Source organism: Sarcophilus harrisii, chromosome 3 (assembly GCF_902635505.1).
Source record: "Sarcophilus harrisii chromosome 3, mSarHar1.11, whole genome shotgun sequence".
Taxonomy (NCBI): domain Eukaryota; kingdom Metazoa; phylum Chordata; class Mammalia; order Dasyuromorphia; family Dasyuridae; genus Sarcophilus; species Sarcophilus harrisii.
The window spans coordinates 366,482,930-366,771,287 of NC_045428.1; the positions used below are offsets into that span (position 1 = coordinate 366,482,930).

A 288,358-nucleotide genomic window follows, 5' to 3' on the forward strand; every position below is an offset into this window, starting at 1 on the left:
ACAGTGGCCACTGGATTTGAAAAAAATCAGTTCATGCCTTGATTCTAAAGAAGACCAATGCTAAAGAATGTTCAAATTATCAAATTATTGCATTCATTTATGCCAGAAAATTTATGCTTAAGATTCTACAAGCTAGGTTTCAGCAATTTGTGAATTGAAAAATACCAGATATGTAGTCTGTTTTTTGAAAAGCAGAGGAACTAGAGGCCAAATTGTTAACATTCACTGGATTATGGAGAAAATTAGAGAATTGCTGAAAAATATTCTACTTCTGCTTCATTGACTACATTAAAATCTTTGACCATGTGGATCACAGCAAAATGTAATAAATCCTCATAGATATAGAAGGACCAAATCATTTTATTTATCTCCTGAGAAATCTGCATATGAATCAAGAAGAAATAGTTAGATCCAAACATGGAATGTTCTTGGCTCAAGAACAGGAGAAGAGTATGACAAAGCTATACTTATTTAATTTATATGTAGAATACATCATGTGAAATTCAAGGCTGGATGAATTAAAAGAGAAAATTAAGGTTACCAAGGAAAATACCAGCATTCTCCAACATGTAGATGGTACCATTCTGATAGTAAAAAATGAAGAAAAAAAAAAGAATTAAGAAGCTTCCTAATGAGTCTGAAAGAGAAGACTGTAAAAGCTGGCTTAAAGCTTAACATTAAAAAAAATCATAGCAACTAGTCCCATCACTTCCTAGCAAGTCTAGGGAAAAGAAATGAAAGCGCGTCAGATTTGATATTTTTGGCCTCAAAAATTATTGCAGATGTTGACTGCAGATATGGAAGGAAATTGTGTTAAATCTGTACAACATATTAAAAATCAGAGACATCACTTTGCCAACTAAGGTCCATATAATCAAAACTATGATTTTCCAGTAGGAATATAAACTTAGCACTGAAGAATCAATGCTTTCAAATTGTGTTGTTGGAGAAGGCATTTGAGAGTCCCTTGGACAACAATGAGATCAAATCAGTCAATACTTAATGAAGTTAATTCAGACCATTCATTGGAAGGACAAATAGTAAAGCTAAAATTTAAATACTTTGACTATATAATGACTCATTGGAAAATAACCTGATATTTGGAAAGATTGAAGGCAAAAGAAGAAAGGGATGCCAAAGGATGAAATGGTTAGATAACATCATGGAAGTAATGAACATGAGTTTGGACAGACTTGGGGACAGTGTAGATTAGAAGGGCCTGGTATGCTGTAATCCAACGGGGTCACAAAGAGTTAGATATGACTGAACAACATCAACGAGATTCAGTTTGGTTTTTTGTGCTTATTTCTCTTATCTTATATGCTCAAGCTCATCAGAAACACTATACCCCTCTTCCACACAACAGCTTTTCAGTACTTGTAGACAATTTGCACATTCACTCTAAAATTTTTCTCCTCTAAGGTAAACTTCCTCACTTCCTTCAGTCAATTCACCTGTGGTATGATCTCAATTTCCTCCATCCTGATGAGCTCCTGTGTCTTTACCTTATCAACTGTGGCCTGACCAGAACTTTAGAGAATGGCAACTAAGTCTAGTATGAAACAAGTCTAGGAAACACACATTTGCCAATTTCCAAATCAGCTCAGGAAAGCTCCATTAAGAAATAATGCGGCATCTTATTTTACTGAAAAATGTGCTTAGAGTGCCAATAAAGCAGGATGAGTGAAAAACAGAATGAAATTTTGTCTGTGGTAAAGGAAAATAACTGCTACTCATAAATCAAAATTTACCATTGAGATTTGGATTAACTACTTAGAATTAAAATCTAAAAATCTGTGGAAGAGAAAGTGTGAATTTATTTACATTATGGCTAAATACTATTACTAATAATAGCTACATGTGTATAGTACTTTATACTATATTTCATATACTTTATCTCTTCTAATCAAATCACAGTCACAATTTGTAACATGAAGGAAAAATAAGGAATTTTCTAAATCAGTGGTCTGTTGTATTTCTATTGGGTGAAAAAATAATTTATTGGGGGTCCCCTTCTTTCTTCTCTGACAGGAGACTTTAGTTCAAGTCATTTAATTTCCTTATGCTTCAGTTTCTGCTCCTGAGATCCTTTGAATTCTAGCTCTATGATCTTATGATGATTGTTTTCAGGAATGAGAGGAAATTGGGAATGGAACACCCATATGTTGTCAGACTTGATTGGTATATTGGTAAATTTTGCTGAGCTGTTGATTTTTTTTCTCTCTTTTTATTCTTTGTTGCAAGCAAACAGGATTTTTCTTGCATTAGGATAGAGGAATGAGGAGAGATTTATTCAGAAATTTAGGCGATGATAAAAAAAGAGAAATATAAATTTTAAAAAATAAAGTCATATGGTCAAGTTAAATCAAATCAACATTCATTAAGTGCTTAATATATATCAAGCATTGTACTAAAAACTAGGTCTACATAGAAAGACAAAAATGTCTTGACCACAAGAATTAGGAAAAAAAAGTGTGGTCTCAATTTAGGTGTCAAGCTATACCAGGGTTAATTGGAGTTAGGGTACATGCTGGTTTAAGAAAGCTGAACCCAACTAACAAAATTAGAATAATTAAAAGTTGAAGTCAGACTATTAGGCTGAAGACCAGAAAACTGAGATCAGGACCTTGAGCAAAAGCAAACACAAGTAACAAGAAGTAGTGTCAGAGGCATGGTAATCTCAATATGACAAAGTCAAGAGCACAAAAGACTCAAAAGGGAAAATACAAGCTCTGAATCTCAGGATGAACAAGTCTAGTTGGTTGTCTTTCTGGTTATTCTACAGTTTCCTGACAGAATCCTGACACTAGAACCCTTACTTTGGAAGCATACTATTCATGTGCAATTTTAAAAGTAGGTTTAATAGTAGGCATTTAATGGTGTCTTAATATTAGAAGTATGAACAGGAAACTAACTAATTAAGAATACACTCAATTGTTTTCCTCTAAGGATGAGATTAACCAGTGTTCAGTTTTATTCTTATTGGTCACATGAAGGTAAATTATGAATAAATATTTGAAAACTTGAAGTTCAAATTCTGCTCTGGGATTATTCTTCTGTAAACTTATTTGATTCTTCAGTGGAAAGTCACTAAAGTCATTTTTAGAGAATGAGAATAGAAGAGAATCTTAAATTAGACAAGCATATGTGCAGAATAGAGCACAAAGGTTATTCCATAAGAAAAAGCCTTGGTTGAAGACATTCTCTCCAGTGCCAATCCTTAGGAAGTAAATTTCCTCTGTTGGCCAAGGCAATGATTTGGCCACTTTTTGTCTTTAAGTTTTCATAAAATGGAATCTTGGAGGACTTAAACAGAATGCAGAATGTTGAAAGAAGCATTTATTCTCATTAACTGACCCCAGAATTAGTCAAATGTCATGTCTACCTCTAGTTCACTGTAAATTTTACCAGCAGCACACAAATTTGACCTCAAAAATGACTACATTACTACAAACTACATTAACTTAGCTGGCTTATATTACTGGAAAGAGTGCATCTATCTTCCAAGATAAATCTATTGCATTGAAAATCTGATACAGTTCTCTCAAAAAAAAAAAAAAATAGATGAATCTCCTAGTATAGCAACACAGAAACATCATTTATTGAAATAGATGCAGAAGTGTATTGTATCTTATTGAATCAGAAATATTTCCCAGTTGATTATCGGATGCATAAATTCAATCAAAGTTAGCACCTATTGAATTGAAACCATTCAACCTACTGAATCACACAGATCACCTAATAAATCACAAATATTGCTATGGCATATACATTATCATCAAGTCACTACTCTTAGGAAGTAGGTAGGAATATTAACTCCTTCAGGATAGGTGACCATTAAGAGTCACCTTTAAGAGTTATTGGACATGCTAATAAAGGGCAGAGTATGATTAGAATCAGGAAGCTGAGTTCACCTCATCTCAGTTCAAAAAGAAGATCTTTCCAATAAGAGAAAAAGAGAAAAGATCCTCATACTTTGTTTCTCTCCAGAGTTGGTGAAACAAAGAGATGTCTCTTCTTTGTTTAAAAAAAATATATATAATAGGAAAGGGATATAATGGAATCAAACAAAAGATAAAATACTTTTTACCATCCATAAGAATGTATGTTGTTCCCAGAAGTAAGATTATTTCAGCAAAAGAAAGTTGAAACTGCAGCAACCAAAAGAAGATGGCACCTTTTCAGAAGGAAATACAAAGCATTCACTCCTGGATGCAGAATGTTGAAAGAAGCATTTATTCTCATTAACTGACCCCAGAATTAGTCAAATGCCATGTCTACCTCTAGTTCACTGTAAATTTTACCAACAGCACACAAATTTGACCTCAAAAATGACTACATTACTACAAACTACATTAACTTAGCTGGCTTATAGTACTGGAAAGAGTGGATCTATTTTCCAAGATAAATCTATTGCATTGAAAATGCAATCATTCCATAGCTAACTCTTCCCACTTTTTAACCCAAATAAAGCAGTAGAGGCAGTATGCTAAAGGCATAGTAGACAGAGCTCTAAGTCTGGGGTCAAGAAAACCTTATTTCAAATCTGGCCTCAAATATTTACTAACTTTTTGATTCTGAGCAAGTCATTTACTGTCTTTCTCAGTTTTCCCAACTATAAAATGGGGATAATAATAGCATCTACCTTTCAGGGATATTGAGAGAATCAAATGAGATAACTGTAAAGCAATTAGTACATGAAAGGAACTTAATAAATGCTTTTCTGTACTCTAAAATATATAGAAAGGTACATTATATAAATATTACACAGTTTTTTACTGACTCATCATCATTCCATTGTCTATAAGTCCTAGATTAGTCTGTACAAATCAGTAATATTTAATCCTCACAACCCCACTGTGAAGTATCTCCTATCATTACCCCCATTTTCTCCATGAGGAATATGAGACACAGAGAGGGTGTGTCTTGCTCAGAAGTGCCCAGCTATTTAAGCATTTTATAGCTAGGTTCGTACTCGGGTCTCCAGGATGCCTTATTCAGTGTTTTATCCACTGTTGCTGCCTCAATGATTACAGTACTGTCTAAATCAGACTATAAGTTAATAAATGACAAGAATAATCTATGTAAACACATCTTTGCATTGTGCTTACATTAGCACTAAATGGAATTAAGTGTTTAGTACAAGTTTTGTGATATTGCTAATAGTAATAATAAATAATAATAATAAAACAACTGTCCTTTCTGGGAGTGATGTTCCTGGATGTGAGTAGAGATTGTTTCATTCATTGTTTTTGTACTCTCTGGACCCTTAGCATAGTGCCTGGCACATAGCAAATCCTTAATAAAGAGTTATTGTTGATTTATTGTCCATTACACCCTTAAAGGAAGCCACATGCATAGGGCTCCCTGATTTACCAATTCAGAGAACACTGATTGGATAGTGTTGACATATTAGAGAGAGAACTCACAATGGATTTCAATATACCAAATGAAGATGGTAAAGAAAAAGAAATTTAAAAAGAAACATCAAACACTGAATAAGTTATATTACTCTCCAAAAATGACATAATTTAGGTTTTAAAAAAAAAGGAGAGCTTTTAAAATGCTAACTAGTTAATTTATAGCTTCTATCATGGCTGCAGAAATGGAAAGGGTAAATGTCAAAAAATTAAATGGTTGATTTACCTTATACAAAAGAGTAACACCTTTTATAGGTCCAGGGAGGAGAAAGGAGTAAAATGTGCTTATTGACCCAATACTGATGAGAAAGAGCTGGAAGAGTGCATTGACTAAAATGTCTCCTGATGTAGGACAAGGGAGCTATCTATCATGATTTAATCTGATCAGCTGACTCTTTGAGAGAGGGATCCTTAAATACACAAAACCTTTGTGGCTTCAGATTATTTTTCAGAAATTGAGTCCTGAGAAAAATAAATTATCCTCTTTGACTAGCTGTGTGCCACAAACACTGCTGTCCTCCACTCTGATTATTGATCTCTTTGTCTTCCGTTAAGTCTTAACTAAAATCCCACCTTCTACAGAAAGACTTTCCCAATCCCTATTAATTTCAGTACCTCCCCTCTGTTATTCTTTTCCTATTTATTGTGTTCATAGCTTGCTTTGTAATTGTGTGTATGTTGTCTCCCCTACTAGATTATATGGTCCTTGAAGGTAGATTGTTTTTTGACTCTTTTTGTATCACCAATACTTAGCATAGTCCCACGTCTCTTGTAGATACTTAATAAATGTTTACTGATTGAAACTCATGTGCATCTTTTGTTATTATTGTTGTTGTGGGGTTTGGAGGGGGATTGCTTAAAAGAAGCAAACCATTTAGAGATCAGCTTAAAGGAGCCAAAGACCCATTCTTACCCAAGAAGATCCTGGATTTAATTAAAAATCCTCACATTGGAAATCCAGAATTATGTCCATAATACTATGTTCCTTTATCTAGACAAATGGCTCTTAATGGAGCTCTTTGACAGTTAATAATTTTGACTGGGCAATGCCCAAATCACTGGGTAGGAATAAAAGGAATAAATTAGTAAATATTTGAGGCCAGAATTGAATTAATGTCTCCTCCAGCCTTATTAGCTGAGTTACCCCTGCTTTGGTCAAGCTCAATCCATTTTGGTTAATTCACTGAATGGGTATAGCTAAGTCTATTTGACCCAAGAAAAAAAAAAAGCAAAACCATAATGAAATTAATATGTATCTTCACTCAATTATATAGTAAAACCATGTGCTTAGGTCTCAGAGGATTTACTATAGATATGAGTCTGAAGAGTGACAGAGCTCAAGGAACCAAGTTGAGTTTTTCAGGTCTCCATTTACCCTAATTAGGCAGATCAGGTAAATCAGGTAATCTAGTAAAGGAATTTCATAAAAGATTTCCTTTTAAACTCTGTAAGGAAAAATCATATTCCTGATGAAACCACTTTGGTGATTTTCATAATCTCTTCTAGTTTAAAATAATGTCTCTCTTTTGACACACTCCCATCCAATAAGAATTTATTAAGCACCTACTATGAGCAAGGTTGGTTGGTTGGTTGGTTGGTTTTTGTCTTTGTTCTCAAAGAGCTCCAAAATTATATCATCATGTTACAGTAAAGTTATAGTGTATCTGATTGTGATTGATTAGACCAATACTTGTTCAGAATGCTCTACTAATTGGGCACAAATAGTCCATATGAATACTTGGGGTTTATTTTCCAAATTTATAGATCTCACAATTCTTTTAAGCTACTTCAGCTCTTCTCGGCCATGTTGTTTGAATGCCAAATGTATGCCTACCTAAAAGACTATTTTTAAAGAGAACTTAAATAGGGCAAGTGCTTGCATGGGGGTCAGAAAAAGCAATACAAGGATACTTTCAAGGTCCCTCTGAAGAACTTTGCAATTAATTGCATGACATAGAAACATTGGCACAGGATCATACAGCATGACGTGCCCTCTTCAGAGAAGATGTTGTACTCTATGTGCAAAGTTCTGTAGATACAAAGATAAAAGATAAAAAAATAGTTCCTTTTCTTATGGATCTTACATTCTACTGGGGAAATATATACATTATATAAATAATCACTTGAGAAGGCAAAGAGGGAACAGGAAAAAGGCTTCCTATGGGAAATGACAGGTAGTCCCTCTAGACTCTGAAGGTCCTTATCCCAATTTCCCTAGACTGGCAAGACCCAGAAGGCAGCTAATTCTTTCCCATCAAAGTTCTAGCAACCCTTTGGGGAATAGGGGCCCTCTAATATTATCAGCTATAGCCCCTGTTCTGGTATGTTTTCCCCAATAGCTTCTCCCCAGTTATCTCCTTAATATCATTCAAGTAGTGCCAGTTAATATTTTCTCAGTAACAACCATGTATTTAATTAGGTCCCCATTATTAATTTGACCAGGTAACATCAATTAGCATTTACAAAGGGATCTTTACTGAGAAGATATAACAAGAACAGAAGTACCAGCATGGTACTCCTGAAGCAGAGGAACACACTCTCCCTCTATCAACTCAATTCTTGGGGTGAGCAGGGGGTACAAAGCATTTGTCCCATCAAATACCCTTTTCACCGTGGCATAGGTGTTTGATAATTCATTCCTTGGTTGTAGCAGGATGTGGTCTTGGAATCGATCCACTACTATTTGCCTGTGGTTCCTGGCAAATACTGGGATAGACTCCAGTTTCTCGACCTTTAGAGTGTGGTTCTTCTCTCCTTTCAGAAGTCACAAGGTTATAACCATCTCAGATATTCCTTCACCCAAGAGCAGAAAAGAATAAGAGGCCTGCCAGTAGCTTATAGAGGGTGACACGGATAAAGCACTAGATCTGAAGTCAGGAAGATCTCAGTTCCAATCTAGCCTTAGACATTTACTAGCAGTGTGATGACATTATCTTTATTTACTTCAGTTTTCTTAATTATAAAGTGAGGGTAATAATAGTCCCTACCTCTCAGGGTTGTTGTAAGGATTAAATGAGATGATATTTTTAGTGTCTGGTTCTTGGTAGTAGCTATATAAAAGTTAGGTACATTATTACTATATCATTCTTATAGTTTATAGGGGGTCCTCAGGACCCTCCCTCCCCAAGAAGCTTATGTTATTAGCTTATTCTTTTAGTGTATTTTATATGCAAATCCAGTCCTGTCTCAGCGGCTGATCAGAATCCTTTTCTTCATCATGGAGCATGCATACCAGAAATAGCCAGAGAATACTTGTACATGCTCCTAAGGTTTAGGTGGGCAATTGTTTCAATCAGAGCATGCTGCTCATGCTAATAAGGACTGGGCTCTCATTGACCAGTTCCCTGTGATAGACACATGAGCTAAACCCACAAGAAAAGCTATGGATTCTGAGATGTAGAAAAAAGAGAGGGAATCAATGCATTTACAAAGGCACCAAGCAAAGCAGGGATATGACAAATTTAGGAAATAGCACATAAGCCAGTTTGGTTGTAAAGTTAAGCATATGGAGGGTAATAATAAGTAATAAACCTATAAAGGTAGGCAGGAACCAGATCATGAAGGGCTTTAAATATCAAAGTGAACAGTTTATATTTTATCCCCAAAGCAATAAGAAACTATTGAAGGTTCTTAAGCAAAGGAGTCATGTGGTCACATTTGCTATTGGAAGATTATTTTGCCAGCTGTGTAGAAGACAGATTGGTGGGAGTGGGGGTTGGGATGGGGCAGAACAGAGGGGAGGAAAGAGATAGGAAACTGGGAACCCAAATAGGATGTGGCTGAAATAATCTAGGCCAAAGGCAATAAGAATTTGAATTAGGTTAAGGGCCATTCAAATACAAGAGGTGCCAGATGTGTGTACTATTAAAGTAGTAGAATTACTTAGCCATCAGTGGGTGTGAATTTATGGATTGTATAATCTCTCTAATATTTAAAACATCACAACAGTGTCTGGGAGTATTCCCTTAGACTCAGGATTTTTAGGACATTTTGATACTTCATATTATTTAGCGCTTCATAATTAATTCATTGAAAAGAAATGTTTCTCTGATACAAGTCTCATTTCAAAGATATATAAGGAACAGATTTAAATTTATAAGAATTAGAGGTCTTTCCCAATGGAAAAAAGATATGAACAGGCAGTTCTCAGAGGAAGAAATTCTGGCTATCTATAGCCATATGAAACAATGCTTTTTAACACTAAAAATTAAAGAATGCAAATTAGCTATAAGATTTTACCTCACACTCATCAGATTGGAAAAAGTAACAAAAAGAAAGAAAAGAAAAAAATCATGGCAGGTATTCAGAGGAACAGATACGTGGTTGCATTGCTGGGGGTCCCATGAATGAATAAAATCATCCTAGAAAACTAAATATTGCAAGCTATTTTACCCAATTATACCTATACCCAAAAGAGACGAAAGAAAGAGAAAAAGGTTCTTTGACACAAAAATTTTTATTGCAGCATTTTTTTTTTGCATGTGACAAGACCCTAAAAAGAAGAGATTGTCTATCAATTGGGGAATGCCTGAATAGCTATATGTTGAACATGGTGGAAGGTGGGAGATGGTTTCAAAGAGAAATGGAAAGACATATAAACTGAAACACAGTGAAAGCAACACAACTGGAAGAATGATTTATCTTTCTGACATCAATATTATAAAAATGAAAAATTTTAAAAGCTTTTATAAACTGATAAAGAATAAAATGAGCAGAACCAGGAGGAAACAATTTATATAACAACCGCACTGTAGGATAACAGCTATGAAAGCTATAAGAACTCTGTTTCACAAAGTAATTATCCATGCTTCTTTTTTTTATAATAATAGTTTTTTATTTTTTAAAATACATGCAAAGATAGTTTTCGACATGCCCCTTGCAAAATGTTATGCTCCAAATTTTTCTCCCTCCCTTCCACCCACCCCTCCCCTTCACAGCAAGTAATCCAATATAGGTTAAACATGTGCAATTCTTCAAAAGAAATTTTCCACATTTATCATGCTGCATAAGAAAAATCAGATCAAAAGTGTGTGTGTGTGTGGGGGGGGGAAATGAGAATAAAAAAGCAAGTAAGCAAACAACAAAAAAGGTGAAAATACTATATTGTGATCAACATTCAATCCCCATGGTCCTCACTCTGGATGTAGATGGCTCTCTCCATCACAGTTCTATTGGAATTGGCTGAATCACTTCTTTGTAGAAAAGAGCCAAGACCATCAGAGTTGATCATCCCATAATTTTGTTGCTACAGTGTTCTCTTGGTTCTACTCACTTCATTTAGCATCAGTTCATGTAAGTCTCTCCAGATTTTTCTGAAATCATCCTGGTGATCTTTCTTATAGAACAATAATACTCTATAACATTCACTTACCTTAACTTTATTCAACCATTCCTCAACTGATAGACATTCACTCAGTTTCTGGTTCCAATTCCAGCCACTACAAAAAAGGGCTACAACAAACATTTTTGCACATATGGGTCCTTTTCCTCTTTTATAATCTTTTTGGGACCCAATAGAAACAATCCTGGATCAAAAGGTGTCATTCATGTTTAAAGGGAACCAGTGATGAAGTATGTTTTTTTTTATCTCCTGATAAGTGATGAAATGACATATTCATACTTTTGAAAACATAAATGAAAAAATTTATTTTGATTGAGTATTCATATTTGTTATGGAAATAGTTTCTTTTTTCATTTTCAATGGGATGGGAAGAAGACAAAATGGATTTCTGTTAATTAAAAATAAAAATTTAATTTAAAAAATATACTTGAGAGAGTCAAAAATACCTGGGTTCATGTCCTGTATATACTAACTATTTGATCTTGGAAAAGTAACTTAATCTCTGAATGACCTTCAGGAAACATTTTGTATTTGAGATGGAATTACTATACCAGAACAAATGAATGCACACACACACACACACACACACACACACACATATATATATATATATATATATATATATATATACACACACATGTTTGTGTGTGCATATATATATATACACACATATATAGGTATACATATACTTCAATTGTATTTTAGGCTGCAAGCAAGAATTTTAGTAAATAGTGAAACCCTGAGTCACTGTATTAATATGATAATGAAAGAAATAAAAGTCATATGCCAACTTAGTTAAATCAGAAAATTCTTCCTACATTTTTGTAAAAAGCACAAAGCTGAATGTAGTCACTAAATTAAATTACTTGGACAGGAAAGCAGACTTATTAAAAATTTCAAGGTATCATAGACTTAAAACTGGAAGAAACCTTAGATATCATGGAACTCAACCTAGTCATTTTTTAAAATTAGGTAACTGAGGCCTGGGAAAGTGGAAAGATTTGCTCAAAGTAGTTCAGGAAGCAAATCACAGAGTTGGCATTTGGACCTAAGTCTTATAGAACATAGGCAATCTAGAAGAAGATAAAAGAGATTCTTGCTTTCCAGAACCTACCCTCTGATGAGTTGTGATGAAATTAAGAAAATGAAATTTATATTATTATTTAATTTATGTTGCTGTTTTTATTAAGGACAGTTAAAAACTGCAGTGGACAGAGTGTTGGACCTGGAGTCAGAAAGACTCATTTTTCTTAATTCAAATCTGGTCTTAGACACTAGCTGTGTGATCCTGGATAAGTCGCAGTAAAGTGAACTGAAGAAGGAAAATGTCAAACCATTCCAGTAGCTCTGACATGAAAACTTCAAATGGTGTCCCAAAAAGTAAACACAACTGAACAATAATAAATTATTCTGAAATTTATTCAAAAAAAAAATTTGTCCTGCTCTATCCCATTTCCCCACATTGAAGATTCTGATGTCACCTGGCCATCCTCAGCAATGCAATGAGATTAACCAAATTATTTCCAATGGAGCAGTAATGAACTGAGCCAGCTACGCCCAGAGAAAGAACTCTGGGTGATGACTAAAAACCATTACATTGAATTCCCAATCCCTATTTTTATGCCACCTACATTTTTGATTTCCTTCACAAGCTAATTGTACAATATTTCAGAGTCTGATTCTTTTTGTACAGCAAAATAACGGTTTGGTCATGTATACTTATTGTGTATCTAATTTATATTTTAATATATTTAACATCTACTGGTTATCCTGCCATCTGGGGGAGGGGGTGGGGGGTAAGAGGTGAAAAATTGGAACAAGAGGTTTGGCAATTGTTAATGCTGTAAAGTTACCCATGCATATAACCTGTAAATAAAAGGCTATTAAATAAATAAATTAAAAAAAAAAAAGAAAGAAAATAGCAGTGAGTTTAATGGAGCTATTCATTTCCCTTACTCTGGCTTCAGTTTTCTCCAGAAAAAAATAACTCTTTCAATAGCTACCACTTTAATGATTCACTGACAATACGCAAAATCCTTTGCCTCCTGAAACTTCTGAAATTCCTAACTAGTTAATTTTCAACCCTAGGTAAACACTACTTTTTTCTCTTGTCATATTTTGAATTTCTGGGTATCACTAGAGGAAGTTAACACGTCATGATGATCCTTGCCAACTTTCCTGCTTTTCAATTTTAACTTTACTCTCAATGATTCTATTTCATTTCCCACAATGACTATTATAATTTTTTTCTTCTCAATTGAAGTACCTAATATCATTCCCACACCCAACCCTGCTTTCACTTCCATACAGATCCATACAGGTCTTCTATTTCATTCACTGAAAGGCAATACCATGCAATAGAATTAGGAAATGGAGGTTCAAATCCCAGTCTGACCACTTATATCTGTGTACTTTGGTCAAGTTACCACTTCTCTAGACCTTCATTTCCTCCTCTCTAAAATTAAGACATTCAAATCCATCAATCACAAGTTTTTTTTAACTTTCTCCTACTATTCAAACTTCTCTATCATCACCTATGTCCTCCTTTCTGTCTCAGACAGGAAGATATCCTTATTCCTTAATTAAGTGCCTTTACCTATGCCCTTAATTGGTTTCTGACATTTGGTCTCCTCCATTAATCAGTCTACCTCTCTTGGTATTTCTTCTCATTTTTGCTTTGCATTCCTAGTGCTTAGCACAATACTTGATACATAGTAAGCACTTACTAATTGCTTGATTATTGATGGATTGATCTTGAATTTCCCTCTTCATAGGTTTTTTTCCCATGTGTCTACAAAAATTCCCATGAATCCTAAAGAATTCTTCCCTTGACCGTTCAAACCTATCCGGTTCTGATTTCTTTCCTTCTCCCCAAAGTCAAATTTATTTTTGACTTTGGGGAGAGTTGTTTATAACTACTGTCTTTACTTCCTTATCTACTTTCTTCTCTTTCACTTCTTATCATCCACCTCTCAATCTTTATATTTTGGTTTCCCTTGCTATTTCACTGAAATTGTTTTCTCATGTCACCAAAGACTTCTTAATCATCAAGTCCATTTGTCTATTTTTATTCTTCATTCTCCTTTGGATCTGTATAATATTTAACACTGTTGACTCTTCCGATCCTTTTAGATGCTCTTTCTTCTCTTGACCTTCAAAGAATTGTGATTTTGTGGTTCTTCTGTTTTGTTAGCCATTATTTTTCTATTGCAGTTATAAATAGAGGACCAAATATGTTAAAATTGAACTTTTAAATGTTTCTTCCCCCATTGGAAAGCCCTTCTCATTCATTCCTCAGTCCTCCCATCTCTTCCATTTTCCACATGAGAATTTCTTTTCTGAGGATAATTATTCTAGGCCTGCCAAAACTGTAATTTGAGTTAGGAATGCATGCATAAGATGCTTGTTCAGGAGTTCTGTGAAAGGATTTTCAGTATAAATCTGTCACTTAAAATTAGGAGAGTGTAACAGAATTACAAAGTTAGTCCTGGAAATATCCTTGAAAATCATCTAGTTTAACCTTCCCATTGAACACGTGGGAAAACTGAGGAACAGATGTTGAGCCTTAACTGAGATCATTAACATGTATTCAAAGTGACACAGCTGGAATTAGAGCTCAGAGGAGGAGCAGCTTTGTTGGGGAATTGGTCTAGGTAAGTATGATTTTTAGCAGATCTGATTTTTAGTCCTGGTTTCTCTATATTTGAAATGCAAGCATTTCAGAGGTTTCCTCCAGGATTGATATCTTTTATGGAACTTAACATTTATCTAGCTTATTGACCTCCCTGAATAAAATCTGGGGTCTTCTTTATCTCACACATTCCCAAAAGAAATAATAATTTCTTGTTATAAACACTCCCATTTTCAAGTCTTTAAATTGGAAGCCTTATTATGTAGCTTGGATAGACATTCAAGATGCTAAAAGTCAATCTATAACCTTCCTTTTCCTTCCAAAGAACCAGTCTTCAAAAGAATATTGTACTATCTCTGTGAATGACAATAAAGTGAGTTTGGGGTCCCTGAAAAAGAAGGATGTTTCTTAGTGACTCTGGACCTCATTGCTCTTTCACTGATCACTTTCTCACCAAAAGTCCATGGATTTACTGCTGTCTTCTGTTCCCAGCAGGACTGCATATTCATCCACTCCTGGTTGCCACCTTTTCTCCTCTGGAAGCATCATAGTTCTTTCTCTCCACTGTGACTGATCTCAGTTCTGCTTTCTGCTCCCTGTTGTTTGGGTGTCCTCAGGAAATGGTGCCAGCTCTTGAGCAGCTGGGCTGCAGAGGATTTATACTGGAATTCCAGCTGACAAACTTGTGTCCTTCACAGTTGCAGGACAACATTATTTAAACCTCTGGATTATTTAAACCTATTGTTTCCCATAATAGCTTCCATGGTTCTATTATCCAATAATGGATCTTTAAGTAGTAGTGGTAGGAAATATATCTTTCCTGGATCTCTGGAGACATTGTCCTTCACTCAAAATATCTTATGTCAATATAACAATCTTATTTATTCCCCCAGTGCCCAGGTATTACTGTAAATCATAAATCTTATAAAAGATCTTAGTGCTAAGTTGTCTTCTAGAAAGGTTGGGGGAAACCTATCTTGACAATTATTGGTTTAGGTGTGGGTCCTGTCTATCCACACACTCTTTTTGGTCAATTGAATTTTTTAATGAATTGTTTTGTTCAATGGATTTTTTTTTCCCATTTCACAAATTCTATTTTTCAAGTTGTTTTCTTTTTCCATTTTGTCAAATCTATTTTGTAAGGAATTATATTTTTTCCATTTCACTAAATCTATTTTGTAAGTTTTCTTCAGATAATTTCTGTATTTACTTTTCCAAACCCTTTTGCAAAGATCCCATTTATTTTCCCCATTTTTTCCTAACTCTCTTTTAATATCCTTTTTGAACTCTTCCAGGAGAGGCTTGTGAGATGGAGACCAACTTATATTATCTTTTGGGGCTTCATCTGGAGATGATCTGCTTTTAGTGTCCTCAGGGTTTGAATTCTTCTCTTTCTCCATAAAAAATATCTATGGTAAGAGTTCTTTTTGCTTTTTTGCTCTTTTTTTTTAAAGGTTGAGGTCTACTTTTAGGGCAAAGGAGAGGTTGTTCAAGCTTCCTCCACAGTTGGAAGTGTCTGCTCTAGGTCGGTGCTGACTAACTTAAGGTGCTGGGTGGGCGTGACTAGGTACCCCCCCCATATTCTGGGGTTTAGGGGCTCCTGATTTACCTTTTCTATTTGTGTGGGATGTCTGACAGCTAATCTGCTGATCTACTGGCTTGCAATCTAGACAGAGTAGCTAACACTGTTGTAGATTCCTCCCTGTAGATTCCCCAGCACACAGAGCTAACATCACCTTGGGTCTCTATACTATCTGCATTTGACTTGCCTCTTTCCATGCCCAATTGAAATATTTTCTGAAGTTCTTCAAAATTATTTTCTGCTGAAAATTTGTTATACTTCAAATATTTGTGGGTTCTGTTACTCCAAAACCAGAGGCTTGATATGCTGTTAATTTGAGGGACATCTGAAAAAACTCAGATAAAGTCTTGTCTCCTCTCCATCATCTAGGCTCCACCTTCTATCCATACACTCTAGATAAAATTATTCTAAGTTTCTATGACTTCCTGATCAGATGATACCTCCCACTGGGTCTAGGGTTGGGAGTGTGGAGAGATACATAATCTTTGGAGGTAAGTGCTACTACTATCTGTAGAGAACCACAGACAGTGAGGGAACTCTCAGTGAGGTATAAGACCCTTCAGCTCAGAGGTAACCTACTGACAATATCTGGTTTTAATAGCAGGGTGCTTATAGTTAGCACTTGCTCAGTATGATGTAGTGATGTAATTGTACTAAGGTATTTAGGGGCTGATGAGACTTGAAATAAATGGACTCAGGGCAGCTAGGTGGCTCAGTGGATAAAGCACCAACCCTGAAGTCAGGAGGACCTGAGTTCAAATCTGGCCTCAGATACTTAACACTTACTAGCTATGTGACTCTAAGCAAGTCACTTAACCTCAATTACCTCAGCAAAATAAATAAATAAATGATTGAATAAATAAATAAAAATAAAAAAAAAAATAACAAATGGATTCCATCTTTGACTATCCTTGTGGGTTCCTGCCTTATCATTTCCCCAATAAGACTAAGGACTCGGGTTGGTCCCACGATCCTCCAGAAAGCTAATCCAGATGGTATATTTTGGCACCCCAGTATGGGGGCTCTAAAAAGCATAGTACATTTTGGCATCCCAACTTGGGGGCTCTAGAAAGCACACTACAACTATCTCTGTTTTACAAATAAGAAAACCAATTCTTGCAGAGGTCAACTACCATGGCTAATAACTATCTGAATAGTATTCTTTTTCAGATCTCTAGATTCCAACGTCAGCACTCAATTCATTACTATAATACATAATAGAAGTGCTTAGTAGAGACTCTGTATTAAATCCAAACATTCTCTGTTGCTAGTCTGCTTAGATAAAGTTGATGCTCCTCTTTAACTAGGGGCAGCTGTTTAGCTAGAATCAAGGGTGCATTCAAGAGTCACTACTGAATCTAATTTTTCTCTTTTAACTCTTCCCTTATGAGTTTTGGATGGCATCCAATGAAAGGCAATACTTTAAAGGAAGAGGCTTATGATCCCTCTTCCTTTAAGACTGGTGTGATCTGTGAATATCAAGTTTGGTTCATGGCCTTGGCATTTGTTCTTTCATTTTAGGTAGAGATTAAGCTGGGGACTATGACATTATGAGTTTTGAAAGGTCAGGAGAATGAGACACTTGAAGTACAGGAGCATGAGAATCAAGTCCATGCCAGATCTTATAGCCAGTCTAGCATCTCTGCCACAAGGATCAAACTTTGGAACCCAGCCTGCAGCAATGCATGTTTGGAAGTGAATGTAGGGATCAAAGCTATGAAGAAACAATATTAAGACTGACACCAACTCCTCAGAGACTGGGCTAGCATAGGTAAGAGTGTGCCCTAAATGCTTAGGGGAAATTGTTTCATGTTTCTTTTTAATATGTCTTCATAGTGTATATCCCTGTGTAAAATCTGATTGATATTAAATGGATAAATGAAACAGAGGTGCTAGCCAGTTGTGGTAGAGGTGAGGGAACACACCCAGGATAGCCAATAGCATTAGAATATAGATAACCTAACCCCTTAGGAGTACCCTGACTGAACCCCAACATGTAATGCATACTCCCTAGCCTCCCTCTCTTTGAGTGAAATCGGTTACATCTTTCTTGGTGTTGTAGAATATCTCCAGACATGATCAACAAAGAAATCACACAAAGAAAAGACATCAAGAGAAAGAGGTAGGCTGACTAATTCCTTTTGAATGCACTGCCATTTCAGACTACATAGCTGCAATCATTTAAAGATGTTATTGTTTATCATGTGATTAGTGAAACAGAACCAGTTACAGAATGTCTCTGTGTGGTATAAAATCTCTCCAAAACACTTCTATCCAGTATTATCATGGTTCTCTAGGAAATAGGCTCTCATGTAGGGAGCAGTGGCACTTTGCTCATGTTAATAAAATATGGTGATATTATTGACCTTAGTGTCTAATCATCCATGACATGGAAAAAGCTTTCAATATGAAGAAATCCCCTAGAAAGTGATTGACATTAGAATCTGTCAATTTGTAGTGGGTATATTTGTATGAAAAAACTGGCACAAATGCAAAAGGTCTAGTCATATTGTCCCATTAGCTACATTATCCAGATACTTTTATAATTTCACCCATAGATTAGGAGCTCCTACAGGAATGATTACTGCCTCCTTTCTCGGACCAATATATCCCATCTCTTTTTATCCCAGGAGGCAAGGCAGGGTTCTGTCCATGGAGCTTAGTCCAACCATGTTATTTATAATCAAATTGATCTTAAACGTTCTTTGGAAGAGGAGTTTATGTTGTATTTTTATCTGACTGATATCTTACGCCTTTCCAATCCTAAGAAATCAAGAAAAACTATTTTCTTCAAAAACTTCAGGATGAGAACTTAATCAAAAACTACTACTATACAACTTTCATTTGATTTTCACCATAAACCCTGGAAGACTTGCCCAGCCAAACCTTGCCCCATAGTGACATCTGTTGGTTTGACATATAAACAACTAATCAGCTAATTACAAATAATTTTTTACCTTTTCATTAAACAAATCTCTCTTCTAAAGGTTTATAGAATTTAGAACTGGAAAGAAACCATGGATATTTTTGTTAGTCTACTTTGAATTAGTACCTGTACTTGGCAAATAATAAAACAACCTAACTTCATTCAGATTGTCTTCCCCTAATTATTCCAAACTAGTGGACTTTCATTGTAATATAAAATGTTAAATACATTATTAAATTGTTCCTTTCTCATTATGTTTTTAAAGGTATTAATTATATTAATAGCTAATATTTTTAAATCAAATTATTTCAATATTGGACATAGATAATAAGATGGAACATCTATTCCAACTACAGCCTATTCATTCTCCTAACATTCTTAAGGCTTCTCACCTCACCATTCACTTTAGCCTAGGAAGTCTTCCCTCCCACCCCATCTAAATTCTATTCATTAATTTGGGTTCAGCTCAAGTCTTGCCCACTCCAATAATCATTGTCAATGCTGTGGTGATCTCCTCCTTTCTCCTCTGAACTTCCAGAGCTTACTCTATAGCATTAACTTATTCATTCATTAAACATCTGTTAAGTAAGTACCTATTAAGTATAGAGCATTATGCTGGGTACTGGGGAATACACAAAATTGTCAATTATAAAATTGTGTATGTACTTCTCATAACCTCAACTGGATTATAATATGCCTAAGGACAGAGAACATATCTTTTACATATTTACATTCACAATTTCTTATATATAGTAGTTATATAATAAATATTTCTGGATTAATTGATTGATTAATCAACCAAGAACAAAAATGTTTAGCCCTCCAAAATGAACTGCTTAAAATCCATGTTACTTTTTGTATAGTAGCAGCAATGTTTCTGCTTCGCTGATAGAATTTTGCTTAATCTTCATAGACATTGGTATGGTATCAATAGAATAGAATTTTGCTTAATCTTCATAGACATTGGATGGTATCAATAGAAAGTCATTAAAACAGCATTAATGGTTTGTATGAGATGATACAGTTGCTACCATGAGATTTCATGATGTGATTTACTGAAGACATGAAAGTGTAATGCCAGAGAAACTGAGCAAGATAGAGATTAGAGAGTATGTAATAATTTATTAAATAGGAGAGATTTACTGGGACCAAATGGATCCATGTTTGGTCCCAGGGCTGAACGAGACTATAGTCTCAAAGAATCCAGCCCTGAATGTCAGATACAAGATTCTTTTATAGGGTTACAAGACCGATGACATAATGGGGGAGATACCTGGATTGGGATGACCTAATGGGGGGAGGAACCTAGGATGAGGATGACATAATGGAGGCAGGTACCTAGGATGACATAATGAAGGGAGGTACTGGAGAGGCTCCTGATGTCTGCTAGTGATGTCTAAAATGGATAAAGACTTTTATCCCATCAAATATTAAGAGGGAATGATTATAGCCTAAGGCCTTAGATATAAAACCTTTATCCTATCAAACATTAAGAGGGAATGGTTATAACCTGAGGCAGAGTAACTAAATAGGACAATTAGGAAAACTGGGTCAGGACATTAAAAGAGAATTGTGGCACAACAAAAGGTACCAGTTTATTAAAAGACACATTGGCCCCTCTAATAGCTCATTTGTACAAAACTGCTAATTCTTACAGAGGGATTTTTGATTTGGCTGTTATCTTATCTTGAATCAGAAAAAATAAAAGCTCACACCAATACTCTTAGAATTTAGCTCATCCAGCTGACATTCTGGAGATGTTTTGCTTTGGCTTAGCTTCATCTTATGAAATAATATATAATAGATCTGTTTTGTTCACTGAAAGCTCTGGGATTTTACCAAATTAAATGCTGTTAGTCAACTCATACACATTTCTGCCATTTCTCAGGACTGTTGCAAAGCAAACGTGGTTAAGTATAATTCACCAGACAGAAGTAAAGAAATCTTATAAATAAAAATCTCAGCCTTTGACCAAATATAGTTCACATACTGCTCCCAGAATATGAAGGCTATAAATTTCTTTTAGTATTTTTGTTTCTGTGTTTAAGGGGGAAATGTGGTATAGTAAAAAATGTACCAGAAGGAGGCAGAAACCTTGATTTTTGACTCCAGATGACTTATTAGTTGTGTGATCTTGGAAAAGGTCACAACTTCTCTGAGTCTCAGATTCCTTGCTATAAAGTAGATATTATGAACAGATAGGTGACACAGTGGATAAGTGTGGGGTCTGGAGACAGAAAGAATCTTCTCCTTGAATTCAAATCTCATCTCAGATAATTACTAGCTATATGACCCTGGGCAAGTCACTTAATCCTGTTTGCCTCAGTTCCTTATCTGTAAAATGATGGAGAAGGAAACAGCAAACCAATCCAACATCTCTTCTAAGAAAACCCCAAATAGGATTACCAAAAGTTGAATGCAACTGAAATGACTGAACAACAATAAGAAAGTCAGCATAATAATACTTGTGCCATCCATTTCCTGGAATTTGTTAAGAAGATAAAATGGCATATTATGGGTGAAAATTCACATCAATGACAGTAACATGCTATACAAATAGGAAAGAACCTTTATAAAATGATCTAGGTTAAAATTTTGGTTCTGTCTCTTATTATCTGTATGATTTTACTGTGGCTTTATGAAAAGAATTTTTGGCTTTGGAGCCAAGAGGACCTGGGTTCAAATTCTAGCTCAACTATTTACTACTATCCATATGATCTTCAATAAGTCATTTATATTCTCTTATAGTCTCTTCATCTATGAAATAAAGAGAATGTACTAAAAATTTAGAGATCCCTTAATCTCTTATATTTTGGTCTCAATTTCCCTCAACTAAACCATGAAAGAATTAGACTAGATGATTTCTAATTAGGCTTTGCACTTCTATTCTATATCCTCAACATTGAGTTTAACACTTTTACTTAGGAAAGGTTCTCATGGCTTAGGGTCTCATGGAACTTCACATGTAAGTGGTAGATTTTAGAACTATAACAGAAGTGTTAAAAATAATCAAGCTTAATTTACTATAGTTTATATTTAGAAAAATAAGACACAAAAAGGTCAAATAATTTATCTGCCCAAATTTGAGGGGAATAGAAAAAATCCAACATATATAAACTCAAATCCTGACTACAAATCTTTTTTGTTTAGCTCCAAGGTCTACCTCTCTTGTGCCTAGTAAAAGAAGCGTGGTGAGAGTCCAAATCTTACTATATCTTTGTCCCAATTCCTTTACCTTGTGGGTACATTTGGAGTGCAGATAGGGCCTCTGGCCTCCACTCAATTATAGATTTCATTCATATATGGCAGGAGAAATGTGGTTTCTCAAAGGGCATCTTTCACTGTGCATGAGTATGAATTGACTTCCAGAATGCCTAAGGTGTAAGTGAAGTCTCCATAGGTTTACACTTGTACCAGCTCCTTTTGTCTGAATCAGATGTGAAATACATCATAAACTATTCAACATGTAAGCATTGAGGTTTGAGCTTCACTCTATTGTATGTACTCCATTTTATCTCAAGCTCCAGTTGGAATTCAGACACGGCAGAGCAACAGAAAACCATCCTCATTTGGCTGCAAAGTCAATCACACCAGAGGGAAAAGTTAGAATTGTCTTTTCAAAACAGAACTTTGAGCACATAAGAAACTGCATCTGCTCTGGAAACAATAAAGAAAATAATAAAAAGGGATATATACTTCCATGGAAAGAGATTGAAACCACTCTCTATAGAGGAAAGATTTTGAAAGGTCATGTTTAGATTACCTATGGAACATAAAAGTTGGTTCCCGAGAGTCCAAAGCAAAATATAAGGATATAGTTTGGATTACAGTCGATTCTTTCTTGCTGTAAGTATCCTGAATGGAACAAGTAAAAGAAAAATAATAATAATCCCAGGTCATTGATTATAAAATAATTCTTATCACAGAGAGACAGGGCTGTCCCATCACTGACACTGCATAGTTAAATGGAAAGGTGTTAAAAGTCAATTGATCTGTACTTTACTTTCTGAGGGAGGCTGAATGAGATAAACAGATTCTAGGATGATGAGGTGGGGAAAAGAGTTTTGATGGAACTACAAAGAAGGAGTGCTGAAACTTATTCTAAGCTTCTTCGTTCCTTATCCCAAAGCAGAGGTGAGAAAAGAAAGCTTCATTTTTCTATTTCTAATGACTTGAAATTTTCTCCTTTTTTTCTCAGAAAGGACAAATTGCTCTGGTATCACCCTTTTTTTTTTTTTTTAATCTTCCACCTGTTCCTTTTCTTTGCTTTTATTTAATACAGGCTCTCATCCTCATCACCACTTTAATCTTCATCTCATTTTCCTGCACTTCAGCCTCCACATGACACTGACTTTTGGGTTCCTTAACTTCTGATTATTTTATAACTTAATATTTTACTTGTCTGTTTATTCATTTATTCATTCATTCATTTGTTTATTTATTTATAACTTTAATCCAGATCCCACCATGATATAGTACTTCTTGATAGTCTTCATGAGATACTCCTGCATGTGTCTATCCTCTTCTTTTTCTACCTGTAGCTTAGGAAACAGTAATCAAAACCACACTACTCTTCTTGAAAAGTGTTGGTCAGTCAATTGCCTTAGCTTCCATTTGCCATGCATAAGGCTTCTTTGATGGTAATGTCTCTCTTGGGCCACTGGTATTGTATGTCTGTTATTTTCCCCTATAAAGGTATAAGTCCCAGGACTGTCTTTGTGTGTGTGTGTGTGTACAGAGTAATTACTTAAAATTTTTTTCCCCATTTTTGTTCATTCAGTGTTTAGCACAATGTCTGGCACATCATAAAGGTTTGAAAAATACTTGTTTATTCATTCATTCTAAGAAGTGATGGTCAAATCATCCTAGTTCCTTTTCTTTCCCACTTAAAGTCCAAGTTTTTTCTTCATTAAAGGGTGAATCCTGAGAAAAGGATCCAAAGATACTCTATATTGCTGTTGGCAGGTCCAATGTGATCTAGAAGTCTCCCCACTTAAAAGCTCTGGCATACATTCTAAAAGGACATTTTCCATTTGTATCATATTCCTTCTGTCCTTACTACAATTGAGTATAATTGGATGAAATAAAATGTCCTCAGATAATGAATGAGAAGCTTAGCTTGTCTTAACATGGTACCAAATAGTCAACTGAAAACTTAAAGAAAAATGAGAGGGGGATAAAGTCCAAAATGCAATTTTTTAAAAAAGTATCTAGCTGTTTAGGCACTGTGTAGATATTGCTTTTGACATACTCTTTGTATTACATTCTAAATTATACAACTGGTAATACCAGAAAACAAAGGCAGAGGATATGTGAAGCTACAGTCAAAATCATGAAATATACTATATAATTTATCATAATCAGCTGGAGTACAATGGTCCAGAAAAGCTTGGCAAATAACAAATAAAGCTGTGCAGGTTGTTTCCCATAATAGAATGTAAACTGCCTCCTACACACAGCCGTTCTCTCCCTAAAGCTACTTTGCATTATTTGTACATAATTATTTTTTTATGCTTTAGTCACATTTTAATAAGATATAAAGGGAAGAAGGGCAAGTGACACAGAAAGTACAGAGACATGGCATAAAGTGGAGATGGTTTTGCACGTACTTATACATTGGGTTCTTTTTAATTCCCATATGTTACATGTTATTTTCCTCAATAAAATTAAGTTCCTTGAGAACAGAGATTGTTTCATATCTATTCTTGCTTCCCCAGTACCTTGTGCATAGTAAGCATTTAATAAAGGCATATTAGTTGATTGATTGAATATATGACATAGCTGGACTGGCCAAAAAAGGATACCATTCAAACAAATCACTACAAAACCAGAATAAATAATCCATTCAGTTTCGGCTTTAGGAACATAGACAAAAGACTTGTAAAAAAGATGAAGGAACTCACTAGAGACTTTCAAAGAGAAAGGATCTGAAAAAAATATAACTAGATAAAATAATTCATGCAACAGCAGCAGTATTTAATTATGGATGCTTCAATCTATGAATGTGAATCAAAATGTGCTGTGGACATGATCAATTTAATAATGATTGGTTTAGAAAATAGCATGTGCTGGACATACTATCTGGAACAATCTATATATAGATGCCCTAAAAATCAATAGTCAAATTTCAATAAACAAATTTAAAACTACTGATCTGAGTACAACAATCTTCAATAAAATTTTTATAGAATAGGATAAAGATTTTTATAAATTATCCTGTCTTAAAAGCACTAGAAAAACTAAACTAAGATTTTAGGACTAACAGGAAAACTGTGGTTCAGGATGAACTCTAAATGGTAAAGATGCGGCAGAAACACCTTTTATTTGTTGAAATAAAAGGCAGGCATGAAAGGAAGAAGTGCAAGGATAGGTCACATACATTTTCCCAGTTAGGTAAACTGTCCAGATAGTGACTTAGAAAGCAAAAACAGATTACAAAGAAAGAGCACAAAGAAAATAAGAAATAAATATACTGCATTCATAGAAACTGACAAATTGTAAAACAGAGTGCCTTTTAAACTTTAACAAGTACCAAGGTCCTCCTCCCAAAGACTCACTAACCACTTAACAGAGCCCATGAAAATGTCTTAGAAAATATCAATAGTGACAACTGAATTGGACAGAAGCTGTGGCGGCTTCTCCATTAAGACAGGATTTAGAGAAGAGCTAGAAAACTATTGACTTGAATTCCACAGCAGGGGTAGTTTATTTATTTATTTATTTTTTTAATGCTAAACCATATAGAGAATGTACAATCCTTCAGAAAGTTAAGATTGATTAAAAGGTAATCAACATGGATTCTCAGTAGAGAGACTATATCCAACCAATCAGCTAGATTAAAGCTACAATGGAAAATGTTGGGCGTTGAAGTCATCTATGTACAAGGACTTAAATAGATTTCAGGAAAGCTTTAGACACAATACCATGTAAAAAGCCTAATCTGAAAATTTAAGTTACAGCATTTACAGGGTGAGCTATTTCATCCACAGTGAGAAAAAAGAATCCTGAAAAACCAATTTTGAGCTATGGCATTACATTACAGTCAATACTTTATCATGGCATGAAGAACATTGGAGCTCATTTGAAATACTGTGCACAGCTCTGATAAGGATATAAATATGGAAAAGGTAGAGCAAAGAGCAATCCAATGATAAAGAGGCTCAAAGGAGACATACTTTACATTGCTACCTACTATCGTGCAAAATCAGCACCTACCCACCATTTTGTCAGCAAAGAGGGGATTTATAAGAGAATTGAGATGTTAAGAAAAAAAATCTAAAAGCATTACTGAAAATAATACAAGGTTGTTTGGCTCCGAATTGCAGAACAGGGGCTCCAGATTCAGGGGGAAAAAAGAATAGAATGGCTTCTGGTTTTCTCTGCATTGGGCAGCATGGAATGGGCAGAAGTGAGAATGAGTAAGGGAATCTTCAGAATTATGAAAAGGCTAAAAGGCCCCAGAGGGGAAGGAAGGCGATTTATGAAAGCTATTTGGACACAGCAGTAAATGCCTACTCTTCACACAAGTGGAGAAGGAGAAGAAAGAACTGTTCTTTTTCACTCCACACAAGGCTGAAAAGGAATTGACTTCACAGATTCAGTTTATAGTCTTAGATTTGCCAGAAATGGAACTGACTCTTTGTGAAATTAAAAGTCAAACAATCTCTCTCTCTCTCTCTCTTTCTCTCTTTCTCTCTCTGTCTCTGTCTCTCTCTGTCTCTCTCTCTCTCTGTCTGTCTCTGTCTGTCTCTGTCTCCGTCCCTGTCTCTCTTTTTCTCTCTGTCTCTGTCTCTCTGTCTCTGTCTCTTTCTGATTCTCTCTCTCTCTTTCTTCTCTCTCTCTCTCTCTCTCTCTCTCTCTCTCTCTCACACACACACACACACACACACACACACACACACACACTGTTATTCAGTCATTTTTTTTTAGTTATGCATGACTCTTCATGACCTCATTTGGGGTTTTCTCAGCAAAGATACTGGTATAGTTTGCCATTTCCTTCTCCAGATAATTTTATAGATGAAAAACTGAAACAAATAGGATTAAGTGATTTGTCCAGGGTCATACAGTTAGTAAGTGTTTGAGGCTGGATTTGAACTAAAGAAGACAAGTCTTCCTGACTCCAGGTCCAGAACTTTATTCACTGTACCACCTAGTTACTCATACACACACATTCACACACATATATATATACATACACACACAGAATCCTTTTATACATACATATATATATATATATATATGTATATACACACACACACATACAAACATTAAATTATGTATATTATCACAATATATTATATATTATATAAAATATAATAAAATTTCATATGATGTATTATTTATATAATATAAATGTATATAAACAGATTTAAACTGTATATGAATGTATATGACTATATATTTGTATATATGAATATTTTAATAGCATTAAATGAGTCAGAATTCTTCCTCAACCTAGCCAAGTACTATTCATCCTTCAAAAATCCAATCCTATCTCTCTTTGAAGCTTTCTTTGCTCCCCACCCCATCTCTGAAGCTTCATCTTGACTCTAAATTCTCAAGAATAGGCTAACAGAAAGCATATTTGGTTAGGTCCTACCAAGCTGAAAAGCTTTAAATGAGGGCTGAACAATGGACTTTATGCCTGTCATTTGAAGACTAACCAATCTAAGAGGCTCATCATCAGATCACCAAGTGACGATTTTAGGGGGCACAGTAACTCATGAAGACCCATATTCAATGATGTGGAGAAGTTATGACCTGTATCTATATTTCAGGTTATGGCATGAACCCCAAGTATAGCATTATAATGATAATAACAATAGGAGCTAGCATTTATATGGCATTCTAAGGCTTGCAAAGCGCTTTACAAATATTATCTTATCATCACAACAATCCTTGGAGGTAGGTGCTATTATTATTCCAATTTTATAAATGAAGAAACTGAGGCAAACAGGGATTAAGTGACTTGCCAAGGATCACATCCTCTTCTATTCATTGTACTATTTAAATGTCTAGTGAGACTCCTTGTAGTTACTTATGCAAAAACAAGCATGGCAATTTAGTATTGATTTATAGGCTACCATAAGGATGTGTGCTATATCAAATAATACTTAAATATGATAATTAACTTAAATTTCAAGCAATATATTAGATAGTCAGATATACAGATGCTATTGGTCACCAAGAGGGATACTAATCTATTTGGGACTGATGAACTTGTGGACAATGAAAAGATGTTATAGAATTAATAAACTTTTAAATTGGCTGATACTTCATAAATAATTGCATCCCAAAGCCAATCACTTGATTAGTACTTAAATTTATGTGAAAATATATTAAGTAAACATGTTGGTGTATTTAAGCCTTGCTAAGTTTTACTAATGTTAATGGGAAGTAAATTTGTTTATAAAAACAACAGAACAAAGCAAAACAAAAAAACAGATGACTAGGAATCTTGAAGTAATCTTAATATATCCATAACATCAAGGGCTAGAAGAGTAAAAGAAAATAAACAAAAACAAAACAAACAAACAAACAAAAAAAAAAACATTGGGAAAGAGTTTGGAATTTTGAGTGATTAAAAAAAGAGACAATAAGTTGAGAGACTATATGTAAAATATAGGGCTGGGGTTACAGGAAATTTAGAATTAAGCTTCTAAGGTGAGGGGAAGGAAATTGGCATTTTTGGGATGGAGATGAAAGCCTTTCAGCAGTTAAGGGGCACTGAGAACACTAAGTCTATGCAGTTACTCAGAAGATGAATCCAGTGACCTAAGAGTGGATCTAATCTTGTCATTCATTTTCCCAAGTCACAGTATTTAGCATGGATAGCTCCTTATACATGTGACAAAAATTGTCTGAAGATCTGTTTGATAGGCACTGCTGCTAATCATACAATCAATAGGGTAGATAGGGAAAAGCCACAATTTATTATACTCAGAACATAGACATCATTGAACAACAAGAAGTAATAATAATATTATTATTATTTATTATTTATTTATTTATATATTAATTATTATTATTAATTATTATTATAAACATCAATTTTAAGCTATGTAATATAGGTTTTGGTCACACAAGCAGGATGGATATAATGAAAGTACAAAGAGCAAATATGGGAAGATTATGATTTACAGGCAATGCACAAATGGGAGAAGAGCAAGACCTATGTCAGGTAAGCCAGTTAACAGCAGAGCTGTAGATGATATCTCAAAATTGAGTTTGTGAACAGATGAAACAGGAACAAATTGGTCAACAGTGAGGGTTTAGTTGATATCTTTGATTTTTCCAGACTTTAGATCGTCTTATCTTAAGTAAAAGACAGTAGGAAAGCCAGAAATTCTCTTAATAACATAGTAAGCAAAAGTTGGCTAGGTTTATTATATTTCACTTTTCCCTTTTATGACTGAAAGAACCCTCATTCAAGGTGTTAGAGAAAGGGTCCTTTGTTTTCTTTATCTAGTATCTTTGGAGAAGTAACAATGTATGGCAAAAAGTACAAGATTGTGTAACCTTGAGAGTCATTTCACTATTCTGGGTCTCAGGCTTTGCATCTACAAAACTATTTCATCTCTTTACTTCCATTTTAGTTACAAAAAGGAAATCACAAAATCCCAGACTTTAGAATCTTAAAGTTGGATGAAATATCAGCATTATTCTTAACTTTTTTGTGTCTTGGGCACCTTTAGCAGTCTGGTGAAGCTTATGTACCCTTTCAAAATGCTGTTTTTAAATACATAAAGTAAAATACATAGGATTACAGAGAAAACAAAGGCTGGTGAAAATAAAAATGTGATTTTCCCCTCCCCTGCCATTGAAGTTCACAGATTCCCTGAAATATATCTATAGAGCCTTTGGGTCTTCATGGGCATTTTAATGAATCTCAAGTTAAGAACTCCTGATCTCTTCCAATGCCCATTCTAGGCTGGGCTCAAGTAAGATCATTCTCCTGGTAATATCAGTATAATATTGAAACAAAATGTCACTCAACAGTTAACAAAAGGAGATTCAATTACCAGAGAAGTTGAAGATATTCAAAAAAGATTAAATATTGTGGATATCATGAATTGATTCAGATGAACAAAATTCCCTGCCCTAGACTTGCATATGAAGGTCCCCCAGCCAAGCAGCAAATGATTGTTTTGTACTTAAGAGATGAGAAAATAATGCCAATAACCTGAACCTTTAATCCTATAAAAATTTTGAAACAGTTTTGATACCTTTGAAGCAAATCAATGGCATAATCTGCATGTAAATGAGGGTTTAGAAAAGTTATCCAACACATATCTAAACAAGAATCCTTTTCCCTCTCCCCTTGCTTCATTCCCCTGGATGATATTCATAAGTGATAATACAGCTTTTATTTGAAGACCTACTCTAAAGGAGAACCTACTAGCTCCTAAGGTAATTCTGTTTTAGGGTGTGTCCAATTACTAGGAAGTTTTTTTTCTTGTCAACACTGAATACACCTATTTGCAACTTTCCTTAATTCTATCCTTTGGGACCAAGTAGGATATGTCCAATCCCCTTGCATTCAACAACTCTTCAAATATAACTTTATTCTTCAGACTCAAATCCCTTAAATCCTTCAAGTAATTCTCAAATAGCATGATCTTAATTCCTAAGCCCAAATGATTGTCATTCTTTTCATGCTTTCCACTTATTAATGATCTTTCTAAAGTCTAGCATACAGAACTGAGCAAAATACTCCAAATGTGGTCTAACCAAATTAAGAACTGATGGAACCATCACATTTCTAGTTTCTTTTAAATCAGCCTCTGATTGCATTAGTTTTTTTTTTTTTTTTTTGGTCGTCATGTCAAATTATTGACCTATATCTACACTATAATCTGCTAATACCCTCAGATTTTTTTTAGAATTGAACAAATAAATAAATAAATAAAAATGTGTATTAAGCACAGTGTTAAATGTAAAATCAAATATAGTTCTTGCCCTCAAAGAACTTGCATTCTAATAGAAAGAAACAAAATAGGGTTGTAAATGGCTAGGGAGGTTTGTTTTGGTTGGGAAGTTACAGAGATAGTAAGAAGAGCTACAGAGTAGAGTGACATAACTTTTCCAGAAGCAAAAGTAGAATTGATTTGATTGTTATTATTTTACTGGAAATTAGTAGAAAGGGTGACAAGAAGATGACTAGGGAAGGGCCCACCTGAAATAGTGAACGAGGTGAAGCTCATTAATTGTGGCAGCAGTGGAGAGGATGTTCTAAAGTTGAATACATAAATACCTATCTATATCTATCTATCTATCTATCTATCTATCTAAACTTAGTTCAGGTGTCAAGCCTTTTATTCCCCACTTCTTACGTATATAAAGCTAATTGTTAGCTATATCTCCCAGCTTTGTGTCACTTGCAGATTTGATAACCATTCCATTTACAGTATTGCCCAAATCATTGATAAATCATTTAAACAGAAAAGGGCTAAGCATATATCTTTGAGGTACTCTATTAATTTTTTAACTAAGGATTAACTAAGGATGAGGAGTTCTAGTAGAGAACTCCTTCTTGTCCTTAATTGAACTATAAATGACCACTCTTCAGTTCTAGTCATTCACCCACTTTCAAATCTGTAGAAGTTCAAAATCATCTCTTAACATTGCTCCATGAAGATTCCTTAAGAATAACATGAGAATAAAATGTTTTACTAAAATTTAGGAAAACTATCATTCCTCTAATCTACTTATTGAGTAATATTAATTTTTTTTTAAAAAGAGAATAAGGTTATAATAGCATGATCTGTTTAAACACATTAGATAGAGTCTGACACAAAAAGATTCTGCACAGTTCAGCATTTTAGTCCAAATCTAGTAATTAAATCTAATAGAGATGAATGGAAAATGTTAATTATGATTCTTTTAAAAATCATAGCTTGATTGCTCAGCTATTGAGTATCACTGAAAGAGAATCAAGTTACAAAAGATATGCCCTAACAGTGATTAGCCAATTCGTATCACTCTCAAAGTGCTGTAGAATTTCCCCACTTTACCTTCATTATCCTTGCTTCTTTCAGTCCTATTTTGAACCTAATTCATGATCTTTCTTGGGTACTAGCTAACATTACTTTATCATTTTGAAATTTGTGGTGCTTTTGCAAATGTGGTGCATTTGATCTTCATAATAACTCTCTGAGATGGGTGCTATTATTATAATTTCACAGATGAGGAAAATGAGGTTGAGCGCTATTAGGCTAGTTGCCCAAATCACACTACTACTAACTGAAGTAGGATTTGAATCCCACTCTAACTCCTAAATACAGGTTCTCCATCATGAATATAACCAAGATGTATGAATAAGCTAATTTCAGTTCAATTCCATGGCACAATCTGTGCAACATGCATTTTTTTTGCATGTGTTTTTGTGCTTTTCATTAATTGGTGACTGGGTTTACTTCTTTGGGGCATTGTCTTTTAAATCTTTTGACTCTTCTGTTACCGTATTGAGAATGCTCTACAATGTTCCAAGGCTCCTTACAATTAGTACAATGTCATCTCCAAATAGAAGTATCTGAACAACTTTGTAGGTAGAGAATTCTTCCAGTTATACTTCTCTTAGTTTATACTTTGAGACAATGATAAATACTTTTGCTGAATATGATTGAAACAGACTCCTTTAGTTATTTCTAATAAATGAATTTAGACCACTTTAGACCACTAAATCATGGAACCCTAAAATCTTTGAAAAATCAATATACAAGTGATTCAAAAAGTAGTGGATATAGGTAGGTTGCAGCATAATTTGTGCTTAAAAACATCATATTTGAATCTGGACTCTGCTACCTAATACTTTCATTATTATAAACAAGTCTATCAGCTTTAGGATCCTTGTCTATAAAAAGGAAGAGGTGTTGAACTAAATGATATCTAAAATGTCATCTTCCAATTACAAATTTCATATCCTCTGTAAGTGTGACTTGAAAATGAATTATGTTGGTCACATGATAAGAGGAAAGTATAATAGATTGATAGCCTTAGTATTGTATCAGTATACTAGAAGCATCAAATTGCTCAAAGGAAGACCTATAGTACATTGGACACTTCCTCATAGGGAATTTATGGAAGGCAATGTACAAGATATGTTTGAAAATTATATCAATAGAAGGAATATGTATATCATTAAATCACAAATCCATTGAAGTAATACTAATATTAATAACTAACATTTATGTAGGACTTTAAAGCTTTAAAGTAATTCATATATATTATCACATTTCATCCTTACCTGTCCAATCCATTCCAAATAACTTTAAAATAATGCCTCAGATTGAATTCTATAATGGCAGAGTCAACAAAGAATCAGAGATCAACAAAGAATCAGAGACAAACATTTTTGCAGTCAAGGCATTATAGGAGGTCAGAAAGAGAGATCTGTGACATGGGTGTGGAGCCTGGCTCAGAGCCTATGTGGATAATATGCCAGTAGTAGAACTAGGTGGTGGTGACAGAAGCAGCAGTTTTGGGAATTCTAAAACCAGAGACAGTAAGAGGACCTGGAAACTGGTCAGAAAGAGATTACAGGGTATTCTTGTGCTAGCACTAGACTCAGGACCAGATATTATTTAGCAATTCCATTTCTTTCTTTCTTTCTTTTTTTATTAAATCTTTTTATTTTTCAAAACACATGCACGGACAATTCTTCAACACCAACCCTTGTAAAACTCTGAGTTCCAATTCTTCCCCTTCCCCCATTCCCTCTCCTAGATGGCAAGTGGCCCAATATATGTTAAATCCAATATGTACATACATATCTATACAATTATTGTGCCACACAAGAAAAAAAGAGAAGCAAAATAAAATGCAAGTAAGCAACAACAAAAAGAGTGAAAATGCTATGTTATGAATCACACTCAGTTCCCACAATCCTCTCTCTGGGGATAGATGGCTCTCTTTATCACTGAACAATTGAAATTGGTTTGAATCATCTCACTGTTGAAGAGAGCCACATCTATCAGAATTGATCATTGTATAATCTTGTTGCAATTCCATTTCTTATGCCCACTTCTGGTTCACACTTCAAGGGCAGAGAGGAATACTTTCTGTTGGGAGGAATTGGAAGCCCTGTGGGTCTCTATCACTTCTAGTTTCGAGGAAGAAGGACCCTTGAGAAGCAATATTAATTGTAATTCCAAGGAACTGGCAATCCTTTGTGGGCAGAGACCATAGTAAAGGCTAAGAAAGCAGCAACCACATCTCTTCTCAAATCACACAATCTTGTAAGCCCTGAAAACTTTCAAACCCCTAGAATTAACTCTAAAAACAGAAGTATGAAAAATCCTGAAGCTTGAGATAATACTTCTCCTCTCTTCTTCCCCTATGTGGAGAATAGGACTCAGTATTAACATAAAGTACCAAATGAAGAAATAGGATGAGAAAATGAGCAAACAACAACAAAAAAAAGAAGCTAATCATATAAGACTACTGTGGTGACAGGAAAGATCGAGATCTAAACTCAGAGGATAATAAAATATAAACCGCTACAAACAAAGTCTCAAAGAAAAACAGGAATTAGACCCAATCTCAAAAAAGATTCCTGGAAGAATTAGGAAATTATATTGAAAAATCAAATAAGAATGTTAGAGGAAAAATCAAATGAAGAAATGAAAGTAATGGAAGAAAATCATGAAAAGAATTAACAGCTTGGTGAAAGGGGTACAAAAAGTACAGAAGAAAACATCTTTGAAAAATTGGCAAAATGGGAGAACAGGTAGAAAAATTCAATAATGAAAAGAACTCTTTAAAAATCAAAATTGGCCAAATAGAAAAAGAGGTACAATAGTTCAATGAAGGAAATAATTCCTTAAAAATTAGAATTGGACAAATGGAAGCTATGGGTCTTTGAAACATCAAGAAATGATAAAAATTTAAATTTTAAAAAGAAAAAAAATATAAAATAACTCATTAGAAAAACAATTGACTGGGAAAATATAGGAGAGGAAATTTAAGAATTATTGGATTATCTGTAAGGCATGATGAAAGAAAGAGCCTAGATATCATATTTCAAGAAGTTATCCAGGAAAACAGCTTTATTATCTTCAAACAAGAGGGTAAAATAGATATTGAAAGAATTCATAGATTATCTCTTGAAACAGATCCCAAAATAAACACTTTCAGGACTAATATAGTCAAATATCAGAGCTCTCAGATCAAATTAAATAATTCCAGCAGCCAAAAGAAACCATTCAAAAAATAAAATAGAGAGAAAAAAAATCATTCAAATGTCATGGAACCACAGTGTGATCACACAAAATTTACCAGTTACCACATTTAAAAAGTAAAGGGTTTATAATATGATATTCCAGAAGGCAAAAGAGTTAGAATTACAATCAAGAATAAAAATCGGCAAACTTGAGTATAATCCTTCAAGGGAAAAAACTGATATTTAATGAAATAAAGGACATTCAAGCACTCCTGATCAAAACACCAGAACTGAAGAGAAAGCTTGACTCTCAGATACAAGACTCAAGAGAAACATAAAAAGATAAGCATGAAAGAGAAATCATAAGGACTCAAAAAGGTTAAACTGTTTAGCTTTCTGGATGGGAAGATAATTCATGTATCTTCTAAAAACTTAATCATTATTGTAGTAGTTAGAAGGATTCCATAAAGAAAAAGAGGATGGGAGTAAACAATTATATTGGGGTAATGTAAAAACAAATTTGAGAGCTTAGAAAAAGGGATGCCGTAAGAAAAGAGAAAATGGAGAGGAAAAATAAAGGAAATTATTTCACAAAAAAGAATTATGCAAAAAAAGAGCCTTTTAAACTAGAGTAGAAAATGATGACAGAGAGGAGGGTAACACTTGAATCTCATTCACATCTAAATTGGTTTATGGAGGGAAATATACATGTAATATAAATATATGAATATTATATGTATATATAAATATCACATGTATATATATTAAGATGTGTAGATATAAATATTATGTGTTTGTACTGTGTATGTATATAAATATATGTGTGTGTATTCAATTGGTAATAGAAATTTATCTTACCCATCAGTGAGATAGGAGAAGAAGTACATAAGAGATCGGTGGGGAGTGATAAAAGGAAGAAAAGATAAAAGAAGCCAATGATCAAAAGCAAAACAAACTTTAGAGCAGAGACAGCATAAAAAGAACAAAAAAGGATAAACAGAAGAAAACAGAATGGAGGGAATGAATAGTTAGTAATCATAACTGTGAATGGGAATGGGATGAATTTACCTATAAAATAGAGGCAAAAAGCAGAATGGTTTCAAAGTCAAAACCCAATTATATGTTATTTTTAAGAAACAAACTTGAAAAAGAAACACACATACAAAATCAAAATAAGTGACTAAAGGAGAATCTGTTATGTTTTAGATGAAATTTTTAAAAAGGCAATCATGATCTCAAAGAAAAATCAAGAATAGACTTAATTAAAAAGGATAAGCAGGGAAACTATATCTTGATAAAAGAAGCACTAAACAACGAAGTAATATCAGTACTAAACATCTATGAAACAAATGGTTTAGCATCCAATTCTTTTTTTAATAGCTTTTTATTTTTCCAAAAACATGCAAAGATAGTTTTCAACATTCAGCTTTGCAAACCTTGTGTTTCAAACTTTTCTCCCTTTCTCTCCCACACCCCAAATTTTGACAAAAATTTCCAGGAAAAGTGAAAAGTACTTAGGTAAAAACTAATAAAATATAAACCAATACCATGATAAGGTCAAAATGAATAAATGATTTAGGCATATAAGGTAATAGAAGTAAATTAGGGAAGCAGGGGAAAATATAGCTGTCAGAAATATGGATAAGAGAAGAGTTTATGACCAAAGAAGTAAAAGAGAGGATATTGGCAAGTAAAATAATTTTTATTACACAAAATTAAAATACTTTTCCACAAATAAAAGTAATGCAATCAAAATTAGAAGGAAAACAGAGGAGGACTTTACAGCAAGTTTTTCTAATATAAAGATTGTTGTGCCACAGTTCCTTTTTAATGTCCTGACCCAGTTTCTCTAATTGTCCTATTTAGTTACTCTGCCTCAGGTTATAACCTTTCCCTCTTAATGTTTGATGAGATAAAGGTTTTATATGTTTAGGCTATAATCATTCCTTCTTAATGTTTGACAGGATAAAGGTTTATCCATTTTAGACATCCTTAGAATATCAGTAACCTCTCCAGTACCTCCCTCCATTATGTCATCCTAAGTGCCTCCCCCCAGTAGATTATCCCCATCCAGGTACCTCCCCATTATGTCATTGTTCTTGTTATCCTATAAAAGAGTCTTGCTGTCTAATGCTCAATGCTGGATTCTTTGAGAGGATAGTCTCGTCCAGCCTTGGGACCAAACATGGATCATTTTGGTCCCAGTAAATCTCTCCATTTAATAAACTACTAAATTGTTCTCTATCTCTGTCATGCTCAGTTTCTCCGGCATTACAAGATCTATTTCATAAATACACAGGAAACTAATAAAAAAACAGTTGATAAGTAGTCAAACAGGAAGTTTTCAGAAGTAGAAATCAGAGCTATCAATAGTCACATAAAAAAAAATGCTCTAAATCATTACTGATTAGAGAAATGCAAATTAAAGCAACTCTGAGATAACAGCACACATCTATCAGATTAGCTAACATGATAAAAAAAAAAGTAAAAGGCAAATGCTGGAGGATATATGGAAAAATCAGAACACTAATACCTTGTTGGTGTAATTGTGTCTTAATCCAATTATTCTGGAGAATAATTTGAAACTACACTATGAAACAATACACACTCTTTGATCCAGCAATAGCAATACTTGGGGGGAGGGGACCAATAAACCCAAAAAGATCAAAGAAAAGGGAAAAGAATCTACTTGTATAAAAATAGTTATAGCAGTTCTTTTTTGTGAGATGCTTATCAATTGAGAAATGGTTGCACAAGTTGTGGTAGATGATTATGATGGGATACAGTTATGCTTTAACAAATGAAGAGCAGCATAGGTTCAAAATAACCTGGTAAGACTTATATGAACTCATTCAAAGTGAAGTGTATAGAATTAGAACATTGTGTACATTAACAACCATATTGTTAAGGATGATTGATTGTGAAAGACCTATTCTTTGATCAAGGCAATTATCCAAGACAATTCCAAAGAACTCATGATGAAAAATGATCCAACAGCTTAAAGTCTCCCCAGTGACTGTGATTATAGGAGTGCTACTATGCCCTATTAGCTTCCTTACTTTTAATTAATTAATCAGTAAGCACTTGTCAGATGCATTTTAAGGGCCAGACATTGTGTTAGGATTTAGGAATACAAATACAAAATCAAGACAGTTCCTACTTTTGATGAGCTTTACTTTGGGATAGATGATGTTTAAAAATAAATAAATACAAGATACATACAAAATAAATACAAATTGATGGGGAAGAGTCAACAACTAGGGAAATCAGAAAATTCTTGGGGGAAATAGTCCTTGGAGGAATTTAATAAGAAGTTGGGGCTATAGTATATCAGGAAGGAAAAAAAAAAGCTGCTTAGTTAAAAGTTACTATTTTATTTTATACTTATTTGACATTTTAATTATTTTTCCTTTTTCTTATTTTTTCTCCTTTTTTTTAGTTATAGATTTAGTTTTTTTTTCTCTAGTCATTTCCAATAGGATAATGTTGTCACAGCAGAGGAAATAATAGTCACAGAGAAGTTTGGTGACTTGCTTGATGTCATCCACCAAATTAGAGGTGAACTGGGATTGAAGTTTGGGATATTTTACTCAAAGTGACCCTTTCAAGACTAACTGTTGTGCCATAGCTCCCTTTTGATGTCCTGACCTAGTTTCCCTAATTGTCCTATTTAGTTACTCTGCCTCGGGTTGTAACCTTTCCCTCTTAATGTTTGATGAGATAAAGGTCTACCTCAGTTGCTCTGCCCCCAAACCCCAGGCTATAATCATTCCCCCTTAAAGGGGTGATGAGATAAAGGTTTTATATCTTTAGGTTATAATCATTCCTTCTTAATGTTTGACAGGATAAAGGTTTATCCATTTTAGATGTCATTAGAATATCAGTAACCTTTCCAGTACTTCCCTCCATTGTGTCATCCTAGGTGCCTCCGCCCCATTAGGTACCCCATCCAAGGTACCTCCCTCATTATGTCATTGTTCTTGTTATCCTATAAAAGAGTCTTGCTATCTAAGGCTTAATGCTGTGGATTCTTTGAGATGATAGTCTCGTCCAGCCCTGGGACCAAACATGGATCCATTGGTCCCAATATATCTCTCCATTTAATAAATTATTAAGTTGTTCCATGACAATGCTAAAAACTGACCTTATTTTAAAAAAAACCACACACTTTTCTTATTTAAATAGCAGTAACAACTTCTTGTCAGTTTATACTCTCTTAATTCTGACACATCAGGGATAGATATTGACACTGCTTCAAGCCAATAGCCAAATAATCCCCTACCATCAAATCCAAAATTAAAATGAGAATCTTAAGATCTTAAGATCATCGGGTCATCTGACCGTTTCACAATATCTTGACACAATAGGCCTAAAGATATTCCTTGTTCCCAGGATCTCTGCTCCACTAGAAGCATAGAGCTGTGACCAAATCTTGTGCCACAGGCTGTACCTAACCAGCATAAAGTGAAAGGAGTATTTGGAAGTAATCCACAATGTGGATTACTATGTCATCTCTGATGTGATTTGGTGCTAAGTTACAGACTTGGCAGAAGTCCCTGGATTCTCTGTATGTAGTACCATGGTCTTGTATAATCATGGAAATTTTTAGAAAGTACTGAAACAGAATTTCCATTGAACATTATTACAGACTTTGAATATTCCTAGTATAAATTGTACCGGTTTAAGCAAGTGAACACTCAGATTTGGTGTTCTGGGAGTACACAACCCCACATTTGAAAGTGAGGAAAATTCTGACATGAAGACAAGTGTTTAGACCAAGGATCCTTAACCTAGGTCCTTGGCTGAAGTCCAGGAATAGATTTCAGAAGCCCTATGAACATGGATAGGAAAAAAAAAAAATTATTTTCCTCAAACACTGAGATTTAGCATTTCCTTCAATTATTTATAAATATTATTCTAAGATATCTATTAGCTTCACTAGACTTCCAAAGCAGTCCGTGACACAAAAAAATTAAAAACCCCAGCCTCAAATCCTTACCAGATTGTGGCCCTGAGAAACTCATTTAACTTCTATCTGTTCTCCACAACTATAAAATAAGGATCATAACAGCATGTACCTTGAAGGATTATTGTGAAGATTAAATGAGATAATGTTTGCAAAAAGTGTGGGTCATAGGTAGATGTTATATAAATTTTAAACATATGTATAATATGTAAATATATAATATAAATTATTTCCTTCCCCTTTTCCTTCATCCTATCCATGCTGACTACATATTTTATTCATGCATAGCCCTCAGTACTTTTATGTTTTTTGGTGGGTATGTGTCTTCTTAGCAAAATAGTTAAGAAAGGATCAAAGATAAACATTTGCCTAATTTGCAATTTTGTTAAGGTCCCTGGGAGAAGCTCATGGGCCACTGGGATATTCAGCTGGGATATTTTTGATGCATATGCCATTGGTAGACAGTGTCTAAAGAAAGATATCAGAACAAATTTGGAAGGCTGCAATTGTCAAACTTAACTCATCCCTGTCTTTCTAATACCTACTTCCTTCTGTTAATAGAAGGCAAAGGGAAAGAAAATAAGGAAGACTAAATAAACTAGCTATTGTGTATTGATTGATTATACATATATATCAATGACCTGTAATTTTGATGATGTGGGATTAAGTTCCCCAAAGCAGAGATAAATAACAAGGTTTATGAGAATTGCCTGGAACTTGGAGAAGCTTCATGATTACCAGTGGTTAAACAGCTACTGATGGCTTGACACTAGAGCTGTACTCCCGTTAAGATCAGCACTCTATTCACTAGGCCACATCAATTCATTCTACATTCAGCCTTTATTAACATCAGAGTATCAGAGGGGTTCTCAATTGGGAGATTTCTAGTATTTAATTCCCTCAAATATTTGGAGAGGTTGTACTCCACTGTACATAAATTTTAATGCCCAACGGTGAAAAGGGTCTGAAAATCTAAAAAGATTCCTGAAAACAGAAAAAAATAAGCCAATAGTAAACCAAATGGAAGACAAAAGGGAATCTGAAAAGATGGGACTCTTTAAAAACACAATTCCAAGAATGATAACTATAAAAGTGAAGTAAACAGCAGGACGGCTAACATAATTCAAACACATGAAACCAAGTTATTTGATATTGATAGTGTGATTCTTGGGCGCTGACAGGCATTAGGGTTAATAGTTGCAATCTCAAATGCAGCATGTTTATGTCACTTGAAAAGATTGAAAGGCAAGAGGAGGAGGAGGAGGAGGAGGAGGAGGAGGACACCTACTGGCCAATAGGTTTTTCACACTCAAATATTTGGCCAAGTTAGAACAATGGATCCTAGAAATTATTGGATCCAAATAGTTGCTTTCTAAGCAGCACTCTGCCATGCATTGGATCTAATCTTGGGTCAATTGTCTCTCTGTTTAGGAAATCATTACTTCATCTCCCTTCTCAGTCTGCATACTTTTGTTCTTGTTTATATAACAGAAAAAAATAATGTCTTTTTTTTCCCTCACTATCTGAAATTCCATGATTTTCTTATCCTTTTATCTACCTTTCCTGTTCTTGAGGTCATAAGGATAAGGAGATAAATTCTGGGCCTCTGAGATTTCTTTTCAGGTTTTTTTGTTTGCAGAGATTTTTTTTTTCATTAACAAAACAATGTTTAAGTACCACTTTAGTATGCATATTAATTCAAAAGAAGCACATTTATTATATTAATTCAAAAGAAGCAAATCAGAACATCCATCAAGTGGATTGGATTTTTAAAAGGGTATTATTTTTCTAGAATAAAAAAGAATTCTCTATTATGGAAAAGATCCTCTGCTTAAATTTTATTTCACAATGTAGCCCCTTTCTACCTTTTCAGTCTTCTCATACTTCACTTCCTTACATTTATTCTATGACCAATGACACTAGTTTCCTTATTATATACTTCATAGACACTCCATCTTCAAATTCTGTGCATTTTTCACTAGCTGTCCCTCATTCCTGGTATCCCTCCATCCTCAAATTGCTTCCTGGCTTCCCTTAAGTCCCAGCTAAAATTCACCTTCTTCTGTCAAGAAGTTTTCATCAGGCTCTATTAATATTAGTCCATTATCTTTAAAATTATCTTCAATTTACTACATCTATATTTATATCTATCCATATCTCTATATATGTGTGGTGTGTGTGTGTGTATATATGGACACACAGAGAAAAAGAGACAGAGAGGAACAGAGAGAGAGAGAGAAAGAGAGATGTATATAGTTGTTTATTTTCCCCATCAGAATTTAAGTTTCTTGAGGACAAGAACTGCTTTTGTTTTAACTTGTATGCTCAGCACTTAGCACAGTGACTGGTACATAAATCTTGATAAATGGTTGACTAATTATTTTGATCTAAAGTAAAAGTGCCAATTTTCATACAAACAAATGTAGTTCGGACTGTGAAGAGCTTTGGCAGATCACCTAGTTACTGCTCTCTTCCTCCTTGGGAAAATGCAAAAGTTTCAGCTCTTTATAGGTTGTAGTCTAATCATAGTTATTAGATAGACTGTGAGAGTGATGATATCCAGGAGATTGATGGAGAGATTCTATCCTGATTAAAGAGATTTCAAAAAATAAACTTGCTACCCACACACTGATTAGAATAGCTGTAAAAGACCAAAGAAGCATTTTGCCTTGTACATTAGGAACAAAAGTATAATAATAGAGAATATAATATAAAGTATAATAATAGAGAAGCTAGCCCCATGACAATCACTGAATGCAAAAAGTAATATTTTATGAGAGGCATTACTAAGGAGAGAGAAGTTAGGGCTCCTTCAGGGTCATTGGCTCACCTTTGGGGTATTTATTTACTCATAACCTCTGCTGCACATTTTTCCGGAAAAGAAAAGTCGGATCAAAATGGCTAAAACTATACTGAGGGGCTGCTAGGTGGCTCAGTGGATAGAGCATTGGACTTAGAATGAGGAAAACAGGTTCAAATGTAACCCCAGACATTTACTATTTGACTATGAGCAAGTTACTTAACCCTGTTTGCCTTCATTTCCTCACTTGTAAAATGAATTGGAGAAGGAAATGGAAAAAAAATGCCTTTGCCAAATGAAAAATCTCAAACGGGATGACAGAATCAGACAAAGCTGAAAACCTGAAAAACTCCAACTGCAAGCCAACTGTTGAGCTTGTCCTGGTACCACCTTTGAAGTTGGCATTACTATAATGTCTCACTATATCTAATTCATTTGAAAATTTGTCTATTCTGGGTGGTAGATGTTAGCTGTGACAAGTGCAAATGGATAAATTAAAATGAAGAAACTAAGAAAGTATACCTAGATCCAACATCACATCATTTTACTAGAACATCAGTTCCTTAAGATCACAGGCCATTTCATTTTTGTCACTGTATCCCCATTGTCTACTATTCCCAGTGGTTGGCATATAGTAGGCACTCAATAAATGTCTGATTAGTTTATTAAATTCCAAAAATGTTTTTTAGAATCTCTCTCCTTTAAGGGTCAAAGGCAAAATTCCAACCTAGGGGAAATTAGTGAATGGAATCAAAAGGGATATTTTTAAAAATTTCATCTTTTAATCTTCAGGTTGTATGCAATTAAAAGTAGTTATTTTCAGTTTTTATGAATAAAAGAGAAGGAAGAAATATTGGACAAGCAAGGTGAGAGAAGTATCCAAGTTAGAGAAAGGAAAAATTAACAAAGGAATTCCCAAAATAAAATAGTATTCAAATTTCTACCTCACCAGAATGAAAAAATAAAAACTTATCCCATTAATAAAACATTCTTATATTCCTTTACTGTTTTTTCAGGGTTAGAAGGAGGCATGGTTAGAATATAATAATTCATAGAACTATTGTTGAAGCTGGGAGGGACCGTTGATCTTCAACTAGTTCAATCTGCTAAAGATTTTTGAAAGAAAAGGAAATTGAGGCCTTGTAATGCTGTCTGGGGTTTACCATTGCATGTGAGTTGATATTATTTTCATCTTCCAACAGGAAGCTTTAGTACTTGGCTTTATAGTGTTCCTGGGAAGGGGCTTTCAATATTATTTAGTACATCCTGATCTCTCCCTCAAGCAGATGAGTATTTAAAAACTACACTCAAAAAACTAAACATTGAAAAACAGTGAAAAAATAAAACTGTGTTCTCTAGGAACTTATGATCTACTTAGAGAAACAAAGTATAAAACTATAGCATATCTAATAATAAAAACTACATATGATACAAAGTAAAAAGAAAATACAGATTCTTAGTGCTGACATCAGAAGAGGAAATCAGTATAAGTTATGGTAGAGAAGACTTTTAAATATTTTAGGTAAGTCCATACGCTCTGTCTTTTAGAGTCTAAAATAGCAAAAATTTCTTCTTTATCTTTAATCTTTCTCCTATGCTACAACTTAAAAATTTTCTTGTTCTCAGTATATAAAGAAAAATATTATGATCATTTCATATAGTTAAGGAATGCCATGGAATCAATCAAATATTGAATGTGTACTTGACATTAAGGGGAATTCAAAAGTCTAAGGCTTTCAGTTTTTATGTCTGTAAAAATCTTGTGGGTATTTAGAATATATTTTTGGTTGGTGTAGACTAGGTCTATATATTAAATGTTGTTATTGATTCATTCCACCTAAGAATTATATTCAATCTAGGATAGCATTTGGAAAATAATTGAGTCATGTATTTCTTTACTTAATAAATACCAGATCACTGGATCAAAATCCAGATAAATGTATGGCAGTTACATGAATTTGATCATATAATTAATTATTTAGTTTCAATTACAATTACTGATGTAATTTGACTAGCATGACACCTGGTGGCAATTAGTTTCAGATAGAAGCTACAAACACATGATAGCTAATATTGGTACATTAATTCACATGTGTTAGTTAAGTGAATTAGGGGAGGGGATTCTCAAAAATTTCAATCCATATGCAGGAGTCAAATGGGTTCTATTTGAATGTCCAGGATTTAGTCTGCTCCCTTTAATTTAGATAGGAAGGAACTGATGTTGAGAGAGGTTAGTAGCTTACTCACGTGTTGGAATCCTTATAAAGTGTTAAGTCATTAGAATTGATAGAGACAATAGTTATCTAATTTAGCATGGTTCAGTATGACTGATCTGATCCTACAAGGAGATGTTATGGGCCAGAACTTAAAAAAAGGTACTAAATGGAATTGAGGAGACAATGTTTAAATCTAGTTTAGAACTGATTTAATCCTATAACAAATAAGGGTTTCCCAGTGATACAATGATTGGTGTGTACTCAGTGTACAGCATATAAGCAAGACGCTCTCAGGGCCAAAGAGCACTCTGGGAGATTGAGAGCCAGGAGTGAGTGAAGTCAACAGTTGTGAAGATTCAGAACCAAGATTCAGAGGGAGCTGGAGGTGACAAAGGACAAGCTGCAAGAGCTCTTGGAACCAACGAGGGAGATAGGCCTCTAAGAAAGCTAATAGGGCCTAAGGAAAGAGACAAGACTTGGAATGAAAAAATAAACAAACGTTTGGATTTTATCAGTTGGCTGCATTTGGGGTGATTATTACTCGGAATTGAAACTAAGGCTGCCTCCAGAAAACCTCCCCAAGAGACCTGCTCCTAGAGAACCATTATATTTTAAAGAAAAGAACACCACACTCACAGACAGAGGTGTTTTTTTTTTTGTTTGTTTGTTTTTGTTTTTTAGCAATCGGAGTTAAGTGGCTTGCTCAGAATCACTATTAAGTGTCTGAGGCTGGATTTAAACTCAAAGTCTCCTGATTCCACGATCAGTGCTCTAACCATTGCACCACCTACCTGTCCCTGAGGCACAGCTTTTAAAGACATTCTGGTAAATCAACAGTTCAAACATTATCATTTCATTAAATTATGAAAATAGGACCACATTTCAGAACAAACTTCCTGGAATCAGGATGATTACACCTGGTATTTAAAATAGGAAAATTCAAATTCAAATCCTGACCCAACTATTTAGTAGTTATGGGACATTTAAGCAAGAGGTTAGACCTGTTTCTTCATTTATAAAATGAAGCAGGATAGACTAGAGTTCTTAAACATTGTGTTATGGGCCCATTCGATAGGTTGGTGAATCCCATGGACCTTTTCTCAGGCTAATGTTTTTAAATGCACAAAATAAAACACATAGGATTGTAAGGGAATGACTTATACTAAAAAACATCAAAATTTTAAAAATAAAAATTGCTGGATCCCAGATTAAGAACTAGTCTGTAAAATGGGTAGAGTTCTTATTGTAAAACCTCTGATCTAAAGACAAAAGGTGCTAATTTTTTTATTGGAGATTTTTACTTTCAAAACATATGCAAAAATGATTTTTCAACATTGACCCTTGAAAAACCTTGAATTCCAATTTTCCCCCCTTCCTCCCATCCTCTCCCCTAGATAGTAAGTAATCCAATATATGTTAAACATGGCAAAAATATGTTAAATCCAATATAGACATACATATTTACACAATTATCTTGCTAAACAAGAAAAATCAGATCAAAAAGGACAAAAAAAATAAGAAAAATAAAATTTAAGCAAACCACAACAAAAAGAGTGAAAATGCTATGTTGTGATCCACCCTCAGTTTCCACAGTCCTCTCTGAGTGTAGATGACTCTTCATCAGAAAATCACTGGAACTGGCCTAAATCATTTCATTGTTAAAAGAGTCATGTCCAACAGAGTTGATCATCATATTTTACTGTTGCTGTGTACAATTCCTGTTAAGTCTCTCCAAGCCTCTCTGAAATCATCCTGCTGATCATTTCTTATAGAATAATATTCCATTACATTCATATACCATAACTTATTCATCCATTCTCCAATTGATGGGCATCCACTCAGTTCCCAGTTTCTTGCCACTACAAAAAGGGGCTGCCACAAACATTTTTGTACATGTGGGTCACTTTCCCTTCTTTAAGAGCTCTTTGGGATATAATCCCTGTAGTAACACTGCTGGGGCAAAGGGTATGCACAGTTTGATAGCCCTTTGGGCATAGTTCCAAATTGCTCTCCAGAATGGTTGAATTGAGTTCACAATTCCACCAACAATGTATCAGTGTCCCCGTTTTCCCACATTCCCTTCAACATTCGTCAACATCTTTTCCTGTCATCTTGGTCAATCTGAGAGGTATATTGTGATATTTCAGAGTTGTCTTAATCCTAATTTACATTTCTCTAATCAGTAGTGATTTAGAGCACCAAGAGATGCTATTTCTTTTGCAAACTGATTATAATCCCAATAATCACTCTAGAGAAGTAAAAAGTCTCTAGGGTTCTTTAGTCACACAGTTTACATTTATGAAATGTAACACACTGTAAACATCTGTAAACAGATGGTGCAAGATTTGAGATAGAGTATCATATGTAAGGAATAACAAGGTCAGTTAAGCTGGATCAGAATACAGAAAGAGGAGTAATTTATAATAAAGGGGGAAAGAGGAATTGATTCCAAGTTGTAAAGGGTTATAAATGTCTAACAGAAGAGTATGCATTTGATCTTAGCTGAAATAATGGGAAGTACTGGAGTAAATTGAGGAGAGTGACATTGCCAGATTTAATTTTAAGAAATCATTTTGGTAGCTGTATGAAGAATGAATTCGAGAGAAGAGACCCAAGAAAGGAAGACCAATTAAGAAGTTATATATATAAAAAAAATATGTATATATATATATATATATACACCTGCCAAATGGCAAGGTAAAGAGGGTCTAAACAAAGGTGGCAGCCATATGGAGTATGGAAAAGGAATGAGATGTAGAAATGATAAAATTCAGTACCTGAATATTTGGTGTGCTTGAAAGTCAACAGGAATGGAGAAATCAAAATTATGGAGTATCATTTAATAATTAATTATACCCTGTTATCATTTTGTCAAATCCCCATTTCTGTTTCTCTCAAAAAATGCAATTTCTCCCTCCCAGTCTGCATCTGCTTAAAGGTATGTTTAAGAGGGAATGATGTGATCACTCCTAGCCCACTGGATATTGATTTACTAACTACTTTAACCTGAAAACCTGTTTTATTGCCTGGAAACAAAATCTAGTTTAGGTTGAGGCCCCCTCCAAGGGGCCATTCTTCTAGGCTTTCCTGGTAAAATTAGAGGTAGTTTGATCTCCCCTAAAGGAATGACTACCTCCACGGTCTTGATTACGGTGGTTCTGATTTCCTAGTCAAGAGTTAAAATCCATAAAGCAATTAACATTCCTTAATTGTCAGAAAGGTATGGTTATGCACAACAGGACAACTCATCTTTCTGAACTGTGGACAATTGTGACATTCCCCAACTACCCAAAACTCCTGTGTCTTCAATAAAGAAGCCTTTTCCTCTTTATCTTGGTCATTCACCTACTAAGGGGACCAGTATGATTATTAAAAGCTATACACATCATGGATAAAAAACTGTTATCTTGTTCAGTTTGTCTTTGTTATATTTTATCTGCCACAGTTTACATTTCATTGCTTTAGATGATCATTGAAAAGAAGTGAAAATAAAGGCAAGCTTTTATGGGTGTCTTTTAAATACCCCCAAATCACATAGTAATTGTTGCTGTAGTTTAGCTTTATTAGTCATGTCTGACTCTTCATGAGACCATTTCAGGTATTCTTCAAATACAGGCAAAGGTACAGTAGTAGTTTGCTATTTTCTTATCCAGATCATTTTTATGAATGAGGAAAATGAGGCAATCAAGGTTAAGTGACTTTACCAGGGTCACATAGCTGCTAGTGTCTGACTCCATGCGCAATATTCTATACACTCACCACCTTGTTGCCACTACATACCTTCCCCCAATAATGTGAAATTTCTCAGCACTTTCTCATCAACAAAGTCAGCCAGGTTCAACTCAGCTGAGTTAATTTCAAATTTAGGCTAACAGAATTGAGTCTGGAAAAGAGAAAACATAACATGATGGTATTACAGCAAGCCTTGTCAAATCATTCTTCTCAAACATAATCCAATAGTCCGAATAGAGACTGTTCTCTTTAAATCTGCCTTGTATAAAACTTGCCTGCAGCCTATAATCGTTTTTCAAGGTATGCCAATATATTTCCTTTTCTTTCAAAAGAATCTCATTTTGGAGATATACTCTACATTACAGGATAACCTATTATTTGGACTAATAAGGTACAAAGCTCGATATTCATCTCTTTGATCCTTGATTTTGAAATAATGACAGATTTCAAGTAAAATTAATTTATTTTTTAAAATTGTACTTTAAAAAAGGGAAAGACAAGAAGGTAAATATACATACCCTCACATTTATATATGTATGCAAGACTAATTTTATCCTTACTTCTTGGTTTATTTTTCTTGCAGTCTTCAGTGATTTTTCTTTATGAACTCTACTTGAATGCACTTATTTACACTGATGCCTAAGATAACCCTATTATCTCCTCCTCTTAAGGTCCAAAATAACTTTGAAGCAAGTCTAAATATTCTTTTGCCACTCACCACTCTTCTCCTCGCTAAAAAAAAAAAAAAAAGTTACTGGAACTAGAGACACAATTTAAGCCTGTGTCTCCCTTACCACAGTAAAAATCACACAACCCTCCTCTCCCTCCCCAAAAAGGTCATGACATTATTTTCCTTATGAGAATAAATAGGTAAAACTACCATAGTTAGCCACTAAACAGTTGATGCTTGATTTAGTCCATCTTAGGTCACAGTATACAACATGATTACTGTTTGCAAAAAAGGAACAAATAGCATGTGGGCAGTATACCTGATTTAAAAATTTTTAATAATAGAATATTCTTGTCATGAAGACCTAAAAGTCTATAAGAATTGATATGAAAGCTTTCTTTATTAATAAGGACTGACATTTGTATAAAGCTTGGGTTTACAAAGCATTTTCCTCACAACAACCCTGTGAGGTAGGTAATGCAAGTACTGTGGCTTAGAAGACCTCTCATATCCCAATGACTTTCCTCCAGTGGTGTCTCCACCCATAAAAACCCATCAGGTCCTATGTACTTCTTAACCATGTTGAGGATCCTAGACAAAACAGTGGAGGATGTCCTCTAAGGTTTTTTTTTTTTTTTTTTTTTTTAAATGTGTTAGTATTATCCCCATTTTTACAGATAAGAAAACTGATATTTGGAGAGATTAAGTGACTTGTTTGCTCCCAATCATAACCGTGTAAATCCAAGCTTCCTGATTCCTATACTTTTGCTCTTTTCATTGCTATGAAGCTTCTCAAAAGGGTTAAGATTAGCAGGGAGATTTTCATAAAGAAGGCCCATCTTAAAAGATGGGTAGGATTTAGATAGTGGAGAGGAAAGTAAAGCATCCTGAAAAGCAAACTCAAGTACAATAACTCTTATTGACTTTCTGCTTTCTAATTCCTATACTACTCAAGACTGTGTGGCACTTAAATATTGTCTTAAATGACTTGTTGAGTTCTATGCCATAGTCTTATTCTCTAAACAAGACCATATTATCTAAAGGTACATTTCATTTAATGCTTCAATTAATTCCACAAAAAAATTACATTAGGTGGTGAAGCAATGTTTCAGTTACATAGGAACAATGTTATTAATTACACATTAACAATGTTATTAGAAAACGATTTTAGCTAGGAAAACTTTCCTATGCCTTTTTTTCCATCTCCTGCAGAACCTAGCATAGTACTCAGAAGAGTAAATGCACAATGAACATTTACTGACTGACCACAGGGAGAGAAATTCTGGCTAATCTGAATATTTTTTCTTTTTGTCTCAAAATGCACTGATGACAACGGAAGTAGTTTATAAATATGAAACATCTTTTAAGGCATCAAGGTTACTAGGTTTAAAACTAGCTAACCTTGCAACAAAGTTTTAGTAAGAGATTTTTGGTTTTTATGTTATACAAATAAATATGTAGTTTGTAAACTAAGCCTGGCCTAAAACTGAAAATAATGCAAACACACACCGGCCTCAAATCATATCAGTGATTTTTTTTGTCTTTTTCCAATTCTTTTTTTAAGACACACTGACTCATTACTATGTTTTATATCTCTGGGCAATGCAACCAAGAAGAAGCTTCAGATCAAAACAAAATTTTCACCTGCTTTCTTTATTTAAAAAGTGTTATGATAATTTCAAAATTATAAGCATGTCATTTTGAGAGTTTTAAGGATTTTCCTGGAGATAGAATACAACAATAAAGTCCATGTAAAGAGAAAATTTTTTCCAGGTTTTTTACTTGATTTTAAAAAGGCTATAAAAACAAGCCATATATATATATAAATTAGGTGTTGTTACATTACTCTAAGTATTGGAATTCAACAATCCCAAGTTTAAGAAGGATAAGCAGGGAAAACAGAGTAGACACAATTGAGTGCTACTCACCACCAAGTTGAAAATTTGATTTTAATTATTATAGGGGCTGAATTGCTTTGAATGGTGCCTATCACATTACATGAACTTTTGTTCCTTGAAATGAGATAAAACTTGAAGTTCTTGATTTTTCTATTGACAGCTTTATTTCATCCATGTAGCACAAAACAACCTGGGAAAAATATGAAAGGCAAATCAATCAAATATTTATGAAAATGACAAAGAAATTTTGAGTAAGAAAACTAAGAAAGCAATCAGTAGAGGGAGTGGTGACACACACCTGTAGTCCCTGCCATTGGGGAAGCTGGAACTCCATAGAGTTGCAGTGGGCTACAGCCAACTGGTTGTCCACACTAAGTCTAGCACCAATATCTTGAGTTCCAAAGGTGCTGCCGTTAAGTGAACTGACCCAGGTTGGAAAGACAAGTGAAAGCAATGGAATCAGGCTCATGAGGCTTTGTACCTCCAGCTTGAGTGACAAAAGGTCACAGAGTCTTAAACAAAAAAAGTGGGGAAAGAATAAATAAGAGAGAGGGGAGAAAAGAGAGTAAAGGGGGAAAGGTTGAGGGAGAAGGAAGAGAGAGAGGAAGAGTAAGACAGACAGACAAAGAGACAGAGTGAGATATAGAGAGACAGAGAGAGAGTGACAGACAGAGAGAGAGAGAGAGAGAGAGAGAGAGAGAGAGAGAGAGAGATATTAGAGAGAGATAGACAGTCAAAGAGACAGAGAGAGAGGGAGAAAGAAAAAAAGGCAGGCAATATTAGGAAAAAGCCCTGAACTGGTAAGACCTGCCTTTTACTTGGAGATAAGTCTGCTATTGCTAAACAGTTGAAAATCATTTTGGGCCCAAGCCTATGTCATTGTGGGAAAAATACTGAACTGAGGATCATAAATATTGGGCCTGCCATTAATTAGCTGTTAACTTTGGACAAGTCACTTAAGTTCATTGTATCTTAATTTTCTTATCTGTAGAATGATGGTTTCCAATTAATATACTCAAGTAAATACTCTGTTCCAACCTAACATTTTAATTATTTGAGGTTTAGAAGTTGGTGAATTTGCTTCAAGCTTTTAAACTTCCTGTACATATATTTGCCTGTGAAAGGTGAGTGGTATTCAACTATATGTATCTTCTTTTGGCAACCACTATCTTATCAAAATACTCAGTTGGTTCAAAGTCACAATTTCTCAGCAAAACTAGTCTTCTCAAGACATGAATTTCATTTATCATTACAAAGAAAACAACACAAAAATCCGTTATAGTGGACCTGATTAAATTCTGTAAGTGAATTAAGCACCAAATATTTAAGTCTTTAGGGTTTTGTAATTTCTCTATAAAATCCCTCTTGTAAGGGCAGTAAAATCCATGCCTGATGGCATATGTGTAATGATCATTTACAACATCAAAAAGTCTAGTTTTTAAAAAAGTATTTTATATAAAGTGGTGAGATCTGCAAATTATTTTATTGTGTCACATCAAGATACTGTAAATATTTCAAATACAAAATTAATCCACAGAATAGATTATGTGGAGATCAAATGATCCAAAAGTTCTATTTTTAGTTTGTCACAGCAGTTCTTAAAAGTCCAAAAGCTGATTTTCCAAGAGAAAGATGATTATTCTAATAATTTCGAATGTTCAACCCTTGCAATTGTCCAGTCAGGTTTCACTCCTTGTGTGAACTCTCTCTGAAATCTAAAACAAAAGATAGCATAAAAAACTCATAATAAAATCAATTGTAAAACACTTGGATAATTATATAATTTATAATTATCCTATATTTTTTAAACAATCAAGTAATTAGCAAATATCTGTCTAATGATAAATGTAAACCAAAACAAAGAACCTCTACCTAAGCAAAACATTTAATTTACCGAATGACCAACCAAATAAATTATCATATAACTCAAGGGTATGTTCAAAGTTTAAATGCATATTTTCTGGTGGCTAGCCAAATTAAAATTAAGACTTTATGATTTGATATGCCTCAGTATCACATGATAAAATAATAATTTCTAAATTATATATCTTTGTGAGTAATATTCATACATAAAAATATATAATGAATGTCTTTCTTCATCCTGCTGTTTTGGGTATTATTTTGTAAAAAATAACTTTCATTCATTCAAATACAAGTAGATTTTCTTTGTTTTTTAATATCTAAGGAAATATTCCTTATCTAAGCATTAGGACTCTGTACTGACGCAGTGCTTAAATTTTGTTAAATTAAATTGATCTCAGCACCACAATATGCTTCAGTGCTCTAGCATCACCTTTCACCTAAATTTTGCCAAATATATAGGTATTACACTTGTTCTTATTATCACTACTTTATTATAAAATAAACTATCAAAACTGACGGTTACTGTTTCAAAACCAACAAAGAATAGAGCCTACAAAACTAATTTGAACTTTTTACTGGTCTCTCTATGATCAAAGGAAAAATCTAAAGAAAATAAACTTTAAGATATAGAAATGAAGAATATAAAAATTTTTTTAAGAACTGTCAATTAGCTAGTTGCTGACAAGGGAATGAGAAAATGAATCTCTCTCCCTTCATTGCAGGTGGGAAGCTATAGATGTAGGATACAAATATAATGTTAGATGTGGTTGATATATTTCTTTGTTGCTCAATTGTCTCCCCCCCCCCCCCCCCCCCCCCCCCTTTCCTTTATTTTTGGTTTTACGGGATGATATTGAAAATTGAAAGCAAAAACAAATAAGGTCAATAATGTAGTAACTACTTTCTTACCTGTAGAAACATCTAATGTTTTTTCCTTAACTGGCTATTTTTAAAACAAATTTTTCATATCTTTACAAATACATTTTATTATTAAAAATGATTGATTTTGACAACTAAGAATTGTGGCACTGACATTCAAAGACCAAATAGTATGATCCATCTATCATCTGACTAAATTTTAGCACTATTGTTACCTTTTAAATTTCTGAAATCAAACCTCTGTAAGTCAGATAGTATTTCTTTTTCCTCAATCCTTTTAAAAATTACATATTTTTTTTATCATGAGATTTTACTCCTTGGTATCAATTTCTCTACTCTCAAGAGGAGGAAATAAAGAAATTTCAAGAGACTTACTCATAATTTGCACTAAGAAGCTGTTTAGTTTCTACATTCTGATCCCCTAGTTGAACTTGAAATATTTTAGTTCCACTTAATGTCTCATCAGGGAGTTTGGCACTAGTTAGATACCAAAAACACATCAGGATGTGAACAAATTTCCTTCCTTGAAAAGAAAAAAAAAAATACATCAAAATAGACAATATTTGATAAGTTCAACATTCAAGATTTTACAAATTATTGTCACTATATCTGTTATTGGTGAATGTAATACAGCTATGGTGTAAAAGGAAAAAAAATCAGTGAAGAGCAGAAAATATATATATATATATATTTCTAATAAATGTTCCCTAACAACCATCATACCATTTTTCTTTTCTTCTTTAATTATTGCTTTTTATTTACAAAACATATACATGGGTAATTTTTAACATTAACCCTTGCAAAATCTTCTGTTCCAACTTTTCCCTTCCTTCCCCTGACCCCCTCCCCTAGATGGCAGGTAGTCTTAATACATATTAAATAGGTTAAAGTACACATCATACCATTTTTCTAAAAATAAATTAAAGCTACCTCTCCAGATTACCATAATTATTCTAGAAAAGAGACTAGAACACAAAGTTTTGTCAACAAGATTACTAAAGAAGAAATTGAAATATGAAAATATGGGAACCCCAAATTGACAAATGAGACTAATCTAAACTAGTTTACTTTGCTGTACCTAATAAACAATGCATATAAATTAAAAATAGGAGGGCCACAACTACAAACATTTGTGGTAAAAATATTATTTGCTTAATGCACTTTAGCAAATACATCAACATTGCAAATCTACAACTACAAACTGTGTGTGTGTGTGTGTGTGTGTGTGTGTGTGTGTGTATGGAGTCACTGATAATTAATAAACTCAGAAAACTCTCTTTTAAATTTGTGACGTGCATAGAAACAGTACCATAGTCATATGTAGGAAAAGGAAGTAAGATTTTCATATAATGGCAAGTCAAAAGGTGCACAAAAAAAGGGATGAATTAACCTGGTTGGAGAAAAAAAACATTAAAGAATCTCAAAAATCAATCTTATTCCCAAATCAACAGAAACTGTCTTCCATTGAAAAATAGGAAGAAAAAAATATAAAATTATCATGATCACACCAGACAGAATATTGTTTAGTTTCTACATTCTGATCCACTAGCTGAATCTGGAATATTTTGGTTCCAATTAGAGTTTTATCAGGAATATTGGAATAGTCTTTCTACGAAATGCACTTCTATGGACTAGTCTTTCTATTCAAATCAGGTGTGAACAAAGTAATCCTTCAGACTATCTGAAAAATTGTAATCCATTTAAAAAAGTTATTTTTTTTTACCAATCTAATGACCTTATGTATCAGATTTATACATATACTTTCTAAAGATCCTAAACTGACAAATCACCATGATGTTTTACATATACTTTCTGCAGATTCCTAAATTGGCAAATCACTGTGAAGTTTTTGCAAATATATTCTCAACTTATTCAACATATATGGATTCCCAAAATAATGTAATTTAATATTTAATTTAATGTAATTCAACATTCAAATTGACCACAAGAGGGAAAAAGAATAAAAAGAACAATCTGTTTTAGGTTACAAAGCAGAGCACAGTTTATTTAAATTCAAACTGACTTCTTATAGGCCCTCTTTTCATTTTGAATATATAGTATAGTAATTCATTTTCATAATTAAACTAGAAAAAATATTGGACTTGGGATTATAAAGCCTGGGTTCAAGTTCTGCTTCTGATTACTAGATATATAATCTTGGGCAAATATTTAACTCCTCTGGGCCTCTGTTTCTTCATATAAAAAATGAGAATGATAGAAGCAGCATGGTATATCTGATAAGGGTGTTAAACTTGGAGTCAGAAAGAACTTGATTTAAATCTTGCCTCTGACGCTAGCTGTGATCACTGGAAAATCCCTTGTACCTTACAATCTCTTTCTGCCTCAATTTACTAATCTGCAAAATGAAGATGATAGTTCTCAAAGAGCTATTGTGCTATTCAAATGGTGCAATGTTTGTAAAGTGCTATCATTAGTTTATATGTATTACAGAATTGTTTTAAAGAAAACACTGCATAACTAAGTAAATGAGTTGTTTTATATGTGTGTGTGTGTGTGTATGTGTGAGAGAGAGAGAGAGAGAGAGAGAGTCCCGTGTGTAACACAGGAATGAGGCATTGTCCATAAGTATTTTTGAACAATAAAATAATGCAAATTTAAAAATAACTATAAAAAGAAAATCTTTCTGAAATTCAGTCTATATTTTTCTTCCTTCTTAAAACAGCTATCACAAATTAGGGGAATACATAAGGAAGGCTGATCAGATATACAGATAGGGGAATAATTTATGACCAGAAAGATTCAAAAGTGGTAAATAATTTTGATTATATTAGCATTTTATTTTATATAAACAAAATACATTTAAAGTGAGAAAAACAAGTAATTGGGGTAAATAGCTTTGTACTAAGTATCTCTGATAAAGGTCTTATTTTTTAAAAAGATACTTAAGGAACTTAACGAAATTGATAAGAATAAGAACCCTTCTCTAATTTATAAATGGTCAAAGGACACTAAGAGGCAGTTTTCATAGGAAGAAATCTCAATTGTCAATGCTACTCATTAGTGTTTGACTCTTTGTTGTGTATGGCATTTAACTCTTGACAAAAATGCTGGACGGTTTGCTATTTCCTTCTCCAATCAATTTTACAGATGAGAAGCTGAGGCAAGCAGGGTTAAGTGACTTGTCTAGAATCACACAGTTATTAAGTGTTCGAAATCAGATTTGAACTCTGGCACTCTATTCATGACACCACCTAACAGCTCAATATCAAGTCAAATATAAAGATGCTCTAAATAACCAATATTAACATGCAAATTAAGACAACTTCTGACATACTTTACTACTTCATACTTGGCAAATTGGATGACAGAAAAGGAAAAATACCAAATTTTAGAGAGGTTGTAGGAAAGCAGTCATATTAATATACTGGTGATGGAGTTGCGAATTGGTCCAGTCACTTGGGGAAAAAAAAAATCTGGAACTATGTCTAGAAACCTGCTGAACTGTGCATATCTTTTGACCCAGCAATACTGCTAAGTCTATACCTCCAAAAAAAAAAAAAGAACCCATGTATACAAAAATATTTATATTTATAGTGGCTCTTTTTGTGGTGTCAAAGAATTAGAAATTGAGGAAATACTCATCAACTAGTAAAAGGCCAAATAAGTTATGGTACACGAATAGGATGGGAAACTATTGTGTTTTAAGAAATAATGAAGGGATACATAAATGAAAAATGAAGTCATCAGAAATGGGAAAAAAACATATAAGATAACAATATTGTAAAGGCAAACAATTCTGAAGGACTAAGGAACTCTGATCAATACAATGATCAATCACAACTCTAGAGACCTCATAACACATGCTACCAGCTTCCAGATGAAGAGGTGACAGATTCAGAATGAAGATTGAGAAATGTTGCTTTAGGAATTTTCTGAAGACGATTAATGCAGAAATGTGTTTTGACTGACTATACATGTTTGCAATAGATTTTGTTTACCTTGCTTTCTCCATGTAGGGGAAGGGGAGATAAGAAGGAGAGAATTCAGAGTTGAAAACAAAATAAAACTGAATTTTTAGTAAAAGAAAATTAGCGACATCTATTAGTAATTTCTGTTAATAAAACTTTTTCACTATCCACAAAAAACCTCCAACAGATAATATATGAGATAATCATCTTTTCTAGATCATCATCATCATTATTCTGTGTTGTAATAAAGCAATGTCCTCAGGGTATTGTTGAATCGTTTGTCACCATAAAAACATCTTATATTGTAAACTTTTCAGCTGGGCTGCAAAAGGTTTTATATTTGAATCTTCCTCAGTTGTAAAAATATCAGCATTTCTTCCTTTAATAATACTGCTATTCTTTCTAATTTCCTGTAAGCTAGAAAACCAGATAAATATGTTTATTAGAATCAGTTACAAGATAATAGTTAATGGACTTTCAATTCATTTAAGAAATTTAAGCTGCTACAAAATGCAAAGCACTCTAAGAGGTACTGGCGATTTAAAGACAACAAAAAACAGCTAGTTATCCAATTTGGTTAGAAATTAAAATTCCCAAGGAGAAATGCCTAAAACGTCTGGAACAATGGTAGATGGAATCAGACCCAGGAAGGCTTTAAAAGCCAGATCAAAGAGTTTTTGTTTTATCCTAGGAAAAAAAAAGGGAAGTCATAAAAATTTTTTGAATGGGGGGAAATGACAAGATTAGACAAGTCTTAGAATGAGTTGGACAGATATAGATATGGTTCTGATGGGTTTTATTTGACAATACTAATGTTATAAGGGAGGCTTCCACGTGGGACTAATAGAGAAGAAAAAATAAGTGAACATTAACAAGACCTTAAAAAATGTAAAAAAAAACCCCAGAAACTCTAAAGCTGCCACAAATGAGACAATTTGTTACTACTATAGTTAAATTTAATATCCATTAAAAAATAATTTCACAGGGGTGCTAGGTGGAGCAATGGATGGAGCACCAACCCTGAAGTCAGGAGGACCTGAGTTCAAATCTGATCTCAGACATGTAACACTTCCTAGCTGTATAACCCTCAGCAAGTCACTTAACCCCAATGTCTCAACAACAACAACAACAACAAAAGCAAAAAGAACCCTTCACGTTAACTTCACATTTATAGTTTCATATGCAATATTTTTTATGTTATATATTAGAATGCTTGTGTTGTTTGTTAAATCCATGGTAAAAATAAAAGTTTACCATTCTACTCAGATGTACTATAATCAAGTTACACACAATTTAGTTTTGAAACTTAACTTGTTTTCAAATCCTTATTAAATAACCAGAATAGGTAATACTATTTATCAGTTCTTAGCGGATTCAATATAGTTTAGTTTTTTTTCTTCCTTTACCCTACATCCAAACCTATCTCCATTCACTGCAAAACTTTTAAAACTAAACTCATCTTTACTTCCTAGAAAACTCAAGCCAAATTATGACTCATGAATAGGGCAAATTCAAAAAGAAGGTAATACATTTCAAGCTGATGATTTTCTTCGACCTGAGATATAACATCTTTAACTAGCATAAAGAGAGTGACAGAGAAAAGCTTTGCGCAGTTTTATAGTTCATTCTGAGTTAGGTTTTCATAAAATAAGCTTAATATTTCAGTATTCTTAGATCCTATAAAATCAAAGAGACACAAGAAAACTATCCAAAAGCAATGGAGATCATAATTTTGGAATTATCTGTCTGAATTCAACTTTGTCACTATGGATAATTCAGATGTATATGTCAATTCATACCTTTATCATCATAGTAAATGGAGATGTCACCTGTTGCAGTATATACAATTTCATCTAACTCAGCAGCAAGTGCAGTCTTATAGTTGTCAGGCAGTGAAGCGACTTTTTCCTTCAACACTTGGAGTACCTGAATTTGGAAAAATCAAGCCAATAGTTTTATTGAATTCACCAATTAAAATATGATTTCAAAGACTAAATAACGCTTAGGAAAAAAAAAAAAGGAAATACATTTTCTTTCTCATTTCTAAATTTTACTACTATATTTAGCAATCCTCATGTAAGTAGCCTGGAAAAGCTCTAAATATTCAAGCAAATTATTCTTGATCCAAAGTTGTAAAAAGCTATTTAAACATGCCACTTTATCTTTAATTATGTTACAATTTAGTTATCTTTATCTTTGTTTTAGGTGTAATACAGAAGTAACATCAAAGACATCATTAAACAATATAGAGATGAGCCAATCATGTAATCAGAGTGAGGAACAGTAAACAAGAAAGTAAACACAGTAAAGTACCCAGCCAATATTCAGAGATCTCAAAGAACCACCCCAATGTGCTAGGTGGAACTCCGGTAGAAGATTTATGGGAAGATATTAATAAGAGTTACACAGCATGAGAAGGTATAGATGGCTTGTGAACTTTAATAATGGAGGAAGGATGCATATTGATAAGATCATATTCACCAAATTACTTGAAACTTATATGTGCTAAAATGTCAGCGTTCACTGCTTTGACAACTTCTAAAAATAATCACTACCACATATATTGCTGTAAAATTTGCAAAGCACTTTACTTATGTTCTTCTCTCATTCGATCCTATAAGGAAGATATTATGAGTAACCACATTTTACAAGTGAGGAAACTGATGGTAGGAGAAGTTAAGTCTTTTCACTGGGGTCATGCAGTTAGTGCAGTAGGATATGAACTGTCTTTCCAATTCCAAATCTATCACTCTATCCCACCACCACCTCCTACCTGGCAGCACACATATATAATATTGGCATTCTTTGGGAGTGCTTACAAAGAATATTTTGTTATATTTCAAATACATAAAATTAGCAGCTTAATATAAAATCAAGGTATTAGGTTTTGTTTTGTTTTTTTAAAGAGAGAAACTTATTATTTTACCTCCTTGGTTACAAGCTCTTCTAGAAGATCAAATTTACACTGAGAAAGCAGCTTAGATACATGAGCAAAAGCCTTCATCAAAAAAGAAAAAAAAAAGAGATTAGATATTTCACAACACCAAGAGAGAGGCTTTTCCTCTTATATACAAGTATAAACAATACACACTATAGAAGTGTAACATGAGATTTTTCAGTAGTAATTGACTCAAAAGTATGCTAAGTTGGACACGACTCTCAACATTTTACTCATAGAAGAAAAAATAGAGGCAGAGAAAAGTTGGTAGTGGTATTCTCACTTGAAAAGGATGCAAGCAGTGGGACTTTTGCAATGAACCAGATCTAGAAGAGATCTAGTCTTCCTTCTGCATCTGCCAAACATTTTTCACATGGTCTAGTGGGGAGGGGAGAGAATAAGCAGTTATTTTAGACCTACTATATGCCAGAGACTGCTAAATGCTTTCCAAATATCTCATTTGACTCTGCCAACAATCTTCAAGGTAGATATTGTTATTGTCTTTTTGCAGTTGAGAAAACTGAGGCAAACAAATTAAATGATTTGCTCAGGATCACATAATTAATGTCTCAAACCATATATGAGATCTTCCTGATTCTAGGCCCAGCACTCAAACTACTGTACCACACATAAGCCTGTCTGAATAAATGTATATAAATGTAAATTACATATACATACACATATACATATATGTGGTTATATTTATAGTACATAATATAATACAATATATTTCAGTACTCATTCCACTATACAAAATATACACTATATGTATGTGTGTATGTACGTATATGTTTGTATGTATATATGGTTCAGAGGAATGAGTAATTTGGAATTAGAGGTCCTTAATTTGAGTGACTCTGGTCAGGTTGTTTAACCTTTGAATGTCCTAGACCCTAAGCTGAAAAGTAATTGTTGATCAGCATTGATAGTAGTATATTTTTTTTAATTGGGAGTTGCTTGCACCAATGAAATCACAAGTCTGGGACATTTTTTCTTTTTTTTTTTTGGGGGGGTGATTTTTAATGTGTCTCATTTTCTTTTATATTAACTGTAAGCTTCTTGAAGGAAGGATATGTCTGTGTCCCAGCATGGTACTACATATACTCTAGATATACATCTTCATCCTTAAATATGGAAATATTAGCTATATGATCCTCACATACATTTTTCTTCAAGAAGATGGCAGAATCACTCTGCTATAATACAGTATTGTCAAATATGTATAATAGCTTGGTACAGAAGAAAGGACACTTGCTGGGAAGACAGAAAAAGTGGATTTTTCTTCAAGCACTGCTACTAGTTAGTTTTGAGATATCAATACTTTCTTCATGAAAAAAAAAAAAAAGACCAGATCACATTTATAGTCTTCTAAATTTCTATTATTCAGTGCAAAAAACCTCACCTACCCCATCTTATTTATTTATCACAAGTATCTTCTGATTCAAGGAAGTCAATTATTATTATCTCCATTTTACAGATTGACAAATAGGAAGGTTTACAAGACTAGCCCAAGACCTAAACAGCAAATGATTAGAACTTGATTCTGTTTTCTCCACCAACTTTTGCTAATAAGAGGCTCTTTTTTTCCCCCTTAGTTCTTTCTTTCTTTTTTTTTTTTTTTTTTTTTAATTATAGCTTTTTATTTACAAGTTACATGCATGGGTAATTTTACAGCATTGACAATTGCCAAATCTTTTCTTCCAATTTTTCCCCTCCTCCTCCCCACCCCCACCTCCACCCCCACCCCCAGATGGCAGGTTGACCAATACATGTTAAATATATTAAAGTATAAATTAAATACAATATTAGTATACATGTTAACAGGAGGCTCTTAATGACAACACTAAGTAATAAGACAAGTCTCATTCATTTCTCTTCCTTTCTTTACCAGTTATCTCTAAATATCTTTTGTCTTCCTCAAGTTTCCATGCCTCCTGAATATGTGAGAGTCTAATCAGTGGCCTTCAGTCATTCTTTGGCCTAGCCAGGATTAAAGAAACATGGCACTTCTGATATTCAAAAAATTTCTAATTCTTGTATCAGAAAGTATATCTGAACCATATCAAAACTGAAGCTTAGATGAGTGAAGTGACTTTCCTATGGCCAGAAAAATAGTAAATTTCAGAACTGGGATTTAAAACCAGGTCCTTTTTTTGGGGAAATTAAGCTACTGTATTCTTTGATCACTCAGGTATCTTTCAGCTATAACCATAATTTGCTTACATATTAAATACATTACATGTATATGACACACTCACATACACATATACACATGTGTATGTGGTCTCCTCTTTTGGCTTGTGAGCACTTCCAAAACAAGAATTATTTTGCTTTTGTATTTGTTATTTCTAGAACTTGGTACAGAATGGGAACACGATAGGCACTTAATAAATAGATATTTATTGACTGGGGATAAGACAAAAACAACCTTCTGAACACAGATACAATATTACAACCAATCACTTTATTTACTGTTTCAAGAATGTGAAGGATTTAAATTCTATTTAGCATCTTAATTATATTATAGTTCCTGTAAAGAAGACTGTCAAATTCCCATGATTAAATGTTCTGATGTTAGTTCGTTGGGTTGAGCTGTTCGTGTCAAGGAAAAGGCAATGAATGATGAACAAAACACACCCGTCTTAAAGCCACAGGGAACATTAATGACATGACAGGAATAATCATAATAATGTTTCTCTCCGAGAGCAAACATCAGAAACAGAACCTGAAGTAATAGCCTTTATAAAAGTTTCATCTGATCCCCGCTCCAGATAGTTTCAAATAAAGAGTGCTGAGTGGAGTTGGGCAGGCTCTCACAGACCTGTCCAATTCCCTCCTAATACAAACGAGGAAGCCGCGGTCAACTGTGTGAAGTTAAGGATTCGCCCCAAATCCCAAGGATCCAGATCTTCCGAGGATAAATTTAAAGGAAACCCTGGCACCGACAACCGGGCTCATCCTTCTTCCCCCTCCCCTCCAGACACACTTTAAGCCCCGAGGCATCGGGTTGCATGGGAGGGGGCGGACAAACCTGCTTCGCTCCCTCAGTGAACTCGGCGATGCTGAACTCCTGGTCGAAATAGGCCCAGATGAGGAAGGCGTAGACTCGGGTGCGCAGCCAGACGAGGGGGTTGAAGAGGCCCAAATACATTACCCTGGTCTGGTGCCGTGGCGGCTGCTGCCGAGGCGGTTCCTCCGTGCTGCTGTAACTCCTCTCGGGAGGCGGGGGGCAGGGGCCAGGGCCCGGGACCACGAAGGCGGCGGCAGCGGCGGCAGCGGGGCGTGGGCAAGAGCCGAGAAGGGGGCGGCAGCGGCGGCTGAAGCAGGGGGCCGCAGCCGCTCGGGCCCAGCCGGCCCCGGGGGCGCTGAGGCTGAGGCTGAGGCTGAGGCAGCAGCAGTATCCAGGGAAGGGTGCCAACGCCTCTGCGGGTCCGAACCGGGCCGAGCGGGCAGCTCTGCCAGTCAGCAGCCGGGCGATAAGGAAGCGGGGCAGCTGAATGGCCAGCGCCATCTTGCCGGCCTTTCACCCCCACCTGGCCAGTGCAACCGCAAAAGAGAGTCGGGCAGGAAACTCAACAGCAGCAAGCCGGATCTCTTGCATTTGCTTCCGGAGAGGTCCGGCCATTTACAGCTTTGCCTCCCGGCGGCAGGCAGTGACAACTTTTTTTTCAATTCATCCTTCCCTGACTGCTAATACCACCACTACCATCCCCAGCTTGGCTGACACGCGGACCTTTTCTTTCGTTGGTCATGTTTCCGGACGGACACACGGACCGGAAATGACGGAATCCGGAAATGAAGGGGGAACCTGAGGACCCGGCACTCACTAGTAGGTACCATGGCGAAACGCATCCCGGTACCTCAGCTCGAGGGGGTCACGCGTGAAGAGTTCCTGCAACGCATTTATCCGCAGGTGAGGCGGTCAGCTTCGTTCGTCGAGCGTATAAAGGAGCCACTTACTTTATTGCTCCGTGCCCGGCCTGGGTCCTGGCACCGCAGCCCCTTCCGTGGGGCAAACCTGTCAGGGGCTTGAGTCTCCAGCGCCTATGTGCGACTCCTTCTACGAATTAATTACGTAATTATCTTTCGGTCGCAGAAGCGGCCTCTCATTCTAGGTGTGATACGGAGGACTTAGCTAGAAAAGGAAAGTTACTTCTTCGTGCCTCGTTTCTATTATCTATAAGAAGGGAACTAAAACACCACCTACTTTACAGGGTTGTTGTGAGGTTAAAATGAGCTAATGTGTGTGAAGTGCTTTGCAGACCGCCAAGCGCTATTGTAGAAATAAGTATCGGTTCTTGACCCCCGTCTCGCCCGGCCTGAAGTTTGCGACTCCGGCGTAGCTATGGCTTCCCCTGGCGGCGCGGAGGGCGCTCTGCAGCCTTCCCGCGTTGCTGCCCCTTCCTGCGCGGGTTGCGTTCCAACTTCTGGAGCTCATTGGGTGCTTTGGACCTTGCTTGCGAGCTTCGTACTTTTTACATCTCACGTGCTTAACATAAAGCAGTGGATTTAGAGTCTGAAAAATCTCGAGTGAAAATCCTGCCTCCTACACTTCATAGTTGTGTGATTCTGGGCAAGGCGTTTTTGAATTGCTGTCTGCCTCAGTTTTATCATCTGTAAAATGGGAATAATGATAATAGACCCTAACTCCCAGAGTTGTGATGAGGATGAAATTAGACATTTCTAAAGCACTTTGCCAACCTTAAAATGATATATACAGGTTAGTATGTTACTAGTTACTTATGTTACTAGTATGTTACTAGTATAGTTACTTTTATCTGGCTCATTTCCATCCAGAATAAGGGAGCTCGGCTTCCGTTGCTTAGGTAGGAATGGTTTAGTTCAGCTAGATGGTGCAAGGGGTAAAGCGCTGGGGTTGGAATATTGAGGGCTCATTTTCATATGTTCAGATCTGGCCTCAGATACTTGCTAACTGTGTGGCCCTGGCAGAGTCAGGCAAAACCCATTTACCTTAGTTTTCTAATCTGTAAAATGAGCAGGAGAATGACAAGCTGCTCTAGTTTCTGAGATCACAAAGAGCCTGGAACTACTGAAGGAATAATTATCCTCTTCTCTGCAAAATTACTTTTCATTTACTCTGTGTCCTGTAAATTGTCTTCCCAGTTAGAATAGGAGTTCCTTATAAGCAGGGATCAGTCTGTGTATTCCCAAGCCTTAATATAGGGTCTGGCATAAAAGAAAATGCTTGATTGATATCTTCAGGACTTATATGCATATTTAAGTTAATGAAGCAAAGTATTCATCAGCCAAAAAACATTTATTAAGGACTTACTGTGTTACCAGGCCCAGTGCTGAGCCTTGGGGATACAAAGAAAGAAAGAAAGAATCCTTGCCTATATATTATAAATAAGGGAACAACATATATTCATTTGAATATATATAAAATGAATGCAAGATAGTTTGGGGAAAGGGAATCCTAATAGGTGTACCAGGAAAAACTTCATGAAGACATTAGTACTTAAGTCTTGGGGGAAACTAGGGATTTTGACAGAATAAAGAAGAAATACATTCTAGGATTGGAAGCAACTGATGTAAAAACAAGGAGGTTAGACCGAAGTGTTTTGTGAGTGGCTAGTATAACTAGATAGCAAAGTGCCAAGCAAAGAATATGTGTAAGGAAACTGGAAAGATCAATTTCTGAGGACTATATTGTGAAGACCGCGTATTTTAAAATCAGCTGGAGTCAGGAATTCAGGTTAGGGGAAAATCGTCAATCTTTATTCTCAGTGAAGAAAGATCGGAGGTGGAAGAGAATGGGCAATAGCAATTTGTGCAGCTGAGTCAAGAAGCTAGCTAGACCAGCAGCCACGACCAGCAGCTACAAACGTAGAACCCAGGCTAATCTCTCCCAGCCTCTCTTCCTGTCTCTCTGCCTCCACCCACCAAAATCATCATTTCCTATACAACACATCAGGGCTTGCACAGAGAGTGGGCGGGGGCCATTCTTTATCCAAGCATGTATATTAATAAAGTATAGTCCAATTACTATTTAGCCTCATGTGCTTGGGACCTCAGTGCATCAACTCAAGCCTCAGCCCATTACACTATATCAAAAAGTTTATATTTTATTTTTAGGGCAATAGGGAACCCCAGAGGTATAGAGTCGGAGAGAGAAAACTATTGAGAATGGCATGATCTGACCAGACAAACACTTTAGAAAATCACTTGGGTAGTTCTGTAGAGGACAAATTGAAGGAAATCCAAATAGAAGATTTACCATAGGAATGTCAGTTTCAGTGGAAAGAAGAGCTCTGCTGGAAATTACGGAGATAGAAGGGGCAACCAAATGGCATAGTGGATAGATTGTCAAGCCTGGAATTACAAATACTTGTCTTCCTGAGTTCAATCCTGCTCTCAAACAGTAACTGTGTGATCCCAATAGACAAGTCACTTTCCTTTGTTTGCCTCAGTTCCTCACCTGTTAAAAAGAAAAAAAAGTTGGAAAAGCAAATGACAAATTTTTTTTTGCCAAGAAAACCCTAAATGGGGTCATAAAGCATCAGATATAACTGAACAACAATAATGTAGCTAGAAACAAGATTTGGCAACTGATTGGATTTGTGGGGGTGAGACTGAGGATTTGAGAGTGATGCTGGTTTCAAATGTGAGTGATTAAAGAAGTTCCATTAGGGGGTGTTAGAAAAACAAGGTTCTGGATTTAAAACTCTAGTTAGTCAATACACATTTATTAAGTGTCCTCAAGGAGTTTACAATTGAAACTTTAAAGAAAACTGGAGGAAATTAGTCAAAGTGGTGGAGGGAAAACCTAGGCATGGAGTCAAGCAACAAGCATATATTAAATAACTATTTTGTGCTAGGCACTCTGTTGCCTTGTTCTGTTTTGTTTTATACAAAGAACAAAATAATGTCTTTGTGAAAATAGTTTACATTCTAGTGGGGAAGACAACTATATATATATATATATATATATATATATATATAATAAATGCAAATAAAATAATGCAGTTTTAAAAAAGTTTTTTAATTTGAAAAAGAGGGCACGAATAATTGAGATGCAGAAGGTGATGCTTAAGCTGTGTTTTGAAAGAATGGAAATCCCAATCACAAGATTTGAATATAGAGCCAGAAAGAACCTCAGAAGCCATCCTATCTAAACCTCCTAATAGAGAGCTAGTAACATAGTCGATATTTGAACCCAAATCTTTCAAGACCAGCACTTTCAGAATATTCTGTCTTTGAGGTAGAGTAAAGAGGAGAATTCATGCCAGGAATGGAGGACAGCAAATAGAAGGGTGGGAGAAGGGTAGGGCTAAGGAGCTGAAACAAGAGATATGAAGGTAGAAATGACAAAATTTGACAACTGATGGGATAAGTAGGGTGAAGCAAGAATATTCCCAGATTATGATTTTAGAAAATCAGAAAGATTGACTGAAATAAGGAAGCTGATAAGAAGGGGATGGTTTGAGAGGAAAGAAGAATTCAGCTTTGGAGTTTGTCTCAGTTTTAAATGTCCAAAAAACAATTGGTAGCGCAGGATGGAAGCTCTGGAAATCCAGATCTGTAAGTCATCTGCATAATAATTATAGTTAAGCCCATGGAAACCTCTGAGGTTATCAAGTGAGTGTAGAGAGAGAGAAGAGGGCCAAAGATAGAATCTTGGGAAATATTTACAGTTAAGGATACACCACACCAAGGACACTGAAACCAGTTAAACAAGTAGGGTGAGAACAATAAAAATCAAGAAAGAAAAGTGTTGAAGAGGAGAAAGTGATCAAGAAGAAAGGGAATAAACATTTTTCATTTTGCTTAATGTGTGCAGGCAATAATGCTAAGCATTTTACAGATATCTCATTTGATCATCATAACAACCCGTGCAAGTTAGTTAAGTGCTGTTATTATCATCCCCCCCTGTTACATTTGGGGAAATTGAGGCACCCAGGGTAAATGACTTGCCAAGGATCCCACTGTTGATAGGTGTGTGAGACCCAGATTTGAATTCAAATCCTCCTGGGGATAGGTCTAGAGCTCTGTCTGCTGCACTACTAGCTGCCTGGGTGCTTGGTCAGTAATATCAAATGTAAAGTCAAGAAAGATGAGGACTTGTCAAATAAAAGCTTGTTGGGTTAAAACTGGAAAAAGGAGGAAAGTAAAGACAACAGGGATAAAAACCTTAGAAAATACAGAGGGGGGAATATTGGAGATCTCAGCCAGAGCAAAGAAAGTATTTAGGAGAAATGAGGCTAGGGAATCATGGAAAGTTATGGTTACACAAAAGAATGCTAATTAAATAGTAATGGTGAGTAATGGTGAAATCTGTTATGTGACCATTCCTATACAGTTGAGCTAAAGTGATGGAGTTGGTCTTGAGATTTAAGGAAGTTGAGGCCGGAATATAAGGGATTGCCAATGTGATGCTGATTACAAAGGCATCAGTTGAGGAGTGGATGAAGGTGATTTAGATAGTACTTGTGAATTGAAAGAGAATGACTTGGGGGGGCGGCTTAGTAAACTACTTAATTAAAATAATAAAGGAGGAAAAGTTATTGAGTGTTAGAGGTAAAGGTAAGTAAAGTGGTAGTGGGATTCTCAAAGATCCGTGTGTGTAATAAAAGAGAAGGTACAGTCAATATTGCAAAGACTGACTTGGGGTATAGTGATCCTGGGGGAAGCCAAGTCTCAATGAAGCTAGTACCTGCAAGAAGTATGAGAGAAAAGGAATTTTGATCATTTTAGAACAAAATTTCTAGAGAGCACAGTGAACGGTTTGGGTGAATTTAGGATGGGCATGGCTAGGACTGAGAGGATGACGATGAGATAGTAGAGTTGGGTATAATTTGATACAGGAAACAGGAGAAGTCATAGGGAAGTAGCAGGTGACATGAACAGTAAAGCTCCAAGACTAGTCTCATAGTCAGATGTCAAGGATTGATCACCACCCTACTGCTGGGAGAGGGCTGTAGTGGTAGAGGGTGGAGCTTTCCTTCCTCCACTATCTCTACTGGAAGAGACTTTAAGTCATGCAGTATGCTTTACATAATGATACTTGTCCTCTCCTGAGAGAAGTATAAGAGATTAATATTTCTTAATTTCCTTTTATTTTGTTTTTATTTAATATTCTTTCTAAATAAAAAAAATAGTTCTTATGTTTGAGGTGAAAAGATTATCCTTAGAAAATCCAAACTCCAATAATAGTATTATAGTATTTTCCTATCTTAATTAGAATCCTAATGCTTTGCTCTTCAGCCTTTGCCTGTAATTTCTCTTGCATTACTTATTATTTTTAGTATTCTCCTTGTAGCCTTTGTAATCTGTCCTCATCTTTCTTTTACTCTTCTCTTCCATTCATCCCTCTCTTTGAATGTTTATTGATCAAATACTCAACTATACTCAGTCAACAAAAGAGATCAGATTTCTCTTCTAATCATAGAGAGACAGTGCATTGTGATCGATAAAGACTGAATTTGGTGACCTGGGTTTAAATCCCCATATCTTATAAGTATTAGCTCATTTCTGAACCTCAGCTGCCTCATTTCTAAAGGAGAAATAATAATAATACCTGAAAATATCTTTCTCATAGGGTTGTAATGAGGCAAACATTATGGGATTGTGTCTAAATACTTTGCAAACTTTAAAATCCTATACAAACAACAGCTATTAAATTTGAGACACATTATTTTTTTGAATGAAAACCATGCTCAAACCTGGAATTATAGAGTTAATAGGATTTAAATATGAACAGGATCTGGAAATCACCTAATAGAACACTTTCCTTTTACAGATGAAGAAACTGAAACCCAGAGAGAGGCAGCTACTTCTGAGCAGGAAATAGAACGTAGGTCTTCTAACTTGAAATATAGTACTCTTGCCATAGCACCATTGCGTGTACTCAGAATAGTTTCTGATTTTATGAAAATGATATCTTTGTATTTCAAAAGAAGAATATTGCACAATTGCACTTTTCTCTTGAGTTAAATAATGGCAGCAATATCAGGGCTCTGCTCTACCAATTTTTGCTATATAACTTTCAAAGTACTTAACTTCTCTGAGGCTCAGTTTTCTATAAAGTAGTTACATAATATACCACTTTCCTGTAGTGTTGTTCTGAAAGTACTTTGGAAAGTTATATCCATTCTTACATAATCGATTAGTACCACAAAAGCATAAGATATTATGGGAAATGGAAAAAAAGATAGTTTCATAAGAATGTTACAAGTGGGCGATTGGACAAATTACGTTATAATGAAATTGTAGTGGAGTTTGCCAATGGGATGCTAGAGATTGTGACATTAAGGCAATATTACATGGTGTAGGCCTATAAACTAAAGCATTAAAAATAAGATAGGTATTGTTATTAAATTTTTTTTATATCCTATATGTCATTGATAAATCACTAAATCCTTTTTGCATATAATTTGTAGATATTGTTTTATTTTAGCGACATTAACTTGTAATACAATTATTCTTCATTATTATTTTGATAATCAACAGAGAAAGCCAGTAGTGCTGAAAGGAATTGACCTTGGAACATGTACAACCAAATGGACAGTAGATTACATCAGTCAAGTAGGAGGAGCTAAAGAAGTGAAGATTCATGTTTCAGCAGTTCCACAGATGGACTTCATCAGTAAGAACTTTGTGTATAGGTATTCACTTCTAAGGTTTACTGTAGTGATGCAAATAACTTTGGGAAATATTCTAAGTATTTTTGTCCTTTTTGGGTTCTATTATTCATATAAATAAAAATATTACTGATATTTTGAGGTTTAGGCTTTTAAAAATCTAGGTTTATGTCATATAAAGATTTTTTTTTTTTTTGAAGTAACTTTTCCATAGGATACCCTTTGATTAGATTTCTTTTAGGGAATTACCAGAATCAGAGAGTTGAAAGGCAGCTTGTAAATAGTTCTTTTTTCTACTTAGACTAATTACATTTAAATCTGAGCATGTGGTAGGTACTCAGGACTTAGTGACTAGAAAGATGAGAATCTCTCTTTTAAAGCAATTTTTAACATTATTCACAGCTGAAAAATAACTTATACTTAAGTCCTTCACACTGCTATTTAGTAGTAAAATTATATATTTAGAACTGGAAAGAACCTCAGAATTTATCTTTTCATTACTTGCATTTTATATTAATTAAAGTAAGTACTTTTTAAAATTGTACTTTTTTTGAAGATGCTCTGTATGATATGATTTTCACAATAATCCTATGAAATGGATTGTGCAAATATCGTGATCATTATTTTAAATATGAGGGAACTGAGGCTTACAGAAGCTAAGGGACATGTCTAAGGTCATTATCTCATGTTAGCTGGGACTCAAACCCACGTGCCCCAACAGAATTTCCAGGTCCCCTGAATCTGAGGGCACTTATTCTTGGTCTTATAGAGAGTCCTTATAAAGAGTATAAAACAGTTATTTTTTTTTTTTTAATAGAGTAAAAGAATAGTTATGTAGAATAGTTGTAGTTCAGTCTCTAACTCACTGCTTTCCTCTCTAATATGACTGTTGCCTTTTAGTATAGGATTTTTATCAGTCAGGTAGATGTTCCTTCAAACAGTTTAGCTTTCTAGTTCTTCAGTCTTCACAAATTCCATGATCTTTTCCATTTCAGCCACAAAGAGGTGGTCACAGTCTTGATATTATTCATCACCTATAAAACTTTCATAATCAAGAATTCTGAAATTTCCATTTCATAATTTCATATCATAGCATGTCTCTTCGTCAGCCTATTTTTGTTCCTTATTATGAGTGTTGTGGTTGGGATCGAAATATTTAGTTCAAAATATACATGTAACAAATTCACAATAGCCATTCTCTTTGGCAAAAGCTAAATTTATTTAAGGGAAGAAGTTACAGACAAAATGAAGGGTTACAATAGACACCAGGAATGGCAAATAAGAAATAGATTTGGGAGAGCATATAATTAGCAAGGGAAAAAAAGGTAATTTCCCAGGGGAATTCATAATTTACCAGAGAAAGAAATACTGGATAAGATGGGAGTAAGTCTTTGATTGGCAGGTTGACTAATCAGAGTTGACTAGAATAAGGAGAAAGATACCATTAGAAGGAATTATCTGATAATAGAGTTTTCTGATAATAGCCTCTTCCTAACTGAAAGAGTAAGTGACATTAAAAATACTATTAAAAATTAAAAAAAAAAAAAAGATTTATATAGCTGCATAACCCATATGCACACATACACACAGATGGAGTTTTTTTGTTTTATAGACTTATTAAATATTATTTATAGACTTAGAGCTACCTTAAAGTGAAGATCATAGGTCCATACCAGAAATACTCATCATATATTAAGGGCATTTTTCATGAGGAATATTACAAGGGAATAGATAGGCTTTACAGTTGGTATCCTACTGACTACCTCCTGCCATTTTGTAGACTGAAAGATGTAGAAAATACAAGAGTCCAATGTTTTTATGATTTGTTGACTTTAAGAAAAACCCAAAATGATTGATAGAATAAAATGTTGCCTTAAAGAATCTTCTCTGAGCTTGTCAAAACTATGCTAAGTTCCTTAAAATGCATAACAATAAAGATAATCTTGTTTGATCTGCTGATGATTTCGAACAAAGCATGAAACATGATCATCAAAGACAATCCTTACTGTTGCAGAGGAGATCTTGCCTGGAATTCAAGTGGAGATTGCCTATAGATGGCAAGTTCTTTCAGATTTGTTTATCCATGAAATTGTACTGTTTATATCAAATCCTATTATACATTTAAAATCTAAAGTAGGAAACATGTAGTATTTCCTAAATGACTACTCCAAAGAGCTTGGCCTAATTACTGAAAAAAACCAAATAGATGAAATTGCCTTTTGTCTAGATTATGATATAAAATTAGATGCACAACCTGTGTGTGTATTTGTATGTGTCTGTATGGAAACTGATAATGAGTTTTGCCCAGAATTGAACAGCAAGATGAGTGGGCTGGGTTGTCTTTGGGAAACTGCAGTTCTTTTAATGATCCCAAGTGTCTCCATAAAACAAAAGCCTATCTTTTTTTCCTCACTTAAAAAGTATTTATTTTTCCCAATTACATGTAAAGATAGTTTTCAACATTCATTTTTGTAAGATTTTGAGTTCCAAATTTTTTTCCTTTCCCTTCTCACTCCCTAAGACAAGTAGTTTGAGCTAGGTTACATAAGTACAATCATGTTAAACATATTTCCATATCAGTCATGTTGTGAAAGAAAAATCAAAATAAAAAGACAAAATCATAAGGAAAAAAAGTAAAAATAATATGCTTCAGCCTGTATTCAGAATTGAATCCATAGTTCTTTCTCAGGATGTGGATGGCATTTTTGAAATTGTCTTGGGCCATTGTATATAGCTTAGAAGAATTAATTGTATCATAGTTGATCATCACACAATATTGCTGTTATTGTGTACAATGATCTGGTTCTACTCACTTCACTCAGCATCAATTCATGTAAGTCTTTCCAGGTTTTTTGAAATCAGCCTGCGCATCAGTTCTTATGGGACAGTAATGTTACATTACATTCATATACCATAACTTATTTATTCTCCAACTTATGTATGGCATCCACTCAGTTTCCAGTTCCTTGCCACTACAAAAAGAGCTGCTACAAACATCTTTTTACATATGAGTCCCTTTCCCTCCTTCATGATCTCTTTGGGATACAAGCCCAGTAGAGACAATGCTGGATCAAAGAGAATTCAGTTTTATAGCCCTTTGGTCATTGTTCTCAATTGTTCTGAAGAATGGTTGAATAAGGTCACAACTCCACCAGCAATGCATTATGTTTCAGCATTCCCACGTCCCCTCCAACATTTATCATTTTCCCAAAATTTATCTTTTTAAAACCTATAGTTTTCTGGTGATACTCTTTGACTGTAAGCACCTGAAAAACTGAATTTGATTATCATCCAAAGGCCAGTGGAGTAAACAAGATAGGTATGAGTGGGCTATAATATATTGTTCATTTGTTTTTAGTTTGGTTTGACTCTTCATAACCACATTTGGGATTTTCTTGGCAAAAATAATAGAGCGATTTTCTGTTCTTTCTCCAGCTCACTTTGCAGATGAGGAGACTGAGGCATAAAGGATTGAGTGACTTTCAGGGTCACACAGCTAGTGTCCGAGGCCAGATTTGAACTCAGAAATATGCGTGTTCTTGACTAGGCTCAGCCCTCTGTCTACTTCACCACCTAGCTGCCCTGTAATATTAAAAGAAAAAAAAAAACAAGAAAAATTATGTAGTTGTATAAAGGATACCATAAAAAGAATGTATGGTTTAATGGTGAAAATTAGAGATAACTAATAGATAACCAGGAGATAACCATGGTATCTGGAAAAAGCAAGAAAATTAGCATGATGGGTGGATCCCCTATGCTTAATTTGGGATAATATGGACAAAAGTATCACCGGAGAGACAGGAAGAAATAGCTATTACCTGCCTCATTAGAAGGAATACCTGCATATCTATTATGTTTGTGAGAAGATTTCAAGCACTAACAATTTTTTTAACTAACAGTAATGAATAAATTGGGGCAAAGACTTCTCAATGACTAAGGTGCTGGGAATGAGGGCTCACAAGATTTTTTAAGCTTAGGCATGTCTTTCTGATTGGCCTTAAAGTATCCCATTTGGACTCTCCTGATAAAAGTAAAGCAGTCTGATTTTAATGAAGATGTGGGTTAAGAGTCATCTTAGCTCCTCCCCATTCAGAAAATAGTCCTCAGATAAAGGATTAGGCTACTGATATTAGGAATAATCTGCTGCCGCAAACCTATCGGATTTTAGAGTAGAAGTAATTACAAGACATAAACTTGACCTTTAAGCAAGTTTTTCTAGGATGCAGGTAAAGGATAAAATTACAAGGGTAAGGAGTTTAGGTGGGAGAGTATTAAATCTCTGCCAGCTTAACTATGTCTTAAAAATAGGTAAAATTGAAAATTGATTTTAATTCTATCTTGATGTATAGTAGAATTGGACTTTTATATCTGTTCCCTTTTCCTGACCTAGCAACATATTGGAAAAACCCCAATATGGATATTTTTTCAACATACTATGGGAAGAATATTTCAAAGTACTACCCTTCACTTATTAGAAGAAAGTTGTATTAGCAACAAAAGTTTTGTAAATTTTTTAGTCATTAAAACTAAAGAAAATTAATTTCAAGTCATATTGTTGATTTTTTTCATGTTTTGTATAGGCAAATTCTGTCAAATCTCCAAATTTGAAAGTTTTTAGTGGTGTTATGAGATAGATTCAGCATGGTATTGTATGCATGGGTTTCATTAACAATATGAGGTTAATATATATATATATATATATATATATATATATATATATACTTAGAATTCTGAGCACAGTTTTCTGAGTGCAGTTCCTTGGCTCCTGAAATCTGTGCAGGTTCACCAAGATTTTGGTTTGGAGACAGTTAAACAGAGTTTCTAATATCCTGAACCATTCCTTTCTCATTAGATGCTTAAGCTGCCAAAGCATTCTTCTATCCTTGGTGCCTTTGAATTTCTCACCATTATGGTTTTCATCTATAATAGGGCACACATTGGATTTAATTGCTGTAAGCTTCTCTAAGAAACAGTAAGCACTGTTCACTTTTCATTAGTTTAAAGGAGTAAAAAAATCCTTCTGGAATGATGAGTGTTTGTAGCCTGTGGTTAATGATTGTTTTCAAGAGGGGTAAATGCCAAAAATATAATCACATGGTGTTTGAATGTCATTTTGAATTAGCTTCACCTCTTTTCAGATCTTTTAAGCTGATTAGAATTTGTTCTAAAAACTTGTAAAATCATGAGTTGGCTTATTTATTTATTTTTGCCTTATATGACTCTTTATGTAGTCATTCATAGGAAGTATAATTAAGGCTAGATTATCCATTATAATAAGGTAATAATGAAAATCTATAGTAATTAAGAATCATAATTTTGACAACACCCACTATCTACCTACTGTCAAATTACTTAATGAGAACTGTTAAAAATAGTTACCTTGGCACAATCTGTAAACATAGATAAATATGTTTGCTTATGGGTTGTCTGAAAATGAAACTCTTTCAATATCTATATTATGAAGTTATAAAAATAATAAAATGCTATTTCAAATATATAATTGCATAACCTTGAACAGCCATTCTAGTAGTTATTAACAAAATTTATCTTTTGACTTAGCCGTGATTCATGTGCTGTAATTTGGATCACTTTTTCAAAACTAGAATTATGTTTTGATTTTATACTCTGATTTTTGTGTATTTTTAAATTCATATTTAATTCATTTGTTTTGTATGAGGAACATTATTCATGATTTAATACTATAGGAAATATGTACATATTTTAAAGGAAGAAGGAGATTCAAAGAGAATATATAACATTAACAATTAAAAACCTATTAAGAAAGTGACAAAGGTAGAGACCCAATATAAGATCACTTCCCCAAGTTCCCTAGGAGTTTACATAAAGCATAGTCTTATGGCAATACTAGTAAGTAATTAAATGATCATATTATTAGTGGTATACAGTTAAAGAAAGTAGAAAAATAAAAGGCTTTTTATGATTGAGCTGACTGTATTCATAATGGAACATCAAAAAAAAGTGTTTTGCTAATTACTTGCAAATTTTCTAATATGCTGGACCTTAAATATTTATAGCAATTTAAAACTAGAAAAGGACTACAGTAATGAAAATTCTTTGCTCTGTTTAATGTTTTTAGTTCCTTGAGTACTTTTTTGAAATGCATGGATAGAAAGAACTACCATTAATAAAATTAATTGTTAAGATAATTAATATCATGACAGGGCTTAGTTCAGACTATTGCACAGATGAGGGAGGTGGGAAGTAGATGTATACATATTAGAGGATCCATACCTACTGGAAGCATCCACATTTTAAATAGGTAAGTTGGAGCGAGAAGAGAAGTAAAGATAAAAGAAGATTCATGGCTTCACAAAATAGAATAACATGACCCTTATTTATTCCATGACTTAAGTTAAACTTTCTCTGTACTGTTACTTACCTACAGCTAATTTATGTTTTACTTTTTTGTATTTTAGACTATGATATACTTTAAAATAGAAGACATTAATTATTATTTCTCTCATATAGAGCTCCTCGATCATTATTAATTCTTTGATTAATTTTAGGTATTCTTTTGTATTTCAGAACTTTGCCTTTTGACAAATTTATACACAGAGCAGCAGAAAACAAGCACACAGAGTTCTTTATTTCAGAGGTAATTGCTTCCAAATAGTTTCCTTATGATATAGTGGTATTTACATGCCAAGAAGACTGATTTTAAAATATTAGTGTAAATAATAGTGTATTTATTCAACTTATATTTTGCTCACTGAGTCTTTATTGGTTATACCATGAATAATCTTTTTCACTTTGAATTTGTTTTGAGCTGGCAGCTCAAGATAATGTTTACTAAAGGCTGCATATTTTGTTTAAAACTAATGTGATTCTTAAGGTATCCCTGGAAAGTGCCAACAGAACTCCATTTGCCTACTTAATTTTCCCCTGCGCTGTTCTTAGATAATAGAATTAGACTATCAGATAGTTATAATGCTTCATTCAAGAGAGTTAAAGGGGTGTGTATGTGTGTGTGTGTGTGTGTGTGTGTGTAACAAAAACATTTTTATACATACATGGAGATGAGACCAGTAAGAAATAAAATGAAACAGAACTGAGCAAATATCAAGTATCAAAGCGAGATAAAGGCATAAAATCTATAACACTGGTCTACCAAATCCTAGAACACTAGAACTAGATAGGTGTACTTCTTGAAACATTGATGGTAGACAGTACATAGGTTGTACAAACAGAAAATATTAAGTACAAGATATAAATAAACTTCTGCATGATCTCTAATATAGAGTTGAAAGAAGCTATGAATATTTAGGAGTTAGATCCTTAATTTTTTAAATTCAATGTTATGGTGTTTAAACCATAATCTCCCACAATATATTTGTTGATACTTTTGTCAGAGGCTGAACACTGAAACTAGATTAACTTGTCCCTCACATTAGCTTTTTATTAAATATGAAATAAATGAAAGTATTGATAAATACTTCCTAATTAATATTGTCCCTTGCTTTAGCCTAGTAAGCTAAATATGTATTATAATAAAAATTCTAGATTCAAAATGTTTTTGACATTTAATATCAGGAAATGTTCTTGATTCCCTATTTGAATTGGTGATTAACACCAAGAGATGTGGTTGAGGGAATTCTGAAATTCCTAATAAAGGAATAGCTAGATGGTGCAGTGGATAAATAGTGCATAGGTCTTGAAGTCAGCAGGATCTTAGTTCAAATTCAGCCTCAGACACAACTCTTAACTAGCTGTGTGACCCTAGTCAAGTTATTTAACCCCGATTGCCTCGGGGAGAATAAATAAAATTCTTAATAAAATGTTAAGTATCACTTGTTAAAAAAATTATTTTAACTATAATCAGTATTTATTAAGCACTTACTATGTTTGAGGCACTGTGCTTAGTGCAGGAGAATATAAAAAAGAAAAAATACTAATTTTATTTCTGATATATCATTAACATTTTAAATGTATTAATAGTACTTTGGTTCAATACTGTGTAATAGAAATGGAATTTTTTGTGATGTTACTAAAGTGAATTCTGATTCATATCTCTAGATGAAATAATGAATTTTATTCTATTTTGATTTCTTTGATGAGTTATTTGCACTTATTCATTAGCATGATTTGATTTTTATATTTCTTCAACTAGCCACCAGAGAGCATTAAAAGAAAGGATAAGATAGTAAAATTACTGAGCTTGTAAAAAGCCTTTTGACTAGATTGTTTTAAAGAAAGTCTACAACTTCTTTATTTTCCAATTCATGTATATTTAAAAATTAATATTAATGTCATTTCTTTTCTGGGGGTCTCCGTTAAGGATGAGAAGTACTACTTGAGATCACTTGGTGAAGATCCTAGAAAGGTGAGAATTTCAGTACCAAAATAGCAATATATTCAAGAATTTAGCCGTATTCATTGTGTTGTACTATGCTAAGGATAGTGGGAGGTAGAAAGGTTAGATTGATTCATTCCTTTCCCCTAATGAATCTTTTAGTCAAGAAGGGAATAACACAAATACAGAAACTATATTACACAATATTATATGCCAAGTGCATCAAGGAATTGAAAAAAAATTGCTCTTAAACAGTCTCGTTGTGACTAACCTGGGGAATTTTGGTAGGAGAGTTGGCATTTGAATGGGATACAAAGGAATTCCATCAGGTGAAGAACAGAGCTGGCTAAACAAAGTAAACAAAGGCACCCAAATGAAAGAATGAATTCAGCACTTATAAAGTACATCAGTTTAGCTAGAACATAATGTTTAGAGAGTAGAAAAATGAGATACAGATAGCAGACAACTGGGACCAGATTATAGGACTGGGGATGGGGAGAACATGATTTAGTGCCTTGCTTTCTAGGCAACACTAAACCATTGAAAATTTGGTCCTAGCATTACAAAGAGGCTTTATAAATGTTGACAAGCTTTGTTTTTAATGTTAAAATTTTATCCTTAAAAAACATGTAGTCTGATAAACATTTTTTCTTCCTTGTCTCATATTACTTTTAGAAAAAAATTCTAAACACAGACTGTTCCCTTTAGAGTATTATATTGGATTGTTTATCAAAAATATTTACAAAATAAAAAGTAGTAAAGCAGGGAGGAATAGCTAGGTGGCACAGTGAATAGAGTACCAGGCCTGGAGTTAGCAAAACTCTTCTTCCAGGCTTCAAAATTGACCCCAGACACTAGCTTTTAAATTTTAAAAATGGGGGGAAAAAAATCACCTTTTCTATCTCTGCTAGGTGAGCATGTGCCCAAAAGTCATGCCAAACCTCTTGCAAATGCTTTTCTCCATGCCTTTATTGCTTGTTGGCTCCTTCCTATAAATGAAATGATTGACCTTGTTCTAAACTTTTTTGAGTTGCCAGAAATTCTTCCTATAACTAATTCTTAAAGTTATCGATTTAGCATATTTCTTGAAGAAGCAAAATTTAAACCTAGTATATGCTACAATTAAATTTTGCTTCTTCAGTTGAATAATTGTGTTAATATATTTGAACAAACCCTGAATAGTTTATTGTGGTAGAATTTGACTTATATTTATGAACAAATTATGCCTTGTGATCACTAGCAAATGACTTCTAAGGGATTTACTGGCAACACTACACTACCTCCATTTTGTATCTTACTTAAAGAGCCCCATTTATTTTTAGCATAGGAAAATATTACTCTGATACTTCAGATATCTGATAGATTTCAAGAGTAACCATCCAGAAATGCTCCAAAAGGGCAATTTTAAATTTACAATTTAACATTCCTATTAGTATTGCTATCTGAAGTATCCAAGATGTGTGATGGAAAGAAAATGTATATTTCTCGTTTTGGCCCAGGCTTATGATTTCTTAGGTAGAGAAAATTCTGAGAAAAAAATTTCCCTCTACTAATACAGACTTGCTCTGCAATCTACATTTACATATTACTATTTATGCATATATGACATATACACATATATAACATGCCTATATATATTCATACATTTAGTCTGTAGCAGTGCCAAGACCTTTGGAACTCTCAGTTCATTTTGGCATTCTTTACTATCCATGTTGCCACATTCAGAAGTACCATTCTGATCCTGTCATAGTCTCATATATGGGCCAAATTCCCCACAATGAGATAAAAATACTTGGGCATATACTGAATAATATTAGTTTTTATAAGCACATTTAGGTTTTAGATAAACCGGACCTGAGGGGAAAATGTGCCTTATTTAAATCTGTATGACAATAGAATTAGGAAATCCAAGATGCTATGGATATGCTTTAATTTAAAACTATACTAATTATGAAGAGTTAATTTTTACATTCTTTAAAAAATAAAAATTTAAATTATGATAATAAAAAATTTAGCAAATATTTAATGAGGGAAGACAAGCTGAACATCAATTTCTTCTCCTGGGAGAGCTATTATGCAGAGGCATTTAATACTTATTTAATATTTGCCAAGTACCCACAAAGTGGGTTCCCTTCAGATACACACCTAAAAAAAATGATTGCACGGCCTTACTCCTTGTGAATGTAGTCTTAAACAGTAATACATACATGTATTAAAGTTTTGGTTGTGAATGTATATTTCTGTATTTGCAAGCCTGTTTTTAGGAATATATTTAGCATGTTCCGAGAATCCATTTACTTATTCTGAGAGACATACTTATTAAGAAAAGAAAATTGAAGTAGTTTTTTATTTGGCAGACAAGGGACTGGGAAGTTATTTCATTTATGGGCAGGAAAGTAGGGGGGAAATATAAAATTGAAGGAAAGGGATAGATATAAAGATTATTAAAACATGGTCCCTTATCATTATTTAGCTTATAATCTTTACGGTTAATAAAATATTTGGTTAAATTACTGACCAAAGTGAGTTTTGGTTTATTGAGGATATTTGGCTATGATATATCTCCAGTTGTCTGAAAAAGAAATAGCTTTATTGGCTAAACTGTTTTATCTGTATTGACTAAAATTCCCTTTCTTAAAACTCATTAAAAGATATTCATCTTTATAACTCCCAAATTGAAAGAATACAACTTGATCTACCATTTGAGAATGCTAGTTATCCATTCTTCATTGCTGCTAAAAACAGAATAAGAGTTCTATTAAGCGGGAGAGTTTGGGATTCATTTCTTTACAAGTTGTTAAAATTAGAAGAGGATTTTAGAAAAGGTATGCAATATACTTATCAGGAGATGCAAAGTTTATCAGATATGATTTTGTATGAATCTTATAAGCATTCTCTTCTTGTTAACAACTCTTTACATAATTTGTAGTTCTACTCTTCTGACTTTAGTTTTAAGTACCTGTGTCTTTCATCCTCCATGATTTATGAATGACTTTCAGCCAGTGAAGTTTCAACCAGCCTCTCTCCCCTTGTGTAAAAGCTTTCCTGTTCCTTTTAACTCAGCATTGCCACCTACTGCTTGGATTCCCAAAAAACTGAGGCTGGGTATGTTTCTGAAGTCACAGGTCAGAGGTGTTTTAGATGATTCAATTCAACAACTAATTAAGTACCCCATGTGTGGTGAGGCCTGAGCAATACAAAGATAGGAGCCATGCCAGCCTTGTTCGCAAGTAGCTCATAATTTAGTAATTTAAGGAAATGACAAGCAAGCCAAAGTGGAGGTGACGTTTTAGGGTGAGCTTTGAAGAAAAGGAGATACTTAACAGACTGAGAGGTAGAGGTGCTGACTGATTGGTGCAAGTAAAAGCAGCCTGGAAAAGTCAGGATGAGAACAGAGACAAACAAAACTGTGGCTGGAATGTATAGTACTTGAAAGGAGAGTATGTGAAGATGGGCTTGTTTCATTGCCAGTGTTAGAAATTGATACTTTTTTTCCTTGGGATCCACTAAAAGGTTTTTGAGTTGAGGAATGACATGATCATAGTGGCTTATTAGGTAGATTATTATAATAGCTCTAGGGAGAATGAATTGAAGAGATAGATTAAATACATGAAAGACTAGTTCAGCAGGTAAGGTGAGATATTAGAATCTAATTTAGATGGTTGCAGTAGGATTAAAAAGGAAAGGTTAAATATGGAAGGATGTGGAGGTAGTACCAAAGGATTTGTAAATTGATTGGATATATGTGGGAGAGGGGAAGGCCAGAGATAATTGCAAGGATATAAACTTGAGAGCCTGCTGGTGCTATTATTTTAAGTAGAAAAATCAAGGGAAAGAATAAATTTAGGAAAGAGGCGATAAATACTATTTTAAACATGCTGAGATCATGATGGAATTATCCAGCCAGCAATTGTAGATATAATGTACTGGGGAGATGTTAGGAGTAGAGATCAATGAAGCCATGGGAATGGAGGAGATAAGGGAAACATTGTAAAGAGAGGTGAGCACAGAACACTTGGGAATACACTCACACATTTAGCAATGTTTGTTCATTAGGAAGATTTCTGAAATCTTTTCATAAAATTTATCTAGTTAATAAGAGGAATACTAGAGAAACTAAAGTACTAAAGTACTAAAGTTTTCAATAGTAATAGAAATGAATATGCAGTTTTACAGGTAGCTTAAGAAATTTTAATCATATTGTATGACAATTTATATTAGTCTACCATGCATTAGTAATTTTTTTTTAATATCTTTCTCAATTCAGGATATTGCAGACATCAGAAAACAGTTTCCTTTATTAGAAGAAGATATCAAGATTCCTGAATTCTTTGAAAAGGAACAATTCTTTTCTAGTGTCTTTCGTATTAGTTCACCAGGATTACAGCTGTGGACTCACTATGATGTATGTATACAATGTAAATGTGAAAATTAAAACTAAGTAAAACTAAGTAAATGTGAAAAATAAAACTAAGTAAATTAAAACTAGTAATACTAATTTGGGTAGTTAATTCATTCACTTTTATTAGATATTCCTCATCTGAAAATACCTACTTAAAAATAAACAGAAAATAGAAGAGTCTAATGGTAAGATTCTTTTTATTATTTGGTGGAGCTGAATGGAGACAGAGGGTGATTTATTATGCAACAATTTTGCAGTAGGTATTAAAGTCACACTTAAAGTTTCTACAATATAAAGGAATATAATTTTCTGCCTCACATTGCTTTGTTTTAAAATCAGCTTATAGATTTCTCAGGTGGATTTTAGCAGTCTTCATTGACATAGGACAGACTAAATAAAGATTGTTATATTTTAAAATTTTTATGAGAATAAGAGTTAGATTTTTCTTTGTTTCAAAGGAACATTTTTGTTTGCCCAAATGATTTTGCCCTTTGTGGCAGTAGTGGGAAAATGACAGTTTGTAATTATTAAAAGTGTTTGAAATAATTACATTATACTTGAAAATTTGTTTTAAATTTTTATATCCAGACTAAATCCTTTACCTGAATGTAAAAGGCTACATGTAACTAATTTGAAGTCAAAATTTGGGAAATTTAAGTTATATTACCCCAGTGCTACAGAATTCATGGGTGAAAAGATTAATGTTCCTCTGACTGACTACAAGAGAAATGACATTATTTATATTGTGGGTTTCTCTTTTTGGTAAAAAACAAAACAAAACAAACCTTTAGTAGGAAAATTTATTACTCTGAATGTTAGCACTTAATAATTCATACCAAAAAAATGATAATTTGGAACAAGTAACTGTAAGTTAGTTTCATTAATTGTATTGATGAATTTTCCAGATCACTTTTCTGTATAAGGAATTTAGAGACCTTAGCCTACTTACGTTTGCCCATATAATAAAATTCATCAGTCATCTAAAAATTCATTTGCTTTTTACTATACATTTTTTGAATTTGTTACCATTTTGCTTTATAGGCAGGTAGAGTCGATATTAATCACCTCAACATTTTATAAATCGAAAAACTGAGTCCATAGAGAAGTTGACTAAGTTTAGTCACCCATAGGTGAGATAAAAAGACTGCAATCCACATAATCTGTTATTCCAATTGAATTTTATGCTATTTAGTTATTTCATTGAATTCTTCTGAGTTCTAGGCCATTTTTTTTTTTTAACCAATACACTATGCAAAAATACTACTGTTATTTTTGTTATACCACTACTGTGGTTATAGGAATCATTGGGTCCTAAATATAAATTTACCTGTCCTGTTAGATTGGGACATCAAAATAAGAATTTTAGGTATTATCATAGGCATGCATGAAAAAGAACTTTGGGCTAAAAACTAGCATTTGGAATGAATTTTTCATTTGATTAATGAAATCTTATTGGTCCCAGATTTTTATTTGATTTTTTGCATTTTAAGAAATTACTGATAATGTTTATTGACTTATAGGTTATGGATAATTTCTTAATCCAAGTGACAGGGAAAAAACGTGTTGTATTGTTCAGTCCTCGAGATGCCCAGTATTTGTATTTATCAGGTATGTATTCTATTATATTTTAAGCCAACATTTTTGCTGCCTAGTTTATTCAGTTATATTTCTTTAGAATTCTGAATCTGCATTTCAATAGAAAAAATCTTGGAGCTTGTTTCTAATTATGATTCATTGTATTCTCCTTTGTGTAAGAGTATATGTATAATAATAGACTATATGAAGAACTAGATTATTGGATTCACACTTTAATTATATTACATCAGCTTCAATGGATAATGGGAGGGTAGGTCAATGAAAATTGTCTTAGGTTTCAGCAGAATAATAATTGTTCTCCCAATGTGAACTAATAATTGCACCTTATAGTAGAGAGCATATTTTCAAAACTTGTATTGGTGATTGCTTTAAAAAAAAAAAAAAAAAAAAAAGGAAAAAAAAACGTGACTTTGTTAAATCTGTATTGTCTTTCTTTTTTTAACTTTTCAGGAACTAAATCAGAGGTGCTGAATCTGGATAACCCAGATCTGAATAAATATCCACTATTTTTTAAAGCTAGGAGGTTTGAATGTGTCCTTGAAGCAGGGGATGTATTGTTCATTCCTGGTAAGATTGCTAAAATTCACCAATATGCTTTTTAAACACTATTATCTTGTCCATCCTTCTTGATATGCATTTATAGTGCAAAGTTATATCTTATGTTATTTCCTAAATGATTGGCAATAAAACAGAACTCTCCAAAATTATCTATAATATAAAAATATAGTTATCTCTAGCCATTTGGAGAAACTGGAAGAAAATGCTCTGATCCTTTAAAATCATGTAGTCTCCATAAGTTTGTGAATATAACTTATTTATCAACAATTTTTGTACATCTTCTAGAGGAAATTAAAGAACATGAATACTTCTTATATCCACAATTTTGGTTGTCTTTAATCCTAACATTTCTGCTACCTTTAGCATGCATTGTTTTTGTGGACTTGAGATCTCATTTCTTTGTGTAGTAAACAGTATTTAATTTTAAAATCTATACCATCCCCATTTATTGAGCAATATAATAACATCTTATTAATCCTAAATTTTTTTAGCTCAGAAAAATTATATTTATAATTGAGATCAAAATTTAATTTTGTCTTTTATATAGCTGAATATAAGAAAAATATTCTTGGTGACTATATATGAATATGTGTATGTATTTGTGGTATTACCAAAAATTTAAACTTTTGTGATGGCTTAGTTGAAGCTTTCTTCTTCTCTAGAACAAGCTAGTATATTGCAAAATATCCTCATTATTCACAACACAATTTAAAAAGAAAAAAAAAATTCTTGCCTCACTTTGAACATTGAACTTTGACCCACTTTAATTTTTTCATGCAATGTATTTTTTGCTATTTACATCTTTTAGTGTAACAACGTTTAAAAATGTGTTTAACGTGCGTGTACATGTATAACCTATATCAGATTGCTTGCTGTCTTGGGAATGGGTAAAAGGGAGAGAGAAAATTTGGAGCTCTAAATATTACAAAGCTGAATGTTAAAAACTTTTTATATATCATTGGAAAAATACTATTAAAAATCAAAACAAAAAAGTAACATCAAAATCATGCTTTTTAAAAGAGCTCAAGAGAGTGAATTCCCAAGTGTTTTTTTTCTGTACTGTTTCATTTTATTAAAATCTATTTTATCATAATTATTTTTATACTTTTATTTGGTAAGATATTGCTGTAGCATTTTTGTAGCACTTTAAAGTTCTGAGTTTTTAAGGCTCAATTGAAATTCTATCAGCTAAACTCATATCTATTTGGTGGAGAAGCAGACTGCTAACAATGCCTTAGTCATAAGAATATAATAAAATTTCATTCATCCTTTCCACACACATCCTTTCTATAAGAGCAAAAATTTTGCTTTACCATGATTTTTTATTTTTAATAATCTAAAAGCAGTACGACAATCATAATTGCAACAGAAATGTAAAACTGAGGATACATTAAATGGGAATTTAAAAATGCAAATTTAACCAAGTTACAAAAAACAAATTACAGCTGAAACAGGAAATTTTTGAGAACAAAGTAAATTGTTATACGGAATCCAAGGTCAGAGATACTCCTCAAATAGTGGGAATGTCCTGTCTATATAAAACATAGGAGCTTTGATGTGATTGCAAGACTAGAGAAATGTAAACAAGTAACACAAACTACAGGCCCAAATTGCAGAACTACAAAACAAATATAACTTTATTATGCCTTTCAAGTTAAAAGGAAAATTTGCTTTTGCCAAAGGTTTGGAAAGTAAGAACTATGCTGTTGACACTTTAAATTGGTTGGCATTCTACAAAAGTTAACGTGATTCTATGAGTGTGCTAACGAAGGAAGCTTGATATGGGATTTATTTCTTACATTGGCTACATTCAATTTGTGATATTTCACTGACATTTTGGGGTTTTTTTAACTGCAAATTTATTTTTAACTTATCTTTTTTTAAACTTTTTTCAGCTTTATGGTTCCATAATGTAATCTCAGAAGAGTTTGGAGTAGGAGTGAATGTTTTTTGGAAGCACCTTTCTTCTGAATGCTATGATAAGACAGACACCTATGGAAACAAAGATCCTACAGCAGCCTCAAGAGCTATACAGATTTTGGACAGAGCCTTAAAAACACTTGAAGTGTTACCAGAGGAGTACAGGGATTTTTATGCACGGCGAATGGTCTTACGAATTCAAGATAAAGCTTTTAGCTCTAACTATGAATAGATAGTACACTAAAATAAGCTGCTTAGAAAATTCATACATTGTACAGAAATACTTAAATAAAAAATTATTTTAAAATCTTTTAAAAAATTGAAGTGCCATAGCCTGATCATTAAAACACCTATCAAGGATTGTTAAATTGTATTAACAGACTGTAAAAAGGAGTTAGGTGACAGCTTTACCATTTAGTTACATGTCTTTAGGCAAGTTTCCTAACTTCTGGGCTTCATTATTTGCAAAACAAGGCTGTTGAATATAACCTCTAAGGTCTTGTAATATTTTGAAATTAACACTCAATATGGTTTATCTGAATTGATCAGAGTTTGGGTTTCACTCAAGCCAATGTAAGGTTGATGTCCAATGTATGGTTAACGTCTTTTCCACCTGCCATTGCTTTTCTGCCATCTGTTTTGCCATGCTGAAAGTTACCTAATCCAAAGTTGGAAAAGTACATATGTTTGGTCAAAGAAAAAATTAGGTAATATGTCCCAGATTCCTGTCTTGTTATACTGTTAACACAGATAACTTAAGTCTGCCTTATATTACAGATTTATATTTGACATTTGTCAATAAGGGCAATTTAGATTCTGAATGGTTTTACATTACTTTGAATTTAGACAAATTTTCTTTTGGTGTATTCCATTTTTAATTATTATAAAGACAAGACATTTAATATCCCATGTACTTTTGTATTTGTGTAATATTAATGGAGGTAAGATTATAAAGAGGAACAGTTACAAATTTGGGGGGTTGTTTTTGCAGTTAGTGCTACCCTACCTTTTGTTGATCACAACACCCAAATAAGTTCCTCAGCCTCCACATACTAAACTCCTATTCCTTCAAAAACATCTATCAGGCTGGTTATTTTTTGGACAATTTCCTTACTGTCTTAGTTATCAGATATAAAAATTAAAGAATTTAATAAGACATTATAAACTTTTTTCCCCCAGGCAGGACCCAGTGATGTTTTCTAGAAATGGGGTGTGCTACACTACATGTGAAATTTTCTAACTTTTAACAATAGATTTCCCGCTGCTAACCATTACTGTTTTCTGAATATTACCTAAAATCCACTTCAGATATTTCCTGGAGTTTGAAGTTCTTAAGAAAATGCTACAATAGTGTCATAGCCTATATGGACATGGCTTGATAAAGGACCTGGTAGAGATACTAAGAGATTACATATTGTCTTTAGAAGTCAAGTTGTATTCTACTTATGTAATATTTATGCCATTCTCCCCCAGTTGCTACCTTCTGACCCCCGCTTTGCAATCTGTGACTAAGCTGGCTTCTGGCTCTCTTCATATCTTACTAGTGATTCTGTTAATACAACTCCAGGATTCGCTAGTTTTTGTTTTTCTACCTTAGTCATCTTCAACTTTTAATTCAGCATTTACTTAGAAACTGAAAATAATTTAAATCTATTAAGACCTAGTAAATGTTACTGCCATTGAGAAAAGAACCACTCATGTGTGTTTGGGCTGTATAATATATCTTCCCGAGTTCAAATCTGGCCTAACACTAGCTTTGTGACCCTGGGCAAGTCAATCTTGTTTGCTTCAGTTTCCTCATCTGTAAAATGAGCTGGAAAAGAAAATAGCAAATAACTCTATCTTAAGAAAATTCCAAATGGGATCAAGAAGAGCAGGATGTAATTGAAACAAACAGCAACCAAAAAAGCATACATCATTCTAGGCACATTCATGATTATGAAAACAACACTCATATTTAGGAATAGTCTAATCATGATCTAGTTAGGAAAGAATTGGACTTAAATTGAAATTTTGAATTTGAATTAAATTGAAAATTGAAATTGAAAAAGCAATTTCCATTAAGAAAAAAAAAAATAGGGTACATAGTTCCTTTTCTGATTTTCCCATACATCTTCTGAAAAACAGCTTTGCAAGTCAGAGCATTTAGGATTACTGACACTGAAGCTTGAATGTTCATGTATTATTAGCCAAGGCTAAATAAATAAGATTTTTCTCTTTTCAAAGAAAATTTTAATATTTTTTTTCCTATCAAACATGATTCAAATTGACCCAAGCACTTCATTTACTTGCTGGGTTCTGTTAAGTCATATATTCAACAAGCCTTAGGTTTTTCCTTTTACAGATGAAATTGAGCAAAAGTTTCTAAACAGCTGACAAAATGAATACCAGAAAGGTTCAGAGCCTCATTTAAATTCTTAAAAAATCATTTCTTTACTGCTCACTTTTATGGAGGTGTAAAAACAAAAAATTTTTTTTAACAGTTCTAAGTACAGGTTGAAGGAGCTTTACCTCTTGGCTTTTTTCTCATCCAAATTTTACATACACACACAAACGTGTGTGTGTGTGCGTGCATGTGTGCTCCAGCATGACAATTTACTGTATATATATATATATATATATATATATATATATATATATATATATATATAATCCAAACAGTCTAGTCAAAGATTGGGGAACTATGAAATTAGAACAAAAAGTATTTCTGGACACTTGGAAAGACTGTTATAAAATATGAACATTTTGCACTCACTGTAATTAAATAATGCAAAGAAACTTAAAAAAATATTTTTAAAATAACGAAGCTAGTTCAAATAGTCTTGTCCAATTCATAATATCTATACTTTATAAAATGTTTAAGATGAAATTACTCTTCAAATTATTGGAGACAAGAGAAAGATGAAAGTAAATTAAATATGGCTTTGTTCACTAAAATAAAAAAGAAAAGATATAAACTCATTTCAAAGATTTTCAACCCAAAATATTAAGCTGAAGTATGCTTTGATGAAAGGCAAATGCTTACTTACCTAACAGGTTAATTATATTATAACCAAATTATAGCCAGAACTTATACTCGGGCATAACTTCAACAGTCTATTTTTCTTCATGAGAAGCAAAAAACTTTAAGATTTTCTAATATAATACCATACAGATAAGAAATGAGGCTAAGAATGGCAACTTTTAAGATGCTAAACCAAAGGTTATGTTTCTTTAGTCTTTTTTGCCATAGTAAAATATTTTAAGTTTTTACAAAAAGTCAAATATAATTTTTTCCTAGACAGCTCATTAAAAATTATAATATGCATCATTCTTAACTTAAGAATGGTTTCAAAGTCTTTTATTTCAGGGTGCAAGGCACTTTTGGAAGTGAATGAAGCATTTCAAGCAAGAGAATGCATGTACTCTAGGCTTAATAATTATTAAATCCCCAAGATTTTTATTGGCAAGACCATCTGGGCAAGAGCAAAAGACCCTCATATATTCCCACTTGATATAATTACAAAAACTTTGCCCAACTAGGAATGACGTACCCTATACATATCAAAATTTAAATTATGTCAGAAAAACAATACTTAAAAGAGATGAAAGGTGCCCTTATCATTGTAGGACCCTAAAAGTTTTGATAAACAATGTTCCAGAAGGACTGAAACAATTCACAGAACTTCAAAAATTACTAAATTTGAGAATTAACAGTAAATTAATTTATGAATACTCTAGAAAAACATGCATCATAATGAAAAAGTGCTAAATTTTATAAAGCAATTCAAAACTGGGAGAGAAAAAATTGTTCTTATAGTAGACTACATAACATTGTTATACTTAATGTTCAAAGTGAATTTAAACAATATACATTAGCCAAGAAAAACAAAAAATGTAATAGTATCTCATATATCCAAACCTAACCTGGCACATTAGTAGCTTCTACTCAAACATTTCAACATTTGTTAACTCTTTATTTATATATAAAGTACACTCAAAACCAGTCTCTATCAATTACTAATTTTAATACAATTGTACATTAATGCTGTAGTGATCAACCTTTCACAATGTTTTCATGTCTATTTTTCAACTTTTGGCACAAGGCAAAATTGAAAAGTATACATATTATTACAATTATGAAAGTAGAAAACAAAACTGACACAGAAAATCTTGCCTTAAAGTACTGCTAATAATAATTAAAACACAGGTCACAGCACAGGAAAAAGTAATGTTGTGATATAATGGTACTTGTTTCAGAATCCTGATAATTTTCTTGATTTCTACAGGGTTATCTTTCCAGAAAATCTCAAAAAGGGCATTTTTAAGTTTATAGTTACCATTCACATTACCAGTAATACATAAAGAACTTGAGATGTTTATTTATAATCACAATATTAAAAGATATATAGAAAACCACTCTCCCCTGAACTTTTCCATCCCAAACCTCTTTTCAATCTCATTGGAAAAAAAATCCTCCTCTTTCACTTATTAGTCAAAGAACAATAAGATAACAGTAAAATCACATATAAATGTGGGAATTAAAACAGCTATTTCATTTGGTACAACCTTTTATCAACTACTTTGCTTGAAGGTTTATTTTAAAGGTTAGAAGTGGATTGGAGCTGGGGGTTGGGAGGATGGGTGTTGAAAGGAACTTTTGGTCACAAAAGAAACTAAAGAAAGTCTAGGCAACAAAACTTGTTTCTTCTAAAATTCCAAGAGCAAGTTATAAACATAGTATTTCTATACAGAATAGAATACTATTCAGATACAGAATAGGATTCTATGCAAAATAGGATGTTTCTGCTTAGTTTCTTTTCAGGGAACATTTTAAAGAGTGATCCCATTTTCCATTAAACACTGAACTTTTGGAATGTTTCAATAGCAATTTTTTTTAAAGGTACCATGAAAAGACTAAATAAGTTATTCCTATGAAATTATATTAGTTGACCCAAAGCCAAGATTGTAATTATGTTCATCAGTTTTCAGTGAGTAAATACTAATATTGTCTGTGGGGTAATTATTATTTTACTTTTCCACTTTCCCCCTCAAATCACAAGAGTTAATTATCACATTTACTGCACAACTATTTAAAGATTAGTTATTGTGACAAGTATCCACTCTGATAGATAAAAAAATCATTTTGTCATCAATCAACTTCTTTTCATTGATAACTAACATTCTGGTTTCTCAAAGTGTATTTAGGTCAAAGAAAAATTGGCAGAAAGGGCCTTTATCTAACTTATGCAGCAATGTTAACTAAATTAAATTTTTTTGAGCAAAAATTAAATTTTGTGTGTTTAAACTTTCCTTTATAACTTCTTTCTGCAGTAATTTTGCATTTTGGCCAAAGAGAGCTATTTCCTTTTGGCAGGCAGATTACTCTTCTGGAAAGAAACCAGTGATTCAGAACTGCAGAATTTGTCTTCTTTTGAGGAGAGTAATAAATGGAGCAATGATTTTATTTTTTGGCTTATTTTTTACCACCCATGTTGATCTTTTTCATAAAATTCATGAAATGAAATTTTAAATGTGACCACAGTATATATCAGTTAGAAGAAGATATTCTGTTTCTGACCAATTTCCCAAAAAAACGTTTCTGACCAAAATGAATTAAGTATTGTCTTGTCAAAAAGCTTTCAGTTAAAAATCAAACTCTGAAGTTGAGATGGAATGTTAAAACTTAATGGCCAATTGTACACTACTGGGTTATTGGTCATGTTTTAGACAAACAATATTTTTATAAGACCTAGAAGAAAAGACTAATAAGTGACAGCTGTTGCAAGATGAAGCAATAAGATTATGTAAATATCCTTTTTATAGCAATAAGAATGAGGCACAAACTGGTATTTACTCCAAACAATAGAAAATGTCATCAAATTTTTGCCTCTATTAAAGAAAAAAAAAGAGCAATGTTCCCACCCAAGTGTATAATGAAATCAAATATTAAAATTTTCAGGGTGCTAAAAAGATAAGTTACTGTTTCTTTATTGTTACCAAGAAGTAAATATTCAAAATCTCCAATTATGTAAATATCAATAATAATTTTATAGTTTAAATCAATCATATATATGCCTTTGAAAAGACAGTAGTTATAATTTTTTCATTAATTTCAAGGGAAACACCATAGGATTAGCAAGAACCACACTGAATTCATAAATGAATTGTTAACTAATCCAACTTATGACTAAAAATTGCTGGAATTCACTTTCAATGAATACCATCAGCACATCATGCCAATTTTTAGTAACCGTGCTTCTATTTTCTCCAAACTAACAATACAAGGTATCTATTGAATGTTGTTTTTCTTGTCACTTGATTTCGCAAGAGTGTTTTTTCCTTTAACTTAATACAATAAATTGGTAAACTTCAAGTTTCAGAATACTTCATGAATCCTGAAGTGATTTTCTATGGAAGGAGGTTCCTCCTCAAAGTGAATCTGGCTAGTCACCTCCATGCCAAAGTCCTCGAGGATCTGTACAAATTTCTTGTGCTCCTTTCCAATCCAAGACCTCATGGGGTCATTTACTTGGTAAGGAGTAACATGAGTATGAACTGTAATCCCTGTCTTTGCAAATTCTTGCAACACTTCGGGGTATGTAACCCAAGTATTGCTTCCTCCAGAATGACCACCATCCAGCCAGTACATTGTTCTTATGTTTTTGATGAAGGTGTTTATGTTCTTATCTTTCTGGGCTTCTTTCAGCTCAAAAAGCAGTTGGTTCAAAACAACACATCCTTTACTGAATCCAATCAAAGTAAAGGATGCATCTTTAAAAGATGGTGGATTAAAGTTGGTATCAGAGTCATCATATTGTTCATATTTTCTTTCTCTCTCAACCTGGCAGCCATTTGAAGCATGAGATGAATTTGCTCTGCAGTAGCTAGAGGTCTTTGCCTCCTTTCTTAAACCATACCTTTTCTTCTTTGACAAGACAATGTTCTGTGTAAGAGTGAATGCATTAACTAATAACGAATAAAGATGCTTAAAAGCTCCAAACTCAGTGTTGTGATCTGGGGCACCAAACATGTTGCTCTTCACAAAATTGTCATAACAGCTGAACTTGTGCAAATGCATGCGGGAACTCTTTACTACCCAAATATAACTATTGGTGAAGTGGTGTGCTAGAAGGAAAGCAACATTTTCTAAACTCCAGTTTTCCCATTGAAAATTCTCAGGATGACGTGCCATAACTTCACGATAGTTCTGTAAGAAAAGAACCAAAATAAAATCATTGTTGCAAACAGAGAGATATACACATGCATAAATATTGTCCTAAAATATGCTTTTTTTAAGAGGCAGTAAAGGGACGACTTTAGGATTCTGGATTGCTAAGTGGAAAATGGGGTTGACTGGTTGCTCCAAACAGTAATATTTAGGTACTAATAAACTACACTTACTCACATATGCATTCAATTTCCCTTCTGTTAGTGGTCTTAAAGCACTATACGAATATAAGTTCTGCTAGCTTTTTTTTTTTTTTTTTTTTGCTGAGGCAATTGGGGTTAACTGACTTCCCCAGGGTCACACAGCTAGGAAGTGTTAAGGTCTGAAATCAGATCTGACCTCAGGTCCTCCTGACTTCAGGGCCGATGCTCTCTCCTCTGTGCCATCTAGCTGCCCCTTATAGTTACAGCTTTAATTGGTTGCATTTTTTGCAATAAACTAATTCCCTTGCAAATTAAGATTAAAAAACACCTACTATAATAGTTACCATGTTGTTCACTTTAATAATATCTGAATATAACTACTTGGGTTCCCCTGCATCTAAGAGTATAAAATTTGATATGTACGGTACTACTTTTGGAATCAATGTAGTAATTTTTATTTTTCATAGGAGTAGGTACTCAATAAATGTCTGATTGATTTTTATTTATTATTCCACTCTGACTGGAAATATAAAATAGCATAATTAAACTGAGAACTTTAGCTTTAAGATTTTAAAAGGATTATACATTGACAGAACAAATGATAAACCAAGAAGACAGGTAACTATCTGTTCCAGTAATAGTAAACTATAAGACTCAATATCAAATCAAGATGGAATAACTAGAAGAAAGTCCTTTCCCAAACAATACAACACACTAGTTTGATGGAAATTTGCATCTAGAAGCATTTGATAATGCTACACTATTTTTCAAAATTTATTACAATGCAGATATAAATCATGAAAGCACCACCTTAGGGACAAACTAGAATTCAGCTTCCACAGTGCATAAAAAAAGAAACTAAATCCCAGAGAGATCAGTTGCCCAAGGTCAGTGACCAAGTGTCACATAGCAGAGATTGGAACTAATCTTTTTCCAGTGTATATCAAACAATACAATTCTAAAATGTATTTTTCTTAAAGAGTTCTCTGTCATCATATTAATTCTTAATCCCAAAGGGGGAAAAAAAAAAGTGGAGAAAGATTTAAACCAAGGCACAAAATTTTAGGTCATATATAAAGATGAATCTGTGCTTTATGAGTCTTAAGAATAGGTAAACTTCATTTATACAGGATAGGAGATAGCTTTCAGTCATTTGAAGATAGGAAAAAACTAGGACTCTTGTAGTCTCACATCATTAAGAGCCTTTCATTAATATCTGACTCAAGTATATTAGTGCTTGAAGTTTGCTTCAACATGTGGCTGACATGTGGCTAACATGCTAATGCTTATTAATAACTAAGAATTGGAAAAATCATCCAAATTGATTTAAAGGTATATACATCCTAAGGAAACAGACAAGGAGCCCAGTGGCAAACAAGTAAAAAAAAAAAAAAAAAAAAAAAACTTTACAGAGAAAGCCAAGATCTTTATTTAGTTAGTACTACTAAGAGATACGAACAAAGGGAACTGGAAGGCTATATGCTATAGGAGGAAAAAAATCACAGTCCTGATTTCAAGTCCCAGGTCTACCATTCAGAAGTGAAGAGTCATTTCACCTCTTTGAGTCTCAGTCTCCTTATCTGTAAAATAAGGATATTACACTAAAGTGTTTTCAAAGTCCTTTTGTATTCTTATTACCTACAATTCTTTGTCAATAATTATAGATTATGGGCTACATTTGGCTTTTTGCCTAAGGAACTCACCAAGTTTCACTGAGGAGGTTTAAAAAAAAAAAAAAACAACTTAAGAAATGCATCTCTGAACTCACGTTTATTGGGAAAGTTGAAGAATTTCAAGACAATTTTTTTAGATCCATGAAAGGCAACAGAAAAATGCTTTTCAAGATGAAAGGTCTAACTCTATTGCCAAGGTGTCAGGAGTGAGAGAATCTGAAAAAGGAAAAATTATGATCTGCACTTGATTGAGTTTTAAGGTAGGGAACCTGAATTCTAATCCTGCCCCCACCATTTTCTACCTCTGCTTACCTAGAGACTAAAATGTGGGAAATAACATGGATCATGACTCAGGACCAAGGACCAAAAGCACAACATGGTACTACAAAAGAATTAAAATTTTCAGGTGATAGTACTTTATAGTACTCCCCTCCCTCCCCTTTTATCTTATTATTTGATACTGACTTCTTAAGCTCTACTTCTAATACCTGGCTCTCCCTCTCTTTCAGCTCCTCTCAGCTACTTTGACTTGGTTGTCCTGCAAACCATCTAATACTAACTTAGCTCAGCTTTTTTGACTATCCTTGCTTCTCTCTTTCAATTCCAACTTTACCTGTCCCCATATCCCTGCACTGCCATTAAGCGCTTCTCAAGCCTTGATGTCTACCTAATCTCTAGTAGTTTTGTGCCTTGCTTGGGATAAGTCATGATATTGTCTCAGTCCCAAATTAGGCTGCTTGAAAATAATGGCAGAGGTTATTTTCTACAAAACACTCAGGAATGTCCAGGGATCTTAAGCTGTGATGACTGTTTTTCAAAATTCTGAGGATCTATCAAGTAGCAACCATCATGTTCTACTGAAGGAAATTAAAGACCATAGATAGCATAAAGGATTGATCAAGTTTATTTGCCAATCTTGCAGATCCCCAAAAGCTTAGGCGGGTATTGATTGTTCATGGACCTCTAAGCATTTCCCATGAACTACAGCAAAGTGTTATTTGTGGTATCATATCTAGTGTGGCAGATGTATCACTAAGCTATAGTCACATATACTTCAATGCTTTTGAAAGATAACATGATTTCATTCATAAGGATTTTCCTTCTACCAATGTAGATCTCAACTTATACTTGCCTTAGGCCATTAGAGAAATTCTCATCCATACACTCCTATATATCTTGCAAAGATGATCTACCTTTATGAAGATCTTTGTCTAGGTATTTTAATATTTTTATTATTTCTGAAATATTATGTCACGATCAACTTATCTTTTAACATGCATATTATCTCTCCAGTGATAAACTCTTATTAGTGATAAACTAATGTCTCTTCTTATGCAAAAGCAGTCATGATTTATTGTAGCTAACTTGCGTTTATTATTATATACATTATCCTTTGAATAACCTGAAATTCTGATGGTAATCCATGAGTCATAGCCAAAAAGAATGACTGAACAATTATTGTTATTAAGAAGTTAAATTTTTATGCTGGGGGACAATCAAAGTACTACATAATTTTTCAAGTGAAATTTACTCATTCTTGGGCCTCTTCAATTCTGGACCCAGCTCACTCTCCATGTATATTACCTACCATAGATTGATAACCTGAAGGACAAAATGGGCTACTCACCCAACTGTATGTCCTAATCTGACCAACTATTCTTCATCCACTTGTTTTTTTCCTATGTGGATTGTTGGGTCAATATCTGTTGAGTGGGCACTGAGATCCTGTAGTATTCTGGGCTTTTATGCAAGCACCACAATGTCACCTGCAAACAGGAGCATTTGGAGGACCTTATCACATTTAGGGAATCTCTTCTATTTGGATAGTACAGGACAGCCTAAATAATAGTGATAAACACCCTGGTTGAACTTTCACCTTTGTTTTATATTTCAATTGTTATTAATAATCCAAGGATCACTAAACAAAATTCTCTGTGATTGCACTTACTAAATTATCTGAAAGGACTTTAGTACAAGACACCTTGTTGGAGAGGGAAGTTTATTTTCCTCTAAGACTCTAATTTTCTGTAATCAAACAAACATATTAAGATCTTATGTTCTACAGGATAGTTTACCTCTCAGACCTGTGGAAGGGGAAGGACTTTATGACCAAAGAAGAACTAGAGATCATTACTGATCACAAAATAAAGTTTTTGTACAAACAAAACTAATGCAGACAAGATTAGAAGGGAAGCAATAAACTGGGAAAATATTTTTACAGTCAAAGGTTCTGATAAAGGCCTCATTTCCAAAATATATAGAGAATTAACTCTAATTTATAAAAAATCAAGCCATTCTCCAATTGAAAAATGGTCAAAGGATATGGACAATTCTCAGATGAAGAAATTGAAACTATTTCTAGTCATATGAAAAGATGCTCCAAGTCATTATTAATCAGAGAAATGCAAATTAAGACAACTCTAAGATACCACTACACACCTGTCAGATTGGCTAAGATGACAGGAAAAAATAATGATGATTGTTGGAGGGGATGCGGGAAAACTGGGACATTGATGCATTGTTGGTGGTGTTGTGAACGAATCCAACCATTTTGGAGAGTAGTTTGGAACTATGCTCAAAAAGTTATCAAACTGTGCATACCCTTTGATCCAGCAGTGTTACTACTGGGATTATATCCCAAAGAGATTATAAAGAAGGGAAAGGGACCTGTATGTGCACGAATGTTTGTGGCAGCCCTTTTTGTAGTGGCTAGAAACTGGAAACTGAATGGATGTCCATCAGTTGGAGAATGGCTGAATAAATTGTGGTATATGAATATTATGGAATATTACTGTTCTGTAAGAAATGACCAACAGGATGATTTCAGAAAGGCCTGGAGAGACTTACACGAACTGATGCTGAGTGAAATGAGCAGGACCAGGAGATCATTATATACTTCAACAACAATACTATATGATGACCAGTTCTGATGGACCTGGCCATCCTCAGCAATGAGATCAACCAAATCATTTCCAATGGAGCAGTAATGAACTGAATCAGCTACGCCCAGAGAAAGAACTCTGGGAGATGACTAAAAACCATTACATTGAATTCCCAATCCCTATATTTTTGCCCACCTGCATTTTTGATTTCCTTCACAAGCTAATTATACAATATTTCAGAGTCTGATTCTTTTTGTACAGCAAAATAACGGTTTGGTCATGTATACTTATTGTGTATCTAATTTATATTTTAATATATTTAACATCTACTGGTCATCCTGCCATCTGGGGGAGGGGGTGGGGGGTAAGAGGTGAAAAATTGGAACAATAAGTTTGGCAATTGTTAATGCTGTAAAGTTACCCATGCATATAACCTGTAAATAAAAGGCTATTAAAAAAAATAAAAAGATCTTATGTTCTCAACTTTAAAAGATTAAGAATTCTGGTCAACACATTAACTAATCTTGATTACAAAGGATCCATGCTGAAAGTATGGTACCTATTTCAAAACAAATGATGGTCCAAGGGGAAAACTGACATATTTTTGAATATAGCTAATGTAGGAATTTTTTTTGCTTGGTTATGCATATTTGTTTCAAAGGGTTTTACTGTTTTTTTTTCCCCCCAATGGGAGGAAAAGGTAAAAGAAGTGAAAAATATTTTATTGGAAAAAATATGATTAAAAAACAAAATACTGATAACCTAACAAAAAGAGATTTTGTTCTCTACATCTTTTATTCAAGTATATAAATATTTAGACAACTGTAGAAAAGTAAATAATAAACAGTTATTGAATACCTACTATGTGCCAAGCACTATAATAAGAACAAAAGCTTACTTAAGTTTCTTTTTCAACTGCATCAATGATATATTATCAACATGTGCACAAACCATTCTCAAATGTGTAGGAATAAGAAAGTAAATATATGGGACTGATAAATTGTTTCAATCAATTTTGAGGATAAATGAATTTGAGCTATGCTTTTTTCTTTCTTATTGACATTCCTTTGATAAAGTTCTCTGTGAGAAATTTGAAAAACTTATCTATAAAGGAGAATTCCATCTAACATGAATTTTTTTCTTTATGTGACTGGTCTGGTCCAGCCACACTTCCCAGCTTGATTTTATTGAGTGTTATTTACAATTCTTCATATACAATATCAGGTGATGAGTTATTGAGTCCCAGTGTACTGTTTCCTCATTCAACAGTTATAACAGATGTAAAAACATGGGCAAACTTAATACATTTATTATGTCTATTTGTGTTCTCCTGGCAGTTTCATCTTAAAATACTTTCGGGATCATTTGAATATCACACCAACTTTTCTGCAGACTCACTTTCCCCTTTATTAATTTCATTGCTGTGAGTCAGATTTTTTTTACTATCTTTCTACATAATGTTTAACAATTGAGCTTGGCTCATACTCTATAAAATTGTTGCTCCTTGTCCAGGCAAGGAGTGCTTGCAGTTAATTATCTTCCAGAGCTAAAGGGGACTTTTGAAACTGCCCTTAAGGCAAAAGTTCCCAATTAGCATTCACCAGCTTTACCAGGAATAAGTTCTTTTAGAACTCATGATTAGTACTGAGTAAGGACTACCCTTGTTCTGACTAGTTCATTTTTGGAAAGTATGACCATACTCATACATACATGAGAAATCAGCCCATATTCAGAGAGACTTGTCTGCACTTATCTGGCAGTATAGATACACAATGGCTAGACCTTGCTATTGGGGAATGCCCAAATATATGGCAGATGTTCTAACAGTCCATTAAGGGAAACTGTTTTACTTTAAAAGAAAAAAAAAACATACAATTTATGACTAGTTCTATATAGGAAAAGAAAAAAACATTTATTAGGAGTCTACCACATGCCAGGTATTACACTAAGCACCTTACAAATATTATATCAACTGATTGACTCTGGGAGATAAGTGCTATTGGCAAATGCTATTATTTTCCACATTTTACAGGTGAGGAAATTGAGACTGAGACCAAGTGTCACATGGTTAGTAAGTGTCTCAAGAGCAAATTTGAACTCAGGTCTTTCTATCTACTGTGCCACTTAGCAGCTACTGAGTACACTTAGCTAGGCAACATTATAGCTTTATGCCTTTATGGTTACAATTTGGTGCTTCAAGGTTTACAGAACTGAGCGCACTTTCCTAAAAACAATCTTGTGAGATAAATTGTGCAGGTATTATATCTGTTTTAGAGTTGAGAAAATTAAGACTCAGAAACATCAAGTGACTTTTTCATGGTTATACAAGACTAGGAAATACTGCCCCTTCTTCCAATACCTTGTGTTTAGTTTTCATGAACATACATATGTGTATGTATATATACATGTACCCAGAGACACACATATATATATACATGTGTACATAATACATTTAAATAAAATATATGTATAGAGACATATATGTGTGTATATATATCTTTCCCAACATGAGACTGTTTTATTTTTACCACAGTGTCCTGCACTTAACATTATTCCTCACATGGAGTAGGTGCTTAATTCATGCTTATAAACTGACTGATTCCAAGGCTTCTAATGCCAAGGCCAGACTTCTTCCCATTACACCATGCTGCTACCCAACCCATTCCTGCTCCCTGGGTACAATTTATGCAGGCAGAGAGCTATGTATGGATCAATCTGTAAAACAGACTTCCTTCTCTCTTTCCTCATGCTCATACAACTCACACTTTATATCCACCCTCAATGCTTATCCTTTTCTGATATTCAAGTTCAAATGTCCACACTACCGGATATTTTGGGACTCAAGACTTACGGATTCACTTCTGGCTACAGAGAGTGAGAAATTCTGTACCATCTTAGTGGTCATTAAAAAAATCAATAGGTACCCATTCTGATGTACAAATGTGACTATGCCCCAACCTAGAATCTAGAAGATAGAACATTTTTAGAGCATAAAAATGATCGGCTCTCTGGTCTTTCTAGTAATGCTACAGGCCAATTGCTTGGCACTGAATAATCCAAAAGTCCTAATGCACAGTTCTCAGAAAGGGTCACCTTTTGCTTTGAGAATTGCCAGGAACATTCCCCAAAATGTCTGAATTCTACAACCTGTCTTAAACCCAAATCCCAGGCCAGAATTCTCTCCCTAGAATGAAGACAATAAGGATGTGTTGAAAAGTAACAAGGAAAAAAAACCTGACAAACAATCTGAAGTAGAATTAACCTGGGTCAAGAAACTACAATTCCAGCTGGACTTATCCATTTACCAGACCAGAGATCATACGCTACAGACATTCTTAGGAAAGAAAAAGAATGAGAAACCATTCAACCAGTTGTCAGGGATCCCTCTTACTCATTAAAAAAAGGAAAAAAAAATTGGAAGCTAAGATTCTGCCATGATTACAGACAGCATTTTGAACTCGATCAACATTCAGGAGTGGAAATAGTTATGTGACCTCATTGAACAGGAGACAAGTATAGTGAGGTAATATGTCATAATACAAAGAACACTAGACTTGGAATAAGAAAGTCCTGCATTCAAATTCTCACTAAGCATGAGCATTAACTCTCTTACTCTCAAACTCAATTTCCTCATTTGGAAAAAAATAATATAGTTTTCTATATCACAAGGGCTACTGTGGAATCCAAATGAATTAATAATTGTAAAGTATCTTGATGATGTAATTGTTCTTCACCAAATTAAACTTTTCATATGCATATAATGTGGTCTTGATAAAATATAAAATGGCATTCTAAAAAAGGGGAAAAAAACTTTATGTATAAAAACTATAGCAGTTTTTTTTTTTTTGCAAAGAACAGGAAACTATAGAGGTACTCATCAATTGAAGAGTGGCTAAAGAAATTACGGGACGTGAACAAAATGAAATATTTTCAAAGCAGGTCAATACATTTTAAGTGCCTACCCAAGCTAATTATTGCACTACGCCCTACAGATTCAAACAAGGCAAAAAGAAAGACAAAAAACAGCTCATGCTTTCAGGAAGCTGAGTTTGACAGGGGAGACAGCACACAAACATCTACGTACAAATGTGATCTCAAAGGAAAGACACTAGAATTAAAGAAGGTCAAGAACAGATTTCTTGCAAGAGACTTTAGTTGGGACCTGAAGGAAGTCTGGGAAGCCAGGAGATAATATATATTGAGTTAATCAAAGAACTGGATAAAAATAGAAATTTTTGTAGCACTATACCTCAACTATCACTACTAGAATTAATGATAGCAATAGGTATTGAATACATATGTGTGTACATGCACTGTAAGTTCTCCACACAAGTAAAATGTACATATATACCAGAGACAGGATCTGTTTCAAATGGCTCCTCATACTTTGACTTGTACTTGTTTTGGCAACAGCCCAGTGTTAAACTACAGAGCCCTGTTCCAGACCTTCTGGCAGCAACTAGAGCTCCAACAAAAAACTTAGAGGCAGTTGACAGGTTTGCTTCAACTCTTGTTGATTCCTTTCCAACTCTGTGTGGCAGCAATATTAGATTTCATTACGGATTTGCCCCAACACTTAAGGTACCATGCCAACTTTAATATAATAGAACAAGACTTTCTATACTTGTCTTATTACAAGCTTATTCTTGACCCAAAATATACCTTTTTCAGGTCACCCACCATAACTAATTATGAATAGCTAGGCTATATAACAATTACTGCAGGCCATGAGGACCACTTATAATACCTAGTGGCTCTTTCAGTTTAAAAATCAGGAGAAACTACTGAACAAATTAGAAAATACACAGGCAAAACTTCCTCAGAATGGTTCCTTGAAGAACTATCATAACAAATCTTTAATTTTATTACTAGTTCCTCTCAGTAAACATTATAGGGAAGTTGATTCCAACTCAATATAAGTCAACAATCAAACAACAAGCATTTACTGAACACCTACTATGTGCCAAGTGCTGGAGATACAAAGACAAAAGTTAAACACTTTCAGCCCTTGAATTTACAACTGAATTGGGCAAGACAACACTATATGTCTGTATATATGTACAAATGTATGTAATATGTATATATGCAAACCAATTAGATAACAAGCATGTGTGTATTAAACACAACCACACACATACACCAAAACACCAAATAGGTAACAGATGAGAGGGGAGAGTTGCTAACCACTGGAGTATCAGGAAAAGGCCTTATATACAAAGTAGTACTTGAAGAAAACTATAAATTCAGAAAGAACAAAAGCACTGAAATAGGTAATGGAGTACTCCATGAAGAATACTAAGGTCACTTTGGCAGGATCAAAGTGTGTATGTGAAAGAGAGTTAGAATCAGTTTGTCAAGCAGAGTTAAGGTTGAAGTCTCAAATAGAAGAGTTTATATTTGATTTTAGAATTAAGTAATGAAATAACAATTAGAAGAGCTTTAGAGAAAGCACATTGGCAACTGTGTGTAAAATAAACTGGCAGAGAGAGAGAGAGAGAGAGAGACAGATTTGAGGCAGGAATACAAATTAGGAGCTATAGTAATATTGCAAGTAAGAGGGGATAAAATAAGAAGGGATATTATATGCAAGCTAGAATGGTAGCTATGTGAAGAGATGGGAAGGATTCAAGAGATGTTATGGAGGTAGAAGGGACTAAGAATTAACAATTAATTGGATTCATAGAATGAGTGTGAGATGATAATGGCAACATCACAGCTGTAAACCTGGATAATAGGAAAGATGCGGGTACCCTTCACAGAACTAGGGAAAAATTTTTTAAGAATTTTAAAAGTGAAATTAACTACTTTGTTAGTGACCAAATATACAAACATTTGATAAATCTTTGTTGAATTACTGGAAGAGTTCAAGTACAAATGTGGATGAGGACTTGCACTAGGTGTTCAACTGGATCATTTTTAAGGTCTTTCTAATCTGTTATTACTTGATATGAAGCAAGTGACTACTAATTTGTGAGCAAATGATTTAAAACTCTGTACTGATTTGTGAGCTTTTAATAATTTCTAGTAAAAAAGTCTACAAGACACAATAATGAAAATTGAGTTAATCCATTATTTTTAATGTTTAAAATAATCTATAATTTTTTTTTACTATAAATAATTACCCATTTTCTTTGTTTATTCTAACAGCTCTCAGCAAGAGGTAGAGCAACTTATCTTCAATGCACTCTTAAACAAACTTTAACATGAAATATTAAAGGGTTTTTATGTACTAAATATAGTACTATGAAATTTAATGTGAATAAAATTAACTTCTCAAGTATAAAATAGAGAAACCATGTCTGGATTCAAGTCACTCACCATAACTAATTATGAATAGATAGGCTGGATAATAATTATTGTAGGCAATGGGGGCCATTTATTATACTTAATGGCCTTTTAGTATAAAAGTCTAGGGAGAAAGTACTGAACAAAGTGATAAATATACAGGCAGAACTCGCCACACCTCAGTTTGATTCTTTGATCAACTATCATAGTAAATTTCTGATTCAATAGAAAAAATATGAAGATTTAGTGGACTTAAGTTTCAATTTGAATCAACAATATAAACAAAAAAGTAGCATGATTTAAATTAAAATGAGACATAATGTCCAAGATGAGGGATGATAGGCCAGTTATTATGCTCTGCTCCGGTCAGACTACATCTGGATCACTGTTCTCAAGTTTTGCGTGACACAATATAAGAAGGATGTTAAACTGGAGATCCAGAGAAAGAAATAACCATATAATAAAACCATTAAATCATAACATAATAAGAATTAGTTGAAAGTGAAGATTTTCAGCCAGAAGAAAACTGGGAGATTTGAGGAAAGAAGTAGAGGAGTGGCCTTAGATACTAAACAGGGACACAACAGCTGTTTTCAGTTATCTGAAGGGTTATTATGTGAAAATCAGATTGGACTTGTTCTTCTTGGTCCCTGAGGGCAGAACTGGGATCAACAGGTTGAAAATTGCTGAGCCTTTGGTTTAGGCTTTATATAAGGAAAAATTCTCCAACAGAACTATCCAAAAGTAAAACAGGAAGCTAGGTGGTGCAGTGGGTATAGTGCCAAAATGGCAAACCACTCCAGTATGTTTGCCAAGAAAATCTCAAATGGGGTCACAAAGAATTGGACACATCTGAAAAATCACTGAACAACAATAAAAAAATGAAAATAAGGAAGGAGTGAGTTCCCCTTCACAAGGAATTTTCAAAGGATAACTACTTACTTTTTATATATACTATAAAAGGGATTTCTTGTTCAGATATAGGTTTCCTTTCCTTCCAACTTTGAGATTCTATTATATTATTCTGGGCTTAATGCATAAATTATTTATTGAATTACACTATATTATTGTATAATTTCCAGAAACTAATCTTATTTACATTTGAATATATGTGTGTATCTGTGTATATACACATATCCTTTCCTCAAAAGTATAATGTTTACATTAAACTAGTACTTAGAATGTACTAGTTAATTAAGTACTAGAAAATTTACTTTATTAGATGACTACAATAGGTCAAGTCTCTTTGCTAAGCACTGGGGATGTAAAAGGGGCAAAAGATAGTCCCTGCCCTTAGTGAGCTCATAATCTAATGAGGGAAGACAACAAAGCAAACAAATATATACCAACAATCTATATCTGGGATAGAGGGGAAATAATTAAAAGAGGAAAGACAATTGAATTAAGATATGGGAAAGGCTTCCTACAGAAAGAATTTCTTAAAACTTATTCTACTCTAGACCCCTTTTCACGCAAGAAATTGTTCCATGACATCCAGCATACACACACACACTCAAAACAGATATTAAAAATCAAACATCATAATTTTGTGATCCCACATTCATTTACAACCATGTGGGGTCGAAAACCACAGGCTATTGCAATATTTCCATGCATGAGGTGACGTGCTTTTAATCAGTCAGGAACTCAAAAAGACCTGAATTCAAATCTAGAATCAGACACTTGTCAGCTGTATGACTCAGAGCATCATCATTCTGAATGTTTTTATGGACTATTTGTGCCCATTTCTAATAGCCCTTCTAAGTTTGTATTGATCTGATTAGACAGTTACACTGGACCTTGACTCCAATACAATCCAATACAATATCATTTTGGCCCTCTTCAAGTATGAAGGACAACAACCAACCAACAGACCCCAGGGTTGAGAAGTCACTCAACCTGTCTGCCTCAGTCTCCTCAATTGTAAAATGGAAATAATAACAACTTATTTGCTAAGATTGTTATGAGAATGAAATAAGGTTTGTAAAGTGCTGAGATACACTAGATGCTATATGAATGCTTATTTCTCTTCTCACCTCCTACTCCCAACTAAAATAATGGCAGTACTAGAGAAAGAAGGAGGCTATTGGATTATTAAAATGAGACATAATGTCCAAGGTGAAAGTTACAAAGGTGAAATCTGAAATCGACAGACATAGAGACAATGAAGAGCTGAGAATGACGTAGGCTGCCAGCCTGGGAAACCAGGTAACTAGTAAAGACCGATAAAGTATAACAGGGAAATTTGGAGGGGGAGTGTTTAGGATATAAAGATGAGTTCCGTTTAGGATATGTTTAAGTTTTAGGACTGAGTAACAACTGGACATCCAGTTGGAGATGTCGAAAGGCAGACGTAAAAGGAGATCGGACATTTGCTTAAGAGTCTGGGAAAGTTATGTAGATTTAAAATTCATCAGTATGGAGAGAATAATTAAATGTATGGGGGCTAATAAGGTCACCAAGAGAACTAATGAAGGAGAAGGGGAGAAGCCCTCGGGCAGAGCCCCGCGGAACACCTCAGGTTAGAAGATGATAAAAGGAGGAATCAGCAAAGATGACAGAGAGAAGAGCTTTTGACTAGACATCCAAACTTTCACGAATCTTGCCGCCTCCTTCAAATCTATCAAGCAAAATGTTATTAACAAAATTAAGCGTTAAGAACTTAGGTGAGCCTCTGACGACTACTACATGCCCAACTTTCTCCTCCCCCAGCCGCGTCTTTTGGATCACGTAACTCCTGGCAGGCTGGCTTGGATTCCCGGTACGAGGCGGCCTTTCCTCGAACACCACCCCAGGTTAACTCGAGAACACTGCCTCCTCCCACAGCCCTAACGGGCCACTCAGGAGTGGGAGCGCGGGGAGGCAGGGGCAGCTCCGGGGGGGGGGGGAGGGGGGGGGGCGGGTCCGCAAAGAGCAAACGCTCCAGGCCCCGGCCTGCCCCCCCCGGGGGCACGTACAAGGGCAGTCGGGTGGAGGAGGAGCAGGCCGAGGGGTCCTTCCTCAGCTCCTAGACACAAACCAGGTAAAGAATTCCCAGAGAAAGCCGGAGGGAATGAGGGGCGGGGCCGCCCCTTACCTGGACGTCCCCGGGGAAGTAGAGGACGTGATGTTGGGGAGCTGCCGCCAAAGCCTCCCGCTTCGCCTTCTCTGCGGGGCTCTCCAGGGGGTCGTTCTGCTCGCGGAGCCCCGCCGCCGCCAACAGGAGCAGCTCGTTGCAGCGCTGCGTCTCGGCGCCCTGCACGGAAGGCAGCCGCAGACACTGCATGCCCTGCCCCACGCCGCGGGAGCCCACCGCGGGGGTGGCGCGACCCCCGCCGCCGCTGCTGCCGCTGCATACGTTCATGACCCCGGCCTGGTAGAAGAAGGCGCAGGTGCCTCTGGTCACGACCAGAAGCAGCAGTGGCAGCGACGGCGGCGGCGACAACAGGAGGCTCATGAAGCCACCGTCGGCGGCGGCCGCTCAGCCCGGTCCCTGGCCGTAGCCGCTACACCTGCCACCAACCCCAACCGCCGGTAGGGGAGAGCGGGAGGCGGCGGCAGCGTCGTCCTTGTCGTCAGCGAGCGACGTCCGCGCGCCCCGCGTGCGGAAGAGGAAGGGGATCGAGGGAGCTACTCGCTCCCGGAGGAGTGGGGAAAGGGGTCTGGTTACCAAGAACGGAAGGCGGGGACTGGGCGTTTCTTGGGGAATGGCGTTTGTTATTGGCAAGTTTGGGTCTCGCCGGGCAGTTCAAAACGGAAGTGTCGGAAAGTCTCTCAGCCGAGCCGGGAGGGGGAAGGGAAGGAAGCGGGGAGCATAAGAGAAGAGGGGCGGCGAGGTGGAGGTTTAAAAAAAAAAAACAAACAAACTGATGCGGCGCATGCGCGTTAGTCGGGGTGAGCCGTAACAGTAGCTGTCCAACAACCCCGAGGAAGGGATTGTGAGGCACAATTCTAGGCTGGGGCTGTGTGCCCCGGTTTACGGTTTGGGGGGATGCTTTCTGAAGTTTTCGGGTCCCCGAAAGGAGGCAGTTCCCGAGACGTAGGCTTCGTATGTGGAGAGCTCCCGTGGAGGCGCGGGCCCTCAATTTCCCCTCCCTTTTATTCCCCAGCAAATTCAGCTGGTGAGTGACTGGAGAAAACGGCCTCTATAAAGGGAGAGACAGAAAAGAGGGATTAGCCTGCACGTCCCTCCCTCGTCCGAAATTAAGAGCATCCATTTTCGCAGGCCTCACAGTAAAGGGTGGCGCCCCCAGATTGAGTCTGTCAGTCTAAGCGTGAAGGTCTTCATTTTTAACGTGTGGAAGCTTGGGTAATTAATTAGATGTAAGTGAATCCACTTAAAATGGGGAACAATATTTCTAATAGTTTGTGAAAGGTTTGATTTGGACTTTCTTGAAAAAATGAAACTAAAATTTATGAAGATATTTTGGTTTTGTTTTAACAGATTTTAGATTATAATTGCAATTGTGCTAATTCTTGAGTCTAAACAAAAAATCGGATATTGGGTTTGTTTTTTCTAGACATTTGTGTAATAACAATACCACATCCTTCACTTCACAATTACTTTATGAAGCACAATCATATAGAAGGTTGTTATTGTAGCAAAAATATTCCAAGATTTCGGCAGTTTTTCTAGAGCTACTCAGTCCTTTGATATTCAGATCTTTTAACGTTTAATAGATGCTTCTGTTAGATATTGATGTTTGAATGGGAGATTTTTTGTAATTTCATTAATGAATATTTTTATGTTCTTAAGACTACTTTCTTCCTGTTCAATTTCATAGGGAAGTTGCAAAGTACTAATAAATAGAATGAATAGGCCTAGCAGGCAGAAAAATATAAGTTCAAATTCTTTTAGGATTTATTTAAAACTTATATGCAAAATAAGAAAAAAAAACATTATCATGTGCTCAGTAGTAGAGCAGTGCAGAGGATTCAAAATATGTAACAATAAATTCCATTTCAAAGAAGCATATTTAACATTAGAACGCATTTGTATTCATAACTATCCATCTTTGCTTCCTTGTAGGTTTTCTTTTGTTCTTTGCTATACACTTTTTTACTTTATTCTTTTTTTTTACCTTTCCCCTCTTCCCCAAGCAGATTACAGTTAAACAGAGATATGTGTGTGTGTGATACACATATATGCAAAGACTGTTTTCCAAGACTTTTTTAATCTTTGTTCTAAACCGAAGTTAAACTTTACAATTACTTTGTGACTGTGGCAAATGTAAAGGAATATTACAATGCTGTCATATGACATGTAACAGTTTAATTATAGGAATGAGGGACTAGCCTCCAGATTCTGGAGATAATCTGAAATGTTGGAAGATTTCATCCTCTTCGAAGTAATTTAGGAGCTGACTATCAACATAGATATATTGGTAATATTTTCTGTGAGTAACAGTAAACATCTTTGATCTTGAGTGTTCAAATATGTACTTACAATCTATAGTGAAATAATGGTAATTAGCTTTAACAACATTATTATTATAATAGTAACACATTGCATACCAACAGTATGTCAAGGTTTATAAAGGAAACTGACTTGTATATCCACTGTTCTTAATGTATCTGTAGTATGTGATATTTCCTAAAGGGTAATTACTTATAGATTTATAACATTTTCTTTGATCCATGTGGAAAAATATAAACAGAAGATAACTGCTGCTTCTAGTGCAAGCTGTCAGGTTATCATTGCATGTTAAATATGAAAATAAGCTTGTGGGAATTATAACCCAATAAAGTACATATGAGTGACATCACAGCAAAAAAATAAAATTTATTATTCTGAGCTAAACCATTTTAATGATACTCAATGTCATAATAAAATATGCAAGAATAAAGTTATCTATTTACCAGTGGCAGGTCAGTTACCTGTAGATATTTAGATGACTTTAAAAATGCTATGGTTGTATAAAACAAGTAGATTTTATTATGCCTAATAAATATATACTAATAGTAAGGAAGTTATGTTTTTTAAATTAATTAAAAACATAATTAAATTCAAAGTTAAATTAACCTGATCATAAAAAAAATTGTCATTTTTAACTCACTGTTAACTTGTGTTTTAGTTTAATTGACATGATTTTCAGTTTTTTAAATTTACGTACATAAATATATTTGAAATGAACTTTAACTGTTTTAAAAACTCCAAGTCAAAAAAAAATTTTTTTCCAACCTCTGGTTAAGATCCATTTGCCAGTTTACTTAAAGGCAAGATTTTGCATATGGTTCTTTTATTTTCTCCTTTGAAATGTTTCTCAGATTTTCCCTTGTCATTTTTTTTTTCATGAGGCAATTGGGGTTAAGTGACTTGCCTAGGGTCACACAGAAAATGCTAAGTGTCTGAGATCAGATATGAACTCAGTTCCTTCTGACTTCAGGGCTGGTGCTCTAACCACTGCACCACCTAGCTGCGCTCCCCAACCCCCACCCCCCTTTATTTTTCTTTACACTACCATTACGCTAGTCCAGGTTCTCATCACCTCAAAGGCAAAAGGAAATAGGTTGTAATTTCAAAGAGCTTAATATTTTTAGGAGAGATGTGAATAACTAAGCAAATCTGATATATGTACATCTTCAGTATGATGACAGATTTAATGGCCTCTGTGATTCCTTCATGCTTTAAGTATATGATCCTAATTCCTATGGTAATACAGAGGTCTAATGAAAAGGACATTTTGTTGCCAATTGAATGAGTCCAGAGGGTTAAGTGAAATATATGTGGGATAGGACACCCTGAAAGGATAGGGCTGACATTGATGGTATAAAAGAGCAAGGTATTGTGGTCAAAGCTTCAGCCTAGTTAATCCCCAAATCAGAATCATAATATTCTTAAATTGAGCTGGACTAAATACTAAGTTAGCAAATGATTAGCAAATAAAGTACTTTCCCCCTAAAAATCATGAGATGGCTTTTTCATTTTGGGATTTTGATTTTTGAATTGGACAATTATCAAACAGTATCAAAATACAAAAAGAAGAGGAGCTAGAGGAACCAACAAATCAAAACTACTAGATTTTCATCACTATTCCCCAATTTCATATGCATGTTAAGGTTATGAATTATGTATCCTAAATTTGTTATGTTTTAGAATTTCAAGTTCATGGCTTATTTTTCCTAAACAGGTTGTTAAAAAGCAGCAGAGAGTAACAAAATTGGGGGTGGGCGTAGAGAAGGGGAGGAAAAAAATGGAAAGAAAGGAATCAAGTATTTCATAAAAAATCTGGATTTAAATTTTATATGCAAGCTCTAAGTGCTTGTATTTTGTTTTATATGCATTGTAGCCAGTTGATAAATATCAATACAAATATGATAAATAATTTTAATTTCAGTAAAATTGAAAATAAGATGTTCTTTTCAGAACTGTACTCTCATTTTTTTTAGGAAATGCTTGGTAAAATTTCCTTGTTGTAACTTAAAAGTTGTAACTTATTCCTTCTAAGACTATTTAAGTCTTTAAGAGTTGCCTGTAATTTCACTTGAGAAATTGTCTTGGTATGATCACTCAGCTTAGCAATTCTTGAGCCTATTCTTTCCTCTAGTGGACTTCTATCTATTGCACAATGCTGTCTACAGACACAAATACACATAAACACACACACACACACACACACACACTCATGCTAAAAATTAAAAGAGACTTGTTGACATTTTAGAAATACATTTTGAGTCACATTGAAAGAAATACAATAATATAAAGACCTTTTTTCCCTTCCTAAATTAACAGTACCTTGAGAAAATTTTTCTAGATCTTAACTATCTTTTCTTTCCCTCTTTTCCCCCCTATCCTTCCACATCCAGATGCCAAAATCACTTAAACATTTCACTGAGAATGTAAAAACAAAAGACTAATTAAAGTTCCAATTTACTATCTAGGAAAGCTTAACCTTTCACAGACTCCTTATTCCCAATTGAAATATTGAGAAGATAGCTTCATGTTCTTGCTGGTATTTATAATTCATTAGCAGATTCAAGCTTTGTTGGTAACCTTTATAACCTGATTTAGCCCATATGCTGAGATGGTTTACTCATATGTAGCCATTGCCATCTAACAGCTTTCTGGAGCCATAGGTAATACTTGGGTGAAATGTGGACACCCAAGGTAGATGAGCAGCCCTGAAAAGGGCTCAGAAAGCCTTCAGGTGCTAATCTTCTTGAACACATCATACATCCTAGTAATCATTTTACATTAAAATTTAAATTTTTTTTCACTTAATATTTTATTTTCTCCAATTGGAAGAGAACTTTTTAGGAAGCATTTTCCTATAAAGTACAATTTTTTTTATTATTATCTCTGATTCTTACTTTCCTTATCTGTAAAGTGAGACTATTGGACTATATGACATAAGCTCTAAACCTATTTTTTTTTTTTTTTTTTTATTTCTAAGCTTATATGAGGAATTGGATTTTTTTTTGAACCTGGTCTACTGATATGCTTTTATTTTCACATGATATATCCTTATTTGCCAAATGAAAATAAAGTACTTTCATTTTATATATTTCATAAAGTTCATAAAATCACAATCTATTGTGAATACCTCAAACTATATCCTTGAAAAGCATAGATTGGGAAGGGGGAGGGAGAAAGGAAGGAGTGAAAGAAGAAAGGAAGTTATTTGACTTAGATCATTCCATTTGTTTACATTTCTTTGGAAATCATTGTTATTGTTTCCAGTCTTGTCATGTAGCAGGTCTTTCAGATTGGAAGTGAACTCACACCTCAGATTTCGTGCTTCAGCTAAGTTTTTGAAATACACTTGAAGGTAAAGCGCTCTCTCTCTCTCTCTCTCTCTCTCTCTCTCATATATAAATAATAAAAAAAATTGTACTATATATATATATATAAAAACACTATACTACATTCATTGATATGTGGGGAGGATCTATATAGTTTTCCATGACATCCATTCCACTTTCAGATATTTCTGATTGTTAATAAATTTTTATATCACTTAAATTTGCCTTTTTATACCTTCCAACCATTTTTTCTAGTTCAATTGAACAAGTATTAAGCACCATAGACAGCTAGGTGGCATAGTGAATGGAGTGCTAAGTTTGGAGTCAGATGGATCTCAATTCAAATTTGTTTTCATACATTATGCATGTAACTCTGGTCAAGCCATTTTACCTCTGTCTGCTTCAGTTTCTTTTACTGTAAAAGTAGGATATTAAAATAGTACTTATCTTCCAGGTTTGTGAAGATAAAAGAAATTATATTTTTAAAGGACTTAGTATAGCATGTACCACATAAATGCTAGATATTATACTTTTTATAATTAGTTTTACTCCTTATTGTTCAAAGTACTAGGAACTGGGACACAAAACAAAACAAAAAAAACAGTCCTTCCCCTCAAGGAACTTATATTCTACTGTGCTGACACAACATTATATGCCTAAGTAAATTCAAAATAGGTACAAGATAATTTTGGGAATGGTGGTGGGGCACAAAGGTAGAACATTAATAGTTGGTGGAATCATGAAAGAATGTGTATAGAATTTGCAACCAGAACTGAAGTAAGTCAGGAAATATAAGAAGTAGAAGTCAGAACAAAATCCTGTGAAGATATAACACACTTGAAAGACAAGTAGGTTGCTCTTGTTGTAATGCATAAGTTTTAATCCCCTCTTCAGAAATGAAGAGAGGATAGTCTTTCATATAAGAGTTAGACTAAACGACTTCTAAAATCCCTTTCCAATCTTAAAATCTGTGACTTTAAACTATATACAGAAAGGGACTATGTTTATATATTTACTCATTCCCTTATGTCTAGCATGGGGCAGTCAAGTGATACAGTGGATAGTAGACAGAGTTGCTAAGTCTGAACTTAGTATGACTCCTCTTCAAATCTGGACTCAGACACTTGGTAGCACTGTGTCTCTGGGCAACTCACTCAATCCTCTTTGCTTCAGTTTTCTCATCTGCAAAATGAGCTAGAGAAGGAAATGGCAAATCATTCCAGTATCGTTGCCAAGAAAACCTCAAATAGAGGCATGAAGAGTTGGACATGACTGAAAAAATGACTGAAACAACAACAGTGCCTAACATGGTGCTCTGCATAGAATAAGAGTTTGATAAATATTTATACAGTTAAATTATCCAGTGTCTAGCACAGCATCTTGTACAAATTAAACAGCTAAAATTCTTATTGATTGACTAAAAATTGCGATAATGAGAATAAAAAGGTCTAGAAAATGCTTTAGCCAACAAACTATTCTTGTAAAATACAGAGATGTGTCATACAAATGTTACAACACAAATTATGAAGTTTTACTTTATAAAGGAGTGGAAAGAAAAAATGACTTTGTAGAAATCTTATTAAATTGTATAAAGTGGTCATCCTGAGGAAATTTAAGACTGAACGTGGTGAAAGCAGGTAAAAAATGAAAAAGACCTACAAATAATTTTTATAACATACTCTTCGTCATCAGTGACAGTGGAGCCATAACATTTGTACTCTAGTTTCACAGTCCCAGATGTGCTATATGAAGAAGTAGAAATGACATTGAAAAAATCAGTAGGCAGCTGGAATAGATCAAGTATGTATAGAGGAAGTAGGTCCTGGAAGGCTCAATTCACAAGATATCTGAAAGAAGAGAGAATATTATAGAAAACTTTTTTGGGGGGAATCTCATTAACTGAAAATAGAGGCCAAGAAAACATCAATACTTTTCCATTTACACAGAAGCTGCATGAGAATATTCTACATGTCTATCAAGCTGCCCTCATTGAAATAAAAAAAACAAAACTTTCACAATTATGAGAGGAATTTAGCTTTTAAGCTTATATCATATATAGTCCAATACCCCCATTTTACAGATAAGGAAATTAAGAATCAGAGATGGAAAAAAAAAATTGTACCATATAGGAAAATGCTTCCTGAAAAGCACTCTTCTTGTATATGTTAAAATTGACTCTTTTGGTTCAAAGGTGTAACAATAGAAATGATTTTGAAGCAGTCTTTTGATTATTAATATCAAATGAGGCATAAGACAAGGAGAAATATGCCTATCAATGGTATCTGTCACTATTATCTTCTGTGACCAATACAGAGTCTAACTGGAGGAGGAATTACATGTTAAGTAGGGGAAAAAAATCTCCTTAGGTCAAGTCAGCAAACATTTATTAAACACTATGTGCCCAGGACTATGTTAAGCACTTGTGATGCAAAACAAAGCAGAAAAAAAGTCCCTACTTTCAAAAGTCCCACTCTCCCTCATAATTGATGGGGAACACAGTATTCAAAAACTATGTGCAAATAAGATGTATATAGGATAAATTGGAACTAATTTCAGAGAAAAGACCAGTTCCATTAAAGGAAAAGGGGAAAGGCTTCATGCAGAAGAATATCCCTCAGTACCTGTTTATGGATGTGCATGTTTATGGATGTGCATCCCCATCATATTAAAATGAGATTTAATGAGATTCTTAATCACTCAGTGGAATTCAGTCCAGCTTTTCACATAGGGATAGATAGATAGATAGATAGATGAGATAGAGACAGAGACAGATGATGAGAGAGAAAATATAATCATATAAAAGGGATAAAGTATTTGAATCTGAAGGTGGAAATGATAAGCAACTAGGTATTGAGGAAAATTTTATAAAGAAATAGTATTTGAACTAGGTTTTAAAGAATGTACGAGAATGCTACAGACAGTGATTGCAGTGGGAAGATTTATCACAGAGAGATTATGGTTCTGGAGAAAAGTATTCAAACTCTACTACAGAGAGTGCAACTACGATGGTCTGGCCATGTTATTCAAATGCTAAATGTATATTTGCTTAAAAGATTATTTTATGGAGAATTCACCCAAGGCAAGCATTCACACAAAGATCAGAAGAAGCTATATAAAGACATTCTCAAGTTTTCTGTGAAGAACTTTGGACTTTATTAGGAGACACTGGCACAAGACCACCCAGCATAATATTCCTCATCAAAGAAGGTTCAGTGCTCTCTAAGTGAAGCAGAATTGTGATAGCTCAAAAGAAATGTGAAATGTGTAAATTTAAGAGACACTCCAAATGTTCATATGGACCATTTGTGTCTGCCCTGTGATAGAAAACATTCCAAGCTCTTACTGATTTGAGCAGCCACAGTCTTCACATTTCACCTTAACCCCAATATAATGAAGTTATTTTGGCCCTCTTCAAGGACAAATGACAATCATTTAATCAGATAACTGTGTGAGCAAAGACATAGAGATTTGAATGTGTAGTGTGATGTATAGGACTGGACAAGTATTCCAGTTTAGCTAGACCACAATATGTGGCTTACATTAGTATGAGGTAAGCCTAGAACCTGAAACCAAAAACTCTACCCTTCAGCCAGCAGTGTTCCTGCCTTACTGCTTCTGCACCAGGGTCCCTTAACAGCACAACTGGGCCTGAAGTTCCTTATCAGCAGAGGTTCCCTCAGTCTTCCCTGACTTAGACACCTGACTCCCCATTCTGTCTGGGAAGTGAAAGTTCCTGTGGCTGTGACCTAGGCTGGCTACCTTCCAACCCAGCTAACCCCAGGGCGCTCTGATGTTTCAGAGGAACTGGTCTGGAGGTGTTTACACATCTCACAGAGGTCTAACCTCTGTCCTGATAATCCTCCTTCAGCTCTTCCCTGATTGTTCCAGGAAGATTGTTCCATTCTGCTTAGCTGCTATTTGTTTTTAATATCTCTATATTCTCCCTGAGGTGTGGCTTTGTCTTATTTGTGGGGGAAATATGGAGAGCCTGGAATTTTCTGACCTACTCCACCATCTTCCTAGAATCCAGAGCTGGATTTCTTATACTAATATGAAGTCAGCGTCACTCCATTTCTCTTATTTTGAAAGTAGAGTTTCATTCAGTGGCCCATGTGTCTGCTTTCATTACTTTTGAGAGTTCTGTATACTTCTGACAAATAGTCCCAACCAAGGAAAAGTCAAGGGATCTAAAATAATTGCAATAGATTACATCATAGCCTTCACTGAACAGTAGTTTCATAAGCTTCAACTCAATATCTGTAGGTGTACTGGTCATCTTTTCTGAAATAAGGGAATCCATTGAACAAAGTGTTTTCAGTATTTACTGTAAAGCATAATTTCAAGACAAATTTTCCTGGCTTATTTGACATTTATTGAATAAATGTGTGGCATGCCTTGTAAGGAAGTAATTGTTCATTGACCATTATATGTACACCAAGAAATTGCCTTCTGAAAATTTTCAATAAAAAGATTCCAGAATGAGAATGCTAGACAAAACTTTTCCTGAGATAGATTCAGTTTCCTTTCAGTTTTCAAGGTAGAGCCATTATCGCATCACATCTAGGAATCCATTTCATGTATGGCTTTACTGAACAAAGAGCCCCATGGGTAGGTTTCTTCTACAAACATAAGTGACTTTGGCTCATTAATTAAAATTCAAAAAGAAGAAACAGGACTTTTCTCAATGATAATTTGTAGAATATGTAGTAGGCCATACTAAAGTAAAATAACATTTAGCTATTGCTAACATCCTTGTATTGCCTGAGAAGCAGCACACCATTGCCAAGAACAGCCCTCATTACCTTTTTAGATTGCCATCCACAGAAGGAACTTCACTGATGGGCTTATTTGTTGCTAGAATCAGATAAGTAATACTTTTTTTTCTGCCTCATTTCAATTATATTATTTACATCATCAAATTCACTATCTGAAAATTCACCATTGGGATGAATCGAATGGGATACATTTTATTATTTCTAAAATCTATTCATCTGAGTCCCTCAGATATTTTATTAGGATGCAAGCAGAGTTCTATTATTTTACAAAGCAAATTATAAAATCCAAATGTGTGAAAAACCAGGAAAATAAACAAGTAACTTAGTAAGATGGTAGAAACTACATACAGTGATAAATTTTATTTTACTCTATAAATACATTATAAGGTTTTATAAACATTTGGTAAATTCTAGTGATATTCTAAGAGAAAAAGATGAATATGGCCAAATAAATGAAAACATAGAAATGTGTAGGAGCATTTCTTATTGACAAGAGAAAAATAAAGCATTTGAATTAGATATAGATAAACATATGTATGTATATATGGTAAATATGATACATCTGATCCATATAGGTAGAGATTTTATTTGAAAAATCTTTAGTATGCTAGAAACATTGATAGCAAAGATATAGAAAAGTAATCAAGTATTAAATTGAAATAACCAAAGACTTCAATCAAAAAAATAACCAAAGGCACTTTCACGTATCTAATTTGACTTTTGTTATTTAAAATGCTTGGTCCTCCTAGTTTTAAAGATTCAATCCGAATTCACTTCCCCATTGCTCTAGTCCATTTGTGAATGTGTCTTTTTCTGGGTAGCTATAACAGTTTTTGTGTTTATCATTTATTTTTGTATTCTATCATAAATTCTCTCAAATTGTACATTTATATGTGGCCTCTCTAATAAGGTTGTAAACTTATTTCTATAGCTCCTGTAGTATCTAGTAGCACTATGTATATGTTGTAGGTACACATTAATTGAATTAAAATTGTTATAATAGCTATTTTTACCTTTCTTTTAAAATTATATTGTAAATGCATTAAACATTTTTCCTGCACATCATGAAATTACCTTAGTTTCGGAAAAGTTGCATTGATTATAAACATTACTGGAATTAATAATGAAAAATCATGATATGGAAGATATACCAACATAAATATAATGAAGTAAAGTGCCGTATGAATGCTGTTATTTAGTATTTAGTAGTAGTATCAGTAGTTATTAGTAGTTATTTAGTATTTGGTATTGATAACAATAAGCTACTTGGGGGACAACCATTATGGAATAATGAATGCCACTTTGACTTTTTATCTTGCCACTTATATTATGGAATTTAGGTGAGCCACTAAAATTACTATATTTGAATTTTCCATCTCTAAAAATTAGAATGACAGCAATGTCTATTCCCAACCTCACAATATATTACAGTTTTTAGATTTTAAAAATATGTAAGATATTTATATTTTCTTGAAACAGTTTCCAATTTTAAAATATCTGACACTAATTTCCAACAACTGGAATAGGTGTTAAAAGTGGCTATTTCTTCTATCCTAATTAATTCCAGAGAGTTAGGTACTGATTCCCTTTAAGAGTTACCTTTTTCACTCTAATTACATTTAATCATTTCTAACCACTTAAATTTTTTTCATTAATGTAGTTTGAGTATTTTTTTTTTTTTGGTTTTATTTTGTTAATTCTATAATTGGTTTTATGTAATAAAAATTACTAAAAATGCTTAGGGGAAATTAAATTTTAAAAGAATTATTTTTAATTGTGCAAATAATCAATTTACTGATAGCCAGTATTTTCAAACCCCATCCCCTTTCTTGTTTCTTGTGAAGAGATTCTCTGCAACTGATAAAAACTGTCCTAGCATTTGACTGCAGACTTCTCTCTTCCATGCTTCTGGATAACAGTGCTAATTCCCTGTAGGTAGATAGTCCAGTGGATAGGGTATTGTTTGGCCTGAAGACAGGAAGACTTCTTTTTCTTAGTTCTAATCTGATCTCAGACCCTAATTAGCTCTTTGACCCTAGGCACATCACTTAGCTCTGGTAATCTAGGTTACTCATTTGTAAAATGAACTAGAGCAGAAAATGACAAGCCACTCCAGTGCCTTTGCCAGGAAAGCCCCAAATGAATTATGCCCAAAGAGCTATAAAACTGGTTGATCCACATTATATACTTCAACAACAATACTAGATGATGACCAGTCCTGATGGATCAGGCCATCCTCAGCAACGAGATCAACCAAATCATTTCTAATGGAGCAGTAATGAACTGAACTAGCTATACCCAGAAAAAGAACTCTGGGAGATGAGTAAAAACCATTACATTGAATTCCCAGTCCCTATATTTATGCACACCTGCATCTTTGATTTCCTTCACAAGCTAATTGTACAATAATTCAGAGTCTGATTCTTTTTGTACAGCAAAATAATGTTTTGGTCATGTATACTTATTGTGTATCTAAGTTATATTTTAATATATTTAACATCTACTGGTCATCCTGCCATTTAGGGGAGGGGGTGGGGGGGGGTAAGAGGTGAAAAATTGGAACAAGAGGTTTGGCAATTGTTAATGCTGTAAAGTTACCCATGTATATATCCTGTAAATTAAAGGCTATTAAATAAAAAAAAAAAAAACAAAAAAAAAAAACTGGTTGATCCAGCAGAATCACTCATAGGTTTTTATCCTGAAGAGCTCATAAAAAAGAAGAAAGAACCCACATGTGCAAAAATATAACAGCTATTTTTGTGGTGGTAAAGAATTGGAAATTTAAGGGGATACCTATCAGACACTGGTCAAACAAACTGTGATTAAAGAATGTAATGGAACATCACTGTTCTTTAAAAAATGAGGCAGATTTTAGAAAAACCTGGAAAATTTTATATGAACTGATGCTGAGTGAAGTAAGCAGAACCAGGAAAACATTGCTTACAGTAACAGCAACATTGTATAATGGCCAACTATAATAGACTTAACTCTTTTCAGCAATACAGAGATCCAAGACAATTCCAAAAGTTTTGTGATGAAAAATAACATCCACATTGAGTCAATGCAATTTCTTATTATTTTCCCCCTTTTTATTTTTCTTTTACAACATGACTAATATGGATATATGTTTAACATGATTGTATATATATCGCCTCTATCAGATTGTTTGCTCTCCTGGGGAGGAGTGAAAGAAAAAAACGATCAGAACTCAAAAGCTCACAAAAATGAATGTTGAAAACTATTTTTATATGTAATGGTGGGGAAAATACTAGTAAGTGAAAAAAAAGACCCAAATGGAGCCCCCTCACCCCAAATCAGATATAACTGAAATGACTGAAAGGACTCTTATCTACTATGCCATGTTATTTTTCTTTAAACTACATTATCCACTTTGTTTCACATGGTAATTAGATTGAAATTGAAGTAGTCTTATTTCATTGGTTAATAGAAATTAGAGCTTGAAGATACTTTACATGTCATCTACTTTTGATGGAACCATGATGGCTCTTTGTCATCACCTATTTCCTTTCTATATCTTCAATTTATTTGTAGCTAATATAAAACTCTAGACATTCTGAATCCAATTTGTACTACATTGATTAGTCAGCTTCCTCGGGCAAGGTTTATTTCCACCTCAGACTTTTAGGAGTCCTAGAGGTATGCCTGAAGCATCTGAGTGGTACCACTGACTCAAGCCTTCATCCTACTTTGTTCTTCCCAATACAATCACCAATGATCAGACTTCTAATATTATTCAACTAATTAACATCAATTATAGAAAGAACAGAAGTAAAGCACATTTCCTACTCCCTTCTGAACTCTCTCTTTCCTCTGTCAATCCCCATAGAGAGTGGGCTCAAACTGAAAATAGTTTCTAAAATATTTGCTCCATTAAGTTCACTTCCAAATGCAGCCTGGCACTAGGCAAGTCTGGGTCTCCACTCCTGCTTAGTCTGGATCACATAGGTTGTTTTTCAAGATGTCTGCTACCAGCTCACACGTTTGCTTCATGGTATACATGTATATCCAGTGTCTGACACACAGTATAAATTTATGAATTGTTAGCTGATTGATTTATATAAATGTCAAAATAATTTTGATAGCAATAATAATGGTTGTCATGACTTGTGTCAATTTTAGGCAAAGCCCAAGAGCATATCAATAATCACATATTTCTAACTGGAATTTAATTTAAAACCTTTGCTTTGCTTCAATTGATTTATGATCTCAATAGCAGATAATGAGACTTCCATGCTATGCCATACTACAAGCGTTCCTCTATTTCTTTTCATATTTTCAGGTCACCAAGTGTAACTCAAGTAATCCATATAATCATCTTAATAGGAACCTATAGTAAAACTTTTAAAAATCCTAGAGTTTGCAATACAATGGTGACCCAAAACATACCACTTTCATAGGTGGTGATATTATAGTGGTATTGAAATATCTTAGCATAATTTACCTTTCTCCATTACCACTGGCAATAATGGAAACTTCTCTTCCAAAATAAATTATTTCAGAACCAGCTCATAAAATTTTTGAAGTCCCTTGATATTGATTTTGCAGAGCAATCCCAGGTGAGTTTCATCAATTCAAGCTCAATGCCAGGATGAAAATAAGCCAGACATTATATGGCACATTAAATTTCTGGAGCTCAACTCTTTTCCCTTAATCTCAGTGCAGCAGCAACAAAGTGGCATCCTTTACTCACTGCAATGGGGAAATAACAAAGCAAGAATAAAATTGATGCTGCAAAATGAAGCACATCACCACATTTTCATCCATGTGCACCTCCCAAGAGCCAGAAAAGCATAGCCAAGTCTTTCAAAGTGAATCCAGATGTCAGCCAACACTAAAGCAGAGCTTTAATTATTCAAAAACAAAAAAGAAGCAACTCCTTAGGTACTTTCTAAGCAGGTGCCTCTTCACAGAAAACAGAAGAGTTGAGAAAACAGATGTGGTATTGTGTCTGCTGCAAGACTAGGGAAGAAAAATATAATATAGCAGCAAGTACTAAGAGGTAGCATAGTAAATGATACTATTATTAATGTGTACAGAACATTTGGTAATCAACCCACATAAAATAAAAGCTTTATAAATTTTAATACTTTCATTTTGTAGATGAGAAAACTAAGGACAAGAGCAAGGGATTTGTCATTTAGTAAGTCAGTGCTAGAGATGATTCTCACATTCAGTTTTATTATATGGCTTGTCGTTCATCAATATTTTGTAGAATCCTTTGGTAATTTCTTATTATGCTTATGATGGAATTTAAATATAAATTCATATTCAATCAAATAAAAGTACTAAGGATTTCTAAAAAATATGAAAGTGGACCTTGGATATTAGGTTGATACTGAAGATACAGATTTGGGAGTCACCATTATAAAAGTGATAGATTGAATTCCGGAAAAAGTATGCTGCCTCTGGGGCAGTGTAAATAGAGAAGAGAAAACCAAATTTTGAACATTGAGATACTCATAAAGGAGGAGGAAGAAGAAAAAGACATCAGTGAAAAAGACACAAGAAAAGTACAATGTAGGTATAATTCTCTTTTTCATCCTACTTGCCCTTGAAATTTGGACTGTTACTGCCTTCTTTATCAGGCAGATACAGATCAAGATGCCTGGAGATGGCCCTGAATGAAATGGAAGACTTTAGCCTTTGCTACTGAACCCAGATGCCTCTGGAAGGAAAAGTGAGACAGGTGATCTTGCATAGCACTTCCTCACTTAAATCCAGTTCACTTGCATATCATAGCATCCCCTCTCTGATGTCATAATGCTCTTTGAGAATGAAAGACAACAGCAACAACAACAACAACCACAAGGCAGAAGAGAGCTAATATATAATAATCCTAGAAAAATCAGCTGGATCCAGATTGTGAAAGGCTTCAAATGTGTTGTCCCTTCCCCTTCCCCCAAGGTTTCCTTTTGATCTTAGAAGTAATAGATAATTTATCACTGGAATTTATAGGGGAAGTAAGGGATATATTCAGATTTGTGCTTTAGGAAAAACATTTTGGTAACTTAGTACAGGAAGATGAGTTGGAGAAAAGACCAATTTAGGAGACTAATAATATTTGAAATACAATGTGGGTTTAATCTAGGATAGTAATTGTAATTTATAGAGAAGAGAATAGATATAAGAAATGTTATGGAAGTAGAATTAACTTGAACACTGATTTGATATGTCAGGGAGGAAGAGTAAGGGACTGAGACTAATACCAAGATTGCAAAACTGGGTGACTAGAATAGTGGTAGCCTTGACAGATATAAGTTTGGAAGAAGGAAAATTTGGGAATAAATATGTTAATCAGCAAATACTTTTTATTTATTGAATTTGAGAGATTTCTCATTAAAAACTTACTTCCTTTCCCCAATACATTCAACCAATTGTCCAAGTTGCAAATTAAATTATCCCAACAACCTGAGCTTGTGTAAACCCCTTATTTCACCTAAATTTGTGTTTTGGGAGAAATAATAAAATTTTGTGTTTGTGTGTGTGTGTTTGCTCATTCACATGTAGGGGTGTGTGTGTGTGTGTATAATTATAGAGCTGGAGAAAGTGATTATGAGTGTACTAGAAATAAGGTCCTAACACTATGCTCCATTTCTTCTCTTCTTATTACCCCTTGGCAAGTTGGGCTGGGTTTTTTTTAAGTATTGAGATAATTTCTTGAGACTTGGTTGGCTTAGATGGTTAATATATATTCCTTATCAAATAGTAAAAAGAAACCATAAAGAGCTTCAGGAGCTCTGTGATATGTAACGTCATATCACATGGTGAAATGATGGGTAACTCAAGCAAGAGAGCTTCATTCAGATGAATCAATTTGAGGTGTCCTCTGTGTAGGTTCCTTGAATATTTTTATGCTATGGCCCATCTGTTTGTTAGCAATTAAATGACCAATGATTGTCTCATCTTGATCTAATATCAAGCCTTAGCTACCAGGGGATTGGACTTAGTCAAGAACAAGGAAGCCAGTAGTTTGACTTATATGCAAATTACCATATTACAAAATAGCACACAAAATTGAATTGGAGAAATGCAAGAATAATGCTACATGAAGTCCAAAGGGGAAAGACATCATTGCAATTTGTGAGAACCAAAATATTTTCCAAAGAAGGTAAAATTTGAGTTGGATTTTAAAGGATGTATAGGAATTCAATAGCTAAAGAAGAGGGGGGGGGGGGGTGTCATTACAGTTTCAAACGATAGAATGGCGCTAGATCTTAGAGGCCTTTGAATACCAGGCCAAAGGATTTAAACTTTACTTGGTAGGCAATATGGAGCCATTAAAATGTTTTGAACAGATTAATAAATAGTCTGGGTACTTTACAATTATTATCTCATTTGAATCTCACAACAACCCTAGGAGGCAGGTACTATTATTACCCCCATTATAAATAAGAAATCTGAAGCATACAGGAGTTAAATGACTTTCGCAATGTCACACAGCTAGTAAATATCAGAGACTGGATTTGAATTCAGGTCTTCTTGACTCCAGGCCTGGCACTCTGTACTCTGAACCATCTAGCTGTAATATAGCCAACTCCATGTATAAAGGTGAAATGGCTGGCAGCAGTCTAAATTATTGATTGGAGGTAGGGAGAATAATGCCTGTGCAATGGTTTTCAAACTTTTGTCCTCAGTATCTCTTTATACAATTAAAAATTATTGTGGATCTGTCACAAGATTTTTTTATTTATGTGGGTTATATTTATAGATAACATATTAGAAATAAAAACAAATTTTGAATTTATTGACCCTCTGAAAGGGTTTCAGAGATTCCCTAGGGTTCTCTGAACCACACTTAAGAACCACTGGTATAGTAGAAGTCTGGTAGTAATGAGAACCTATACTAGGCTAAAAGAAATTGGAATAGAAAAAAGGGAATAGATGCAAGAGATACTGTGGATATAGAACCTATAGAGTTTGGTAAATGATTAGAAAACTAAAAAAAGGAAGATAAAAGAGTCAACAGTAATATCTTAGTTTAAAATATGAATGAAGTTTGTGTGCAATGGTGAGGGAGATCTAAAAAGTAGAGTGGTACCTTGTGAGGAAATGGAAGGCAACTGGTAGAACCCAGTAGAAGTCTCCAGAAGAAGATTTTCTATTCTTTTGATCCCCTTACTTCAAATGTTTACTTGAAGTATTTGACTGACTCTGGCTTAAAATCCTGTCCGCAGCCAACTATCTAATTTTAAGTTAGAAAATCACTTTTAATGCTTACTCTTCTCATGTATATTTATTTCCCAACCCCCTTTCAAGAACTCTGTCCAGTATTAACTCAGTGGGACTTCATAGAGGTTCTTATGACAAAGCTCTCTTCAGTTTCCACACTGAATTCTTGATTGTTCCTGATTGTCATGCAAGTAAATCTAAGAGCAAGGAGAGAAAGGGTTAGATAAAACCAGTAGGATCATCAGACTAGTTTCATGGTCCTCCTAGCATTGTCCAGTACAGAAGGGCCAGTGTATCTTCCTATGCAAACTAAACATAGATGTGGAGATAACCATTCTTTTGTTACAATCATTATCATTAATATAGACTGAATTCCATTATAGTTGCTAGTGCTGTAACCTGCCTGTTCTGGGCAATAAAAGTGAAAACATCCATTTTCTCAACATATAAGTTATGCCAAACAGTAAGCGTCTCATGTGTATCATTATTTCTCAGATCCACATTAGAGCAACTTCATCTCCTTAGATTACCTTTGCTCCCAGATGATTTCCTCCAGTATCTTTTGGACAAGATTAATTCCTTCATTCAAAAAAAAAAAAAATGTTTTTGACCATCTACTATGTAAAAAGCACGGCTCTAGGTGTTAATGGAGATTACAAAAACCATGAAACATGATCTCTACCTTCTAGGATCTTATAGCCTAACAGGCTATTATAAGACACACTAATATCTATTTTACATTTAACTCCAGTGATTGTTTCTCAGTCAGTAGTCAACTAATAAATATCTGTTAGGCTTCCATCATATGCAAGCTACCATTTCTAGAATCAAATGTAAAATCCTGTTTGGTGTTTAAAGCCCTTCGTAACCTTGGCCTCCTCCTACCTTTCCAGATTTATGTCCTGTACACCTTCATGGAATCTGTAGTCTGACTTTCTTGTTGTTCCTTAAGTAAACTCTTCATATCATGACTCTGGGCATTTTTGGTGGTTTTCTACATTCATAAAACAGTATTTTCCATCCTCATTGTCACTTCCTAGTTTCTCTTATTTCCTTCAAAAAAAAAGCTTTCCTTTGCCTTTCAATTCTAGTGCCTTTCCTTTGTTGACTATTTTCAATTTCTTTTACATAATTTTGTTCACTTTTTTTCATGTTGCCTCCTCCATTAGATTATGACATGCTCCTTAAGAACAAGACCTCTCTTTTAACTTTTTTTTCCTGTATCTAATTAGTTGTCCTTTATTACTGAAAGGTTCCAAAATGACATTATTATGTTAGTCAAGTTATAGGGTGTTCAACAGTGACTGATGATAAGATCACATGAGCTCAGAAAGCTCCACCACAAGTCAAGCACAAATAATCCATGTGAACATTTGGTGCAGATTCTCTAAATTTGTATACCTCACATTTGTGGCTTTTAAGAATTGTTGTTGCTTTTTATTTTATTTTTTAAAAATTATATTTATTTTCAGCATTCTTTTTTGAAATTTTGAGTTCCAAATTCTCTTCCTTTCTCAAGAACCTCCCCCATCCATAGAAAAGAAAGTAATATGATATTCATTATATATATGAAATCATGAAAAATATATTTCTATATTAATCATATTTTTAAAAGCAAGAAAAATAGAAAGTGAAAAGATATGCTTCAATCCATACTGAGAATTCATCAGTTCTCTTTCTGGAGGTAGCTATATCTCACATTTCTTTTGAGCTACTTCAATTCTCTTTTGCTTAGAGTATACAGAAGCTATAGTGCTTATAGTGATGTGGGCACATCATGTTGGGCAGTCTTGTGCCAATGTCTCCCATGTCATTCAATCAATTCTCTTAAGAGAGAACTTAAGAGTATTCTTGCACTTTTTCTGATCACCATGTGAACATTGCTTTAAGTGTTTTAGGCAAGCATATGTTTGGCATTTAAACAACGTGGCCAGCTCAACAGAATTGTACTCTGTGCAGTAGAATTTGAATGCTTGACAGTTTAGCTTGAGAAAGAACCTCAATGTCTGGTATCCTGCCCGGTAATCTTCAGAATCATCCTAAAACAATTCAAATGGAAGTAATCCAGTTTCCTGGCATGGTGCTGGCGTGCTGTCCAGGTTTCACAGACACAACAATGAGATCTGCAAAATAGCTCTGTAGACCTTCAGTACGGTTATCTAATAGCTCATCTCTCCTGGTTTCCTTTAGAACCTTCCAACCATTAAGCTAACTCTGACAATGTATACGTCAACTTTATTATCAATATAGACAATGGAAGTGTCCTTGAACTCCTGGAGGATAACCATCTCTAGCCACATAATCTGGAAAATTTCAATCAGTTTTTGCATGAGCAATGAATCACCACTACCCCCACATACACCTTGTAAAATTCAGCTGGATTAGAATGAGCACCAGGTATTTTGCCACAGAAAAAGAGTTTAATTCCATTCAAAATCTCTTCTTCAATTGGAAATAAAAACGGATTGACTTCAACTTGAGGTAAACCATCAGTGGCTTCAACATTGATTGATGACAGTCTATTGAAAACACTATGTATTCAGCCCAACTCTTCAGGATCACTTCCTTATTCCAATCAATATCTCCTTCAGCCTGAGCAGTTGAGATGTATCATATGTCTTTGGTCCACAAATAGCCTTCAGGACATCACAGAAGCACTTTAGATTTTTGCTATCAATGTAAAATTGAATTTCATCTTGGCGTTGAAAATGCCAACAATCCTGTATCTCTCTAAACTTTGCTCATTTACTTTTGATGGAGTTAAATGCTGTCTTCTTCTTGTTTGTCCTTCATTCTTGGAGAGGACCATGACATCAGAGAGGGGATGCCAAGACATGCAAGTGAATTGGATTTAAATGAAGATGGGCTGAGCACCCTCACTTTCTACTCCAGAGACATCTGCATCCAGTGATAAGATATAGATCAAAACAACAGGAGATCTGGGCCTGGATACAGTGGCCTTTTTAAATTAAAGTCTTTCAGAGGTCTTCCTTTGACTGAGGCAATACCCATTCAACGATTAAGATTAGATAAAAATTGAGGCAAAGAATGGTCTCTTTTACCTAGTTAAAAAAAAAATTAATGTAGGAGGGGATGACCTTCAAGGTTTCTGGCTAAAACAGAAACAAATGCTATTTATATTCATTCTGAGTTATTCTGGGCCAAAACAATGACCAACTGGGGCTTGGCTAGTGATCTATTGTTGACCAATCTATGTGAAGCCAGATAAACTATATTGTTGGTAAACCTTGAGGATTTCTTATTTTTCATTAAGTAGCTTCTGAATTTCCCCATCACTTTCATCAAAACAGTCTTGATGTTTGTGAGTGTTCTGACCCAGAATAAATGTAATGTTGAATACTAAATCTCTGAAAGCAGCCCTCTCCTTTCCTGCTTCACTATTGCCAACCATGTGTTGGCTCAATTTTCCCTCCAATTTTGTAATGAACTCTTTCTGCTCAGAGAAGCATTCTAATCTGTTGACTTTTAAGTTTTTTTGTACTCTTTTTGCTTGGGGGTCTTTGCTTTTGTTCAATGCAATTATTTAGCTTGGAGAGCAAAGTCTTTTTTGATCCAGTACTCTGAACCACATGTTGCCTTTGTTATTCTCATATTCTGTCTGTCTTTTCTCCTTACAAGGGCATTGTCTATTAAATGTCGATGTTTACTGTGAGGGTGCCTCCAAGAAGTTTTATTGCATTTAGATAAAACAGTGTTGGTGATGAGAAGGTCATGAGATATACAAGTCTTCAGTAGTAAGTGGCTATTGCTGCTGCTGTTTCTAACTCTACTCCCAAGGACTCCCTGCCATGTCTGGTAATCTGAATTTACTCTAGCATTAAAGTCATCCAGAATTGTAAGCTTATCCTCTTTTGGCACATTGATGATAAGGGACTCTAGGTCTTTATAAAATGTTTCTTTTATTTCATCAGGATTGGTCATGGTGGGAATATAGACACTGATGACGATGGCGTGGCATTATTCTACAAGTGGCAATCACATTATCATGAGCCTGTCATTCATTCCTTTAGGTAGACATGTTGACTAGATTAGTTCTCATCCACCCATTCTACTGGGGAGAGTTTTTACATACTTGGGGCAGAATTGATGGGTTCTTTCAATCCATCTGGTTTAGCCTATCTGCTGAAATAGTTTTCCAGAGTATGACTATTGTGCATTCTACAGATGAGTTAGGTGGATCAGGTGGACACCAGAAGTGGAAAGTAGTCCTGAAAAGGGCTTGGCAATCCTCATACCAGGGATATATCTTCCCTGAATACACTTTACACTTCATGGTATATTATATTTCCCTCTTTATACCTCATATTAGCCTAAGATATCACTGTGTACATTATCCTCACATGTTGATGTTCTTTTTCTCTTCAAAATGCCTTCTTGTATTTACTTATTTGTGCCTGAAAATTTTCATTTTTATCTTTATATCCCCAAGAATTTAGCATAGTATCTTTGCAAGTTTTGTCAGCAATTCATTTTCTTCTCCAAATATCTTTAAAAATATCATTCTCTCTCTCTCTCTCTCTCTCTCTCTCTCTCTCTCTCTCTCGCATTTTATTTTAGCATTTTGAGTCACTCCAAACATGTCTCTACTCATTCCAGTGACTTTATAATCACAATTCCTACAGCAGAATCTCTTTGTGGATGGTTATCTCTTAAAAATCTGTCTCAATAACAAAATATCCCTTTAATGGTTCTCTATTCTTCCTGTCAGAAGTTCTCAATAGTCTTTTTTTCTGTCTGAGATTTTAAGAGAATAAATAGACAATATATAACTTTTAGAGATACCTTTGATGCTTTTTTCTTATTCTCTCCTAGTTGCTATTTCCCTTTTTTTGTGTATTAATTACTCTATTTCCTGATCCAGGTGATTTTTTTTTGGTCAACTTTTTCCTTTTCTAAATGAAGAGCATCAGTGAATTCATCAGATCTGTAATTATTGAAAAGGGGGAAATTTTCTTAGTTTTACCTGTTTACTGGCTCCTCTTCTGGACAATACTGCTAATGCTTTGGGGCTTTTCTCGGTCATTTTATTTTATTTGGCAGTAATTTCATATTTTATATAAAAATTCTCAAAATATTCCTATGACATAGGAAAGAATTACATATTATTCCTGTACTATTCTGTTTTACAGCTGTTAAAAAAAAAAAAACGTTCATTTCAATTAAACTCATTTCAACAAACATTGATTGGATGTCTTCTGAATATAAGATATTATGCAAGGTATTGTGTCACAAGGACAAAACACCCCCCCAAAATTAGAATATTTCCTCTAGGAGTTTATATCTTACTTGGTAAACATGGAGAGAAAAGTGGCACAAAATCATAAAGCAAGTAAAGGAATGGATAAAGAAATCTGTCATCCTGATTCTCAATCTAATATTCTAGTTCTGATAGTGTTGTTTGTTATGTATATGTTTGGTGAGTGTTCAGGGTGATACTTAGAATTCTGTGTTGATGTAAGTAGCCTATAGTGAGTTTATATACTAAAAAAAGGTATTTTCCATTAACTGGCAAGGAAAAGTAATGCGTGATTTTGCCCACCAGGTGGCACTCTATTCCAGCCACCAGTCCAGTGGTCCTATCAGCCTGGATGGCTGCGCAGGGTATATTAAAACTGGAATCAAGGGAAACATGAGGGAAAATGTCAAGGGTTTCAACTTCTTTCAGAGAACTTTTCTGGATCCCCACCTGGCTGGATCTGGCTAAGCAATAGTTTCTAATTGGCTGCTTTAGCTCTTAGTCCAGTCTAGGCTTCTTAGCGTAGCTCCTAGTCTTCAAAGATCCCAGGAGCAGGTTGGAGGTAGGAGCTCCAGGTCAGCACGTTCCATCTTTCCGTGCCTTTAAACTAGGATGTCAAGCAAGAAGTCCTTCTCTTGAACTATGGGAGTGCTGTGGCCACACGGAACCGGTTCCCTATGTTAGTTGCCCCCAGCCTACACGGTAGCTGTCAGAATCCTCATGCCAGGATCATCCCTTTCTTTTTACTCCTCTCTTTTCACTATTAGGAGACACCTTGTTTTCTAGAGCTAATGCTCAGCAAGCAGGCGGTGCCCTGTACTTGACATAACAACAATCCTTTGTTCTCATTCTCTGGATGAACTCAGCCACAGCAAAATGCCAGAACTGTTTTACACCAGCCCCAGGTAGTCCCCGACCTCAGACAAGGACCTGCAGGACTCACGTACATGAAAACCTGCTATGAATCAAACTCCTCTCATTGTTGCTATTACTCCTTGCGGTCAGAACTATAGCTTACCATATAGTCACTAAGATGGCCATTGACATTTGCCCACACTAAAGTGGGGCCCTGACACATGGATCTAGTTTTCCTTCTCCAGGGGAATAAAGAAAGTTTTTTGCTTATGACCACTATTATCTTTTTGGTTTTATTTTATTTTATTTTTCAGATTGTGGTTGTGATAATTTGTGTGAGCTCTTTGACATTTTTATAGTTAACAGTAGTTGCAAAACTCCTGTGACTCTTTGGTCAATTGTGCTTAGGATTAAAATAACAAATAGCTAACAATTATATAGCACTTACTATATGCCAAGCACTATGCTAAATTCTTTACAATTATAATTTCATTTGATCCTCATGGCAATCTGGGAAGTAAGTTCAATTATTCTCCTCATTTTACAGATAAGGAAACTGAGGTAATAAGGGTTTAAATGAATTGCCTATGGTTACACAGCCAGTATAGGCTGGATTTGAACTCAGATCTTCTTGCCTCCATTCCTAGTACTCTATCCACTGTGCCACCTGTTAGTCACCTGCCTATCAGCATCCAAATGCACCCTTACCTCTGTGTGACAAGGAAGGCAGTCCAATCCAAATTTGACCGGCAAAGGGGAAGAAAGGAAGCACCTTACGCCCACATGCTGCTTTATCATTGCTCTGCCCAAGAGCAAACATGCTCCCCCAGAGCACACCAAGGAACTGAAAAGTCTAAAACTGGACTTGAAGGAACATGCCCTCAGGATATTGTCAGCTGCCTTTCCATTTTTCCAAAAGTGAGCTAGTTTAGTGTGATGCTGTAATGTTTATAAATCACTTTCCTAAGATTTTCTCATTTTATCTTCACAAGTTTTGAGATAGGTACATCACATTAAACTTTAGGATAAATAATATTTATATAGCAAATTAGGAATCCATGGCAAAGGAGCACCTTGCCATGGGTATCTTCATGTAGATACTGGTACTATACCTGATCTACTATCTTCAGCTAAAGAGGACCTTTAAAGCCATATATTCCAACTGTATTTTACAGATAGGGGACTGAGACTCAGAGAGTTTACAAAAACTCAACCAAAGTCATACAGGAACTGTCAAAAATGGGATTTGAACCTGAGACCTCCCAAAGACGGTGTTTTTGTTTGTTTTTTCCATTCATCATCATGGATTTAGAAATGAAAGGTACCTTAGAAGGCCATTTATTCTATCCCTTTCATTTTACAGGAAATGGAAACCCAGAGAGCTTGTAACATGTTCAATGTTTACATTAAGTGAACATGATTTAAACAAAAGTTTTTTTAACTAAATCACCTTTTTCTACTGCAATATCAGTACATTTTTCAAGAATTATGATATGGTATACAATAAATGCCTCATTTAAATCTCATCTTACATAAAAGTCAAAACGTTACCTTATGATTTCCTTTGAGAAGAAAGGACAAATCATAGGGACTTACTACAAGAACTGAAAACTACTTTTTGTATTAGCACAAATTGCTTAGCTGATTAATTTCTCTGAATTACTTATCTTTTCTTTGTAATTTTTTGATAAATTTTATAAACCACTTATTCTCAAAGATTGCATATTCACAAATGGTTATTTACTTTATTTTTCATTTGTATGTTTTTGCAGTAGTGGCTTTCTATATTGTATTTTTCCACTCATGCTACCATTCTGAATCACTTATATGACTTTATAATCCCCCTAGGTCAAAATAACCATTAACAATGCAACTTTATTGCTTTGCTAATAGTCGTATTGATTTAATCTGCCATCTGCCAATATCAAAGCAATGCTACCTGCCATTTTCACCTTTTTATGAAGAATTTGGCTAAGTGGTCATTGTCATGTCTATTTTGATTGCTTATCAGATTTGTCTAATACTTCTTGTGTATGATGTTTATGATGTGTTTTTAAGCTATTTACTATTGAATTATAGCTATATTTACTAGATGTGAGAAAGATTCTTTTTCAGCTGAGGTTGGTTTATGACCTCATTCTTAACCCAATTTTTCCTCTCTCCTCCAATTCCTACTTATACATATAGATTTAGTCAAAGAATAAAAATGGAGAGAGGTAGGATATTTGAAGTTGGATAATATTCTGATTTCAAGCAACTATCTCCAAAAGCTATTTGCAAATACTGTTCTCGATTTCTCCCAGAAAAAATGATTTTTGAATCTGAAATTTCTGTACTTTTAAGTGAAATCTTGTAGAATCATGTGTGACTGAAGTGAAAGGAAATTGGAGCAAAAATGAATTTATTTCAATGTTTTAATGCATATGGGTAAAATTAGATTTTTTTCATGGAAGACAAAAAGTATTACAAGGAATATTTAATGAAACATAATTATAATATAATTCTTGTGTCAGCTTCTTTCACAATCTTAAGGGGACAAGGTTCATTTGAGGGGATTTTTCTCATTCTCTTGATTTACAGCTTCTACCCAAGAAATCTAAGGTAAGGGATATGTAAACATCCCACCCTATCCCCCATCTGGGACCCCAGGATTGAAAGCTACATTCCCTGACTCCAAATCTAGCATTCTTTGTACTGTACCCAGCTGATTTCCTATTTGACCGATGGATATTTTAATCTCCTATTTTGCAGATAAGATTTGGAGTCATCCAAAATGAGCTATGAGTCCTTTACTTTCATTGTTTAACAGCTTCTTTTATGCTCTTTTCTTTCCCTTCAGTTTCAGAGTTGTTATAGCTCCTTGTTTACTACTATTCCCACCCCCTTTCCCCATGGCCTTTCTTTACTAGGGGATGTTTACCTCAAGCACATAAAGACTTCCCTCCAATACTTTGAATGGATAGATGAAAATGATTTGTTTCAAGAGCCATGAAGCTTAGAGAACACTGTGAATTTGAGTATTTGGCAACAGTATTCTGGCAAGAGACCCAGTAAGGATCAGAGTAGACTTCATCTGTTGAACTGAATACAATTAAATTTAATTTTTTTGTGTGTGGATAATACTGAGCTTAGGAAGACTGTTGTGAGATCCTAAAAACAACTATTGCATATTATACTCTCAACTCCCTAACATGCTTTCTCTATAGACTTATGAATATTCAACTTTGCTTTCTTCTTCAGTCAATACCACATAGTAGTTTTTACATGTAAAAAGTGGAATATTTTATGTCTGGAATTGAAAATTTCTTATTATATCTAGCAAGATGAATATCATTACCAACATTTATGATGTTAGGGTTTTTTTGTATCATGTGATAACTAATTGTTCACTTCGAACAGCTAATATTTTATTGGCAATACTGGCAATTAATTCTGTTACCTTTTAAAAATATGGATACTGCATTCCAATTATATAAAAAAATCTCTGTGCAATTAGCAACTTAGCAAAAAAATTGTTTATTATAAAAATCAAATTTAAAATAAACTCAAAGAAGATAACTATGGTATAGAACAGTCACTACAATGATTATTTTTAAAATTCCTTAGTAACCTTTTAATTTTTATCAAGAAAGAATCTTACTTTTATAGAATAATTAATATATTGACATGCCATAGGGACTCACTGCTCTCCCAAAATTTCAAAGACTTTGGTCTATTCATTATATAAAGTCAATTCCTCTCCTTTCCATAAATTACTATAGCATATTTAAGGTTACTGTGGGGCAACTACAATGAACTACTATTTGGATTGATGGGGAAAAAACTCCTGGGGTTAGAGCAAAAGGTTTAGCAGCAATGACTAAGAGAACCATGTATAAACTACAGGTGTTTTTGCCATTATAAAAGACAAACAGTGGTAATATATACTTAAGAAAGGAAGCGAGATGGCCAATTTTGCAATTCTAAAAATTAATCTTTTTGAGATGAAAGAGCTAGTTTGTATATTACTAATTCATTATCACAGTTTACAACTCTTTTTTTTTTTTACAACAAACTTATGAGATTGAGAGTACAACTAATATTTTCATTTTACAGATTTAAAAACAGACTCAGAGAAACAATGTGACTTTCTCATTTTTTTACAATGACATATTTGAGACAAGATTCAAACATAGATATCTTGAACACAAGTATAAAACTGTTTTAATATCTGATACTTACTTTCTTCTTCTTTTAAATCAAAGTCTGCATTTTTATTTCCATTCTCCACATGGGGGCAGAATTATATAGCATGTCTATAGAGTGTTGTACAACTTTTAAAGTGATTTCATATATGTGCATATATTGTATGTAATTGGTAATAGTAATAGAATGATAATATAAATATTATAAGTAATATATCTAATTCCTACAACAATTTTATAAGGAAGGCAGGGAAGATATTTTTATCTCCATCTTATCATTGAGGAATGAGATTTAGACCAGGTTGGTGATTTGTCCAAGGTCATGGGGATAATAATGACAGAGCTAAGACTAGAACCTACCCCCAACTTCTGATTTTAGTCTAGCTATGCTATCCACTAAGCTATTCTTTATTTCTAAATAGAAGTCACTGTTTTAAATTTTAAAATATTTTCACAATGCATACATTGTGGGGGAATCAAATAGGGAATCAGAAAAAACACCAGCTATCAGTAACTATATTTTTAAAAATGTTCCACTAATGATTAGAGAAATGAAAATTAACACAACCCTGAGATTCTACCTCATACCTATCAATTGACAAAGTTGGCAAAAAAGGAAAATGACAAATGCTAGAGTAACTATCAGAAAATAGGTGTATGAATAACCCGTTGGCTTAGCTATGTTCAGAAATTCAAGTAAGTAATTTGGAGCTAAACAAGTATTGAATAAAGGAAGTACCAGGTTACTAGATGCAAGAGTGGTTTAAGGCATGATGTTTATCATAGTCACAAAAGGATGCCATTTATTATGTGAAGTGACTCATGGGCTAAATCCTATTTGATTAAGCAAGGCATACCATGTGTGATTAAGCAGTGTGTTCAGAGTGGAGACAATCTTTAAAATCAGAGGAAAGAGGGGTAAGATTTAGGGAGGATTTGGGGAAGAGGTAGAGTGGAACCAAGTGACCAGGCACATAATGAGAATGGAGGAAGGAGGATATGCTTTTTAAGTATGCAAACAAGACAGTCCTAGCAGTAAGCCTAACTTTGTGTGTGTGAATGGATGAATGAATTAAAGTTACTGATTAAAATTCCTGTTCCACATCAGAACTGTGTCAAAAAAGCAATTAAACTTTTACCCAAAAATATCAGTACTAGGTCTATACCCTAAAGACATCAAAAAAAAAAAAAAAATAAAAGGTTAATGTGATATCTATCTATCTATCTATATGGAGAGACAGACAGACAGAGACGAGAGAGACAGACAGACACAGAGAGATAGAGAGAAGAGAGAGAGAGAGAGAGAGACAGAGAGACACAGAGACAGAAACAGAGAAAGAGAGAGAGGGGGGTGGGGGAGGAGGAGGAAAGAGAGATAGCAGCTCATTTTGTGACGTCAAAGATCTGAAAACTAAGAGTATGCCCATCAGGTACAGAATGACTGACTGAACATATTATGATATGTGGATTGAAAAGATGAAGATGATAGTTTTAGAGTAACCTGAGAAGACATATGTGGATGTGAGGTGAAGCAAGCAAAACTAGGTGAACAATTTATACAAGAACATCCTAAATATTTGAATCTTTAAATAATGTAATGACCAATTATAATACCAAGGAATTTATGGTGTAGCATCTAGTTTCCTCCCAACAGAGAAATAATGCAATTAAAGGATACAGATTGAAACATATATTTTTGACACAGCCAACTAAGGATATTATTGTTCAAAACAATAATAATTTAAATAATTCAATAAAATTTTAATAAAAGAAAATTTTAAAATATTTCTCTAATGTAATATCAAATGGGATATGTCTAAGGACTGTTACTATAGATAATAACTTCATATTTTAAAGTTTTATCTATGAAATTGAACTAGTGAAAACACAAATCTGGATTTACTAACCACCGATAACAAAAGATTTAATATAGTCCTTAAGTATTTCTATCTTTGACTTAAAGATTCTTTACCTGAGACATGTGCCTCAGTTTATCCTGCATTTTAATCAAGTAAATTCAATAAAATTTTCCTTAGACTGTTTTAGTTTTTTTCCATAAGTCTCCATCTCCCTTCATGATACAATATTTTGACTAATTACATTTTAAAGAGCATTTTATGCTAGAAAAAAATAAATTACATCACAGAATGAGCTTTCTTGGTAAAGGTTGAATATTTTACCACTTAAGAACTCCATTACATGCTGCATTAGTATTCCAATATTATTCTTGATCTTGCCATTTGTTTGGTGTGCAAAATATCTTAGTAAATTATACTTAATGGAGTCCCCCAAGGGTAAGGAATACTCCCTAGTTGAAAAGATCAAAATCCACAAGAGAAATATGTTAGCTTCAAAAAAGTCCATAGAGTTTTGAAAGTCTTGTTTTTGTTTGTTTGTTTGTTTGTTTTTTAAGGAAAGAATTACTATCCTAATGTCTCCCATAATCAATGAGCTAAGTTGTTAATTATTCTCCTGATAGCTATTTTGGTAGTTGATTTATAGAGTTATAGTAGAATTTGAATAACTTATTTATATGTTCCTCAGATACTTCTAAAATAGTTTAGAGAAAATATATAATTATTTGTCTGTACTTAATACTTGGAGAATCATTAAAAACCACCATACCTCAACAAAACACAAAATTGTGACAATGCAGAAGAAACCAAATATTTTAGAATAACAATAATAATAATGACTAGCAAAAGATCAGTTTTGGTGCAATTGTGACCTCCCATCTCCTCCAAAGCAAAGGAGGAATTTGGAGGGAATTGCAGGAATTAGTTGTGTTATTAATGTACTAGATGTGAAATAATGTCTTGAAAGTGTATTTTTTACATAGTACCTGGATGTACTACTGTCACCAGACAGTCATCAAGGAATTTTGACATTATTGAAATTTATCTTGATAGCTTTCAAAGTGTTCATTCAAAAAAAGCTTAAGAAAGACTTGTATTTCTTGTTACGTTTAGGTCCTGACAGTCAAGAATGAATTTTACCTTTTTGTCTAAGCACAATAATGACTCCTATCTAAGTTCATTCACTTATGGGACTTAGAACTTTAAGGTAATTTGGAGATCATTTGGGACAAGGCTTCTTAAATTTTTTCTACTTGTGACCTTTTTTTTTTGCCCAAAATATTTTTACAGAACCCTGAGTATACAGATATATAAAATAGGTATATGTATCAAATATTTACTGATAATAAATCAAATGTATTTTGAAATAATTCTTTGGTATACATATAATTTTGCCATTTATTATAGATGAAAGCAAATTTTCATACTAATGAGTTGGATATGCTTGTTTATTTTTACATAAAGAATTGAATCTTGTTGGAACATTTGAAACTTTACTGTTGCAAAATTTTTCATGACCGCCCACATTCAGTTACATGATCCCTTATGGAGTTGTGTCTCACAGTTTAAGAACTTTGATTTAGGACAAGTCCTTCATTTTACAGAGAACAGAGATGTAGTATAGTTAAGTGACTTGCCAAATAAGAAGCAGAATAAAGATTTGAATTCATGTTGTTCTGAATTCTTCAGTGATCTTGGAGCACTTTGAAAATCTAAATTTTAAATCTCAATTTCTTGTTCAGTTCTTCTTTCTCTAACAATGGATAGTGTTAGCTACAATTGGCACATGAGGAAAATTGAGAAACAAAGAGGTTAAATGTTTTTACTGAAGGTCATGGAGGTACTATTTAAAATAGAAACCAAGACTACTGACTTGCAGTCCTGGGCCCTAACCACTCGACCGCACTCCCACCCAAGGATCTTTAAAAAATTTAGTGAGTTATTCTTCTTTGTAATTAGATGTAGTGATTAGAGTGTCTTTTACATTACACTGCATTTTCTTTTAAGGCAGGGTTGCAAGCCACATAGGACACTGTCCCTTGCAAAGCTAAACAAGGGATTTTCAATTTTGCAATACAATCTCTTGATATTTGTTTGTAGGTTTCACACATCAAAAAACAACAACAATGAAATCTATAATTTGTCAAATTATAATCTTTTCATTCTCCAAGTTCTGTGTCTATGAGAATTTGTAAATCTTTTGAAGAACATGCAATATTTAGCTTAGAAAATCTGGGCTTTCATATTTGGTTACAATTATACATCAGGGCCTTTCCTCCCATAATGATAAGTTTCTCAAAATTGTGGGTTTTCCCTATTTAAGGACAAATTAATGGGAATGTTAAAATATAATTCATCTAGCTATTAAGTCTTTTGAATCTTCAAAATTAGAAACCATTCCTATTCTCCTCCCTCCACAAAAGAGATAAAGAAAGATATTGTGGCATATTAAAAAGGAATCTTTTTTTGATTTAAGGGATTAAAAAATAAACAGTCTACACTGACAAGCCAGTAAATCATGTTAAAAAAAAAAAAAAACAACTCAGCCTTTCTAAGTCATGCATCTTTTATAAAAGTTTTGACACAACAGGTACCCTATTGTGTGAATTACACATTTTTTAAAATACATACTAAGAATCTTTTCAAGATAGAATGTTAATTCTAACTTAAAGTAAAAACTGAGTGTTGAAAATGGCCTTCTCAAAGGAATTTTAATCTTAAATAGTATTCTAACAGTTACAAACAACACAATACATTTTGAAGCTGTAAGATTCCATTTTATAAGGTGATTGATATGAGAGAGCTAATTTTCCCTTACGACTATTCATTTTGAGAAAATAACATCTTGATATTCACCAAATTATACAGCAGTCTTTTGTAGGGATTTATACATATATTCTGAATGCTCTCATCTAATTATTTGGAAATTTCATTCTAAAACCATGAATTTAGTTAAGTGGTGACTTTGCTTTCTTTTTTTTCAGCGTATTTATTTTGAGTGGATGTCTTAGAATTTTTCAGGAAAGAGTCTTCTGGGCAAAGTTCCTTTTTAGGACTACTGCTCTATCATCTATAAGAACCATTTAAAAATTGATCCCATTGTTGATATATGATTTTGTAAAAAAAACAAAACAAAAAAAAACCCTGAAAAAGAGACCTGCTCTTCCTCCAAACTTTCTTGTTTCTGTTGACTGTATGCATGTATGTATATATCTATCTATATATGTGTGTGTATATATAAAAATTAAAAACTGGTAAAATCAGTTTAGTAAATATATAACATAAATATATGTAAATATATTTTAAATATAAATATATGTAAATAAATAAAAATATATAATATATTTACTAAACTGATGTTTTTTGCCTTTTTACAAAATTTTTGTTGCAATGGATGACTTGCTGGGGAAAGAAAGAAGGAAAAATATATTCAAAAAATGAATATATTTAGAAATAAAAACTAAAGGTGCCAATAAAAATAAGATAATTTTTATAGCAAATAAATAAAAATAAATATTTCAAAGAAATGGTAATGGATAAATTCTGTGGTATCTTCTTTCTTTAAAGACTGCAAGACCTTAATGAACTGTGCCTGGATCTAGCATCATTGCTTTTTTGCTATGGCCTGCTCTCCCTCTTCATGCTAACCTCTATAATTCCCAGATGTGGGCAACTGTCTTGATAGGAACACATTCTATCTCTTTTCTTTTAGGCTAGATCAGATAGGGCATCTATTTCCCCTACCAGGCTGCCAGTCCTTCATAGTCCTAAAGAATGTTGCACAATAGACTTTTCAGAGATTTTCTCAAGAACCTCCAATCTAAGACTGAATGAATATAAGTATTTTTCAGGGAGAAACTGTCAAGGTCCAGCAGCTCAGTCTCCAATTGCTATGCCCTCTGCTAGGTACACTTTCTTCCTTAGAATTTTGAGGATATGATCTAGCATGTTGTGCTTCCCTCCTAGTCATCCAGGTTTATAACTTGTGAGTCATTCTATTCTCCTCTGATTACCTCATTGACTCATTTAATTGATTACCCAGTGCTATTTATTCTAAATCTGTAACATCTCATATTTCCCTTTCATTCCCATGATTACTGCCTTTATTCAGGATTTTATCACCACTGGCACGGGCTATTATAATAAACTCTTTTTTTTTTTTTTTTTATTTGTTTCAGTCAACCAATCAATAAACATTTACTATGTACTTACTATATATACTGTATTGGTGATTCAAAAAGAGACAAAAGATAGTCCCTATCCTCAGGGGGCTTACAATTTAATGGGACAGACAACACGGAAACAGATTTACACAAAACAAGTTATATACAAGATAAACAGGAAATATGAGGAAAGGTACTAGAATTAAGAGGGGTTGAGAAAGGCTTCCCATAACAATTGTGATCTACTTGGGACTTAAAAGAGAGTTAAGAAGTTGGTAGGTAGAATTGATGAGGGAGAACATGACTAGAAAATGACGAGCCAAATAAAACAGTGTCTTGTTTGTAGAACAGCCAGAAAGCCAATGTCAGTCACTGGATCAAAGAGAATATAGGGGAAAGTAAGGTGCAAAAAACCTAGAAATATAGGAAGGGGCTAAATTGTGAAGGGTTTTAAATGCTAATTAAAACATTTTCAATCCTAAAGTCAATAGGGAGTTTAATTAACATGTGTTAATAAATAAACTGGGGTTTATTGAATGGGTGGTGAGGTGATATAATGGACTTGTGTTTTAGGAAAATCATTTTGGTGGCTGAATGGAAGATGGGTTGGAATAGGGAGGTGCTTGAAACAGACTCACCAGTAGTCTGCTGCAATAGTTTACTTATGAGGTAATAAGGGTCTGTACCAAAGTGGTAGCAGAGTCAGGAGAAAAGAGCATATATAAGTTTGAAGGAGAAAGTACTAGAATCCTTAATTGGAAAGTACAAGCCTTTTTGTATTCAGAAAGTGCAAGCTTATTAGAAAGACTTCATGGAGAAGGTGGCACTTGAGCTGATTTTTGAAGGACACGAGATTCTAAGAAATTCGGAGGAAGTATATTCTAGGCATGGGAGGCCCACTGCAAAGATTCAGAGATGGGAAATGGAGTGTCATATGTAAGAAATATAAAGAAAGCCCATTTGCTGCCCTCTTTGTAGTGGCCAGAAACTGGAAACTGAGTTTCATCAGTTGGAGAATGGCTGAATAAATTGTGGTATATGAATATTATAGAATATTATTGTTCTGTAAGAAATGACTAGCAGGATGATTTCAGAAAGGCCCGGAGAGACTTATATGAACTGATGCTGAGTGAAATGAGCAGGACCAGGAGATCATTATATACTTCAACAATACTCTATGATGATCAATTCTGATGGGCATGGCCATCTTCAGCAATGAGATGAACCAAATCAGTTCCAATAGAGCAGTAATGAATTAAACCAGCTACACCCAGCAAAAGAACTCTGGGAGATGACTATGAACCACTACATAGAATTCCCAATACCTCTATTTTTGTCTGCCTGCATTTTTGATTTCCTTCACAGGCAAATTGTACACTATTTCAAAGTCCGATTCTTTTTGTACAGCAAAATAACTGTTTGGACATGTATACTTATTTTGTATTTAATTTATACTTTAACATATTTAACATGTATTGGTCAACCTGCCATCTGGGGGAAGGGGTGGCGGGGGGGGAAGGAGGAGAAAAGTTGGAACAAAAGGTTTTGCAATTGTCAATGCTGAAAAATTACCCATGCCTATATCTTGTAAATAAAAAGCTATAATAAAAAAAGGACTATAATAATAATAATAATAATAATAATAATAATAATAAAAAGAAAGCCCATTTGATTGGATCATAGAGAGTATTAAAGGAAGCAGAGGTCAGTAAGACTCTAAACATAGATTAGAACTAAATTGAGGAGCTTTAAATAACAAAGGGATTTATATTTGCTCTTAAAGGAAATAGGGAACCATTGGAATTTAGTGAGAAAGGGATTGATGTGGTCAGATTACACTTTAGGAAAACCCCTTTGGCAGCAATATGGAAGACAGATTGGAGTTGAGAGAAAGTTAAAACAAAGAGATCAATTAGAGGGCTATTGCTGTAAAATAAGTAAGAGCTAATGAGCATGCATAGTAGTATGGAGACTTTGTGAGTAGAGAAGAGACAAAAGAAACTATTACTGAGGTAGAATTAAGACTTGGTAACTGATTGTATATGTGAGGTAAGTAAAACTAAGAAGTTGAGGAAATCACCAAGTGTTGATCCTAGATAATCTGAAGAATGGTAATTTCCTTTTCAGTAATGGGAAATTTAGAAGAAATGGGAGTTTTTGGGGAAAGATAATTAAGTCAATTTTGTGCTTAGTAAGTTTGAAATGCTTACAGGACATTGAGTTTGAATATCCATAGCTCTCAGGAGAGAGATTGGTATACAATAAGTCTGGGAGTTATCCATATTAAAATGATAACTGAACCTATGAGATCTGATAAGATTATCAACTGAGAAAGTATGAAGAAAGAAAAAAAAGTGGCAAAGATACAGACCTACAGTATAATCCCAGTGACAGGATAAGATACAGATGATAACCTAATTAAAAAAAAAATAGAAGACTGAAAAGTCAGACAGGTAGGAGGAGAAGCATGAAAGAGATGCGTCAAATGACTAATTTAGAAATATATTTAAAATGACTATACAAAGTAATCTATATTCTATTGTTGCTCTTTTGGGGAGGGAAGAGGAAATGGAGGGAGAGAAAAAATTTGGAACTCAAAATCTTATAAAAATGAATGTTAAAGTATTTTTATATAGTAATTGGAAAAAATAAAATACTATTAAATGGGGGAGAAAAGACAGAGATGGAGACACACACACATACACATAGAGACAGAGAAAGAGAGACACACAGAAAGAGACAGGGAGAGAGCAGTGTCCCAAAACTGAAGAGAATGATTTTGGGAGGAGTGTGTGGTCTCTAGTGGCAAATACTTCAGAGAAGCCAAGATGAATGAGGATTATTGGAAAATCATCACATCTACCCATATCAGGGGATACAAGGACAAAAGTGAGATGCTTCTAATGATTAAAACTCTCTCTTTCTTTAAATTGCTTCAAATTTACTCATCATTATAGAGATTATAACTAATACTCTCTCCATCCCCGAATAAAGGAGATGTCTTGAGGGTGAGCACAATTTCATTTTTGTCATATCTTTAGTACCTAGCACAGTGCCTTTTATGTTAGGTTAGGATCTATTATTCCATTCATATTAGGAGCCTCCAGTAAAGGAATTTTTTTTTAAACCAATGTTGGCTAGCACTGTCTTTGCAATGTTAGAAAATCACATAGCTCCAGAGCACTGAGAAGTTGACTTGCCCAGGATCACACTGCCAGTGTACCAAAGATAGGACTATAACCCAGATCTTCCTGGTCCTGAGGCAGGCTTTCTGTCCATGGTACCTCTATAACTTTTTATATAGTATATGCTTACTAAGCATTTGCTCAATTAAGTTGAAAAAAAAGTACCAAGTACAGTAAAATCACTTTAATTGAAGTAATGCAAGAAAAAAATTGTGATTTAAGGAGGAAATAATTAGATACTTCTTTGGTCTAATTATCTAATATACAATAGTTGTAACAATATTATAGATCCCACTATTATGTCATTAATGGAATATTATAGCAAGAATATACAATGGAATTGGATTACTTGATGTCTAGGGGAAGGGGGCGAGGAGGAGAGAGGGAGAAAAATTTGGAACATAAGGTTTCACAAGGGTGAATATTGAAAACTATCTTTGCATGTATTTTGAAATATAAAAAAGTATTTAAAAAGGAATATGCATCTAAAATGCTTAAGAATAAGATCATGAGCAGGCTCTGGGTATCTGTCCAGTGGCCCAGTGAGTAACCTGACTTTTTCTAAGATGGAAAGAAAATCAATCATCTGTTAACTTCCCAAACTCTGTGTTACATTTTAGTATTATGAGATTGTGCCAGCAGCATTTGAGGACATAGTCCATTCTTCAAAGGTAACTACTTCCAACTTTTGAGATTGAAAAACAAAATAAATTTGTTCTAACCAATACCTGAAGCAGATGGAGCTCATCAGTGGTTCTTCACACTTTTTTAATATCACTGCTGCTTGGTCCAAGTCTTGTATAGTAAAGAGAAAGAGCCATTCTTGGGCAGCAGCTACCAAGATATGATAGTACCAGATCATAGGCTTGCATTCTTGGCAAAATACTCTAATGTCCTACCCTCTGGCATATATCTGAGAATTTGTCAAGTCCTGACATATGGAGATTAAATTTACATTGCTTCAGATCACAGTACAGGAAATGAGAAAGTTTATCATATTTTCATGATATTTTCTTTGGTCGATCATGAATTAGCCATTTGGGTTATGTGTACATATACTTAGATCTTCCATCTTGGAGAGAAAAAAAGGACAGGCTGTTCAAATGCATAGAACAATGGCTAACTTTAGCTGGTTTTATTACTAACAATTTTTATTGTGGTTCTCAATCGTTTACCTCTCAGTATTATTTGTTTTAAAGTTGCCAGAAAGCCTGCTAAATATTTGGACCTCCATTACTGGTTTGGAGCCTAGAAAAATGTCATTTTAAAATGTAGCTTTTTCTTTAACACAAACCTGAAATTAAGGTATAACTATCTTAATCCCCATTTTACAACATATACTATGGCCAGATCTCCACACACCTAGAAGTAATCTTCTCACTTTCCTCAGCAGTGAAGTCATTTAGACCTCAATTTTAAGAACATTGTCTATTGTCTGAAACAAAATGTAAAAATACTGGAAACAGTCTCAAAAAGAGCAACTGAAAAGAAGGCTAATGAGGGACAGGTTTATAGAGAATTTTTATGAGCATGACCAGGAACAGTTTCTGTGTAAATGGTTAGAGAACTAAACAAAAAGGAAAATAGGTTTAAATTATTCCAAGTTTGGCAGAACCATCTGATTTAGGCTGTACCTCTTATTGAGCTTCTATAACCTTAGGTAAACACTTTAACTCCTGTGAGCTTATTTCCATATCTGTAAAATGATGATGGATCAAATAACCGTTAATATTCTTTTTGTAAACTTTATTTTATGTCACTGGAATAGGCTATTGAAGGAATTTGTGTGGCCTCCATTATGGAAGCCTCTAAAATAAGAGTTCTACTCCGTATATACATTGGCCTATCTAGAGACAAAAGAAGAAACCAAATGACTTTTAGAAGTCTCTTCATATCCTATGCTTCTATAATGGTAACGTCTAGCAGATATTATATGACTAATCTAAAATGAGCTCATTTTTGTTATCATCATAAGTGATATAATGATAGCTACTTTCAAGTGAGAACTTGCAAACTGACTCAGAGTAGTGAATCACTGGCAAAGAACTTAATAGGAGTTAGATATATTTAATTATAGGGTCCTCAATGACAAAAAAAAGTATCTTAGCTTATCTTTTTTTTTTTTTTTTTTTTTTTTTTTTTTTTTTTTACTTATTGATATCTCTGCATTGTAGCCTACAATAAAGTTATTTACCATTACTATTTTTATGTGCAATCTCTCTTTTGGGTTAAAAAAAATTAGTTCTAGCCTTCTATATGGCAATCTTATACCTTTTAAAAATATTAAAAGTAAGAGACAATAAAATTGCACAATTATTCCTAGGACTGGATCATTTGATATAATGGAAAAACTTTGAAATTAAATAAATTTTGTTACATTAAAAACTAAGTTTAATATAATCATGTATGCAATATACCATAGAGATCTCAAAATAAATTCATCGAGGTCAGGATCCCATTTACTTACAGAAAGAGGTTTATCATTCATATTTTTTTAGGACTTTTAGGAAATGGAATTTTGACCTTAAGTCAAAATTAAATCAAAAATATGGTTTTTGTTTTGTTTTGTTTTTCACTTTAAAAGCTGCCGTTGCCAATGTAGTATCTATACTTAAAATCTGTTCTGCCCTGAAATTTAAAAATAAAAATAGTTTTCAGAAGTCTTAGGGAACAAAATTTTCAAAATAACTTTCCTTGTTTGAAGATGGATGGGGGATGAAAAAGTATACATTGTTTATTTAAAAGGGATAATGTTTTCAGCATACCTGTCTTTTAAAAAAATACATATTCAGCCATATATTATCTGTTTTCTGAGGAAAAGCATTTCTTATTTTAAATAAGTTTTACAAAATGATTATGGAGATTTTGTTTATTTTTAGTTACTGGCAAAAGAGATTTTGGGAACTATAAAAATGCTAATATACAAATCTTTTATTATAAACTTATAGCCAAGGCAGAAAACATTGATTAGTATCAAAATGATTTATTTAAACATTATAAAAAGAAAATTGACAGGATAATAGGGCATAAAATACTGATTTGGTGCATCATCATTGAATCGATTAATATATATAGCTACTGAAAATATTTTGTTTGGTCAGTTTTGTAGAAAATTTGATATTAAATTTGATTAATGTTTAATCAATTACTAGATTATAATTTATTTTCTTTCTATAGCTGTTTAAATGTAATATTTATGTAATTATATTACATGTAATATGTGTAGTATTAAGTGTAATAGATATGTCAGTATTTGTGTGTATGTATATATATATATATATGTACATTATATTTAATACCAATATCCTTTAAGTTAACCGTATATAAATTTTAGATATTTGGCATAATATGACAACTATGAAAATAAAAGATTATGTATATTAATAAAATGCATCAATTTTATTCATATGTATATATACCTAAAGTATTAGGTATATATACATTTCTATATTTATTATTATTATTTATATATATTTATTTATTATTTTATATATAATATTTATTATTATTTATATATAAAATATATCTATTACATTTAATTTCCATATGCCTAATACATAATACCATAAGGGGAAAAATCAACTATATCTTATTCATTGAATTTTTACTATATAAAACATATGCATAAAGCATACAATATACCCATACCTATAATATCTATCTATCATGTATGCTATGGTTAAAGTCTGAATTGCATTTTAATATTGAGATTAAATGCTTATACCTGATGCTATTATTGACTTTTATCTGATTAGATTTAGCAAAAATTTGCTAAATCTAATTTCATCCTAGTTCCAGAAATTGGTTCTGTGGATCAGAGGTTAGAATTAAGATTAGACTTTAAAAGCAGCAACTTTCCTTAATCTAACACTAGTGAGTTCCCAGTCCTTATTCTGGTCCTTTTATTTTGTGTTAACTGTCTGCTGTACGTTATTCTAACTTCATATTAAATGGCTCCTTATTTTATGGAAATAGATCTTTTCTAGTATTTCAGTACTTATATGTCCAGTGCCACATATTATTAGCTTAGAGTCCATCAAGTTGAACCTCTACCTTTTACAGATAGGGAAAACTGAAGTTCAGAAGTTAAATGACATTACCGGTATAGAGTCAGGAATAAACTTCTTAACTTCTAGAACAATGTATCCATACTTCCAATCAAAACATTTTTGTTTTTACACAAGATGTCAACTCAAACAATGAACATTTATTGATCATCTGCTATGTGCCAGATATATAGTTGGAGCAGTAGATAGGGTGCCAGGCCTGTGGTTAAGAAGGCTTAGCTTTCTGAATGCAAATCTGGCCTGAGACACTAACTGTGTGACCTTAGGCAAGTCATTTAACCCTTTTTGCCTCAGTTTCCTCATCTGTAAAATGAGCTGAAAAAGGAATGGCAAACCATTCCAGTGTCTCTACCAAAAAAACCCCAAATGGGGGATGTACATTTCTAAAATGACTGAACAATAACAACATGCACTGTGCTAAAGATTGGAGATGCAAAGACAAGATTCTTATAAGAGTCATATGACTTATTATCAATAGGTCGTCAGTGCCTCTAAACTGCTTACCTGTTCTCATGTTGTAGCCCAGGAGCTAGATTTGATGCAACTGATCCATTGTCAGTAGCTCTATTTTAACCTTTTTGGGGTGGGGAAGGGGAAGGAAAGCAGAACTGTAATTCCATTAGGACAGGGAGCTCCCACTGAGGAATTTCCTCTCCCAATGCAGATTAACACCTTCTCTACAATTTATAGTTTGAGGGAGTTGCCTAGGTTACTGAGAGGGAAAGTGATTTAACTATAAGTCACCCATCCAATATATAGCAGGGAAGGTACTTGAACTCAGGTCTTCCTAACTCTGAGACCTTCTAGACATCTCTCTACTATGCTGGGTTACTTCTTTAAACTATGTTAACCAATGAAACAGATGGGTAATCTATATTATGCAATGGTTATTGCTGGGTCATAAGTTATTGACTACTACCTATAGTAAAATGTAATGGTGTAGAACAAAGACTTTCCTCTTAATCATCCACTTTACCATTCTTTCTTTTTTTAACCAGTATTTTATTTTTTTCCAAATACATATAAAGAAAAATTTAAAAATTTTTTTTAAATTTTAAGTTCTAAATTTTCCCCTTCTCGCTCCTCCTCCATAAAAGGTAAGAATTTTAAATAAGTTATGTATGTGCAATCATGTAAGACATATTTCCATATTAGTCATGTTGTGAAAGAAGAAACAGACTAAAAAAGAAAAAAAAAACACCAAAAAGATAAAGAAAGTGAAAATAAGTATGCCTGAATCTGTATTCCAATTCCATCAGATCCTTCTCTGGATATAGATAGCATTTTTCATGAGTCCTTTGGAATTGTCTTGGATCATTGTAGTATTGAGAAGAGCTAAGTTATACATAGATGATTATCATACAGCTTTGCTGTTTCTGTGTACAATGTTTTGTTCACTTCACTTTCTAGGTTTTTCTGAAATCATTTGCTTATCTTCCTTGTAACACAATAGTAAGTCTATATTCAATTGCATTCATATATCACAACTGGTTTAGCCATTGCCCAATTGATGGGTAACCCCTCAATGTCCAGTTCTTTGCCACAATAAAAAGGGCTGCTGTAAATATTTTTGTACATGAAAGTCTTTTTTTCCTTTTTTGATGCTTTTCCTCATTATTTCTTACTGCTTCCCCACTCTTAGGTGTCCTTTTGGCACTTCCTGGCATTCCCAATAGAACAAAGAGGTAGGGGTATGAGAGAGAATTAAGCACCATAGAGAAGAGAAAATAGAAAAGGGAATGTGGTTTAGAATGGGATGAGCACTTACAAGTAAACCAAAATTTATCAGAATAAGTGTATGAACAGATAATGTGTCAAAAGATACAAAGAGGACTGAATTTTTTTCAGTTTCAGCTATATATTGCTTATGAAAAGCGATATGCTCCTAAAAGTAGGGTTGGATCTGGGCAACTTTACTGTGTTTTCTTTGATGATTTTTGCTTCAGGACTTGTGTCCAGAACAAGATACCAAAAAAAAAGGTCTATAATCACTTGGTAAAATGTAATAAAGAATGTTCCCATGTTATTGTACAGCAAATGCAAAACTCCACCAAAGATCAGAACTAGCAGATGTACCAGAAGTATTTGGGTGAGGGGAAAGGAATTAATAATGGTGAAGATAATGGATAGAGTTTCCAACTTATTCATATAATTCAGGGGACCACATATAGCCAATCAGAAAATCGACAACTCATATGAGATAATGTAGGTAAAACACCTTTTATAACTTAAAAGTTTTTCATAAATGCCATAAATAAAATACAAATAGTCAATAATAATTGTTAAGTACCTACAATGTGGCAAGTCCTGTGTGTTAGTCTACAAAGTTAGAAAGACATTAATAAAATAATCCATGCCTTAGGGAGCTTATATATTATAGGGTTATACAATATGTACATATAAAAGCATATCTGAAGTTATATATAAAATAAATATAAGGTAATTTGGGTAAGAAAAGCTCTAGCAGCCAGGGTACACTAACAGGGAAGGTGTTATTCAGGAAGTGATATTTGAACTGAGCTTTAAGGGAAACTAAGTTATTCTTAGAAGTAGAGGTGAGGAGGGAGTATATTCCAGATAAGGAGAATAAGCTGTGCAAAGGCTACAAGATGGGAGATAAATGTTAAATATGAGGAGCAACAAGAAGACCATTTTAACTAGACCAAAGAATGCATGACTCATGTATAATAAGACTAGATAAGCAGAATGGAATCAGGCCTTGGAGAGCCATAATTACCAAACTGAGAAGTCTATATTTGATCCTGGAGATAACAGAGAATAATGAATTTCTTGAGGAGGGCCTCAAATCCCACAGTTAGACTGCTTTAGAAATATCACTTTGGCAACTATGTGGAGAATGGGTTGGAGAAGGCAGAGATGCAAATCAAGAAGACAAATTAGGTGGCTAGTGCAATAGCCTTAAGTGAAAAGTAATGAGGGTCCAAATAAAACTGTAACTGTGAGGGAAAATAAATGGTAAAAGTGTGAAATGTTGAGTCAAAAAAAATTAACAAAACTTGGAAATCTATTGGGTATATCAGGTGACAAAGGGTAAAGAATTGAGAATGACTCCAACTTTAGAAATCTGGTTGATCAGAAGGTTGATGGTATCTTCCACACAAATATTTTTTAGGAGACCTCATTTCATGCTACTTAAGGGGAGAAGTTCATAAAGCATAAATAGAGAAAGTTTCCAATTTTATAGCTATTCCCAAAGTGTCATTTTTTATCATTAGCTTAACTTACATTACTTAGGTCTTAGAGCTGTTGTGAAGAAAGTGATTTTCATACTTTGAATTTGTACATAAATATGAATTCTTATTTAGTTATGATACATTAACTGAAATAAGTAAAGAATTCTTCAAAGATCCACAAGATGGTGCTGTCAAATGGAGTTTAGATCCTATTTAATCATACCAATATGCTGGTTTCCAGGAACCTATTTATTAAACAGAATCTAGAAAAGCTATTCTGTGCTAGAACTGGCAGTACATGGTCACATAAAACCAAAGACTTTCCATTATAGTTCAGGGTTAATTTTAAAAGTCCATGGAATTTGGTCAAAATTTTTCTTTCACATTAGAGATCATGATATTATATGTGACATGTTTATCCTTCTAAATCCTGGTCAGCTCATCTTTTGTTTCCAAAAACATTTTGTGAAGGGAGTGAGCTGGGACTTCAATTCAAGTCTCTTGAGCTAATGCTTTTCTCACTTAGTTGGCAAGGATAAGGTCTATAAAGTCAAAAATCCTTTTTTTAGAAGTGGTTTTTTTTAGTACAAATATTAATGAAAACCACAATATATACATATAAGGAAATAGATAATCCTGATATATAGATATGTGTTAGGAAAATATTAATAATCCCCATTGAATTTAAATGCATATTTATATTCAACTTGTTGATTATAAGTATTTATTTTTTATTCTTAAGAACAAACTACTAAATTATATTACTCCTATGTTTTAGGTTTATTATAAGGCTAGAACATGAAGTATTTACATTGAGCAACTATTTTGAGTTGCTCATTACTTGAAAAAAGGAACTCGTCATTCTCCAGGGAATTTGGTATCAAAATTGCCTGAAAGATACTTTTATTCTGGAGGACTTTTCCAGCCTTTTCTGCTGTTCATAGTTTCATTAATTAGGTAAGAAGAACTAATTGGGTTTTTTTGCTATTCATGGCAACCTTTTAAAGTAATTGCCTCAAAAAGCATATGGTTTTATGGCAACGTAAATATTTTGTTTTGAGATTCTTTTTTCCAATTTGTGAGAAAACCATAAGATTGAGCAATTTTACAGAATTCGGGAGAGGGAAGTTATTAGAAGCAACCAAAAGAATATACAGTGGAACATGAAGTTAGATTAAAGAAGTAAAACAGGTATTTCACACTGACCATATTTATATTCAGCAGTAAAAACACAGTGGAATCAAAAGTACTTTTACAGGCAGATCTATAACTGCAAATGTCACCAAAAGAAAGAGAATTCCATCTGGAAGAATTGAAGTGTAATACAGAATAAAAACTTCCAGCTCTCATGGGGTGAAGAGAAATAAAAATAAAAAAAAGATCTGATTGGCAAGGGGGGTAGTAGGCAAGCAAGAAAAATTAGTATTCTTTCCCAAAACCTAATAGATAAACCAAGAAATCCCTCAAGAGGAACAGTACCATATAAGTGGTGGAAGTGATAAGATAGGTGAATAGGTGGATAGGATAGGATACTCCAAATAAAATATTAAGAATGTCAATATTGTAAATGGAAGAACAATTGAGAAGGATATGAATGCAATATAGTCATACTGCCTAATTAAGGACATGATTACTTAATCTCCCTCATTCTTAACTATAATTATCTTTTCCATATAATTATCTAATTTTGAATTCTGCTTTTCTATGGAATTGACATATCTCTCTCAGGCAATATTTTTAGGCTTAACACTCACTGAGATAAACAGAGGTTAAGTGTCTTATCTAGTGTCATATAGCTAGTAAGTATCAAGGCTGGATTTGAACTCAGATCTTCCAAATTCCAGATGCAGCATTCTGTCCACCACCTAGCTTCTCATAATATTCTATGAACTTTAGGAAATGTCTGAAAGAAAGATGACAGTTAGGAAGACTGGTACTAGGACCATAAGACTTAGAACTAGAAGGAAATAAATGATCCTCCAGTCCAACCCCCTCATTTTAAAAGTGAAGAAATTGAGAAAAGACCACATGGATAGTAGTTGTTGTATTTGAAGTAAGGAATTTTGAATTTGAATCTTAGATCTCTTCCTTATTACCCATATGATGTTATAATCTCTTAAACTCTATGGACGTCAGCATTGACTAGAGCATCTAAAGTATATTTACTCTCTCTAAATTAGATGCTCCTATAACTATCAAAATAAACCAGCATCCATTAGCATAACAAATAGAGCTCACAAAATTAGGGGCAAATAATTAGAACTTCTTCAACCTAGCTTTGTGTGTTTGTGAAAGATTTCACACTGACTTTAGTTCACCTTCCCATAGGCTGTTTTGTTGTGACTTTAGCTCAATTTACCATATGGTTAAATGTCCAAAGATGCTCTTAGTTGTAGCACCTGATTTTACAGTTACTCCTAAATCAGTGGGGTGGAGAGGGGGATATGTTAATAATCTTACATAGTTCTTTTTTTAAACAATTATTGATGTTTTTTAATTTTTTAAACAAAATTTATACATCTTCTCAATTCAATATTTATCTGCTTATAACAATGCAAAACAATTGTCATTGAAAATATTTTAAAATATGTTCCCTAAATTTATGTCTTTTCAATGGGACTACAATACTGGATCATTCTTCCATTTGGGAAGGACCAGGTCTTATATGAAAACCCTAATTAACTTATGAGATTGGGACAGAAAGCATCAATCTGAAGACACATTAGTATATTCTTGAGCCAACATGTCTGTATTATCTATGGATGCTTTATGTTCATAAATCATCTGACATTTTCTTTGTGTCATAGATGGAAGAAGAGTAACAGAGTATAGTATTATTCTATGTTTAAGTATTTTTTTTATTGGATAACTGAACTGTTAATGTAAAACAGTCCAAACAGAAATGTTAAAAACAAGCAATTGAAATTGTTAGTGGTTAGCTTGAAAGTAAGTGACAGTTTGGACAAGCAGTAGTATTGGTGAAAATAGGAAGACATCTTCTTCACAGTATATTACAGTAATTGAATTTTTATAGACTAGTCTATCAATATTTTTATAAATGTTTCCTTTATACTTTGGGGGGTGTTGCATTATGATTTCTCAGTGGTGCTCCTAATAGTACATTCTTCTCCTTTCCCAGAAAAAAGAAATATAATTAAGCAAAACAAACCGATACATTGACTACATCTGGCAATATATATGTCTTATTCTAAACTTGTACTTTTCCAAGTCTGTGCTCTGAGAATGAAAGTATATTTCAGTGTCATTCTTTTGAAACCAAAAGTGGTCACTGCATTAATAGGGTTCTAACGACTTTTTATATTGTTTTCATTTATATTATTGGAGTCATTGTATAAATATTCTCCTTATACTGCTCACTTTGCATCAGTTCATACAAATCTTTCCAAGATTCTCCAATTTCTTCATAATTGTTGTTTTCTTTGGGGCAGTAATATTCCATTACATATATATACCACATTTTGCTCAGTCATTCGCCATTTGATGGGAGTCTATTCTTTCCCCCATCCCTGCCTTTTCTTGAATACCATAAACAGTGCTATTAAAAATATTTCTGTGCCAACCCCATCATCTGACAGTTGAATAAACTAATGACTGAGATGAAGTAACTGCCAAGGGTCACACAGATATGCCACAAATACAGAATTCAAATCTAGGTTTTTGACTCTCTTATAACTTTCTCTCATAACTCATTACTTGCTAGAGCATCATTATTACAGAATTACTGCATAGAGACCCTTTTTTTTTGAAAATTCAAAATTCACTTTAAGAATTGGTTTTTAATTTTGTACTTAGAACAGATAATCTTGAAACAATAACAGCTCAGCAGAAAAACTCGAGGAGGCATTAATGGCTTTTCTAAATTTAAAAAAGATTAAAGAAAATTTGAATAAATTAGAGTTTAACTCCAACTCCTTATGTCATGTGACAACATCGTAGAATAATGTTTGAAGTATCTCAGAAGCAATAAATTACACCTAAGGAAAAATTCTTCATGCAACTTACCTGACAAGTGGTCATCCAGGCTTTACTTGAAGACCTCCATTGAGGAGGACAGCTTACCTGAGGCAATGTGCTACAGTGGAAAGAGTTCTGAATTTGGCTTTGAATTCTGACTTTGTCACTCTAATGTGACTTGGGGCAGATTAAAACCCCCACTTTTTTAATCTACAAAATGAAGGGGTTGAACTACTTAACCTCTAAGGCTCTTTCCAGCTTTAGATCTGTGGTCTGAATGTGGCCCATCCCACTTTGGGATAGTTTTAGCAGTAGGAAGTTGTTTCCCCCCCCTTACATCACGTCTAAATGTGCCTCTTTGCAACAATTCATACGTTGTTCTTAGTTCATCTCTCTGGGACCTAACAGAACACATCTACTCCTTTTTCCATGTGATAGCCTTTCAAATACTTAAATACTGCTATTATGCCCCTCTAAGTCTCCCTTCAACAGGATAAACATCCCTTTCTAAAATGCATTTCCTAGAACTTAACAAAATACTCCAGATGTAGTCTGCCTGTTGTACAGTACAGAAGGTCTCTCATCTCTCTGGGCCTTGACATATTCCTTTCTTAATGCAGCCTATGATTGAATTCTTTTTCTTTTTTTTTTTTTAACCACTCATATGCCATTGTTGACTTGTATTGAGATTTCAATCCATTAAAACCCCCACAATTTTTTTCCACACAAATTACTACTCTCTCCATTTTGCACTTATAAAATTGATTTTTTTTCAATACACATTTAAGATGTCCTGATTGGGATTGAAGGGAATCTCACACAAAGTATAGAAGATGACCCCCTCCTGGATATTCAGCTTTTGCTACTCCATTTACACATGTTCATTTCCGACCTAGATCATGCTCTTTCTAGTAATTCTAGCAAATCTTCTATTGTTAATATATATTCTATTTTCAGTTTTAGCATTTTGGTGATATGAGTAAGAAAGAACAGAGGTGATGACAAACAATGCACAGCAATATATGAAATGACCATTTAAGTCAGGAATCACTCTTACAATATCTTTGTATTGGTGCAACATGATAAAGGAGAAGGCAAACTACAGGAGGAAAATTCTTTACCAGTAGAGGAAAAGAACATTCAATTCACTAATTTCAATCATGTCTCCCTCTATATTATGCACACTTCCAAAACCGTGGTAGGAGCCCTCATTAACATGCACCTGGGGTATTGTAGTATTCTCTTTATTAGTCTTTCTACCATGACAATCTCTCTAGTCTATGTTTCATGCCAATCTTCTTCATGTATAGATTTGGAAATCTCTTTTTCTCAAAAATCTTCAGTAAGTCCTTATTAGATACTGTTTTAAGTTCATGTCTCTTTACTAGATATTTAAACCTCTCTATATTCTGGTGCCATCCAACCTTTCTAGTCTTAATTAATATTACTTTTCATCACACTTCACAACATTGTGTTGTTGTTCACTTCTTTTCAGTTATGTCCAAATCTTCATGACTCCATTTGGGTTTGCTCAGCAAAGATTTTGAACTAGTTTGTCATTTCTTTCTCCAGCTCATTTTACACATGAGGAAATAGAGGCAAATGATAGTACAAAATGTACTCATAATCACAAGCTCATTGCCCTTGTTTCCCCTCCCCCCCCCCACCAGGAATTTTTTCCTCTTTTTCATCATCTGTTTAAGTTTTCTGTCTTTTAAAACCCAAACTCAAGTAATGGTCTTTCTGTTTAAATAATAGACTTTCAAGTCTTCTCTACTATTTTTAATAAATACTGACTTTCCCTTAAGACCTGCATTTGTTTTGTCATTCTCTAATGTCCTTAGGTAATAGTTTGTTTTATGTTGTAGCTATCTGTGATGCTATACCGGATATAAACTTCTTGAAGGCAAAGATCTTGTCTTACCGAAACTTTGTATCTTCTTTCATATTTTACAGGGTGTTTTTCCTATATTGTATGTTTTGTAAAATTTTGTTCTATTGTAATGCATTTATTTAGTTTTGCCTCTATTCACCAAGGCCCGAACTATGAAGAGCTTATTTTCAAATCAGGATAACAGCATATAGGTGCAAGCTACTTTGTCCCATTCTCGCGACTTGCTATGTACCCTCTTGATGTAAATCAAATCTTTATTTTTTCTTATTAATGTGAAAAGGCTAGCATATTATATTGAAAACCATAATCTTAGAAGGCAGTTTTAACTGTATTACAAAGTCCAAACAGAGTTTAGACTTCCTATCACTACATAAAGCAAAGAAGCAAACATTTAACTTTTACTTTAGCCCACATTTTTCAAACATCCTATGCCACACTGACCTAGAATGCCAACCAATACCACTTAAAACAAATTTCAATCATACTTCAGATTGACTCTCTATATAAATGAATATATGATTTGCTTTTCTTGAAAGAGAAAAAACTTCTGGGCAGAGTAAATTTTGAAATAATTCAAGAAAATGGATTTGATATCTGTGAGAACTGCATTACAAACCTGATTTGTTCTTATCCAACTGAAAGTGTATGCACTTTTCCTTGAGGACAAAGGCTATAAAGTTAAAAGTAAGTATAGCCTTAATAGAGGTTGTTCTGAAATATAGATAGCAAAATTATTTGTGGCAGAATATATGAAAAAACAATTGATTCAAGACATTTGTTAAAATTCTCATTTCAGTTATGTAATCCTATACATTGTTTTTCGTTCACAACCAAAAACCCCTATTTTTTTGAAGAAACAATTTACAAATTGGATATTGTTTATGTAGTTCTAATTCAGATTGACCTTTCCATGAAATAAGTTGAATACATGTTATACATTGAAAGTTGTGTGATTTTTGTGTAATTTTTCTTAGAGCAGAATGCTCCATTCTCTGTAGTAATTGTGAAAAGAAAATGTTTTTTCTGTCTTTATTAGACTTTAGGATTATCACCTAGTTGGTAATCTGGGTAGGGTAACACTTGTAGGACAGAGTGAGATCTTGTCTTCACTGTGTGTGTGTGTGTGTGTGTGTGAGAGAGAGAGAGAGAGAGAGAGAGAGAGAGAGAGAGAGTGTTAGTTAGTTATACTTTTAGTTAATGGTACAGTAGTTTTATGGAACTCCAGGAGATAATCACCTTCTTTGTATCTACTTCCACTCATTTGGATTAGTGAAGCTCTTTATTAACTTAATATTCCCTGGTTGCAAAATCTGAAATTTAGATCCTAGAAAAGTGTCTATCAATTTATTTTCATGAGGAATCCATGGTTCCTTAGAAAATAGCAATCAGATTTAATTTATTGATACTTCTAAGTTTTATTTCTTTTTTCTATTCTTACCTATTCTTTATTGGATAAATTTGATAATTAAAGAAATACAAACAAAAGAATAGACAATACAAGGATCAGAAATAATTTGTAAACTAAATAAAATCAACCCCAGAAAATAAATCTTTCTGAAGAAAGTGCTTAAAATTAGGAAAACATCAATCTTAATTAATACATATCTATGTTTTATATTTAACATAGCATATAATACTTTCTGAAATTATATCATTATTAATACCATATACATTATGGCTAAATTTATGGGAATGTTGACAGTAGCATTTCACAGGATACACATATTTTCAACATTATTGCTCAAATTGTACTTGTTATCACTTCTTGGTTTTGTTTTGTTTTGTTTTTCCAGTAAGATTAGACTGCTGTGTCCAGGTAGTAAGACAATGTTTTCCACCAAGGACAGTTTAGGCCTTGCTTTCCCTCAAATTGTTTTTTTATTTTTAACTTAAAAAGAAAATTAATTAGCAAACACTTATTTTCTCTCCCTTTTAACTCCACTTGGGGGGGGGGAGAAGAGAAGAAAAACAAAACAGCTTTAATAAATGTTATTTATTGCTTAGTCTTTCGGTTAGTCTGACTCTTCAAGACCGCATTTGAAATTTTCTTGGCAAGGATACTGGAGTGGTTTGCCATTACCTTCTTCAGCTCATTTAATAGATGAGGAAACTGAGGCAAACAAGGTGAAGTGATTTGTCTAGGATCACACAGCTAGTTTCAAACTCAGGAAGATGAGTCTACCTAACTTCAGACCAGCCACTCTATTTACTGTATCACCTGGCTGCCCCCAACAAATATGCATGTTGACCTTGCCCAAAAATGTATGTTTCATTCTATTTCTTGAATCAATCATTTCTCAGTCAATAGATGGGCATCATGTTTCATTATCCACATCTGGAGTTGTGTGTAGAGTAAAAGGATGAAATGAAGAAACATGTTTGGTTGACACAATGGCCAAAGTAAGATTAAAGATATCCCCAGTCCTTATTTTTATTTCTTCCAGGATATATGATTATGACATGAAGGAAAGAAAGAGAAAGATGATGAGAAAGGGAAAATGAACTGTTCTCTTCATTTTCTGTCCTTTGATCAAAGATATTATACAAAGCAATGAAATTCCAGTGTTGTGCCATGAAAACTCTTGAAACAAAGAAGTGATCTTTGGGAGTCAGAAATTAATGCTGAATTCAACATAGTACATAGGCAAAGAACATCAGTGACCTGTGGTAGCTTACAGAGTTGATGTTACAGTTATCTGGAGTTCAGTTTTTTGCTGTTAACATCTACATGCACACCCATTAGAAATATGTCTTTTTAGTATATTGCATTTTGTATGCAGATACCATTATAAAGCATACATATACAAATAGTTTCTTTCATTCCAAGGGATCCCAAAGCATTTTGCAGATTTAAACTGATATGTAAGCCACAAAGGAATTGCTTCCTTCACCACTGAAACATAGACACCTCTGGGGTGAAATGTGGCAACAGTTTGACAGGCAGAGCAGTAGCTTAGGCCAGGAAGGATTTATCCAATTAAAATTATGGGATGAATTTTGGCTGGCAGAATGTAATTACCAGACTTGGAATCAATCCAGGATCCTGAGGTTAACACCCCTCCTCTTGCCAACAGCCCTCCTACCTGCCAACACTCAGAGATGGAGAAGGCTGAATCTGACATAATCACACATAATACTGTTGTGACATCTAAGCACAATGATGATGATGTGAGAAGCATCATGAACCTGATTTTTTTTAACACTCATTATGTTACTTATTTTTATGCCACATTAGGCTAGAAACCAAATGTCCACATAAATGTTACTTTCTCCAAATCTGTGTTTTTTAAAAAATTATAATTAGAAATTAAAAATAGATTTAAAAATTAATTTCTTCCTTTCAAAGTTGCTACTTGGTGGTTATTTCATTTCAGAAAGGGAACTTTATCAAGATGGTGTCATTCACTCTTTGCTGCAAAATGCAAAAGAAATTCCATGGCTTCTGAGAACAAATGAGTGCTAGGCATCAGTGGCCTGGAAAAAAAGGAGTACTTAGTTCCTGTCCTTTGTAACTTCCTGGGACTAAAGGGGACTTTAAAAATCGCGGTCTCTGCCCGTTACTGGAACCTACTGATTCTAGGTAGTACTCAGCAATTTTATAAACACAGGTCATCACCAACTGTGGTATTGAAGTTAGGGAGACATTAAATGGAATACTTCTCCTGCTCTACCTTGTAATGCATAGGAATCTGGGCTGGAACATAAACCCTTTGTTGTTATACAATAAATGGGTGAGATCTGAAGCCTTTTTAGGAAAAAAAAAAAGCCAATTTTTAACTAGAAAGAAATTTGGGGACTGGCTTTAGTTTAAAGTCAGGGCAGAGGAAAACTGAGACCAAGAACAAGAGAGAGAAAATAAATTATTGCTCAGGAGTTTCCAAGGAGCCGAGTGAGTCAAGGTAAAAATACAAAAGAATGAGAAAAAAAAATTAGGTCAATCAATCCCCATGGAGGTTAAGTCTAGCAATATTGTGGGTTTGTATTTTGGCCTGTATCTGCATCCAGTGGTTTGCCACTTAGTCCCCTCTTTCTTTAGCTCTGCTCCAACCTACTTCCAAGAACAAATTCTAAGGGTTGAGAACAGTTGCAGAGTTACTCTTCGGGACAGTTGGGGTGGAGCAAAAGGCCTTTGAGCTGCCTGCACTCTCCTGGATTCTGGCAAGCAGAACCAAACCTTGCTGCTGCTGCTATTGTTGCTGCTGCTGTTGCTAATGCTACTGCCCCACAGTGGCGTGAGCACAAGAGGAGATCCTTATTTTCTAACTTTGTTGCAACTGGCTCCATACTCTTCCTTAGGGACTTTAGGAATCCAGCCCTGGGGGAAAGGATACCCAAGGGGCCAAGTGGATGCTTTGAAAAGGGGATAAAGACTATACTCCCAGAAATCATTTGCAGCTAAGAACCTCAAATGTTAATTGTGATTATCAACTTCCTGAATCATGATTGGCTTTCTTAGTTCTAAGAGGAAGGATAATTTTCCTTCTCTTTATTTAGATAAAGGTTTTTGTTGTCTTGAATACAAATTGGTCCAAAAGAACCTCCTGGTAATTATAATTGTTTCCAATCCCAAGCATCACAAACCACTGTAATTGGTGGGAAGGATCCTGGATAGTGTAGTGGAAAGGGTGCTGGATTTAAAACAGGTTGCTTAACCTTTCTGGACGTGTTTACTCTTTAGTAAAACGAGGGTAGAATAATTGGTCTCTAAGGCTCTCTTCCAACTTAAATTCTAGGATCATATGACTGACAAAAGAATTGCTCTATGATATTTTTGGTGAGAAACACCTTCTAAAACCAATATAGAGTAGCATCTCTCTTCATTTTATAGGCTTAGAATTAATTGCCTGGAGCTCTGGAGGTAGGATGGTGGAGATGGGATGGGGGTCATTGACTTGTCTAAGATCACGCAGCCAGTATTTGTCAGAGATGAAATTTGATTCCAGGTCTTCTTGGTTCAAAGCCAGCTCCCTATTCATTATATCAAGGAACTTCCAAAAGGAATTTAAATATATATATTTTAGCTTAACTGCTCATTTTCCAGATTGGCAAACTGAGAACCAAAGTGGTAGTTCAGTGACTTGAGTTAGGAAACTCATCTTGACTCTCAAGATGTCTCTGATATTCAGCATTTAGTAGCATTGCAATTTTAGCTCCAAGGATGGAGAAAGATGGAAAAATGATTGCCAAAAACAATTTGAAATATGGCTCATTGTGGCCCACGGCATGTGTGGACCAGACAGGTGAACCTAAAAACCGCAAAGTACACAATCCTAGTATTAGTTGGTGACACAAAAGTATTTAGTGTCATCAGTATAGAAGGGTAGGGAAAACATGGCTAAATTACTTGTTCAAATACAATTCTCCCTGGGTCTCTCTTTTGCCTGGTATAAGCACCAAGTCCAAGCCTTTGCTGGGAGGTGGATTTTCTCACACCATCTTTCTGTTAGTTAGTTGTCCACAGGGAATCCAAATGTGGAATGAGAGGATGAAACTAATCCTTTCTTGTGCACTGCTAGGGGTTGCCATAAACACCATTTGTTAAAAAGCATAATTATGTTGGGAAAGTGCCTGATGAGACAATTAAGCTACATAAACACACTGAAAACAAATGAAAACCAGAAGACGCCTACACCCCTTGTGTAAAGCAATTTTTTGTTTACATAGTAACTAGAGAGGTCTGAGAGACTTTATTACAACAATGTTATTAATGTCTATAAAATCTAATAACTGTTTCTATGAATTTTCAATTAGGAGATGGCTGTCAGAATGTGAAAATCTGCCTATAGAACTAAAGCAGACACAAAGCCCCAGAACTGCTCCAGATTAAGTTGATTAGGTCAACATATAGTTTTAGTATACAAAATATGGCAGATATGTTTCGTGAAATCTCTGCTCCGCCTCATACAACATGTTTGATTTAGTTAGCTTACATTTTGTTCAAGAATAGGTTAATTATTCCTTTATAGCATATGATTTTCTCACTACAGAACTGAAGAGGTGCCAAGACCAGATAATGGCCTGATATTGAAAAGGAAATTAATTTTTGAGTGAGATATCCTAGTTCTTAATGCCTCTAAAATATAACTTGTAATATGGGGGAAATGGCTGTTACACTGGTGCCCTGAAAGACTCAAGGTGCCTTCAAAGACTGAATCTTTTTAACCAGCAAATTTAATCTTCAATGTGGCCAGAGGAAACAATTATATAGATCCAAGTACCTTAATCCCCCACACCCCAAGGGTCAACTGGAAACTTGTGGATGAATTCAGAAATTGTAAAGATAAAAAATTAAAAACTCATTAAGACAGTATCAAGTTTGCTAACTTAAATATCCAACCTAATACAAAGGTAAAAATAGTATTTGTCTATATAATGTCTATATTATAACTTATAGGAATACCTTTTTGCTTACCATAGCTGAACTTAGGGTAGAAAAGGAATGTTGTGACTAAAGAAAACACTTTATCATTGTCACACACACACTTCTTTTATTCAACTAGATCCATAATAGATATTTAACATACAAGATATTTATCAGTACTATTACTAATTTCATAATTGCATAATATTATTATTCAAGATTTAAGTAACCTTTAAATAATAAATTCTCCAATAATTACAATTTATATTGTCTTGTTTTTAAGAAATATGTATATCTATTTATCTATCTATTTTTCTATTTATCTATACCATCTTATGCAAAGAAAAAAAATGAAATAATAAATCTGTGAAAGAAGACAGACAAAAAAAATAATATGAATAAATCCATAGGGACTGAAACTGAATTATCATTTATATTCTCTCTTTTAAGAAATTACAATGTCTTCTAGCAGACTGGGGCTCCGTTTGGCTGCCTGTTTACTAAACATTTCTGAAGCCAGAAGAAAAAATGTAGTTGAGAAAATAGCAAAAGCTGCTCTTTTTGAAGAAAATGGTAAGAAAAAATTCAATGTAGGTTGGGATTGTAATTTATTACTAATTTTTTTCTGCTCTGAAAATAATAAATGCAAATGCATTTATTTATTTTACTTAATTTTTTCCTTTCTTTCACTCTCTTTGCTTTTTCTGGTGTTTTCCTAGATGATTTATTATGCAAGACTCCAGGAGACTGAGACAAATCAGCTACACATATGTTTAAGTGTACTATCCTCTCAGAATGCCTACTTACCCTTGACAATGTAATTCCCCCATATTCCTGAAAAAACATACTATATAGCATGTTGATGGAGTGCAGAATAACGGAATCTTTGCTCTTGAGACTTAACATTATTCTAATGTGGCTTTTGATGACTTTTTTTTTTACCCTCTTGATTGCTTATTAATAGAAGGTATGTGTGCATAGAACTTTGTTCCATACAGAATCGAAGAATCTTTATAAACTAATTTATTCTTGAAGAATTTCTGGAGGGAAAGATGTAACATTTTTAATTCCTTAAAAAAAAACAAGAACTTAGGCTCTTGCAATTAAATGGCTCAATTAAGATTATTCAGCAGTTCATTGGCAGAATTTGCAAACAAGACTTTTAGTCTTTTCCCTTCAAAGTAAAGAATCAAGAATGATATTTGAAGGATGATACTCTTAAAAAAATAAATAACACAATCCCCCCCCCCCCAAAAAAAAAACCTTCCAAAAACATTATTGACATTTTACGAGGACTTAACATTGCAGGGATATTTAATCACAGTTTTCCAATTGTAGAACGTTATATATTTTAAGTCTCATGTAAATAATTTGCGTAGTAAAATAGCATTATTCTTAATCATCCTCTACATGGCAATAATTGGAGGAACATTAATGCCATCATCACCAGACAATACTTAAAACAATGTCTTTGAATGGAGTCATTTGTTTTCTGTATTGATTTAAACAGAAAGGGAATATGTTTTTAAAAGCTGTTTTTAGGTATCAATGCATTTCAATTACTGTCTTGGATCCTGGCAGAAGATGGGGCTATCTATGAAAACACCTGTTAAATGCTGATAAGAAAACTCCTTTGGAGTTGGTATGCAGCTGTGCTTTTTCATTCTCTTTGCTTTAAGAGCCAGTTCTGGCTCATCATTGTCAGAAGCAGCAACACTTAATGGGATTGAGTTACCTGTCTCTGTGATTAAGTGAATATGCAAAGAAATTTGTGGAAGCCACACACTGATGGATGCCCAGGTCTTGACTCATAGTTTTTATCAGCTTATTAGTGGCAACAGCTCAAATGGAATTATAGCTATTATGCTCCATTACAAATACCAAACAATTTACTTCTGCTGAGATTCATACTGACAGCTCATCCTGCCAGCAGTCTTTTTTTTTTTTTGTATGTATGCTTAAGAAATTGCAGGAAAGAGTATTTTATTCTTTCAGCATTTTATTCAATTGAAACATGAAACTGAGAATGAAAGCTTTTCAGAAAAAATTGAGGATGAAAAATAAAATAATTTTCTCCCACAAAAAGATAGAATCTATTTTTAAAAAGAAACCTATTACAAAGGGAGGGATTGCTTCCATGTATATTAACACATGTACATCTGTAACACATGTACATAATATATTAACATAACATGTATATAACATATATAATTTACATTTACATGCTTTTGATAAAATAAATTCCATTTTGATAAATGGAATCAAATAAGATAATTAACCTATTATTTTAAAAATGTTTCTATAGCATGCATTTTTAAGTTAGTTAAAAGAAATGGATCTTTTTAAAAAATGACTTTTCTAATTAAGCAAAAATAAGAAAATTTAAATTACTTTAGAAGATCTTAGGTAAAGTTGCTCAAGTTGTAAATGTCTGACCTTAACTCATCACACAGCAGTGCTCTATGCATGTTTCTCTGGCTATGAGTGAATGACATATGTTTATCTTCTCACATTATTAAAATTAAGTGTTCAATGCTGCCTTAGGCAATTTGTTCCTGGGTGTAGTCTCTTTTTCCCTTGCTCTGAAAAGATTAATTGTTAGACTGCCAGGAGGATACTAGGACAAGGTATATAATAGCAAGAACTAAAGATTTAATTACTACCTAAAACTTTTGTCCTTCACTTTGAATTTGTTTTTGTAGGCCTAAGAGAGACTTTTAAAGAGCCAGGCTTAGGCTTGTAAACTTCCAAAAAAAGTTTGAGGCTGACTGTGTGGCTGAAAGTTTTAGTAAAGGGATGTGGCAACTTTCTCCTCTAGGTCACAAATTCAAGTGAGTCACTAGCCACTGGAAACTGGAAGTCATTAACATCTGAAGGCTGTTTGGTGGTCTCTGAAAAAGCTGATGTTGTCAGGCCTGTCTCTAATGGACAGGTGCATACATCACACAAACCACTAATTGGCAAGCTTCAGGTTTGCCAGATGTCAGAATCTGACCCAGACTAGTAGAATTGAGGGTGTCAGAAGAAAGGGAAATATGGAGAAGATTGTGAGAGGCTGAGAGATATGGATTAGGGTAGAGTTTGATAAGGAGCAATTGGAGGGGTGGGAATCAAAACCCAGAGATTATGTCTCAGTTTGAGCTAACAGAACTTGAGCCAACTCTACAGGAAGTCCAGGGGCAGATCTTAGACCTACTAAATGAAGTACAATACCCAATCTGGCTCCTCAAGTCAAAAAGCTCATATTACTCATTTTCTACTTATTTCATTCTTAGAAAATTGTCACCTTCAAGTTTTTATCCCAGAATTCACCATTTGTTAGTCTCTTAAATATATTCCTTGGAAATTAAGGAGTCAAAGAAGTATGCCATGTAGAGTGTGTGTTTTTTTTTCCTTAAAGTTTTAAAATAATTTCTGAGATTGTGCTTTATATGTATGTGTGTTTTTCCCCCTAAAGGAAAGGAACATTCTGAAGTTACAGTGCTCAATATATTTTCTGATTATGATTATAACAGATCAGTTATAACAATAGCAGGACCTGTTGAGAATTTGGGTAAGAGTTAATTTTTTAAAAAATGTATATATGATTTTTTTTGTTTGTTTTTACTGAGGCAATTGGGGTTAAGTGACTTGCCTAGGGTCACACAGCTAGGAAGTGTTGTGTCTGATTTGATTTGAACTCTGATTTGAACTCAGGTCCTAACTTCAGGGATGGTGCTCTATTCATTGAGCCACCTACCTGCCCCTATATGATGTATTTCTATGAAAGACACAAGGCTGACTTTTCCTCATTAATTACATATTTAGCTCTGTAGTGCTCTATGTAGAGGGTTTTTTTTTTTTTTTTAATAACACAATTTCTTTCCATTAAATTGGGAGTCTACTATAAACAAACAAACAAATAAACCAGTATTTCCTAAATTCCCCAAACCATAATATTAGGAATAGGGATTGGAACTATGACTTAATTTATATAGGAAAGTATTGTGTGAATAAGTTCACTGTACCAAAACAGATCTGTACATTTGTAATTTATAGTTTTATAGAATTGGCCACAGTACTGGGAGGTTAAATGATTTTTGCCTAGGGCCACACAGCCACACCTCTAGAACCGTTTACATTTTATTTGTGATTATTCTGGGACTACAAGATTAATGGTTTTCTTATGTGGAAGACTGTCTCAGACTCTTGGTGGCTAATAGTCACCTTCAAATAAAAGCTCAAGATAAGCATTTTGAAATGGTTATTCCTATTTTTACTGTTTCATCTATTTCATTAGACATGGAAGAAGTAGACCCAGTAGTTTATGCCCAGAGGGGAAGTCAAGAACCAGGAGTTTCATCTTCTTTAATGCTAGTGATTTGAGATTTACTGTCACTGTTTGAAAATGGAGAAAGTAGTTGCTTTTATGTTGTCAGCCAACTAGCATTTATTAAGTGCCTACTCTGTGCCAGGCACTGTGCCAAGCACTGTTGATGGAGATTATATGTGAGGGCTGCTGAAATATCATTTGCAAGTCAATTAAAAATTTTGGGATGAAAAAATTTATAAAAATCCTGATATTTTATTATTTGGTAAAGGGGATAGATAGATAATGGATGGATAGATACATGGATAGAAAGGTATAGATATAGAAATATATAGATTATAGATATACACATGTGCATATACATACATATATTTATTTATTTCACCCCCAACAAAGTTTAGGACTGCACTTGGTTTTATTAAAAATGAAGTGCTATTTTACTAAGATAACTCATAACTGCCAATTGCATTGGTTATTATGATAAAGAAACAAATTTCCTGTCTATTACTCTTAAGATGGTACAAACTATAGGTGAATACAAAGGTAATAGCAGAATGGCAATCTCAAATACTTATAAGTATGATTCTATGAAATAATTAATAAAAATTGTAGTTAATATTTATATGGTACTTACTATGTGGCTCAAATTATTTTCACTGCTTTGCAAATATTATCTCATTTGATTTTTACAACAAGCTAGGGAGTTGGGTGCTATTATTATTCCTAACTTAAAGTTGAAGAAATAGGTGAGGCATTTGCAGATATCCTGCTGTGGGTCATATAGGAAATAATTGTATGAAAGTCCATTGAACAAAGATCTTCCTGACTCTAAGGCTAGCATTGTAATTGTTGTATCGTCAAATTGCTAAAGTTGTTATGTGACCAGTGATTGCAATTATATTTATTAAAATGTTTCATAAATATTCTGGAAATAATGTGAACTTTAATCAGATTAAGCCAACTTGGAGAAAATATAAAGAAATCTATTATTATAAGTGGGGTAAGTGGTTTAAACAGATAAAATGAATGGTTTTTTCCCCCTTTGTGGAGTAAAAAAGTTAGTTAAAAAATAAACTTAAATGGCAACAAAGGGGGTTTGTTGGGTCTTTTATTTTTAATTAATGGAAGTGGGAGGCAACTTATAAACAGACCACTGGAGAAAAACAAGTTGTGATTAAGCCTTTAGAAACAATTTAATTATCATTCTCAATTTTATATTTCTTAGTCAACTCCGTTATTGCTGCATGTGTGGAGGCTTTCCAGGTGATTGATATGGAGGTTCAAGAAGGAATTCACCCTTGTCTTGGAGCAGTGGACCTCATTCCTATCTACCCTCTTTTTGGGGTAGGAGTCAAAGAGTGTGGAATGGTGGCCAGAAGTAAGTAAAAGTTTGGGCTTGTGTGTTATTCCCGAATGTAAACAGGTTTCCCAAACCAAAACAGCTTGTGTGGCAGTCACTTGGGGGACTCCCTCTGAAAGGGAGGGCTTTAAGGAATTGTATGACCACAGTCTGTGACGATATAGTTCTGTTTGATTGCATGCGGCACTAACTCCATTTGGGGGGAAATTGTTCTTTTCTTCCCTACGATGTTGAGATGCTTAAGTAGTGTATGGCAGAAAGACCATTGAAAATTGGGTTTTTTACCTCCTCATGTAAGTTCACCATAGATAATGAGGCAAACAACGGTAGTTTCTAATGAGTTCCTTAAACTATTATGGCAGTATGGTGGTGCATTTTGCCCATCTGTGTCTTATTTTCTTTGAGAGGGGGTAATGATGAGGTTGAAAAACCCACTTAGATTTTAACTCCTCCCTTGCCTCTGATTTTCTCGCTTTCACTTACCCACCGCCTTCAGTAAGATTTCCTTTGGAACTAAAATGTCACATGCTTGCCTTTTGCCTCAGGGGTGAGTTTAATTTGGAAATTTTGAGCCATGTCACTTGAAGTGTTTTTGAATTAGGTAAATTGGAGGGGAAAGGATCCTTTGCCTGGACTGTCTAGCTGAACTACTGTTAATTACAATATATACAGGCTCATAACAGTTGGGGGAAATTCTGTCTTTGGATAATTGCATTCTTCTTGGTATACTTCAGTAGGAATGGCATATCTCCTTTTTTATTATGTTTTCTTTCTCTTTTTAAAATAATGAATTGCCTAACATTTTGGCTATAAATTTGGAATTTAGATGAGACAAATGGTAACAGATACATCGAATGCTACAAATAGGAAGCATGATTATGTTTCCAAAAGAACATTTCACAGCTTATCCTGCATTTTAATGTGACCTGATGATTGGAGAAGCCATTTCCCAGGGAAACTTGGGCCAGCATTGACTTCATTTTTAATCTAACAATGAGTTAAGGTTCAATATGGGAAAAGAAAATGTTTTTTGGTGGGGAGGGGGGAAGGAAGTGTTCAAAACTGTCCAGACTAGATAATGATTTTAATTGTCTTTAAATCAATGATAGATAATTACATTAAACCTCAAATTAGCTAACACATGAAGGACTTCATTACAACAGGCCCAGGCCTCCCCAGATGTTCTTCCTGTATAGAAGACAGTTGTGTATCATAGGACTAGGCTACAGTACTTTTCCCCTCCCTCGCCCTTTTGGTTTGTTGGCAGCTACTGTACCTCATGATTTAAACATGGACATTTCTAATTAAATGAGAGCTCAGCTGCATTCTTGAACTAATTTATAACATTTGATTTGAAATGTAATAGCTTCAATCTTCCTCTGATTAAAAACAGTCGTATACTGTACATGGTTACTATTTTGATGCTCCAACATGCAGTTTTTATTTTTACATTCCCCTTTCTACACAGCTGTTCAACTAATATCTTCCAATATTTTTTTAATTTTTGTTTTTTGGTAACAGCATGTTCATAAGGCAGAACTATTCAAATTCCACAATACTTAAGTTCTCAAAAAAGTGGTGGGATATTTTCAGCTCTTAGAGGGAAAACCTTCATAAAGAAGTCAACTATGGTATTTTAAACCGATGATTAGGTATAGATGCTGTTTTGTTTTATATTGAAATGGAGAGGTAGAAAAGTATGGGGATTTTCACAAGTCACTAAATTATAGTAGGATTGCTGAATGTTTGGTAATTTGTAAATGTCATTCCAACTGTCCTTTCCTTTCAATGCCAATCTGTCTTCTTTTGTTTCTCTTTTTTCCCTTTAAAATCTTGAACCTTGAGCTGGACACTGTCTTCCACCTTAAATCTTTTGATTCCTTGTCCTGCCATCACTTACTTTTTGTGTTCCAGATCCATTGCTCCTGATCAAGTGTTAGAAACCCCACAAATGTGCCGAGGCCCTTACAAATTTGTTATCCAATCTCAACAGTTGTTGAACTTATTACTGAACACTAATTCTTTTTCTCTTCCCTAATTTGATCTCTACTCTACTTCTCAGCATATGTTCCAAACCTTCTCTTTTCAAAACATGTACATCATCTTCTCTCTTAGCAGAGGACCTTATGTCATACTTCATTGAAGAAATTGGGGCCATATGTCTCAAGGTCTCTCTTTTTCCCAGTACTATACTTCAAATAATATCTACATCACTCCACACTGTCTCCTTTGCTCCAGTCTCAGAGGAAGAAGTAAATCCCTAGGCTTCTACTTATGCTTTTTATTTTACTATCTTCTATTTCAGTGATCTTGGCTCTTTGATCCTCTCTTTAATTTTTAATTTCTCCTAATCTTCTATCTTTACTCCCAACAAACAAGCTTTGATCTCTCACTTTAAAAGATTTCATTTCCCCCTATTATATTCTCAAACTATATTGTCTTACATCTTTTTTTTTTTACACAGCCAAATTTCTAGGAAAAAGAAAAACAAACAAAAAGAAATAATGCCTCCAATTCCTTCACTCTCATTTGCAGTCTGACCTGTAGCATCATCATTCACCTAAGATTTCTTTCTTTATGGAAATATAATCACACTTCTTATTTGTAGCATTTGTCTGTAACATTACTAATGATCTCCTCATTGCCAATTCTAATGGCTTTTTCTCAGTACTCTTACTTCTTGACCTCTGCAGCATTTGACACTATTAATTGCCCTCTCCTATTTACTTTCCCTTCTCTGCAACTATTCTTGCCTAACTTGTTCCTAATGGGTTGTTCCTTTAATAGTCTCTTGATGTCAATGTCTGTCCTCCCATCTATATCTATGTGCATCCTAGGTCCCTCTTCTCTCTCATTACTAGACTCTTCCCTATCTCATCAGCTTTGGTAAATTCAGTTATCAACTCTCAGTAGTTAGCTCCTATATCTATATTTCAAGCCTCCATCTTTCTCCTAGACATAATCCCACATCACCAAATGTCTAATGAACATCTCCAACTAGACATCCCATTGGTGTCTGAAACTCAATATGCTCAAAACCCACCCTTCTTTTTTTTTTTTTTCCTTTGCTGAAGACACAACCATTCTTCTGGTAACTGAATTTTTCTACTTTATAGTAATTTCCTATTCTCTCATTTCTTTCACTCTTCATTTCCAGTTTGTTGACAATCCTTGTTGATTGTTCTTTATAATATATCACCCATCTGAACCCTTCTCTCCACTTGTGCAGCTAGCTACAGGTCCTCATCACCTCTCATCTGGGCTATTGCAGTAATCTTCATCCAAAATCTCTTTTCTAGTATATCCTCCACATTGTTGCCAAGTAAATATTCATAAAGCACAAGTCTGACCTTGTCACTTCTTGCCTCAAGAAGCTTCATTGGCTTCATTTCCTTCATGATAAAATGTAAACTTTTGTTTGATTTTTAAAAGGTTTTTTGCCATCAGATCCAGGCTTATTTCACAATACTCTCTTTTCTGTACTTTATGTTCCACAGAAATAATCCTACTTGCTGTGTTCTATACATGACATTCTATTCTAGTACCTATAGGCATTCATGTCTCATTCCTAGAATGTCCTTTTGTCTCCCCTTTGTTTCAGAGAATTCCTGAGTTTCTTTCATGGCTTAGATTAAGTATTACCCCTTACAGGAAACCTATCCTACCACCCCTCAAAAAATTGTATTTACATTGTACATATTTTGCATTTAATATTCTATAAATGTGAACTCCTTAAAGTCAAGGACTGTGTTGTTGTTGTTTGTGAAGACCATGTATTTTTAAATCATCAGGAGTCAGGAATTCAGGTTAGGGGAAATCGTCTATCTTTATTCTCAGTGAAGAAGGATCGGAGGTGGAAGAGAATCAGCGATAGCAATGTGTGCAGCTGAGTCAAGAAGTTAGCTAGACCAGCAGCCACACGACCAGCAGCTAGGAGTCTCGAACCCAGGCCCAATCTCTCCCAGCTTCTCTTCCTGTCTCTCTGCCTCCACCCACCAAAATCGTCATTTCCTATACAACACATCAGGACTTGCATGGAGAGTGGCCAGGGACCATTCTTTATCCAATCATGTATATTAATAGAGTATAGCCCAATTACTATTTAGCCTCATGTACTTGGGACCTCAGTGCATCAACTCAAACCTCAGCCCATTACAGTTGTTGTTGTTGTTGTTGTTTGTTTATTTGTTTTTACATCCCTAGCACCCTAGAACAATGCCTGATACTTATTAGACACCTAATAATAGATGCTAATAATAATAATAATAAATATTAAATAGAAACATTATTGGATAAGATGAGAAGGAACCCTTTGGTTTATATCATGTTTGCTGCATGGTAAGGACAGACAGCCTGTTTTCATTCTGTCAAATTAGGGTTCTTCTGCTATTTAAAGTCCAGTTTACATCTTACACATTGTATAAAATTTTCTTATTGTGTATAGAAGTTTAATGTTATTTGTGCTTTAGTATTAGTGTATTTACATATACATATAAATATACACACATACACAAATATATATATATATATATATGTAGTATGTATGTATGTATGTATGTATTTATATAGCTCCAAGGAGCAGCTATGTGACAAAGGAGATAGATCGCTATACCTGGAGTCAAAAAGACTCATCTTTCTGAGTTCAGATCTGGTTTCAAACACTTACTTAGCTGTGTGTGACCCAGGGCAAGGCCCTTAACCCTGTTTGCCTCAGTTTCCTCATCTGTAAAATGAGCTGGAGAAGGAAATGGAAAACCACTCTAATATGTTTGCCAAGAAAACCCTAAATGGAGTCATAAAGAGTTGGACATAATTAAAAACAACTGAACAAAATAGTTCTCTGTGTTTATATGTTTTTTGATATTTTGACTATTTCTTTCTCTTATCTCCCTCTTTATACTTTAATATATACTTTATACTTTTATCTCTTCCACCTCTGATAGATCATGTAATTATAAGATATAGAACTATAAAATAATAAAACATGCTTCTTTTAAAAAGCACTCTAACTTATATAACCAAATGATTTCCATCATTCCAAGTAATCACTATTGAATGATATACACTTGTTTAGATGCTGTTTATCTTTCTCCCAACTCTTCTTTGGCATTTGTCTGTAGATCCATCTTCAAAATCTCCCGAAATATTAATCTCATTATTATAGTTACCCTTCATATTTAGCAAAAACAAAAAATAGCATGACTTGGTGAACAACTAACTATTTTTTTTATACTTGACTCTGATTGTCTTTGAGTTGTTTCTAAAAATTAAATCTGCCTTCCAAGAAGGAAGATGAGGATACCATTGAGGATATTAAAAACAATATATATGATTTTTGAAGGCGATTCTAGCAGAATTCCAAAGAAATGTTTTAAACAATGGCAGAATTGTTTAACTAATTATATAGCCTCACTAGGGGACTAGTTGGAAAGAATAGTGGTCATTCAGACACACAACTTATATTTACAGAAGACTAGTTATATTGCTTATATAATTAAAACTCTTTATACTATCTTTTCTAGTAAATTCCTATAGCTTAGTTGGGTACTATGAGCAAAAGAAAAACTAAAAATAATTGTGGATAATAAAGATGAACAGAACACAACGTATATAAAGAAATATCCCTCCTGCTTCATTGTAAATGAATACTATATCTACTGAAAGTTGGTTGATCATAAATGCCTGAATATATATATATATATATATATATATATATATATATTTCTGTTAAACTAAATTGTTCAGGTTTTGACCTACTATTATCAAAGTAGATAAACCAGAGTACTTATGTGCAGGAGTCCAGCTCCAGTGAAAATCAAGAATGTGATTTTGAAATGAATATCTGAGGCCAGAACCAGAGTTTATATACCTTTTAAGCTAGTGTTACATCATCATTAGCTATCTTCAGGTGATAGCATATATTTCCAAGGTTAATGCACAAACCATATTTTGACATTTCAATATGCATTTTAACTATCAATACCAAGATACTTATTGAAACGGAGTTGTAAATAGCAGAAATACCATTGTAGTTACCTCAAGTATGTCTTTAATTCATTGTTAAAAGATATACACATGCATTCTCCATCAAGATAATCCTAAATTTATCTCAAGTATGTCTTTTCATTGTTTGGGAGTTGGTGAGTCAATGCTTTAAATTGTTCAGCCCTTACAGAGAGCAGGTCTCAAGTAATACCTGGACTAGACTCTTCCTGTTCAATACTGGCTTTCTACACTTGTTTTCTAAAAATTATTAATTGCTGAATGACTTAGAAAATCTTGATACCTTAGTAAGAAGTCAGGCATTATAATGCTAAAAGAAACATTGGGAATCCATGCAGCCCTTATGTCCAGGAGGGGATCTAAATTAACGATCCAAGAAAGATAATTATTTATCAAGTTTTGGAATGAATCTGTAAAAAGATTTTACAACTGATCCTGGTGATATATTCTGGTGTTTTAAAATGCTTATTGTTAAGTAAGCCTTTCTAGTGTTTAAAATAAGTGTTATTTTAAACTTAACTTGAAGCAATTTAAACACATATTGTCTCTTTTTGTTGGAATATCCTATCAGATATTAATACTAGGAAATACTAGAAAAACCATATTCTATAAATATCTATACTTATTTTCACAGCTGTTTATACATTCCTTTTGCCCAGTTATATCCCAGACTTTTGGTCTGGACAGAACAAAAATGACTATCAAGATGTCAATATCCAATATAAATAGGATGATAATTAAGAAAACTCTTAGTTGCCCTTGATGAATTTAACTCATCAGGATTACATATTCATTTTGATAGTGATTTTTTAAAAAATAATTATAGCTTTTTTATTGATAGAATCTATGCCTGGGTAATTTTTACAACATTGTCCTTTGCACTCACTTCTGTTCTGACTTTTCCCCTCCCTCCCTCCATCCCCTCCCTCATATAGCAAGCAGTCCTATACATGTTAAATATGTCGCGGTATATCCTAGGTACAATATATTTGTGCAGAGCCAAACAGTTCTCTTGTTGCACAGGAAGAATTGGATTCAGAAGGTAAAAATAACCTGGGAAGAAAAACAAAAATGCAAACAGTTTACATTCATTTCTCAGTGTTCTTTCTTTGGGTGTAGCTGCTTCTGTCCATCACTGATCAATTGAAACTGACTTAGATCTTCTCTTTGTTGAAGAAATCCACTTCCATCAGAATACATCCTCATACAGTATCGTTGTTGAAGTATATGATGATCTCCTGGTTCTGCTCATTTCACTTAGTATCAGTTCATGTAAGTCTCTCTAGGCCTCTCTGAAATAATCCTGCTGGTCATTTCTTATTGAACAATACTATTTCATAACATTCATATGCCACAGTTTACCCAACCATTCTTCAATTGATGGGCATTCATTCATTTTCCAGCTTCTAGCCACTACAAACAGGGCTGCCACAAACATTTTGGCACATACAGGTCCCTTTCCCTTCTTTAGTATCTCTTTGGGGTATAAGCCCAGTAGTAGCACTGCTGGCTCAAAGGGTATGCACAGTTTGATAACTTTTGGGGCATAATTCCAGATTGCTCTCCAGAATGGCTGGATTTGTTCACAATTCCACCAACAATGCATCAGTGTCCCAGTTTTCCCACATCCCCTCCAACATTCATCATTATTTTTTCCTGTCATCTTAGTCAGTCTGACAGGTGGGTAGTGGTATTTCAGAGTTGTCTTAATTTGCATTTCTCTGATCAATAGTGATTTGGAACACTCTTTCATATGAGTGGAAATAGTTTCAATTTCATCATTTGAAAATTGTCTGATCATATCCTTTAACCATTTATCAATTGGAGAATGGCTTGATTTCTTATAAATTCGAGTCAATTTTCAATATATTTTGGAAATGAGGCCTTTAAGTATAAAAATGTTTTCCCAGTTTGTTGCTTCCCTTCTAATCTTATTTGCATTAGTTTTGTTTGTACAAAGGCTTTTTAATTTGATATAATCAAAATTTTCTATTTTGTGATCAATAATGATCTCTAATTCATCTTTAGTCACAAATTGCTTCCTCCTCCACAAGTCTGAGAAGTAACTATCCTATGTTCCTCTAATTTATTTATAATCTCGTTCTTTATGCCTAAATCATGGACCCATTTTGATTTTATCTTGGTATATGGTGTTAAGTGTGGGTCCATGCCTAATTTCTGCCATACTAATTTCCAGTCATCCCAGCAGTTTTTGTCAAATAATGAATTCTTATCCCAAAACTTAGGATCTTTGGGTTTGTCAAACACTAGATTGCTATAGTTGACTATTTTGTATTATGAACCTAACCTATTCCACTGATCAACTAATCTATTTCTTATCCAATACCAAATGGTTTTGGTGACTGCTGCTTTATAATATAGTTTTATATCAGGTACAGCTAGACTACCTTCATTTGATTTTTTTTTTTTACATTAATTCCCTTGAGATTCTTGATCTTTTGTTCTTCCATATGAATTGGTCTTGATAGTGATTTTTGAAAATGTCATGGAAAACAGAAAAGATTCTGTATGATTTTGTTGTTGTTGAGTTAATCAGTTTTCTCTGATTTTTCACGACTCTGAACCATACTGTCCAACAGGGTTTCCTTGGCAAAGATTCTGTAGTAGTTTGTCATTTCTTTCTGCAGTGGATTAAGGCAAACAGGATTAAGTGACTTGCCCAGGGTCACATAGCTGAGACTATATATGAACTTGTCTTCCTGACTCTAGGTCAAGTGATTTATTGACTGAGCCACCTTTCTGTGTGATTCAAGAAAGGAAGGTGTTCTGATTTTTTTAAAAGGCAGAAAATAGAATCTATATATTATAGTCTATTTAATTTAATCTTCAGGGAAATTCTATAATACAATACCTAAGAAATGGCTAATGAGAGTTAGATCAGTAAGAACAGATCAAGCCAGAATCACCTTATTTTACTTTTTGACTATTACTTAAATGCTGGAGCAGAGTAATGTTGTAAAGATAGCTCAGTTTTCATTAAGTGGTTTATAAAAGTATCTCATGTTCTTCATGTGGGAAAGATGTAGAGATGTGGTCTAAACACAATTATAGTAAAACTAAATAGATTAGAAATCAGTTGAATGGTTGGACTTAAAGAGTAATTATACATTTAACTGGGAGAGAAATCTCTAATAGAGAGCCTTAGGGATCTATACTTAGTCTTCTTTTTATCATTTTTATTAATAACTTGGATAAAGGCAAAAATAGAATTCTTGTCAAATTTGCTGATGAAACTAAGGTAACATGGATAACTAATATACTGGATGACATAGTAAGGGTGTAAAAATATGTCCTGATAGTCTAGAATGTTTGGACACAATCTAATGATATAAACTTTAATAAAATTAAATATAATTGATTTAGAGTCATAGATGATAAGATCATATAGTTGGGAGATACTTCATATGCTATTTAGTTCAACCCTCTCATTTTGCAGATGAGGAAAAGGAGATCTTGGAGACTAAATAACTTGCTCAAAAAAAACCACACAGTAGTAAACACCAGGGGAAAGAGATGGCCTCAGGTCTTTTGATTTCAGAAAAATCAAACACCAGAAAACACCAGAAATCTGGTGTTTTTTCTATTGCATTGTTTTCTCCTTGGGTTCAGGAAATTGAATTTACAAGTAAAATATGGAAGAGGTATAGAGCAATTTGTCTGAAAAAAAAAAAAACTATCCTGGGGATTTTAGTGAGCCACAAGTTTGATATAAGTCAACAATAGGAATTTATAGCCAAGAAGATGAATTTAATCTTAGGCTACATGATGTGATATATCTTTCAAGATGATAGTTTTGCTAAGCAGGGAACAGGTAGGTGGCACAATGGTTAGAGTATCAGGCTTGGAGTCAGGAAGGCTCATCTTCATGAATTAAATCCAACCTTGGACACTTAGTAGCTGGGTGACCCTGGACAGGCCACTTACCCCTATTTATCTCTGTTCCCTCATCTATAAAATGAACTGGAAAAGGAAATGACAAATCACTGTAACATCTTTGCCAAGAAAGTCTTGTGTTGAATGTGACTGAAAAACAATTGAACAACAAAATACCTGACTAGATGACATCTAGATATTGAGTTGTTTCTAGCTTATTGATAAGCTAGAAAATGGACAAAGGAAGGCCATCAGAATAGGAAGAGGTTTAAGACCATGATATATGAAAATCAACTGAAAAAAATTGATTATGTTTAAAATAGATAGGAAAAGATTCAGAGAGGACATTATAGCCATCTTTAAAATGTATAAAGGTTATTATGTGGAAGTGAGATTAGACTTTTTCTGTTCAATCAGAAAAGGCAGAACCAGGTACTGTGGACGAAAGTTTCCCATAAAAGGAAATTTTGCTTGATGTCAGTAACAATTTCCTTACAACTGCTGCTATTGCAAAGCAGAATGAGCTTTGTCTGTATGGAGATAGTGGGTTTCCTCAAAGAAAGACTGGATGACTATTTGTTGGGTGTGTTGCAAAAGGTCATTACGTCAGGGACATAAGTTAGTCTAGATTATCATTGATTCTCTTCCAACTCTAAAATTCTGTTTCTTTGGTTCTTTCTTGTCTGTTCTCCGTCAGGATGAATAATGATAATTTCTTTCACTTTTTTCTCATTTGTACTATTCTCAAGCTTTAAGCTATTTTGTTTTCTTTTTATACTCTGTGAATTCTGTACATCTCAAGTTAAAGAATCCTAAACTGGATATAATATATAAAAAAAGAAGATAACTTTGACCAGTGCAGAAGCTAGTGTATGATTATGTTATGGTTTCCATATGTCATGTTCTTAATTTTCTTTTGAAGTGTTGCTCTGTTGTTTCTTAATGACAAAAACATTATAGTATATTTACAGGATCTAAAGCTGGAAAGAACCTTGGAGAGCATTTAAAGTCATCCCCTCTATGTTACCAGTAGAGTGACTTGCCTAAACTTTCACACAAAGCAAGAGGTAGAGTTAGGATTCCAAACCTGACCCTCCAACTCCAAACCTAATGCTCTTTCTATTCTACAACACTGTCTATATTATTGACATACTCCAAAGCTGCCTGTCCTTATCCCTTAATTCAGGTAATTTGCATTTATTTCTCACTACAATTTTATTATGTTTCCATCTACCCTCTTTTCTGATTTTTCAGAGTAATTTTTAATTGACATTTTTTTTCTTCCAGGAGCTTCTCTTAATATTATTGGAATAGTTCTGGGACATTTTATTTGGCTCATCATCCCAAATCATTAATTAAAATTACTTTTATTGAATCTTTGGTTTATAAGTAGGCTTTTGCAAATTTTTAAAGAATGTTTTTTGAAGATTTTTTTGGACACTGCAATGTACCACACTATTTCATGTTTTTTTCCTATTCAGGGCTATTGCTTCACAGACTCACCTAATTTTGGAATTGGAAAGGTTGTCAGTTGCCATATAGTCCAATGCTTTCTGGAACAAGAATGCATTCTCCACCATACTTAACAAATGATCATCCAGTCTTTGTTTGAAGACCTCCAGTGAGGGGGAGCTCAATACCTCCCAAGACAACTCATTTTTCCTTTGAGGTAGCTCTCATTACTAAGGACATTTTCCCTCATATCAAATCCAAATTTTTCTCTTTGTAATTTACATATATCACTTGTAGTTGCACACTTTGAGTCCAATGAGAATGCATCTAATCCTTTTCCCATCTGACAACACTTGTCAACAAATAATATGCTCCTGCATGTGTGAACCCATTCCAATTGCAAAACTGTAGGGACACAGTTCTCAGTGGTAGCATTATATCAGAGTCATGTGATTTTACATGAAGATTTGCCTTTTGGTTTATGGTATTATATTGTAGTGCTGGAGAGGCCTGGTGCTCCCTAGGCCATTTTTTAAAGAGAAGGTTCTATATTCACTTTTGAATTCTCTATCCAGTTAAAATATGCAACTTGTGCACATCATATCTATTACTTTGATTAACAGTCATCAGCATCCATAGAAGTAGATTCAGCATGGTGCTTCTAGTATTTTTGTGGCTGAGAGGAAAGATGCCATCATGGATTCACAAGGCATCAACACTATTGCATGGTAGTCTCGGTACCCTTTGATTACCTATTACAGACTGTCAAAACATAGGCTGATCTGGCAAATCAAGAACAACTTTTCACTTCAAGGCTTGAATCTACTCTGCTTCTCCAGTTGCTATGGAGATGGTCATATGAAAGCATCCTTGTATTTGGTTAGGGATAGGAGGTTTTGGTATTTTCAGAATCTGAATTTTGTTCTATTTTTCTTTTTTTCCCATAGTCCTACCATTGTTATCACTTCTGAAAGTAATAATTTACTTTACACATAGATTAATTTTAGATTGTAATAGAGTACTTCAAGAATGACCTCCACCTATATAGTACTTTTAAAAGGAGGAAAATAAATGGAACTATAGAATTAAGTGAAATAATGTAATAACTCTTATTTGTATAGTACCTTATAGTTTATAAAACACCTTCCTCATAGCTTTGGTTTTATCATTCACATTTTGCAGCAGATACAGTTGAGGCCCTCAGAGGTTAAATGATTTGACTGTATCCACATGACTATAATAAGCTTTTTAGTAACTAGTAGGTATTCCTACTAGTCATTTTCCTGACCCCCAAATCAAAGCCCTTTTTGTTATAATGTTTTAAAATTATTTTGTGATGAAGACAGGTTTTTAATCATTTTAGTAAATTTAACACTCACAAGATAGTTAGCTGTTTGATGGCTAATAAATGCAAACTGCTACAGGTTTGGTGACTTTTATAAGACTCTCTCCATTACCTTGAGATAGTGAGATGCTAATAACAGGAAGAAACAGGTAGCATGAGAAACTAAAGTACCAGCTAATTTCATAGGATTGATTTTAGATTCAAATGAGAGAGTGTTCATAAACCCATTATAAAAATTATATAACATTAATCCAATCTTATCCAATTAGAAATTATACATTAGCTGGGCCAATCATGAATTTGGGTTTCTCTTACCTTATGGAAAGTGTCCCATTGATTTGGGATATCTCACTAATTATTTGGAGCATATTGATTAAACTAAAGGTAGTTTGGCCCTGTATACTTCCTTGTACAAATTTCCCTAATAATGTAGAAGTTAATTTCCATATAAAAATCGAGTAGCCAATACCTGTCCCCATACTTCCACATCTACACCCAATGGGGTTACTTAGGATAGTCTGTATTAAGCCAACGGGTCTTTAGAAAGGGATAACCTTCACCAATTCTGACCCATGATAGAAGTTCTGCAATATTCAAAGCTTACATTTGCTCCTTTGCTTTCTGGTCATTTTGGTTGAATTTGAACTTTGGTGGACTCTCAGACATTCTTAGAGAATAGTGTCAGCTACACGGAATAAAGTATAGAAAATAAAGTATAAAACCAGAACAAAAGCTAAGGTTTCCTTTGTTCCTTTAAGAAATGAATCAAAGCACCAAGGTGCTGAGCCAAGGGGTTGTTTTCAATGGTCTATAAATTTAGTGATGAGCCTAATATTCCTTGACTTCGTCATTTTCCCTTTGAGATTTGGATGCTTTTTTGTGTTCAGTTTTAGAGGCAAGTGTATTGGAAAAGATTTAGTGCTTATGACAGCTAACAATAGGCTATATAAATATGATGAAGCAGCCTCTTCTATCCAAATAATATATACCCTGTGCTCCTTCCTAGAGTTTACGATATGCTCTAGTATCAAGGAGATCAAACCTGAAAAAACTGTAAAGAAACCATTTGGTAGTGATCTGGCCCACGTGAATTTTTTTCTTGGGGATAATTTAGGACTCAAAAGTCCATAGAGTAATGGAAGAAGATGCTATAATTTTAAAGAGTTTGAAAACATCCAGTCTAGATCAATAAGGCACATAAAGGAAAATTGCCCAAATGAGGAGAATGTTACTAAGTAACTATCTGCACTCCATGGTTTTTCCTCCTTCTCACACTCTAGAAGAGAGATTGCAATGGGTTCACCATATAGGTCCTCTTGAAACTTGTCTGTTATCTTGAAACTCTCCTGCTCCTACTTTTCTTTAGCTTCTCCCTGTTTTGGTCAAGATCTCAAGTAGCACAAGAAGTTAGGATCAATAGGTAAAAGTTCTTAAATGGCAGTATTTTCAGGGTGGACTAGGCTAAGAACAGGGTCAGAGATTCTGTTTACTACAGGTATCTCTAGCACTGAGCCTTTATTATCTCAAGTGACTCCTCTCTGACTCAGCTTTATGTCTCTGTCTTACTCAGTGATGGCATGAGGGTAAATGAAGCTAATCTGTGGGCTTTTATTGATTATTTAATATGTTCTTAGCTCTGCATTGTACCTTTTAAAGAATACTATAGACTATCTGACAGTTTTTACCCTTAGGGAACTTAAGATCAAATTTAGGAAAAAAGATTTACATATAAAAATCATAAACACCTTTGGGTCAGAAGATACCTTAATGTATTCTCTGCAACATGCCTGATGGCCATATGACTTCTTCCTTTTAATAATCATGATGATGATGATGGTCACATTTGCAAAGCATTTTACATATGTTATCTCATTTAATCCCTTCAATAATAATTATCCCCATCTTAAAGATGAGGAAACTGAGGCTGACAGAGATCAAGTGACTTTCGTGGGTCACAACTAATTAAGTTTCTAAGCCAGAATTTGAAAATGGGCCTTCCTGATTCCAAGTTTCCATTCTATCTATTCTAACATTTATCTTTCTTTGTAAACAGACATAGGGAACATACTTGAATGATCTCACATACAGGGAGTACATGTGAAGATTCATATATACAGGAAACACATGTGGCCTGAGTATATGTAACGAAGCCACAAATATAGGAGCATAGATGTGGACAGGGCAAGTGTGTGGTGGGGTAACTAACATACTTCATATACTATAAAGCAGCCAATTTTGGTGTTATTGTGCAGCTCTCTGCTCCCCTCTGGTGGTCACTGCATCTCAGCCTTTTATGGGGCATCATGTCATCTGTTGGGAGCCTCCATTGGTTTCTGGCTACAGTTTTTGCTGAAGTACATTTGGCTACAGCCTATTCGTATTTGAGATACAGAAGGTAGTAAAACCCTCCCAGGAAAGAGAAGGTTAAACTCTTATAGTCTATATAGCCCAAGGAGGCAATGACAACCAAACCCAACTAGATAATTAAAGAAAGCCAGGAGAAACTCTCAGTCTAAGATTAAATCCAATCTGGCTACATCTTCCTTTGTTGCTGGCTCAGAGTCCCCGCTCCCAGCCAACCATCTGACTTGGACTTAGAAAATTTCTTTTAACTTCCATCAAATCCCTAATTGTAAGAATGTATTCCTTCAGACCATTGCAAAAATGCCACCTAAAAATGCCTTAAAGGAGGTATGTGGAGCTGAGGCAGTGATGGTCCTGTTGGCCATGAAAATCTGGGACAAGAAAACAAAGAGCTAAGTCAAATATCTGCCCTACATTATTTATTCTGCATTCCTGCATTTATCATGCATACCTGCCAACAAAAGGTTGCTGATGTTTATTGAACATTTCAGTCAGTGATAAAACTGAAGGATTTTCTTATTAGATAAAATATATTATTTATAAAAGAAATAAAGTACAGGTACACATCTAAGTGCCTATTATGTAAGAATTAAAACCATGGAAATGAACGTACACAAAATGTAGAGAAAGATGAGAAGAGATAGAATGACAAAATCTTGGAGTACATTCAGTATTAAGTGATGAAAGGAGAGTGAAGAGCCCATGAAGTATAAGTTATTGAAAAGGTACAGAGACAATACTATATAGTAGCCAAGGGAAAAGAGAGTATCAAGAAATAAAGGATGAATCCCTATATTTATGCCCACCTGCATTTTTGATTTCCTTCACAAGCTAATTGTACAGTATTTCAGAGTCTGATTCTTTTTGTACAGCAAAATAACGGTTTGGTCATGTATACTTATTGTGTATCTAATTTATATTTTAATATATTTAACATCTACTGGTCATCCTGCCATCTGGGGGAGGGGGTGGGGGGTAAGAGGTGAAAAATTGGAACAAGAGATTTGACAGTTGTTAATGCTGTAAAGTTACCCATGCATATAATCTGTAAATAAAAGGCTATTAAATAAAAAAAAAAAAGAAAGAAATAAAGGATGACCAGCAATGTCAAGTGAGAGTTGAAAAAGTTAGGAATGGAAAAATAAAATCATAGAATCCTAGATTGAGGACTGAAAAAAATTAGGGAGAATCTAATCCAATTCCTTAATGTTATAAATGAAAAAACCAAGAACTTAAGTGACTTGCCTAATATTCTTTTTTGACAAAAGTTGTAAATGGAAGATTGAAATCTGAATCTACAATGTCTGACTCTAAATCTAGAACTCTTTCCATGACACTATACTGGCTCCTCCTTGTCACTGGACTAGATGAGTTTCAAAATCCTTTTTAGATTTAAATTCCATGTTCGTCTGGTTTGGTGAATAAGGAAGTCAATGATAACTTTACAAAGGTTAGTTTAAATTTTTGGTGAAGATGAAAATCATATTGTAAGGGTTTGAGAAATAAATGGTTGTTGAGAAAGTATAGGAAAAGACAGCTTAAGCTATTCTACCCAAATGTTTTTCATAGAAAGAGAGAAAAATGATAGGAATAGCTTGGGAGAAATGTTGTCAATGAAAAAAGATTTTTATGTTTTTAAGATAGAAGATACCTGAGCTTGTTTGTAGGTAATGTCAGGGAGGCAGGAAAGTTAAGTGATAGGAACATAATGGCATAATCTACCAATATTTCCTCACAATGTTCTGTTTCTTTCATGCCTTTTGGTAGCCAATAAGAAATATTTAAAAGCAGGGAGATTTAGAATTTCCTGTGTCTTCTAACTGTTCTTTATACTGTAATTGAGGGTTGACTGTATTGAGAGGAAGAAGACCAAAAGAACCAGATGAGAATGGAGTAGGTTTGCCTGTGTAGCTGTGTTTGTGTTCCTTATTGTTTGGGACACTTGAAGAGTCTTTTGGATTAGCCTTTATGTAAAACTACTTGAGGTCTTTGGCACAGAATAGATCAAAAGTCTAGATGATAATGACTCTATAGAAAGATATGTATGCTATTTTAAAGCCAATAATCATTTTTTTATTTTTACTATGATATTTTATTTCCTTCACAATTACTTATTAAAACAAAATTTAAACATTTTTTAAAGAAAGGTTTTAAGTTCAAAATTCTATCCTTTTCTTCCTTCTTCTCTCCCTAAGAGGAAAGTAATCTGATATAATTTATGCATGTGCAATCATATAAAATATTTTCATATTAGTCATTTTGTACAAGAAGATTTGAATAGGAAGAGAGAGAGAAAGAAAGAAAGAAAAGGAAGGAAGAAACAAAAGAGGAAAGGAAGAAAGGAAAAAAATGATATGCTTCAGTCTATGTTCACATAGTGCCAGTTCTTTTTCTAAAGGTAGATACTGTGCTTCATCATTAGTCCTTTGGGATTGTCTTAGATCATTGTGTTGCTGAAAAATAGCTAAGTCAATTTACAATTCTTCATTATATAGTATTGCTGTTAACTGTTTAGAGCCTTCTCCTGGTTCTGCTCACTGTACTTTATATCAGTTCATATAAGTCTTTCCAAGTTTTTTTCTGAAATCATTCTGCTTTTCATTTCTTTTACTGCAATAATATTTCATCACAATCACACCACAGGTTGTTTATCCATTCACCAATTGACGGGCATTCCTTTTATTTCCAATTCTTAGCAACTATAAATATTTTTGTACAAATAGATCCCCTCACTTTTTATTTCTTTGAGATATAAACCCAGCAGTGGTATTGCTGGATCAGTGTTCCAGTTTTCCCACATTTCCTCCAACATTGATCATTTCCCTTTTTTGTCACTTAGCCAATTTTGTAAGTATGAAATGTACCTCAGAGTTGTTTTATTTGCATTTCTGTAATCAATATTGACTTAAAGCATTTTTTCATATGATTAAAGATAGCTTTGATTTCTTTGCTTGAAAACTGCCTATTCATATCCTTTAACTATTTATCAATTGGGGAATAATATGTACTTGCATCAGTTTGACTCAGTTCTCTATCTGAGAAATGAGGCCTTTACCAGGTATACCTATAAAGATTTCTCCCCCAGTTTTCTGCTTTCCTTTCCTTTCCTTAAGTTCCTTTTAATTTAATGGTTTTGTTTGTGGAAAAAATATTTTATTTTATATATTTCATATGAAGTATTTATTTTATACAATCAAATATATATTTATATCAAATATAATCAAAATGATCTATTTTACATTTTGTAATGCTCCATATAGTTTCTTTGGTATTAAATTCTTTCACTATTTCACATTTTCTTAATTTGTTTATGGTATCACCATTTATGTGTAAATCTTGCACCCATTTTGATCTTATCTTGGTACATGGTATGAGATGTTGGCCAAACCTACTTTCTGCCATACTATTTTCTATACTCTTGGACACCTTCTAATCTTTTCTATATTCTTATAAGCATGCTTGTATCAGAGGTCAATGAACACTGAAAGTTATTATTCATGTAACCGTGATGCTGTTGAAAGGAAAGAGGCCATAGAAGAAAGATTAAGAATTCATTCAAGGAGAGAGCAAGGTTGATAGAGAACAGAATTATGGAAGAATGAAAAGCAGTGATACATGTGGAGCAGTTAGCCTTCACCATTTGAAAGAAGCCATATTCTCTGTTACTGTAAAAAAGGGAAATAGAATGGGTTTGGACATTGTTTAGGGGGGAAATTTTATAATTGATGGCTTTAATCTTCTCATTAAAGTAAGAGGAATGGATGTCTTGAAAGTAAGAAGGGAAGCATTGAAATTGCAGACTTCAAGAGAATAGAGAAGAGAAAAGCCATGTTCCAAAATGTAGAGATCTAGTAGAGATAAATAAAAGACTTATTACAAATCTGTGAGGACCCAGTTGAAATGAACTAATTTGAATTTATAGATAATTTAATCCACATCCTTTTGTGATTTCTTTTTAGCAATGTCGGACCATTTAGAAACATAGCATAGTGAAATACAATAAAAAAAATTAAATAGCTTCTGTATTTGTAGCACTATGCTGGACAATGAGGATACAAAAACAACCCCCCCCCAAAAAAATGACAGTCTTTGAACCCCAGGAATTTGCATTTTACCAAAGATGATGTATTCTGCAAGAACGGTATAGGCAAATACCTGTGCTACAAAGTAGAATGTGATTGGGACAAAGGAGAGAGAAATGCAGACCATATGCTCTAGGAAAATAGGATGATAAAGAAACTTTAATCTGGCAATATGGAGGTGTAGAAATAAGAGAAGGCTTCATGGAAGAAATGATGCCTGTTTTCAACTTTGAGGGTTTCAATAGGCAGAAATCAGGAAAGAGTATACTCTAGTATGTTCTGTAAGGGATGCCACTGAGGAGAATAAGTAGAAAACTGCTAAACACAACTGGGGAATTTGTGATAGGCTCATTTGAATGTATCATAGACTTCATGAAGGAAAAGGAATAATATCTTGGAACTTAGCAAGCAGCCCCTTTTGCCCTAAATCTCAAAAGGACAAGTGGTTCAAAGACTGAGGAAAGTACAATGTAGAAAGAGCTGGAAATTATATCAAGAGTAGGTAGGAACAGGAAGGAGGCCAGAATGGGAGAAGAGAGAGCTGAGTTCAGTGTCTTCCACATAAGGAGGCTGAAGAAATGGTTTGTGAGAAGTTATGGAGGAAGTAGGAGAGGTAAGACAGTACATTGTATTCTCATTTATCCTTGTAAGATTTCCTCAAGGCCATGTCCACATCAAACTTGTAAATTTATATCCTCCCTAGAATTCATAGCTGTAACATGTGGATTCATTTCCCCACTATCCTTCCATTAATTAAGTGATCAATTGGAATTACCTTCTCTTTAGTTTTCATAATGTCTCTAGGTATGTATATGTATGTGTATATTTATATTTACCTATTGTTAGCAGGGTAGATGGAAACATGACTTACCAGTGAAAATTACTTGCCTGAGAAAGAAGCCTGTTCATTTTGAATCATAGACATTATCAGTTTATCTTTATTTGTATCTTTATTTGTATTTTAGAAGTAAAATGTGATAGAGTAAACAGTAGCACCCAGCATGGAGTGACAGTGTTTTGTTTTCTACTCTTAAATTGTATTCCACTCCCACAAAAAAAAAAAAACAAAAAAAAAAAAAAACAAAAAAAAAAAAACTAAACAGGAGAATGTGTCAGAAGAAAGGCAATTTAGGAATTGCACTTAATCTCATTTTTCAGTTTAATGTTTCTGTTCTTTAATCATAAAGATCAGCTGCATTTTATTTTTTTTTCCATTTCCTTAGAATAACATCCTCTTTTAGTCAACATACTTAACGTACTTCTCAATGATGTTCTAGCACAATAAATTTTCATATCTCATGTGTATGTACATATGGTAGAAATTTCTTTGAGTTCAAGTCATGTGGGGGAGGAATATTGCGGTTGCTTTGTTAATGCGGTGTTTGTGTTGGAGTGGTTAGGGCCCTGTGCTTTAACTCACAGTACGAGGCGTAATGAGATGGCTTTGATGGTAGTCATAGACTGGTGGGATGGTCACAGTTTCACACTTCAAAGCTGAGCATATGGGGTGAATACTGGTTAGCTTTGTACTCTATGAGGATGGTTGGGGGGGCCATACTTAACAGCTCTGTTTAATGAAGACATTGGAAAAAGTAAGGCTTTATCTTTTGAAAAATGTTGACAATCAAAGAGAGAAATTTTCCTCTTGCCCCCCACATTGCAAGCTAAAAAATGTCATATAATTTTCCAGATTAAAAAGTATGGCTATATTCTTAATATTTTTAATGTTTGGTCTCCAAACTTTCAAAGTTTGAAACTGATTAAAGTTTCAACTGTCATATTGCTTAAACTATCTTCTAGTATTGCTCTTTTTTGAAGTCTTGTAACAAAGTAAAATGAAAGTTTAATTTAGGCTTAAGAATAACAGATGCTTAAATTGTGCTTTAAGGTTTGCAAAGGCTCCAACATGTGTTATTACTTTTGATCCTCAAAATTGGGTATTATGGATATCTTTAGACCCATTTTATAGATCATGAAATTGAGTCTGAGAGTTATATAAGGTCACATAGCTAGTAAGTGTCTGAGATGTGATTCACATTCAGATCTTTCGTATTGTAAATCCAATCCTTTATTTATGAATCATGCTCCTCCTTGGATATATGGGTTATTGTCTGCAGTCTATTTTATTTAAAAAAATAAAAACAGGAAAAACATATGCAGATTGTTTCATTGTTTTTGTGTTGTTTTACATTCCTATGGTCAAATATTAATTCTATACTATAGTTAACTAATAGATGTTAGAATATGTTCACATGCCCAAAGAACTGATCAACAGACTTCCCAGAAATGTAACAAACTTTTCCTTTCTGTTATATTCGTTTTGTTTATTTCTTAAGGGGAAATTTACATTTGTAGAATTTTGTAGTATATGTACTCTAGGCTTGTGTTCAATTGTCCTTATAAGAGAAGAAGAAGCAGCAGCATTAAGAACCTAATTTGATAAGAAAGAGGGAAGAAAATAACAATGCTAAAAAAAAAAAACAACATATGGGTATGTGTGGGTATATATTTGCATATGTGTTCGTGTGCACTTTGCATATTTAAAAGGTTTTATTGATGGTTTTTGTACTTTACATTCATATCACTTTCTAATCTATCAGTCTCCCATATGATCTTACTTTGTATCAGAAGTCAAGAAAAACAAATCATTCCAACAAAAGAATCTAATATCATATGCAACCTTCCCAGCTTATAGTCCACCATGCCAAAAGCAAGAGAGATAATGGATGTTTCATCATTAGTCCTCTAAACCATGATTAACTTCCTCTGAATTCTGATGTCTTTTTGTGTTTTTTCATTTACATCATTGTGCAAATTGTTCTCTTTGTTCTACTTTTTTCATTCTGTATTAGTTCATACAAGTAATACTTGGTCCTCTGAATTCCTCATATTTGTAGTTTCTTATAGCACATTAATACCATATAACATTTATATACTATATTTTATGTAATTATTCCATATTTAAAGCACGCTAACTTTATTTCTATTTTTGTTTTTGTTTTTAGATAGTTTTCTGCTACCACAAAAAATGCTGCTACAAATATGTTGCTATATTGTATATGTGTATTTCCTCCCTAGGCTATTCTTAGAATTTATGTTTACAGATTATCACCTAGTGGGTAACTATCTTGGGTTCAAGGATCTACTTGGGGTCTGCCCCAAAAACTACAGATTTGATAATCCTCTTCCCCCAAACGATGGGTTTACCCTTTGATATTCAGCCACAGGACAAAATTAACTCAAGCAAAGGCATTTACTGAAATGATACAATCAGGGGTTTTTAACCTAGGGTTCATGGGCCCTCATGGAAGTCCCTGGAAAGCTCTCAAGCGGTCTTTGAATTTTTAAAAATATTTTGATGATTGTATTTCACCCTAAATTATTTCCTTTATATTCCTATGTATCTTATATTTTTTGCATTTAAAAATTATTCTGAAAAGGGATCCATGGGCTTCACCAGAGTGCAAGAAGGATTCACAATACAATGAATGAATAAATTTTTAAAAAGCAAATATTAAGTGCTTCACATGAGCAAAGTACTATGCTAAAAGCTAGGGATACAAATAGAAAAGTAAGATAGCTCTTGTTCTCAAGAAGCACATAATATAGTTGAGAACACAAAACATATGGAAGGTTTCAGCTACAAGTCAGATGGAATGGTCTCATGATCCTTGATAAAATGTCAATTTCTGATGTTAAACAATTTGACAGCGCCAGGGACTTGAAATAAGAGATTTCTTTTCTGAGTCTTCATCCACTGTAGCCATAGCATTTCATCTCTTGAGCAGTATCTTCACTCTAGGTATAATGCTGTCCAATCTTGCAGCCAACTCAAATATGCCTAATAATTGACACTAAAATAAACTAAAAGGCTGGATTCAAGGATGATACTGTCCAGAGAATTCCAAATCTTTCCTGCTCTATGCCCAAAAGGTCCATACAAGTGACTCTGCATTCTCCAAAAGCACCACAAGGGAAGAAGTGAAAGATCAATCCCTCACAGCTGACTCTTACTATGTGATTTGTCCTTGAACACGATCTATCTCCCATCAGTAGTATTCATCAGGTGATGAGTTCCCTTTAATTCTATCAAGTAAATCAAGGAACCTTTTTCAATTTGATTAACAAATAGGAATAGTCCACATTCTGTTATGTTGAACTGGTCATTTAGGAAACTCCTAATCTGTTGTTTAAGAAAAGTCCCAAATACCTTCTTTACAAAAGGTTATCACATTTTTTTTTAAACTAGTGGGAAAATTTCTATCAGATTACAGAGACTAAGAAAAAATTAGATCTTAATAAACAAAGTCAACATTTTATACATAAAAAAATCATAAAGGCACTTTGTAACCTGAATATGTTTTAGAGCTTTTGGTAGAAATCCTGTAGTTTTTGCCTTTAAAAATACCACATTATCATGAATGTGTAAGGGATGTGGGGAACTGGGACACAAATACATTGTTAGTGAAATTGGGGACTAATCCAAGCATTCTGGAGAGCAATTTGGAACTCTGCCTAAAGAGTTATCAAACTACACATATCCTTTGATCTTACAGTGTCTCTACTTGGCCTGTATTTCAAAGAGATCATAAAAAGGAACCTATGTGTGCAAAAATATAGTAGCCTTTTTTGTAGTAGCGAGAAACTGGAAACTGAGTGGATGCATCAGCTGGAGAGTCGTTTAATAAGTTATAGTATATGAATGTTATGGAATATCATTGTTCTATCAGAAATGATCAGCAAGATGATTTCAGAGAGGCCTGAAGTGAGTAGAAACAGATTACTGTACATAGCAATGGCAAGATTATATGATGATCAATTCTGATGGATGTAGTAGCTCTTTTCAACAGCCAGTTTCAATGGTCTTGAGATGAAGAGAGCTATCTGTGCCCAGAGAGAGGACTGTAGTAACTGAGTGTGGATCACAACACAATATTTTCACTCTTTTTGTTGTTATTTGCTTGCATTTTGTTTTCTTTATTATTATTATTTTTTATTTTTGATCTGATTTTTCTTGTGCAGCATGATAAATGTGGAAATATGTATAGAAGAATTGCACATGTTTAACATGATTTGGATTACTTGCTATCTACAGGAGGCAGTAGAGGAAAGGGAGGGAAAAAAATTTGGAACACAAGGTTTTGCAAAGGTGAATGTTGAAAATTATCTATGCATATATTTTGAAAATAAAAAGCTTTAATAAAAAAAGAAAAACAACAGACTATGTTATCCTTTGGAATAGAGGCTTTTAACCATTTCTATATCATGGACCCCTTTGCAGTCTGTTGAAACTTATAGACCCCTTTCAGAAGAATATTTTGAAATCGATAAAATAAAACACAGAAGAAATAAAGGAAACCAATTATTATGAAATTTAGTTAACAAAAGATGTATTTTTTTTAAAGTTACTGGATCCTACATTAAAGCCCCCTACTTTATAACAAGATTCAGATTGAGTCTTGGCTTTCCCTAAAATTTCAGATCTAGCATCCTTTTTGTTTTGAAAGATGTGATGCATTTCCTTTTATGAGTATGAGGCAAAAGGAGTAAAAAAAAATCTTGATCTGTACCTAAGAGCAAGAGAATGCTATAATTTTCTTTGAGCATCATCAAAGATCTGGGGAATAAGGCTAGAGACAGCTCTTGGGAACCACAGATACTCTCAGGATGCCAGAGGAAACAGGATTTGTTTTGCCTCTTCCCAGAGGAAAATAGATGAGCAGTAGATGATTGTACTTGCCTTTTGGCTATCCGTATTGGCCGGCGTAGGGCTGTTAAACAGAACTGAACTTAACATTTTATGTTCCTTGTGCTGTCACAGTACCATTCCAATGGTTTAAGAATAAAAAAAGTAAAAGTTTCATCCTGTTCCTGCCAACGGCTCTAAATATTTCTGAGAGAAAACAAAAACAGCAAGGAAAAGAATGGTATTAAGTGATGCTCCAGACACAAAATGCACATTAGTGTGAGACAGGCACATATAATCAATTAAGCTGATTTTTAAACACAATCCATTTGTACTACTTTTATTACTGTAAATTCTCTACAAAACACTACATTGCAACCACAGTCATGTCTGGTATACATTTGTAGAAAAACACTTGTGATAACAATATCAAGCTAAAACTGTTACACAAACAAGCCTTTCATTTCAAACTAGTCTCTTCTTTTTGAAAAGGAGAAATTGCCAAACTCATTACATAAATATCTAAAGTTGGAACAGAATAACATTATAAAATAAATGAGTATGAGTGGATAAAGAAAAATCATTTTGAGGGGAGCTGAGGCTAGCCAATTGGCTATATGGGATGTTATCTTCAAAGTCTCAGGCAATGCAAGCAAAGTCTCAGCCTGGTAAAAATATAGCTGGAGAGAGAAGGAGGCTGCTCAGTCCTGACAATAATGGTGAAGCATATGGAAATAGAATTATAGGATTATAGATCAAGAACTAAAATGAATCTTAGAAGCTCTTTATTTTAGAGATAAGGAACTGTAGACCCAGGGAAGGAAGGTTAAATAATTTTCCCAAGGTCATGTTTATTTACTGTATATCAAAGGTAGAATTTGAAACTAGTTCTCTGAATTTAGAGTAAGTGTTTTTTCTATTGTAACAAATCTGCTGTATATGGAGAAAAAAAGAAAAAATCATAACAATCTGGATGACTGTAGAAGTTTGCCCTTTTATTGTTTCCTATTTATGTGAGGACATGTTCCTTCTTTTGAGCAAGATGAATTGATTCATTAGACATTTGAAGCCTCTTCATAATATAGACTGATTTTGGTACCTTGTATTATACATATGTTTCCTCATCTGTAAAAATGAGTTGGAGAAGGAAATGGCAAACCATCCCAGTATCATTGCCATAAAGATTTCAAATGGGGTCAAAAAGAGTCAGAAAGGATTGAAATAACTGAATGAAACAATACTATACAATGACTTTGGGGTATTAAGATGTGAGCCATTATTCCTGGGAAAGCCAGCCAAGTAAAACAATAATCAAAAAAATCTATTAAATGGCTATTTTTTTTGGAGATATATAAAGTACTGAGGATAGCTTTGGACCCAAATTTTATTTTGTTAATACTGTTTATTTTATCAGCAAAGTTTTATCCTATTCCCCATTACATCTTTTTCAAATCTTTTCATTCCTCCTAAAATCTTTCATAGATTCCTTTCTCCCACACTTTCAGCTGAGAATCTTGCCTTATATTTCACTGAAAAAAATGAAGCCATTTGTTAAAAACTTCCTCTTCGGAAGAAATTTGTGACCAAAGATGAACTAGAGAACATTATTGATCACAAAATAGAAAATTTTGATTACATCAAATTAAAAAGCTTTTGTACAAACAAAACTAATGCAAACAAAATTAGAAGGGAAGCAACAGAATGGGAAAACATCTTCACAGTTAAAAGTTCTGATAAAGGCCTCATTTCCAAAATATATAGAGAATTGACTCTAATTTATAAGAAACCAAGCCATTCTCCAATTGATAAATGGTCAAAGGATATGAACAGACAATTTTCAGATGATGAAATTGAAACTATTACCACTCATATGAAAGAGTGTTCCAAATCACTATTAATCAGAGAAATGCAAATTAAGACAACTCTGAGATACCACTACACACCTGCCAGATTGGCTAAAATGGCAGGAAAAAATAATGATGAATGTTGGAAGGGATGTGGGAAAACTGGGACACTGATGCATGGTTGGTGGAGTTGTGAACGAATCCAACCATTCTGGAGAGCAATCTGGAATTATGCCCAAAAAGTTACCAAACTGTGCATAGCCTTTGAGCCAGCAGTGCTACTACTGGGCTTATACCCCAAGGAGATACTAAACAAGGGAAAGGGACCTGTATGTGCCAAAATGTTTGTGGCAGCCCTGTTTATAGTGGCTAGAAGCTGGAAAAATGAATGGATGCCCATCAATTGGAGAATGGTTGAATAAATTGTGGAATATGAATGTTATGGAATATTATTGTTCTGTAAGAAATGACCAGCAGGATGAATACAGAGAGGCTTGGAAAGACTTACATGAACTGATGCTAAGTGAAATGAGCAGAACCAGATCATTATATACTTCAACAACAATACTGTATGAAGATGTATTCTGATGGAAGTGGATTTCTTTGACAAAGAGACCTAATTCAGTTTCAATTGATCAATGATGGACAGAAGCAGCTACACCCAAAGAAAGAACACTGGGAAATGAATGTAAACTGTTTGCATTTTTGTTTTTCTTCCTGGGTTATTTTTACCTTCTAAATCCAATTCTCCCTGTGCAACAAGAGAACTGTTTGGTTCTGCACACATATATTGTATCTAGGATATACTGCGACATATTCAACACATATAGGACTGCTTGCCATCTGGGGGAGGGGGTGGAGGGAGAGAGGGGAAAATTCCCAACAGAAGTGAGTGTAAGGGATAATGTAAAAAATTACCCTGGCATGGGTTCTGTCGATAAAAAGTTATTATAATAAATAAATAAATAAAGCTAAAAAAAAAAAAAAAAAGAACTTCCTCTTCTTCCATTTTCTTCCTCTCACATCTTTCAGATGCTTTCACTCATTGGATAATATATAGAAAAATCATATAATCCTGTATGGAATATTTCATACCCTGCTCTTCCAAAAGGTACTAAACTTTGTTTAGACATCTAGAAGGTACAGTGGATAGAGCACTGCACCTGGAGTCAATAAAACCTGTATTTAAATCTGACCTTAATATTTGTTTGCCTTAGTTTCTTTATCTGTAAAGTAGGGATAATTCCCTACCTCACAGGTTGCTGTGAGGAACTTGTGCCTGGAATATAGAAAGCATTATGTAAATGCTATTTATTGTTGCATTATTTTCTAAATCATCTTCCCTAATTACACTGTGAACTCCCTGAACATAGGGAGTATTTTTGCCTTTATATTTCCAATCCTTAGAAGAGTATTTGGCACATTGGAAGTGCTTAATAAATGTTTATTGTCTTAGTACATGTGCACAGTTTGAATGAAGGCAAAAACTGGAAAAGTACTTAGAGAATCAGTGTTTATCCCTAAATTCCCATTCTCTGAAAATTTTCAAAGCAATATGTCTTAAAGAAGTTTAGTCTCACTCAATCTTTTACTTTTCTATGACCAACTATAATAAAATGTATATATATATATATATATACATCAGAGAGGACTACAGTCATTGGTTAATTTTAGACAGCTTGGATGAACTTTTGCTGTATAGAATGTTAGAATTTAGACTGAAAAGAGCCTAAGAGACCAATCAGTCCAGTCTCTCATTTCATATGTAATGTATGTCCAGGTTCATCACTGCAAATTCTTTGACCTGGATTTCCCTGTTGATACCACATTAAAGATGATTGATTAATCCATAACCATATTGTTCACACATGCATGATTAATCAGTCAATACACAATCATTTTATGTATGATTAATCAGTCATCTTTAATGTGGTATCAACAGGAATAGAGTGCTTCCATTGTCTCCCTTATCCAATCCATCCTTCATGAAGTCAAACTGATATTCCCTAAGCATATTACTGACCATATTACTTCCCTGCTGACAAAAGCTCACAAGATTGCCTCTTGTCTCTAGGATAAAATAAAAAGTCTTCTATCTAGTATTTAAAGCCTTTTTGTTACTTGGTTCCAGCTGACCTTTGCAAGCTTAATTTATATTACTTTGCTTCATGAACTGCCTGTTCTCCAAACTGTGCCATTTGTTGTTCCATCCACAGGGCACACTACTGTATCTCCGGCCTCTGGTCCTTTGCACAGGTTGACCTCCTTACCTGTAGTACAGTCCCTCCTCAGAGTCACTTAATAAAAATCCTAACTTCTTTCAGCTTCAGCTCAGGTGCCACCTCCTATACAAGGCTTACCCTGATCTCAGCAATTGCTTGTGTCCTTGCTCCTTGAATGACTTTATATTTACTGCATATATGCTTTACATTTATTTAACTATGTGCATGTTGTTTCCCTTTCTCCCTCTCCCCAATACAATTCAGGTCCTTGGGGTCAGGGACTCTCATTTTTATCTTTTTATTCTCAATGCCTGATATTATTTCTGGCAAATAGTGACTACTTAACAGATTCTATACCCCAATAAATGGTAGTAGACAGCAGCTTATAGAGCACAACAGCCAAAGACAGACAGATATCCCTTCAGAGACATGATGCCCAACAGGAAGCAAAACCATTACAGCAAGCAGAAAGCAGCAAAAGCAGTGTAGTGACATTTCCATAGTCTCTCCCTATCCTACTTCATTCTCCACTTAGTTGCCAAATGATATTCCTGAAGTATGACTGATTATGTTTCTTATAATCTCAAAATAAACTATAAAATATAATCTATATAACTTTCCTTTTACAAACATTTCTCATCCCTTAATTTGCCATGGTTTAGTAACTGTCTTTTACTTTGAAGTCTTTCCTGAGGCTGTCATAGAAAGGAAATGTTCATGACAATTCTGAAATTCTGTGATTTGTTATTATTTTTTAAAGGAGGGCTCTGTCGGGGCTCAAGGTCATAGTTTTGAGTAGGCTTTGTCTAACAGAAAAACTCAAACTTGAGATAGCTTTTTAGAGGTCTATATATGAAAGTGGCACATAAATAAATATTTTAAAAATCATAGTCCATTTTAAATCACATATTAAGTAGTTCATGTCATATAAATTAGATAATGCTAATTATTTTTCAGATTCAATTTGATTTTTATTCAACAACTATAATATCCAACACACTGTGTTAGATGCAAGGGATACAAAGAAAAAAAAATGGAAACACTATCTTTCCTCAAAGCCTTCTCTTTTATGAGGGATTGGGCTCCTGGGTAGGGAAAAAAGGAGGAAAAATACATAGATAAGTAAATGTAGAATGTATACAAAGCAAATGTTTGAAGAGGAAGCACTAATAAGTGTGTGTGTGTGTGTGTGTGTGTTTGTGTGAGAGAGACAGACAGACACAGAGGCAGAAACAAAGACAAGAGACCCAAGAGAGGGACAGAGGGAGAAGGGAAGGGAGAGGGAGAGGGAGAGAGAGAGATCAAGAAAAAAACTTGTGTAGTTTATAGTATTTGAGTTGATATAAATGGAGCCAGCGACTTCAGGAGGTAGAAATGAGGAGGTCTTACATTCTAGTGAAAAATAGTGCAAAGCTAAAGAATCAGGGGTTTTGTCATATGAAAGGGATAGCAAATAGGCCAATTTATCTAGGATATAAAATGTATGAAGAATGAAAAGAGTCTGGAATGATAGTTTTGACGCTAAACTTTAGATTTGATTGTAATAGAACTTTAAATGTCTTGTTGAGAAGTTTAAATCTTTCCCCAGAGGCAATTAGAAAGCCATTGGAATTTCATGTGGGGCCTAATCTGGACTTTGGGAATATCAAAATGTGGGAGTGGATTATAAGGGAGAGAAGGTGGAGACAGGTGGAACAATTAAGAACTTACTGAGAAATATAGTTCAAGTAAGAAGTAACAAGAAGGTCTTTGTATCTCTAGCACTTTACCTGCAGAGTACTTTGCATAGTAAATGCTCAAAAAACATTTGTTGAATTAAAATATATTTGGAGACATGATTGTATGAATTGAAAAAAGGGGTAAATGCAAGAAATATCATAAAAATAGAATCAACAAAAGTTGAAATATCTAAGAGAGACTAAAAAGATCAAGAATGAGGTTGAATTCATGAATCGGTGTGACTGGAAAGAATGGTATGCCCTCAACAAAAATAGGGTTTTTTCAGGGTCAGGGAGTTTGAAAAGAGAATTAATTCTGTTTTATTTATATTACTAAATTGAGGCTGTCTAAGAGATATTCAAGAGCAGAAATGTTTGGGCCCAAAAATTGGTGATGTGGGATTATATTTCAAAAAAGAGAAGAAGGATGAATGTTTAGATTTTCAAATTATTTGCATAGTGGTAATACTTGAATCCATGAAGATAATCATTAAAATAGAGTATACTTAAAGAAGAAAAGGTCTCAAATAATCCTAGTCTACACTAATTCCTATAAGGTACAATGTTGATTATCATCCATCAAAGAAGACTGAAGAAGCAGTCAGATAGGAATACCAAAAGAGAGCAGTGTCATGAAAATTCAGGAAAGAAAATGCACAAATCAAAATGTATATAATTGTACATCTGTATAATAGGTAGTGAATTCTGGATCTTTTGTGCAAAATGAAGTTGTAAAATGAACTTCAAAGGAAAATGACATGGAAGTATGTTTTCCAAATATGATAAAAATATGGGACATTTTAAAAGATTTTGATTTTTGTTATTTTTTCTTCTTGACTCCTTCCCTTTCTTCTTAGGCTTAGCTGAAAAGCTAACAACTCATGTGCCTGGTTGTAGTGTGTTTCTTTTTGGGGAAGCTGACCACCCAAAGAAACGAAGTCTTGTCCAGAGACGGAAGCAGCTTGGCTGGTTCTCAAGGAGGGATTTCGGCTCTCTTAAACCTGATATAGGAATTATGCCTGAGAAAAGATGTGGCTTAACAGGTAGAAGTATCATTTTTTTTTCTGTCTGATAGCATAAAAAGGACCAATTTTATTTATTTAGCAGGGGGAGAAGAGTGTTACATTTGTTCTCTGAAAGCCAGACAAGTTTAGAAATAGCTTATAAGTTATCCCTCCAAGAAGTTTTCCTAGTGATGAAATTTAGATAAGCTCTATGTTGAAGGCATGATCAGTGATAGCTTGGCAAAATTCCTCTCTAAGTCTTGATCTTCTTATCCTTAAAAAAAAAATTAAATCAGCAACTGGTTTGTGTATCTTATTGTGTTTTTCTTTTAAACAGCTCTAACAATATTTTAGAAAGTATTTCTGGAGTTACTTTTATTTTTCAAAATTTCTATTTTTGAACATATTTGGTAATTACTTTTGTTTTTATTGTAATTTTTCAAGATATATGTTCAATTAAATAATTTCTTCCTTCTCTCTTCTGGATAAAATGTGTTTAAAGATATAAATTTTCCCTTATGAACTCCTTTGACTGTCTCTCAAGTTGTTGAATATTTTTTTCTCATTGTTATCATTTGCTTTGATATAATTATTTGTTTCTCTAATTTGTTCTTTGAACCACTCATATTTGGATTAAATCATTTAAACTTTAATTCAAAATTCTTTGTCATCTTCCCTTTTTTAGTTAAAATTTTTATTTCATTGCAATTTTTAAAGGAAATTTTGGTATTTTTGTCTTTCTATACATCTTTATGAGTTCTTTATTCCCTAGTTTCTGATTTTGTTGTAAAGATGCCTGAACACTGAATCTTTGTAGTTCCCATTCAGTAACTGCTAAACTGTCTGTTTTATCATGTTTTTCATTCAGATTCTTAAATTCTTAACTTTTTTTTTAGTTTTCTATTAGCCTTTTCCTCTAGGCCCAGAAAATAATTTTTAGTAATTACAATTTTGAGTGGTCTAATTAGGTGGGCTTCTCTTCAGTATATCAATTCTACCATCTACAACTCCATTACTATAGATTTATTTCTTTGAGTCTTGTAGCATTTTTCAAACCCTAGTTTAAAAATATGGGCTTCACTCTCAAAGTAAGATCAAAATGCAGGTCCATATTGCTAGTAGAACTTCTTAAATGTGAACTTTGTTATCAATTATAAAACATAGAGTCAGATCAGATCAGATCAGTGAACTGGACTCTGGACCAGGGAATGGATGCCTCACTTAGGGAAGTCATATGCTGTCTAAGAGAGCAAGAGGGATAAAGACCTTATCATTTTCTCCTTGGTACATGACTGAGCATACCAAATACTTTCTGGTTACATGTGCTATAAATTGTCAATTTCAGATATTAAATCATGGTTACACAGATATAGTCCCATCTAAACTATAGAAACTCACATAGATAGTGGATATTTTCTTTTTCAATAAAAGAACAAGCTCAGTACATTAATGACTGGCAGAGAGAAACTATCTCCCTCAAAAATATTTATTCCTTACTTATTGCCTTACAACTCAGTTCACAGATGAGCAAGTGTAAATTTAATGACTAAAACTTCAGAAACTTCATCTCTGGTTTTTTAACTCAAGCTGCACTGCAGATTGAGCCTGTATCTACATGTTGCCAAAACATCCAGTCAGTTCAATAAACAACATAGTCCAATCAGCTGTTTAGTATCGTGTAGACCAAACATCTGGATGAGTAATTGAATTGTTCATTTTTGTAGCTCTGTGAGAATGAGTGAGTCATTGTCTATGGACCTCTCACAGAGCATTTCCCTGTCTCCTAGGTACTTAACCATGCATGATTGTGTATGGTAATATCAGTGTAAGTCATTTATTAGATTCTAAATCTCATGAAGGGCTTTATTTTTCCCTCCTATACCTGGCATAGCACTCTGCATATAATATTATTAATATCTTATTAATATTGATTGAGGAAATTCAAGTTTTCTGGTAAATATCATCACCTGAAAATCAAACATGAATACTATTCCTCTTCTTTGGTCAATCTTCCCAAAAGGAAGGAAATTTTATTTTTGTTTTAAACCAATATGCATGTTAGTTCCCATTCTAATTCCAAATGTATGTGTGATTTAGAATATTTTATCTCTACTTTTTAAATATTAATCTTTGGCTCATTTGTCTTTAACTTTCTTAAATAATGTTTTCTACTATATTAAGGTCAGCTATCTCTAGAAATATATGAAGAACTTTGAGGTGGTCTTCAACTTTTTTTTAATTTTTTTTTTAGTTTCTACACAAATATTTCTCTTACTTATACTCCCCCTTTTTTGGTAGGCTTTTTGTTAAGATTAATCAGTTTAGAGTTTCTAGAAGTCAGTCTTTGAATTCAGCCAAGTTTGGCTTGATAAAAAATCTAGAATGTTTTCATATTAGTAAAGAATAAAAAATGGGCCCAGACTGTTTCCCATGATGTTTCTTGCACTCCTTCTTGATAAATCTTACTTGAAAGCATTATAAACTTCACCTTGACCAGGCAGTTTGAAAATTGCAAGGACTTCCAAGCTTACTTTGCTGTACTGTTAGATAAGACCAGCCAAAAACAGCAACCTACCTAACAGGTCCAGACTAGGTGCTGGTAGCAATGAAATAAACTTTTTCAAAGGTGAATGGAAAATAATTTTTAAAGCTGTATAAAATGTCTGCTTCTAATATGTCCCAGGCTAGAAAGTAAGTGAAGTCTGTGATTCATAGTAAAGTCCAAGTACAGGTTAGTTTTTAACCATATTTTATTTCATCTTATAATGAAGTTAGGAGGGAAAAAAATCATCTATTTTTGCCTAAAATAATATTTATTAAAATGTCATTTTCAGAGCACAATTTTGAGTGAAGGCATACCAGATCTGGTTATCATTTGATTAAATGAGTTTGGTCCCATATAATAATAATAATAATAATAATAATGCTTTTATATGTTTCCTAAATTTAACCTCTAACATTTTTTTCCAACTTATCTCAGGTTACTCTACATAGTCAGCATTCTTCACCTACTCTATTCCACCAAAACAAACCATGGCTCAACACCAACCACTCATTGTTACCATCTTTATTTCTTTTTTTTTTTAAAAAAAGAATAAAATATTAGCATTACTATCAAGTCAGCACTTAATGTCAACATTCCAGGATGACAAATATGATCACATGATCACCAGAGTAGAAACAGAAACAATAAGGATGCAGATTTCTAACTTGAAGTTCCCTAAGAATATTATAAACAAAAGAGAACAAAATGAGTCCAGGAGTGATTAACATTCTCAGCTTCTGCCAAACACATAAAAATCTTTTAAGCCAAATTCCTTTTAAAAGTTCATGGTTGGTCAGCTTGTTGTGAAAATGTGAGGATAGAGCAATAATGGTTGATAGTTTAAGAACTATAAATAAACACCATATCAAAAAAAAAAAAACCTAAACATTTATGGGGTAATTTAAACACTGTAGTCTGCTCTGCTATATGAAAAAGCATGCATGTGTATATAATTGTTTAAAAAATAGAAGTAAAGTGTTCTTTGAATTCTAATCTTATATAATGTTTTAAGAGTCATAGATAAGAGTAATGGCACGTCTTGGAATCATGGACTTTCTATTTAGCTCTCTAAATGGGTTATTGAGATCTGCTCCTGCTCAATTCCCTCCACTCTAAACAGGAAGTCCAATATCAGACAATCCTGCTCTTGGCATCAGAAACCCAACTGATGTGTATTGTACTTCGTGACCCCACACTGAGAATTTCCTCTGAGGATTCTTTTGAGATTCCTATAAGTGTTCTCCAAGCTCAAGGCTTCATCTTAGAAAATGAGTTACAATTTGTAGAAAGAAGTTTATTTCAAGGAGCACATTTCATCATTTCTTGTACTTATTGTTCAGTCAAGTTGATCTTCTGAAAAGTATTTCTCAAAGTGTTGAAACATAATGTGTCTTAGATACTTAAACCACATGCTCAAGAAGGAGATGAAGAGAGAACTGTCTCTACAAGAGCTAAGTAAAGAAGGGCACAGTTGTACTTTCTAGAAAAAAATTTGAGTTTGGACATATTTGTTCAGTCATTTTTCAGTCCTCTTTGATTCTTCCTGACTCCATTTGGGATGTCCTTGGCAAAGATACTGGAGTAGTTTTCTATTTCCTTCTCTAGTTCATTTTACAGATGAGGAAACTGAGGCAAACAGGGTTAAGTGACCTGCTGAGGATCACACAGCTAGTAGGTGTTGAAGAGCAGATTTGTACTCAGAAAGATGAACTTTCCTGATTCCAGGCTTGGCACTCCTTTCACTGTATCATCTAGCTGCCCATTTTATGTGTAGTTATGTCCTCAAATATTTTTGGAACTCATTCCATGATATCTGGGTCTTAATGATCATTTATAAACGCATACACACATTTAGTGGTTTTAAATTGTTAAATTCATTTGCATATATACAGATGTATTTATATATGTAAAATTTTTCAAAATCTTGAAATGCTATATAAATTTAGGTTGTTAATGTAAATAATAACCATTTAATTAATTATAAATTCAGAAACATTCATTTAAAAATTTCTATCTTTGATTGTAATCAGATGATATTATTTCCCTTTTCTTGAGGAAGATGGAATAACTACAAGAACAAATTTGAAATCAAACACAATTGAAGCAATATCTTGTCTGTGACTACAAGACCAGACTACTTTGATCCTGTTATCATCTTTTTGTCTATTCTCTTTCTGAAATTTTACCTCTTGCTAATTTTTTTTTTACCTCTTATGTCCTGCATTCCCTCTATGGTAATATTTGACTTAATAAGCATGTTAGAGTTATATTGATCCTTTAATCAAACCCCTTATGGCTGCTATGCTTTTTCTTTAGATCACACTTAAAGTTTTTTGAAGTATTCTATTCATGACAAGTATGATAAGTAATTGATGTGGAAGAAACTCTTTGCCTATAACCTTAAACAGAGGTTCAAGGCCCTCTTAGCCTGGGAACCACTCTAAAGTAAGGATTAGTATTTATCCTGATTTGATAAAAATTGTTATTAAGTTGTGTCTGACTTTTTGTGACCTTTTGATAAAGAGACTAGAGTGCTTTGCCATTTTCTTCAGCAGTTCATTTGATGAGGAAACTGAGGCAAAGAGGATTAAATGATTTGCCCAGGATCACACAGGTAGTAATATCTGAGGCTGGATTTGAACTTAAAAGATGAGTCTTCCTCACTCCAGGTCTGGCACTTTATCCACTCCACCACCTAGCTGCCCTTGTTAACAGATAATAATCTGGCAGCAATTAAAATGTAGCTTATAAACAAGAAAGACTGCCTTTCTTCAAATAAATTAATCAGGAGTTCTTCACTTTTGTGTCATGGATCCATGTAGCAGCCTGGTAAAGCCTATGGACTCCTCAGAATAATGTTTTGAAATGCATAAAATAAAATTCATAGGATCACAAAGGAAACAATTATATTAAAATACAGTTATCACAGAAGTACTGGAATCTGTCCACCTTCAAGAAGAGTCTATGGAGCTCAGATTAAGAACCCTTACGAAAGAAAATGTTGAATATTTTATATAATTGATTTTCTTAACACAGTGCAATAGGAAGAGCATAGAGTAATAGGAACTTGGTTCAAATCCCAGATGATCACTTAACCTTTATGTGACTCAGTTTCCTTATCTATAAAATGAGATAGCTGGACTCCATGGCCTCCATGGCCCATTCTAGCATCTATGATCTATGATTCTCTGAACTCATCAATTTATTCAAGAAGAAGATACCTGGGTTAATTAATAAAAATAACAGAAATTCTCAAATTATCTGTGACCTCATTAAATTGAAGCTTATTTGGGGGGAAGGGCAGAAGGGAGAAGACTATATGGAGTCATTTCTACCTTTGATTTATTGAAAATAATGGTATCTGAATCCATTCTTGAGAGTAGTTTTGATATGTGAGTACGTTCTAAAGGAGAAAAAAAATTACATGTTTCTCTTCTGATGGCTGCTTCTTTATTTTTCTAATGGGCTCTTTCTTCACCATTGTTTTGTCTGAACACAAGTTTTTATTTGTGTTGCTTCAGACGTGATCTTGCCACAAGCATCTTTCAACCAGACATTAATAGCAGAGTTCACAGTCATTACTGCCAGTGCTCAAACACAAATATTGCATTTGTGTTTGAAAAAGCTACACATCAGATGTTAATTAAGTGCATTTGGGGTTTTTTTCTGCTTAAACAATCTGGCATAAAAAGTTTATATCACTATCAGTTAACCATAAGGTCTCTATAATATCTGACTCACCAGCCGTACAGTATATGATAAATACAGTGTTTCCACACAAGAAAATAGCAGAATTGTCAGGAAAACATCAGGCTTGTTATATTTTCAAGCTACATAATAGCAACTCAATCTCAGTTTCCTTTTCTTTTTAGAAAAAAAGGATTTAAATAGGAGTAAACACCAATATTTAGAATGATAAATTTTCTCATTAAAGAACACATGGAAAATTAAATCATACCAGAGTTTTTTTCCCCCTTCTTGTTTTTAGCTTGCTTGAGGGCGTTGTGACAGTTGTGTTGGAATAAAATTGTGATTTCAACCGTGCAGCAAAGAGTTGCATTCTGCCATCAGAACATCTGAATACCATTCTGTTGTAGACTTTGGGAGGGGAGTGAAGCTAACAACTTGAAAAGAAAATGTTCACATCAGATTTTTAGTTTCCAAACAAGAATGGAATTATTTGAATTAGACAGCTTAACTAACTAAAGGACATAGTATGATTAGCTTTCCTTTTTTAATTAAAAATTCTTTCAAAGTTGCATTGAACATAGAGTACCAAATTCTGCTTATGTATAACATCAGTGGGATCTCTGTATTCCAAAGCAGAATCTGGTTTATTGTGATTGGATTATTTTTGTCATTCACTCTTGTTTTGTGAAGGATGGAATGTGAAAGTCTGGAAAAGTATGAACTACAAGAAGGGACATTTTGTTGTTGCTGTTGCTATTGTTGCCATTATTATTGTAAGAAAGAGCTATAGCTTACCATGTAGTAAATGCTATTTTTGATTAGAAATTTGGAATTCTTGGAGATTATTTGTTCACTTACTAGAATGAATGATAATATCTCATAAAAAAAATTCTCCTAAGGTTTAGTGTACTAGTTAATTATCCATGGGAAGGCATAGTAAGATCTTATTTCAGTTATGGATTCATATGAAATCATGGAATAAAATATTGAATGAGAAATTCAATATTTCTCTCTGCTTTTAGGAGACCAGAAAGATGGTGTGTGTTTGTGTGTGTATATATGTGTATGTGACAGAGACAGATAGACAGATGTGATAAAAATAGCTGACATTCATTAAGTGTTCTAAGGCTTGTAAAGTGCTTGATAGGTTAACTAACCAATTAAAAAACCCTCATACTACAGATATTTTACAGATGAGGAAACTGAGCCTAAGAAAATTAACTTGCCCAGGTCACATTGCTAGCAAGTATTCAAAATAAGATGTGAGTCAAAGTCTCTCCTGTCTCAAGATCCAGTGTTCATTGTACTAAGCTGGGCTGCCTCCCCGTCATACTTAGATACTCATATAGAATTCACACATGGCAACACTGTACATCAGGATTTATGTGAGTAAAAGGAATGTCTAAATGCACTCTGTGAAATGTTACAATGATTTACTTCCTGTAGATATTTGGAATAAGTGATTGGTGTGTGTGTGTGATTTAAAAAGAGAGATCTATTGACTGCTAGCAAATGTATTTTTTGTGAAATCAGCAGTATAGAGAAATACTGTAATATGATTCATGCCTGCAGAAGTCCCTATACTAAGGGGCCTGCCTGTTCATGAGAACTGAAATGTTTCATTGTGACTATGTGTGAGAAAAGAAGGAAATGTGCCTTATTTAATAGTTTAACTGGTTCCAGTAAAGCCTGTCTTTTTGAACATGTATAGAGACCACTACTATGAGAGTAGCCAGGCCAGTAAGTAAAAATAAAAAAATTGCAAATCTCAGAAGTATAAAGAAAAAACTAGTAGGCACCTCTCTTGTGGATACTGATATCACAAGTAATATGTTTGAAAGCAGCAAGAAAAAAGAAATGACAGCAAAATGAGCTGACAATAATAACTAAGGAATTGTTAAGTGCAAGAAAAAAATGTTACCCTTTTTACACTCTCACCAATCCCCTAGACAGTTTTGCTGTTAGAAAAGTAAATATTCCCAAATGAAGACATGGAAAACTGAGGCTTATTATGTTGCCATTAACTTAACCAACTAATAAGCTATATATTTAGAAGCCCTGTGGTTAGAGCTCAGAGGAATCAAAAGTCACATAATACTCAAAGTTCATGACTACAGCAGAATACCAAAAATGACTTACACAGAAAAAAAAATTATATAGAAAACCTTATCAGGTATTTGTCTAGTTGGAAGAGGAGGTAAGCCAATTATTTATCAAGAATAAAAGACCACATATGGACAGACCAAGATATTAAGATATCTATCAATATTTATCAGTAATTTTAATACTAGCTACTTATATTAAAAGAAACAGAGAAAGCCCTCAGAACATCAGGTAGAACTTGAAAGGAGATTTTTACAAAAGGACATAATGAAAAATTCAGAGACCAAGAAGGTAAGGAAAGGTTATAATATGTATTTTGGTGAGAGGAATAATTATACTGGTCAGATAATAGATTCAACAATGAACATTTAGTATGTGCAATGTGAGCAGAACTATCCCTAGAGTATAATGAATAGGGGTGCCCATTCTGGGCTCCATGACTTAAGTGATCCTCAGTACTGTTCTGTAATTTTCTCATATCTCCTCAAGATTTCCCTGACATCATTCCCTGAATGCTCTCAACTGAGAGACTTGACACTTACCTCCCAGGAGCCATTAACTAAAAGGTTTCCTATCTTCCCTCCTCATCTCACGTCACTCAAAGATCTTCACCCACTGTCTTCTCCTTCTCTCCCATCTCAGATGAAGAAGCGACATTCCTTCTTGTTAAAGCAAACTCCTTACATGTACCTTTGATTACATGCCCCTCCTATTTTGTTCAGTATTGCCACTATCATCCTCACTTTTTTTAATCTTTATTCTCTCCCCATCTACAGACTCTGCCCCTACTGTCTAAAAACACTTATCTCTGTATCTTTATAAAACCCTTACTTGAACCCATCTAGCTAGTTTTTATCCTTCATCTATTTTTCTCTTTTAAGTTTCTTGAAAAAAAGTTCTAAGGTACGTTTTGTCATTTGATATTATCTCTTTTCTAAACCCTCTACAATCTGTTTTCTAATTTCATCATTCAAATGAAATTGCTCTTCAAAACTACTGATGATTTTTAAAGTTTTATTTATTTTATTATTCATTAATGGAATAAAACAAACATTTCTATAACATAGAATTATGAAAAAGAAGATTGCACTGCAAATCTATTGTGTAGAACTTTTAAATATATAATATATAAAACTTCGATATAACGATATATATGAAAATATATACAAATATAATAAAAGCATGTGAAATTTCTTTTTGTTCCTTTTTTTCCCCTCCTCCAACCCTGGAGATGGCTGCCATTAGATACAAATATGTATATACATAAAATTATTCCATCCATACTTCTATTTATATGTTCATTCTCTGGATGCAGATAGAATCTTTCTTCACATGTCAGTTGTAGTTAATTTGGGTATTTATAGTAGTCAAAATGACTTAGTCACTCAAAGTTGTTTTTAAACAATATTGCTATTACTGTATACAATGTCCATTTGGTTCTGTTCATTTTACTCTTCATTATGTTGTGCAAGTCTATCCTTGTTTTTCTAAGATCACTGAGCCCATAATTTCTTAATTACACTTTTTTAAATCTTCAATCTTCATCCTTCTTGATTTTTCTGCATTTGACATATTTGATCATTTTCTCTTCCACCATTCTCTTGTCTTCTCTCAGCTTTTTAAAAATTAATTCATATTGTTTTTTTTTTTTAATTTCTCCTCCTCTCTTTTGGAGAGCTATCTTATATAAAAAAAGAGTAAAACTAATCAATACATCAAAAAGTATCTGACTACATATACAATGGTCTTCACCATCTTCTCAAGGATTTTCAGGGAGATGTGGTGGTGGTGGGGAGGATATCTTCAAAATCTCTTCTTTGGGGCTATGCTTATTCGTTGTAATTTCACAATATTCATATTTATTTTATGGTTCCATTTACATTGTTGTAGTCATTGCATATGTTGTTTTTTTGATTCTACTTACTTCATTCTATATCAGTTCACGCAACTCTTTCCATGCTTCTTTTTATTCATCATATTCATAATTTCAAAATTCATACAGCAAAGTAAAATTCCTTATATTACTGTATCACAAGATGTGTAACCATTCCCAAATTGATAGATATCTACTTGTTTCCATTCTTTGCTACCAGAAAAAGTGTTGCTATAAATATTTTGTAGTATATGGAGACATTGTGCTTAGTAATTATATCTAATATACTTAGTAGTAGAATCTTTGTATCAAAATGTATATATAGTTTGAATTATACAATAAACTATAATAAAGTAAGCATCTTTTTGCAGATAATTTCCAGATTTATATTACAATCCTGAGCTAGAATCTTGTGTCACTAATTGACTAATTGTGTCACTAATGTCTTTTAGGCTTCCCATTCCAAGCTTCTTTTCTTCCAAATTTCTCTATTACTTTTAGGGCATTACCATCTTCCTAATCACCAAGGCTCAAAACTTTAATATAATCACCTCACTCTTATTCATCCCACATTACACAATCTTTTGCCAAATCTTATCACCTTTATCTTCACAACATCTATCATATCTGTCCTTTTCTCTTATAAAAACCACCAGGGTCACTATGTGGCTCAATGGACAGAGTATCAAGCCTTAAGTCAGAAAAACTCATCTTTCTAAATTCAAATCTGAGCTCAGACATTTACTAGCTGTATAAGCTTAGACAAGTCACTTAAGCCTTTCTGACTTCTTTTACCATTTGAACCAGCATATAGATATGGCAAGATGGAAGTTAAAGACTGTTTTGCAATAATTTACTATTGATAATATCCTAGTGGGCCTCTGGAATCTTTTAAGTAGAAAAATTATATGGTTAAGTATTTGATATAGGAAACTTCCCTTATCAATTCTTTAGAAAAATGGATTGGAAGGGGGAGAGGTTTGAAGTAGGAATGCCATATCTTTGCTCATAGTATAGGGGATCTTAAACTTATTTTGTGTCATGGACCCATTTATCAGTTTGATGAAATTAGAATTATTTAGAATTATTTTAGAATGTTTAAATACATGAAATAAAATTGACAGGATTAAAAATAAGTTTACATTTTCTTCCTATCTAAATTAGTAGATGCCTAAACTCTATCCATTGTCCCTGTGAGAGGTCAATTAGTCTCAAGTTAAGAATTCCTGTTTTAGCCTTTTGGATAATTTTCATTTTTTGTTATTATCAGGCAGAAAAAGTCCTCCAAATACTTTTTAAATTGATATAATTAATTTCCTCATACCTGCTGTTAACTCAAAAAGCTAAGTGAACTTTGATCAAGTTTTACCAAAAGCAAACCTTACCAATATTTACCAAAAATAATCTTTTAAAAAGTTGTGAGTCACTTAATAATAATGCTCAACACTATTTCATGGTGAAAGCAGGTCTAAGAAAGTATTTTATTATTGATCACAACAGATTAAAGAGAAGATTCTTGAAATACTCCAAATCGAAACATTCTTATTCATTAATACAATTTTTTGATGATTGCAGGTATTGGTGCCAGTCCCTATGTGATGAATTGCAATGTGACAATTGATTCTCAAGATTTGGCTACTGGAAAAAAGATTGCAAGTGTGATCAGAGGCTCCAATGTGGACGGACTAAGGGGCGTTCAAGCTATGGCTTTTCCTCATGATGGAAAAATTGAAATTGCTTGTAATGTGGAGAGTTTTGAAGATCAAAAGCCTATAGAAAACTCAAAATATATAACATACTGTATTCTTGAGCATCATTATTTTTACATTTCTCCTCAATTTCTAGAGGCTAAAATTAAAAAGCTAGCTCATGATCAGGGAATTGGTATCATTGGAACAGCATTGGTTGGGTTTACACCTCAGGAGTGTAAAGATTGTGCTGAATATGCTCTAAGGGAAAAGATTGGAGAATTCTGGAAGAAACGGGAAGGCATTTTCATGTGATTCCAGCAAATGCTGCTTTTGTATTAAATGAAAAGTGGAAGCCTCTATCAAACCCTTTCTTTATTCAATAAAACTTGCAGAGGTTGGATTGTAATTGCAATAAAAAAATGGTATCTTTAAATATCAAACAAAAAATGACCTTGTGATTTTGCTGTGATTATCAGGAATACTTAACTACTACATGGCAGTTATGAAAGATCTTGAGAGAGAAAAAAATCAGTTCTTGGGGGAAAATTACATATACGCATTTTATATGTGTGTATATGTATATATAATATACATACATGTAGATGGATGTATATGATATCTATGTATATAGATATCTATACATACAAATATATACAATTAAGCCCTAATTAACATGAATAAAGGCAAAAATAGACATTATTTGTTTACTTAATTGTTCATTTTGAAACACCTATCAGATTAATAAAACTTTCTGCTTCCAGCAGGTTCTCAGTACCTTCCAACATTACATGTTGTGTTGAATAAAGAGATGCTCTTGGAAATAAGAGAGACATGGATTCAAATTTTGTGTCTGACTTTTATTTCCTGTATGACTATAGACAAATCACCTTTAAACTCTTTGAGTTTCAGTTTCTTCACTTATTAAAGAAATAGTAAAGCATGGAATACTTGTTTTACAGGGTTGTTGTAGTATTTAAAGATAAATATATGTAAGAACATTTTGTGAGACTTAAAATATTGTAACTATGTATAGGACATAAAAAGGAAATGTGCCTTAAGATTACCTAAATCAGAGCCATAATTAGGAATTCTAACACATGGCCAGATATACGTGAAAGATGGAGGTACTTCAGGTTTGATCACTTCTGTGTGGGCGAGAAGTACTGACTACAGAAATTACAGAAGTTGAGGAGATAGTGTTTGAAAGTCCAGGGATTGGAGTGGAATATGAGACAGCCAGTTTCGGACATAACTGTCAAAGAGACTGAGTAGTCTGAAAAGATATGTAAGTGATGGGGCAGCTAGGTGGCTCAGTGGATAGAGCACCAGCCCTGAAATCAGGAGGACCTGAGATCAAATCCATTATCAGACACTTAACACTTCCTAGCTGTGTGACCTTGGGCAAGTCACTTAACCCCAATTGTCTCAGGAAAAAAAAAAAGATATGCAAGTGATAGCAAACAGATAGATTAAAGTGGTTGCTGAGTGAAGATGGCAAAAAGGTCTGAAATGAGGAGCAAGGAATATGTCAATTTCTCTTCCCAATATTGAATCAAGGAGTTGTGGTAGTAAGAACAGTACCAAAGGAGGTGATATGTATCCTCTTCAGGAAGCATATCAGAAGGTGAAGGATTATGAAAGCCAGTACAAATATTTATTAAATATTTACTAGGAGGGATATAAAGAAAGGCTTAAAACGTGGTCCCTACTCTCAAGGAACTCACATTCTAATAAAGGAGACAATATGCAAACAATTGTGTATAGTATGTGTGTGTGAGTGTGTGTGTGTGTGTGTGTGTGTGTGATGTCTAGCATATTCCAGAAGGACTAGCATCTCTAGTGTGAGGTCTTGCCAAGCCCATTCAAGGCTGCTCATCTATCTTTGATGGCTCCAAGAAGCTGTAGCATGTGTAGCAGCCACCACTCAGTAAACATTCTAGGCAGATGGGCTAAACCAGGTTAAGGGGTAATCAAAAGGCTGCAAGACTGTTGGGAAGTTAAGAGCATATCTCTCCAAGCTTGTGAAGACTTTCTCTGGCAGAATGGGTGGATGAGAACAATTTATTCCATTGGCCGTGAAGACAGCTGAAGCAGGAAGAACAGAATGCTTAAAGCCTGGCCAGACATCAAAAACACCCAAGTTATCTGCTTTATCTGTGGGCTTCCATGACTCTGAAAGAGAGAATGAAGCTGATGACTTTGTGCTACTCTGCCTCACTTAAATCCAGTTCACAGAGGAGTCAAGACATCACACCATGATCTCACTGGTCCTTGTCAAAGAAGGACAAACAATATATGTGTGTATATATGTAAATATATATATATACATATAGTATAATATATTTTATTATACTATATGTATATATGCATATATATAATAATACATATTATACATAATGCCAGTATAATCATATATGTTATATATAATGACATAGGTATATATAATAGTGAATATATATATATATATATATATATATATATATATATACATACGGAGAGACAGAAGTGACCTCAGAAGATAGGATTTAACTTGAGTTTTCAAAGAAGACAAGAGGCAGGGGAGAGAAAGGAGAACATTCTAAGCATGGAAGACAGTCAATGAAAAGTCAAAGAGTTGTGAAAGAGCCATGTTGGAATGAAATTTAACAATCAAAATACTTTTGTTAAGTATTTGTTGTCTATGGAAATTATACATTATCCTGGAAGAAGGGAGGGCTGAGGAGTATAGAGCATGGGGACATAAATCCCTAATTGTCCCATACTAATTAAAGCTTTGGATATTATTGCTATCTTTGGCCACTAATGAACTATAATTCCTATAATAATAGTAATAATATCTAGCATTCATAACTCTAGAGTTTGCAAAGCATTTTAAAATATTTTATTTTATCCACATTAAGACATGTCCTATAATTAATATCATTTTACAGATGAGGAAACTAAAGTTGAGAGAGGTTACATGGTTTTCCATGTAGCAGAGTTAATAAATAGGATAGCAGAGTTAATAAATATCTGAGGCTAGATTTAAATTCAGGTCTTCCTGACCCCAACTCTAGGAATTTATCTAGAATACTATGCTACCTAGTTGCTAATCAGATTACTGGGATTGAGTCAGGTCATCTTTAGGATAGATGATTATCTTATTTTAATACACACTTAGATAGATATAGTATTCAGAAACCATTAAAATATAGAGGGTTTTTCAAATATACTTTAATCGATCTAGTTTTCAGAAATCATTGAAATGTAGAGGGTTTTCATAGGCTAAGTAGTATGATTCTCTTAATAATATAACTTAGCACAACTCAGAACAGCATAACCATTGCTAGGGAATGTAGTAGGCAGGACTCTCAAACCTCGGGTTGCATTATATGACTTCTGAGGTCCCTCCATTCCAACTCTGTAATTTTATGATTGAGGGGTGGGGAGAGCTGTAAAAAATACTCCATTTTCTATTTTCATATTTTCATATCCTTCATTATAGTATTTTATGTACTCTGGTGGTAATCTTGAGAGCAGGGTTTGTCTTATGTTTAGGGTTCATATTGGGATCTATTACATTAAAAAAAACATAACAGCACCTTTAAAAATGATTTAAGGTTTACAGCCCAATAAATAATTATGGACTGGTTGAGTTTTAAAAAACTACTTTGTTCATCACTACCATGCGAAGTAGGTAGTATAAGTCTAATTTATCCCCATTTTACAGTTAAGTGACTTGCTCATAGTCCCTCAGCTTATAGTCCCTAAGCTTCCCTCAGGAAGCATCAGAATTGGGACTAAACCAAGGTTTTCTATCTCTCAGAATTTATGTCATTGGCTGTGCTGCTTCTCATAATGATCATGCTTGTGAACATGATTTTTAAGTTGGATATCTACAGATAGATAGAGATAGATTAGTTTCCCTAGCCACCTAGAACAGTATCTAGCATGTAGTACATACTGAACAAAGGCTTGTTAAATTGATTGATTAATTTTATATGATGTGGAATATATAAATGGGAAAGCTGAGTGATGAAGTAATGCATTACTATTGGGTAAGGAGAATGGCATTTGTTGGAAGAAACTTCAGGAAAAAGAAGCCAACATGTGAAGCACATGTTGTTGTGACAATTAGTGTCTTTAAAGTGCTTTGAAATCTTTGGAGATATTCTGTAAATGCATAGAATTTGTATTGAAATCCTTAGAGATAGTCTGTAAATACACAAAATTTGTATTGAATTGTACTCATGATTTTCCATGGTGCTCCTGTCTAGCCATAAATGAATGGAATTTCATGATGGACTTTTTGATCACCTTTGTTTAGCAAGAAAGATTACAAAATTGTCTGGTAACAGCACATGATGTGAATTTGTTTGAAGGGACTACAAAAGAAGATGAGCTCATTTATTCCTTAGTATTTTATTATTTACCCTAATGTTCTGTATGTTTTGTATTTAAGCTTTGGACCCAACCACTTGGTTTTCTTGCCAGAATTGTGATTTTTGTTTTCTTTTGATTATTTATCATTATAAGGAAAAAGTGAAAGGAAAAACAATGAAACACTTCATGATATCTGAGTACTTGTCATGTGTGCTCTTAGTTGTGAGGTGTGAAGTGCCTTTCCCATTTGACTGGATAGGTCAGTGTGCTTCTGTGTATAACATATAGGGAGGTGTGACACCTGATTTTCTTCTCCTCTATCAATTCTTTGCAGACGTTGCAGGGCTACAAACTTTTTCTCAATATTTGAAGTCATTTATTTGAGCTTAGTATAAAAATCATATCCAATCATATATATATATGTGTATATATATATATATATATATATATATATATAAGTTAATCTACTTTTTTGATGACTTTCAATGATGATCAGATTCTGTGAATGCCCACATCAATGCATACCAATGCTTTTTGAAGAAGCAGATCCTGTTAGAATATAAATCAATGATTCCTTTAGAAAATGTAATCTGTAGCTCAAAGCATTTATAAAGTAGATAAAGTTTCCTTTTTCTATTCATTTCTTGATTTGACCTCACTTATTGCATGTGACCTTTAGATGTACTTATTTATTTAAACAAACAAATCCTTTCATCAAACTGAAAATTTGAAGCAATTGTGTTTAAATTTTAAACTTCTAAGATTGATGGAAACTAATTACAATTCAAGGTTTTCTTTAGAATTTGCATTTTAAAATTACATTTAAAATTGCATTTAAATTTAAAAATTACATTAGCTTATTATTTTTGGGTCATAAATAATAGAATTTTGAAAAAAAACAGTAGATCACTAAATTATACCTCACCCCTTTTTCCTTCTCTTTTCCTCTTTTCCCTTTCATTTTATCTTCACTATATTTCTCTAGAAAATCTCCTTATTCCAACTCTCCATTCTTTAAGACTTCTATGGTTGTATGGAGATGTTAACAGCTCTATCCACACAGATCTGGAAGGGTGAAATGAATTTAGATTTAATATCATAATGATTATCCTACTTGGTCTGGCATTTAGCAAGGATTGTGAATGTGGGAGAAAATCCATTGAAATGAACTGATCATTGATATATACCCTACCCCATATTAAGTGCTGATATAAAAAGGCTAAAATAACTCTAAGCCTAATTCTTTCTTCTTTTTTTTTCTTCATTTGGGCATGAAATGGGTATTATATGGAAGATGGAATCATCCCACTTAGTTCTCTATGCCTTTCACTTCATTTTGCTCCCCATTTGTGGCCATGCCAGAACAAAATCAAATTGACATGGACAAAATAGAGAATTTATTCTTTACCAATTACTTGGTATTTCTTATCCTGACCAATTTAAAACTTGAAACGCTAATTTTTTTTAAGAGGGCCAAGGAGAGAAGAAAGCAAGTTTGGGAGTGATAAATATTTGGTGGGTTGCTATTTTTTTTCTAACAACTTTGGAATTGGATCATAAGAAATAAAAACACTCCAGTAAAAGGTGGATAAAGTAAAATGTAGCTGTAAAAAAAAAGGAAAAGGAAGAAAAAAATGGGAGGGAATGATACTGTCTTTGCTTGACATGAAAAGAAAGCCTTGAACTGTAATTAGTTTCCACCATCTCGGAAGTGGAGTCCGTGGTCAACAAAGGACCACTATAATAGAGATCTGTAAGGAATTTATCATTCCCTCTGGCTGAGCAAAAACAGGCTTGATATATAGTTTTGTTTAGTATAAATATTCTCGTGTTACTGTTTACTTTGTGGGAATATGAGTATCTTACTGACAGGCTACGTGCTCCAATGCTTCGCTTTTCTAAAGCATTTCTTTGACTTGCTTGTTTGTACTTCCACAGAAACTTCAGGGCATAGCCCAGAATTTGTCTGATAAGAATCCAGACTGTACAACCAGAGCATGTTGTGCTCTGGGGGCTAGAAAGGCTTATTGTTTTAAGCAAGCCTGCACATGGCTCTTAAGAAAATCTATTTTTCATAGGTATAGACAATTACTAAGAACGATCTCTAATAAAACATCTGTAACTATTCAGCTATGGTTAAATGTTCCTTTGCATGTGGGATGTGCCCAAAGCACCTAGTCTGAATTTTGATCAATTGGCTGCTTCTCTTTAATTTATGTGTATTTTCAGGTTTGGTCCCCATAAAGCACCAATGTAGGTTAGTTTAGCATGATTTGGGAGATGGAGCAGAGGCCTAAATATCAGATCCTGTTTATCCTCCAAGCTTTTTGGCATGGGAACAAGCCCTCTGGCAGTCTAAGCAGAGAGAATAGAGACACATAGACGTAGGCAGAGAATCTGCAGGATCATCAAAGTTTTTCAAAATGACAGACAACTGGTTTGTTCTCTTTGTCAATTTGCTATTGTCTTGTCTCTTTGTTTTCTTCTTTATCAATCTCTCTTCATTTTATCTGTGTCTTTATGAACCTTTTAGCCAAACAAGATCTGACATATCTCTGGAGTAAGGGGAGAAATATTAATAGTGTTTTGCCTATAGATAGGATATTCAAATGGATAGATTCAGGGTGTTCATTGATATAGGTTTATTCTACCCTATAAAATGCAGCCATATAATGTCAAAAATGCCCCATGAATCAAGCCATCAGTCCCTGAAAACTTTACTAACTTTCCTTTTTAGTTACAGTCTCACTTTATCAACTAGACCTCCATTAGCTTCACCCAAACATTTTTCCAAGTCTCCACCCATCCTTTCCTATCTATATACTCTATCAGCAGGTGGCCACTATGTTAAAGTGAGCCTTGTTCAATCATTTTTCATTTAACTCTTTGTGACTGCATTTGGGGTTTTCTCAGTAAAGATGCTGAAGTGGTTTACCATTTCTTTCTCCAGTTTATTTTACACACGAGGAAACTGAAGCAACAGGATTAAGTGATTTACCTAGGGTCACACAGTTTCTAGTATATGAGGCTAGATTTGAACTCAGGAAGCTGAATCTTCATGACGTCAAACTCAGCACTTTGTCCCAGAGAACGTCTTGTATCTTCCTCTAATTCCATAGCTCAGGCTTCATTAAATGAGAAGTTACTCTTGTGGCACTTGATGTCAATATTAGCCTTGCATAGGCTGTTGTGAGGGATGTCTCATCATTGTTGTTCTGCCCCTACAGGTTAGAGGCACTGTCTGTAATAAAGAGGCTTTCCCCAAATCTCTCTACCTCCTTCACAGTAACCTTGTCAAAACTTTCAAATGAAAAGGGGAAAGGGAAATAGAACAAAGTAAAAGAAAATCAAAATGAATCCTCACAGTCTTTGTTCCCCTCTGTCTAGGACAATGGTTTTCAAGTTGTAAACACTTAGCAAATGCTTATTGGTTGACCAATAATGAAGAAATATTTATTAAGTTCCTAATATGCATCAAGCACTATTCTATCTGCTATAGAAGGTATGACATGATCCCAGATCATAGGAAATTCAGAACGAAACAAGACATAAAACCATAAGGTGACAAGACAGGAAATTTGTGATTCAGTAAATGTAATAGGAATTAATAAAATAAATCATCATTTTATAGCTTCATAGGATTTATAGCTAGAATGTAATTCAAATCAACTAGTTCATCCATGTTATTTTCTAGAAAAGGAAAATGAGATTCAGAAGGTGTTACCTGATTTGCCCAAGTCCTCACATCTAGTAAAGTGGTCATCCCTTCCATCTTTAAAGTGTTAGAGATATGGTACCAGTATCATCTGGAAGATTAATGCAAAATTTTTTGTCACTCCCTTTGTCCCAAAGAAGTCTTTTTTTTTAAATTCTTCTATGGGGTATTTACAGTACCTTACTGCAAAATTTGGGCTAAATATTTGGTCATAGACTTGGTGTTGTCTGCTGACCTTTCCATGTCATTGCATGAGATTCCACAGAACTCCAAAATTCCCTTTTACTTTCTTATGTCAACCCACAATATGTTGAGACTGCAATGGGAAGAGTTGTAATGTAGAAAAGATAATAACTGTAATTTAGTCAAGATTTTAGGATTATGCAATTAGGACTCAAAGAAACTTCAGAGGTCATTTAATCAAATCCTCTTATTTTAAAGATGAGACTGAGATTTAGAGAGCTTAAATTTAACAAAGTAACAGGCAACCATAGAGGAGTGGTCCTAACCCAGGTTCTATGACTCCAAATCCAGAGATCTCTTCTTTTCACCAATTAAATCAAGGTTTTCTGATTCCATATAAAGTAATTGTTTTACTTTTTTATTATATTATTATTTTAGTTTATGAAAAAATGACAAAAATGCTGCTTACTACAAGGTTATATTTATGTTTTATCACTAGCAGTTTGTAAACTGACCTTCACTCTGTCAAAGATTTTTGCTGATGACTCTATATCCAAGATATTTGCTATAACTTAGTAAGTTCAGGTTTGCAAATTCAGCTTACACACACACACACATTTAAGTACTTTCCCTGAAATTAGGGTATACTGCCAATAGGTGGGAGCCATTCCTCATTCATGTGGTTCCATTATCCAACCACAAGTCACGTACTTTGTCTTACAGCTAGATTTAAATCTAACTTGCTAGTCATTATTTTAAAAATAAACACTCCTTTATTAATACAGCTGAACTTAAAAATATTACTAAGCATCACTGTATAAAGATGATTTATACAAGGTTTTTTTTAATAAAGAAAACGAGATCTCAGGTATTATTTTCTTTGATCCTTAAGTATTGTCATTCACAACTTACTCTAACCTTTTTTCAACTAAATTTTGATTATAATGTTTCTTTATAATACTCTGGAGTGAATTCCACCTGGGACTGATGTATAGCTTTAGACTTCAGACTAGATTGAAATAAAAAAATCCTTGCAACTTCTTTCCATTGTTGCCTGTGAGAATGTTAACTTTGAAATCATCCATGTGACTTCCCCCCAACTCTCTTAGGTATTTCCTTCCCCCCTCCCTTACTCCTATATGGTACCATGACATCAAACACCTCAGGGAAGAAGAATAGTTATAAGCAAGGTATTGGATATAGATTTTGCTGCCTATATGACATATATTCATCAATACCAGCATTTGTCTTCATTCTCTCTCTCTCTCTCTCTCTCTCTCTCTCTCTCTCTCTCTCTCTCTCTTTCCCTCTTTCTCTTTCTTTCATACACACACACACACACACACACACACACACACACACACACAAGCTAAAAAAGGGCTGAGGTTGGGGTTAAAAGGAAATTTCTCTGGTAGAAAAGAGACAAGTCCAAAATTGGTGTAGTGATGGAAAATGAGCTATCTCAGGAAATGTCAGTATTGTTCCCTTCTCAAATGGAGGAGTTTATGACTCTCCACTCCAATCAAAAGTCCAGAAGTTACTGATGAGGTATGAGTGACAAGGCTGATTGGATCTTGCAAGACGATGAGATTCTGCAATTATGAGTTTACATAAAGCATGGTGGAGACATCAAAGAAGTCCAAAATAAGGGCTGGGTGGGAAATAAGATATCTGCTACTCATTAATTTCATTTGTTGCTTATAAGTGGATCTATTATCCCAGAAAGTCTAGCTCACTTCTCTGCCTGGTGATTTTCTGGCTTCATACTCACATTCTGTTTTGGCTTTTTGTTTTTGTTTTTGTTTTTGTTTTGTTGTGCTAACACATGGGAGAAAAAGACAAGGAGAATGAAAGTTACATTGGATATGCAACTTAGAGCACTAAAATCCCTATGAAATTTTTATTCTTCTCCCCTTTCTCCCCCTCCCAACCTCCACTGTGAAGGCTTAAATTTTACTTCTTAAATAGAGAAACAGCTTACTTCTAGCAATTATTCCTAATAGTAATTGCTGGCTAACTGTTATTCATTTTTTAAATATGACTCAGTGAGGAGTAGCTCTCTAGCAACTTGTAACTTTCAAACTGCCTTTAATACTTTCTGATTTGGTCAAATCTTATTACAAATCCAAGTTTATTCTACAGTAGAAATATATATGAATATATACACACATATAGATACATATAAACTATATATTAATTATATATACAAAAAAAGGAAAGAGGAAAATCAAATTGTTAGTCTTAAAAATGAAAAGGGAGAACTGGCCACTAACGAAGAGGAAATTAGAGCAATAATTAGGAATTACTTTGCCCAACTTTATGCCAATAAATTCGACAACTTAAATGAAATGGAAGAATACCTTCAAAATATAGCTTGCCCAGATTAACGAGGAAGAAGTAAATATCCAAACAGTCCCATCTTAGAAAAAGAAATAAAAAGCTTATTAACCAACTCCAAAAAATCCCCAGGACCAGATGGATTTACATGTGAATTCTACCAAACATTTAAAGAACAATTAACTCCAATGCTATATAAACTATTTGAAAATATAGGGATTGAAGGAGTCCTACCAAACTCCTTTTACGACACAAACATGGTACTGATACCTAAACCAGGTAGGCTGAAAACAGAGAAAGAAAATTATAGACCAATCTCCCTAATGAATATTGATGCTAAAATCTTAAATAAAATATTATCAAAAAGATTACAGAAAATCATCCTCAGGATAATACACTATGACCAAGTAGGATTTATATCAGGAATGCAGGGCTGGTTCAATATTAGGAAAACTATTAGCATAATTGACTATATCAACAACCAAACTAACAGAAACCATATGATCATCTCAATAGATGCAGAAAAAGCATTTGATAAAATCCAACATCCATTCCTATTAAAAACACTTGACAGTATAGGAATAAATGGACTTTTTCTTAAAATAGTCAGGAGCATGTATTTAAAACCGTCAGTAAGTATCATATGCAATGGGGAAAAATTGGAACCTTTCCCAGTAAGATCTGGAGTGAAGCAAGATTGCCCACTATCACCATTATTATTCAATATTGTATTAGAAACACTAGCCTCGGCAATAAGAGTCGAGAAAGAGATTAAAGGAATTAGAGTAGGCAATGAGGAAATCAAACTTCACTCTTTGCAGATGATATGATGGTATACTTAGAGAACCCCAGAGATTCTATTAAAAAGCTATTAGAAATAATTCATAACTTTAGCAAAGTTGCAGGGTATAAAATAAATCCCCATAAATCCTCAGCATTTTTATACATCACCAACAAAATCCAACAGCAGGAGATACAAAGAGAAATTCCATTCAAAATAACTGTCAACAGCATAAAATATTTGGGAATCTATCTACCAAAGGAAAGTCAGGAATTATATGAGCAAAATTACAAAAACTTTCCACACAAATAAAGTCAGACTTAAATAATTGGAAAAATATTAAGTGCTCTTGGATAGGCCAAGTGAATATAATAAAGATGACAATACTCCCTAACCTAATCCATTTATTTAGTGCTATACCAATCAGCCTTCCAAGAAAATATTTTAATGATCTAGAAAAAATAACAACAAAATTCATATGGAATAATAAAAAATCTAGAATCTCAAAGGAATTAATGAAAAAAAATGAAATGAAAGTGGCTTAGCTGTACCTGATCTAAAACTATATTATAAAGCAGCAGTCACCAAAACCATTTGGTATTGGCTAAGAAATAGATTAATTGATCAGTGGAAAAGGTTAGGTTCACAAGACAGAATAGTCAACTATAGCAATCCAGTGTCTAGATCCTAAACCCAAACCCAAACCCAAAGATCCTAACTTTTGGGATAAGAATTCATTATTTGACAAAAACTGCTGGGATAATTGGAAATTAGTATGGCAGAAATGGATCCACACTTAACACTATATATCAAGATAAGATCAAAATGGGTCCATGATTTAGGCATAAAGAACGAGAGTATAAATAAATTAGAGAAACATAGGATAGTTTATCTCTGAAACTTGTGGAGGAGGAAGAAACTTGTGACCAAAGATGAACTAGAGATCATTATTGATCACAAAATAGAAAATTTTGATTACATCAAATTAAAAAGCTTTTGTACAAATAAAACTAATGCAAACAAGATTAGAAAGGAAGCAACAAATTGGGAAAACATCTTCACAGTTAAAGGTTCTGATAAAGGCCTCATTTCCAAAATATAGAGAATTGACTCGAATTTATAAGAAACCAAGCCATTCTCCAATTGATAAATGGTCAAAGGATATGAGCAGACAATTTTCAGATGATGAAATTGAAACTATTACCACTCATATGAAAGAGTGTTCCAAATCATTATTGATCAGAGAAATGCAAATTAAGACAACTCTGAGGTACCACTACACACCTGTCAGATTGGCTAAGATGACAGGAAAAAATAATGATGATTGTTGGAGGGGATGCGCAAAAACTGGGACACTGATGCATTGTTGGTGGAGTTGTGAACGAATCCAACCATTCTGGAGAGCAATCTGGAATTATGCCCCAAAAATTACCAAACAGTGCATACCCTTTGAGCCAGCAGTATTTCTACTGGGCTTATACCCCAAAGAGATACTAAACAAGGGAAAGGGACTGTATGTGCCAAAATGTTTTGGCAGCCTTGTTTGTAGTGGCTAGAAACTGGAAAATGAATGGATGCCCATCAGTTGGAGAATGGTTGGGTAAATTGTGGCATATGAATGTTATGGAATATTATTGTTCTGTAAGAAATGACCAGCAGGACGAATACAGAGAGGCCTGGAGAGACTTACATGAACTGATGCTAAGTGAAATGAGCAGAACCAGAAGATCATAATATACTTCAATAATGATACTGTATGAAGATGTATTCTGATGGAAGTGGATTTCTTTGACAAAGAGACCTAATTCAGTTTCAATTGATCAATGATGGACAGAAGGAGCTACACCCAAATAAAGAACACTGGGAAATGAATGTAAACTGTTTGCATTTTTGTTTTTCTTCCCAGATTATTTTTACCTTCTGAATCCAATTATCCCTGTGCAACAAGAGAACTGTTTGGTTCTGCACACATATATTGTATCTAGGACATATTTAACATGTATAGGACTGCTTGCCATGTAGGGGAGGGGGTGGAGGGAGAGAGGGTAAAAATTGAAACAGAAGTGAGTACAAGGGATAATGTTGTAGAAAACTACCCTGGCATGGGTTCTGTCAATAAAAAGTTATTATAATAAAAAAATTACATATATACAATATGTGTATTGATTTCATAAGGATAATACTTCTCTTCTGAATCCTTACCTCAAGTATAAATATTCTAAGAAACTAAAACAGATTTTCTCTATGCTTTTGCAGCTTTCCAGGTATTAAGTTTAGGAGAAGGGACAATTCATCTCCAAGTCAGCTAGACCACAATTATGATATTCTTCTGGACTATAAAAGGCTTTGATTGAACAGTGTGAATTTTGCTGATTGAACCCTTTCTGGTTTGACTTGTGGGAATGGGGTTGGAAATAGTTGCTGGTGAGGTCTTCAAAAAAACCTAAAATCAAGAGCCAGTCAGATATATAAGGAATCAAAAGGGCCACAAGTCTAAGGCTGTGTTAGCAACAGAAACAAAGGCAAAATAAGGAATCATAAAAAAAAGTCCAAAAGGTACTATACCTAGTGATAGTTGAGACCTAGGGATTAGTGCTAGAGAAGTAGCAATGGAATCAGACTAGTTACCTTAATTTGCCAAACTCCATTATTCTAGTTTTATATTTGTTTTGTTTATATGTATAAAACTATATCTAATTAATCTAATTAATTCTTTGGGTATATAGGCAAGGCTAGATGGAAATCTGGATCATCATTTACCCACAGCCTTCCTGTATCAGGGCAAAGTGGCAAAAGCACATTGTTCTTTCCTTTGTCATTTGTAGCTATCCCTGCATTTGGAGATGTTCAGTTATCAAAATAGCCAATCCTCTTAGATGCTTCTTTCCTCTCTCTTCCATGGAGGCAGTTGGGGTAGAGAGTATTTAGGAGGGCTGACACTGTAGTGTGAGGGCTTGATGAACTCTTTTCAGGGCTGCTCATCCATCCCTTTGGTGTCTACCTGATTTACCTGTGGCTCTGAGAAGTTATAACATATGCAGCAGCCAATAATATATATTATAACATATGTAGCACCAGTAAATCATTTCAGCAGAAAGGCTAAACTATATTGAAGGTAATCAAACCTGTCAGTGAGTTAGGGGGGTGTCTACCATAAGCATATGAAGATTTTCGCTGGCAGAATGGATGGAAGAGAGTAATTTATTCCAATGGCCCATGATGGTGACTGAAGCAGGTGCTGTGGAGTACTTAGAACTTGGTGAGGCATTTAAAACAGCAAAATCATCCACTATATCCCAAATCATCGCCAGTCATCTTGATTCCTGTCCTGCCACTGGATTTCAATGACTCGGGAAGACAAAGTAAAGTTGACAATCCATTGCAACTCTGACTCACTTTAAATCCAATTCACAAACAAGACATCACCTATGATTTCATTGGTTCTCTTTGCAAAAATGAAGGACAAACAAAAATAGAATTATGCTTTTTAAACTCATTTCATTAGTTATCTCCACTGATGTGAAGTTCTCTTAGTGTACTTTCCTTTTGTCCCTCGTTCAGGACCAAATAGGGTAAAATGTCATTGTCCATAGAGGACAACGGGAGCATTCTCCTGCTTAACCAAGCCTCTTTTCTCTCTTATGGCTCAGGCAATATCAAAGGTCATCATTCAAGATTTGGTACCATGGAAAAAGTCATGTAATATACCAATCAATTTATACGTTTCTCATATAGCTCAGGAGCCCCCAGTCAGAGAAAAAACATGAGCAATGCAGACAATGTATCTGTTACATTCTCTGTCCCTTTTTACAACTCCCTATTCAGAAATGGTCAGCTAGATGGCTCAGTGAGTAGAGTCTGGAGTCAGCTTTGGCTTTAGCCTGCTCCTGAAACTCAGCAGTGTAAGGACAGGGGGAAGAAAAGACTAGTATATTCATTTTTTATCAACTATTTCTGGATGAAAAATCCAAGAGTACAAGATAATCAGACTATTTCAAACATAGCCTCAAGCTGTTCCGTGAATTGTTGGGGCAAAAGACAGAGAGGAGCCATTTCTGTGACTATAATATCAACTATGCCAGTCCGCCTTTCCTTTTTCCTTCTCAAATCCCCAGTTGAACTTGTGCTTGAACACCTTTCCAAATTCATGTCCCCAGCCTCTTCACCAGTTCCTGTATTCATAATGTTTCTCCTCTGGAAGTGAGAAGCTGGACTATAATACCCCTTTAAAACTCAATCTTTCTTCAGTATTTGGATTCTGACAAGTCAACAGATTCTAGTCCAACTGTATTCCTTAGTATGCATTACCCTGTGGTGCATTTTATCAATCTGGTCTTGAAAATCCATCCCAGCAATATCTTAAATATATTTAGGGCTTATCCTTTCAATCCTTCTCCCTTAACATTTGAGAATGAGTAGGTCTAATGTACAAACCATATTCTGTTTCTGATATGGTAACCAGATCAACTTTGTTTCAGCGTGATCACTGGATTTCTTGAAAAGTTCTGGCTATATACAGATTCTAACACCTGACATCTTAGTTTAGCATAAATATAAAATGGCAATTGAATTTTTACTGAGATTTTCTTCATTTCTTTGTTAGTGTAGTAAATGGAAGTAAAATTGTTGGAAATAAAATCACCTTGAGAGAAATAAAAATTTAATAGACTGTTTTATAGAAGCTAGTGTATACAGTTATATTTACCTTGGTCTCTTTGGAAAGTTTGAGTGCAACCAAGAGATCCTTTTTCTATCATCCTCATGTTTAAGTAATTTTGGCCTTTTAGTAGCCATGAATTGACTAGACACAAGAAATTTTTTATTCAAGAATGTATTGACCATGAGCTCTTCTGGGAGATAAGAAAATCTGTCTCCAATTTCTTTTTTTACAGTTGTTATACTATTGTAGAGCAGTAGAACAAAAACTTTTAATTTTAGTTTTAAAATTGTTTCAGGTACATAATCCCCAGATATGTCTTAATCTATCTCTACCCTAAGAAATGTTCTTTTTTGGGTGGAATTATATAGTTGTCTCTATAAAATACTTACACATAAAATCAATTTTTACATGGAAAAGGTGAAGCTATTCTCAGCATTCAGAGAGACATATGAAATGGATAGAATTTGGTGCTCAGGATGATGCTTGCCAGTAAAATAAATATTGCTTTATAATATGTTATTTGTAGGCATGTCTTACTTCCCCTATTATATGTAAGCTTTGAAAGACTAAGAACAATTGCATCATAGGTCTCCCCCTCATAGTTCTTTGCAGATAATATTTTGTGTGTGTGTATGTGAGGCAAATGAGGTTGTGATTTGCCTGTGATTTACACCTGTTAAGTGTTAAATGTCTGAGGCTGGATTAGAATTCAGATACTCCTGACTTCAGTACCCTATCCAATCCATCATCTAGCTGCCCCTGTATATAGTATTTACATAGTAAATACCTGCTGAATGAATTTAAAAGTGGAGTTTGGGAATGGGAAGAATAGTGGCAGGCTTTTGAAGAGTATTCCCTCTGACTTTTTTAAGTTGATAGAAAATAGTCACGTGATGTGAGGAACAAACTATAAAGACCAAAAGAACTCAGGAATGACATCAAATAAAATTTCAAACAAAATCAACTTTATATATTAATGTACTTTATAAAAGCTAGTAATTATTATTATTTTTCAATAGTTTCAACTGTATCCAAGTCCTCATGATGCCATTTGGAGTTTTCTTGGCAAAGATACTAGAGTGGTTTGCCATTTCCTTTTCCAGCTCATTTTATAAGTGAGGAAACTGAAGTATACAGGGTTAGCTAACTTGCCCAGGATCACATAGCTAGTAAGTATGTGAGGCTAGATTTTAATCAGGACTTCCTGACTCCAATCATGACCTCTATCCACTGCACCACTTAACTGCACCAGTGATATATTGTGCATGGCCATTATTGTGGTGCATTGTAATTAAACATAAATGGGAATGAAACTTCTTTAATGACAAGTAATCAGAGTTGAACTAAGCCAAATCTAGCATTTCTAAGGCCAACAAGTAGGAGGAAAAGAGAGCACATTGTTCTTTTTCCCTCTCAAAGTGAGGAATTGGTAAGAGGAGACCACAGATCTTTCTCCATGCTTGATAAGCTTTCTATGAGGTATGGAGTATTCCTGTCTGATGATAGTGAAAGGCACTTCCAGATTTTGAATGAAATTGGCCCTAGGACCCTTCCCTTGTGTGCCCACTAACTAGAAACAGCTATAGTTATCACCTACAAGGTCACAGAATGTTTAGACTCCTTTCCTAGAGATTCCAGAGAGACCCAGGGACTTGAATCTCTTTTATTATGGATACTAGAATTTTCAGGAAATGTCTCAGAATGACTCCCTTTCCCGTGCTTTCCTTAACTTTTTTTAGATGAAAGGGGCTACAAATGTATCTTCACCCCCTTCTCATTCCAAGTGACACAAGCAGCTAGATGAAATTCAAAGGAAGACAGTTTCCTCTAATGATCCTCTGCCACATTTCATTCAAATTCCATCAATTAGCACTTATTTACTTTGATAAGCAGACATTGTCTGGGTTTACCATGGTGTGGTTGCTGTGCAAGCTACTTGGAACCACAGGTGAGAGTTAGATGTGAGATGCACAAAGTTAGAGAGTCCACCCCCAGTATTCCAGGGACAATTTTGTTCGACCTGTGGCAGAGCACTCTGAGCTCATAGTGGTCTGATCAGTCATAGTCAGATACACTGTAACCTGATTCCAACATAAGTGATATCATTTTGGTCCTCTTTGAGAACGAAAAACAATGGCCAACCAAGTAAGCAGACACCCGTTGAGAGACCTAAAAAGGGATATATTTTAACTTGAGCCACAGGAGATGTTCACAATACACACCTCTACACATCTGAGTGTATAATATAGCAATAATGAGGACTTAAGAAAAAGCAAACCCTTTTTAATGATTCTTAGATAAACTAGAGGTAAATTCATACAGAATAACTTCTAACATAAGGAGCTTCCAAAGTAAGAGACTTAAAAAAAAAGTTTTGGGTTTTTTTTTCTCTATGATAATTAAAAGAAGGGGCTCTATCTTTGGTTCTATTCTTTCTGTTTTCTTGCAGGGACCTATATGTAGTTTACATATAATTATATGTAGTTTGACATCAAGGATCTAATAATAGGGATTAGGCTATTAGAAAGACAAAAAGATAAATATCTATTCATGAAGAATTAAAGAGAATCACTGAGAAGCACAGCTAACTTTTCAGATAAGACAAATAGTAAAATTCTATCTGTGGGAAATTTTTAAATATCAAGAAACCACCAAAATATTCTCAATTGGGCCGTGGAGAAATTGGAGGGAGAAGGATTTACCAAAAAGAAAAATCAACAAAAAAACCAAGTATGCACTGTGTAAAAATGAGTCAAAGCTATATGTAATACTGTCCAAAAATATTAATTTTTTTAATGACAGCAAAGTAGCAAAATGGTTACTTGGGGAGAAAATACTTACAATTACTCTCACAGAAATGAAACTCAATTTCCTTATCTATAAATTAAATATAATAATACTCACTCTACATAGCTTACAGGGCACCTTCAGTTGAGGCTTAAATGAGATAATATAGGTGAACTGTTTTGTGATCTTTAAAACACTAAGTAAATATTAGGTTATTTATTATTATATTTATGTCACAAATTTTCAGACCCTGAGGGTTTCCTATATTTTGATTAGATTCCTTTCCTAACACCTGACACTTAAGAAATGGGATGTTCCATAGAAAAGATATATATATAAATGATCTTAGTATCACTAATATCCACAATGGTGTGGATACTGATCTAGAACCAGACAACTGAAGAATGAAGAATGAAGTTAAGTAGGCCTTAGAAAGTATTGCTAACAATAATGGAGGTGATGGAATTCTAGCTGATCTATCTAAAACTTAAAAGATGATGTAATAAAAGTGCTGCACTCAAGCAAATTTAGAAAACTCAACAAAGGTCACTGTATTGGAAAAGATCAATTTATGTCCCAATCCTAAAGCCGGGCAATGCCAAGGATTATTCAAATTACTAAACAATTGTGCTCATTTCAAGGCTATGTTTAATATTCTTCAAGCTAGGCTTTAGCAATATATGAACTGAGAAATACCAGAAGAGTAGGCTCCTTTTTGAAGAGGCAGAGGAATTAGAGACCAAATTGCCAACATTTGCTGGATTAAGAAGAAAATAAGAGAGTTCCAGAAAAACATCTACTTCTGCTTCATTGGCTACGCTAAAGCCTTTGGCTGTGTAGATCACAACAAAATTTGACAAGTCCTCAAAGAGATGAAAATATCATTTCATCTTACTTGTGTTCTAAGGAACCTGTATGTAGGCCAAAAAGCAACAGTTAGAATCAAATGTAGAATAAGCAATTGATTTAAGATTGGAAAAGGAGTATGACAAGACAGTATATCATCACTTTATTTAACTTATATGCAGAGTACATTATGTGATATGATGGACTGGAAAAGTCACAAACCAGAATTAAGGTCGTTGGGAGAACTTCAGATCTGCAGATGATACCACTCTGATGGTAGAAAGTGAAGGGAATTAATAAGCCTTTTGATGAGGGTTAAAGAGGAGAGTGTAAAAGCTGGCTTGAAGCTTAACATCAGAAAAACTAAGATCTTGGCAACTGGTCCCATAATTTTCTGTCAAATAGAAGGAGAAGAAATAGAAGCAATGTCAGATTTTATATTCTTGGGCTCAAAGATCACTGCAGATGGCAACTGCATCCATGAAATTAAAAGATGCTACTTGGAAGGAAAGCTATGACAAATCTGGACAGAATACTAAAAAGCAGAGACATTACCTTGCCAACAACGATCTATATCGTCAAGCTGGGAGCAACTAGGTGGAGCAGTGAATAGAACACCTGGCCTAGAGTCAGAAAGACTCATCTTCTTGATTCTAATCTGACCTCAGATACTTAATTTATCTGTGTGACTCTGGGCAAGTCACTTAATCCTGTTTGCTTCAATTTAGTCCTCTGTAAAATGATCTGGAGAAGGAAATAGCAAACCATTCCAGAATCATTACCAAGAAAACTCCAAATGGGATCATAAGAATCAGACACAACTGAACCACAACAAAAATAGTCAAAGCTACTGGTTTTTCCAGTAGCAAGCAATGGCTGTGAGAGTTGGACTATAAGAAAAGGTGAGCATCTTGGAACGGAAGCTTTTAAATTGTAGTGCTAAAACAGACTTTTGAAGCAAGAAGATCAATTCATTCAATGATTAAAGAAATCAATTCAGGCTATTCCCTGGAAGATCAAATTCTGAAGCTAAAGCTTAAGTACTTTGACCATGTAATGAAAAAGCAGGACTCATTAGAAAAAAGCCTGATGTTGGGAAAGGTTGTAAGCAAAAGGAAGAGAGGTTGGCAGAAGGTAAAATGGATGGATAGTGTCATGGAAACAACAGGCCTGGGTAGGGTTGCTCTTTGGAAGATATCATGGGACTAATCAATAGGGAATAAAGGAAGGGAGGCTCTGTGAGGAGGGAGAAAAACATAAATGTGATTTCAAAAATAAATTGAAATAATGGCTATAGTCTCCTTTCTCTAAGGAGCAGAATTTCACTTGTCAATGTCTTTGTTCCATCCATAACCCCCTGGCCCTTCTTTAATAATTCTATTGGCTTTTCCATGCTCATTAGCATATCCCCTTCCTCTGCACACACTGTGATACATAGAGTGAGTACTTGAAAATTTAGATCTTTCCAGAAGAAAAGGCCTTTACTTAGCACTGGGTGATTTGGTGACTCAGTACAGGTTCTGGACCTGGAAGCTGGCTATCTCATAATCATGAATTAAATCCAGATGAATAAAGAAATTAATGCATTTTGGTGCCACTCATAAATTCATCAGAACCTAGCTAGAGTTTTCCAGGCTGTTCATATTCAGTGATTTGGGATTGGGGGAACACTCTCTCTGTCATACTTCTCTTTAACTCAAGAATCACCAAGGCAAGAATATCCTATAAATACCTCCTTTCCTTAGGACAGAGGTTTTTAACCTGGAGATCTCAAAGAATCTATAGATAGGTTTCAAGGATATCTGTCAACTTAGATAAGGAAAAAAATTACATCTTTATTTTCACTAACTTTTAGTGGCATTTGTAACACAATGCATTTTGTTTTATACATTTAAAAATATTTTTTTTGAGCAAGGGTCAATAAATAGACTTCATCACTTGCCAAAAAAAGTTTATGACATAGAACAGAATAAGAAACCTTTTAGTAAGGAGATAAAGGGGGAGGTTTTAAAATTAACCATTGCAAACAAACAGATTTATGTATTTCTGACAATTGTCTATCAGTTGTCTTTTCAATATAAGTAAAAATCAAATGAGATATGTGTAAAGCAATTCACAGTCTTAATTTATAAATGCAAATTAACATTCTAGTTCTCACATTTGATGGCATTCAGGTAGATGCAATTCTGGGATTAGTTGATGTGCTATATATTTGGCAAACTAACATGTTGATGGATAAAATGATTACCCATTGTCCTTGAAATAAAAATGTTGGATTGTTAACTCCTAAGGGCTCACAGAAGTATTTTTGGAATATAATTCTAGTAGTAGACAAGATAATGGAGATGATATACCCCCTTCTTTCTATTCCCATGTAGTTTTGATTTTCTTTTGCTATGTATGTATTTTTAGAACTTTTCATGTAATTTGTAGATTATAAGTCTTTAGTCCCTGTATGGTGACATCTATTAAAAACATTCTTCTTAAATTTGTATGAATGAATGTTATGTTGGGGTCATTGTAGATAATAGTGTTAACTTATGAGAATAGTCAGGTTCTAATTTTTTGTTGCTAGTTGGGACTCAGTATCTGTAATACGAGGATTTGTCTTTTACTAGTTTCTGAATGGTAGTGAACTTCTAGTGTATAATTCTAGTCACTTGATTATGTCTTTTTGTAAATTCAGTAGATGCTAAATTTTCACAACCTGAAATAACAAAACAATCCTCACCATTTCTTTGCATAATCATTACTTTTAGACCTTTTAACATTAACCTTTCTGTAATCTATGATGCCAGTAACCTGATACAAAATCACTATCATATATACGCTTCCATTTCTTTAGGAAAAAACAGCCTAATCATTTTTCCAAGGTTTCTTTGTTTATATATTATTAATGATTATTATCATCTTGTCTTTGTCATAATTAATTATTGCTATTGTTGTTATTAATATGCTCATAAAGTGAATGTAGGTATCTGTTGCATAAATTAATATTTTCGGATACCAGGTTTTCTTAAGGAAACAGCCCACCTATATTCAATTTGCATTTGCATGTATTGCCTAAGAACCTGATTCTCTTTCTCTTCTTAGTTCAAAAGAAGTTTTCTAGATGACACCATCTGGTAAATGTCACTTTGGATGATACCAATCTGCAGAGCTGTTAACATCGGGAGCCAAAATGAGTTTCTCTAAGTAGCCACATCTTCCAGAAGCAGAAAGTAGTAGGTCTCTCTGGGTTGCCAGACATTCACAGAGATGCATTCCGCTACTTGGTGTCAGATGAATGAAAGGATTTGCCCCTGTTGGGCCTGAAGGATTTTGTGTATTTTCATTCCTTCACTATTGGGCTATTTTCTTTCCTCTTTAAGTTTTCTTTGACATCTGAGGGGGGAAAATATATAAAAAAAAATTTTAGTGGTGCGATTGCCAAGTTTTTCTTTCAATGTAGAAAAAGAAAGCAGTTGTTGAAAAATATGATGAATGGTGTCCTTTGTTTCATTTTCATATGAAGCACATTAGGGCACTGCCTTTGGAGAAGAGCCAGAAAAATCCATGTTGAGTATGGAGCATTTGGACTGAAAGCAATGTTAAGAGGGCTGATGACTTTTCCATTTAATTGGTGAGATAGGATTTACTGACACATTTTGTGCGTCCTTTTATTTCTTGCTCTTTATGGACGGGCCCATTCTTGCAGCTACACTTTGTGCTTTTGGCCCCCAGGGTTGAGAAGGATCCCACTTAATTTTGGGAACCCATCACTGATGCTTTTTGGATCTCTCAGCATTTAACATGTGGTTGCCTTAGCTTCCATACGTATTGACTTCTTTGGCTGTGGGTTCTATGTACATTTGAGGGCAGCAGCTAGCTGTTAATGTGTGAGCTATCCTCAATTTCGTTAACATTATTATTCCTTTTTTGTTGTTGTGTTGAGACATGGTAGTTAGAGACAGTTAAAGAGCACAGAACAGAGATGAAGCTTTCCCAAAGTTATGCAGCCCAGTTGGCCTTCTGTTCTCACCCACACATTATGAGGGGGAAAGAAGTCATCTAAGACCTTCAAAAGAACAAAGATAGTGTCTCAAAGAAAGTGTTTGTCTAAAATTTTCCTAAGAAATGAATTTGGGAAGAGTCCAGAAGATAGCAAGACAGCATAGAGTGACGGTATTAAATTTCATTCAAAGTGCCATTTCCCAGATGGTGTCATCTAGAGTTGGAGCTCCGAAAACCTTGATTCCCAGACTGTTGCAAGCACTTACTAACTCTGTGACCCTGGACAGGTCACATACTCTCTGAATCTCAATTGCTCTATAAAATTGAATAATAACATCTGTAATAATGACTTCACAGTGTTGTTGTGAGAAACAACTGAGATAGCATGTAAAAGTGCTATGCAAATTCCAAAGCACTAGATAAATGTTTATTGTTAATATTCCCTGGAACTAGACTAGTCCTTGTTGTATTGCCCTAGTTTGGATTCACATACATGTTTTGGAACAGAACAAGATGTTCCTTTACATATGGAAAGCCATCATTTGCCCAGACATTTACAAATGGCATGGTACCCAGATGTATGTCATACTTATCAAAACATAGACAGGCATATATGAGAGAAAGAATAAGACTATGTAGAACTTCTGAAGATCAGTAAAAGCTTGGTTTAACCTAAGGTTGGGGTGAAGGTTTAGATTTATTGTTTTTTTTTCATTGAAACCAGCTCATCTTTAAAAGAGCATTTATGGAAAGAAAATGCTTTTAAAAAATTCCATACAAAGACAGCCTGTAAAATGGCTCCAAAATGAAAACATATGATTCTGACGTCCTACAGAGCCAGCAGTCAAAAGTGAATGTCAGTTTAGGTTCCTCACACTTCATCCTATTATGTTCCCTCTAGAACCCCCCAATTTTAATGCAGCACAATAATGCCCTGAAAAATGTTTAAGCAAATAAAATGCCAGGTTCTAGTCTGAGGCTACCAGATTGGAGTTCTTTCCCGCCTGTGTCTTTGAGTTAGATGAGCTGTGCTTAAAAGTATGGCAATATTTCGTGGGCAGAATTTTCTGCACAAGTGATTGCAGGCTGAGTGAAATATATTCAGATGAACCTCCCTGAAATATGTTAAATGGCCCTTTAAATGCAGGATTCATGTTTTGGAAATCACCAGTGAGTCACTGTCCTCAAATGTAATCAATAAAAGACAATCTTCATCATCAGCTTTTCATTAACCAAACCTGGAGGTGCCTTCTTTTATTGCCTTTTCAAATTTCACATTAGGTTCATGTTTACAGTATTTCATTCTTTCCTTGATTCTGGATTTTCACACCATATGGTCACATCTTTAAGTCATTTTTCAGCTGCGCTATTAAATAGTGAAATGAGATTCAGAACAGATTTCTTTGATTCTAAAATAGCATTTTGGGTATATGCCTTTTTGGTTTAAAAAAATCAAGCACTTACAAAGCATTTAATTTCAGGTATACCAAACCAGGGCATTCAGAGAAGTAGCTGATTATTGGCTTCCTGGAAATGCATGTTTATCTTATGGAGTTTTCCAAACATTAATGATTTATCTTTCAAAATGAAATTTATTCTCATTTAAATAAGATTTCCTCTCGGCTATTGATAATGCTTGTGCAGAAAATGAATTGAAAAGGACCATCTTGAAGGTCATTCAATATTTCATCTCTCATTAGAAATGATTAATCCAGCTCATCAGTGGTTAGGCTATGTTCCATTAATGTTAGTTCATTGCATCTGCTGTTAGTTTTCATTGAAATAAAAATGCACAGGACTTTATTATTCCTTTTAAAATGAGCCCTTGCTTTTCCTTGGGAATAAATATTTTGTTCCTTATGGAAATGCAAAGGACAGAATAAATGTTTTGTTTCTTTTTCACATTTTGCAGTTTATCATTGAGTGTTTAAGGAACATGGCCAAATAGCAACTTAATCAGGTAGCCTTTTAAACTGGTTAGAGTTCAAAACATAGAAGTCTATTTAAAAAGGCACATTTGTACCATAAGATAAACAAGAGAAGTTTTTTGATGTTTGATTTTTTTGTTTGTGTTTTGCTGGGGGGGAGGGGAGGTAGGAAAGATATTTTATAAAAAACCTTTTTTGATGATTGCAGAAGCGCACATTTATCATTGATCCAAACTTGAGCAGGAGAGACTATGTCAATCATAATTCATCAGCTGGAGTATGCAATTCAAAATCCTCAATTATCCATTAAAATGTGGACATTGACAAGAAGAAATGACTGCCAGAATGTTAATTGTGTAGAGTTAAAACCAAGTGCACTCACCATTAAGAAGGTCAATTATCCTTTAAACTATTCAATAGAATAATAGCATCATAGTATCATAGATTTAGAGCCATAAAAGATCTTTTAGGTCATTTATAAAGTGGTAGACTATTTACAAATATATTTAACCATGTTTCACTTGTTCTATTTCAGACTGATGCTTTATACTCAATTCTTCAGGTAAGAATGAGAATATATTTTGATTATTATTAACATCTTTATATTCAGTATTTTTCTTTGATTTGTCAAGTGATTTTTATAGTTCTTATAGCTATATGTTGTCATTCAATTTAAGAATTGGCAAGTAAAAAAATAAAGATTAGGTGCTTTTCTTTTTTTAAGAAGCCCAAACTTTTTAGTTTTTTGTGTTTTCCTTCTATTTTATGTATTTTGTCCTTTTTGGTCTCTGGAAGTTATAAATAATCTGTTTTCTTCAAAACATATGATATATATCCTTCTAGCATGTGAAGACTCTATTCTTTGAAGTGTAAAGGGTTGATGCAATAGATTGCACTTTAATTGATATCAGTGTTTTCAAGAGGCAGTGATTTTATTAATGTGGATATACCATTCACTAAAGAGAAAACATAACATTGGCTTGATACATGGTCTTAGCTGTGACCAACCTTTGGGCACTGAGACTTTCCATACTCAACTAGGCTGCTTCTCCAAAGACAGATGCACATAGTCTATCACCAGCCAGTATCTGAAACCTTTCCAGCTTGGCAGGACCTATCAGGGCTTATAATTTGCTGATATCATCTTCAAAACCACAAGGACTACTTCAGACTTTGATGAGCATAATGAGGCATTGGAGTAGAACATTACATCACTCAAAAAAAGTATTTGTCAACCATTTATTTGTAGGGAGTTATTTATTAGATACAGTGTTACCAACAAGTGAAAAATTGTCAAATAGCGATCAATGTTGATATTTTTCTCTAGATCTTTAATGATTTTCTTGAGATACTTTATTGGAGAGGAGAGCTTTATTTCTGAATCAAAGGTGTATACATACATATATATATTGATATATGTCTATGTATGCATGATAATGTCCTCTCTCTCTCTCTCTCTCTCTCTCTCTCTCTCTCTCTCTCTATATATATATATATATATATATATATATATAGTTTATTCTTATAAAGATTTTCTAGCTATGAGAAATAGCCTTATTAGCCTTTTACCAGCAACATAAGGTCAATTGATTACATAGAACAAAACACCATCTTAAATGATCTTGCTCAATAAATTATCTCTCATTCATGCATTAAAATTATTCAAGATTGCCTGAAATATATAACAGAAATAACCACCTTCAGATCAAAAGAATCAAGTGATACACCAAACATAGATATGTGCTTGCCAAAGGTGTTTGTACTATGATAGGGGAGATTTAGCACAAATCCCAATTTGAAGAGGGATTCCCTATGAATTGTAAGATCTACATAATGCCCTAATTCAAAGATATTTTCCTGGTAGTATCAAGCTTTATACATCACAGAGCTTGCTAGAAGAAGAGGAACTTTTTAACTACTCAAAGGAGTTTATTTTGATTATTTACACAAGGGCTAAGTGGATGAAAAAATATGTTGCCCCTATTATAACATATAGTAATTTTTATACTTACTAATGGAAAGTCTTAATTATCCTTGAAGATATATTAATGGATTCAATTAAGATAGTCTTGAAAGGATGCTAAAAACTGATAGTTCTCAAAATTTTTTCACTACCTGTCCTCCAGATTTAAGAAATATTTATCAAATCCCTACTGTCTTTAAGGTACTATAATCTCACAGATGAAAAAAATTAATATTTCCTATTTATTTATAATAAATAATTACTTTTTATATGCAAGTGAGTAATTTAAAAGACAGGATTTTGGAGTGTTTTAAGTACAAACTAAAACATGTCCTGTTACATAAGGGTGTAATTCATTAGAACTTCATCTCATGGAAAAAAATTCTTCAACTGAAATAATTGGTTTAATCTGTTTAAGTTACAACCTCCAGATTTCTTTTAAAGAGGATTTGATTTGGTACTTTAAACTCTCCAAGTATGTAGGGGGGAGAAATGGATTATGAAATAGAGTTCCAAGAAAATGAGTGTCTGCAGAAATAATTGACCTGTTAAGAAAATAAAAGTTTGGTGCAATCTTACTTCTTTTATAGACCTTCACTGAGTCCATGTTCAAGGTATTATCCTAAGAAACCAGACTTTTCTTGATGCTAATGCCAGGTGTTTTGTAGGGAATGACCCATTTTAAAAAGTTAGTTCTGTATTCATTTATTTAAGACTTCATTTTCTTATGCTACCCATTCCTTTGTATGTGACAGTTTTGTGTAGGATAAGACTCACTGGATTTACAATCAGAATCCTTGAATTCGAATTTCAGCATTGCCATAAACTCACTCTGTGATCTTAGACAAGGCACTGAATCTCTTTCAGTTCAAGTTTCTTCACCTGTAAAGAGATAATACTTATACTACTTTTCAGGATGTTTCTGAAGTCATATTGAAATTTCATATAAACCTTATAGTACTATATAAATACGATCACTTTGATGTTTAGAGTAATAATAATAATGAATGAATAATAACTAACATTTATATAGCCCTCAATATTGCCAGGAACTACACTAAAAGCTTTACAATTATTATTTTATTTCATTCTCACAACAACACTAAGAAGAAAGTGCTATTATTATTTCCATTTCACAGATGAAAAAACTGAGGCAAAGGGATAAAGTGCTTTGCCTAAGTTTACACTAGTAAATATATGAGACTGGATTTGAATTCAGGTCTTCTTAACTTCAGACCTGGCACTTTATCAACTGCACTATCAACCTGCTAATCTATGATTTCTTGTTATAGATACTCCTTCCCTTAACCCACTAATCCAGATAACTACCCTTTTTGGCCTCATTGTCCATTTCTTTCTATGCGTTTTCTATAGAGGCTTTTCTATGTGGTTTTAAATATATATATGTATACATATATATTTTTTTTATTGCCTGGGTAGCCTTGGGCTACATCCCCTGCTATCTCTCAATTTTACCACATGGTGAGCCCACCTCCTTTTTTTAGCCCAATGGAGAACTCTAATTAGGTTGGGGGTAATGAAGGCTTTATCCCAGAACACCTACATTCAGAAGATGCTGACAGCATTTACCATCCTTCAGTGGATATAGAAACAACTGACTTTTGTCCTGAATGAGTTTAAAAAGAATTTATGAAATGGAATTTTTCCAGTCATCATTCATAACTCAGATGATATCACTGACCTCAGCATTGGGAGCATTGAACTACATAGCCTCTGAGGTCCCTATTAACTAGAAACTTATGATCTGCTCCCCTTGTTCTCCAGTGATGGGCCCCTCTGAGGTACCTTTTCCTCCCTTCTCTCAAATATATTTGTCATAAAATGTTATTTGAAGGTATATTGCAGGCTGCTTGTTCAGGATGTAAAAATTACTAGCTATAGCTCTGTTCCTACATACATGTATAGCCTTAGTACCTTTTATGCCATTTCTTGTGCTCAAGTCTTTGTGGATAATATTCCACTGCTTGTGCATCCTTCCATTATCCTTTTGTTCAGGGGAAAGTTCATGGTATAAGCATTTATTTCCAGCATCATTCTATCTGACTTTATGACCTAGGATTTGTGCCATTAGTAGGTGCCATTTACTATCTGCATGACCTTGAGACAACCCATTTAACACCTTTTAGCCTCAGTTTCCTCATGTGTGAAATGAATGCACCATGTACTCCATAGCATTGCTGTCAGTCTTAAATGAGACATGTGTATAAAGTGTGCTATATACCATGAAGTGATAGTTACATATAAATAAGTTATAATTTTTATGTCTCTGTGCATTTTATTAGTTTATGAACTTTTCAAACTCAGTATAAGAATATTGATTTTCAACATGTCCTGAATAAACTAAAGCAAGTGAGAAAACAGAATTCCTCATCTGTGTTTACAAAGGTCAAACGCTGTGGCTATGAATATACCAGAAACTTCAGAATACAATCTCTGTTCTACTGGAAGCTGATCCTATAGAAGGTCTGCTTTTGTCAGAACATTCAGGTGGGCCATTAATATTCTTTCTTCTACCCTTAACCGATAGCTGTCATGTAACCTGCCATCCAAGAATCATAGGGTGATCTTCTGACTTCTCTGCTCACTTGCTGAGGAGCAATCTGTTAATTAGGTTCCAGGTAGGGAATCAAGAAACACCACTGTCTTTTGCTGTTTTTATCATTTGTTCACATCTCACCTTCCTTTTTGGCCTCTTGTTATTTGTATAAGGTTTTTCTATTTACAGAGTTTTCATTTACAAAGTTCCAAGGGAATGTCAAGCATAGGAGAAATACACAAGGACAGTTGATGGAAATCCCATGTGTAGAAATGATACGCTTGCCCTAAGGTTAAGAACTCTAAGTGAGAAATACATAAGTCTTAGCTCTATAAAGCTGGATAGGCTCCCACTTTACTCGTAGCACAAAGACTTAGTCCCATAAGCATGTGGGAAATCCAGGAGCACAGTGGCAATTCCGTTGTCCCCATGTGTATTCTCTGATGTGGTCATTATGGAAGCAAATAAAATCTGAAAGGTAGAAGAGACTTTAGAGATCATCTAAATGAATCCCTTATTGTACAGATGAGAAAAATGATGTTAGAGGTTAAGTGACATGCTCAGGTTCACAGGAGAAATACACATCCTGAAATCTAATAAGATTTTCTATGGCACGCAACTAGTTGCACATTTAAAATTTATTCATTTGACCAAAATTAATTGAGTACTATAGTGAACACCAGATGCTTTGGAGTTACAAAAGCTAATAGAGGGTTTGGTCTCTTCTCAGAAATTTGTTACTGTCATATCTCCAAACAATATATGACCCATAATTTCTTTTACTTTGTCCTTATTTTTTAAATAAAATTTTTATAGATCATTTTTTGTTTTTGTATTGCCTAAATTACCTCTCCTTTATTTCTTTCCCTTCATCATCCCAGAAGGCCATTCCTTGGAACAAAGAATATTTTTTAAATTAAAGAAGAAAATGAGAAAAAAAATCAACAAAACCATTCAATACAGTAACAAAATCTGAGAATATATAAAATGTGTCTCACCTATGAATCTCCCTCCTCTGCAAAGGAATTGGAGGAGGTCTTTTCATATCTCTTCTTTGAGGTCATGCTTATTCTAGAATTTAGCAACATTCAATTATTTTATGTTTATTGTTGTTTCCAGTTAAATTGTGTTAGTTCATTGTATATATTGTTTTCATGGCTTTCCTTACTTCACTCTATATCCTTTTATTTAAATCTTTCCATGCTTCTCTGTAGTCATTGTTTCTGTCAACACAGTAATTTCCCATTATATTCATGTCTCACAGTATGTTTAGCCAATTCTCAATCAATGGGCATTTACTTTGTTTTAAATTCTTTATTACCACCAAAAAAAATGCTGCTGTAAATATTTTGGTTCATCTGGAGACTTAGCAATGAATTTCTAGTCTACTAGTAGAATCTCTGCATTAAAAGACAAAGATTTTTAATCTCTTTATTGACTTCCCCAAATTTCAAATTGCTTCCCCAAAATGGTTACATTACAGCTTTATCAGTGATACACTAGTGTGTCTTTCTTATTATAATGTGAAGCATTTTTTCATTTGGTTGTTAATAGTTTTTAGTTCTTTTAAAAAAAAACTGTTAGTTCATATCCTTTGATCTTACATGTAACTATGTACTTATTAAGGAGCTGTAATATAGAGGAATAATTTACAGGATAGGCTTAGTTTTTTATTGAAGCTTTTTATTTTCAAAACATGTGCATGGATAATTTTTCAACATTGACCTTTGCAAAATCTTGTGTTCCAAATTCCCCCCTCCCCACTTCCTCCCCTAGATGGGAAGTAATCCAATATATGGTAAACACGTTAAAATATATATGTTAAATACTATATATATATATATATATATATACATATATACATATTTATACAATTATGCTGCACAAGAAAAATCAGATCAAAAAGGAAAAAAATGAGAAAGAAAATAAAATGCAAGCAAAAACCAACAAAAAGAGTAAGAATGTTATGTTGTTATCCACACTCAGTTCCCATAGTCCTCTCTGGGTATAGATGACTCTTTATCACAAGATCATTGGAACTGGCCTAAATCATCTAATTGTTGAAAAGAGCCACGTCTGTCAGAATTGATCTTCATATAATCTTGTTGCTGCTGTGTACAGTGATCTACAGGATAGGTTTAGATCAGAAAGGTTTCAAGTATATTTGTTTTGCTAAGAGAATATGTAATGGTGAAATGGTGGTTGGAGGGAACATTATGTGGAAGAAATACGACAAGGAGACACTGAAGTGAAGATGAGTATGGGATGATGGTGAGCAGATTATTTTGGTAAAATGGATTAGGACAATGCTAAGGAATGTTCATTAGATTCTAGATTAAGAAATAGAAGAATATTTAGAAGCCATCAAGTCCAATCCCCTCATTTTGTAGAAAATTCAGGTTCAATAAAATTAGGTGACTTTACCCAAGGTTACATCAGTACTAAGTATCTGAAGCAGTATTAGAATCCACATCTTCCCGATTTCAACATTCTATTCACCACTATTTCCTGCCTTCCCCAGATGTATTAACTTCCAAGACTTGTTACTTAAAAACTTCTTAGAAGTAATTGCTTAAGAAACTGGAAACTGAATGGATGAATAAGTTGAAGACTGACTGAATAAGTTGTGCTTTATGGATGTAATAGAATATTATTGTTCTGTAAGAAATGATTAATAGGATGAATTCAGAGAAGCCTGGAGAGACTTATATGAACTGATGCTAAGTGAAATGAGCAGAACCAGAAGATTATTATACTTAGCAACAACAAGACTATACGATGATCAATTCTGATGGATGTGGCCCTCTTCAACAATGAGATGATTCAGGCCAGTTCCACTTGTTCAGTGATAAAGAGAGTCATCTACATCCAGAGAGAGGATTGTGGGAACTGAGTGTGGAACACAACATAGTATTTTCACTCTTTTTGTTGTTTTCTTGCATTTTATTTTGCTTCTCTTTTTTTTCTTATGCAGCATGATAATTGTATAAATATGTATACATATATTAGATTGAACTTATATTTCTACTATATTTAACATATATTGGACTAATTGCCATCTAGGGGAGAGTGTGGAGGAAAGGTAGGAAATTGGAACATAGGGTTTTGCAAGGGCTAATCTTGAAGAATTGTCCATGCATATGTTTTGAAAAATAAAAAAGCTTTAATAAGAAAGTCATTGCTTATTGAAATTTAACTATAAGTGAATTTTAGAATAATTTAAACTCTTTTAAAGCAAAAAAAAAGAAAGGAAAAATGTTAATGCTTCAACTTTTTTAGTTTTCTGGAAACAATGTATGGAAAATTTCACCCAAGAAAGAATTTGGAGAGAAAAACATCTTAAAATATTCCAAAATGGGATTATTATGAGAACAATTATTATTGTAACTTTGGAGTCATATCTTCCAAAGAGGTATACTACTCAATGCTTTTGAATAGTTATGGGAATTGGCCTTCATATGTGTGATCATGATTTTTGAAAGGCAGCTATATAAAATTTTCACTTCACAAAAAACATGTTATTTGCTTTATATTTCCCTGTGTTCCTTCATATCACCTTTATTGCAGCATTGAAAACATTTCTTTAGAGTCATGTTATATTAGGATACATGCTCATTAAACTAAACAAAAGTAGCCTTGACTACTATAACATTATATGGATTTAACATAAATTTCACATTATGTACAATGACACTATTAAATGTGTTAATACAACACATAAAATGACCAATTCTCTTTAAATTTTAGTGTTCAGCATATTTGTTTTGATTGTACGTGGGGGAGCTGTGAGAACAGCTCTGCAAAAATACTTTGTGAGTTACCATAGTGATTAAATTGTGGTGCTTTACGATGTCTTTCTCTCCGTCTCCATTTGGTTGTATGGTTTTGCAATCACAATCACTTTTTAACTTTTCAGTATCATAATTCCATCCCTTCCTTTCTTCAAACCCAAGTTATCATATTTGTAGCCTGGCTCTGTACATCATTATTGGCATATTAATCGTAGTTACAAAACAACTAGGCCAGAACTATCTCAAAGAAGTGAACTTTCAAGCCACTATCTAGTGAATTTAAATAATTTTGGCTACCTAAATTTGGATTAATTTTGACTGATGAATGTTTTTTTCTGAGTCCATTTTCTCCCCTTAACGCTCATAAAAAGGCCTTTGCCTAAATGATTTAAGCAGTTGGCAAAAGCCCATTCTGAACAAAGATACTCTTTATGACTTCAGGTGGGCATTCATTTGTGAGTCTGAGATGCTTTCCAGTACTAGACCAAGATTTCAGTAAACCTCAGTATCTGTTAGGGTTCACTTCATCTTCCAAAGGAGTGCTCTTAATGTTAATATTTTCTTTTATATTCATGTCTTTATATAGTGGCTTCTCAAAGTTCTTGCTTACAAATGAACTTTATAGATCATTGCAGTCAGTAAAAATAGTTGTGTCTGTCATAGGAATTTGCAATTGCACTCAAATGTCATTATTACAGGAAACTATAAAGCAATGGACATGTTTATTTTAGACCACAAAGGGAAAAAAATTTCCTGAGAACCAGATTTTCTGTGCAGTTAGAGGTATTTATTAGAATATGTACTAGTTTTCTTTAAGAAAAAATCCTACACTGAATGGACATCTTCTCTGCTAATGATATGACGGGCCCAGAAATTGACATGGTTCATTCTCAACTTGTGTTTCTAGGGAAATAGTTTGGGACTGGATTTATGGACATGTGGAGACCCATTTTCCTAATCCTTAAAAGTATAAGAGTCATCATCTTAACAAGGCATTAGACAGTTTGGTATGCCCTCATATGAAACTTGTGGAGGTGGGCTAAAATACAAATCTAGTCTCTTGACCCATATAAGGTACAGTTTTGACATTACATATATATATATATATATATATATAATAAGCAATTGGACATAAAAGACTAGAGGTCAAAAAAGAGATTAGGGCTAGATCTGAGGATCATCTGTGTACAAATGATAATTTAATCCATGGAAGCTGATGATATCACTGATCAAAATAGTATAGAGAGAAAAGGGAAGAGGCTCAGGTGAGAGTCTTAAGGGTCACTCTTGATTAGGAGGTACAATCTAGATTAAGATCAATAAAAACTGAGAAGTTCCCAATCAAACAGGAGGAGAATCTACCATAGAAATCTTAACAGAAGAGATTATCTAGAGGAAAAGGTTTGACATTGTCAATGTCAAAGACTTCAGTGAGGTTAAGAAAAAAAAAAGTTTGAGAAAGGATGATTGGAATTAGCAACTATGAATGAGAATTTCTGAGGATGATGAAGATGTGAACATATTTGCAGCCAGTAGATACACATCTGGTAAACAAAGAGAGACTGAAGATCAATCTGCTGGAGAAGACAGGCTGAAATGGATGACTTTTACATGTAGAAAGGGTTGCGCGGGCAAGAACAATTCCTATATCTTCATATAAGACAAAAATGAAGGAGATGATGGAAGAAGACATCTGATTAATCTGATTAATGTGAGATGGGGAGGGTGAGAGAAAAGGGATCTCTTCATGAATGGCTTCAATTGTTTTCAGTGAAATATGAAAGAATTCTCAACTGAGAGTATGGGGGGAGTAAGAGCCTGGATGGTTTGAGGGGTTTGAAAAAGTTTGTAATGAATGGGATTAGGGAACTATAAAAGAATTGCCTTGATGCAGTGAGGACCTAGTTGAGTTTTTATAATAATTTGTGGTAGACCCAGTCAGCATGGTTTCCTGATTTTTCCCTGGCTTTATTCAACCCCTCATGAATAAGAATGAAGGCAGTGTATTACCGAAGTATTCAAACACAAAGGATTGTCAGGGTAAAAATCAGAGTTAGGGTAAAGGGGGGCAACAGTCTAAAGGGAGGCGAAGGAACAAATTGATTCATTAAGACTTTAAGGTAGGAAAGTGAACAGAATGTAGCCAGTGAAGGAGTGGTGGCATGTGAAAAAAGTGCAGAGATTAGAAATCAGAGTGAATATAGAGAAACAGAGTTGGAAGTCACAAGACAGAGAAAAAGATAGAAAGACAAAAGATTATGATCCAGTAAAATGATTTCATAATTCATGAACACGGAAGTAAAACACATATGGAGCATGGAAGATCAAGGATATGATATTTCTGTGTGTTGTGTTTATATGTATCATTAATCTTTGTCTTCCAAATCACCTTTTTTTAGTTGAAGAGATAAGATTAATTTAAATCTGCTGCTAATTTACAGCTCTACATTGTACTAGAATGAACTTGGTGATAATGTTGCATTTAACAGTTTTGCCCAAAAGGAGTGAGAGCATAGAAATAAATAGTGACTCAAGAAATGGAAAATTTTTTAATATAATGAAGGTATTATTCAGTCTTACTAAAGATTTTTCACAAATCTAGGGATATATTACATGATATAATTTTTTTTGTGGGAGCATAATGTTCAATGTTTAAAATGTAATACCTGGTGTTACTCAAGGTTGAAGTTACTTTGTGAGATCTGAGTGGATGTAACCCATAAGTGCCACTAATGTGTTTAGTAGACACATTAGTTTAAATCAAAATACATTTAAACAAAAAAACAGGGCAGCTAATTGGTGCAGTGAATAAAGTACCAGCCCTGAAATCAGGAGGACCTGAGTTTAAATCTAACCTCAGACACTTAACACTTCCTAGTTGTGGGACCTTGGGCAAGTCACTTAATCCCAATTGTCTCAGCAAAAACAAACAAACAAAAAAACATAGCAGATTACATAACAAGAAAGTATTTTCATCTTATCATAAACACATAAACACTTTCCATATTTTATGTATTACCACTTGGACAGAGCACATATACATTGAACATGAGTAATCAGGAAACATGCATTCAGGGCACATATGTAAGAACCTGTGTGACCAGAGAGCATATATATGAAGACACATAACAGCAGTATATATAACCATGACACATCTATGCAACGGAGTTACCTGTATCTTCTAATAAGGTCATTGAACATCTCTCTGATGCTCCCTGCTGGGTATTTCATCCTCCTTATTCATTATGTCATTTCTTCTGGGCTTCTGTACTATTCTTTTTGTCTTTGGACAGTTTTCTATCATGACTTTCTGGTTTTTAACTATTCAAATATCTTGAGAGTGATCTCTTGCTTTGTCTTTTGATCTCTTGGGAGTATAGCAATAAGTAAAGCCTGGCAAGGGCAGGAATGAGTATAAATTTATTTTAGTGAGTAACATAGGTTTATTTGACATCATATTTAGCCAGGAAGACAGTTAAAAACCTTGGGCTAAGATTAATCTTATCCTTTCGATAATGTTCCTGGTTAACAATCTCACCAAAATTTTGTAAAAATTTCTTTTAACTTGGAGAGAGCAGGGTACAGTAAAAAGGCCACTGGATTTGCGTACATAAAACCTGGATTCAAATCCTGGCTCTACCACTGGTCTCTTACAATATGGCATTGGGCAGCTCATTTAATTTCTCTGGTCTTTATTATTATCATCATCTGTATGAAAAGGGAGGTTGGAAGAGATGACCATCAAAGTCTCTTCCAAGTTCTAAGTCAATGATCCAGTGATTCTAGTAAGAACCTGATGGCAATATTTGGATCAGTACACACACACACAGACACACACACACACACACACACACACATCATGCACTCTACAAATCATGGAATTGAAGCTGAGGCTGGGGGTGAAAAAAAGTGAGATTTTTCCTCACTCCCTCTCCTCCAGACCTCCAGAAAAATCACTGCCTTTTGTTCTACATTACGTACAACACCAAAGTGCTAGTTTTCCAGACTTGGTGCTAATGAAAGTAGAAGAAAATGTCATAGAAATATGAGGAAGATTGATTGAGGAAGAGAGGGGAAGAAACTCCCTAACTTTACTTAGCTCCTTTGCAAGTTACTAAACGGAACACTACCAAGTACCATAGATTAACTTACTCCCACTCAGTTGTCGGTAAATTGATTTTAGTGATACCATAACTAAAGCCATTAGAATCATGTGCAACCTACCTGGAATCCAGAGACTGGCCATTTAGATCCACATCATCAGATTGGGATGTTCTCATTATTGATTCAAATACTGACATAATGGCATGGGGAGGGCATCTTCCATGAAGTTCGTACCTCTTCCTGTCCCAGTGAGAAGCCTGGTACTATTTCTACCTTTGTCCTAGCATTCTCTTCTATCTCTTGCATCCAGTTTTACTTCTGCCTTTCCCCTCCCACAGTGGTTAAGTGGATAGAGTGGATAGATAGATTTGGAGTCAGGAGATCCTGAGAACAAATCTGGTCTCAGATGTTTATTAGTTTATTAGTAAATAAATTAGTTATTTATTACTCAGAAGCAACTTCATCCTTGAGTAGCCCCAGGTATTATATTTTAAACATTGAACATTATGCTCCCACAAAAAAAATTTTTTTTACACCATGTCATATATCCCTAGATTTGTGAAAAATCTTTAGTGAGATACTTTCATTATATTAATGTTTATTAACTGTGCAAATCATATAATCTGTATTTACCTGAGTTTTCTCAGTTGTAAGATGGGGATAGAATAGCTCTTACCTTCCAGGGTTGTTGTGAAATAATATTTGCAAATTACCTGTTATAAAGTACATATTTAATAAATGTTTATTCCCTTTCCTTCCCCCTTTCTTTATATGGACTTATTCTCCTAATGTATGCAGTTTATAAGATATATTCTTCTCTCCTAACTCAAATCTTTCCTGATTTCTTTCTACTAAGTCCAGACTCTCTCACTGCTTAAAGGACTTTGGGCAGCATGACATCTTCAGCCATTCATCTACTAGCAGCTTCAAGGAGATAACTCTTCATAATCATCTTTGGGAGTAATTAGCACTGTGTTTAAAAGACCTTATTTCTCATCTTTCACCACTGTTCTCATATCTTGTCAGGATCTGTTATCTCTGTCTTTGTTTCTTTGTGTGGGTCACATATATCCTTTGGGACATTTTGTCTGCTAGAAATGTTCAGCTAGTTAACTGAAGATATGAACACAACAAATGCTAAAAGATTTTACTGAGGTTTGGGTAACATGATTATCCATTGTTCCATCCCTTGACAACACCACTTCAGTCCTCCCCTCACATTTTTGCCTGCATGAGTTATCAGAAAGAGGAAGTTTGCTGAGTATTCTCCGGGTAACCCTTTCTGGGCCTTATTTCTCCTTTCCAAAATAAGGGGGATTTGACTGGGTCTTTTTGAGATTTAACTCCACCATACAGTTCTCTACAGTCATATTCAAACCAAAAGTGATCACCTGGAAAACTTAAACATGGGCACAAGATTGAAAGCTTAGAGTGACCTTAGATAGCATATAATTTAGGCTCCTAGAGGCAGCGGCAGAGTGATGAGCAGTAACTTCCTTGTTCCAGTACAGATACGGATCAGTTCTGAGGAAGAACTCATCCAATAACCAAGCCAACATCTGGAAATGAATTTGATGTAGATTTTTTTTTTTTTTTTAGCAATTGCTCTAAGTTTGTGCCAATTTTCATCAATAATTGAGTTGGTAGAAAGGAGCATTTCTCCCCAGGCTTTTGGGGGGGCGAGCGTGGTGTAATATGAATTTTGTACTTTAATTGATTTTAATTGATTAAATGAATAGTGGACTGCTGCTATTCAGTTGTTGTCCCTTATTCTTAAAGAAAGCCAAAATGACATCAGTGGCTTGATGTTGTTTGATTCTTGCCTAAATTGTTTTAAATGAGGCAGAGTTATGTGAAATCACAGACTTCACACTCTCTTCCAGAGTCATCAAAGTCCAGTGACAAGGCAAAAGCCAAGATGACTGATATTGATGACTCGATATGGAGTAGACAGCCCCTAGCTCAGTGTCTAACCAAGTGCCTTCTTCTATCACCTTGCTGGCCTGTGGAACACATTGTTCATATGCACCCATTCCACTGGAGGAAGGTTTTCACACATGTGGAGTAGACACCCCCCTAACTCACTGTTGGGTAATTATCCTGTTAATTATCCTCAATCTGATTTAGCCCATCTGCCAAAATTGGTTACTGAAGTATGACTTTCTGTGAGCCAAAGGTGAGAATAGGGTGGCAGATGGATATCAATGGTGAAAATCAGTGCTGCAAAGGGCTCAGCAGTCCTTACATCAGAGGTGTCTTCCCTGACACCCATTTGCTCCCTATGGGGAGGTGAGAACGATTGGTGCTATAATCATTGGATCAATCAATAATATAGAGGGCATATCAATTTTAGTTAACAATTCATATTGTGGAGAAAATAGTGAAATATAGAGTTCATTAGTGTCAATTCTGAAAATAAATACCAAAAATCACAATTGTTAACTCTGAAAAATAAAATAAAATAAAACCAAAGAGTGAACAGTGGTTACAAGCAGAAAGAAGCAGAAACCTTTCTTCTGTCATAAGAGGGAAACTACACACATGTACTGGGGTCTATTCTAGGAGGAGACCCAGAGCAGTGGGGCTAAATCTTGATATATATATATATATATATATATATATATATATATATATAGTTGTGGCAGGGCAAAGAATTAAATAGTGTGGCAACAGTGGTGAGGCATAAAAGCCACAGTGAGGCAAAGTTGCCTAGTGACAAAAAGTCCTTGTGTAGCAGGGCTTCGTATCTGGGAGTACTGGTGCTTGCCCAAGCTCAGGGACCATCAGTTCTCTGATTTCGTCGCAGCACAGTTTATCCACAGTGCAAAGGATTATTGTCAAACTAAACTTATTTCATTGCTTGCTTGTTGGGCCTTGGCTGCAGGAACAGGGTGTCTCCTAATCCATCCTGATGCTAGCATTAGAACTCTACTGTCCCTCTTTAGTACCCCTAGATCCCCAAGGGTGGAGAGGTAGCCAGCTGTCTGCTGAAGACTTGACTCATCAATGTGTTTGGGAGATGGGATAAGAATCCTTCAATATCTTATGTTCTACATACAGATGGAAAAATAGATCCAGGCAAACTAAATGTTTTATCCAAACTCACATAGGTAGAAAGCATTAGAAAGGGGAATGGAATGCATTTGTGGGCTCCAATTCCAGAATCAACACTTCCTCATTTGTTCCACAAGATCACCAGGCAGCCAAAAAAAAAAAAAAAAAAGAAAGAAAGACTCAGAAGTTTTGTTTGTTTATTTGTTTATGCTCTGAAATTCAATTTTTAAAAAACAAAGTTAAAATTAAATGATGTAGGTAGTTGGACTTGGAGTGAGAAAGACCAGGGCTCAAGTCCCATTTAATTACTTAAGTGATCATGAGAAAGTCACTTAAACTTATTGAGCATCTTTCCTTATACATAAAATGAGAAGGGAAGCAAATAGATATTTAACTTGCCCCATTATGTACTAGGCAGGGTAGTTAAGTAACACAATGGATAGAGCACTGGGCTTGGAATCAGAAAGACTCATCTTCCTGACAGTTCTAATCTGGCATCAGACACTTCCTAGCTGGGTGATCCTAAGCAAGTAAGTCACTTAACTCTGTTTGCCTCAATTTTCTCATGTGTAAAATGAGCTGGAAATGGCAAATTCCAGTATTTTTGCTGGAAAAAGTTTAGTTGGGGTCACAGAAAGTTGTACATGACTGAAATGACTACATGACAGCATTTACTTAAGCACTTTATGAATATAATTTCATTTTATCCTCATGACAACCCTCTGTTATTATTATCCCTGTTTTACAGTTGAAAAAACTGAGACAAAGAGAGAGTTGCACAGCTAGAAAGTTTTTAAGGTCATATTTGCATTCAGATTTTTCTGACTCCAAGCCCAGTATTCTATTCATTGTGTTGGTTGTTGCAAAGCTCCAATGAGATCATGAAGGCTATATTAATATTAGTCATTGTTAGCCACATGCTTGATACACAATAGGTGTTTAATAAATGCTTGACAACTTTTAAAAATCAGTCCTTACTTAACCAAAATATTGTTAATAAATTGAAGTCTTAGTTGTTTTGTACAGAAAGTTATATTGGTTTTTAAAGGCATCAGAAATTATTTTAAGCCATAGATTAAGCAAAATTATATATACTTTTAGAGAATTCAAGTGTTACTAGTGGAAGAGATTTGTTGCAGTAGGGTGTGGACACATTTTAGGGTGGCCCATCATAGTCAAAATAAAGATTATAATGAGATCATAAAAGTTAATTTGCAATATAAAGTTACAAATGTTTACCCCCCCCACTCTTTTTTGAATTATGTTTGTAGATTTATTCATGAATATTCATGAAAGCATGATAGTCACTGTTGATAAGAATCCAAATAAGTTGCTTATTTGAAGATTTTTTTCTTCCTTAAGTAGTTCTGTGACAATTCCACATTAAGACTTTTATAGAAAATTGGTTTGATTTGAAAACTCCTCTCTCCTAACCCTGCTTTCCCATCTTGACCAACTCCAACTATTTTCAGCTGGGCCTTTTGATATTCATGTCCTATTTAAAGCATAATAGTTCCATCTGGAAATTTAGTACCGAGCCACAATATTGCTTTCTTTTTCTTTCCTTGCCTGCTCCGTCTCCAACCCCCCTCCCCCCTCCCCCACAATAACCACAAATATTAAACATTTTAAGGCCTTTTCTTATGTTGTTCCCCACACATTTCAGTAAATCATTATCAGTCTAGACTCCAAAGGAAAGACAGAAATTGTTGCTGGAAGCTAAAATTCTTTGGGGATTTTTATTCAATATTAGAGCAATTAAATGGAATGTATTATTGAACGGTAGAAATACTTTGCAATCTGCCTACATAGCATAAATATCATTAAGGATCAGGCTTAATCCTAATCCGTTTTTGAATTTGTTAGGAAAGTACTGCTTCCTAAGTGTGTTTTAAATTGTTCCATTTGTTTGTTTGTTGGAAGTATACAATTTCTAGCAGAAACCCAAACACGTATACTTTATCTACTCTTGGAATTGCAGTTCCAAGTGCTAAAGAGTACTAAAATGCCTACATGTGAAATCAAAGTATAAATTAGACTCTGCCCATGGAGACTAACCATGCAGGTACAGCTCAGGTAAAGAGGACTATATACTTACTGGCTGAATTTGGAATTGGCTGAAACTCATTTGAGTTTCTTGGAGGGTGATACGTTTTTTCAAACAGAGTTGCTTTCCTGGCTAGGAAGACCTGAAGTCAAATCCAGCCTCCCCTCTCCTATCTATTAAGAAAGCAAACAACATACTTCCATATTAGCCATGTTACAAAACAACAAGAAAAAGCAATATACACAAAGAAAAATTTAAAAAGTATTCTTCATTCTGCACTTTGAGTTCATCAGTTTTTTCTCTGGAGGTAGATAGCATTTTTGGTCATGAGTACTCTGGAATTATCTTAGGTCATTATCTTGATCTGAATAGCTAAATCTTTCACAGTTGATGATCATTACCATATTGCTATTATTGTGTACCATGTTCTGTTTCTGCTCATTTCACTTTTTATCAGTTCACATACATCTTCTCAGGTCATTTCTCATAGTACAATCTATTTCATCACAATCATAGAACACAACTTATTCAGCCATTCCCCAAATAAGGACACCCCTAAATTTCCAATTCTTTGCAACCACAAAAAAGATGTGCTGTAAATATTTTTGAACGAATATGTCCTTTTCCCTTTTCTTTGACATATTTGGGGAACAGATCTAGTAGTAGTATTGCTGGGTCAAAAGATATATACTGTTTTATAGCCCTTTGGATGTCCAAATTGTTCTCTAGAATGGTTGGCCTAGTTCACAACTATTCCAACATACATTGGTGTATTAATTTTTCCACATCCTTTCCAGAATTCATCTTTTTACCCTTGAGGTACAGACCTAGTAATAATGTTGCTGGGTCAGAGAATATATACTGTTTTATAGCCCTTTGGGTATAGTTCCAAATTGTTCTCTAGAACAATTGGACTAATTCACAACTCCACAATTGGTACATGTTCCAATTTTTCCACATCCTTTCCAGAATTCATCTTTTCCCTTTTCTGCCATGTTAGCCAATCTGTGTAAGGCATTTCTCTAATCAATAGTGATCTAGAACATTTTTTTCATGTGATTATTGAAAGCTTTGATTTTTTCTGAAAACTGCCTATTTATACCCTTTGAGCATTTAGATCAAATGAGATGTTTGTAAAGCACTTTGCACAATGCCTGGCACATGATGGGTGCTTTATAAATTCATGATCCTTCTTTTCCTCCTTCCCTTCAAAGGGGGTTCACTAACTATAGAGGAATGTAGTTTGTATTAGTGTAGTTGATAACCATACTGATGAAATCACATACACTTGAGGTAAAATTATGTTTTAGAGACCTCTGAAATGATTACATGTTATGTATGACTCAGTAATACTACTAATGGGGCAGCACAGTGGACAGAGTATGAGACTTAATGTCAAGAAGTTCCTGGTCAAGTTACTTAACTTTTCAGCCTCAATTTCTCTATTTTTAAAATAAGAGTAATAATAATAATAATAATAATAAAACACCTACCTTGCAGGGTTGTGAGGACCAAATAATAACACAAGTAAAGCACTCTCTAAACCATAATATGATATTTAAGTGCTAGCTATTATTACTACTGTTAGATCAAATAGTCAACAAGTATTTATTAAGTATTTGCTATATGCCAGGCATTGTGCTAAACACTGTAAATACAAAGAAAGAGAAAAACCGTAGTCCTTGCCTTCAAGGAGGTCATTTTATAAGGGGGAGAAAATATGAAAAAATGCAAATAGAAATACATACTGTACAAATGGAAGATCATTTCAGAGAAAACATATTGGTAGGATGATAAGACTGGGAAAGTCTTCCTGTAGAAGGTGGTATTTCAGGTAAATTATATAGGTAAAATATATAAGGATTTCAGGTAAATTACATATATATATATATATATATATATATATATATATATATATTCAGGAAGTTACAAAATCCAAAGAGCAGAAAGGAGGAGGGAGAACATTCTAGGCATGGGGAAGGTAAGGGGGAAGTGGTAGCCAGTACAAAGGTACTTTATTTCCCCAGTTTTCTAAACCTGGACTTACATGGCTGGAATCATCATCTATTTAAAAAAGTTGTAATAATCAAAAATGGCATAAAATATCTAGCTTATATGAATTCACTTAAACGGAGTTAGGCTAGCCAAGTGAGAGTAAGGGATAATAAAATGTAGCCTGATTGCTACATTGATATCCTTAAAAACAAGACATCTAGGTGACACAGTGGCTAGAATGCTGGACCCAGAGTAAGGAAAGCTCATCTCCCTGTGCTCAAATCTGGCCTACTCCAGATGAAAGGGTAATAAGGGCTTCAACTGAGGTAGTAGCTTTGTGAGAAGTGCTATGGAGTGCTTAGAACTTGGTCAGACATCAAAGAACATCAGGTCATGCATTGTACTGACCATTCACTTTTATTTTGCCACTGGAAGAGAGAGTAAGACAGATGACTTTTTGAAGCTCTGCCTTACTTAAATCCAATTTACAGAAAGTCAAGGCATCATCAGTGATGTAACTGAAGGCCAAACAATAATCACAATCTATCAGACTTCTTCCTCATTCCTGAGCAGATTTGACTGTCATAGAGAATGAAACTGGAAAGAGATTAGTTGGTGGATATGACACATAATTTACCAAGGTTTTCTGAACTTTCTCTTCCAAAACAAAATAGTGGGGCTGAATGCAAAGACATTTCATTCCCATGACCATTGTTGGTTTTAAAAGCCAGCTCAGGTGTGTAAAGTCCACTGTATTTTTCTGTCAAATTCTCTTTCTTCCTTCAAGGATTAATTTGGAGGTAATCTTTATAAAATCTTTCCTGCTTCTGCCCTTTTCAAAATATAAATGATCTCTGGCTCCTCAAATTTCTTCTATTACCATGGCTGGACTTACATTTGCTCCTGTATAGTTCATTCTTTCATCACAATTATTGTGTACTTGTCTCACCATCACATACCCTTAAATTGTAAGGACCTTGAAATTAGAACCTGTCTTATCCAGTTTTGTATCTCCCAGTGTCTGGCATAGTACATTGCACATAATACACACTAGGTGTGTTTGTTGAATTAACACTAATTCACATTACCCATTCAGGTAAAACAGATGATTAAAACACTTATTAAGCCTAACAACTTATTAAACCTAATAACAAGGGCAATACAGTAAATGAGGAGAAGGAGATAGAGTTCAGAGAGGATCTATATCAGAATGAAAGGAAGCATGGTTGAGATCTTTCTCAAAATGGTGACTCTTTAGTGGGAGTCACCAGTGGGGAAAAGAGGGATCCAGAGTAATGGTTTCACATGGTGAAAATATGACAGGCAAAAAGGAAATGAAATCTCCTGTCACCAAAAAGAGGTGCTTTTAATGCTTCTATGTGTTCTTATGATAGTCTGTTTGTTTCTCTGCTAGCTGCTGCTCCTCCTATACGATGGCTTGTATAATGAGAAATAGAGAGGGCCTGACCCAATTGTCTATTAATCTCATACTCTCTCCCTAAGAAATACCAGTCATTTATCATTATACAAGTCCTGATGAAGAAACTACTGCACAAAGATTTATAATATTGGTCTTTTCAGACATTGGTTACTTCTAATTTTAGTAGGTATTTTTCATATTTGAGAATGTAACCTTCCATTTACAGATTGCATTTTTCAGATTTGCTCTGAGCACTCCACTGGCCACTACTTTGACAATTGGGCAGTACTAGAATATGAACACTCTGCTTGCACAAGTACCAATCCCTCTCACTTCCTGGTGTTCGCTCTTCCTTTCTGTTTCTCTTTGGGGTTATCTAATCAAATCTTTACTCCTTTGAAGGATTTAAGGATTACTAGTCTATGGCTCCATTTAGTATCCCTGTGCTTTAGAATTAAAGGCTCACTATAGCCTCCCCTGACTTACAACTACTCCCTACCCGTTCATACCCATCTATATCAATAACATTTCTCCAAGTACCTTATCACATTCTTTCTGAACTTTTCATTATACTCCTAGAAGTCTTGTTTTATTTGTTCTTATCTCTTAGAAATCATTTTCAATATATTTTACATATTTGTATATATATACACATATATGCATTTATATGTGTTTTTTTTTTTTTTTTTTTTTTTTTTTTTTTTTTTTTTTTTTTTTTTGCTTTTTCCTTCAAAAGGATGTAAGCTTCTAGAGGAGAGGTATTGTTTCATTTTATCTATAGATGCCCAGTGCTTGTTTTATAGTAGCCACTTAATAAATGGTTGTTAAATTGAATGAAATGAAATCCTATTCAGTTTTACAAAGGAACCTCAGGGATCTTCCCTTCTTTCCTTCCTCTCCTCCCTCTTCTCCCCTCCCCTCCCAACTCCTGGATTCATTCAGAATTCTGGGTTATCTGCTGTTTAGTAGGAACAGGAAATAATAGAAGACCTTGAAATGAAACTAATTCAAAAGAAAAAAAAAAAAGAGTTGCTCTTAACATAGTATCAGAAAGTTAAAGGAATGTAAATATGAACTAAATATATGAACTGTGATTAAATAGTCTAGACCTATTAAGATGGGCAATAAAGAATCTGTAGCCATGTGGGGAGGGCTACTATAGAATTAAGACAAGGGTTAGGGGGATAGGGGAACTCTATAAAAGATTGTTGTAGGAGCCTCACTTAAATCTTTGTCAGACCAGGTGGAAAACAAAAACTAATCAAATCTCTATATAGCTAGATCACAACTGATCTCAAGTTTTCCTAGGAAGGAGCATTTTAATTTTAATTACTTGTGTTCACATAATACATGCCATTATAAAATTTAAATCAAAGTATCACAAAACTAACACCTTGTGGCAATATGAAGAGTGATTTGTATCTGTCATTTTTTAAACTTATACTCTTCTAAAAATCAAATAGTTCTTGTAACTGGAACAGTATTTTAGTAAGGAAAAGTTTCAGGGAAGTCATTTCTCTGGTGAATATTCTTTTGATAACACATATTCACCAAATTCTTATGTGAAAAAGAGACTATTCCTTCTGTTCCTTCCTAAATAAAGTTAATCTGGTTTTGCTTATTTGTTTTTCCCCACCCAAGGAATTCTGGCAAAGAAAGAAGAGTTAACTTTGAGTCATTCTTCTTCACCTTGTCAAGGATCTAGGAACCAGGGAGGCAGATGTCTTTCTGGTAAATTCTGTTCATGTGACACAATTCTCATGGCCTTGACTGACATTGATCTTGTTAAAAAAACTAAAACTAAAACTAAAAACTAATAAAAACAATGCCTCTGTTCCCTGTAACCTTGAATTGGTCATTCTCCTAAATTCAAATTGAGACTCTTCCCTACCTAAAACAGTGGCTAATGATCAGTGAAACCTTAAGACTCCAAGCTGTAAATTGAAATCAAAGTCCTTTTCTCTGTTCCTGTCCCCCCTTCACAGAGCTCAGTGATATCACTGATAATCATGGAGGTGTACCCAGAGTTCAAGCTGAAGAAATAAGACTTGCATATATATTTGAAATGAAACAAACTCAGACTTGTCAAAAAGGGAATATCTCTGTAAGCTCCTGAGTAAATGTTCTTCTAAGCCACTTTGACATAGGATTATTCTCTTTTGACATATTATAAACATTAAAGAAAATTTAGTGCCCATCTGGACAGTCGGCTTTTGCCAACTGCTACCACTACCAGCTGCAAAACTACCCTGACTACAAGCCATCCAGCTGCCATGTGGAGTCAGTGCCAAGAGCGAGCAGGCTGCCATGGCTGCGCCAAGTGGCTGGTCTGGTCTCCAGCCAGCATTCAGAGGAGGGTGTGCTGTGAAACAGTAGTAAGGACTCTCACTTCCAAGGAGTGGTATTTGTTTGCTTTTTTCCCCCTTCTTTTCTGGTCATCTACTGTGGGAGGCTGATGGGGACATGATCGCTTTCTTGGAAATGACAGCAAAACATGTTGATCCTTCCTCCTCTGCCTTTTATTTACTTGTTGGCATCCTCCACATGTTTGTTCTGCCTACACCAAATCATTATACTGTAACTGACTATAGCCACAGAAGAAAATGGTAACTTTTTAAAAATTAGCTATCCCCCACCCCACCATTCCCATCTCCCCTTTTTAGCTATTCTCCCCTCCCTAAAAATTTTTCATTGCTTCTGATTGTTGTTTACTTTCTCATAAGCCAACAAAGGCAAACAGCTGCCTCAGTGGGAGTTTTCCTAGAAGTATTCTAACATCTGTATACTAGGATTCCAGGTGCTGCTCTTTCAGAAGGCTCTAACTTTCTAAAAGTCAAGCTCTTATAATTTTGATTTGTGAACAGAGTATGTTCCCTGACCTGGAATGGGGCGATATACATACATTTAGCTTTTTTGCTGCATCATTCTAAAAAAATAGGGAGTGCAGCCTGCTTATTTGACTATATTTTACCATGTGCTCATTGAACCAGAATAATGTTAGAACTGGCAAGGCCTTTAGTGATTATCCAATCAATGCCCTCATTTACAGATGGGAAGACTGAGGAATGGAAGGGATGTAATTTATTCAAGGCTGCTACCCAACTAATTAGAATTGGATGGAATTTACACATCATTTTGTCCAGTCCCTATCTGAAACAAGAATCTTTTCTATGCAATCCTTTACAATAGCCATTTAGCCTCTACTTTCAGACATCCAGTTATAAGGAATTTACTACCTCCCAAAGTAACACATTATGTTTTGATATGGTTGTAATTGTTAGGAAACTCTTCTTTGTGTAGAGATACAATTTGCTTTCCTGTAGCTTTAACCCATTGGTCCTATTTATAACCTCCTGGAACCCCAAAAAATAAGTCCAAAGTTTATTACATGATACCTTTCAGTTGTTCTACTTGAAAACTTGTCTACTCTTCTTCAGAATATAACATTCTTCCTTCTTTTAACCAGTGTGTGTAGGATATAGTTTTGCATCTTTTCACTGTCCTGAATAAATTCCTCTGGATCAGTGTCCTTCCTAAAATGTAATACCCACAATTGGACACATTTCAGATGTCATTTGACCAAAACAAAGTACAATGGTTGATCGGTATACTTTATTTTTATGTATCATTGTCACCTTTTGAGGTTATTGATTCCTACTGAGCTAGCATCCCAATTAAAATCTCAGGTAATTTTCGTGTAAACTGATTTCTAGTTATGTATTCCCTGTCCCATACTCATATAGTTGTTTTTTTTTAAGGTTAACATAGGATGTTTCATTTATTCTTATACAGTTTTATTTTATTAGGTATAACATCTCATCTTAAATTACTGAAATATTTTTGGATCCTTATTCTGTCATCCATCATAAACTATATATGTATATCTTATTCATTTGTGATCAATATATATACATGCAAACATAAATGCATATTATATATAAATATATATTATATATAATCAGATAATAAGCTTGGCATTTATATCTTCATATTATAGAATCACAGAATTGGAAAGGACTTCAGGAGTCTAATTCATGTCTGTGTAGAAATCCCTTCTATAACCTCTCCAACAAATGTTTCTGCGACTTTTACCTATAGACCATGAGAGGGAAAATCCATTACAATGTTGTCATCTCATATGTTAGTTTTCTTTCTTAACTTTTTGCCATCTACAAACTAATAAGCATGGCTTCTACCAAGTCATTGATAAAAATGTTCACCAGCACAGAGCCAAGCACAGATCCCAGGAGCACTCATTTTTGGAGACTGCTTCCAAGTTTACACTCACTCATTCATAATTCATTCTTTGGGTAAAGTCATTGAACTTGTTCCAAATCTACCTATTCACTCCATCATCTAGCCCAAACACCTTTATTTTTTCAAAGAGTAGCAGAGATTTTGCCAAATGTTTTGGTGGAATCTAGGTATATTAGATCTGTAACATTTTCTTAATTGAATAAACATACCAAAAAAGGGAATAAGATTAATCTTGCATGACATGTTCTTGATGAAACAACTATGGCTCTTAGTGATCATTTATATGTTCTATTAGAATATACAAACTCATTATTTTGTTATTTAGTAATGATATGTAATGGGGTATTGACCACTGAATCTAGTGTTTATGAACATGAGGAGTATCATTGATGCAAATCCCCATGTGGAAGAGGCTAAAAAGCTTATTTATAGAAGAGTCATGATGATATCTAGGGCCTTAGAGAGATTTGGAGCATATAACCATATTCTGTAATTAATTCTGGTCTGCTAACCACAAAGTTAATAGGAATCCCTTCTATTGACTGCAACTATATAGCCAGAACTGGGAGACATTTAAAAAGCACTAGGTGGCTTCCCCTTCCTTTTGATATGACTTTTTTCAGTCTGACAATATCTGATGAGAGAAAAAAGATAATGACATGAGGAGACAGACCTTATATCCTCCCTATTTGAGCCATGTGTCTGTGAATAGAAGTCTTGGTTCTTTGCCCTAGAATTCGTTCTTATGTTTTAGATGAAGAAGATTAGAGATAACTATGACCTTGTGGTCTCTAAAATATTCTGGTGAATCACTTGAAGCCCAGTTATCCACTCAAATCCTTGCCACATTTTGCAACCAGATTAACATCCATTCCCTAAAGAAAAAGGAGTAACTTTCTAAAACCCAGTCTGTTGTTAACTGAGATGAAGACTGACCCAGCAGTACTTCTGAATTTGGATATGAATCTAGGGAAATCAAAACTGTAGAAACTATATTAAGCCTGATCTCCACAATAACATGTTACTAAAATATTTGGGGGCAGTGTTGATACTTTGGTTACTGTTATATCTTTGAAGGAAATATACTTGTAAAAATGTAATGATGTCAATTGGTTAAGTGGAAATTGGATATTAATCAGGTCATGTTAATGTGAGGGGAACCATAATAAAACATGTGCTTGAAACAGAAGTATTAGAGAAAAGATATCCCAGTTCCTCAGAATGGCAAGATATAGTTTGAATGTCTTTGGAATAGCCATATACTACTTTGTATATATGCATACATACATATATGGTAGCTATTATTAATATATCTTTTGTTAAAATTTATGTGTAAATGATTTTTATTACACAATATATATACTTAATGACATATTTTATGTTCTATGATTTTATTATATATATAATAATACAATAATGTCTTAAGCATATATGTATTATTTACACAATATAGATACATGTATATGTGTGTATGCACATACTATTATATATTTTATCATTTTTCCAGTAATAGAAGTGAAACTTACCAGTTTAAAAATTGCAAGTTGCTTCCTTTCGCTTTTTTGAAAATCAAGACAGTATTTGCCATTCTTCAGTATAATAATTTGCCATCTCTCTCAGTCTCTGTAATCTTCCACAGATCATTATTATTGGCTGAGGAATCACATCCTCAAATTCTTTCAGAACTTTGTGTTTTAATTCATCCACATTTGGACATTTATTATCATTAAAAGCAAACAGGTACTTTCTTACATTTTCTTAACTTAGCATGAGTTGTTAAAACATTTTTGTTCTTCCTTCCAATTTAAAAAAACTGTTTCCCTTGACAGAGAAAATAGAATGAAAATTGAGTAGTGCTGCCTTCTTTTTGTCATGAGTCATTATGTTAGTCCGTTCAAGCAACAATTCTATCCCTCCTTTGATTTTTCCCTTTCTCCCCACATACCAAAAAATTCTGCTGTGTTGTTTCTGTTGTTATTGATGATGCTGTTAAACTTTAGCATTTATTGCTATGTTCCTTTTATTCCTAATTTTAGCATTCCTGATGTTATTTTTATAAGATGTGCCAAACTTTGTTTCTCTTTTATATGAGTCTTTTACAAAATACTTTCAGGATTTTTTTTGGACAGCTCCGCTTTTTCTTAGTCACGAGAATTATTTTTGTGTCATTGGAGTTTTATTCTTGAGAACTTCCTCTTGCATTTATATTCCTTGTAGAATCTTGAATCATGGGATCTTAATTGTCACTTTTCCAGAGAGATCTTTTTTCAAATCTGTTCTCTCCAAATTTAGGATTCCCTTATGTTCAGTTTTTCTCTCCTTTATCAATGAATTCTAAGACTTCATACAAGTTAGAGTCTCAAATGATAAAGAGATTAAGTGCCTATTATATGGCAGGCTCAGATGATGGGAATGTAAGTTCAAAAATTAAATATTTCCTATCCTCAAAGAGTTTATATTCTATTCGGACATAACAACATATATACAGAAAATCAAATACAAGATATAATAATATTAGCTATATTTACATATAGCATTTTAAAGTTTGTAAGGCATTTTACATATATAATGTATATATATGTACACATACGTATATGTATACATACACACAAATATATATATATATATAATTTGATCCTTGAAACAACCCCAGGAAGTAGATGCTATGAGTATTTCTATTTTACTGATGAGGTTATTGAGGCAGACAGATGTTAAGTGATTTGTACAGGATCATATAGCTAATAAGTATCTGAAGCCAGATTTGAACTCAAGGCTTCCTGACTTCTAGTTCAATCCTCTATCATTTTTTCTCCCTGTACAAGTGCATGCATATATACACTTGCACACATGCATGCACACAAACTATAATTTCCAGTAGAGAATGTTAGCAACTGGATGGGTCAAGATAAGTTTTCTATGGCCCAGTTTCTTAAAACTGTGGTTTGTGACACCATATGGGGTCTCACTGACTGTGAAGGTTGCAAGATTATAATTTATTATCAGTAAATGTTTGATTTGTATACTGTTTTATATTCCTATGTACTCAGGGTTGCATAAAAATTTCTTGGGCAAAAAGGGATTGTGATTAGAAAATGTTTAAGAAGTCTTGTTCTACAGGAGATGATGACCCTTGAACTGAGTTTTGGTAGAACCTGACAATTCTCTAAGATTAAGAAAAAATTCCTGTGGGACGTCACTAGAAATGACATTAATCGATAGTACTTTAAGGCAAGTCTAGAGTCTGGATAAGTCTAATCTCAGACATTAGATGTGCAACACTAGACAAGTCATATAATCTCTCTCTCCCTCATTTTCCTCATTTGTAAAATTGAGGTAATAATAACATCTATCTCTCAGGGCTTATTGTAAAGATCAAATGAGACAATAATTGTAAAGCACCTACACAGTGCCTGATAAATAATAATTTTATAGAAATGTTGTTTTTGTTATTATTATTATTATTGCCAGAAATAGAAGTCATTTACAAATCTATCCAATGTAGCTGATGTTTCTCTAGTTTGAAGAGAATCTCAGATTTTTTTTTTTGTCATTTTCCATTATAAGTCCCTTAGTCATCAACTGTTCTGACTCAGCCATCAACAAGGAGATTCTTCATCATCACATAGTGTGATATCCTGTTTATGTCCAGAAATAGGTTTTTTGAAGCTTCCATTTGGTAGTCTGGTAGCAGATAGAGAATATCTATGCATGCTCCAAGGCATGACCCATATTGGCTAATACACCTACACACAAAATAGTTTCCATAGAGAGTCTGAAATGTGGGAGTCAGGCAAGACTTCTTATAGGAAGTGACATTCGAGCTGAAATTTCAAGGGAGTTTGGGGTTCTAAAAAGAGACGCATTCTAGGAATGGGGGTTTTCTATGCCAATGCATGGAAAAAGGAACTGGAATATTGGATAAATAGAATATTCAGTTTGGTGGAATGGTAGAGAATGTTAAAAGAAATAAAGGAGACAAGCATTTATTTAGTACTCACTATGCCAGACATTGTGCTAAGTGCTTTACAAATAGCTTATTTGATCATAACAACAAAGCTGGAAAATAGGTTATTATTAATATTATTATCCTCTTTTTGCAGAGGAAATAAAGACAGACAGTGGCTAAATGACTTGCTCAGGGTCATATAGCTAATGGTTGAGACCAGATTTGAACTAAGAATTTCTTGGCTTCATACCCAGAACTTTTATCTATCTTCACCACCTCTATGCCTTTTAGAAGACAGGCTTGAATAAAATTGTAAATGGCATTGAATGCCAAACAAGGGAACTTTCATTTTATCCGAGATAATAGGGAGAATTTGGGCAGAGGGTGACAATCAGACCTGGGTTTTAAGAATATAATTTTGGCAACTGGAGGCAAGTAGAAAAATAAAGATGCTTTTGGAATAGTCCAAAGAAGAAAATAATGAGAATCTGACCTAGGGTGGTGATCCTGCAAGTGGATCAAAGGGGAGCCATGAAGAATTACTGTAGGGACAGAATAAATAAATCTTGGCAACTGTATCAGATGTATCATGAAGGGGGGGGGGGAAGTATCAAAGATGATGCAATGATTTTCCTCGCAAGATTTCTTTGAGGATGGTATTTCTATTACTTAAAAGAAACATGAGGCAAAGTCATTAGGATAAAGAAATGCTTGACTCTAGTCCTCGAGTTCCCAATTTATTGAGGTTATTTGGTCATCTCAATTCCTGAATCTACAATATGATATTCTGTCTCTTTATTTTTAAAGATTCATATGAAGTGATGCTAAGTAAGACTTTTGTTTCTTGAAGAGTGATGTTAGGACTTTTTAAAAGAGAGTTTTAAGGGAGTTCTGGAGGCCTTTCATATTCTCCATATGTCCCCTTCTTTCACACTATGTTTACCCTGAAATTGGGTGTTCCTGCCACTTTCCTCTCCCTTTCCCTATTTCCTCATCTTCAATTTCTTAAGATGTGGTTGGAATCTTTCTATATATGGAAGGCTGCCACAGAAAGCAAAGCATCACTTCCAAGGGTCAAAATTTTAATGGGGCCCAGAGTCAATAATTGTTGCCAAGAAAAGCTATATAATAGGAGCTTAATGTGATAGAGAAAGATGGGGGGAAAAACATGCTCAGGCAGTCATTCCTTCATCATAGGAACCATAAATAGGATTTTTTTTTTTAAGAATTGGGGATACAACCTCCCTGTAATTGTAGAAACATTTAGTTTCTAAACTCTCTAGAGCTGGGTGGTTACTTACCTCTAAGTGCCAACAAAGGGGATCATGGGAGAACTGAAGATTTATACAGATGAAGCAGAAAGACAAGAGAAAAGGGATAAGCAAAGGTACATAGATTTAAGGTTGGCAGGGACTTTAAAAGAAGTCTAATGCAACTATTTCGTTTTACAGATAAAGAAAGGTAGGAGCAGAGGGGAGATTTGTGGGATCATAGTATAGATTTAGAACTATAAGAGACATTGGAGACTATCTGGTTCAAGCTCCTAATTTTTAAAAATTTCATTATGTTTTAAGTTCCAAATTCTCTATTTCCCTCTTCCTCCCTGACCCATTGATAAGGCAATAAAATAACATCTATTACAAAAATATGTATTGTATGTAAAATGTAAAAATGTAAAATGTAAAACAAATTCCTATATTAGTCATATCCCCCCCAAAAGAGAAGAAAATATGTTTTAATATGTCCTCTAAGTCCAAAACTCTCCATCTGGAGCTGTAATCATAAGACTTTGGAATTATGGTAAATCATTGTATTGATCAGATCCTAATTGTTTCAAAGCTGATTATCTTTACAAAATTGATGTATAAATTGTTTTCTTGGGTCTGCTCACCTTATTTTGCATCAATCCATATAAGATTCCCCAGGTTTTTCTGAATCCACCTTCTTCATCATTTCTTACAGACCAGTAATTTTCCATCACATTTATATTCCACAACTTTTCAGTCAATCCACAATTGATAGGTATCCCCTTAATTTTCAGTTCTTTGCCATCACAAAAAAAGAGCTGCTATAAATATTTTATACAACCTCCTATTTTGAAGATGAGGAAACTGAGGACTTCAGAGATAAGTATTTTGTCTAATATCACTTATTAGTAATTAACAGTGGTGGTAATCCAAATATATGGTCTCATAATGTCTTATCCAGCCTTCTTTCCACTATGCCATATTGCTATCAAGTAATACCCAGTGGTCACTAGTATCCTAGTTTATGTCTTCTTGCTATTGCTTTTCCCATCTCCCTTCCTCCCTGTTTAGTGATCCACTCATGGCTCACAGCCACAAGGTTTATTTGGAAGCAATACATAAATGCCAGCACTTATATGCAATGAAATGTCCTAACTGGCCCCCTTGGACTAATAAACATTAAAAAAAAAATCCTGATTCAGGCATCCTGATGGGATCATTGGTGAGAGGGAAATAAAGTTTCCCTTTAGGACATTTACAATTTACATAATAAAAAGCTTTTCACCTTCTAGTCAAGGAGCAAAATTAATTATCTTAGCCATATCACCTCTTAGAGGGAGAATTTTTTTACCTAAATCAACAGAAGCAGTTGTTGAACTTTTAAACTGGTTAGAGGTGAGAAACAACAAAAGGAGGTGGGTATCTTGCTCTTTACCTTCTACCTGTTTGTCTAACAGAACCAAGGATTATGAATGGGGACATGATATCCTTGCATCTAACCAAGTCTTCTATGCCCCGACCTGTCCTTTAAATATATCCAGCATCAGATAATGCACTAATGATAATGGACTCCAGTCAAGCTGAGACCATCCATCTCTTCCTCTAGGACAGATGTTGAATAGACACACAGCAGAAGGGCAACCTAGCTCATATCCTTTCGTTATGTCTTGGCCAATCCTCTTTTGGCTACAATTTCAAATGAACATAAATAGAATTGCTAATATTTTCATGCCTCTTATTTTGAAGATATATAGATGAGTGCTAAGCCCTTTTAAAAAGAAAATAATATTTTATATACTTACAGTGCCTTTTATCCAGAATTTCACAGAGCTCTCCTCGAAAGCTGACAGATCTTAAATTAATATCAGTAATTCTCACAGTACTCCTGCAAAGGAAGCAGTTGGCAAACATTATTATTGCGATTTTGCAAATGGAGAGATGGAAGCACAGAGAAGAGAAGTGTCTTGTATGTACAGTCCACTGGAGAGTTAGGAATAGGACCTAACCTCACATCCATAAGGCCACATACGCTGTCTTGCTTCATGTGCATTGTTTTACTCTGGTGATTTGAATAGGCTCATGTCAGTCAGCCTGGGTTGTAGTCCTCATGAGTTATGTCATCTTGAGCATTCTGTTCGTTCATTAATGAAATGATGGAATTAGACTAAATGATTTCTAATATCCTTTTCAGTTCTAATGTCCTATGATTCTATAGTCAATGATTCTACAAGGATGGGAGCTGTTAAAGATTGTATGAAATTTTGGTTATTTCATCTTAATTCAATGATTTTAATTATCACCTCCTTTCAGAGATCTCTCAAATACATAATACAATCACACATGCACATGCACATTTATCTACCTGTCTTTCTGCCTCACTACTTATTTGTCTATCTACATTCACTCACTCACTCATTCTTGTAGCTCTCCAGCTGAATATCTTGCTGGTGCCTCAAACTCATCATGCCTGTCACTGCAGCTAAATGATGTCATGGATACAGCACTAGAGCTGGAGTCAGGACTACCTGAGTTCAAATTTGACCTGAGATAATTACTAGTTTTGTGACCCTGGATAAATCATTTAAACTCTCTGTCTCTGAATTTTCTCAAATGCAAAATGGGTATAATAACCTCCCAGGGTTATTGCAAGGATCAAATGAGATAATATTTGTAAAGTTCTTCTTCTAGTATCTAGTTACATAATAGGTGCTTAAAAAACTCCCTTCCCTTCTCTTCAAATCATATTCTTCTAAGATTCTCTGTTTATGTTATTGGAACCTAGAATTACCTTATCTAGAAATCTCAGAATCATCTTTAGTCCTTCCTTCTCCATCACTCTCTGCATCTGAACAAATGTGAAGTCCTGTGTATTTTAGCTTTCTAGTGTCTTTCATTTTTACCTCTCTTTTCTATTCTTATCACCTTCATCTCTTCTCGGTTGAATTAATGTAAAAACTTCTTAACTTCCTTTTTCTCCCAGTTCCTCAAGATCTGAACATGTCTTCTGCCTGACCTATAGCCCCTGTTACTCATTGGATAAAATACAAATAATTATCTTGGAATTCAAGACTTTCCATAGTCTGATTCTATCACTTGTTAGCTCTCCTCCCAAAATTTCTTTGAATTTATTCTATATATGTGTATATATACATGTGTGTAATGCATACAAATCCATGTATGTATATATGATATATACATGTGTATGTATTTTGTGGTTGTTGTCATTAAGTCATTTCAACATGTTTGATTCTTTATGATCCCATTTAGAGCTTTCTTTGCAAAGATCCTGGAGTGTTTTACCATTTTTGCCAGGCTGTTAGGTCATCTGGTACCTTCCTTTTTAAATTAATTATTCTTGATACTTGTGTACTAACATGAGATTTTTTTTAATAAAAGTGACATTTTATAAAGATGTTTGACCTCATAAGTTATTTATTACATATTCCCCAAAGATTTTTTTAAAAATTAAATTAAGTATCTCTTTTTTCTTTCTCCTTCCTTCTCCCTCACCAAAAAAACAAACAAACAAACAAACAAAAAAAGAACAAAAGCTTTGTAGCAAATATGAAGTCAAACAAGTTCCCATATCTAGCCTTTAGCTACTAAATCCGTCTTTATGACAAAGCAAAACCACAGTGAAAAATATGATATAGTGATTGAATTTGATAATACATATTATATTTATTAAAAGCATTTGAAGAAATAAGGCATATTTCATTATGTCTTCTTTAAATCATTCATTGTTTTCTTCATGACACAGAGTTCAATTTCCTTTCAGCAATTTCCTGATCAGTTGTTGCTGTATTTTTGTTGTCCAAGTGTCCTGATGTTGGGGGGATAAGGTGGAATAGTCACTCATGGTATTTGGGGAGAAGGAAAGTGACAGGAGGACTAGAAGCTCTTTTTCCCCTCCAGCAACAGCAACAGCACAATAACAGCAGAGAATGTTAGAAATGGAAGAAACTTGTTTGATTCCTTGCTTTTACAGAAAAGAAAATAGAGATCCCCAAAGAGGTAAAATTGCCACAAAGATTCATTTAACTCTTATAGAGATTGAGCCTTAGACAAAAGTTATAACAAAATATACAATAGCAGAGAAAACTAGGAAGGCTTATGGGAATAAATGTCAAATGAAGTGAGTAAAAGCAGGAGGAAAATTCTTATAATGATAATAATATTATGAAGAAAAACAACTGTAAAAGACTTTAGATCTCTGATCAATGTAGTGACAAGCCATAATTTCAGGGAGCTAAAAGAAAAGAACACTATCCATCAGGTGATAGGCTCAAATTTGGGAAGGAAGGAAAAATGCAATATTGGATGTGGCTAAGGAGGGAATTTGCTTTGCTTGACTATGCATATTTGCTGTTATGATTTTTTTTAGTTTTTCTGTTACCTAAATGATGGGAGAAGATGAGGGAAGAAAAGTGGAAGGAAGAAAAATAAATGTTTGTTAATTAATAAAGAGAAAAAGTAAAAGAAAAAATAAACTGAGACTAAGGTTGGTTTCATTTTGCCCAATCGATTCATTTTAAAGAAGGGACTCAGCATGAGAAAGTATTAGAGCAGAGATTAGGACATGAGTTTCCTGACTCCCAATTTTGGCTGTCCTGGGGACTTTTAAAATTTGGTCTTATTTGGGATCTTTATTCAGCACCAGTTTCTGATCTTATGACTCTAGAATAACTGCTTAACGAAGTGGAAACATCTAAGCCCAATATAGCTTGAACTTGGTAAACAATCATTCCAGGGAAGAAAACCTTGCATGGGGACCATAGTCTGTTGCTGAGTGTAGTATGATGTGGTAGATTATTGATATAAACCCATAGTTTCTATCTTCTCTAATACATGGCTGATTTTGAGGGGAATAGTGCTCCCTTTTCATGACTTCCAGTTCTAGTCCTGCCAAGGAACTGCATAAGAGGGGACTGAAGAAATAGCTGATCTACATGGGGAACAGTTAAAGTATCTGGTCAATTCATGGTGAATGCCATTTTGGGTAATTGTATTAAAGGATTAATGGATCAGATTGCTGTATGTCAATTCCACTTGTTTGTTGGGATAATGACAATAATATTTATATAACACTATGTGACAGACACTGTGTTTAAGTACTTTACAATAGTTATATCATTTGATGCTCATATCAACCTCGAATACCTGATTAAACTCTTCTATAGTCTGATTATTACTTCTGTCATGTTCATGAACTTTGTGACTATTCAATTAATTGTGAGGAAATCACCCATGACTGTAGTCGAATTGAAATGAATTCAGAATGGCCTACCCAATTCTGCCATTTAGATTCAGCCTCTCTTTCTTCAGAGCTGTCATTTTGTTCCACAGCACTAGTTAACTTATCTGCAGAATAAGGATTGCTACCATTCATCTTTTTCCTCTAACTATCTAGTTATTGTTTATAAGGATGGCTATGTCAAGGATAAAGTAATAGATATTTTTTCATATCGACAGTAATCTATGTACTCTGAGGCAACATTCTGCATTGATGTTTAAATACAGTCGGCTTCTAACAACCCCACTATATGAGCAGATAGTACCAACTGATTTTTCCCCCTCTTCTCCAGTCCTGTTTCTTTCTCTCTCAAAAGCCAATTGAACACATCTTATTCTTCTGTGTTTAGTCTCAGAATTCAGGATGTCTTAATTTAGGCAAAAGAAGACTAAGAACACAAGGAAGATGTAAAACAAAATTACAAATAAAACAAAAAACATGCACCATCCTTATGGAAAAGAAAGGGGATCATTTGTAACCCAAAATGAATGCCTGCATAAAATACAAAGGTCACCAAATGGTGACAGAGCTTGAGAGAGGAGAAAAGAGAGTCCCTATTTCAGTGTTGATGTTCTTTTTCTTGTATAAATTTTAAATCAAATCTGGCTTCAGGTTTCTGGCAACACAGACACTGAGCAGAATAGCTTGCTACTTTTAGCTATCACAATTTTTGCTGGTTCAGACAACTTTTTCCCATTTCCAGTGCGTGGCAATGAAATGCGTATCATAAACTGATGAGAGCTGGCCCCAGGGCAAAAGAGGGGGCTCTGGAAGGGATCCAAGGTCTGCAACACAGAGAAAGGACATATTTCTCTATCACACAGAAAAGATTCTCCCTGAGGGCTTCAGTGATGGGAATAAAATGATTGGGGAGAAAATCATTACTTTTTTTTCCCTCATCTGAAAAAACAAACAAAAACAAATCCACTGTGATTGAGAAGAAAAATATTCTTCAGGCCTTCCAACCTCTCTCTCTGTAGCACACTCAATATATAACATATGAAATGTAGAAAAATATATGTGGCAATCTATGTATTAAATATATATATATATGTTTCATTCTATAATTGAATGATATATATGTATATACGTATTGTAGATATATGTATATATCTCATAATTAAAGATAGTATGCCTAGTAGTATTGAGTCTGGCAAATCAGGATTTTTTTTCCAAAACATTTTGAGTTCAGCAAAATCCAGAATGCATTTGTCCAACTGCTGTTCCCCATAATTTCTTTGCCTGTGTGTATTTTAAGGGAAATCTAATCCACATATTTCTAATTCATTTACATTTGATTCATTGAACTTTTGTTCTGCAAGACTTAGTTGATATCCAAGAAGCTTAATAAATCTGTTTATATTTGATATAATCTACATATTTAAATTTGAAACATGAAATTATCAATGATAGTACTGAACAGAATATGAAAAAGCTTCAATTCAATTCTGAACTCAGAACCCAAGAGGTTTAAGGTGTATGTTTTGGGGAGCTTGGGGGAGGATATTAGGGAGAGATGGAAAATTTGGGTTTTCCATTTAGTAGATAGATGTGCACTTGGCAAAATTCAAAGAACATTCTCCCAACTCTAACTGAAATGCTTATAAAACTGACTCTTTTTACCTAGTTTCCTAAGAAAAGTAAATGAAAAGAACACCTTGTTCACTGGAAATGGTCATCGTCTGCTTGACAACCTACCATTCTTCTATGATGTTCGTTTTCATTTTCTGACTACTTATTGATCTTGGGGAATTATGTAGTCTGTAGAAAGAAAGATTATAATTGATTTCACAAATGATATATGTTAAACTTCCCCAACTTTGCCTTGTCCTTTTTTAGGGCTTATCTTAGCTAGTTGCAAAAATACCCCTATTTTTGACATCATGTACAGAGTCCTTGGGAAATCTTTGATTTGCTCTGTTCCTCCAGCATTGGAAAGCCACATTCCTAGGATCAGATTGCTTCTGCCTTTTGTAAGCAATGAAGACGAATACTACCTTTGTGTTTGCTTATTGCTGGGAACCCCAAAACTACATAGTCTAAAATTTGGAATCCCTCCTCAATGTGTACTTTATGAATCAACTCTTCTTTCAGCTTGATTCAAAAGATTCCTCATTCCCTAATAGATTTATCATGTTTCCTGTTTAGATGTTTAGAAGAAAGCATAAGCCACCATGCCTGGTATATGCTGATGATCAGTGGAAATAGTCAAAAATCGTGACATTCATATCTCTTCTTATTGGTTTCTTGTTGTTGTTGTTGTTGTTATTCTTGTTCTTGTTCTTTTTCTTCGTGTTCTTGTTCTTGTTCTCTTCTTGTTCTTTTTCTTTTTTTCTCTTTCTCTCTTTTTTCTCTTTCTTTCTTTCTTTCTTTCTTTCTTTCTTTCTTTCTTTCTTTCTTTCTTTCTTTCTTTCTTTCTTCCTTCCTTCCTTCCTTCCTTCCTTCCTTCCTTCCTTCCTTCTTTCCCTTCGTCTTCTTCCTCCTCCTCCTCCTCCTCCTTCTTTTCCTTCTTCTTCCTTTCTTCTTTCTTCTATATTAAGAAGAAAATGGCAAACCACTTCAGTATCTTTGCAAAAAAACCAAAAAAACAGCAAAACACTATATGGGGTCCCAGACAGTCATAAACAACTGGACAGCAACTACAACAATATAACAATATTATGAATATGAAAAAGAATTATTTTTAGATCAGCTTGCCTTAAAGAAATCTTTTTAAAATCTATGTGTATTTCAAGGGAAATTTACACGTTTCTGGGTCATTTAGAATTAATATATACATTTACATTTAAGTATAAGTTAGCTTATGGTTGTTTTTACAACACTGTTTTGAACTCCACATAGCAATTTTATTGAAATGTGCTATAGTTTAAAATAAAATAATTACAGGGCAAATTTTGAATTCTAGCTTAGAATAAGAACATATAACTTCTATACAAAGTTTCTGATCAGCATACAATATATTTCACTGTTCTGACCTGGGTTAAATTTTCCTAAACCAAAACATTTCTTTTTAGAAAGAAATCAGCAAGAAAAACTTAAATGGAGAACTTACCAAGAATTTTGTTTGAGAATTCACTGCCAGTTTGGGCCTAAATGAAAAAAGAATGTGAAACCTCCATGCAAATCATGGTTAATTAGTGGACTAGATTTCAGAATTCCTGGTTTCTAGGCTTCATACTGATATTGATGCTTGTAGACACATTGGAGGAAACCATATACAGTAATGCTTTTGTCTACATCTGTTCAACAGACTAACATGAAGTTTTGGAAATACTGACTAGTTGTGAAACACTTCATGGCCTAAAAACCTGGAATAGAGAGGGATGGATTATTAGTGGAATTTGGAGTCAAAAAACTAGGATCTCAATATTGGCTCTGCCACATATTACCTGTTAGCCTTAGACAAATCTCTTTAACCTCCTCATGCCTTAGTTTTTTCATCTTTAAAATAGTCAAAGTTAGACTAGCCTCTTGCTAAGGTCCCTCTAGCTCAAAATGTTATGATCATAATGTTCCTAATATATCATTAATGTTCCTATAAAAATAAAGGATGAAGTTTTTAAAATAATGTTAAATAAGATAGACTGCTAGATCAAAAGAGAAGATATTTTATCTGAATGGAAATGACTCACAGGAATGGAACAGCGAAATCCATCTCCTTTTTCCCACTCAAGTAAATAATGGGAAGATAAGAGGTAGTTTGTTATGTATTAGACAAGATAAAGTCCTGAAGTCCTGTAGTACCATCTTGGGGTTTGTCTAGGAATGTTCCTAGTGACCTATCAGAGAATTAGGTCATTTGCATCTCTAAGGGAAATTAAATTAAAGAAGGCTTGAATATTTGTAAGAAAGGAGTAGTTCTAATCTGTTTTTCTTTGTTTGGGGTAAAGAGTATACTGGTATACAGATTCATGATAATTTCTCCCTACAAGTCAGGTCTGACTCTGTAGGTGACTTCTCTACACCTCTCAAAGGCAGAAATAGTAGTAATAGCTAGTTCTCAAGCTTTTTCCTTTATTTTTTTTTTTTCTTTAGAAGAGTAGGTTTATTGCAATGAAGAAGTGAGGCAAGAAAGGGAGGTCTTTGTTCATGTATATAAAAGTACTTACATACCTGACCTATGGGGAAAAATTCATAGTAAGGAATTGTCCGGGATAACTTTCCTACCCAAGTGTTACTTTAGAAGCTATACTATATTGGTGTTAAGGGGTTAAACAACCCATCATCAGATAAAAGAACAAACTCCAGCAACTAAGGGAATTTTTGAAGCACTGCCAATATGATTTTTCTTAAAGTAGTATAATTCATTATAAAATCAGGATTTTCTCATGTGCTAAGGGGTTGGAAATATAAGGCATGTCTTATCTTTGCTGGCTCACAGCTACAGTTGAATTATACAGTTGAATCACAGTTACTGTTGAATTATAATTATCATAGGTCATGCCATATATAAAACATAAGTCCTGTGTTATGGTTGATAGCCTAGGTAGGCAGAGCTATAACTAGAAATTTTCTTTCCTGAGGCAAGCAGCATAAAGGGAACTTTAGTTGAGAAATAGGCTGGACCATGACATGAGGCTTGAAGTGCCTGATATATAATAAGCAGAGAGAAACCAAGGAGGAACTCAACCCCAACCTTGCAATCTGATAGCTTACTATTGTCATTTGTTAATCTTGCTAACTACACAGAAAAACTGAAGAAATGAATGGTTGTCAATCTCCTCTAGAATTTCGAACTCTGAGAAAATTACCAATTGCCCCATCCTGGTGTTAGCTCTGTGTGAAGGCAAAGAAGAGGTTAAGTAATAAGGTAATTCAAACCATTAATGCTTCTATCATTTCATCTTTTGAAAGCATACTGTGGAATAATGAGTGGTTAAACAAACAATTAATAAAGTGATTTTTTGGGTTTACTGATTTAATAAACAAATTGTTTATCAGAAATATACAGTTTTTGATCGTAAACAATTTGTATTCATTTCACCAGCAATAATTGACTCATAGAATAATACCATTGGAGGAAATTTGAGATCAATCTAATATATCCCCTTTATTACACCAGATGTGAAAAATGAAACTTAGAAAGGTAAATTGATTTCCCCCCAATAGTGCACATTCAATTTTAGAGATATTTATCAGGTACTTAGTATAGACACTGTGGTAGATATTAGTGATAAAGAGATGAAAACAATAAGTATTCCTGCTCTCAAGGCAACTTAGATGTTTTATTGGGCTTATAGTCAAGTGGTATAATTGGTACTAGAATCTGACACCTAGCATATGGAACTTTATATGTATGCTCTGAGATCTCCAATGGGCTCACCTCCCTAGCTATTGAAAAGTACACTGTTTTAGATTTGGGAAAGATGAAGATATCTGATGAAACAACTTTGCAGTTACTCCTCTGGGAATCTTCTAGCAACCTAGTTTTAGCAATTATCACTGCTTAGGGGTTCACTATTGTTAACATATATAATAATTTTGTACCTCCAATTAGATTATAAACTCCTTGAGGGGGAGAAGCTATGACTTGGGGAAAGATTACATAGATTCAAAGCTAGAGGAACTATTGGATATTATATAGACCAGGTGTGTCAAAATCAGAAATTTCAGGGCACTTATTAACTTAGAAAACCACAAACTAACATTAGACATGTTTGAGTTATAATTGTCAATCAATTAATCAAGTAAAGGCCTAAAGGGTTCAGACTTTTTTTGGTGGGAAGGGGGAGGTTATAGGACTAATATTTCTTTAGTGTAGGAAATTCTTGATATGAAAATACCTTTCATCAAAGGAGTTTGACAATTCATAAGTAACTTATAGTCTTGCGAAGTTGCATAGGTCATTAAGATACTCAGTGTCTATGTGACCATCGACAGTCATTATGTGTTAGTAGCAAGAATTAAACCTAGATTTTATGTATTTCAGGGTCAGTTTTCTATTTAATGTTCAAAGTTCTCTTGATCTATATATAAAGATCAGTTACTGTGATTATAGGAAAATCATTATCATTTTCTTTTGTACTATAAGAAAATAGAAAAAAATAATTCTTATGTAATCTGAGTACCTCTGGGACACAAAAATATATGATGGGGGTTGAAGTTCAATGGGTCAAAATGTTACTTCTTGGATTATAATTAGAAGAATGAGCATTGGTATCCTGGGGACAGAATGTTGAATTGGGATGCTGAAACTACAAAGATGAGAGTATAGCAGTCAGAGAGATAAGATGCTCCAACTCTCCTAAGTTACTGTTTTATCTATTCAAACCACAGAGCGTGGTTTCAGTGGACTGATACTGAAATGACAGGGAATTTCCCATCCTACCTTTTGCATCTTGCTTGTGATTTCTCTAATCCTTTGAATGGTTCATAATTTTTTTTGTAGAATTTAAGATATTTTTATCCTTGACATAAAGTCATAATAAGTCATAACTTCTAAGTGATATAGATGTAATTAGATGCAATTAGATTGTGTGCTTTTACAGGGCAGAGATAATGTTTTAATCCTTCTTTGGATCACCAAGACTTAGCACAATACCTGACACAAAGCAGGCATATAATAAAATCTTATTAACCAACTGATTGAACAGAAGGACTAGATGGATTAAGCTAGTGAAAATGGATTAGTACAAGAAGGAAGTATAAAATAATTGAGGGTGTTATATTTACTTGGGTGCTCCAAATTATAATAAATCAATTATTTTGGTTATTAAAATTTATTTTGATAAACTTTCCAAAAAAACAGAATTCAAACAGAATCTAGGTTTTGTCTTCTGATACTCTGGCTAAAATAATGAGCTAGATAGTAATGGTGGTCTAATAAAGGGTTTATATGACCCACATTGTCTTCTCTATTTTTCCTTCTTTGAGCATACCCTATTGAATAAAAATAGTGACCGAGGAGTGACTATCTTATATGATAAGAAAAGCCTACTCTAAGAAGAGTGCCCATTTTCCACCATACCCCCAAATTTTAAAGGTTAGGAAAACAGGTATACCTCTCTTTCATGCTTACTTTCTACCTAAACTTCCCAACCTTGCCAGATAATGCCACCTGCTGGTTACATTTAATTTCTTCCAAGGCCATTTTTATCTTTTGTCACAGGAATTCTTAGTCTTAATTTTGATTATTCAGCTGAAACCTGTAAAAGCTAAGGGTGTGAGGAGGAATAGGGGTGGTAAAAGATCTGGATGCTGGTTCATAGGGGATTCCATTCTTTTCCATGGCTCTATTTTTCATAGAGTCAACTTCTGGCCATTGTCCATGTGCCTATGAATAAGGAAAAGTACTTGAAGCAAGTAATGCATTGATATGTATTATTCCTAGAGTAATTAATTTGAAATCTGATTTTATAAAACAAAGAAATTTTATAAATCTTTCATCTAAAGAGGTTGCCAAATAGGAAAAGACAAAGGGCCTAAATTAGTAATCCTGGTTCTTTCTCTCTCTCTCTCTCTCTCTCTCTCTCTCTCTTTTTCTTTCTCTCTCTCTCTCTCTCTCTCTCTCTCTCTCTCTTTTTGCATGCACCATGATTAGCTAAATTGGACTTAAATATTCTAGTCATATAGGGAGCTAGCTGGCACAGTGGAGATTACTGGACCTGGAATCAGGAAAACTTGAGTTCAAATTTGATTTGAGACACCTACCAACTGTCACTTAATCTATTTGCTTCCGTTCTTCATTTCTAAAATGAGCTGGAGAAGGAAATGGCGAATTACTCCAGTATCTTATCATTACTTAAATGGGATCATAGAGAGTTGTACACAATTAAAATGATGTAACAACAACAAAGTATAGATATGAATTATTAGTATCTACATCATATACTTGTACTTTTGGATGCAGTCGGATGTTATAGTGGGTAGAGTACTGGTCCTGAATACAAGAAGAACTGAGTTCAAATCTTGCCTTAGATATTTAATAGCTATGTAACTCTGGATAAATCACTTAATTTTAGTTTCTTCATCTGATGAACAAAGGAATTAGACTCATTGGTCTTTAATGTCCCTTTCATATTTAAATCTATGATCCTAAGTAGCATAGCATTCTGCTTTATATTCATTATTACAGGAATCCTACAGATTAAATCATATTCTCCACAATATAACAACATGTGTGTATACATAGGAAAATTTGTGGTATTATGTAACTGATCTGTAAAGTCTGGTCCTTCCAAATAACAAGGAGTTTAAGGATAATTTGTTTCCTTTGAAATTTTATTCATATTTAAGGATATAAATATTTATATTTAAAGATATAAAATATATATCCTTATCCTAAAATATGTAAATATATTTATATTTAAGAATAATTTATTGCATTCAAAACTAGTTACTTCCTGTTTAAGACAATGAATTTCCTGTCTATTGATTCCAATAACACACCTAAACTCTGCTTTTTGGTGTCCCTGACATACACTTCTGACATATTTGAACGTCTTTAGACACCTAGGATTTTGTAGTCTCAGCTTGGACATTAGTTAAATAACCATGGACAAATCCCTCTACTTTTCTGGGCCTTAATTTTCTCATCTATAAAAAAAGAAACATTAGGCTACTTGATCACAATAATTCTTTCCAATACTAATATGCTCTGATTCCCTAAGAAGGTCAGTTAGTTAAAATCAGGCAAGACACTGGAGATGGAAAAGGAGCTGGTAGCAATATATCATATTAAGATGAGTTTATTTAATGATTTTTTTCAATTTAAATACAAAAACATCTGTGATTGAAAATAAAAAAACTCATTAAAAAATGCATCATCAGGAATGAAAAAGAATAGTCTCTCTTTTCAATAATGAGGTAACTCAAGGCAATTCCAATAGATTTGTGATGGAAAGAATCATCTGCATCCAGAGAGAGATCTGTGGAGAATGAAAGTGGATCACAGCATAGTATTTTCACCATTTTTAATGTTGCTTGTTTGCTTGTTTTTTTTCCTTTCTCATTTTTCCCTTTTGATCTGATTTTTCTTGCACAGCATGATAAATGTGGAAATATGTTCAGAAGAACTGCACATGTTTAACCAATATTGGATTACTTGCAGTGTAGAGGAAGAAGAAGGAGAGAGAAAAATCTGGAATACAAAGTTTTGCAAAGGTGAATGTTGAAAACTATCTTTTTACATATTCTAAAAATTATTAGTTCTTATTATAGAAAAAAAATTTAATTTAAAAAAAGGAATAGTCTAATCATGTAGAGAGACTGAGGGATAGTCAATAAACAGCCCATTTTCTCCATTAAAATTTCTATAATGTCAAAAGGTCTAAAGGAAGGCATGTTGGGTGGACCCCCTGAGGATGATCCCCTGGAGATCATGTGCTATCTAAGTATCAAAGATGGTTAAAAAAAATAATAATACAGATCTAGATACAAGCATATATATTTAAGTACATACAAACACACACACATATATTGTTACATTATTATACGTCATATATGTAATTCATTGTGTACTCAATACACTTCTGTTCTTCAATAGAAATCCAACATTCTTCACTGAAACAAAAAGGACACAAATGAGGGATTCAAAGATTAGCCAAGCCTATCTATTGTTGAAACATAGCCTCTTCAAAAATGATGAGGCAGCATCTAATACTTTTCCCCTGTCTTTTCTCATTTTATTTAAATTTTAACTTTGCAGGCAAATCTAAACATTTGGAAAATGATCAGTTTACAGATTAAGACTTAGATTTTTCAGAATTCCTTGGAGAGGGATTTTGTTTAGTCAGAAATAGAGTCAGGGCTGCAGGCTAAGAGATACCTTAGGGAACACCCTCTCTGCCACACACACACACACACACACACACACACACACCCCTCTCTTTTTTAAATCAAAGACAAAACTGAAGGTCAATGAAATAACTTTTTCAAAGTCACACGAACAAAGGTGGCAAAAGTGAAATCTGAACCCAGGCCTTCAGATTTTAAATTCCCCACTTTTTTCTATCTCATATTCTGTTTCTTACATATCTTTTAAGTATCTCTCTTTATGTCAATAGCCAAGAACTGATGGTTTCAGTGGTATGGGAGTTCCTATCACCAATGCAGATTGTGACTCCTATATGGCTTATATCGTTCTTGATTTTCAGAGAGCTTGTGTCTTGTCCAAGATTGTATAGTAAGAATCAGGGCAGGACTTGAACCCGAGGTCAAGACCTTATATCTTCCTGACTCAAAGACCAACATTCTATCCACTATGTCATCCTACCTTTCTAACTATACTTTCCCTTTTCAACTAATTATTTTATTATAATGTTGATGACAGCAGCATTATAAGATAAAAGATGTGGATCTGGAAGAGATCTTAGAGGCCATCTTAGACACTTTCTTCATTTTATTATTGAGGGATCTGTGATCCACATCAGTCAAGTGTTGTGTACAAGCTCATGCAGACTGTAAGCATCAGGAGCAGGATTTAAAATCTAGGTTCTCTGACTAGAATTAGAATCCACTTCTCTTACCCCACAAATCAGAAACATTCCACAAATCTCTATAGGATAGTCTTCATTTTTCTTAAAAATATGGGCTGGGGAGGAATCTGGAGACAAGAGAAAAAAATTCTTTCCTTTCAGTATTCTAAAGGTATGCTTTTATATCATGTGAAGCTAAAACAAGCTGTTGTTATTGTTAATAGTAGTAGTAGCATAGTTTCATTTTAAGGGTTTGTTTTAAATTTAAAATTTGTTTAAAA

At 34.1% G+C, this 288,358-nt stretch overlaps 4 protein-coding genes and 1 long non-coding RNA gene across 6 annotated transcripts; 2 read left to right on the forward strand and 3 right to left on the reverse strand.

Annotated features, from left to right (window-relative positions):
• Positions 1 to 49,830: 49,830 nt before the first annotated feature.
• LOC116422431 lies at positions 49,831 to 51,954 on the reverse strand. The gene is made up of 2 exons (XR_004233058.1): positions 51,643 to 51,954; positions 49,831 to 51,534 (listed from the first exon to the last, which is right to left on the reverse strand). It is a non-coding gene; the product is annotated as an uncharacterized LOC116422431 (long non-coding RNA).
• Positions 51,955 to 52,808: 854 nt separating this feature from the next.
• Positions 52,809 to 64,702, reverse strand: MAIP1 (matrix AAA peptidase interacting protein 1). The gene is made up of 5 exons (XM_023499367.2): positions 63,985 to 64,702; positions 60,942 to 61,013; positions 59,815 to 59,941; positions 54,462 to 54,609; positions 52,809 to 53,059 (listed from the first exon to the last, which is right to left on the reverse strand). Exons 1-5 carry the CDS (start codon positions 64,462 to 64,464, stop codon positions 52,981 to 52,983), a joined length of 906 nt encoding a protein of 301 aa, XP_023355135.2. The 5' UTR covers positions 64,465 to 64,702; the 3' UTR covers positions 52,809 to 52,980.
• A 28-nt stretch (positions 64,703 to 64,730) lies between these two features.
• Positions 64,731 to 88,654, forward strand: TYW5 (tRNA-yW synthesizing protein 5). The gene is made up of 8 exons (XM_003764082.4): positions 64,731 to 64,866; positions 71,424 to 71,578; positions 78,101 to 78,170; positions 79,851 to 79,895; positions 84,133 to 84,270; positions 85,788 to 85,875; positions 86,314 to 86,430; positions 88,317 to 88,654. Exons 1-8 carry the CDS (start codon positions 64,792 to 64,794, stop codon positions 88,571 to 88,573), a joined length of 945 nt encoding a protein of 314 aa, XP_003764130.1. The 5' UTR covers positions 64,731 to 64,791; the 3' UTR covers positions 88,574 to 88,654.
• Positions 88,655 to 91,976: 3,322 nt separating this feature from the next.
• Positions 91,977 to 110,335, reverse strand: C3H2orf69 (chromosome 3 C2orf69 homolog). Its single transcript, XM_031960230.1, has 2 exons — positions 109,611 to 110,335; positions 91,977 to 95,530 (listed from the first exon to the last, which is right to left on the reverse strand). The coding sequence occupies exons 1-2, from the start codon at positions 109,968 to 109,970 to the stop codon at positions 94,700 to 94,702; spliced, it is 1,191 nt and encodes a 396-aa protein (XP_031816090.1). The 5' UTR covers positions 109,971 to 110,335; the 3' UTR covers positions 91,977 to 94,699.
• On the forward strand, positions 109,432 to 217,006 carry FTCDNL1 (formiminotransferase cyclodeaminase N-terminal like). Of its 2 annotated transcripts, XM_031960231.1 has the most exons (6): positions 109,432 to 109,556; positions 167,662 to 167,784; positions 170,669 to 170,764; positions 172,746 to 172,898; positions 204,348 to 204,533; positions 216,281 to 217,005. In XM_031960231.1, the coding sequence occupies exons 2-6, from the start codon at positions 167,670 to 167,672 to the stop codon at positions 216,706 to 216,708; spliced, it is 978 nt and encodes a 325-aa protein (XP_031816091.1). In that variant the 5' UTR covers positions 109,432 to 109,556; positions 167,662 to 167,669; the 3' UTR covers positions 216,709 to 217,005. The 2 variants fall into 2 exon arrangements, with proteins under 2 accessions (XP_031816091.1, XP_031816092.1); XM_031960232.1 differs by lacking the exon at positions 204,348 to 204,533 and having other exon boundaries at positions 216,281 to 217,006.
• The last annotated feature ends 71,352 nt before the right edge of the window (positions 217,007 to 288,358 follow it).

What these genes read in the sequence shown, in the direction of transcription:
- MAIP1 (XM_023499367.2), bottom strand. Translation starts at nt 64,464, where the DNA reads ATGGCGCTGGCCATTCAGCTGCCCCGCTTCCTTATCGCCCGGCTGCTG. An exon ending in TCACTGAGGGAGCGAAGCAG is followed by an intron (nt 61,014 to 63,984) that starts GTTTGTCCGCCC and finishes TTTTTGATGAAG; the next exon opens with GCTTTTGCTCATGTATCTAA. An exon ending in CTTCTTAGTGCAAATTATGA is followed by an intron (nt 53,060 to 54,461) that starts GTAAGTCTCTTG and finishes CTTTTGTTTTAG; the next exon opens with ATTTCAGAGAGAGTTCACAC.
- TYW5 (XM_003764082.4), top strand. Translation starts at nt 64,792, where the DNA reads ATGGCGAAACGCATCCCGGTACCTCAGCTCGAGGGGGTCACGCGTGAA. An exon ending in CAGAGTTCTTTATTTCAGAG is followed by an intron (nt 78,171 to 79,850) that starts GTAATTGCTTCC and finishes GTCTCCGTTAAG; the next exon opens with GATGAGAAGTACTACTTGAG. An exon ending in AGCTGTGGACTCACTATGAT is followed by an intron (nt 84,271 to 85,787) that starts GTATGTATACAA and finishes ATTGACTTATAG; the next exon opens with GTTATGGATAATTTCTTAAT.
- C3H2orf69 (XM_031960230.1), bottom strand. Translation starts at nt 109,970, where the DNA reads ATGAGCCTCCTGTTGTCGCCGCCGCCGTCGCTGCCACTGCTGCTTCTG. An exon ending in ACTTCCCCGGGGACGTCCAG is followed by an intron (nt 95,531 to 109,610) that starts GTAAGGGGCGGC and finishes CTTTTCTTACAG; the next exon opens with AACTATCGTGAAGTTATGGC.
- FTCDNL1 (XM_031960231.1), top strand. Translation starts at nt 167,670, where the DNA reads ATGTCTTCTAGCAGACTGGGGCTCCGTTTGGCTGCCTGTTTACTAAAC. An exon ending in TGCTCTTTTTGAAGAAAATG is followed by an intron (nt 167,785 to 170,668) that starts GTAAGAAAAAAT and finishes TTCCCCCTAAAG; the next exon opens with GAAAGGAACATTCTGAAGTT. An exon ending in GTGTGGAATGGTGGCCAGAA is followed by an intron (nt 172,899 to 204,347) that starts GTAAGTAAAAGT and finishes CTTTCTTCTTAG; the next exon opens with GCTTAGCTGAAAAGCTAACA.